The sequence below is a fragment of the Populus alba genome, chromosome 12 (assembly GCF_005239225.2).
Source record: "Populus alba chromosome 12, ASM523922v2, whole genome shotgun sequence".
In the NCBI taxonomy this organism is placed as follows: Eukaryota; Viridiplantae; Streptophyta; class Magnoliopsida; order Malpighiales; family Salicaceae; genus Populus; species Populus alba.
Genome location: NC_133295.1, coordinates 2692465 through 2978113, shown reverse-complemented (window position 1 = coordinate 2978113; position 285649 = coordinate 2692465). Strand labels below are relative to the sequence as shown.

The 285649-nt window shown below is 32.8% G+C and overlaps 22 protein-coding genes, 5 long non-coding RNA genes and 1 pseudogene across 59 annotated transcripts; 13 read left to right on the top strand and 15 right to left on the bottom strand.

Moving 5' to 3' along the window:
- Positions 1-5841: 5841 nt before the first annotated feature.
- LOC140956199 (uncharacterized) lies at positions 5842-6723 on the bottom strand. The gene is made up of 3 exons (XR_012171322.1): positions 6278-6723; positions 6051-6121; positions 5842-5985 (listed from the first exon to the last, which is right to left on the bottom strand). It is a non-coding gene; the product is annotated as an uncharacterized lncRNA (long non-coding RNA).
- A 16183-nt stretch (positions 6724-22906) lies between these two features.
- Positions 22907-25550, bottom strand: LOC118033168 (uncharacterized). 3 transcript variants are annotated; one of them, XR_012167492.1, is made up of 4 exons: positions 24911-25550; positions 24580-24747; positions 23339-24458; positions 22907-23169 (listed from the first exon to the last, which is right to left on the bottom strand). It is a non-coding gene; the product is annotated as an uncharacterized lncRNA (long non-coding RNA). The 3 variants fall into 3 exon arrangements; XR_012167491.1 differs by having other exon boundaries at positions 23339-24157; positions 24433-24747; positions 24911-25549; XR_004684791.2 differs by having other exon boundaries at positions 23339-24747.
- A 4946-nt stretch (positions 25551-30496) lies between these two features.
- On the bottom strand, positions 30497-50509 carry LOC140954331 (uncharacterized). Of its 2 annotated transcripts, XR_012167494.1 has the most exons (3): positions 50348-50463; positions 48629-50261; positions 30497-31208 (listed from the first exon to the last, which is right to left on the bottom strand). It is a non-coding gene; the product is annotated as an uncharacterized lncRNA (long non-coding RNA). The 2 variants fall into 2 exon arrangements; XR_012167493.1 differs by lacking the exon at positions 30497-31208 and having other exon boundaries at positions 47408-50261; positions 50348-50509.
- Positions 50510-54164: 3655 nt separating this feature from the next.
- Positions 54165-60385, top strand: LOC118033189 (polypyrimidine tract-binding protein homolog 2). Of its 5 annotated transcripts, none has more exons than XM_035038086.2 (11): positions 54165-54317; positions 54788-55022; positions 55095-55304; positions 56504-56566; positions 56650-56723; positions 57083-57178; positions 57401-57458; positions 58646-58750; positions 58841-58922; positions 59454-59566; positions 59705-60385. In XM_035038086.2, the coding sequence occupies exons 2-11, from the start codon at positions 54837-54839 to the stop codon at positions 60062-60064; spliced, it is 1347 nt and encodes a 448-aa protein (XP_034893977.1). In that variant the 5' UTR covers positions 54165-54317; positions 54788-54836; the 3' UTR covers positions 60065-60385. The 5 variants fall into 5 exon arrangements, with proteins under 5 accessions (XP_034893977.1, XP_034893981.1, XP_034893999.1 ...); XM_035038090.2 differs by having other exon boundaries at positions 54209-54227; XM_035038108.2 differs by lacking the exons at positions 54165-54317; positions 54788-55022 and adding an exon at positions 55386-55502 and having other exon boundaries at positions 55166-55304.
- Positions 60386-64799: 4414 nt separating this feature from the next.
- Positions 64800-74090, top strand: LOC118033213 (ATP-dependent zinc metalloprotease FTSH 11, chloroplastic/mitochondrial). Of its 4 annotated transcripts, none has more exons than XR_004684825.1 (18): positions 64800-65618; positions 66139-66292; positions 66399-66491; positions 66579-66664; positions 66753-66876; positions 67237-67356; positions 67703-67753; positions 68130-68191; positions 69357-69414; positions 70063-70188; positions 70268-70348; positions 70637-70766; positions 70863-71011; positions 71310-71591; positions 71724-71813; positions 71915-71968; positions 72516-72730; positions 73939-74090. XR_004684825.1 is itself a non-coding variant. In XM_035038110.2 (17 exons), exons 1-17 carry the CDS (start codon positions 65050-65052, stop codon positions 72669-72671), a joined length of 2385 nt encoding a protein of 794 aa, XP_034894001.1. In that variant the 5' UTR covers positions 64800-65049; the 3' UTR covers positions 72672-73414. The 4 variants fall into 4 exon arrangements, 1 of the variants encoding a protein (XP_034894001.1); XR_004684822.2 differs by lacking the exon at positions 73939-74090 and adding an exon at positions 73112-73414; XR_004684824.2 differs by lacking the exon at positions 73939-74090 and adding an exon at positions 72955-73414.
- Positions 74091-75550: 1460 nt separating this feature from the next.
- Positions 75551-78440, bottom strand: LOC118033223 (abscisic acid receptor PYL8). Its single transcript, XM_035038129.2, has 3 exons — positions 78059-78440; positions 76811-77026; positions 75551-76284 (listed from the first exon to the last, which is right to left on the bottom strand). The coding sequence occupies exons 1-3, from the start codon at positions 78197-78199 to the stop codon at positions 76066-76068; spliced, it is 576 nt and encodes a 191-aa protein (XP_034894020.1). The 5' UTR covers positions 78200-78440; the 3' UTR covers positions 75551-76065.
- Positions 78441-95591: 17151 nt separating this feature from the next.
- On the top strand, positions 95592-105839 carry LOC118033229 (uncharacterized). Of its 6 annotated transcripts, XR_004684831.2 has the most exons (11): positions 95592-95911; positions 97322-97598; positions 98656-98844; positions 99454-99546; positions 99657-99839; positions 99923-100025; positions 100135-100320; positions 100734-103225; positions 104159-104730; positions 105141-105263; positions 105377-105839. XR_004684831.2 is itself a non-coding variant. In XM_035038172.2 (10 exons), the coding sequence occupies exons 2-10, from the start codon at positions 97368-97370 to the stop codon at positions 105148-105150; spliced, it is 4059 nt and encodes a 1352-aa protein (XP_034894063.1). In that variant the 5' UTR covers positions 95592-95876; positions 97341-97367; the 3' UTR covers positions 105151-105839. The 6 variants fall into 6 exon arrangements, 5 of the variants coding, with proteins under 5 accessions (XP_034894063.1, XP_034894057.1, XP_034894040.1 ...); XM_035038172.2 differs by having other exon boundaries at positions 95592-95876; positions 97341-97598; positions 105141-105839; XM_035038166.2 differs by having other exon boundaries at positions 95592-95876; positions 105141-105839.
- A 151-nt stretch (positions 105840-105990) lies between these two features.
- On the bottom strand, positions 105991-112044 carry LOC118033262 (probable trehalose-phosphate phosphatase C). Of its 3 annotated transcripts, XM_035038196.2 has the most exons (11): positions 111806-112044; positions 111109-111397; positions 108107-108364; positions 107876-108016; positions 107589-107660; positions 107350-107475; positions 107108-107161; positions 106923-107024; positions 106685-106762; positions 106461-106601; positions 105991-106371 (listed from the first exon to the last, which is right to left on the bottom strand). In XM_035038196.2, exons 3-11 carry the CDS (start codon positions 108281-108283, stop codon positions 106189-106191), a joined length of 1074 nt encoding a protein of 357 aa, XP_034894087.1. In that variant the 5' UTR covers positions 108284-108364; positions 111109-111397; positions 111806-112044; the 3' UTR covers positions 105991-106188. The 3 variants fall into 3 exon arrangements, with proteins under 3 accessions (XP_034894087.1, XP_034894079.1, XP_034894095.1); XM_035038188.2 differs by lacking the exon at positions 111109-111397 and having other exon boundaries at positions 111806-112043; XM_035038204.2 differs by lacking the exons at positions 107876-108016; positions 111109-111397 and having other exon boundaries at positions 111806-112041.
- Positions 112045-116029: 3985 nt separating this feature from the next.
- On the bottom strand, positions 116030-122559 carry LOC118033281 (uncharacterized; annotated as a pseudogene).
- A 1180-nt stretch (positions 122560-123739) lies between these two features.
- Positions 123740-131285, bottom strand: LOC118033289 (uncharacterized). The gene is made up of 2 exons (XR_012167505.1): positions 131144-131285; positions 123740-124624 (listed from the first exon to the last, which is right to left on the bottom strand). It is a non-coding gene; the product is annotated as an uncharacterized lncRNA (long non-coding RNA).
- A 4862-nt stretch (positions 131286-136147) lies between these two features.
- On the bottom strand, positions 136148-138053 carry LOC118033297 (NAC domain-containing protein 100). Of its 2 annotated transcripts, none has more exons than XM_035038230.2 (3): positions 137427-138053; positions 137046-137323; positions 136148-136943 (listed from the first exon to the last, which is right to left on the bottom strand). In XM_035038230.2, the coding sequence occupies exons 1-3, from the start codon at positions 137614-137616 to the stop codon at positions 136332-136334; spliced, it is 1080 nt and encodes a 359-aa protein (XP_034894121.1). In that variant the 5' UTR covers positions 137617-138053; the 3' UTR covers positions 136148-136331. The 2 variants fall into 2 exon arrangements, with proteins under 2 accessions (XP_034894121.1, XP_034894129.1); XM_035038238.2 differs by having other exon boundaries at positions 137046-137318; positions 137427-137565.
- A 6100-nt stretch (positions 138054-144153) lies between these two features.
- On the top strand, positions 144154-146852 carry LOC118033311 (ubiquinol oxidase 2, mitochondrial-like). The gene is made up of 4 exons (XM_035038250.2): positions 144154-144870; positions 145230-145358; positions 145955-146443; positions 146585-146852. Exons 1-4 carry the CDS (start codon positions 144490-144492, stop codon positions 146642-146644), a joined length of 1059 nt encoding a protein of 352 aa, XP_034894141.1. The 5' UTR covers positions 144154-144489; the 3' UTR covers positions 146645-146852.
- Positions 146853-152673: 5821 nt separating this feature from the next.
- Positions 152674-155115, top strand: LOC118033320 (ubiquinol oxidase 2, mitochondrial-like). Of its 2 annotated transcripts, XM_035038258.2 has the most exons (4): positions 152676-153218; positions 153490-153618; positions 154191-154679; positions 154838-155115. In XM_035038258.2, the coding sequence occupies exons 1-4, from the start codon at positions 152841-152843 to the stop codon at positions 154895-154897; spliced, it is 1056 nt and encodes a 351-aa protein (XP_034894149.1). In that variant the 5' UTR covers positions 152676-152840; the 3' UTR covers positions 154898-155115. The 2 variants fall into 2 exon arrangements, with proteins under 2 accessions (XP_073259838.1, XP_034894149.1); XM_073403737.1 differs by lacking the exon at positions 153490-153618 and having other exon boundaries at positions 152674-153218.
- A 524-nt stretch (positions 155116-155639) lies between these two features.
- LOC118033327 (uncharacterized) lies at positions 155640-161383 on the top strand. Of its 7 annotated transcripts, none has more exons than XM_073412921.1 (10): positions 155640-155934; positions 156911-157083; positions 157770-157842; positions 158217-158360; positions 158461-158536; positions 158967-159149; positions 159775-159937; positions 160413-160651; positions 160915-160965; positions 161052-161383. In XM_073412921.1, the coding sequence occupies exons 3-10, from the start codon at positions 157828-157830 to the stop codon at positions 161099-161101; spliced, it is 921 nt and encodes a 306-aa protein (XP_073269022.1). In that variant the 5' UTR covers positions 155640-155934; positions 156911-157083; positions 157770-157827; the 3' UTR covers positions 161102-161383. The 7 variants fall into 7 exon arrangements, with proteins under 7 accessions (XP_073269022.1, XP_034894168.1, XP_034894190.1 ...); XM_035038277.2 differs by having other exon boundaries at positions 155641-155934; positions 156911-157015; positions 158431-158536; XM_035038299.2 differs by having other exon boundaries at positions 155641-155934; positions 156911-157015; positions 157748-157842; positions 158431-158536.
- Positions 161384-161958: 575 nt separating this feature from the next.
- On the top strand, positions 161959-163240 carry LOC118033367 (uncharacterized protein At4g29660). Its single transcript, XM_035038327.2, has 2 exons — positions 161959-162229; positions 163001-163240. The coding sequence occupies exons 1-2, from the start codon at positions 162044-162046 to the stop codon at positions 163100-163102; spliced, it is 288 nt and encodes a 95-aa protein (XP_034894218.1). The 5' UTR covers positions 161959-162043; the 3' UTR covers positions 163103-163240.
- A 2332-nt stretch (positions 163241-165572) lies between these two features.
- LOC118033378 (uncharacterized) lies at positions 165573-168542 on the top strand. The gene is made up of 5 exons (XM_073412817.1): positions 165573-165743; positions 166126-166308; positions 166434-166724; positions 167040-167704; positions 167790-168542. The coding sequence occupies exons 1-3, from the start codon at positions 165674-165676 to the stop codon at positions 166595-166597; spliced, it is 417 nt and encodes a 138-aa protein (XP_073268918.1). The 5' UTR covers positions 165573-165673; the 3' UTR covers positions 166598-166724; positions 167040-167704; positions 167790-168542.
- A 3195-nt stretch (positions 168543-171737) lies between these two features.
- LOC118033383 (probable protein phosphatase 2C 76) lies at positions 171738-177032 on the bottom strand. 3 transcript variants are annotated; one of them, XM_035038370.2, is made up of 10 exons: positions 176306-177032; positions 175758-176071; positions 175433-175541; positions 175226-175353; positions 174610-174708; positions 174189-174347; positions 173956-174042; positions 173222-173313; positions 172408-172482; positions 171738-172098 (listed from the first exon to the last, which is right to left on the bottom strand). In XM_035038370.2, the coding sequence occupies exons 2-10, from the start codon at positions 175792-175794 to the stop codon at positions 171940-171942; spliced, it is 945 nt and encodes a 314-aa protein (XP_034894261.1). In that variant the 5' UTR covers positions 175795-176071; positions 176306-177032; the 3' UTR covers positions 171738-171939. The 3 variants fall into 3 exon arrangements, with proteins under 3 accessions (XP_034894261.1, XP_034894234.1, XP_034894243.1); XM_035038343.2 differs by lacking the exon at positions 175433-175541 and having other exon boundaries at positions 176306-177028; XM_035038352.2 differs by lacking the exon at positions 175433-175541 and having other exon boundaries at positions 176540-177028.
- Positions 177033-187311: 10279 nt separating this feature from the next.
- Positions 187312-196128, top strand: LOC118033406 (cyclic nucleotide-gated ion channel 1). 2 transcript variants are annotated; one of them, XM_035038391.2, is made up of 8 exons: positions 187312-187493; positions 188162-188302; positions 188864-189419; positions 189938-190147; positions 190884-191179; positions 193358-193469; positions 194098-194334; positions 195151-196128. In XM_035038391.2, exons 2-8 carry the CDS (start codon positions 188274-188276, stop codon positions 195844-195846), a joined length of 2136 nt encoding a protein of 711 aa, XP_034894282.1. In that variant the 5' UTR covers positions 187312-187493; positions 188162-188273; the 3' UTR covers positions 195847-196128. The 2 variants fall into 2 exon arrangements, with proteins under 2 accessions (XP_034894282.1, XP_034894291.1); XM_035038400.2 differs by lacking the exon at positions 187312-187493 and adding an exon at positions 187527-187695.
- Positions 196129-197647: 1519 nt separating this feature from the next.
- On the top strand, positions 197648-200302 carry LOC118033440 (uncharacterized). Its single transcript, XR_012167563.1, has 3 exons — positions 197648-198669; positions 198704-198855; positions 198949-200302. It is a non-coding gene; the product is annotated as an uncharacterized lncRNA (long non-coding RNA).
- A 125-nt stretch (positions 200303-200427) lies between these two features.
- On the bottom strand, positions 200428-204096 carry LOC118033422 (plastidial pyruvate kinase 4, chloroplastic). 2 transcript variants are annotated; one of them, XM_035038411.2, is made up of 5 exons: positions 203969-204071; positions 203798-203873; positions 203084-203505; positions 200997-202643; positions 200428-200744 (listed from the first exon to the last, which is right to left on the bottom strand). In XM_035038411.2, the coding sequence occupies exons 2-5, from the start codon at positions 203861-203863 to the stop codon at positions 200606-200608; spliced, it is 2274 nt and encodes a 757-aa protein (XP_034894302.1). In that variant the 5' UTR covers positions 203864-203873; positions 203969-204071; the 3' UTR covers positions 200428-200605. The 2 variants fall into 2 exon arrangements, with proteins under 2 accessions (XP_034894302.1, XP_034894308.1); XM_035038417.2 differs by lacking the exon at positions 203798-203873 and having other exon boundaries at positions 203969-204096.
- A 920-nt stretch (positions 204097-205016) lies between these two features.
- Positions 205017-210319, bottom strand: LOC118033446 (spermine synthase). The gene is made up of 11 exons (XM_035038435.2): positions 210118-210319; positions 208822-209042; positions 208653-208697; positions 208083-208159; positions 207799-207921; positions 207053-207157; positions 206901-206973; positions 206682-206753; positions 206126-206321; positions 205633-205762; positions 205017-205421 (listed from the first exon to the last, which is right to left on the bottom strand). The coding sequence occupies exons 2-11, from the start codon at positions 209009-209011 to the stop codon at positions 205347-205349; spliced, it is 1086 nt and encodes a 361-aa protein (XP_034894326.1). The 5' UTR covers positions 209012-209042; positions 210118-210319; the 3' UTR covers positions 205017-205346.
- An 11583-nt stretch (positions 210320-221902) lies between these two features.
- Positions 221903-225060, bottom strand: LOC118033453 (protein phosphatase 2C 51). The gene is made up of 4 exons (XM_035038448.2): positions 224916-225060; positions 224104-224814; positions 223078-223183; positions 221903-222432 (listed from the first exon to the last, which is right to left on the bottom strand). The coding sequence occupies exons 1-4, from the start codon at positions 224928-224930 to the stop codon at positions 222119-222121; spliced, it is 1146 nt and encodes a 381-aa protein (XP_034894339.1). The 5' UTR covers positions 224931-225060; the 3' UTR covers positions 221903-222118.
- A 1918-nt stretch (positions 225061-226978) lies between these two features.
- LOC118033458 (rust resistance kinase Lr10-like) lies at positions 226979-231085 on the top strand. 3 transcript variants are annotated; one of them, XM_035038469.2, is made up of 4 exons: positions 226979-227483; positions 228108-229219; positions 229588-229614; positions 229716-231085. In XM_035038469.2, exons 2-4 carry the CDS (start codon positions 228538-228540, stop codon positions 230828-230830), a joined length of 1824 nt encoding a protein of 607 aa, XP_034894360.1. In that variant the 5' UTR covers positions 226979-227483; positions 228108-228537; the 3' UTR covers positions 230831-231085. The 3 variants fall into 3 exon arrangements, with proteins under 3 accessions (XP_034894360.1, XP_034894352.1, XP_073259662.1); XM_035038461.2 differs by having other exon boundaries at positions 227993-229219; XM_073403561.1 differs by having other exon boundaries at positions 227138-227483; positions 228887-229219.
- A 4189-nt stretch (positions 231086-235274) lies between these two features.
- LOC118033472 (rust resistance kinase Lr10-like) lies at positions 235275-237936 on the top strand. Its single transcript, XM_035038479.2, has 3 exons — positions 235275-236141; positions 236432-236458; positions 236560-237936. The coding sequence occupies exons 1-3, from the start codon at positions 235472-235474 to the stop codon at positions 237672-237674; spliced, it is 1812 nt and encodes a 603-aa protein (XP_034894370.1). The 5' UTR covers positions 235275-235471; the 3' UTR covers positions 237675-237936.
- A 1840-nt stretch (positions 237937-239776) lies between these two features.
- On the bottom strand, positions 239777-246011 carry LOC118033482 (cyclin-dependent kinase C-1). Its single transcript, XM_035038491.2, has 12 exons — positions 245800-246011; positions 243509-243590; positions 243098-243188; positions 242960-242989; positions 242744-242853; positions 242550-242622; positions 242350-242470; positions 242076-242193; positions 241671-241810; positions 241344-241401; positions 240701-240771; positions 239777-240617 (listed from the first exon to the last, which is right to left on the bottom strand). Exons 1-12 carry the CDS (start codon positions 245919-245921, stop codon positions 240083-240085), a joined length of 1551 nt encoding a protein of 516 aa, XP_034894382.1. The 5' UTR covers positions 245922-246011; the 3' UTR covers positions 239777-240082.
- A 6167-nt stretch (positions 246012-252178) lies between these two features.
- LOC118033490 (RING-H2 finger protein ATL22) lies at positions 252179-254623 on the bottom strand. Its single transcript, XM_035038502.2, has 2 exons — positions 253861-254623; positions 252179-252837 (listed from the first exon to the last, which is right to left on the bottom strand). Exons 1-2 carry the CDS (start codon positions 254558-254560, stop codon positions 252407-252409), a joined length of 1131 nt encoding a protein of 376 aa, XP_034894393.1. The 5' UTR covers positions 254561-254623; the 3' UTR covers positions 252179-252406.
- A 3808-nt stretch (positions 254624-258431) lies between these two features.
- On the top strand, positions 258432-260840 carry LOC118033514 (uncharacterized). Its single transcript, XM_035038531.2, has 3 exons — positions 258432-258573; positions 259790-259956; positions 260571-260840. Exons 1-3 carry the CDS (start codon positions 258486-258488, stop codon positions 260586-260588), a joined length of 273 nt encoding a protein of 90 aa, XP_034894422.1. The 5' UTR covers positions 258432-258485; the 3' UTR covers positions 260589-260840.
- Positions 260841-261352: 512 nt separating this feature from the next.
- LOC118033501 (glutamate synthase [NADH], amyloplastic) lies at positions 261353-272297 on the bottom strand. Of its 2 annotated transcripts, XM_035038512.2 has the most exons (22): positions 271466-272297; positions 271264-271383; positions 271038-271151; positions 270782-270934; positions 270484-270584; positions 270302-270398; positions 269713-269822; positions 269457-269560; positions 269154-269333; positions 268707-269050; positions 268547-268617; positions 267979-268448; positions 266974-267843; positions 266508-266662; positions 266094-266255; positions 264403-266004; positions 263899-264114; positions 263525-263793; positions 263031-263336; positions 262611-262878; positions 262186-262443; positions 261353-262026 (listed from the first exon to the last, which is right to left on the bottom strand). In XM_035038512.2, the coding sequence occupies exons 1-22, from the start codon at positions 271880-271882 to the stop codon at positions 261727-261729; spliced, it is 6687 nt and encodes a 2228-aa protein (XP_034894403.1). In that variant the 5' UTR covers positions 271883-272297; the 3' UTR covers positions 261353-261726. The 2 variants fall into 2 exon arrangements, with proteins under 2 accessions (XP_034894403.1, XP_034894410.1); XM_035038519.2 differs by lacking the exons at positions 270302-270398; positions 270484-270584; positions 270782-270934; ... (1 more) ...; positions 271264-271383; positions 271466-272297 and adding an exon at positions 270101-270242.
- Positions 272298-285649: the final 13352 nt, after the last annotated feature.

The window sequence follows — 285649 nt, the reverse complement described above, 5'->3', positions numbered from 1 at the left end:
ACACGGCCTTCATCAAACACATGATATGGAGTTTTTAGTTTTTCTGAGAAATTGATTTCCAATCATCCCTACTTATTTTTTGTATGAAAATGAAATACTTTGGCCTTTATGGAAACATTCTTAGATCATAATCTCTTACTATTTTCTTTTTCCTGATCGTGAGATGATATCCTCAATGAAATTGTCTTGGCTTTTGAGGAATTAATTAAACCGTACCTAGCTAGCAGAAAAATCTCTTGTCTGGGAACATTTTTGATGTTAGATAATGTGAGACTAATTAACAATTGGGGCAAGGAAAGAATATGTTTCTAATCTAATATGAGGCAACTTACCAAATAGAAATATCTTTTGAATTATAAGAAACATTTCTTTGAGCACAAGTAAGAATTTGACCTGAAAAAATATTGCAAGGCTTAGCAATTTCAATTGCAACTAGGGTTTGAAGTAAAACTGGTACAATAATTTGTTAAAGAACATGGAGATGACTTAAAGAACTCGAGTTTTTCTTGCATTTTACTTGGACAATAATATTTCTTAATTTCTTGAGATGGAGAATTGACAATTACAGTCTTATCTTCAGTAATTATTGTACCAGTTAGTTGAACTCCGACACAATATTTCACACAATTATTTATATATGTACTTATATATAAAGTAAAAATTAAAATGGTCTGATCTTGAAATTTTTTATTATGAGAAAAAAGATCAAATATTTATCTGCAGCACTAAAGTGGATATAACCAAAAACCAACAGTCGAGGCGCGTATCCATGCTGCTACAATAGACTAATGTCTACGAGTACTTCATGGATGGCTACCTTGACGAAGAAGAAGACCTGTAATTAATACGAAAACAATATTATAAAATTTTAAGAACCTCATTTATATGAATCTTAATCAGCTTCAACTTCTTATTGCATGCTACTGAACATGGAAGTGCATGGCTTTCAGTTGGCTTGGAATTACCACCAACAATATTGCACTCAGATTTCCAGGTGCAAGGAGGAGCGAGATGAGACCATCTCCTCCATTAGCAGATAAGGAGTAATTTGTGTTCTCACTTCCTTTTTAATATGTGCTCTCACTTCCTTTTTCGCTAATGTTATTTTTCGAACTTTTCCACTTACAGGCTCTCTGCCATCACTTGCCCTACCTATTACAATTTACATTCCATTGATGTTTTTACTTATAGATGACACGGCCTTCATCAAACACATGATATGGAGTTTTTAGTTTTTCTGAGAAATTGATTTCCAATCATCCCTACTTATTTTTTGTATGAAAATGAAATACTTTGGCCTTTATGGAAACATTCTTAGATCATAATCTCTTACTATTTTCTTTTTCCTGATCGTGAGATGATATCCTCAATGAATTGTCTTGGCTTTTGAGGAATTAATTAAACCGTACCTAGCTAGCAGAAAAATCTCTTGTCTGGGAACATTTTTGATGTTAGATAATGTGAGACTAATTAACAATTGGGGCAAGGAAGAATATGTTTCTAATCTAATATGAGGCAACTTACCAAATAGAAATATCTTTTGAATTATAAGAAACATTTCTTTGAGCACAAGTAAGAATTTGACCTGAAAAAATATTGCAAGGCTTAGCAATTTCAATTGCAACTAGGGTTTGAAGTAAAACTGGTACAATAATTTGTTAAAGAACATGGAGATGACTTAAAGAACTCGAGTTTTCTTGCATTTTACTTGGACAATAATATTTCTTAATTTCTTGAGATGGAGAATTGACAATTACAGTCTTATCTTCAGTAATTATTGTACCAGTTAGTTGAACTCCGACACAATATTCACACAATTATTTATATATGTACTTATATATAAAGTAAAAATTAAAATGGTCTGATCTTGAAATTTTTATTATGAGAAAAAAGATCAAATATTTATCTGCAGCACTAAAGTGGATATAACCAAAAACCAACAGTCGAGGCGCGTATCCATGCTGCTACAATAGACTAATGTCTACGAGTACTTCATGGATGGCTACCTTGACGAAGAAGAAGACCTGTAATTAATACGAAAACAATATTATAAAATTTTAAGAACCTCATTTATATGAATCTTAATCAGCTTCAACTTCTTATTGCATGCTACTGAACATGGAAGTGCATGGCTTTCAGTTGGCTTGGAATTACCACCAACAATATTGCACTCAGATTTCCAGGTGCAAGGAGGAGCGAGATGAGACCATCTCCTCCATTAGCAGATAAGGAGTAATTTGTGTTCTCACTTCCTTTTTAATATGTGCTCTCACTTCCTTTTTCGCTGGGTAATTTTCTTTAAATCATAGGTGGTAAGTATTTGCACCAATTGGTTCCGGACAAACTTTAATCCACCCTTCCGAGCCACTAAAATGGGATTGAATTGTGAAACCTCAGGAGGTTAGCCAACTATGTGATCACCACGGCACCATAATCACCTCATATATCTGTGAGCATTTGTATCAGGGGTGTGTTTCATTTTTTATTTTCATCTTTACGAACAGAACCTTATCCTAGAAAAAAAGGGAAGGAAGAAAGATAGGATGTGAGCGATGGTTTCAGCTCGGTTTAAATGTCAATACAACGCAAAGAAAACAAAAAGAAGGATGAACATAGTGGACAGAATGGACCAGACACGAAGGAGAAGCAGAATCTAATCTTGTCTGTACGTGAGCCGCTGAATAAAGCGTTGTGTGTTTTATTGCACAATCTGTCAACATGAATCCAGAAAGAAGAGAAAAAGAATGGATGCCCCTGTGCAACAGCGGCCAAAGCTCTTGTTTCCTATCTTTTCTGTTGGAAAAAAGAAGAAGAAGCACAGAATATATAGCCTGAAGGCATGGTCTGCTATTTCTGCCCAGACTAGTCCATGCCATAATCAGCAAGTCTGCGATCTCATCAGTCGAGTAAACTTCAGGCTCTTGATAATCCTAAATTCAAAAAAGAAGAAGAAAACTCATAGAATTATCACTCAAAAGCCCGAAATGCACTCTGATCAGACCTCACCTCACCTCTCCTGACAGGGAAAAAAAATGGAGTTCAAGGAACCAAAAATCATAAAAACATTTTTTATATTAGAAAAAAGGAATTCGGTTTTTCACCAAAAGATCGAACAAAAAATCAAATTTTGTTTTCCAACAGAAGATTAATGCCTATGTACTCAACAAAGCCAAAACCCACGGACCACCACCGCAACCCATCTCCCCTTGCAGTTCTCACCTCTCTCTCGAGAGAGAGAGAAAAAACGACCATTGAACCTGTTACTAATAAAACCACAAACCACGGCATAGCCGTCAACAAAGAAACGATCCAGCTGCCAGGAGCAAAAAAAAAAAAAGGAACACGAAAACCGAAAGCCAGTCCGCTTGCCTCTTTGACTTTTCAGTCTCGAAAGAAATCAATACCCGAGGAAACTGGGCCTCATCAGTAGGTATAATAATCAAGTAATAGCATCTGCTAAGCTAACATCGGATAATTTGACGTCGGTGGGTAAATGAGTTTAATCCAGGTGATGTAATTTGTGCATGAAAATAAGTTGTTGCAAATCCCTTTCACTTTCACATGCATTTTCAATTCAGAATCCAACCCTTTGAACCCATTTTGATTACTTGTATCGCTGAACAAACATAATAAACGAGGGCCTAGAAGGAGCCTTGGAAACCCACCGGCCGGCCATCACAACGGGATCAATCCTTGCTAGAGGTGGCAGCGGCTGAGCGGCTCAGCTTCAAACCAAAGTAAACAGACGGAGAATTAAAGGGAGCTGCCGATCGCCTAGACATGAAGGGGCACTGGACATGTCCACTCACCGGTTCTTTTTCCTCGTAGGGCCTCGAGTACTTGAGCTTCTCGACTTGACATCACTTTTCCATGAAGAAAAGGATTTTGTTGTATTCGTATTTAGGTTGATGACTAGGCCACAATCTATGTAGTTAAAGCAGAGTCCTGCTCGCATGTTTATTTTTTCTTTTTTTTATTATATCTATTCTCGATTTCAACAAAAAAAAAAAAAAAAATTTTGTTGTATTCGTATTTAGGTTGATGACTAGGCCACAATCTATGTAGCTAAAGCTAAAGCCTGCTCGCATGTTTACTCTTTCTTTTTTTTATTATATCTATTTTTGATTTCAACAAAAGAAGAAAGAAAAAGGAAAGGATTTTGTTGTATTCGTATCTAGGTTGATGACTAGGCCACAATCTATGTAGCTAAAGCTAAAGCCCTGCTCGCATGTTTATTCTTTCTCTTTTTTATTATATCTATTCTCGATTTCAAAAAAAAAAAAACAAAAAGGATTTTGTTTCCCTTTTTTGCTGGTAAAAAAAGGCACTTGCCAAAAGATCAACAATGGCGTGCAAATTGCCAAAGTCAAATTGAGAGGGCCCAAAGCGGCCGCAAAAGGCAGTAGCTTTTCGCTAGACATGATAAGGATTCCTGATAATTTGCAGTTGAGCCATTAATTAATTCTACTAATTTTCGCAGTTGCTTGTGAATTATGTCAACTTGTTTGAAAAAAGCAAAGCACTTTGGTTACTCTCTAGAACGTATCATGTTTCTTGTGACTCTGTGGATCCTAAATACAAAAAAGAATAGACCATGCCATAATCAGCAAGTCTGCGATCTCATCAGTCGAGTAAACTTCAGGCTCTTGATAATCCTAAATTCAAAAAAGAAGAAGAAAACCCATAGAATTATCACTCAAAAGCCCGAAATGCACTCTGATCAGACCTCACCTCACATCTCGAAAAAGTTGAATAACCCAACTTTAAAAGTTGAATAACCACCAACTCGAAAAAGCTAGGCGTAGAACAAGCATTAATAATGCTTGACCAGGAAAATCAAAAAGCCACTTTGATCCACCTTGAGGATAGACCACGACCAGGGGTTTCAGATCAAGCAAGGTTCCGACTAATGATGTTAACTGGTGACCATGAATCATCCCCTTGTTCTCTGTGCCCCACAAGAGAGCCTAGAAGGAGCACAACTTTCTCCCACCAACACCATCATCATCCCTCTGATAATATCGGCCCAAAGGCGCATTGAAACTGTTCCTATCTCGTTCCCCCACTAATGGGACGATTCGAGTCCACTTTGAGGATAAGCTTCTGGTAACCCTTATCCCGAGTAACCACTAAACCTATTTTTACAGCCCACAGCTCAGCTCTCGCCAGAACACAATGAAAATGACCTTGCCGATCTCTAACAATCCCACCTCTCTGCTTCACCTGGGTAGGCACTACAGCTTCAAGTTTTATCCATTCGTAGGTTAACCAATCGCCAGAACACAATGAAAAAAATTAAGTCCTTCTATAGGTAGGTGGAGAATGAATAAGGTGTGGAGGCAGAGAGGAGGAGAGATAAAGAAAGGCAAGAAGAATGAGATTGAGTGGGATGACTAGGTCATGTTTGGACATGTTTGGATTTGGTAGATCGAATATGTAATGCAAGGGACCATATTATAGGACGAAGCTAGATTAATCAAACTCAAAAGAGTTAGGTCAGGTATAAACTGTCACCATAATTTGTTAAAGAACATAGAGATGACTTGAAGGAACACGTGTTTTCTTGCATTTTACTTGGACAAATCAGTTTTATGAGTTGCTTCAAATCCTTTAAAGCAATTACATGTCTCATACACAGAAAAACTAAAAGGTTGCCTGGATCCATTTCCATAACAGTGGCTGCATCCACAATTTGGATTTGGGGTGGCAGTGCAGTCCTCCAGCAGCTTCTGTTTCCCTGCAAAAGATAGGTAATGTTATTCATGGTCATAAAAAACTGATCGAGCGAAGAATCCAAAACAGCATAACTAAAGGAGCATAGCATAAGAGCATTGATATCTTGAAGCAATGGTTAGAAGTATGAACACCCAGCACCATTATGAACACCCAGCCATGATGAACACCCAGCCAGCCTAACTTGTGGAGAAATTGATATCTTGAAGCGATGGTTAGAAGTATGAAGGCCACTCTCGCTAGAATGAATTTCTGCAATTGCATATCATTAGTTTGTTTACTTTGAAAAAATAAAAAAGAAAGAAGGGGAGGAGCACCTCTAAATCCATCATATCCATAAGCATGGCTTCCAATGCTTCGATTCCCATGTCGTGCTCCTATCCATAGTCTGCTAATTCATTTCATTCAACCAATCAGTTAATAAAAACATAGATATTAGCATATGCCCCATCACTGCAACACTCCTCCACCGGGGAGGACCTATCAACCAACCAATATAGGTAATAATAAACAATTAATTCAAAGATCCATTTAAGAAAATTACCAGTCAAGGTCGTTAATTTTAATCTCCTTCTGTCTCTCCCTTCCTCCAGGTCGCGGTTGCTATTTTTTTTCTTTGTAGTAGAAGATTAATGCCTCTGTACTCCACAAAGCCAAAACCCACCGACCGCCACAGCAACCCATCTCCCCTGGCACCGATCCCACACTTAACGCACCGCAACCCATTTTTTTTTAGGTCTCATTTGCTCACGATTGCTAATCAAACTCAAAAAAGTTAGGTCTGATCCATCACTTGTTTTGGATGCTCAGTCTTAAACACACTAAATCTCTATTTGATCTCATTGTTTTGGACCTTGACTTCTCGCTAAGTTTCTCTGTTGCGTTAACCCCTGCAATCATGGGCCTTCAAGAGGAGGAAACCTTTTTAGTACAAAGTATGTCTGATCCATCACTTGACAATTTCATTTGCAATTAGGGTTTGAAGTGAAACTGTCATCATAATTTGTTAAAGAACATGGAGTTGACTTGAAGGAGCTAGAGTTCTAGAGTTTTCTTGCATTTTTCGTGGACAATAATATTTCTTAATTTCTTGAGATGAAAGATTGACAACAGTCTATCTTCAGTAATTTTATTCAAAAAAGAACAGGAAAAAAAAAAACTATATTTTTCATAAGGTTAGAACATGTTGGCACAACGGGACTGGATAAGGTAGGGCAGCTGCATTTTGGATAGGCATGTATTGACCGGTGATTGTTGCTTTAGGAGATCGACCTGACCTGACATGCATTTTAATCATGTCTTAAACTACCAACAAAATCTCAGAAACTACTTGGCTGATCTGTTCATATTTTCCCTTCAGCAATTACATGTCTCATACACCGAGAAACTAAAAGGCTGTCTGGATCCAAAGTAAAGCTCCTTGAATCTTGATCCTTGTCACAAAAATTAAGTGGTTTGATCCATTTCCATAACAGTAGCTGCAAAAAAGATGATTAAGACCACGGCTGCATCCACAATCTGGATTCGGGGTAGCAGTGCAGACCTCCAGCAGCTTCAGTTTCCCTGCAAATGATAGGTAATGTTATTCATGGTGATAAATGGCAGGAGCAAGGGAAGATAGTTCCTGGGGGGGAAAAGTTGTGCTCTATCTTGAAAATAGAAGAAGTGCCTGCACCTGCGATCTCCATCAACCAACTAAATCTCAGAAAGAAAAGAAAGAATGGATGCCTCAGAGCAACAGCAGCCACAGATCTTGTCTGCCATCTTTTCTGTTGGGAAAAAAAAAAAGGCCACATAATTACAAGGCGATCATGATGACAGCTTAATCAAATATAAAAGATTGAAACTTTTAAACTTAATGACAATATTATCGATTTTGTTAGAAAATAAAACGTGTTAGGGCAAAGTTTTGCTGGCTGCTATCAATTATGATGCCATGTTGGAATCGATTTCCACGGCAAACTTTAGCAGATAAAATAATAATTTAGGGAGATTGAGCATACACAGCAAACCATATATAGATCTTGATAGAACTTAACAGCTTCCTGTCCACCTCTTTTTCCCACTGAAAAAAAAAATGATTGAGCTATCAACACTGTTAATCATATCAATTACAAAAGAAATTATTGATGAAATATTCTGCTAGTATTTTTTAGAGAGTTCAAGAACTGTTCATTTTTCAATTGTATTGTTCATTGTTACTCTTTACAGACAAAATCACCAACGGATTGAAAAGTCGTCGGTGTTATTTAAAGGTTTTTTTAAAAAAAATTAATTAATTCAAAACTTTCATTTAAATATTATAAACGGAATCACCGACGGATTGAAAAATCATCAATGATTGTTGGCGGTTTCTGAAAACTTTTTATGGAATTGAAAATTTAAATTAAATATTACAGACGAAATTATCAACAGAATAATTAAAAAATATTAATATTTAATTATTTGTCTGTCAAACCATCGTTAACGCGCCTCAATAAAAAGCCCGAATCCCCTTATTTCACAAGAGACAGACTCATTTCTTATTTTTATTCTTCTTCTTCTACTTCTCTTTTCTTCTTCTTTTTTCTTTATATAAAAAACATCAATATCTATTTCTTTCTCTTCTCTTCTCCTTTATGCTCGAGTATGTCTTCTTCTTCTTTCTTCCTTTATCCTCTTAGTTTTTTTAATTAATATGATTTACGGAAAAAAAATTCGCTCCTTAGCTTCACTTGCAACTACATTAAGGTAAGATTTTTCTTTTTTTCATGATTTTTTTCACTATATTTGTTTTTTATTTTATTTTTAATTGTTTTTTTTCTTAGTAATTGTATGAATGTTGTTGTGAGATTTTTTTTTCATATGAGATCAATTTTTAATTGATTTATTTAATTGATTTTTCAATTTTTAGCAATCTCAACTTTATTTTTTTATATGAATTTTTTTAATTGAATTATTTTTTCGTTTTATTTATTTGTTGCAAATTTGTTTGAGTTGATTTTCTTCTTCTTTTTTCCAAGCATTTTGAGTATATATTATAGAGTGTTGATTTCAGTTAATTTAATTATTTTATAATTTTAAAAATGAATTTTTTAAAAATATTTTTGAATAATTACCGACGGTATTTTTTGAGGGATATACCGACGGTATTTTTCGAGGGATATACCAACAGAATGAAATGGGTAATTTTTTTTTTATGCGTCTATTCTGTCAATAAATTCATCGGTAATTATTTTTTTTATTACCAATAGATTTACTGACAAATAAAAAATTACCGATGAAAGATTTACCGGCGGAGAATTTCCTTCAGTGATTTTGTTGGTAAATTAATTACTAATGGAATATGTATTTTACATCGATGAAAAAATTCCGCTAATAAAATTGTTAAATATTGTATTGAAACGTTGGAAATTTCAATTGCAATTCAAATTCTTACTAGTACACAAATAATTCAAATTTAAAGGATTTGTATTTGATATTTGCCACTTATTGGATAAAGAAACCCATCCCTCCTTCCTCCAATTGTGAATTAATTTCTCACATTATCTAACACCAAAAATGCTTCAGAGGACACATTATATATAAATTTTAGTGTTTTAATCCGAATTTAGTTAATTTTATATCTTTGTGCTTAGTGCTGTCCTGATGTGCTTATGCTGCTACTGCTACGTCGTGGACTGAAGGCTTTTTTAAATTTCAAAAAACATTAATGACTGTGAGAACCTTTCAATAACCCTACGGACACGCACACGTTAGATGAGCAGCAGCATGGAAAAAAAAAATAGTCGCGAAAAGGAATGGTAGCGGCGCGACTCGAAGCAATACATATCTGGGCGTCAAATAGCATTTTATAAAAAATTAAAATATTTTTGTTTAAAATTATTTTTTATATTTTAATATGTTAACATTAAAAATATTTTTTTAAATAAATATATTATTTTTATATATTTTTAAATAAAAAATCATTTTAAAAAATAACTACTAATACAATATCAAATACTATCAACTAGTACTATTCTTGGCTTGTAATTGTCCTCAGCATTTTTGCTAAAAGGTTATATACTGCAGGTGTATTAATTTTATTAGCGTGATATTGTTTGAAATAGAAGAGATAAAAATATTAAAGATAAAAATTACATTTTTTTTTATTTTCTTCTTATTTTGAAAAGATAAAAACTCATTTCAAAACTATTTTAAAAATATATTTATTTTATATTTTTATTTCTTTAATCAAACAAGTTCGATGAAACTCTTAAAACCAATTATTTACAAAGATGTCCTCCGAGTTAACTTGTGAAGCAAGACATTTAGTTAGATGTCACAATGATAACTTGCAGGGGGTCCTAAACATGCTTTTAACCTCGTTCGACAATGCCACGTTTGATAAGAACTTAGTGTTGCTGACCCAAAATGGGTCCATGGGCTTATTGGTTTGGATTGGTTGCCCTTTTATTTTCCTCATTTAGTTAGATATCACAAAGAAAAAGCCCAAACTTCCTTATCTGCTTTGACGATTTTAATTGAAGATATTAGTCTGACTCCAACACAAAATTCACACCATAAAAAGTACAAATTAAAATGCTCTGGTCTCGAATTTTGTATTATTTAGAAAGCAGATCAAACATCTATCTTCAGCAATACAGTTGAAAAAACCAAAGACAAAGGGTCGAGACGCCTGAGTACTTCATGGATTGCTACCTCGATGAATCTGCATTTAATACGAAAACATTAATATTGGAAAATTAGAAGAATCTCATTTGTATGAATCAGCTTCAACTTCTTATGGTACCTCCTTATTTCCCAGCATGGACGCTCCTTTCTCCCATTTCAATATCCACCTCTAATTTCCCGGCGCAGTTCCGGCGCTTGAAGAATACGTAAACTACGATAGCAAGAAGGAGCATGATGAGGGCACCAGCACCTCCTCCTTTAGCAGCTGAGGAGTAGCCTCCTGTGGCCGAGTCTTGTGTAGGGGGGTTTAGGGTGTAACCATCCATGGCTCGGAACTTCAAAAAGGAATGATTAATTAGAGAAAAAAAAGAAAAGAAAAGCAGTAATGTCTCAAGTGAGATTAGAAAGAGATAGTATTGATAGCATTACCAAATTTAAGGAAAAAACACAGGAGGGGACAAGTTAGCAGAGCAAGAGTACTGGATGCTTAATTTTGAGAGCAAGGAGATGTATGCATAGCAAGGAGGAAGTCCTTGTCTTCTTAAATAGAACTGGTTGACTGTTGTAGCATGGTGCGCAGGTGGGGGAACACCTTTGACCAGAATTTTTGAGCTTTGACTCGTTTCCGTGGGTAGATTTTGGAATGCAGGCGACAGCACGTATCCTCCTACTTTAATTTGCCATTTATCTTTCCACGTATACACCTGAACCCCAAAGATCTCACCTCTCTCCACTCATCAAAGACTACCTAGCCACTAGCCAGTCCTATCGACTCCTCCGATATTCATTACCGCACTAGATTGCTCCACCTAAATCCATCCTAAATAGTTCCTCCAAAATTTTTTGGGTTATATCCAATACATTTTAGGTATATCCTGAGTTTCCAATGAAGCCATAATTAAAAAATTGATAATATATATATATATGTAATTTTTTTTTTTTTTTTTTTGAAATTGTATCTAAAATACCCACAATGCCTGTTATTACAATGCTAGAATTTATACGGAAAAATAATAATAACAACAGGTGCTCATGTGGAGATATATAGTTGATCTGTCTGGGTTTCGGTTTTTGATTTTCTCCTACTCCAATCAAAACATATGAACTTATATTATGATAAGTAGTATATCCAATGAGATAATCATGAATTATAATTATTTTATTGTGAATAATAGGACTAACCTTTAAAACAAATATTTATTGAGACACCTTGTTAATTTATAAAAAAAAAGACATTTAAATAGACATTACTATGTATCCTAACATTAAAAAACATAGAACTACTGTCTTATTGATGAAATCTATTTTTTTTTCTTCTGGGTTGATTGTTAGATAAATTATATGTTTATATTTTTGTGTTATATTATTTATCTTGAATGTTTAGATCATGAACGTTATTTTATAATTGATTGGAATTTTAGAATGATTTTTCTTTTTTAAACAACTTAATGAGACTAAAATTATATCTTTTAACATGTCAATGAAGAATATAAAAGATCTAACTTAAGATAAAAATGCGTTAAATAAATAAAAACTATAAAATCATTTTCTATATAAGAAAAAAACTTATTTTGTTTTTCACCGAAAAATAACAAATTGGATTCTAAAAATTGAAAAACCGAATCACATTTTAGTTCTTCAATTTTGATTTTGATTTGTAAAGGTTTGATTAACTATAAATTAAATCGAATCTATTGAAACCAAAAGTGAATAACTGAATATTCACTCTTATATGAAAGGAATGCTCTTACACCTTTAGCAAGAAAAGTTACGATAACTTTGCATATTAAAGTGAATGAACATATATATATATATATATATATATATATATATATATATATATACCAACTCACAAACCTCATGTTGAGTGAATATTATTCTTACCCTATATATGAACCATGCTTTTATGGATCAAAGAAATTCTTGCTTGTGTGAAAGGGATGCTCTTAATTACACCTCATATTAAAGAAAAATTTGCCTTAGCCACTGTGATCGTGGACCTTCAAGAGGAGGAAATCTTATTAGTACAAAGTATGTCTGATTTATCACTTAGAAATTTCACTTGCAATTAAGGTTTGAAGTGAAACTGTCACCATAATTTATTAAAGAACCTGGAGATGACTCAAAGGAAATCGAGTTTTCTTGCATTTTACTTGGACAATATGGGTATTTATTCTTTTATGTTACGATCAAGCACTAACTTGGAAATCCCATAAACTAAGTTGGAAAAAAATATATTCGCGGAATAAATAAAAAGAAAGAAAGATAAGTAACATTTAAAATCCCTATTATCAACTTGATATAAAATTAGTTGAATTTTGTAATTCAAAGTTGCTGGGATGGACACGTTTGTTGTAACTCTAACACAAGTCCAGACAATCATATTAATATAAGCTGAAAGAGATTTTTTTTTCTTGAGTAAATTCACACAATCTTATTATAAGCTGAAATCTTAATTTTTACTTTAATGAATGAAGTCGATTTTAATACAATTAAATTTAACAATTTTAGCGATAAAATATTTTGTTTATATTTACTTTGTCATTCTATCAGCGTGTATTATATTAACTAATTCATGAATGAAAAATATTTGTTTTCTATTGATACTTTTATCAGTAAAACACATAAAAAAATCCAATAATTTTATGAACGGAAAATATACAAAAACAATTACCTACTAGAATATACTAACAAATTGAGTTTGTTAGTAACGCCATTCATAATAATCAAAATATATATTTTTAAAAAAAATTATTGAAAAAAAAATAGTTAAAAAAATAAAATTATGTAAAATTAAAGAATATAAAAATAAAATTTTTTAATATAAAAGTTAAATATTCATTATAAATTTATATATTTAAATAAAATTATTTCTCTGATTTTTAGGAGTTTCCGTGTTTTTATATTTATTTTTTAAATATAAAAATAAATCATCAGTTTGGCTGGCTAGAAATGAAGCAAAATAACTGTGAAGGAGTGGAAATGGCTGCGAATGGACTATCGAACGTTTACTTTCTTGGTATTAGTGTTTTTTTTTTTTTTTTTAATGAGATTAGACAGAGGACTATTTAATTACATAATAATGACTTTATAGATTAGCTGTTTGATGATCAAAATAATATTTTGATTTTAAAAAAAAAATTATTTTTAATATTAACATATTAAATATATAAAAATACTAAAAATTATATTTAAAAAATAGTTCTTTTACAAATCTAAATTATTTCATCATGTAACATCATTGATGTTAGTGTTAATACTTTGTTAACAATTGTAAAAGGCTAAAATAAAATAGTACTATGATAAGGAAGTTAAACTGCACTAAGCATAGATTAAGGTTTTATTAACATTCCTAGCAGTCACCTTGATTCAATTTTACATCGTTTTCCTTTTCTCTTAGGTATTAATTCCAGACACGAGCAAATTTCATCTGAAATATTAAAGTAACATATATATATATATATATATATATAGTTTAATAAAACTATTCCAGGATTCTCTTCATTTGTCTCAATTTTTGCGTGTAATTTTTCCTGATCGTGAGATGATATCCTCAATGAAATTGTCTTGGCTTTTGAGGAATTAAACCGTACCTAGCTAGCAGAAAAATATCTTGTCTGGGAACATTTTTTATGGTAGATAATGTGAGTCTAATTCACAATTGGGGCAAGGAAGAATATGTTTCTAATCTAATATGAGGCAACTTACCAAATAGAAATATCTTTTGAATTATAAGAAACATTTCTTTGCGCACAAGTAAGAATTTGACCTGAAAAAATATTGCAAGGCTTAGCAATTTCAATTTCAATTGTGCGCACAAGGAAGAATATGTTTCTAATCTCATATGAGGCAACTTACCAAATAGAAATATCTTTTGAACTAATATTAATCTTAAAGCATAATTTCCTCCCTATCCTAAATAATATTCTAATAATATTTTTTAGATTTTCTTTATTTTTAATAGTTTTAAAAAAAGTAGTGTTTTTTTTTTAAAAAAAAAAAACCAAACACATTGCACGTTTCACACGGGTACGTATCGGGTACGTATAAATTCCATGTTTAACTAAGAACGCAGGAAAACCAAAAAAGCTTTTTTTATTTCATAGGACATGAGCAGTGCACATGCAAAATTGAAGGGGAGATTTTTTTATTCTAACTAAAAAAACATAATGAAAAAATTAAAGAAAAAGCCCACAATAATTCCTTATCTGCTTTGAGGATTTTAGTTGAAGATATTAGTTGAACTCCGACACAATATGCACACAATTATTTATATATAAGTAAAAATTAAAATGGTCTGATCTTGAACTTTTTATTATGAGAAAAAAGATCAAATATTTATCTGCAGCAATAAAGTGGATATTAATTTGTATGAATCTTAATCAGCTTCAACTTCTTATTAATTACATGCTTATTTCTGAACATGGAAGTGCATGGCTTTCAGAGTCCCTCTATTCGCTTGGAATCACCACCAACAATATCTATTGCACTGATCAGATTTCCAGGTGCAAGGAGGAGAGAGATGAGACCGTCTCCTCCTTTAGCAGCTATGGAGTAATATGTGTTCTCACTTCCTTTTTCGCTGGGTAATTTTCTTCAAACCATAGGTGATACGTATTTGCAGCAATTGGTTCCGGACAAACTTTAATCCACCCTTCCGGGCCACTAAAATATAAGATATTCCGGACAAACTTTAACCTATGCTTCCAGTATCTCTCTCTATATATCTCAGTGAATCATTATGTCGCTTTGCTTCAAAATTAAGTATCCTCCTACAACAGTACATTATATAGTTTATATTACTTTTTTTAATATATATTTCCAAATCAAATCTTTTTACTTTTACAATTTACATGGAGTCACACTATTTTTTTATTTAATTTTTATTAATTAAAATAAAATAATAAGCTTTAATATCATATAAATAATTATTTTAAGTCAAAAACTTACACTTGTAGATAAGATTTAAAACATTATTTATATTAATATTTAATTGTTACTAATATATTAAATCTTTGGCTATAAAGCAAAGTTGAAGCATAGATTTTCGAGAAAAAAAAATAGAAATGTTAATTAATTAACATATATTTCGTTCCGACATTAAAAAAAAAAAAAACCCTTTCTTTTAACATTATTATTTTTCATATTATCTCCCTGCGAAATTTGCTTTCCAAGTACGAGATAAATGTTCTCATTTTCATGATATTATTTATTATAGACGCGACTTTCTAAGATAAAAGCTGCCTTAGGAACGAGGAGCTTCCCCTCTTCTAAGAGTCTCCTCTTTCTTTTTCTTTCTAGGCTGATAGTAGCCCTTCCTCCCCGAAGAGAAAGTAGGGTCACCTCTATCCTTCTCGATCGGAGCACAATATAGATTGCCTCCCACTACACGAGCGATTTCACGTTGGATTTTGATGGCATAGAACTCACAGATGTTTTTTATATCTGAGAGCCTTTTCCAAATGCCATGACAGTACTGAAAAGATCTTAAGGGGTGCTAAACAGCCAGGCTAACCCCTTTGATCGTGGCGCTGATCGGAGGGGTTCAACATTCTAGCCAGAATATAAAAATATAGTTATTCTTTGTTTTTTAAATTACTTGCAATTGATCCTCTTATTATTTGTTTTATTTATGAAAATATGAAAAGAGATATTTGTAAGAGAATATGTATTATTTACGAGGATAAAAAAGAAAGAAAGAAAAGTAACGGTTAATTAAATTTCTTTTATCGCTTTATGAAATTTTTTTTACATATATATTACATGTAGATATATAATAATTAGTTGAAGTTCATAATGTAAAATTGTTGAGTTGGAGACATTAGTTGTACTCCAACACAAAATTTAGACATGCTGTCAGCTTTTGGTTTCTTTCTTTTTTTCAAAATACAAGACTACAAATCCAGAAGCTTGCTAAAATCGAGGGGACGTGAAAGTAAAAATATAGTTATTCTTTGAGCACTTGGTGGGTGTGCCTTCGATGATTTGGCTATATTTTTATTTACTTATTAACGACCTGTGTTTAGGAATGGGTGTAGCTGTTTTTTTCAAGTATATTAAGGTTGTATTTTTAAAATTTTTATTTTTAATATTAATATAAAAAAATTAAAATTTTAATATTTTTTAAAATAAAAATAAATAAATAGAGACATATCAAACACATTTTTGTTATGGATGATGAATTTAGAGGTGCTCCTCCCTTTCTTATTTTTTCAAAGTAAACGAACCAATGATCTGCAATGGCAGAAATTCATTCTAGCGAGAGTGGCCTTAATACCTCTAACCATCGCTTCAAAATGTGTTGTGTGTGTGAGGCATAAATCAAAGCTATTTCCCAGGATCTTCTTTGTTATAAAGGATCTTCTTTGTAAGACACTTCAAGATTCAAAGAATAAGACACAATAGGCCGCACCAGAAGAGAAGAAAGAAAACATTAAATAAAGGGTACGGAAATAATGTAATATAAAAAAAATTAAAAAAAAAAACTTTCCTTTAAACAAAAATTTAACCTCTTTTACTCTTTCTTCTCTCTCGTGATGTTTCTTAACTCTTAAAGCTTGGAAGCATTGTTTATTTTTAGCAAGTATCCATATTTTTATTTTTGTAAAAACATCAATTTATGTTAAATATTTTTTTTTAAAATGATGTGTTTCGATTTTCTTATGCATGTCTTGGATAAGATGATTTTGAATTTCAAAATTAGATGTTAACAATCTAACTTTAAACAAATTTAAACTGGTTGAGTTATCAAATAATCTTGATGTTTTAAATGCAAAAAATAACTTAACAACTTAACCCCAGACTAGGTCTAAAACACGATACAACAAGGATAAGCTAAAAAAGGCATAAAATTAGGAGGGATGAATAAATGGTTAAAATGACGTGTTCTTTTCTTAACCATCAATCAGATTACAGTCTAAATTATGAGAAATGCATTTATCATGAAGAGGTAGATTTAGTCTCCATGCTAAAAAAAGAAAATAGAAAAGGAAAGTAGGGACAAAATCTCAACAGTTTCTTCTGAACTGTTTTTTATTTTATTTGAAATGCATAATAAACAAACAAAGAGCTTTTTTTATTATTATTTTTATCTGTATTTTAGAATTGACCAACCTATAAACAAAATAGAGTTGCAGATAGTAATAAATTAAGAATTAGAGAGAGAGATTCTCTCTTTCCATGTGTCGGCGATGACACGGACGGTGCGAGTAAAGAAAGAAAGCAAATGAAGATAGAGAGTGGATCCCTCAATCTTTCCATGCTATCAATTCAATGAGGTCTTGGAATTATATGGTCCCTATTTTGACTCTTATAGTGGCATGAAAATTATTATGCCTACGCACCTGGCTTCTTAGCATCAACAAGAATCTATACAAAGTAGCACAGGGGTCCAAATTCACGTCTTTTGATTTCTTTTCCATTGGACAGTTCCTAATCCTGTCCACATGTATCCATTTAACTTAATTTTGTTTATATATATAAACTACTTGGCTCTGTTTATATTTTCCATTCAAACTACGGCAAAGTCAATAATCTCTTAATTTTATGAATAAGGAGATGTTCGTATGCCTGACATTATTTTTATTAAAAGAATAGGAATGGAATTATTATGCCTTTACACAAACAATTCATGATTTTAATGTTTTAATATATAGATTTGAAGTTTAAACAATACTTTGTGGTTTTATAATTAATGAATAAAGATTTAGATATTTTTTTAGCTTAAATTCATTTTTTTAGTTAAATTAATAAAAAAAACACTCTCGTTTTATTTTGAATGTAAATCACTTTCTAGAAGTTGTGAAAAAATTTAGAAATGTCATATTATTTGTTGATTATATCAAATTTGGTCCTCAAACTTTTGATTGCTATGGATATTTTATTTTGAATATTTGTTTTTCAATTTCATCCCTTAAAATTTAATTTTTATATTAACTTTGATCCTCATTTTTATTTTGCTTTTTGCTTATTATTTTTTAATTGAAATTTTTTATCTATCAAATTTGATTCTCATTCTTTTGATTATTTTTTATTTTATTTGAAATAATTTATGAAATGTTAATTATTATTATTTTAATTTCTTCATCTCTTAATTTTTTTATTTTTTTAGATTTGATCTTTATTATTTTGATTATTATTTATTTTATTTGAGATAATTTATAAAATTATATTTTTTTTTTCAATTTCATTCTCATTCAACTTTTTAGTTTATAAGATTTGTTCCTTATTATTTTAGTAAACTTGAAAAAAATAAAAATCAATAAGTTATTTTTCAGCTCATTTTCCATGACATAACCAAATATTATAAAGTGTTTTCCAACTTATTTTTAATTACACTATTAAATATTGAAAAATAATTCATTTTTCTAAAATTTATTTTTTTAAAAAAATTACTTTTCAATAAATATGCCTAAATAAACCCTCTTTTTCCTTAACTTTTCCACCGATAAGCTGCCTCCATCACTGTTAGGATATTAGTTAAAATCCTAGTCTAATATCTAATTAAGTAGGCATTAATGTTAAAAACTAAATATATAGAAATTTAACATTAATTATGGCTATTATATTTCTTTGAAAATAAACTGTAAGTAATTTTACTATTAAGAATGTTGGTACCTCGAACCAGAATACCAGGAGCTTATGATTATGGAATGGATTTTTTTTATTTTTTTAATTAAAAAAATTAAAATTAAAATAAATAGAAATAAGAAAAAATATTAAATTTGATAAAAAAAAAATTAAATATCAATGAATAAAATTAAAAATAAATAAATAAAATTCAATACAATTAAATGATTAAGCAACTTTAAAGCCAGCACACCTGGAAAAAGAAAACATAGTTATTCTAGCCAGGCTAACCCCTTTTAAGAGGGGAAGAAAACATAGTTATCCAAAGAGGCTAACCCCTTTGATCGTGGCGTTGATCAGAGGGGTTCAATATTCTAGCCAGAATATAAAAATATAGTTATTTTTTTATTTTTTTAATTACTTGCTATTGATCCTCCTATCATTTTTTTTTTTATGAAAATATGAAAAGAAATATTTGTAAGAGAATATGTATTATTTACGAGAATCAAAAAGAAAGAAAGAAAAGTAACGGTTAATTAAATTTCTTTTATCGCTTTATGAAATGTCTAAACCCACCAAGCAAAAGAAGAGGGAAAGGAAGAATCTTGTTCCGCTTAAAAGTTTTGCATCCTTTTATCTTTTTCTGTGCTTGGGCAATAATAATCTTGAAAGGTTAACATGTGTTTTTTTACAAGGCCTACCATTGTAGGAAAAAATTATTTTGAAACTAAGACAAACTAAACTGAAAATAAATGTTAATTGCATAATAATGATTAAAAAAAATTCAGGATGCAAATTATAATTAAAATTAAATTTAGTTAAAATTACACTTTTTAGTCAAAATAATTTTAGCCTACTGAGTTTTTAGTCAAAATGACTAATAATTGTAGCCTACTGAGTTTCTAGTCAAAATAATTCTAGCCTACTTTTAGCCTCCTGAGTTTTTAGTCAAAATAATTTTAGCTTTGGTCTTCATGTACAATGATAACCCTCCAATAATTAACAATACCATGTATTAATTAATCAACAAATACATCAACATCACCCATGAAGTTACTTTTCCTTGTCTCTTCTCTTGTTGATTATGCTTTAATACTCTAAATTCACTTTTACATGCATCTTGATCAAAAAATTATAATTTCAAAAGGTGAATCTACATGAATTAATGAAACACTAGTTTAATTAATTCATGTAGATAGAATTAATTAAACTAGTTTAATTAATCTGTAGATATAATTAATGTTGATTTAAAAAGGTTTAATTAATTAATTAAACTAGGCATCCACCAAATTTCCTCTATCTTTTAATTAATTATATGATCAATTCTAACAATGACAATTTTTTAATTAAACTTTTTATTAAAATGGATGTTCTGGTTAATTTCCGTGTACCTCGACTAATCCCACAAACCCTAAAGTTAATGACCATGTAAGCCTCCCATGGTCATAAGAAGATTCGAACTCATGACCATTAAAGAAAAAAAATTCAAGGCCTGACCAGTTGAGCTACCTCTAAAGATTAATTAATTTTTTTAATTAATAATATACATAGCCTCTTCTAAATAATTATTATTTTCATGTAGATTCACCTTTTGAAATGTCATAAAATAAGATGACATTGTATATATTTTTTTAATGGCCAGCATAAAATTTAATAGGGAAAGGGAGAGACAAGACAAAAAAAAAAAAAAAAAGAATGGGTGGCACACGACAAGCCATCATTATAAATACCACACACATTGTCCTGCATATAAGAAGGTGTTGTAGAGCTTCAAATATTGTAGTGGAAGATAAAATTTTTTGTTTTTGATCTTTTTTTTAAAAAAAAAAGAATAAAGAAAAAACTTTTTAAATAAAACTCTTTTTATTAAATAAAATTCATTAACACCAAAACCAATTAATTTCTTCATAAAAAAAAATTGTTATTAGTTAATTTTCTCTCTCCTATCCGTTTCTCAACAATTCTTTCCTCTCTCAGATCCAATAACTAAAGAATAAAAAGGATAAGATTGTAGGCCAAAATATTTAATTAAAAAAACAGAAGGGACCACATGTTTTTTTGATGAAATATTAAATGAATAAAAAAAAGATACATTTGAACATTGGGATAAAAAGAAAAACCATTTAGAATAAGGATTCTTGTAATTCGGGAGGATCAACTACTAAAAAAATTAAAAATTATTAATTTAATATTTTTTAAAATAAAAAATAAATAAATAGAGACATATCAAACACATTTTTTGGCAACAATCAAATAACATTATTGGCGCTATGGAAGTCAGTCAATTCGTCGGGTAGCAGATGCTCGTGAAAAGAACAGGATAAAAATATAGTTATTCTTTATTTGTAAAGGGCTAGAGTAAAATAGTATTATGATGAGGAAGTTAAACTGCACGAAGCATAGATTAAGGATTTATTAACATTCATAGCAGTCACCTGATTCAATTTTATATTGTTTTCTTTTCTCCTAGGCATTAAACAAACCTTTTTCCTACGATCCCATGATCCTATCCAGTAGTCTCTCTCTCAAACAAGAAAGGAAGGGAAAATAAAAGGATCTTAAAAGATAAGTTTTTTTAGTAGTAGAGTTTTGGTTGTTTTTTAAATAATTTTTTGTGCTAAAATGTATGTTACTAATATTTTTTTATTTTTAAAAAATTATTTTTAACATCAGCACATTAAAATGATTTGAAAATATTTAAAACATATTAATTTAAAGTTAATAAAAAAAAATTAAACTTGTTTAAAAATATTTTTATAATACAGAAACAAACAGTCACGACAGGGACACAAAACTGCCAAAATTGTAGCTAACTGGCATGCTTCGGGTTTGGATCAAGGTTGTCAATTCCGTTCCGTTCTGCTCGGAATGGCCGAAACATTCCATACCAATTCAAAAACGGAACAAATTTCATCTCATTTTAAATCTCGGTCCGTTCCGGATTTTTCGGCTAAATTCCACCCGAAACGTTCCGGTTTCATTCCACATGTTCCGTTTCGTTCTTGAAAAGCCATTGAATCAAATTGAACCTTGCTCAATTTCATTAATTAAACCACCCGATTATAAAAAGCTTTTTTTCATTACTATTTTCAATAGCAATGATATTAATAATAATATTGAAAATTATTATTACTATTTTCATTAACAATGATATTAATTTTTTAAAATTAGATTTATCACTAATATATATGGTTTATATTACTTTAAGTTAAAGATCTATTTAATCTTGACTATTTAGAAATATTTTAAAATTTGAAATTATATTTGTTTGGTATTATGTTTGTATTGCATAATTTATAATTAATTTATCTTAAATTTGAATTATGTTTGTTGAATATATATATATATGAACAGTACAACCCCGAAACGGCACGCCGAAACACTCCAAAACTGAAACATTCCGTTCCAATTAAAAAAACAAAACACCTACCGAAACGGAATTGACAACTTTGATTTGGATAGCACGAATATATATTCGACTGCCCAATCTCACTGTTTTCATATAAAATGAGAAAGTATTTTAAAAATCTACGCTTTTAATTTTTGCCATTTTTTTTTTTAGTTTACTTGAGAAATTGATTTTCAATCCCTACTTATTTTTATATGAAAATCAAATATTATGGCCTTTATGGAACCATTATCAGATGATATTCTCGCTATTTTTTTTTTCCTGATCGAGAGATGATGTTTTCAATGAAATTATTGTCTTTTGAGAAATAAAACCGTACCTAGCAGAAAACTCTCTTCTATGGAAACATTTTTGGTGGTAGATAATGCGAGACTAATTCACAAATATTGGAGCTGAAAAAATCTAATATGAGGCAACTTACCAATCCTTTGAATTATAAGAAACATTTCCTTGCGCACAAGCAGGAATTTGATCTGAAAAAATATTGCAATGCTTTCGCAATTTCAATTGCAATTAGAGTTTAAAATAAAAATGTCAAGGAGATGACTTGAAGGAACTCCAGTTTTATTGCATTTTACATGGAAAATAATCTCTTAATTTCTTGAGATGGAAAATTGACATCAGTCTATCTTCAGTAATTTTATTCAGAAAAAGAACCGGAAAAAAAAAAAAAAAAAAAAACAATCTTTTTCATAAGGTTAGAGCATGCTGGCACAACGGGACTGGATAAGTGGGGCGCGGCGCCAACTGCATTGTTGACAGGCATGCATTGACCGGTGATTGTTGCTTTAGGAGATCGACCTGACCTGACATGCATTTCAATCATGTCTTAAACTACCAAATACAGCTCTTCGCATCAAAATCAAAAATCAAAACAACAAATCAGTTTTATGAGCTGCTTCAAATCCTTTAAAGCAATTACATGTCTCCTACACAGAAAAACCAAAAGGTTGCCTGGATCCAAAGTAAACCTACTTGATCCTCGTCACAAAAATTAAGTGGTTTGGTCCATCTCCATCACAGTCGCTGTCAAAAAGTTGTTGAAGACCACGGCTGCATCCACAATCTCGATTTGGGGTGGCAGTTGCAGTCCTCCGACAGCCTCGGTTTCCCTGCAAAAGGTAGGTAATGTCATTCGTTGATAGTTTTGTAACCCACCATGGAATTGTGGAAATCAAAGTGGCAAATGGATTGGTTAAAAACAGAAAACATAAACCAAAGTATTCATTTAAAACCAACAGAACGGAAATTCTGCTGTTGATCTCGAGCAAGCCAACTATGTGATCACCACGTCACCATAATCACCTCATGTATCTGTGAACCTTATCCAAGAAAAAAAAAAAGGAAAGAAGAACGATAGGATGTGAGCAATGGTTTCAATGCCAATACAATGCAAAGAAAACAAAAATAAAGGGATGAGAATGGTGGACAGATCAATGGACCGGACACAAAGCAGAATTTAATCATGGCTGTGATCGAGAAACTGAATAAAGCATTTTGTGTTTGATTGTACAATCTGTCAACATGAATCTCAGAAAGAAAAGGAATGGATGCCCCGGTGCAACAGCAGCCACAGATCTTGTTTGCTATCTTTTCTGTTGGAAAAAAAAAAAGAGCTCAGAATTGCATGAAGGCATGGTCTGCTATTTCTGTCCAGAATAGTCCATGCCATAATCAGCAAGTCTGCGATCTCAGTCAAGTAAACTCTTGGCTCTTGAAAATCCTAAATTCAACAAAAACAAAAACATAGAATTCTCACTCAAAAGCCCAAAATTCACTCTGATCCCTCCACACCTGCCAGGGGAAAAAAGAACACAGGGAACTTAATTATGAAGGCAATCACGATGACAGCTTAACCAAATAAAAAGGATTGAAACTTTGAAACTTAATGACAGAACTATCGATGTTGTTAGAAAATAAACGTGTTAGAGGTCAAAGTTTTGCTCGCTGCTATCAATTATGATGCCATGTTGGAATCGATTTCCATGGCAAACTTTAGCAGATAAAATAATAATTTAGGGAGATTAAGCATACACAGCAAACCATATATAGATCTTGATAGAACTCACAGCTCCATGTTCACCTCCTTTTCCCACTGGAAATAAAACTGATCGAGCTAAGAATCCAGAACAGCACAGCTAAAGGAGCATGGCATAAAAGCATTACCAAACCCCGGGGAAGAGAAAAAAACACGACACCATGATGAACAGCCTAACCTGTGGAGATATGATATCTTGAAAGAAGTATCAAGGCCATTCTCGCTAGAAGAATTTCTGCCATTGCATGTCATTGGTTTGTTTACTTTGAAAAAATCAAAAAGAAAGAAGGGGAGGAGCACCTCTAAAACCATCATCCATAAGCATGGCTTCCAATGCTTCCATAGCCTGCCAATTCATTTCATTCAACCAATCAGTTATTAAAATATAGATATTAGCATGCCCCATCACTGCAACACTCCTCCACTGGGGAGGAGCTCCCAACCAACCAATATAGGTAATAATAAACAATTAATTTAAAGATCCATTCAAGAAAATCAAAGAAAATTACCAGTCAAGCTCGATAATTTTAATCTCCTTCTGTCTCTCCCTTCCTCCAGGTCGAGGTTGCTATTTTTTCTTTGTAATAGAAGAATAATGCCTCTGTACTCAACAGAGCCAAAACCCACGGACCACCACCGCAACCCATCTCCCCTGGCAATTCTCATCTCCCTCTAAAAAAAAAAACCCAACTGCCCAGCGCAATTCTGCCATGGCACGCCCAACACCAACATAGCCATTGAACCAGCTACCACCATAACCACCAAACCACGGCATAGCCGTTAACAATGAAACGATCCAGCTGCCAGGATCGGGAAAAAAAAATAAAAGAACACGAAAAGCGACAACTCCGACAGACTCAATGGATCACAGAAGCCAACGCAACTGTCCAGGTCCACGCCACTAGTAACTCCACCAACGGCGAAAGTCGCGCAAAGACAAAAGGGAAAGCAACGGAAGGCAAAAAGACTGGACATCCCTCGTTGGATGGCGACGAGAAAAACCGCCCTCATCAACGCGCAGAGGAGATGCAGTTGGCACCGATCCGGCGCTCAACGCACCGAAACACCATCGGTTTGACATGGAGTGGGATCTGCTATCAATTTAACAAAGAGTTTGGCTGTGAGTGTTGCGGTGAGTGTTTGTTTCATGGACGACCAAGAGACTATAAAAAGAAAGCTCCTAAAGCAAGCCCCAGCAAACAAGAAAATTCACGTGGCTCCCACAAAAAAAAAGAAGGTGGCAGCAACACAGTAAATTGGTAATAGTAAAACCCCACTCCAAGTAAAGTTAAAAAAATATAAAAAATAAAGAAAAAGCCCACAATTCATTATCTGCTATGACAATTTTAAAATACAGTGGCAGCAACACAATTCAATATTAAGTTTAATTACAACACGAAATTCACACAATCATTTATTTATATATAAAGTACAAATTAAAACGGTTCGATATAACTAAAAAGGAGCAGTCGAGGCATCCGGGTACTTCATGGATTCCTGCAATTAATACAAAAACAATATGGAAAGATTAGGAAAATCTCATTTGTATGAATCTTAATTAGCTTCAACTTCTTATTGCATGCTACCTCCTTATTTCCCAGCATGGACGCTCCTTTCTGCATTTCAACGTCCACCTCCACCATGGACGCTCCTTTCTGCATTTCAACGTCCACCTCCACCATGGACGCTCCTTTCTGGCATTTCAACATCCACCTCAATTCTCACGGAGCACTTTCGGCGCTTGAAGAATACATAAACTACGATAGCAAGGAGCATGACGAGGACACCAGCAAGCCCTCCCTTAGCAGCTGAGGAGTAGGCTGATGTGGCCGAGTCTTGTGCAGGGGGGTGTGGGATGTAACCATCCATGGCTTAAAATTAACTACAAAAAGGAATGGTTAATTAGAAGAAAATAAAAGCAGTAATTTCTCAAGTGAGATTAGAAAGAGATCGCATTGATAATATTACCAAATTTGAGGAGACGAGTTAGCAGAGCAAGAATGGATGCTTAATGTTGTGACTAACAAGGAAATGTAAGTATGTATAACAAGGAGTTAGCATTTGTGGGCTTTAAATAGAAGGAAAGGCCTCTCTGGGTGTGCACCATATATCCCTCTCCTTTGCCCTGTGCTCGACCTTTACGGGAGGGAAGAAAACAAATCACTTTGAGGAGACGAGCCTTTGGAATTGGACTTGGAATAGCCCCTTTTTTGATCTCTCTGTCCCACCCGCTTCCACCCCCCACACACCTTCCATGGTTGCCCTATTCTCTACTTGCTCCACAGTCCTTTATTTTCCAGGTTTTTACAGAACAACTATCTCACCGGCCGTTCTATAAATAATCTTATTGGGAAACCTGGACTGAATCTTAGGCGAGCTTGAATGCTCAAACGGTTTTTTTATTATTATTATTAATGCTACTAGTTATTTACTGGTAAAATTATTTTTTTAATATATGATAAACTTGAATTGAGTGATAAAATTAAAAATTAATAGAACTTTTATAAAAGATCTAAAAAAACAAAATAAAAAATAAAAAAAAATCAAAATCAAAATGTAATTAATTGAAGGACTAAATTAAAAAAAATGAATTTTTTATAAAAGAGTCAATGACAAAACTAAAATTTTTTTTAAAAAAAGAAATAATTTTTTTATTGAAATGTTAAATTTTTTAAAAACTTAACTCAAAGCTAAGTTAAGATTCACTAGCCAACAATTTGTGTGAAGCTAAGCTAAGATTTTTTTTTATAGGATTACCCTGTATTTTTCATCCTTTTTTATTTTGATATTTAAGCCAAAGAAGTCTTTTCACATATATAAAAAATATTTACTTATATTTTTTAAATTCATCGCGATGTCGAGTGTGATATTTATTGGATTTTTTTATTAATTAATTAATTAATTCTTTACTTTATTTATTTTTTTTATGAAAATAGCTCTTTGCATCCTCTTTTGAAAGTAAATCACACCCAAATAACAATGGGAGCAAAAACGCATGTCCTTCGCATTGTTCAAAATGATTTGTATTTGGTAATTATGCAATGTGTTTTTCTAAAATATTTTTTTAATTAAAATGATATTTTTATATATTTTTTATTTTTATCATCAATACATTAAGATTATTAAAAATTTCAGTGTAATTTTTTTAAATAAAAAATAATTTAAATTATATATATATATATAAAATGCACCGAAAAAAAAGTTTTTAAAAAAAAACTAAGAAAAACTAAAATTTCCATTTCGAATGTTTGATGAAACTCCGTATTTCATCAATAATATAAATAACAATTCACACCGTTTTGTCTCTTTCATTGAATATTTTATTTTATATGGATTATGCCTCTCCTCACTCGACGTTTAGAGATGACTTCATTCTTCTTCTATTTAATATAAAACACTAATTACTCTACAAAACAATCATTTAAAAAACAGTATAATCTAGATAAAAACATGTCAAAAAACTTTAAAATGTATGGAAGTATCTGGTTAATTTTTCTTAAGATCCTGAGGGTAAAATTAATATAAATAATTTAGTATTTTTGAGGTTTGCTTTTTATTTAAAAGTGCTAATTGGATAATCAGTAGTCTGTGCATATCTACTAATTGGCAAATTTTCCACGGAGGCTTAGGACTAAGAATTGATGCATACAATCACATGGATTTATTTCAACCTATGATCCATTACTAGAATGTTAATGAACGGAGCATTTGAAGCGGACACCTAGACTCAATTAAAATAAAATTAATATAGGAATTAAAGTGTTTTTATGAAAAAATATGAGGATAAATTTTCTATAATTAAGAACTTATTTGTATAAAAAATATCAAGTAAATATAAAGGTCCAAATAACTTTCGAAGGGACTAGAATGAATGGCCAAGCATTTTTTTAGCGGGCGATAAATAAAATAAGCAGCAAAAACACCCAAAGGAAAATATGAAAATGCCCCAAGAAAACATAAATACATTTTGAGATTAATATAATAATTTAATATATAAAACTACTTGCATTCTACTTGGACAATAATATTTCTTAATTAACCGAGATGAAAAATTGAATATAGTTTAACAGCAGTAATTTTATTTAAAAAATTAATCCAAAATTTATTTTCACTAATATTAATCTTAAAACATAATTTCCTCCCTCTCCTAAATAATCTTCTACCTGATCATCCCAAAAACAAAATCCACATCTTAAAGCATAATTTTATTTTCCCCCTATATTTATTTTCCTCTTTGTTTAATTTCTAAATTATCGTTTAACTAAATTATGGCCGCGCTGCAGCGCTCCCGACAAAAAAAATATCCACATTTACGACACCTGCACAGATCCCCCCTTCAGGCAATCTTAAAATTAAAATTAAAAATTAAAACAAGCTTCTTAGCTTACTATAAACTTCTTATGCAACACAGATCGCCTAAGAAAATTAATATACATTATTAAACTATACAAATATGGTCTATTTTCTGTAATTGATTTAGAGTTATCTGATAAATATTATTAAAAAAAACAAATTAATACTATAAAAAAACTCTATTAAACTAAATAATTTCATGACCGAGAGGAGGCACGCTGGTCTAGTCCACAGGAAAAATCATGGTATAAGTTCTTATTCCTTAAAAACCATACAGGATAGGTAATTCTTTGATATCTAAATTAACAAGGTATTTCAGAAAAATATATATAAAAGAAGAAGAATCAAAATATAGGAGAGTGTTATTTTAAATTATTCTGTGTAAATAGTTATTCAATTTTTCTTATATATCCTCGAATATTTAACCACATGAAATTGCATATGGAGTTACGGACACAGGATGCATCCTATTCATAGAATTAATATTTTAGTTTTGTTTGGAATTATGGTAGTAGTAGTGGTTTAAAATATTTTTTTACTTAAAAATATATTAAAATAAAAATTATTTTTAACATCAACATATTAAAACAATCTAAAAATATAAAAAATTTTATTTTAAATAAAAAAATTTAAAATTTTAAAAAATATATTTTGCATTATACTTTCAAACACTCTTTTATTTAAGATAACTTGAAGCGATCATAAACATGTCAGAGTGTTTGAATGGGAGGTAGCTTGTGTTTTTTTAAGTAAAAAACATGTTTTTATAGCTTTTAGAGATGTGGTTTGTGCTTAAAAGGTATTGTACCTTTAACAAAAAGCCATCACACCTCCAAGCCAAACACAAACCTTGTTTGACAATGCCACGTTTGATAAAAACTTAGTGTTGCTCACACAAAATGGATCAATGGGCTTATCGGTTTGAATTGGTTGCCTTTCATTTTCCTCTTGTATTGGGCTTGGCTAGGTTTTTTCTCTTGTTTCTCTTTTTTTTTCCTCTCTTTTCTCTCTCTCTCTCTCTCTCTCTCTTTCCTTTTTTTTTTTCCCCTCCTTCCTCATCCCAGATAGGCTTCCTTTGACCTTTGAGAAATTAAACCACACTTAACATAAAACTCTCTTATATGCCCTAGTATTTCAATTCTGTTTTTCTTTTAAGAGCTTTGAAAATAATATTGGAGTTTTTATTGTCGTTTTCTGTGCATTAATTAGTAAATTTCTTCACCAAAGATGCTGGAAAGATGGCACAAGATCTCAAGAATTGCATTTGTCATGGCGCCGAATCATTTGGAAAGTTCGCAGCTGTAGTTACATTCATAAAAAATTATTTGTTCAAACAGTGTTTTTATTGTCATTTTCTGTGCATTAATTGTTTTGGGTCTTTACTTCTCGCTAAATTTCTCTGTTATCTTTGCCATTGCGATTGTGGGCCTTCAAGAGTATTTCTGATCCATCACTTGGCGATTTCAATTGCAATTAGGTTTGAAGTGAAACCGTCACCACAATTTGTTGAAGAACATAGACATGACTTGAAGGAACTCGAGTTTTCTTGCATTTTACTTGGACAATAATATTTCTTAATTTCTTGAGATGGAAAAAAACTATATTTTTCATAAGGTGACAACATGCTGGCACATCGGGACTGGATACGCCGGGGGGGGGGGGGGGGGGGGACTGCATGGTACATGCAGTGACCGGTGATTGTTGCTTTAGGAGATCGACCTCACATGCATTTTAATCATGTCTTAAACTACCAAATACAGCTCTTCGCATCAAAATCAAAAAGCGAAACAACAAATCAGTTTTATGAGTTGCTTCAGATCCTTTAAAGCAATTACATGTCTCATACACAGAAAAACCAACAGGTTGCCAGGATCCAAAGTAAACCTGCTTGATCCTTGTCACAAAAATTAAGTGGTTTGATCCATCTCCAAAACAGTAGCTGTCAAAGTATTCATTTAAAACCAACAGAATGGAAATTCTGCTGTTGATCTCGAGCAAGCCAACTATGTGATCACCACGCCACCATAATCACCTCATGTATCTGCGAACCTTATCCAAGAAAAAAAAAGGAAAGAAGAAATATAGGATGTGAGCAATGGTTTCAATGTCAATACAATGCAAGGATAACAAAAAACAAAAATAAAGGGATGAACATAGTGGACAGATCAATGGACATTTTGTGATCGAGAATTTAATCTTGGCTGTGATCGAGAAACTGAATAAAGCATTTTGTGTTTGATTGTACAATCTGTCAACATGAATCTCAGAAAGAAAAGGAATGGATGCCCCGGTGCAACAGCAGCCACAGATCTTGTTTGCTATCTTTTCTGTTGGATAAAAAAGAGAGCTCAGAATTGCCTGAAGGCATGGTCTGCTATTTCTGTCCAGAATAGTCCATGCCATAATCAGCAAGTCTGCGATCTCAGTCAAGTAAACTCTTGGCTCTTGAAAATCCTAAATTCAACAAAAAAAAAAAAAACATAGAATTCTCACTCAAAAGCCCAAAATTCACTCCTCACCTGCCAGGGGAAAAAAGAACACAGGGAACATAATTATAAGGCAATCACGATGACACCTTAACCAAATAAAAAAGATTGAAACTTAATGACAAAACTATCGATGTTGTTAGAAAATAAACGTGTTAGAGGTCACACGTTTTCCATGGCAAACTTTAGCAGATAAAATAATAATTTAGGGAGATTGAGCATACACAGCAAACCATATATAGATCTTGATAGAACTCACAGCTCCCTGTTCACCTCCTTTTCCCACTGGAAATAAAACTGATCGAGTTAAGAATCCAAAACAGCACAGCTAAAGGAGCATAGCATAAGAGCGTGACCAAACTCCGGGGAAGAGAAAAAAACACAGCACCATGATGATAGAACAGCCAGCCATCCTAACCTGTGGAGATACTGATATTTTGAAGCGATGGTTAGAAGTATCAAGGCCACTCTCGCTAGAATGAATTTCTGCAATTGCATATCATTGGTTTGTTTACTTTGAAAAAATCAAAAAGAAAGAAGGGAAGGAGCACCTCTAAATCCATAAGCATGGCTTCCAATGCTTCGATTTCCATGTCCTGCTCCTTTCCATAGTCTGCCAATTCATATCATTCAACCAATCAGTTATTAAAACATAGATATTAGCATGCCCCATCACTGCAACACTCCTCCACCGGGGAGGAACTATCAACCAACTAATATAGGTAATAATAAACAATTAATTCAAAGATCCATTTAAGAAAATTACCAGTCAAGGTCGATAATTTTAATCTCCTTCTGTCTCTCCCTTCCTCCAGGTCACGTTTTGCTAAAAAATTTTCTTTGTAGTAGAAGATTAATGCCTCTGTACTCCACAAAGCCAAACCCACGGACCGCCACCGCAACCCATCTTCCCTGGCAATTCTCATCTCCTTCTAAAAAAAAACACCCAACTGCCCAGCGCTATTCCGCCATGGCACGCCCAACACCAACATAGCCATTGAACCAGTTACCAACATAACCACCAAACCACGGCATAGCCGATAACAACGAAACGATCCTGCTGCCAGGAGCGGGAAAAAAAACACGAAAAGCGACAACTCCGACAGACTCAAGCGATCACGGAAGTCAACGCAACAACGGAAGCCAAAAATACTGGGCATCCCTCGTTGGATAGCGACGAGAAAAACCGCCCTCATCAACACGCAGAGGAGATGGAGTTGGCACCGATCCCACACTTAACGCACTGAACCCCACGGACCACCACCGCAACCCATCTCCCCTAGCAATTCTCACCTCTCTCAATCTCGAGAACAGGAAAAAAAAAAAAAAAAAAACACACACACACACACACAACCAATGAACCAGTTACCAATAAAACCACCAAACCACGGCATAGCCGTCAACAACGAAACGATCCAGCTGCCTGGAGCCAAAAAAAAGAAGAAGAAGAACACGAAAAGCGAAAACTCCGACAGACTCAAGCTATCACGACAGCCAACGCAACCGTCCAGGACCACGCCGCTAGTAACTCCACCAGCGGCGGAAGTTGAGCGAAAAAAAGAAGAAGAAGCGAGTGCAGTCGAAGGACGACCTTCTTTTTGTTAAAAAGAGACTATAAAAAGAAAGCTTCTAAAGCAAGCCCCAGCAAATAAGAAGCTTAGAAGTGGTTAAAACCCACAAAAAAAAAAAAACACGAAAAGCGAAAACTCCGACAGACTCAAGCTATTACGACAGCCAACGCAACCGTCCAGGACCACGCCGCTAGTAACTCCACCAGCGGCGGAAGTTGAGCGAAAAAAAGAAGAAGAAGCGAAAGCAGCCGAAGGACGACCTTCTTTTCGTTAAAAAGAGACTATAAAAAGAAAGCTACTAAAGCAAGCCCCAGCAAATAAGAAACTTAGACGTGGTTAAAACCCACAAAAAAAAAATTAAAGAAAAAGCCCACAATTCCTTATCTGCTTTGACGATTTTAATGGATGATATCAGTCCAACTCCAGCACAAAATTCACACCATAAAAGGTACAAATTATCTGGAATTGTTTTATTATGAGAAAAGAGACCAAATATTTATCTGCAGCAATACAGCTGATGAAACCAAAAACAAAGGATCGACACGCCCGAGTACTTCATGGATGGCTACCTTGATGAATCTGTATTTAATACGAAAACATTAATATTGGAAAATTAGAAGAATCTCATTGTATGAATCTTAATCAGCTTCAACTTCTTATTTCCCAGCAGCAGCATGGACGCTCCTTTCTGGCATTTCAACATCCACCTCAAATTTCATGGAGCAGTTTCGGCACTTGAAGAACACATAAAATACGATAGCAAGAAGGAGCATGACGAGGACACCAGCAAGCCCTCCTTTAGCAGCTGAGGAGTAGCCTGCTGTGGCCAAGTCTTGTGCAGGGGGGTGTGGGATGTAACCATCCATGGCTTAAAATTAACTACAAAAAGGAATGATTAATTAGAAGAAAATAAAAGCAGTAATGTCTCAAGTGAGATTAGAAAGAGATCGCATTGGATATTATTACCAAATTTGAGGAGGAAACGCAGGTGGAGACAAGTTAGCAGAGCAAGAGAGGATGCTTAATTTTGTGAATAAGGAGATGTAAGTATGTATAACAAGGTTTGGGTGCGGTGCCCTTAAATAGAACTAACTGGTCATCTTGGTGTTTTCGTGTGCTCTTAATTAGAACTGGTGATGTCTTGGTGTTTTTGTGGCATGTCTTAATTAGAACTGATCATGTCTTGGTGTTTTTGTGGCATTTCTTAATTAGAACTGCTCATGTCTTGGTGTTTTTGTGCCATGTCTCGGCATGTCTTGGTGTTTTTGTGCGCGTGTGATTGAGCGCGTGTTTTTGTTGGTGATGCCTCGGTGATGGTTCACTTTTTTGTGGACATATTTTTAGTAAAAGAGGTAGAATCACATTGGAGAAAATATGCGAGCGCGGTCGCGGAGTCTGCTAACAGGGACCGGGGGTTACTACACGATGAAAAAGACAAATCTTAAAATCTAAATACTAAGATTTTAGATTTGTTTTTTTTATAGATATAAGTTTAAGTCTTCTCAATACTATTAAAAATTTATATAATTATTAATTTTATAATTTATAAAATTAGTGTATAAACTGATTTTGATATTCATATTTGTTGTAACCAAGGTTGTTAAAATCGCGATTTTGACACGGCACGGAAAGCACTGAACAAACTCGGATCGTAAAATCGGATCGTAAAATCGTAAAATCGTAAGGAATTTTAAAATACATAAAAAAAAAATTCATGCTTCAAATAAAAATTCATAGCACATTTTACATGCTTCAAATAAAAATACATACATAGTTCAAGCACCTTCAAATACATGCTTCAAATAAAAATCCATACATAGTTCAAGCACCTTAAAATACATGGTTCAAATAAAAATTCATACATAATTTAAATAATTTTTCATTAGCTAATAATTAACAAATTTAAAACAAATAATCTGCTGGTGTGTCATGTAAACTAAAACCAGCTTCATTGCCTTCATCTTCCTCATTATTCCTCAGACATTCATCAATATCATTAGCATCAAGAGGATTATTAGTGTCACTACTAGTACCAACACCAATATTATGAGCATTAGTGCTACTACTAGTACCAACACCAATATCATCAATTTGAATCTCCAAATCATCTTCAGTACCATGACTCTCCATTTCAGCATCATTAGGAATTTCTTCTTCATCACTTTCATCTTCATTACCATTTTGTCTTCGTGTTGCACTATCAATAGCACCAAGCAAATCAATATTTGAATGTTTTTCTCCCTCGGTTATCCAATCATCATCAGATGAAAGATCATCTTCTACACCAAAATCATCAGCTTGCTTTTTGACTTGATTATTATTCAATTTCAAATTGCACATTACAAATACCAAGTCATTCATTTTTCTCTGGTGCAAACGATTTCTTCGTTTTGTATGAACCTAAATAAACAATTCAAATTTATAAGATTTTTATCAAATATTTCAACCTTTAAAATAAAAAATAAAAAGAACTTACCATTTCAAATGCACTCCAATTACGCTCACATCCAGATGAAGTACAAGTCAAGCTTAGAACTCGGATTGCAAACCTTTGTAATTCTGGACATTCATCCCCATAAGAATCCCACCATTGAGCTGGAGTTTTTTTATCTCTAGCTGTCTTGGCAGCCTCAATGCCAAACAATCCTTTTGCATCCTTGAATGATTCAAGTTGCAAGTCAATTTTGCACCTTTCACTTGCATTAGGCACCATCCTTTCTAAGCATTGATATAATCCAATTTTAATGTTGGCATTAACCTTAAAATTAGGATTATAATGATAATGAGGATTCAAATAATAAGCTGCTGCATGTAAGGGTCTGTGGAGTTGAAGTTCCCATCTTGCATCAACAATATTCCATATAGGTATATAACTATATAAAAAAAAAAAACAATAAAAATATCATTACTTTATATATGAGATTCATAGTAATAAATAACAACATTTGAAATAAAAAATAGCAAGATATATACCTTTTTTTCACAGAACCAAAATTAACTTGTATCTTCTCTTTTGCTTCATCCATTGCTTTATATATAAAATCCATAGCTGGTTTCTCATCAGAATCAACTAATCGAAGAACTTTAATTAGAGGAAACGCTGCCTTAATACATATAGTAACATCATGCCAAAACCTGTTGTCCAAAACACAATTTTGAATTCGTTTCCCTTCTTCTATTCTTGCAAACCGACATGAACTCCACTGTTTAGAAGTAAACATGGTCATCAACTGCATTTTATGATCATTCAAACATCCCAAAGTCAAATATGCAGTAGCAAACCGAGTGGCAGCAGGCCTAATCAAATCCCTTCCTTTCGTAAAGTGCCTTAGCATGGAAATAAGAATAGTTCTTGAATAAATATATGAGGTGATTCTCCTCCCTTTAGCAATAGTTACTTGATGAACCTCTAACTTCTTCTCAAAATCCTCTAAGATCAAGTCAATACAATGGGCAGCACATGGTGTCCAAAACAAACTCTTTCTTTTTTCCATCAATAATTGTCCCGCTGCCTTATAATTTGCAGCATTATCGGTGACTACTTGGACAACATTTTCCTCCCCAATCCTCTCTACAATGGCATCTAACATCTCAAATACCTTATCAGCAGTCTTGGACATATTAGAAGTATCCACCGATGACAAAAAAACCGTCCCTTTAGGACTATTAACCAAAAAGTTACAAATACAACGTCTTTTTTTATCCGTCCATCCATCAGACATTATTGAACAACCAGTTTTTTTCCATTCTAGCTTGTACTCCTCAAGCAAATTCATTGTTTGATCCACTTCTTGCTTCAAATACTTCTCTCTAATATCATAGTAAGATGGAGGCTTAAAACCTGGCCCATGTTTTGCAACTAATTCAAGTGCCTTAAGAAACTCAGGGTTTTTTACACAATTAAATGGAATTGCACTAGTGTAAAAAAACCTTGCAATTTGTCGACATGCCTCTTCTCTAATATCCTTTTTTAGCAATTGATTTAGGGTTGTTTGTGTACTTCCACTCCCACTAGCTACTCTTTTTCCTTTGTCCTTGGAGCTAATTTCTTTTATTTCATCATCATCATCCTCATTTGCACTATATTGAAGGGCCTTTCTTTTCTTTTCAGTTGCTTCTAGATTTTTCACCAAAACACTTAAAATCATCTGCTTAACATTTTCTGGTACTTGTTGACATGGCTCAACATCCTTACGAGTGCAAGCCAAATGCTGTTTAAAACGAAAAATACCTCCACTAATAATTTTTTGACAATACTTGCATTGAACTTTTCTAGAATTCTTATCAATATCTATCCCATGTTGCCATCCCACATCAAGCCTATTACCAGAAGAATTTTTTCTAGATGCCATAAGTTCAATTCAATAATCAATTCAAATCAGCCCTGTAAATCTGTAATCAATCCAAACATTTTTACAAACTTGATTTTAGTACACACTCAACAACAGAAGCAATGCAGCAGCATAAATGCATAATACTAATTGATTGAACATAATACATAATGCAAGAACAGTATACAATAATGTAATACCATTGAATAAACTGTATGCACGATTACATTTATAACATTTTGATCTAAAACAGAGTCACTCAGTCACACACAACAATTCAGCAGCAACGCAGTACGCACGATTACATTTGAATCTAAAATTCACAAGCAATCTCTCAACAATGGACATTAGACAGACCGACAGAGCCACAAAAGCTTTGAATCAACATATTAATCTTTAACAATTATCATCATTAAACTATAAAGAAACGAGGCATGGTAAGAAACGGTTGGAGAGCAGCTTACCTCTGTTCTGAGCAGTGAGCACCGAGGGCCGAGGCTGAGCAGATGCAGATCAATGTTGCAGTCAAGGATGGAGCTTGCGAATTCAATCAAAGAACGCTGAGCAGTTGCAGATCAAAAGACAAGATTCCAAGTAAAAGATTTTAAAATAAAACACATCACGTCGTGATGATCACGGTGAAGAACCAGTGAATATTTGTAGGAGATGAAACAAGAAAAACATAACTTACCTGGTGAAGAATGGAGAGACGCCGTTGTTGTTGTGTGGACTCTGGTTCTCACGGTGGCTGCTGAAAATGACGCCGTCGATGGTGGAAAAACAAAAACGATGAGCGGCGAGGACTGTTGTGGAGGTGGACGGTGGCTGATTGTTGGCTGAGAGAAAGAGATGAAGAGACTGAGTGGCCGAGGATTTTGATTTGAGGGATTTTTTGTGTTCTGATTCTTTGAATGTGAACGGTGAATCTGAAGAGAAGAGAGAAGACTGATTGTTTCGGTGAAATGAGAATTGAGAAATGCTTGTGATCTGGTGAAGCCAATAGGCAGGCGACACCTGGCAGCTGAGTTGCTTCTTTATCTCCTGCGAGCAAAATCGTTAAATCGGGTGTAAAATCGCAATTTTAAGCGATTTTACCCGATTTTAACGATTTTACCCGATTTTGACCCGATTTTACTCGATTCCGAGTTTTATAAACGATTTAGCACGTAAAGCCTACATCAACTCGTAAAAACGTACGATTTTACGAGTTGAATCGCGATTTTAACAACCTTGGTTGTAACCCAATTTTGGATTCACAAAGATTTTCTTGAATATTATTTTATTTCTATTATTATTCATAAAAATCCAAAAAAAAATTAAAAAAAGTTTAAAATTCAAAAATATATTTTTCTCGAGTCAACCGCAGGTCAAACCATGTCGACCAGGGTAAAAAATGAGTTTCGGGCTATTTCGGGTCAAAAACATCATTTTCGACCAAAATCGAGTTCACCGAGTCAATACGGGTCAAACCATGTCGACCAGGGTAAAAAATAAGTTTCGGGTTGTTTCAGGTCAAAACCGTCATTTCTGACCAAAACCGAGTTCACCGGGTCAATACGGGTCAAACCATGTCGACCAGGGTAAAAAATGAGTTTCGGACTGTTTCGGGTCAAAACCGTCATTTCTGACCAAAACCGAGTTCACCGGGTCAATACGGGTCAAACCATGTTGACCAGGGTAAAAAATAAGTTTCGGGCTGTCTCGGGTCAAAACCGTCATTTTCGACCAAAACCCGGTTCATCGGGTCGATACCCATCAAATGTTTTTTTTGGTATTCCATTTTTTTTTTTGGTTGAAACGGGCTTTTTCTAATACTGATTTGAATTTTTAGTTTTACCTATGTAAATATTTATTATTATATATAATAAAACAAAATTATGATAGATAAGTTAGTTGCCGACGGTGCATTATTTCTTCAGAATTTAATGAGTTGTCCCCTGCTCATTGGCTATAAATAGCCACGAGAGCAGAGGGCAAAGGGGGAGAAAGAAAAGAAAAAAAAAAGAAAGAATCGATTGATACTATTAACATTTTTTTAGTTTTTCTTCGGGAGAGTAGGATATTGTCTTTTAAAAAAAACAATTTGAAAAATACCAAATATATCCCGACACATCTCGGCCTTTGAAATAATTCAAGATTTGATCCGGTTACGCCACGTCATCAGGTGTACCGAGCTTTCGGTACACCACGCCACACCAGATCAAAGCTCAGTTCATCCAGACCGTCCGATCAACAGCAGATCTAGCCAATCATAGCCATCCGATCGTTTCATCCGAGATCTAACGGCGCACAGTGTTCAGAGGCACCGGTACACCGTATACGCGTTCACATCGTAGGAAATCTCAGAACATCTCTCTCCTCTCGCCAGCGACTCCCTCTCTCATCCGGTCTCCACTTTCCGGCCATCTCAAGCCTCTGCACCACCACAGAAAGGTAGCTACCCTGGTTTAAAGCAAAACCCCGGCGGTTTTCATCGTTTTCGCCGCCTCATCTGGCCGGAAAAAGGTCGCGATCTTCGTCGGCCACCGAACCTTCAAGTCATCGATTCTCCCTCGTAAGCCATCAACGGACGTCGAGACCACCACCAACAGAATCCTTGACCTCAGATCTACCAGAACCGACCATCGGTTGGCCATAAATCTCACCTGAAAAGCTCGTCGCCACCAACAGTAGCCGCGCGTGAGCCACACGCGCCGCCAGTGGCATTTTCGTAAATTTCCGATAGATCCGAGGGTATTTCAGTATTTTACCTATACTGTGTCACTTAGGTAATTGTTTTTTTAGATTTCTAACATTTTTTTATTTTGTATATAAATTTTCTTGCATGTTGTAAAACAAACAAAAAAAATAAAATAAAAAAAGAAAGGAATAACAACGCGGGTCCAACACCCATCCTATCATGTTATCGTTCGTGGGTCCAAAGGCCCAAATCTCAAATATGGGATACCCATTTCTCAACGATATAAAAATAATTTTATAAACAAATACTGTTCGTCGACACGTCCCTTTTTCATAAAAGGACCGATGTCAAAAGTTTAAATACCAATATGGATTATGTCCATAGTTTTTTTTGTAACTTAGACGTAAATCTCCTTTTTAGGGTTAAACGTCAATATTTTAAACAAGTCTCCTATTTTTAGGGACTGATGTCATTTTTTAACGTGTCTCCTATTTTTAGGGACCGACGTTAACTATTTTTTTTTAAAAAAAAAACAAAATTGCAAATAAGCTCAAAATATAATAGCATTTAAATCAAATAAAAAACACACAAGTAAGGGTAACCTTTCTTTTGAAAGGATGTTTTAAGGGTGGTGTCTACCTTCCCTTAATCATAACTAACCCAGTACCCGAATCTTTGGAACCAGTGTCTAATTTGGGATTTCTAGTTTCCTCAAATTACTAGATGGCGACTCCAATAAAATTTTCATTTCCCCCAATTAAACAAAATCTTTTTTGTTAAATAAACAAAAATGAGCGAAGCCGTCGCCCGACGTCGTGTATCGACAGAATGGCGACTCCGCTGGGGACTTAGGGTTGAACCAACTGCTTGTGTGTGCTTTTCATTTCTTTTTATTGCTATTTTTTTTTTAGTATTTATTTTATTTGCACTATTTATTTTATGCAATATCAATTGTAAATCATTTCATTTTTTAATTACACATGCATGCATGTTATTTATTTGTGTATTCACACACTTCACAGTGAACCCATAAAAGCTCTGGACCCGAGCTCGTCCTTTTGAAGATTAGAAAAGAAAGATTCAGGTGGCAAGTGTGACTTATGTCCACTGATGCTCATTTGGACTTTCGCTTGGATTGTAACTCGCCCTATGCAACGGGTATTGTGGAATTTTCTTCTCATACTCATGTTGTATAAGGTTAAGAGGCCGACTACCCCATGGGTAATTCGGGCAATCTAAGAACCAAAAAAATATCTTTAAGATTAGAATAAACTGAGCCAAATCTTATGAGCTAGATCCTATCAATTAGGATATACCTTTTAGGACACAAACAAATTTCAATGCATTAACATATATATATATTTCATATTCTCATTAAATCTCCACCGATCCTCATAGGAAGTGTGAGATTAAAAAAAAAAAAAAACCATTACTATTGAGGAATTTTTTACCAGATCATATTTGAACCAACATGATGAAGGGGATTGTTTGCCATCAGAACATGGCATCAAATTTCTCCTCTAAATCGATTCAAGTCCCTGTAGGTTTGGAGTCCTAAGTGAGAACTTTTTTTTAAGAGAATCTGATCTGGTCTGTTCCTCGTCATAATTTTAAAAAAACAATTTGAAACCAATAACAAGTATGCATAAACCAATAACAAGCTCGTCGCCACCAACAGTAGCCGCGCGTGAGCCACACGCGCCGCCAGTGGCATTTTCGTAAATTTCCGATAGATCCGAGGGTATTTCAGTATTTTACCTATACTGTGTCACTTAGGTAATTGTTTTTTTAGATTTCTAACATTTTTTTATTTTGTATATAAATTTTCTTGCATGTTGTAAAACAAACAAAAAAAATAAAATAAAAAAAGAAAGGAATAACAACGCGGGTTCAACACCCATCCTATCATGTTATCGTTCGTGGGTCCAAATGCCCAAATCTCAAATATGGGATACCCATTTCTCAACGATATAAAAATAATTTTATAAACAAATATTGTTCATCGACACGTCCCTTTTTCATAAAAGGACCGATGTCAAAAGTTTAAATACCAATATGGATTATGTCCATAGTTTTTTTTGTAACTTAGACGTAAATCTCCTTTTTAGGGTTAAACGTCAATATTTTAAACAAGTCTCCTATTTTTAGGGACTGATGTCATTTTTTAACGTGTCTCCTATTTTTAGGGACCGACGTTAACTATTTTTTTTTTTAAAAAAAAACAAAATTGCAAATAAGCTCAAAATATAATAGCATTTAAATCAAATAAAAAACACACAAGTAAGGGTAATCTTTATTTTGAAATGATGTTTTAAGGGTGGTGTCTACCTTCCCTTAATCATAACTAACCCAGTACCCGAATCTTTGGAACTAGTGTCTAATTTGGGATTTCTAGTTCCCTCAAATTACTAGATGGCGACTCCAATAAAATTTTCATTTCCCCCAATTAAACAAAATCTTTTTTGTTAAATAAACAAAAAATGAGCGGAGCTGTCGCCCGACGTCGTGTATCGACAATATTAAAAAAAACACTTAAAAAATAATTGATTTCAGAAAATATATTTATATAAGATAATTATCATTTTAAAAAAATTATAAATAGAAAAAATAAGAGGTATTGAACTAAAAATAATTTCAAAAAAAATATAAAAATAAAAAATATATATATTTGATCTTCTATCTCTATTCTTTTTATAAAAAATGAAACATTGTGGCCCTCATGGAAGCATTTTTAGATGATATTTTCTTGTTATTTATTTTTCCAGATCGTGAGATAATATTCTCGATGAAATTGCTTTGGCTTTTGAGAAGTTAAATGTTACCTAACATAAAACTCTCTTATATGCCTTCAATTTTGTTTCTTCTTTTTGAAAATAATAATGGGATTTTTATTGTCTTTTTATTAGTCTTGAAGGAATACAAGTTTTCTTACATTATAATTGGACATTAATATTTCTTAATTTCTTGAGATGGAAAATTAACAATAGTCTCACAGTAGTAATTTTCTTCAAAAAGAGAACCTGTTACTGCTGCGCCAACCCCCTTCCAAGGATGCACTTGGTTACCATTTTCTTTCTTTCGTCACTTGTTCTTTCGAGAATTTTGTTTATTTCTTAAAATGGCTTTTTTTCGTTGAGTTGCATATAAAAAAATCACACCCAAACATAACTCTTTGCATCCTCTCTTGAAAGGAAACCACACCCAAATAACAGATGCAGCCAAAGGCATGTCCCACGTGTTGGTCAAGGACGTCGTGCCCAGCTAGATTTTTTGTCGGAACTCTAAAAAATCAAAATGCTTTTTTTTTCTTCTTTCATTGACCATGAGCGCGGCTGTGAACAATGTTGTAAAAAAAAACAAAAAAATGTTGTTCTTAAAATTTTATGATCTTATGTGTGATATATATATAATATGTTAAATTAAATTAAAATTTAAAAATTAGTAAAACTGGTTAAACTCGTTCAAACTTGGTAAAATCAGATTAATTTTACGAGTTTGAAAAAAATATAAAATTGTGTATTATAGTAATATGTACCTTAACATTTTCATTGTTTTTAAAATTATATCATGCAAAACTTGTGCAATTTGATAATCAAAGGCTTGATTTTGACTATAATTATTATAACTTTTTTTTAACAATTCAAGTTATTTGTGGATTTTATTTCCGTAAAATTAAAATACCTATTCATTCTTCATAATTTCTTGTGTAAACTATTAACATATCAATTGATATATTACTCTGTTTTAGCTGCCAAATATATATAATAAAAGCTGTAAATTGACATGCTTGACCCTTGGAGTAGTTAATGTTAAATGGTCTATCAAAATTTGAAGGGACTTGTTTCTTGTAAATAAAAAAGTAAATGGGTCGATTTGTCTAAGAAGTAAAGGAATCAATGTAAATAAAATAAAGGTATTTGAACTTTTTTATTGTTTATTTTATTTTTATTTTAATTATGTTATATTATTAATTACTACTTGATTGAAATTGTTAATATATAATTATTTAAAATATTTTACTTATAATTTTATAAATTTACAATTTGAATTTATATTATATATTTCATGTTATTTTAAAAAAAATATTTTTGATAACCTTGATTGTGACCAAGGTTGGTGTGACCATCTTGGATCATAACTGGTCCCACACATGTCGTGATCCCGCAGCCAAAAATACAAGTCTCATTTGCCAAAAATTCAAAGCCACTGTCAAAATAAATGAATAAGCAAATAGTAATGCGATGGATTATTATGCTGTGTTTAAGAATGTGATTCTAATTGTTTTTCAAAGTATTTTTTACTTGAAAATGTATTAAAATAATATTTTTATTTATTTATTAAAAATTATTTTTGATATTAATACATCAAAATAATCTAAAAATACCAAAAAAATATTAATTTGAAGTAAAGATAAAAATAAAAAAAATTAATTTTTTTCAAAAATGTTTTTGAAACGTAAAAACAAATAGGGGAAACTTACTGTATACCAATCATTCTACAAAAATTTGTTTTGTTTTTTTTTATTCTTAGACTTTGTTTATGGACATGAGTACTATTTAAAAAGCAATTAAATTTAAATTTTTATGAAAAAAATAAGATTAAAAGAGAAGGGATCTAAATGAATAACATGACAGATATAGATGGTGTACCGTAAGTTTTTAAAAAACTCCATTTTGGTACATGGATTCATTTTTATTATTTCTGTGTTCTTGATTGAGAGAGAGAAGTCGCTAAATTTCGACAGTAAAAAAAAAAAACTTGTTATTGACACCGATTTAAACCATTAAAATTAAAAAATTTCGTGTAAAATTGTTCAATTTGATAAGAAGAGTTCATATTAAGTGTTTTTATACCTTAAATATTTATTAATAAATAGATTTGAACTCAGGTTGATTTTTAGTTTCCGGTTGAATTTGGTTTTTAGAATATTTTTTTTTATTTTTTAAAGTCATAAGTTTGTCGTAATCTCTAAATGTTTTTATAAATATTTTGAATAAAAATAAATTGTAAAACAGATTTTTGAGTCAGCTTCTAACAGACAAAATCTAGACAAGGACAGAAAATGCATCATTTATTACAGGCATAAATGTTAGATCCAGATACCTGGATTTGATACAGATACCGTACTACCTCGTACGCTTGGTCTGTCGTTACTTTACAAAGACAAGCCATCAGATTCGTCCTTTCACTGTTTATTGAATCTTTTGGAAGAATAATAGTTTACTTAATTCATGTAGATAGAATTAATGTTGATTTCAAAAGGTTTAATTAATTAATTAAACTAGGCATCGACCAAATTTCCTTTCTCTTTTAATTAATTTTATGGTCAAATTCTAACACTGACAACTTTTTAATTAATTTTTTTATTAACAAAAATCTCATAAAAAATAAATATAAAAATATAAAATTTAATTTCTAATAAATTTAATACTAAAAAAATATAAATAAAATTAAACTATATATATATATATATATATATATGTTGATAGAGAATAAAATCTCCTCCAGTAATAAATATTGGTTATTTAAAATCGAAAGAGAATGGAGAATGAAAATAAGAGTTTTCGCATGTTTTTAGTATTATGTTGCAAATGCTTTTACTTTTTGTTTAAGAGTTTAAAAATGTATCGAATATATTTTTTTAATTTCAAGAACTCTTTGATTATTCTGAGCACAAATCTTTTCTTTTTTTTCTTTTTCTAGAGAGAGAGTTGAAGATACTTGCAAGCTTACAAGCATCACCATAAAATTGCACATGGAAGAAGCAAGCTTACAAGCATCATCATATAATTGCAATCCCCTGTCCACAGTTATTACACTGAACTCTCACATTATCACATTGAAGGCATCAGAATCCCACCGCATTATCCTCAGCCTCTATTAGACTTTGATCAAACACCTAAAGGACATAAGTTTTTGGTTCGCATAACCTATAATCCACTCCACCTTTATCAATTAATTTGCAGATATAATTAATGTTGATTTCAAAACGTTTAATTAATCAATTAAACCACCTTTTTAATTAATTTTTTTTATTAACATGAATATCCGAGTCAGCTTTTAAACATATCAACTAATCTCATGAGCTTTAAAATTAACGACCATGTAAATTTACAGTAGTCCAAAGAAAGCTCGAACTTGTGATCATTAAGGAGAAAATCCAAAGTTTGACAGGTTTATCTACCCCTTAGGGTTAATTAATTTTTTTTAATTAATAATATATATAGCCTCTTCTAAATAATTATTATTTTCTTTGAAATGTCATAAAATGATGATATGGTTTATATTTTTTTTTAATGGCCAACACAAAATTTAACAGGGGAAGGGAGAGAGAAGAGAAAAGGGAAAGGATTGGGTGGCAGACAATAAACTATCATTGTAACAGTACCACACATGTTATCCCACGTGAAAGAAAGAGAGCGATGTAGAGCTTCAAATGTCCTAGTGTAAGATAAAAGAAAAAAAAAATTCAAGCACAATCTATTTTTTCAAAAAAAATAAAAAAAACAATATTTTAAAAAAACTTTCATCATCAAATAAAAATTATTAAAATAAAAAAAAATAACTAGTTTCATTATAAAAAAAATATCATTAGTAAATTTCTATCTCCTATTTGATTTTCAACAACTCTATCCTCTTTTAAATCCAATGACTAAAAAACAAAAAGAATTAGATTTTAAGCCAAAATATTCAATTAAAAAAACTGATTGGATCACATGTTTTTTTATGAAATATTAGACAACTAAATTGATTTTATCAGAGAGAGAGAGAGAGAGAGAGAGAGAGAGAGATTCTTTTTAAGGACAGGTGTTTTTAAAGATTTTAAAAGCAAAACATTTCAATAATATCTTATGCTTCATACTAAATAGGATTTGTGATGAGATGATGAAACAAGGCCACCAATTCGTTGAAACCTTCATAAGTGATTGTTTTATTTTCTATGCAAAACAAAACAAAACGGACTGTTATTGGACTTTGATTATATTTTTTTTTAAGCTAGGCTTGGCTGCCAGTACACATTTTCCTCGTAAAAACAAGACCTTTACATATCTAAATTAGGAAATTATAGAAGAAAAAAATAATATTTGAAAGAAGAAGAATCAAAATGCAGAAAAATGTTCTTTTACGATTTCAATTTTGGTATGCAACTCAAGGAATTCCATATTGATTCCTCACGTTTACTTTCTCATATAAGAGCTGTCGAGCATAATTGAAATTTGGTGAGGATGCCTGCTATGTTTTTACTATTAGTTGGCACTGATGCATTTCTATTACTTTATTTAAATATTCAAATCTCTATCTGTTCTCATTGTTATATATAGGCCTTGACTTCTTGCTGAGTTTTTCTGTTGTCTTAGCCACTGTGATCGCGAGCGTTCAAGAAAATACAAAATATGTCCGATCCATCACTTGGCAATTTCAATTGTGATTAGGGTTTAAAGTGAAACTGTCACTGTAATTTGTTAAAAAATATGGAGATAACTTGAAAAAACTCGAGTTTTCTTGCATTTTGGATAGCCATGAATTGACTGGTGATTGTTGCTTTAGGAGATCGACCTGACCTGACATGCATTTCAATCATGTCTTAAACTACCAAATACAGCTCTTCGCATCAAAATCGAAAAGCGAAACAACAAATCAGTTTTATGAGTTGCTTCAGATCCTTTAAAGCAATTACATGTCTCATACACAGAAAAACCAAAAGGTTGACTGGATCCAAAGTAAACCTCCTTGATCATTTAAAACGAAAAGTAATTACATTGTACTTACAAAAATTAAGTGGTTTGATCCATCTCCATAACAGTAGCTGTCAAAGTATTCATTTAAAACCAACAGAATGGAAATTCTGCTGTTGATCTCGAGCAAGCCAACTATGTGATCACCACGGCACCATAATCACCTCATGTATCTGCGAACCTTATCCAAGAAAAAAAAAGGAAAGAAGAAAGATAGGATGTGAGCAATGGTTTCAATGTCAATACAATGCAAAGATAACAAAAAACAAAAATAAAGGGATGAACACAGTGGACAGATCAATGGACAGGACACAAAGCAGAATTTAATCATGGCTGTGATCGAGAAACTGAATAAAGCATTTTGTGTTTGATTGTACAATCTGTCAACATGAATCTCAGAAAGAAAAGGAATGGATGCCCCGGTCCAACAGCAGCCACAGATCTTGTTTGCTATCTTTTCTGTTGGAAAAAAGAAGAAGAAGCACAGAATATATAGCCTGAAGGCATGGTCTGCTATTTCTGTCCAGAATAGTCCATGCCATAATCAGCAGGTCTGCGATCTCAGTCAAGTAAACTCTTGGCTCTTGAAAATCCTAAATTCAACAAAAAAAAACATAGAATTCTCACTCAAAAGCCCAAAATTCACTCCTCACATGCCAGGGGAAAAAAGAACACAGGGAACATAATTATAAGGCAATCGCGATGACACCTTAACCAAATAAAAAAGATTGAAACTTAATGACAAAACTATCGATGTTGTTAGAAAATAAACGTGTTAGAGGTCAAAGTTTTGCTGGCTGCTATCAATTATGATGCCATGTTGGAGTCGATTTCCATGGCAAACTTTAGCAGATAAAATAATAATTTAGGGAGATTGAGCATACACAGCAAACCATATATAGATCTTGATAGAGCTCACAGCTCCCTGTTCACCTCCTTTTCCCACTGGAAATAAAATTGATCGAGTTAAGAATCCAAAACAGCACAGCTAAAGGAGCATATATAGCATAAGAGCGTGACCAGACTTCGGGGAAGAGAAAAAAACACAGAACCGTGATGAACAGCCTAACCTGTGGAGATATTGATATCTTGAAAGAAGTATCAAGGCCATTCTCGCTAGAATGAATTTCTGCCATTGCATGTCATTGGTTTGTTTACTTTGAAAAAATCAAAACGAAAGAAAGGGAGGAGCTACCAACCAATCAGTTATTAAAATAAGCATGGCTTCCATAGACTGCCAATTCATTTCATTCAACCAATCGGTTGATAAAACATAATATTAGCATGCCCCATCACTGCAACACTCCTCCACCGGGGAGGAACTATCAACCAACCAATATAGGTAATAATAAACAATTAATTCAAAGATCCATTAAGAAAATCAAAGAAAATTACCAGTCAAGGTCGATAATTTTATTCTCCTTCTGTCTCTCCCTTCCTCCAGGTCGCGGTTGCTATTTTTTTTCTTTGTAGTAGAAGATTAATGCCTCTGTACTCCACAAAGCCAAAACCCACGGACCGCCACCGCAACCCATCTCCCCTGGCAATTCTCATCTACTTCTAAAAAAAACACTCAACTGCCCAGCGCATTTCCGCCATGGCACGCCCAACACCAACATAGCCATTGAACCAGTTACCAACATAACCACCAAACCACGGCATAGCCGATAGCAACGAAACGATCCAGCTGCCAGGAGCGGGAAAAAAAAAAACAGGAAAAGCGACAACTCCGACAGACTCAAGCGATCACGGGAGTCAACGCAACAACGGAAGCCAAAAATACTGGGCATCCCTCGTTGGATAGCGACGAGAAAAACCGCCTTCATCAACACGCAGAGGAGATGGAGTTGGCACCGATCCCACACTTAACGCACTGAAACCCACGGACCACCACCGCAACCCATCTCTCCTAGCAATTCTCACCTCTCTCTCGAGAGAGAGAGAGAGAAAATAAACACAACCAGTGAACCAGTTGCCAATAAAACCATCAAACCACGGCATAGCCGTCAACAACGAAACGATCCAGCTGCCAGGAGCCTAAAAAAAAGAACTCGAAAAGCGAAAACTCCGACAGACTCATGCTATCACGACAGCCAACGCAACCGTCCAGGACCACGCCGCTAGTAACTCCACCAGCGGCGGAAGTTGAGCGAAAAGAAGAAGAAGAAGCGAAAGCAGCCGAAGGACGACCTTCTTTTCGTTAAAAAGAGACTATAAAAAGAAAGCTCCTAAAGCAAGCCCCAGCAAATAAGAAGCTTAGACGTGGCTTAAAAATATTTTTAAAATAAAAAAACAAACAATCCCACAAAATCCACACCATAAAAGGTACAAATTATCTGGAATTGTTTTATTATGAGAAAAGAGACCAAATATTTATCTGCAGCAATACAGATGATGAAACCAAAAACAAAGGGTCGAGACGCCCGAGAGTATTTAATACGAAAACATTAATATTGGAAAATTAGAAGAATCTCATTGTCTTATGTCCCAGCAGCAGCATGGACGCTCCTTTCTTGCATTTCAACATCCATCTCAAATTTCATGGAGCAGTTTCGGCACTTGAAGAACACATAAAATACGATAGCAAGAAGGAGCATGACGAGGACACCAGCAAGCCCTCCTTTAGCAGCTGAGGAGTAGCCTGCTGTGGCCAAGTCTTGTGCAGGGGGGTGTGGGATGTAACCATCCATGGCTTAAAATTAACTACAAAAAGGAATGATTAATTAGAAGAAAATAAAAGCAGTAATGTCTCAAGTGAGATTAGAAAGAGATCGCATTGATAATATTACCAAATTTGAGGAGGAAACGCAGGTGGAGACAAGTTAGCAGAGCAAGAGAGGATGCTTAATTTTGTGAATAAGGAGATGTAAGTATGTATAACAAGGTTTGGGTGCTCTTTATAGCCTTGGTGTTTTCGTGTGCTCTTAATTAGAACTGGTGATGTCTTGGTGTTTTTGTGCCATGTCTTAATTAGAACTGATCATGTCTTGGTGTTTTTGTGGCATGTCTTAATTAGAACTGCTCATGTCTTGGTGTTTTTGTGCCATGTCTCGGCATGTCTTGGTGTTTTTGTGCGCGTGTTTTTTGTGGACATATTTTTAGTAAAAGAGGTAGAATCACATTGGAGAAAATATGCGAGCGCGGTCTCGGAGTCTGCTAACAGGGGACCGGGGGTTACTACACGATGAAAAAGACAAATCTTAAAATCTAAATACTAAGATTTTAGATTTGTTTTTTTATAGATATAAGTTTAAGTCTTCTCGATACTATTAAAAATTTATGTAATTATTAATTTTATAATTTATAAAATTAGTGTATAAATTGATTTAGATATTCATATTAAAAAAAAACACTTAAAAAATAATTGATTTTTAGAAAATAAATTTATATAAAGATAATTATCATTTTAAAAAAATTATAATTAAAAAAAAATAAGAGGTATTGATCTAAAAATAATTTCAAAAAACATATAAAAATAAAAATTATATATGTGTGTGATCTTCTATCTCTATTCTTTTTATAAGAAATGAAACATTGTGGCCTTCATGGAAGCATTTTTAGATGATATTTTCTTGTTATCTATTTTTTCAGATCATGAAATAATATTCTCGATGAAATTGCTTTGGCTTTTGAGAAATTAAACTTTACCTAACATAAAACTCTCTTATATGCCTCAGTATTTCAATTTTGTTTCTTCTTTTCGTGTGCTCTTAATTAGAACTGGTGATGTCCTGGTGTTTTGTGGCATGTCTTAATTAGAACCGGTGATGTCTTGGTGTTTTTGTGCGATGTCTCGGCATTTCCCGGTGTTTTTGTGCGCGTGTGATTACTTGGTGTTTTTGTGATTGAACTGGTGATGTCTCAGTGTTGGTGCACTTTTTATGGACATATTGGTAAAAGAGGTAGAAAAAGAATCACATTGGAGAAAACATGCGAGCACGGTCGCTGAGTCTGCTGACAGGGACCGTGGATGAACACCTGAAAAATGAAAAAATAAACGCTTAAAATCTGAGTTAGATTAGTACATTTTGGATTTGTTGTCAATAATTTTGCCATTAAAAAGGTTTATATAATTATAATTTTAAAATCTGGTTTAACTTGATGGATCAATTTAGAACTGGAACCAGCTAGGTTGAAGAAAAATAAAGAATAAAAACTAATAGAAATAGTTCGTAGACAATGGCCGACCCTAATAAGATAACAATTACAACATAAAAAGTACAAAGTACTTGAGCATAGACTTGCAAACCGTCTATTTTCCAATAGAAATTTTAGCCTACTTCCACTCTGGATATTTCATACAACCCTTTAAATGTGTTAATATAATATGATAAAACATTTATATTGTCATTTGAAAGAAAAAAAACTTTACAATAAATTATTTTGATTCAACTGTCTCCCAATAACTAGTTTGATGATTTTTTATATGAAAGGAAAAATTGTTGTCATGCTATCTTAGTGATCAATGATCTCACTTGCAATGAACAATGTTTTTTCTAGGATATATTCCATGAGATTATTAGTAAGATTAGCTATACTTAATTACAATGTTAAAATACATACATCAAAGCAATTCTGAATTTTTCTTGGAGAGGTAACACTATTCATCTAAATAGTGAACAATGTATTTTTTTTTTCTTTCATTTTTTTTTTTGGCTAGGTCACTTTGCTTTCCATTTAACAATTATAATTTTATTTTTACAAAACTAACACTTCCTGAATCATGATGATCACGTAAAGCAATATAGGATGAAATAAATATTAAAAAAAATAATGACTTATGCTCTTTTTTTACTAAGTCTATCTCATAGTTATCAAATCCGATCCGGAGGTAAACCTGGTCAAGAGATCGGGTTCCAGGCGTCACGGGTCAACCTGGATCAACCCGAAAATATTAAAATAGTATATTTAAAGTTTTAATATTTCATATGAAAAAATTAAAAAAAAAAATTAATGTGAATATCAGTTATATATGTTATAAATAATGAAGTTTCAAATAATATTTAAAAAAGTTTGTTATCTCACATTGAAAAAACATAAATTTTTTTCTTGTGAACATAGAGTATATATATATAAAAGGACTTCAAGTCCCACATTGAAAAAATAATTTTTTTCTTAAAAACATGAAATATATATACTAAAAGGTTTCAAATCTTATATTGAAAAAATAAAATATTTTTCTAATATTTATATAGTAAACTTTAAAAAGTGTTAATATTTATATAGGATAAAAATCATATTTGAAAAAAAAAAAAAAGGTCTCATCTGAGTTCGCCTAAGTCATGGGTTGACCTGTCGGGTTGCCTTGGTTTTGGCGGGTTGTTACACCGACCGGTCCTTTAACAAACTTGGACCAGTCTAGCCATCGGTTTAACCCGTCAGGCCGATCCGAGTTTAATAGCTATGGTCTTTCTTCTTTATATTTACCAATTATAGTTTGGTTTCACAAAATCTATGTCTGGTAAATTGTGAAATAATGTTTGCAATCATAAATACACGAGGTAATGCAAGATGTAAGAAATACTAAAAAAAAAACGGTGAAAATACAACATAGGAGAGAAGACTATGGGTTGCAATAGTCATCGACAATGTTTTGTTTCACTTTAATTTTTTTTCACTTAACTTTTTTTATTTCTAATTTAATCCTTTTACATTACCGTCTGAAAATGAGTTTTCAATTGTGTTTTAAAAGTGCAATTAACTTGGAAAAGTATCAAATTGATATATATTTTAGTGTTTTTCAATAATTTTATTATGTCGCTGTCAAAAATTTTAAAAAATATTTTGATATATTTTTAAGTGAAAAACAACTTTTAAAAAGAACTTTATATCACAATATCAAACACTCCCAAGTTTACTTGGGATTGAGTTTGATATTCTGTTTTGATTGGCTTTATATAGAGCTCATGAGGTGTTAATAATAAGTTTTGGTGTTGATATTAAGTTTTGACATTGAGTTAATATTCAATTTGGCAAAAAAAAAATATTTTATTAATTTAAACCAATTAAAACTTTAAAAATCCAATTTTAAACTAAAATAAACATTCAACCACTTTTTTTTTATATAAGAAATATTATCTTTATCTTGGCTTCTAACCCAATCTTCGATTGAAGTAAATAGATTTAGTATTATTTATTTGCATATATAATTATTAATTTATTTTATTAAATGTGTATAAATTTTTTTTTTGATTTTTAATTAGAAAAATCTTAACGGTTAAAACAACATTAATGACATTCACACTGTTTTTTTGCAATGAGAAATAAAAAACTTCATTCTACAATGTAGCACGAGAAACCAAACTAATTAATATATTAAATTAAAATAGCAAATAGGAGAACTTTTAATATCATCCTAAAAATAAAATTTAACTATTTCAATTATAATTTTAACGAAAATCATAAAAATAAAATAAAAAAGAAATTGGATCATTGATTTTAGTTTAATAGTAACATTGCAGGGATGAAATTCGAATCTTCTTCTTTAAAAATGATTAAATTGTAATTTAAGAAATTCTACACACCCATGGACATTTTTACCCTACATCAAAATTTATTATGATCTTTATATCCTTGAATTCCATTAAGATTACTCGATCGCGTAGACCTCTCATCTCAATATCTTAATACCGACTCGTCGGCCAGACAAAGTAAAATCATCCATAAAAGGTATTCCTCTCGATTCGACCATTCTCTCTGCGCAACCCTATTTTCAAAAGAAATCGCAATCGGTAAATTGCGTCCTGTCAATTCTCTCAGGTATTTCAATTCAATTAATCTCCAACTCTTCACTTTACTCTTATTTTTCCTTTTCTTAATTGCAAAAAATTACGAATAATTCGTTTTTATTTATAAAAGACAATAACACAATCTCTCTTCTTTTAATTGTTTAAATAATTGGAATTCAATTGTTTAATGGAATTTTGTGTGTTGTTTATTTGTTGCATGAACTAAAGTTGCTTTCCTTTTTATGGGTTTTCGATTCTGGTTTTTCTTCAAGCTGTCACTAAGAAAGGCACTGCCTTTTTTTTTCAATTTCATCCAGGGTTTTGTTTTTGACACATCCTGCACTATTGGAAGATATAAACTATGTTAATTTCATATGGGTTGTAAAGCTCAGTTGCGTTATGTACATATTTTTGATAAAAAATGATGTTTTTTTTGTTTTTTTTTTTTTTTAATGTTGAGATTTGTGTTCTCATATGTGGTTTTGGGGTTTTGTATTGCAGGTTTTGAGGGAGTAGAGATTATTGAGGTGTAGTGTAGGCTGGGAGAATAATGTCCTCTGTCTCAAGTCAGCCGCAGTTCCGTCTTACCCAACCACCGTCTAAGGTGTTGCATTTGAGAAATTTGCCATGGGAGTGTACTGAAGAGGAATTAGTTGAGCTTGGGAAGCCATTTGGTAAAGTTGTTAACACCAAGTGTAATGTTGGGCCGAACAGAAATCAAGCTTTTATTGAATTTGTGAGTGTGATTGCATTTCATTTTTGTTGTTGTTGTTTTTTATCCTTAATGTTGTTTGTGTTTTTCCTTTAGTCGGATTTGAATCAAGCTATTGCAATGATATCATATTATGCATCTTCCTCGGAGCCTGCTCAAGTGCGAGGGAAGACAGTTTACTTACAGTATTCTAACAGGCAAGAAATAGTGAACAACAAAACAACAGCTGATGTTGGTGGAAATGTATTGCTGGTTACCATTGAAGGGGCAGATGCACGCCTTGTCAGCATTGATGTTTTGCACCTGGTAAGCAAATTGTATGATTTTGTTTTATGGTTAGTAGAGGTAAACACATTCTCCTGAGGATGTCATGGATTCTGTTCTTAGGTTGTAGTTTGTCATGCTTTGGATAGCTTTTGTTTGACATGAATTGGATGGATCAGCAGGCCCATGTCAAGAGAATATCTTCGATGGCAGCTTAGTGCATTGGGAGAAAGAGCGCATGTGTGTTTGTCTCCTTTCTCCTTTCCTTAACACTGCCTCTTTCTTCCCTACTTTTCATCCTCAACTTCCTATTCCTACCATTAAAATAGTTTAGGATGTTTCATATCTTTTCTCCTTTGCCACCCCACCCTCTACCTAAAATTCCTGCATGATCTGTGCTGGTTTAGAGGGGTTTTTTCTGGTTAATGATGCATAGTAGTTTATAGTTTTGTGTATTCAGGGGGCGAGTCTTTGATTTATTCATGACTTCTTAAAATCATTTTTGAAAAATTAGGATTTTGCATCAAGTTTTATGCAAGATTTACATTGTTGATTTATTATCATCAGATGCTAACTATTTATTTTTGTCGAATGGAGGATAATATCACAACTTTTCATAATCTAAGAGAAAGATGCATAGGATGCTAAGTTTCTGTTTATGCTGGAGGATAGAAGCAACAGTTAGTTTCCTTGGATGAAGATTCATAGATCATATGCAAGCATTTTTTTTCTTTTGCATTCAAAGTTATGTGGTACTGGTATTTATGGAATGCAGTTATTAATTTGATCCCTTGAACTTTATATTAGTTTGATATTCTGAAGTTAAGCAATTCATTCTTCAAAACCTTGGCACCTAGCGAAGTGGCCAACAACCATGCAAGTCTGCACTTTGTTTTCTATGTACATTTGGTCTTTTACTTTTCTACGTCATTGGTTATTCTTGGGCTTTATTGAGATGGGTATTACTGATTTTCACAGTAGCAGCACCTGTAGGATTTCCTTAACTTCTCCTTGGAAGTTCTAAAGAATTCTTAGATTCTAATTTTAATTATGATCTCAATGTTATGTAATGCATGCATACATGACAAAATTTCTGCTTTTCCTGTTTCTATTATAGAATTTTTATTGTTATTCTTGATATTTTCTTATTGCCAGGCAGATTTTGGGTCTTAGTAGCCTTCTTAGCTCGAAGAGTGTTTTGTGCTAATCTAATTCTTAAAAGAAAATTTTCATTTATGCAGGTATTTTCTGCTTTTGGGTTTGTTCATAAGATTACTACCTTTGAGAAGACTGCCGGGTTCCAGGTCTGTATGCATAAGCTTATATACCCAACTTATCATTGTCTTCTGGTTTCAACACAAGCTCATTCTGTGAGTGATCTTTGCAGGCGTTGGTGCAATTCTCCGATGCTGAAACTGCCTCTTCTGCAAAAAATGCCCTGGATGGAAGAAACATCCCTAGGTGACAGTTGTTTAATTGTTGACATGGTATTTTGTCTAACTGTTATCGGTGCAAATGAATTAAAAAAAAATAGACACCTGTTCTGCAATTTTAGGTTACTTTTTTCTGGTCCATGTTTACTACTATACTTTAGATGTATTGTCAACTTTTTTATAACCTATTTATCTTTGACACACCATTATATCCCCGAGAACAATGTTTCCACTTAAAAGTTGTCAACTCGGGCCAGGAGTGAACAGTAAAATGCTTTATAGATATACCTGTCCTTTTGATATATGCTTTATTTTTGCTTAATGTTTCTCTTAGTCTGAACTGTCAGTGACTGATGATCTAGTAACTTCTCTCATCCTACATTTCAGTTATCTGCTTCCTGAACATCTTGGGCCATGTACTCTTAGGATCACATATTCTGCGCATACAGATTTGAGTGTAAAATTCCAGAGCCATCGAAGCAGGTACTTCCTGGCCCTTTGTTTTGGTACCTTGGCAGGTGCGCTTGTTCTATGTGCAAGGAGTTTTGCTTCATAAACAATGTCTTGTTAGTTGCTTCATGTTGTGTAGTTCTGTTTGTCCTCCACACTAAAATTCCATCTCATATTTATTCTGTTTGAATCTTGTATTCTTCGTTATCATCACAGTTTTCGTAATTTTCTGCGTTGGAAATTTTGTTGATTCAGGGACTACACCAATGCAAACCTTCCTGTTGCACCATCAGCTATAGATGCAAATGGAATGGTAAGGCACTGTAAATTTCACTTAACACATTATAAGAAGTGGCAGTCAGCTAATTCCATATAATTGCTAGCCTTGTGAATCTCTCTAAATGTACCTGTGATTTACTTTTGGTTCTTTCACGAGGGTTGCAGTTCCACCATTTCCTTATTTTAGCCCAGCCACCCTTTTGCATACCATGGGATTTTACCTTTGTGGTTAATCATTTATTGTCCTACTCTTGACATTTCCTTAACGTGACCCCTGTCATTGTTTTTATTAAATTCATCCTTGTACTCTAGAAGCATTAGGAATCTAGTCTCTCTGTCTACCCCCATTAGTAATGGCATCACTTTTCTTCTATCTGAGACCAGTGTCACAAAAAGGAAGCACTAAAATAATTAATACCATCATGATTTAATAAATTATATATTTTGGGACTTTGAATTAGAGGAGAAGAAATGCTGTATCTACATTTTTTTAGGAACTTTAGGTGAATGTTTTCATTGTGGAGTATGGTAGTTGAACTGGGTTTTTATGGTGCTTCGATGGCCTAGATTCCACCAGAACTAAATGTAGGGATGGGTGTTGGAGTGATGTACAGATGGCTGGTTTATTTTGGGCTGTGATGTTGGTTACTTGGGTTGGGCATATGTGCTGCACTGGTGGTTGAGGAGCTGCATGTAGTTCTATTTATTAATTATGTATTTTAAATTATCTTTTATCCACCTGTTAATTGTATATGTTTTGATCTCTTTTATTTGTTTTCCCCCTTTCTAAACGGAAATTTTCTTGTTTCCTTATTTTCTTCTTACTAAATATTTTTTTTTTTGGTCAATGTATTTCTTGTGACCTGTTTTGAACTAACAAATAAGTAACACTGTTAATAATAGAAGTGGATGGAGGGATTGCATTTCTAATATCTGCTGAGTACAAGGACGAACTTAAAGAAAATGTCAGAGTACAAGGACAAAATGTACAATAAAGTCTTTCATTTATTATAGACATAAGGCCCTGTTTTTGTTGTAAGATGCTTGAGTGCAACTATTTCTTTAAGCACGGAAGCATATAGTGACAATTTAACTGTGCATGGTTTTCAGATATAAATGTGTAATTTCAGCTCCTTGATATCAGTGCAAGCATTCATTGTTATTCAGGCTAACACTGTCAAGTTGAGTGAGTGTAATTTTTTTCTTTCTTTATTGTCGCAGTTTAGCGTGGGCCTTGATGGGAAAAAACTAGAACCTGAGAGCAATGTTCTTCTTGCTTCTATTGAGAACATGCAGTATGCTGTCACTTTGGATGTTTTACACATGGTATTTGCACTCTTCATAACTGTTCCAGAAATTTGTAGTTCACCAAGCCATCCTCATTGCTGATACTTTTTCCCTTCAATGCTATGCTAGGTCTTTTCTTCTTTTGGTCCTGTTCAGAAGATTGCCATGTTTGATAAGAATGGTGGACTTCAGGCTTTAATTCAATACCCTGGTATGATTTAAATATCCTTGTACTTGTGTTAACTGAGTAATTATTGAGCAGTTAAATAGTGGTTAGAGGTCACCAAACTGATTCAAGGTGGTTTGATCACTTTTCTGTTACCATCTAAAAAATCCAAAGAATATACTATAAGTTTGTCGCAAACCATATTTTTGGAAACCCAATGTCTACAATCTTTTTGAGGACAGAGGACAGGGTGAGTAGTAGATATGAGACTTGATGTGTTACCATGGACAAGGATGAGGTGGTTGCCATAATTTTTTTCCTCTTTGATGTTTAAACAAAATATGGATAGAGATTAGGGAAAGGTGAGATAGGGAAGAGTTGGCATTGAACTATTTTAGTATTTTGCTTCCTATTCCTTTTATTTTTTTGCCAGAGTTGGAACCCAGAATAAGTAATAAGTTTATCATCTAATATGATCTTAATGAGGATGACTTGCAGATATATTGTTATTCTGCGGTTGTAATTCTGAATTCTGAAGATACTAAATAGCTGTTTCCATGGTGCTATGGGTTGCAGATGTTCAGACAGCTGTTGTTGCCAAAGAAGCATTGGAAGGACACTGCATCTATGATGGAGGGTTTTGCAAACTTCACCTCTCATACTCACGCCATAGTGATCTCAGTATAAAGGTAACCAGACATGCATTGAGAATCAAGTTTTTTTTTTTCCTGCTCACCATGATACTGTGTACGTTCTTGTAAACTCAAGAACGCTCTCCATATTTGAGGACTTGTTTTAATGTAATCAAAATTTGATGTGGATTACAGGTCAATAATGATAGGAGCAGAGACTACACAATTCCCAACACTGTAATGATGAACCCCCAGCCTTCAATTCTGGGGCAGCAGCCAGTTGCAACACATGGTCCTCCTGCACATCCATACACTGGAGCTCATTTTGCTCCAACTACAGAGCATCATCCGATGATGCCTCAGCCTTCTGCTGGATGGGCCACAGGTGGTCCACCAGGACCCCATTCTATGCCTGCCCAGATGAATAATAATCCTTACTTGCCACCTGGAACCATGCCGCCTCAAATGGGTCATGGAATGATGCAGATGCCCAGCCATGGTGGCCTGCAGCATGCTCCTGCAATGCCTCCTTACAGACCTGGTCATATGCAATAGCACGCCCTCCATTAAGTTATATTAATCTGTTTTCACATTCAAGAATCAGCAGAAGTGGAGAATGCTATCGATGAAAATTAATTGCTGGAGATCTCACGGTTTCAAAGCTGAAGTGTCTTTAATATATCTTCTCTTTCAGCGATTTTGCAGGTGAGATTTTTGTAAACAGCAAGCTCAGGCACCTTTTGTTTGGGTCTAGGATTGTTGTGAACTCTGGTTGTCCTTGACGGTGTTGTGAAATATTTCGACTCCCACCATTTGTTTATTACCTGGATAAAAAGTTAATGGACGTAAGTTATTGTTGCAAAAAATATTTTCCTATCTGTCCCCCACGAATGAGGCAGCGTTCAAACCAGCATGCATGGATGTTTTCTTTTTGAATTTATCCGTTCAAGCAACCTCTAGTTTTGATGATGGTAGTGCCTTTAGAACTGAAGGTGTTTTTTTTGTCAGGATTTTGACCAGCCACTTCAGGATTTGGAAAGGGCAAATCTTGCTGCAGGGTGGGAGGTGTGGTTGTGGTCTTGCATGTAATTTATTTTTTTTCAATTATTTTGTTAAAAAATATTTGAAAATTGTGAAAGTTGTTTTTTAAATTGTTTTTTATTTGAAAATATATTAAAATAATATATTTTTTTATTTTTAAAAATTTATTTGTAATATCAGTATATTAAAATAATTTAAAAAAATAAAAAAAATAAATCTGTTAGAAGCATTGTTTGACAGTATTTCTAAACACCATCTAAATCTGTCTTGGTGGTGCATTTTACTTATGAACCTTTTGGGCTTATGCCTTGAGCTGTTTCTAACTTTTGGGTAATTTTTTTTTTTTTGTTATGCTTTTAAATATTGTCCGGAACGCGGTGTAAACCGTATTTTTTAAAATATTTATTTATTTTTATTAAAATTTAATATGATTTGTATGTTTTGATGTGCTGATGTTAAAAATAATTTTTTAAAAAAAAAAAAATTATTATTAACATGTATCTCGATAGCATAAAAAATTATTTAAAAAATAACTGCTATCAAACTACCAAATATACTCTTAATCTACACTGCTTTTTTAAAAACTTTTTGTTTTTTTTAATCTTATCATGAGGGTGTTTTGTATTTTAAATTCCTTAGCGCACAGTAAAAATACCTCCTTATTATTGAAAGCAAAAAAAAAAAAAAAAAACAAACAATGGAGGGCCATTTTGTAACATCCAATTATGTTGAATTGTAAAATAACATTGGTGCCCTTCATGACAAATAATTTAACTATTGGTTTAAAGGGTACTTGTGTCATTTTATTCATGTTTTTTTAAAAAAATTAATGAGTAGGAGTGGGGCTATTTAAGTATTTGTAAAAGTTTGGCTCATGCTGGGGACATGTCAATGTGTCGGTTGCTTTGTCATTTTTTAACTGCATGTGCGGCTGATTGAAGCGATAAAAAAGGCTATTATCAGGTGGCATTAACTTCGGCGTCCCCTCCCTGATATATAGCGTGGGCATCATCAGGGTTTTCCATAGTTTTAAGACCCGGCCCGGTGGTCGACCCGGTCCAAGGCCCGGGTTCCGGGTTTTGACCGGGTCACCGGGTCTTGGCCGGGTCGCCGGGTCGGTCGGGTAAAAAAAATTTTTAATTTTTTTTTAAAAAAATCAAAACGACGTCGTTTTAGCAAAAAAAAAAACCAAAAAAAAATAAAAGTCAACGGGTTTGGGGTTGGATGTTGATCGGGTCTTGCCGGGTCAACCGGGTCCCGGGTCGACCCACCGGGTCGACCGGGTCTGGCCGGGCCAATTCCCAAACGGGTTTTGGCCTTCACCCGAACCGGTCCCATGCCCGGGTCGACCCGCCGGGCCGGTCCGGGTTTTAAAACTATGGGGTTTTCGCTCTGATCGGCAACCAATTTTTCTTCCTTTCTTCCTTTCTCTCTCTTGGTTTTTGCGTCCTTCCATCCGATTTTTCAAGTCAACCCCCAAGCTTCTATTTCTTTTTTATTTATTCCCTTTCCCTTTGCTTTTGGTTCTAGGTTTTTTAAAATAATTCATTGAATTATTTTTTTGTTTTAATTTCATCCCTATTAAAATTTTTATCTTGTCAAATCTGATCCCTAATCTTTTAATTGTAATTCTTTATGGGCTGGGATAATTTTTAGAATTGCATTTTTTTCTCAATTCCACCCCCGTAGTTTTTTTTCCTAATAGATTTAACCATCATTTTTTTTAATTATTTTTCTTTTACAAAATTTTCAAAGTCAAAATTTTTTTACTCGATTTAATTCTTTAACGTTTAATTGGTTTGGATATAACTTTTGTTCAGTCTATGTCTAATATTTTATGGGTTGCAAGTTTTGAAAATTAATTTGGCTCCATGAGGTTTCCCTAAGGTAGCTTTTTTTTCTTTATTTTTTTTTTCATTTTTAAAATTTAATGTTTTTTAGATTTCATTCTTTAATATTTATTTAGTTGGAGATTGAGTTTTTTTTTTTTTTGCATGTTTTTCTATGACCCTAGTTTTATTATTTTTTATCATTTAATTAGGTTACCTAAGGCTTTTTTATTTATTATTTCTTGTTATGTTTTTTTTTAATAAAATTTTATTATTAAATTAAATAAAATTGATTTATTTAATACAGACGGATTCTCAAGTCATTTTGTTTTGTTTAATTTCATATTCAGGGTTGTTGCTCTAGCGATTCATGCAACTTTTTTTTATATCATCATCTATAATATCATAGTCAGATTTAAACCGTTTCAACAAGTTTTTTGTTTTGTTTTGGTGAGTGATGTTTATAATGAAGTGGCATTGAGTTTCCACTTATTTTTTTTCTTTGGCTCCTAGTTGTCATATCACTAGCTTTTTTTTTTTTTTTGTTGATTGTTGTCAAAATATTTTGTTTCCAGTTCACCTAGTCTCATTGCGTATAGTTTAAGTCAAATTATTAGATTATCTAGTCTTATTAAATCAATAAAGATAATGACTCTAGTATCATCTTTTTCTATAATTTGTTTTTGCTAGAAAAACACGTGTGAATATCTTTTTTTATAGTTGATACAAAAAATAAATCTAACCCACAACGTAACGTATAGTTATCTAGTCTTACCTAATCTGAACCCGGGTTCAGGGTTTCTTCTTTTAAGAAAAAGGAAATTATGTTTAACACTTGCTGAGCAATCCAGTCTCTCATGTATAATAATAAGCTTCTCTTACATTTTGCCTGGGAAAATTATTCTCAGCTGAAAAAGGGAAGGGAGGTGAAATTTTCTATCCTCCGTTTGGCTGAGAAGGGAATGGGAGGAAATAAATTAACCTTTGATTGGATAGAAAATGAGAGGGAAATGAATATAATTAATAATGATTGTTTTGCTTGTGATTTGATATTATAGGAATGTGTATATATGCTGACATTATTGCATACTATAACTAGTTGGGAGATAAAAATGGAGAATCGGTTTGATATTATAATAATGATTTGGTATTACAGTAATGATTTTTTTTTAGTGTTTTAAAATAATTTTATTTTTGATACAAGAATATTAAAACAATATGAAAATATTAAAAACAATTAATTTTTTAAAAAAATTTAAAATACAAAAACAAAAGGACTTGAAGTGTAACTTTTAAGAGAATTTTATTTGTTGAAAGAAAGAGATTGATTTTCTGAAGATTAACAAGGTTTCATGCCATAAGGTTATGATCCAATTCCCTTCCTTTCCATCACACCCCAAACCGGAGATAAGACGTCTCTTCCTACAAAGAATGATTTCCAAAGCAAGAAAAAGGACATCAATTAATTCCCCTCCATTCACTTCTTTCCTAAATTAAAAAAAAAAATGGCAATAAAACAGAAGAAATGAGTTATTCTGTAGGAAAACATTGCAAATCGACATTGAATAATACATGCATGTATAAGATTTTGAAAATATAGTTAAAAAAAAACCAAATTGACTTTGGCAACATTTTCATGAATCAATAACTTTAAAAAATATAACTCAATTAGTCAAGTTTTAAATTTATTTTATAAAAATTACCAATTCGAGTTTTATAAACTTTAAAATTATTAGAGGTTTATATAATTATTAATTTCAGGATCTATAAAATTAATCAAGATACAAACAAGCTAGTTTAGACATCCATGATAATCTAAAAATTCATATACATATTAATTGATTTTTTTAAAGATGCAACCCTCACATTAATTTAGTATATTTATAGATATGACTAAAGGATCAAATAAACAAATCTCTTTAATCACATAATCCATCTTTTAAAAATATTATTAATGTTGATTGATATTTTAAATCTACATCACCTAAAATTGGTCCAATATTTTAGAAATGTGTATGAATGAATTTAAAATTATCGGAAAAAAAATTAATTCAAGATGCAAAATATGACACCATGTAATTAAAAAAATAATGTAATTATTAAAACTGATTTGATCCAGTGTTATAGGTGAGGCACATTAAATTTGGATAATAAATATTTTATTTTATTATAAAACAAATCATGTTTTTGACGTGGATTAATAACAGTATAACTAGATTAACTTTGAGTTATTTTTTTTTACCCTGGATCCGTACAAAGAGACCAGATAGTCATGTAAAGATTAATAACAGTAGAAAAACTGAAAGTTAACTCATTAGATACTTTGAGTTCCAAGTTAACAGGTCAAACCAAACATAAGTGCAAGCAAGTAAAGTGGAGTAAGAATATAAGATGGGTGACACTTACACAAAAAGCCGGCGCCAATTTCAATCAATCCAATTCCCTTCTAACTAAAGATAAGATTTCCTCTTCTTCACTTCCTTTCTTTCACTTTTTTGTGGCTCTCAAAACTCCCTTCTCTTCTCTTCTCCTCTCTTCCCTTCTTCCCTCCCCCCCTCTCTTCAAAACGATAGAGAGAGGAACAGAGAGATTTCTTCTTTTGTTGTGATAGATTCCTTCATAAACCCTAAAGTTTCTTCTTCTTCTTCTGCTTCATTATCATCAACAACAATGACTATCACTTTACAAGCTTCCCTTCTTTGCAGACCATCTTTCTCTCTTTACTCTCCTTCAAAACGACACAGCTTTCTAAATACCATCAACTCCCCCCTTTCCCTATCTAAAACCTCATTTTCCCCTTCTCTAAATCTCAGACTCCGCCCTTACTCAATCCCTTGTACATTGCACCCTGACAATGCTGACCCACTTTCCGAAACGGTCCCTCCGATTTCGAGTCCCGAAAAAACACTAGAGGTAGTGGATGTAGTACAGAGCAATGAGAGTGGAAGGGGGGAGGTGGAGGGACATGGAGGTAATTTAGTGGAGGAGAAAGAAGGTGGTGGTGGTGGGGTTTATGATAGGAATGGGAGGATTAGAATGGTGGTGTTTTTTATGGGGATATGGGCCACAATGAAAAATGGGTTTCAGAAATTGTTCATGTTGCTGGGTTCTTACTCTTCTAATTGGTGGCCATTTTGGAAACAAGAGAAGAAATTAGAGAAATTGATTGCTGAAGCTGAAGCTAATCCTAAAGATGCCGAGAAACAGACTGCTCTTTTAGTTGAGCTTAATAAGCACAGGTTTGGCTTTAGTTTTTGATAAAAAAATTATAGGTTCCTTTTGCTTTGGTGATGTGAAGTTAATGTTTGGAGCTTTGATATCTGTTCGGTTTATTGGTTTTGATGTGGTTTTGTTGAAGTTTTGACCTTTTATTTGGTTTGTTATTTATATGTTTGGTTGCTGAGAAATTGGTACAGGAGCTGAGTTTTTTTTTTTTTTTAATTTGTTATACTATTTGTTTGCCTACTGAGAAATCGTTTAATTGATTAAAATTAATGGTTTGTTTCTTGGGTTTTGGATTTTATCTGTTTGTTTTGTGAGAATTAATAGAATAATTGAATTTTATGAGTTTTTTTGTTTGAAGTTTTAGAATATTTCTTTTTAAAAAATATATATTGTCTTTTGGATGCTTAGAAATTGATAAAGGAATTGAGTTTATCCCCCTTTTTTGTTAAATTTGAAGCCTTCTGTGCTAGCTTAGTGTTTCTGTTATTGTTGAGAAATTGGTACGAGAAGTGAAATTATTATTAACTTTTGCAGTCCTGAGTCTGTGATTAAGAGGTTTGAACAAAGAGACCATGCAGTGGATGGCAAAGGAGTCGTCGAGTATCTTAAAGCTCTTGTAGTTACTAATTCTATTGCGGAATATCTTCCTGATGAACAATCTGGAAAGCCTTCCAGTCTTCCTGCTTTGGTAAATTAAAGAGCATGTTTTATTGTCGTTCATTTAGTTGGATATGTGATGTTTGTTGCTGTAGTTTTTCTGCACTATATCTGATTGATTAATGTTTAATCTGTAGTTGCAAGAATTGAAGCAGCATGCATCAGGGGACACAGATAAGCCCTTTATGAATCCTGGCATATCTGAGAAGCAACCGTTGCATGTGGTGATGGTAAGAATTAATGGTAAAAATTGTTGTGCTTGTGACTTGGTATTTGGAACAGTGTGGTTTAATTGTAACTGCTTCTGGTTTTGGTAGGTTGATCCTAAAGTGTCAAACAAGTCACGGTTTGCCCAAGAGCTTATCTCCACTATCTTGTTTACTGTTGCAGTTGGTTTGGTTTGGTATGAGGTCTTGTGTTTCATTTGTGCACTGTTTCACTATTCCCAGCTCTATTTCTCTACCTTATAGGATAGATAATTCATTTTTCAGGTTCATGGGTGCTGCTGCACTTCAAAAGTATATAGGGAGTCTGGGTGGAATAGGAGCTTCAGGAGTTGGCTCAAGTTCTTCTTATACTCCAAAAGAACTGAATAAAGAAGTCACGCCTGACAAAGTGAGCTTTCAATGTTTTGTGCCTCAGATATATTAGTTGGTGTTTTAGAATCTTGCTACCTTCAGTTATACAAGATTGCTTTGTCTGTATTTCTTTATAGGGTGTAAAGAAGATTAATAGTATATGTTTGACTTGTTGGATGTGTTCCTGTTTCTGTGTCTCTTAGCAAGCTAGATTATATATTTTAAGTTGGAATAAGAAAGAAGAAAATGGAAACTCTGGTTTACCAGTGGAACTCCTAATTCAGATCAACAGTTACTTGGTTAAAGAGATTATATCTTGGATAGTTGCATTCTTTTATTCTATATTGCTCTTTTATTTAACGTATAATGGTTGGTATTGACTTTGATTTAATTGCAGAATGTTAAAACATTCAAGGATGTTAAAGGCTGTGATGATGCAAAACAAGAACTTGAGGAAGTAGTGGAGTATCTAAAAAACCCAACAAAGTTTACTCGTCTAGGTGGGAAGTTGCCAAAGGTTTGTGCAAAATATTTTTGGTTATGATATGTATCATGTGGTTATGTATACTGTGTATGGACCCTGTGGTGCACAGTATACATGTCATAGCTCATATATTGGCCAAGCACAATAGGTTTTTTTGTTCCAATTGTCATGAATAACTTCTATCATTTACCTTCCTGTTCTGCAGTAATGTTCACTTCAATTCTTTTCTGTACATGGGAGAAATGATATACTATTTACCTATTGTTCTTTTTGTACTGTTCTCTACATGTAAAATATTCATTACCAAACATATTTTACTTCGGAATTTGAATTTATTTTTTCATTTCTGAAAACATAGTTTAACACCATTCCACTGCAGGGAATTCTTTTGACAGGGGCACCTGGTACAGGGAAAACATTGCTTGCCAAGGTAACTACTACTTGCATATTTTTTAGATTGGTTTTTCACATTTTGTGCCTTTCTTGTCCTCAAATGTTTTTTCTTTAGCTGTTGACCACTTCTATTTTCTGCTGTTGGACTTCTGTCTTTGAAGCTCATGGTCTATAAATAACATCCCTTGTGTCATTAACTATACATATCAAAATGACGTGCTGAGAGTGTAGTCCATTCACCTGAACAAATGAACCATGTCATTTCCTATGTTCAAGATTGTGTTTTGCAAAATCTCTTATTGGATGCCTATCCTTTCTTGAATTTATGATCACGAGTGCTAGTCATTTCCTATGCATATTAATATTTATATTAATATGCTTCTTCTGATAATTGTTTTATCTGGAACCTCAAGGCGATTGCTGGAGAAGCCGGAGTACCTTTTTTCTATAGAGCAGGATCTGAATTTGAGGAAATGTGAGTCATCTTTTACCTTTCAAAGATTCTCTCATTAATTTCTAATAATAAAAAGAGAATTTTCTTAGTATCTTATACTGATGTTTCTTTTCTTGGGGGATGCAACAAAGCTAGTTCTTTTTATGCTTCAATAATTAACGGTAAATCTTTCAAGTGGCAGCATGAATTTGCATTTTGAGTGCTGATTAAGTTCTAGCAGAAGTGTAGAATATGATAGTTCTCTTACTTGGCAGCAAGAATGAAAAAGAGATGCGCTAGTGTGCTTGACTATATTGGTCATGGTGGATGAAATGGGCCTGCCATGTTCACCAGCTTTTGTCTGTTGAATGGCACTCTTATCACTTTTTAGTAATTGATACATGTATAGAAACAGTTGTGTTCGGTAGCAACATGTGAATTGTTGAAGAAATTGCTGGTATACAGGATCAGAAATCAGTGACTTGGTTATGTATTTATGAGAAAAGGCTGCAGCCTCAACATGTTTAGTTGTAAGAGAAGTTGCTGGTGGAAAAGGATGCGGAGACAATGACTTGGCTATGTATTTATTGAGGAAAGGCTGCTGTGAAGCTGCTGGATCTACTTTTTAATGCCTTAAATTGAGTGATGAAAATGCCTCTGTTGTCCTTTGAATCTCCTGGAGCACCTAAATGGCTGATCCAACGATAAAGTGGTCACAGCATGCTTGCAACATTTTAAATTGGACATTTGTGCTTAGTACAGATGGTTTCTTAGACAGGAAGGCTGCTGGATTGTGGCAAAGACTTTGCATTTCGTAGTGATTTTTGCGTGATCTGGAGGGTAGAACATTTTTTGTTGGTTTCTTTTGTGGGTTTGGGAAGGGAGAGATTGTAAGATTTTAGGAGATGTGCTTTTTCTGTTTTGTCTTCAGTGTATTTGGATGGAGAGATGCAAGGATTTTTAATAATCTTCAAATTGAATCAGTTGTGGCCTTGTGGGATTAGATACTCTTCTCAGGACCTGTTTGCTAGTTATACAAAGGGATTGGAGTGCTTAATTATTTGAAACTAGATTGTTGTTTCTGGTCACTTTCTGGAAGGATGCCTAATTCTCCAATTTTGTTCTATTGAATCTTCACCTTCTAATAATACTTTCTTTTGTAATCTAAAAAAAATATCTGTGCCTTATCTTGCCTTTTGTACTGCAGGTTTGTTGGAGTCGGTGCTCGGCGTGTAAGATCCTTATTTCAAGCAGCTAAAAAAAAGGTTTGTTTTTTTTTTTTCTTTTTTCTTTCTTGACTATTCAGTTGGGAGAAGCAAATAAAAACAAACAAACAGATAAATTTTAAAGTTGTCTTGGTAACCATTTGTAGGACTCTATTCTCGTCTAGCAAAACAATATGCACTGCTGAACATAAAAATGCCTTATGTTGTCTGAGGACATTTTCTTGAAATAAAGGAGTTTTTGTTATGATATTAGAGATCGGTGCACTTAGAATGCATAGAAAAGATTGGCTTTCTCCTGTATGCACCATTAAAATAACATCTTATTGATGTATGTGGTTTTCTATCATTGTTGTTGGTGTTTCTTTTCCCTTTCTGCTGGTCTGCCAAGGTGAATAGTCTGCTTGGAGTTTTCTTTTCTCACTATTTTGAGTATTCTAGTTCAGCATATTGATTTAGTCATTCTGCTTTGGCTTAATGAAATACACAGCCAGCTATGCAATCCTAAAAATCAGAATAAAAAAAGACTGTATAATTCAATAGGAATGTGTTAGTTTCCTAATTCAGTCATCAACAACTTGTCTTTAATTACATCCATGATTGAAACTGTGAAGTCAGAACCATATGAATAGACTTGATATTGTGCTTTTCCTTTTTATTGCGCAACTAAGACCATTTCATGTTTTGCAGGCTCCCTGTATAATTTTTATTGATGAAATCGATGCTGTTGGGTCAACAAGGAAACAATGGGAAGGCCATACAAAGAAGACATTGCATCAACTACTTGTTGAAATGGATGGTTTTGAACAGAATGAGGTACCTATAGACAGGCTTGTAATTTAATCTGTCAATTCATTGCCACCTTTCTAAACTTGTTTCCTTTTTTTCCCTGCAGGGAATAATATTGATGGCTGCAACAAACTTGCCTGATATTCTTGATCCTGCTTTGACCAGGCCTGGTAGATTTGACCGTCATGTATGTTATATTATTCGCTGCTATTTCTTTGAGCTTTTAAAATTAAAATGATAAGGTGTTTCAAGGTGAATATGTATTTTTGAACTGTCAAACTTGAGGTTCTGCTGGTGAATTCTACTTAATAGGTTATAATAAGTTTGTGGATGGGTGTTTGTAAATGGTCTCACTCAATAAATCCATGAATGATGAGAGAGATCAAGAGTGTCTACATATACTGTGTTTATATGCCATCTATTTATTATCTGAATTGTTATCCTTGGTGATATGACTAACAAGTACTCTTTTTAGATTGTTGTGCCAAATCCTGATGTTAAAGGTCGACAAGAGATTTTGGAGCTCTATCTGCAAGATAAGCCAATGGCTGATGATGTAGATGTTAAATCAATTGCTCGTGGCACACCAGGCTTCAATGGAGCAGGTTGGTCATTGATTGAAGCAGCATATTTTGTTTTCCTGCACAAGTTTAGTCAATTTAATCAACAAACTTTTCTGTCGCTTCTCATTTTGCAATCAGATCTTGCCAACTTGGTAAACATTGCCGCTATTAAAGCTGCTGTAGAAGGTGCTGAGAAGTTATCTGCTGCACAATTGGAATTTGCAAAAGACAGGATAATTATGGGGACTGAGCGGAAAACAATGTTCATTTCTGAAGAGTCAAAGAAGGTATATATCAATCATGAGGCAATCACTCTAGAGTAGTAGGTTTGGATGATTGCAATGCATGGTTGACATTTTTCTATCTATTCTTGGAACTCGTGTTTTTTGGGCTTAATTTATTGGCAGAAGCTGAACTATCTTGTTTCTTTCTACTTCCTTTTTTAGTTGGATAACAGACTTAGGAAAGGGGTTTATTATTAACTTATTATCATCAATGGCAAGCAAATGTTCAATTCAGTGTACTAGGATTCATCCAGTGAGATTCATTGGTGTTTATTGCTGATGTTATTACACTTGTTTCCAGTTAACAGCATATCATGAGAGTGGCCATGCTATTGTAGCTTTCAATACTGAGGGTGCACACCCAATTCACAAGGCAACTATAATGCCCCGTGGGTCTGCTTTAGGAATGGTCACCCAGCTTCCTTCAAGTGATGAGACATCAGTTAGTAAAAAGCAGTTATTAGCCCGGCTTGATGTTTGTATGGGAGGAAGAGTTGCGGAAGAGCTCGTGTTTGGACAGGATTATATCACTACTGGTGCAAGTAGTGATCTTCACACAGCAACAGAGCTTGCACAGTATATGGTATGTGTTTGCATGTTAAAAGTTTCATTTCTTTTGGTTTATCAAGCTCCCAAACCACATTGAATAAAATGCATCTAAGTTTGATTCAATCAATAGGCACAAAATGCATGTTAAAGCTTATTGCTATGTAAGGTATCAAATTGTGGGATGAGCGAAGCAATTGGACCAGTACATATTAAAGAAAGACCAAGTTCAGAAATGCAGTCACGTGTTGATGCTGAAGTATGTTTTTTGAATCCCTAGTCTTGTTTATGGACTTTTTTTTGGTGAATCTGTGGTCATGGTTTGGAATGATTGTGTGATTTGTTTGGTCCATTCTGTAGGTGGTGAAACTCTTAAGAGAAGCATATGATCGTGTGAAAGCCTTGCTGAAGAAGGTTTGTTCTTATGATTCAGTATTTTGTTTTTGAAAAGGACCCATCCATGTCTATTGGGCATTGTTTCCTCTTGTTTTGTGTTTTTTTCCCATTGGTAAAATTTGCACTGGGCACATCGTGTTAATGGAGCTTAGAAAAGGGGACATGAAACATTCCTTGTATCCTCTCTTTCCAGCAATTTTCCTTAGGAAATTTAGGAAAGCATTCATTTTGAGCAAACATTATATGGAGTGGAAAGTTATGAATCTGTTAGCAGTTAAAATCTTTCTTGTTCTTGTTCCTGCACACACTTTCTACATAAGCTTTGTTGTTGATAGTTGACTTTTCTAATTTTTAGAATTAGTTCCCTTAAGTGACAGGCCCTTTTTATGCCTGAACCTTCTGTTGAAGTTGTCTACTCGTATCTTGAAGGCTCTCTTGCAAACTTAAGTGGGTTGATTTTGTGGAAATAGGCAATGTGCCTTAAGTGCTCAAATAGGCAATGTTAATACAACTTTCTGTATTGTAAATTCTAGCAGTCACTGATTTTTTGTTTTATTTTTTGCAGCATGAGAAGGCATTACATGCACTAGCACATGCTCTTTTAGAGTACGAAACACTAAGCGCAGAAGAAATAAAGCGTATTCTTCTTCCTTACCAGGAAGGACGGCAACCTGAGCAACAAGAAGTAGAGCAAGAAGAAGGGGAGTTTGTAATGGCTTGATCATGCACTCTAATCGACCATGGGGGGAGATTCTGTACAGTATATTTAAAGCAGTACAGGTGATTATTCATCAATCTCTCTCTAATTCTCCCCTTTCATGTTCCATACATAGATACGGTGGGATAGAAATTATATTCATACACCCCAAGCATCCAACAAGCTCTCCCGTAACGATAGAGCCGGCAATGACAGATCATGTTCTATTTCTTCCATGTCTCATCTGAATGTTTACCCTGAAATCATGGGTAAAATTTTGAACATATAATAATACTTGATGTTATAGGCAGGGCAGGCTTCATAGTATTCCCTTAAGATTTCCCCCCACATTTCTGGCGCATGATTTTAGTCAAGATTGATAGATATTCCTTTCTGTTCAATCATCCGTTCTATGTTTTCTAACCTAGAAAACATGCGACTAAAAAGCTCCACGCACAATCCAGATATTGGCAGCAGGAGTGACACCATAACACGTGTCAGAAAGCTCCCTTGTTATATTATGAAGCAGAATGTATACAAGTACATGGTTATGACGGAGAGTTTCGTTACATTTTTTGCATGGAGAATTGTCGGTGTCTCTTGGATTAGGGCACTGCCAGATTGGATGGATCTCTTATTGTAGTAATAGCTATTTCACATGAGAGAAGCTGTCGTAGAAATAAAGGTTGGACATAACTCACAATGTAAAACTGCCTACAAGCATGATAAATAATAAAAATAGAAATCTTGATTCTTTCATTGATTTATTAGAAGTTGTCTTAACTGTTCTGCTCTCATGGAAGCTACACTGTCCTGTCAACAAAGAATTGTTATTTCTATTAATGGCCATCACAAAGCAGAAGATGGAAAAATGGATGTCATATTAGAAGTTCTGAATTTTCTCGGGTAAAAATGGCCATCACAAAGTTCTGATTGACTTGCCGGTGGTCAAATTATATCTTGTTCAATATAAAATCCAGCCTGATTCGCCAGTCAGCAAATAACCGGATTAATTTGTGAAATCAAGACTAGTTTAATGATACTGGTTGATACTGGGCAAAAACACTCGGTGGGAAAACAGGGAATCAAGCCTAGCGGAGGACCAGAGAGTTAAACTATAAATTTTTGTTTGGATTGAAGAAACTTGTAACGAAAATGAAGATTTAGAATATTTCAACTTGATTTGCATGCATCCGAGTTTCAATCTCTGCTAAAATTATAAATAACCAATTATGATATTTGTTTATTGTATTTGTAGAGAAAGCATCTGAAATTGAGATGTTCTGTGCAGGGAAACGTACATGACGATCAATTAATGAGATGCCTTTAGCTTCCATTTTTTAAAATAATAAAAGAAGAAAAAATCTATGATATGGATTGTGACAAAAGCCTTGACGTTTGCTAAATTTAACCAATATAAAATATTCCTTTCTCTTTCTTGCCCATCCTTTTGGTTTCCACCAAAAGATACTTAAAAAGATAATATTTTCCACCCAGAAAGTTTTTTGAGCATTTGATAACCTTTTGAAGCATTGCTTTTTGTCTTTTATTGATCAGCATCCAACATCTATTCTTAATTCTTTGTTAGTAGTAGTTTGATGCTTGGGCAATGTCGTGGGATGAAATATCTTTTTATATACTTTTTTTATTGCAAAAAAATTTTCTTACAAAAATTATACATGTATGTCTAATAAAATAAATTAAGAATTATACATGCCAAATAAATAATAACAAATATTTTAATTCTAATCAAAGATTGAGTTGAAAGTTAAGATAAAGATGTTATTTCTTAAAAAAAAAAAAAAAAAAAAAAAGGTTGAATATTTATTTCAGTTTAAAATTGGATCCATAGAGTTTTAATTATTTGTGTAAAGGCTCCTACTCCTCCTTGTAGAATATTGTTTATATGACTCAGCTCAATCCAGCTTTCCACGCCTTACAGTTTTGTTCCTAATAACCACATACCAAAATACATCCTACAAGATTAGATACCAATTATTTTTAATATGTTGTGGCTCTGAACATTTTTTTTCGATGTGAAATGTTATAGTTTGAATGGGTAAAATTGAATTTTTTTGGCTAAAACGAGCATTAACCCACCATCAAAACTTATTTTAAACATAATGAGAGCTTAATAAAATCAATCAAAACACCGCAAGTAAAATTAATGTAAAGAGGGATTAAATTAAAAATAAAAAAAATCAAGTGATAAAAAAAATATGGAATAACTATTGCAACTCATAATGGATTATATCTTTCTTATTGCATATCTGTTTTTTGAAAAGAAAAAAAAATATATATATATATATATATATATATATATATATATATATATATATATATATATATATCTTCAATCTTACATATTTATGATTTCAAACACTTTTAAAAAGGGATTATAATGGGAAAAAACCCAATAAATAAAAGGATGTAAATATAAAAAAATTGAGATGATTCACTATTCCATTTAAACAATGTTTCCACCTCAAATCTTTTAATGTTTTTGTCAATGCAATAGAATAAATATGGCTTAGTTATATTTTATTCTTAGATCTAGATTAAAATTAAAACTACAACTACATTTTTAATTTATTATCATTAACTTTTATCTCATGCTATTTGAACATTTCACATGATAATCATGAACCAAGAATAGATATAAACACCCTATCTCTACCCAGAAACTTAATTTTTATATTACTAACACATTTTTCAAAGCTTGTGCTTAATTTTTATAATTCAATTCAAAATATTAAGATGTTTGACAGGACAATAGAATCGTGTTCAAAGGTTAAAGGCACATACAAGCCACAAGAAATTACCTCTACTGTCCAGCCATTTCCCATGTTACAGGCTTCATCACCACTAGACAATATATGAATACAGCAATGACTATGTTTAACTGTAACAAAACCTGTAAATTGTAATTGAAATTACTAGGAAAAAGACATCACGTCCTCTCTGTCTTAAATTGCAGCTGTTCTAGATGTTCATTTTACCAAATTTCTTGCGTATTTTGCACCTAAACACAAGGTTAAAAGCAAAAACATGAAATGCCGACTCTTTCCAGCATCAATTTATACAAACATACAGTAAGGCTCCATGACCAAAACCCTCTATATCATCAAGAAAGTGAGCCTGGTCTTTCTTCTTCTTTTTTCTGTCCATTTTCATTAACAAGCATGAGTAACTTGTAAGAGTGTGTGGTTCATGAGCTACTGAAGATATTCAGCATGTAGATTTAACAATGAAAGAGAGGACACGACAATTACAAAGAAAGAGAGTGCAAGAGTGTCTGAAAGATGGAAGAAAGTACTACTGCTGCCAGTCGGTCTCTAGAGCCTCCTAGATACAAATGCCCCGGTAGCTTCATCCTTCACAACTGTAGCCTCCACCACATCTCTGGTCTGGAATCTTTTTACATACACTCAATGGGCTCAGTGCGGTCCTGCACTGCATGGCTCTCTGAAACATCAGCTAGTGATTTGAGATTGCACTTGATTAAAGCTTCAACAAAGTAGCATGTCTCGTCCTTCGTATTCCCATCGGGCACATCCACCACGAAAGACTCGATCACCAGGGTCCCTGGCCGTCCATCAATGATCTCTGGATGGAGGGAAATGACTGAAGAATAGTTCTGGGGCAAAGAAAAATCAAAAACCAAGTTGGGTTCATTTGGGTTTGCAAGAAAAGAAAGGAGAGATCGAAGAAATCAAGAATTGCGAAAGAGAACAGAGAACTGAGACTTTCAATATGTCACTCAATTGCAACTACCTACCAATATAAAACAACCATATTCCTAAACAATTTAACAATAGTCTCTGTAACCTGGAAGCAGACAATGACAAAGAAAGCAAAACCTAGTTCTGTTTTGGATTCCATTCGAGTGGAAATTTTAAAGAGTATAACATCAAAACATGTCAACCTCAGAGACCTAAATTTTCAAAAAATGCTCTTCTTGCAAATTTTGAACGGCAACAAATCAACTCTCCTACAGACTCAAGATATGTACAAGACAGGCGTGTGAACTTGAGAATTCCAGATCACAAGGCGGAGGGTGCAGCAAAATTTGAACTTTTCAGGAATCTAAAAGTTCAAATTTACAGGAAATAGAGATCAAACATATATATCAAGAAAAAGCAAAGAGCCAGTGGATTCCATACCTTAAGTCTGTGATCCCCGCCAACTATCCTGATGCTGAAGATATGTTCATCATCATCCAGAAGTTCCAATCTTTCAGTACTTGTGGTGGCAGGAAGCCCTGACCTAACATCTACTTCTCTAAGACTCCCAATCTCAAGATTTCCCAGCACAACACACCTGCTGATGAAAGGCTTGTACTTCTGTGGTTGATCAAATCTCCTCACCAATGACCAAACCTATTGGATAGAAGGAATATTTCTGGAATGAGTAAGTAAACCATAAAAAAACAACCATAAAAAATAAATGAAATTAGTTGAACTATCAAATTCCAACGAGAATAGAATCCGAGATTTTGTTGAAGGACAAATCGTTTCCGCAATTGAATCCCCTTTAACATGCATCCTTTTTTCGAAATGATTCTCTAATACAAACCATCCAGATGTCTGGTAAGAACAGTGCATGAAAAAGACATCCATTGCGCATCTCACGTTATTCGTCCCAATTAAAAAGCAAAAAAGAACAACTAAATGAATAGTTTCAATTAATTAAATTGTAGTGGACTGCCTGGTTTTCTTTACTTCAAACTTGAACATTTTTCTATTGGACAGAACTAAAACTTTTGATTCTTCAGTTCCATGATTTTCCAAGAGCCTAAACAGTACAGTTTAGAAAAGAGTGGCAAAATGGAAAATTCACAGCTGTGCCTGACAAAGACTTCAAGAAATCATAATGAAGAAAGAAAACCAAAAAAAAAACTGATTTTAAGAAAGAAATTTTTGTTTCATTGAATTCGAGAGGAAACAAAAAAACAGAAGACCGATACTTGCATATTCCAAACCAAAATGTTACATTTAAGTATTGAACTGTAAACATTGCAATTATACATCCAAAAAATGAATAATTATCTCTTTCCTCTTTTCCTGACTTTTCTTAGCATCCAAACAGAAGTCGAAGGAAGAGGTTCATTAATCAAAGACAGAAAAAACGAGAAAAACAACTCCATAGTCAATAGACAGTCATCTAAACTAAAAAAGGAAACATGATCATAGATCAGGACCAATCCAGAAATAAAAATAAAAAACCACACTTTCAGAATCTTCACATACAAAACACACTTAAGACCAAAGCAATGACCAATATAAAGAAAACCCAGAAACCAAAATCCAAAATAAAAGACACACACACACATACATATCAATACATACAGCACATGGATACAAATATAGAAAATTAAAAGGAAAACCGGAAAAAAAAATTGAAAACTTTACAAGATGAACTGGAGCTTTGATGTGCTTGACAAGAGCAGAACTACACTGATGGTCAGCAAGATCACCATGTTTATGATGTCTTCTTATATATTCACTCTCAACACTTCCTATCACTCCTCTTCCATTACTATTTTCATTCATTTTCTCTCTCTTTTTCCTTCAATAAACAAACACCCTTTATTTCTCGCTTTCTCTAATGACCATGAAAGATATCAATATAGTGACAACAAACCAATCTGTATCTCTGCAAGAATTACTTCTCTATTTCGCCGGAAGTCTTCTCCAGTCACCGGCCGGTGAGAATTGTTACGAAGTTTATTGTGTTGTGTGTGAGAAGAAATAACCTCAAATCCTTTCTTATCATATGATATCATCACCTACCTAAAATTAAAGTGTAGACAGGAAAGAAAGGACAACTAAAAACTATCGTTTTGTTATTTTGCTTTATTGACGGAATTGCCCTTATCTAAAACAAGAAAGAATTTCCTTTTTAGTTTCTTATCCGTAGAAAAACAAACAAATTTAACTGCTCCTTACCGTTTAGATACTCTTTCAGTAAAAAAAGACGATTACAGCATGAATAAAATATAAAATATAAAATAGTAGCTAGAGACAGAATTGAATTGGATTTAATAATCATATATAAGATAGAGTGAATGTTTTTTTAATCTATTTTATAATTGATAATCCAAGTAAAATATCAAAATAAAAATTATTTTACTATTACTCTAAACTTATATATTTTAACAAAATAAGTAGATATTATATTTATATTTAATTTATATTGAGTGTTAAAATTAATAATATTATAATAATTCTATTATAAAACTTGGACCAATCTAAAAAGATTCTATTGATCAGAAACTTGAAAATTCAAGAAAAAATTAGAAAAAGAATTAACATAACATGACCCGGTTAAAATCTTAGGTTGATACTCTGTATAAAAAACCTGATCAAAACTTGTTAACTTTTTTAATAATTTTTTTAATTAATATGAAGTTGTTTTGATTTTAAAAAAAAATTAGGATCGACCCAGGTTAACACTCTTAGCCCATGGCACGGTCATTTTCTTGAGTCGATCATTGAGTCCGGTTTTAAAACCATGATAATAACCATCTTTTGAGTTAAGAGTTTTTTACAATGATATTTTAAAATATAAAATAATAATAATTGTCTCTGGAGACATGTTTTTTAATGTTTTGGAAGTATATAAATTTACTTTAAAATTGTCTGGGGACTAATTTGTTTTTATACCTGTCTTTCAACAAAATAGATTTTTGTTTTTGCTATTTATATATTTTCACCTGACTTGACATGATAACTCTATGACCCATCAACTCTAAACCTAGCTTGAAATCAGATTTTAAATAATATTAGATGAAAGTTGACATGGTGTGTTTTTTTGGACCTGACTAGTTAATTTATTATCCATTAATCTAGTCAAAATTTAATTTGATTTTAAAAAAAACAAAATAAAGTCACTTTCAATTAAAAAAACAAAATCTTAAAACGAATTCATTTTAGAGATCTTGTAAACTTAAGTTAACTTTCTCTATCTATAATTCAGGTATTGAGCTGGACCTGGTTTAAAGTATGCCTGTCTCGGTCATTTTAACCACGGAGACAAACAAAACGTTATGTAGTGCTATAATGCAGACAAGGGACATGTCCTTAGATAGATATGTGATGTAACAAATACATTAATGTGTACAAAAAAACACTAAAGCTAAAGGGAAAAATACTGTGCATTTAAACTTATTTTACTATTCGCTGCTATCTTAAAGTACCGTTCTTGCTCTTCCTGCAAAAACCAATAGTTTTTGTGTCGGAGGTTTTTATTTTTATTTTTTTTATTGCGTATTAATTATTAAAAATTTATTTAGAAATATAAATATATTTTTTTAAGAGTAATAAAATAATTTTATTACTCTCTAATCAAAATATTACATTACTAGTGCAAAGGGTTATAAATGTTTTTATATTTATTAGGTATAATAAATTGACAATTATACTTAGAATCTAGAAAATTAAACCATAGGTTAAGGGCTTTTGATCTTTTCAGTCATGTTTTTTTTTAATGTAATTAAAATGATAATCAAGTGCACTTTGATCTTTTAAATATTAATTACAGTGCTTATTTTTGTAATAATTATTATTATTTTATTTTAAATTCTAATATGTAATTGATTATTTTTCTAATTTATCCCCTGATATAGTTTGATTATTTTTTCTAATTATTATTATTAATTACAGTGTTTATTTTTCTAATTGATTATTTTCTACCAGAATTGAGTTTAATAGTTTTTTTATATAAAGTGTTTTTGACCTAATTACCATAATCATGAGGTTTGAAAAGTTAATGTTTTTTATTTTTGCTTGTATTTTTTTTTAATATTTTTTTATGATTTTTTTATCGGGTTATTATGATTTAATAATATTGAGCATGAGTTCTATGAGTTGGCTTGCCTCTAATAATACAAGCCATTTATTTTTTTATTTCTTTAAAATATATTTGCAATACCTAGATAGTTTTTTTTTATGCAAAAAAAAAAAAATCAGACTAACAATATAGTGCATGCACATATCTAGCTAACATACTATATTATTGACATATCCGCTTTATTTATTGGATTATCCATTTAAAATATATTTGATGATGCAAAATTATAAACATGTTTTATACTGACAGTGTAGTTTTATAGACTCACGGTATATAGTTTGTAACTATATAATTCCTCGTGATTTTTTTTTATAGATGACCAAATTTTTTTCATGTAAAAAAAAAATTCAAGTCACGGAAAATTATTTTACAATATCATTAAACTTAAATCAACAAGTTAAATCTGAAATCTTCCTGATTAGACTTATTATTTAACTCGAGTTTTAAATTAAATTGTATAAGAGTTGGTTTAATGAAATCTAGTTAACTTGACGGGTTAAAAAAACTCGAATAACTAATAAAAATATAGTTTGAATTTAAAAATAATTTCAAGTGGACATTGTTTCTAAAAAAAAATTGAGATAACAATACATGGATCAACTTAGATTAACTCATAACCGATTCATTAACTCCATTGAAATTCAATAACTTTATACTTTAAAATTATTTTTATTTAAGTATATAATAAAAAATAAATAATTGGGAAACCGAGTACTAACTCAATACCGTGATGTTATTCCGAGACCACAATAACCCCATACAAAGGTAATTAAAATAGATCAAAAAGTTTAATTCTCAATAATTATGTTTTTTCTGGAATTATCTTTTATTTAATAACATGATAAAAAAGAATAGATGAGTACAAAACCAAGCACCAATCCAATACCAATATATTTTTTTAAGATTATGAAAGTAAATTGAAATAAATCATAAAGTGTATTTCATTACAATTATTTTCTTTTCAAAAAAATTTATTTAATAATATAATAGAGCATTTCTTATCTAATAACATGGTAGAAAAAAGTAGATAATCATAAAATCAAGTATCATTTAATATTGGGATGTTTTTTCAAGACTATGATAATTTTATATAAAAAAACTGAAATAAATAATAAATTTTAATTTTATTAAATTTTAATTTTCAATAAAATTAATAATGAATGATAAAAATAAAAATAAAAAATATTATTGTGGTAGAAAACAGTAAATTAGGAAGAGAGGAACAATGATTTCCTCTACTTAAATAAATCTATCATTTAAATCAAATAAATTAATTCTCTAAGTCGTCAATCTATAAAAAGTTTTTTAAAAAATATGTTTTAATATGATTATTTTACCTTTATAAAAATTAAATATTGAGTTTAGAAAATCAAGAGAATATTGAAAAGAAAACGGTTAATAATAAAAAAAAATATAATTTTGTTATTTTATTTTGTTGTTAACAATACCCTTAGATTAATAAACTAGGGGAGAGTTTTTTTTGTCTCGTTTTACAAGGAGAGGAAAAAAAAGGGTCGGGATTGTGAAAAACGGTCCATAAATGGCATCATTTATCAAAGGTATGATCCAAATTATTTATTGGTTTCACACTTGTGAGCATCGAAGTAACATTTACAATGTAGTTGGGGTTTTGCGTCTTAATTGGGAATCTTATCTTTCCATTCTTTGCATGTTGAGAGCTAGAATTGAAGATGGATATTTTCATTCTTTATAGTTTATACTATATATGATCATATTGGATTTTCTTTTGAATAATAACAAATTAAAGCTATCACAAATTAATAATATTTGAGTATTTTATCAATTTTAAGAGAGCTTACATGATACTATTTTCTTTTTTGTCTTTTAATTTAGTTTTAGCTATTGGTTTTCATTTTTCAAGAGATGGCAGCATTTTTATCAACGATAAAAAAAAATATTTGAAAATTAAGCTTTGTAAAAGTGGTGAGACAATGATGAGAGAAGAAGGATTGCTGATAAGTTAGAGGGTATTTTTAAGAGCATAATTGATGTGATTTTTAAAAGTATTTTTTATTTTAAAATATATTAATATAATATATTTTTTAAAACATTATATTTAATATCAGTATAGTAAAAATAGTTTAAAAACACAAAAAAATTAATTTAAAACTAGTTACAATTAATGCAAGAAATATATTGAAAATTTTAAAAAATAAAATTGATCACAAAAATCAGAGAGTAATTTAATCATGCTAGAATCCATATAAGTTCTCAATATCAACAAGGTATGATACATTCATGTCCAAAGATTTCTAATCAACATGATGTGGGATCTTTTTCTCCAACTACACTTGATTTTTCTTTCTTTTTTTTCCATTTGTTGAGGAATTTCTCCATGTTTATGCCTTTCAATGTATTCCATAAACTTCGAGAGATTGTTTTGTAGTCAACGAGGTATACTTTATTTCTCAAGTTTTAGGTTTAAATCTTAGACTCATTATTTAAAAAAAATTATAAATTTCTTTGTATCTACCAGCTTTATATAAAGGGTGTCTTTATAATCATTTAGAAAAAAATTAGTTTCGATTGACTTATAACTTAACTTAAAAATATTTTTATATCCAATAAAAAAAAATGTGGTACGTTTTAATTTTTATATTAAGATACTATCTTATATTATAAATTACACCAAACCCAAATTATCCCGCTCACAATTCTAAAAAAAAAAATTCTAAAACATTATTAGCTTGGTTTTTTTTTTGTGTTTCAAAAATAGTTTTTAAAAAAAATTAAATTTTTTTTTTTTTTATTTGCTTCATATTAATATTTTTTTAATAATTTAGACTATTTTTATGTGTCAAAATACTAGCAACCCGTCATGTTCATAAAAGGGTAGAAGTGGTAAATCAATGTATAAATAGCTACTTAAATAAAATTAATACTTTTGAGATTAATTAAAAAAACAAAATTGCAGTTAAAGAGAGCCATCACCAGGTGTAGCCAACTAGATTTGACACAAAATAAATAAATAAAGTAAAAGAAGAAAAATTAGTGAAATGGTCTCCAATAGTAAAATAATAATCATTGATTAGATCACCTGCATGTCGTCTTATACTTCTCACCAGCACACTTCTCGAACATTCGCAAAATTTAATGATCCTTCATGGGACCCATCTTGGTCCAAGAGCCAGTAATGTTAGAGGTCACGTTTCCACGTTAATGGAGGGTGCGTGCACAACACTCTCCCATCTACTATGAAATTAAAATAATATTATTCGCCATAATAATTGAAAAATAATAACGAGCTCTGATGAGTGGAAAAAATTCCATCCATTGAGGTGTCAGAACTATAAACATTTTAATCTATTTTATTTGATTTCAAACAGTGTAACAGAATTAAAAAAAATGCAAAGTTTTTATAATATAAACATTTTAATCTATTTTATTTGATTTCAAACAGTGTAACAGAATTAATATAAACACATTAATATTAATTTTTATTTTTCTAAACTGAGATTATTAATAATTCTAATAAAATTTGTAGAAGAAGCTTGTTTTAAAAAAAAAATAACAGAAAAAATTCTAGCCTTTAAAAACAGATAAAAATTATTGAAGAAATTTACTCTATTTTTTACATGAAAAGTTTAAAACTTATGATCATTATTTAAAAAGTAATTTTTTTTATTAATACACTAAATCTATATGAAAAACTTAATCATAATATCATTCCAAAAATAATTTCAGATTGACTCATATATTGGTTTGAAAATATTCATCAATATCATAAAAAATGATAGAAGAAGCTTTTTTTTTTTAATAAAAAAAGGTATATGCACGCGCTCCATAAGAGAGATTTGTGAAGATACGTTTTCGTTTTTTGTCGCAGCTTGACAAGTTGACATTTTCAAGCCATCAGGGCGTGCTACTACATAGTGCGTGCATATAGCGAGGGAGCGGTCAGAGGCACGTGTCAGGTAAGGTAGCTCTTACTCAATCGTAAGATTTGGGTGCTTGTCACGATAACATTTTGGTGACTTTATTACTTGTTACTAAAAAGGATGTAAACTACTTTGATTTTGGTAACTCTTTTATATATATATATATATATATATATATATAAGGAGTCACATGTGTTTATTTCGGTTTCAATAATGAAGTCGTAGTGACTTCATTTTGTTGCCTATATGGATTTTTATTTATATCAAATTTTCATTTTTTTTAATCTTCATTTTACGTCAGAATTCTGATTAATGAAGTCGTAGGTGACTTTATTATTTGTTATTAAAAAAATTATTTTTAATATTAATATTTTAAAATAATTAAAAAAAATTCAACAGTTTTTTTTTTAAATCATGAAATATGGTTTTATCCAGAAAAATAAACATTCAAATGTTATTTTACTTTTTTGGTATTTCTTCATTGATTTTGACTTTCACGTTTCAAAATCGTCAAGCATATAAGAAACTAGAAAACTTTAGATTATATTATTTATATTTTAAGCAAATATTTTCTCAATATTCTCAAATTTGAAATGTTGGTGCGAAATGTAAATATGTAATTGCAAACATTACGCCCTATTGAACATTGATTTTGGAAAAAATAAAATCATTATGCCCGATCAACACACACCCTATCTATATATATAGACTTTAGGCACATGCTTTTGCATTTTCCAATTACCAAGTTTAACTAAGAAAGTGAACAACTGAGCCCATAAGCGTCATCGAGTTCAAGCATGTTTCCTATGGGAAATAATAATATCCTAAAGCATATATATTTTTTTTAAAAAAGTTAATGTGAATGTCTTGAATCAGCTTGCACAAACTCGGATTAATCTCATAGAATCCTGAAGTTAACGATTATATAAATCTTTTAATAATTATAAGATTTATAAAATTTAAATTAATGATTTTTTTTTTAAAACTGAAAAACAAATTCAGAATCTAATCAATTAAGTTGTTCTCATTATGATTAAAATTAAAGCATATCTTAATTGTCAAGCAAAATCCCATTTCACTCAAACAATGCCTTATCAAGCATATTAAAGGCAAGAAAACATGTCTATATTTGATGTATTGGAGGCCAAGCTAGCTATGAAAACAATATATATATTTGTGGGTATTGGATTCTCCTAATTATCCCTGTCATCAAAAGAATGAGTTTCTGTTAACAAACAGCAAAATATCTTCAAAAGGTCTTGCTTTTTAAATTGAGCATGTTAAGAGGAGGGTCTACCTATCTTTGGACAAAAAGAAGAAGAGGGTTTCCGTACATTGACTTTCAAGGGATTGTAATTTATATAATTTTGCACAGCGTGTGTGTGTGTATATATATATATGTAGTTTTTATTTTATCATCAAATAATTTTTTGGGTTAATTTTTATCTTAGATTTCAAAAACTCTCAATCAAAGATTTCCATTTATTTTTACAACTTTTCATTCATATTTTCATTTAAATTTGCAAAATAAATAGTTAATTAATAACTAAAAATATGTCCAGAGAAACATATAGTATCGGATAAAACAAATATTAAAAGATGTTTAATAGTATAATAGTAATTATTTTTAAAAATATTTTTTACTCTGAATAATTAAAATAATTTTTTTTTATTTTTTAACAATTAGTTTTGATATAAAAAACTATATAATTTTTTTTAAAATCTATTTTTTTTTAAATCTCATGTAGGATATAAACCGGAAAGGGTTACAAAACAGGAATTTAAGGCTGTAAAGATGGGACAAAAATCAAACTACAGTACAACCCTTTGTGAGCCAAAGCACTCTTTCCAAGATGCAAATGCACCTATTGAGCAGACAGCTACAGCACCCCATCCTGCTACCATTGCAAAGTCTACCAAACTTTAGTTTCTGTTTTTGTCTTTAGGACCAAAACCTTACACTATCAATCTCCATTTCTAGGAGAAGTCACTAGATTATTATCTTGTGTTATGTTGTGGATTAGATTTAAAAAAAAATTAATATAAAAAATATTTAAATATTGTTAATATTTTGTTCCTGTAGAAAAAAATTATACGAGGACTGGTTTAATATGACCCAGTTGATTTGATAGGTCCAAAGACAATCCTGAAATTGATAAAAGCATGACTTAACTCAGTAAATATTCAAAGATGATGTTTTTTATATATAAATATTGAGACAGAAATATAATGGATCAATTCGGGTCAATTAGGGTTAACCTATCAATCTGCATGCCCAATCATAAGACTATAATAACCATGTAGAAAGTAAATCAAAATAAATTATTAAGCTTAATTTATAATAAACCGATGTTGAAGTATGAAATTGAAAAAAAAATCAATTAAAAAAATAACAAAAATAGATGGCATGAGTCCACCTAAGTTAACTTGACATATTTGCGCCTCAGGTCATGAGACCGGGTTAACCCAATAAAAAAATAAAATAAATTATGAAGCTCAACTCCCAATCAATCTAGTGTTGAAAAATAAAATTACAAAAATAAAAATCAATTAAAAAAATAGAAACAAAAAACCAGCTCGAGTTAACCTAGGTTAATCTACTAAATCCATAACTTGAGCCATGAGAAGAGGATAGCTGAAACAAATCACAAAGTTTAATTCTCAATCAATAGAAAGATAGAATAAAAGAAATTATGAAGATCAATCATCAATAAACCTAATATTGAAGGGTGTAATTGAAATTGATAAATCAATTTAAAGAAACACAAAAAATATTCGATCCAACCTAGTTAACCCGTCAAACTCATAACCCGAGTCATGAGATGTGAATAACCTCATAAAAAGTAAACTGAAATAAATAATAAAATTCAATTTCTAATTAACCCACTGTTGAAAGTTGAAATTAAAAAAAAAATTAAAAAAAATTAAAAAAAAACTCAAGTCAGCCGAGTTAACCTATTAAATTTGTAGTTAGGATCATGAGACTGGATAATTTCATAAAAAATAAATTAAATAAAAAAAATCAAATTAATAGTATTTTACCAGGAATGATATAATAAAACCTCCTCCCCCTCCTTTATTTATTTATTTGTTAATCTAGGTAATTTCTTAAGGTCAAAAGACAAACATATTAAATCTGATTTTGTGACGTGACTATTAATTAAGCTTCATTGTAAAATGAAATTTTAAATTGGGGAGTGGCTGCATATATACACGACTTCTCTTTTTGAAAAAATAAAATAAATAATGAACGCGATTTTGCGTTTTGGATAACAAAAAGACAAAAATATATTTTTGCTAGAAAAAAAACATATAAGGAAACATACGAGGATATGTCGTAGAATGCAATAATACTTATCATTAGCCTTTTGTTTTGAGCAGCAATTTTATTTACTTACTAACCCGAGGTCGGCTGGTTCATAAATTATTTGTCTCCGTCATTAACCTAATTTTGTCGGCAGAAATGAAAGGATAAAAAGGACTTCTGTACAGATTTAGTACTTCATTTATTTCCCATTTCCTTTCTTCGTTCATGGAAGTGATATAGTTTCCAAGGCCGGTTCATAAATAAATTGATTTTACGTTTCAACTAAATTTATAGTTGCCTCCCCCCACCGCATATTTATTAGTCACCAATTTTTTATAGTAAAAAATTATTATTTTAAATATTTTTAAAAATAACTATTATTATAATTAGATTTTCCAGCTAGTCATGATGACGGGTCAAAAATCAATCAACTATGAAGAGGGAACATTTTCAATGCAAAATTCATCATTGGTTTGCTTAACGCATGACTTTTTGTGATCTACGTCCAAAATAGAGGTGGTTAGGAGTCATAATTTCCAGCCATAACTCCAAAACTCGCAGGAATTATTGTCAAAGTTAAATGTAAACTAGGGTTTGGAAGGAAGATGACCTAATTAATACACCAAAGTGGTCATATACTTGTCCATGTACGTAACTTCATCGTACAAGCCAATAGATAGCTTCTGCCCCAAGTTAAAGCGCAGAGATGCCAAGTCTTCTGAGAGAGAAGAAAGTTATTGAAATATCTGGCATGGCTCTGAAACAAGATAAAACGTGCAGATGAGATGTTTGATGATTTGATAGCCATTAATAGAAAGTAAAAGTGTGCTGGGGATTCTCTTTATCTTCTTCAGCTATATATAGACCAGACATCGTGGTGGATTCTGCCTTCGCGAAGAAATTATAAGAAAACCTACCTGTGCGTGCATGCATGCAGCCACATTCATAGATTCTGGCCCTTTTCAGGCTTTAAATTCGATGGGCTACCCTTTTCAGCCACGTTCATGGAATCCATTAACGAGCACAGTTAATGGAAATTGACTTCTTCAAGACACGTGTCATGCCCGGAGGAACCGTGTGCATCTTGCTGAACCCTCCTCCATTATTGTTGAGCGAAGGAGTCCTGTAACTGGTTTCTTAAGCAGGAAGGTACGTGGCAGCCACTGGATTAACCATAGGTCTTCTGTGTCACTCTACGTTTTGTAGCCTAACAGCCTGCATGTGGCTATGTTGCCGCCTAGCGGGGAGATTAGCTATTTTGGCGTGCCAAGCCGCAGGCTGGTTTATGTTTTTTCATTTTTTTAAAAAATATATTAAGATATTATAAAGTAAAAGATTTGATGTATAATGAACTAAACCTTTTTAAATATTGAATGATGGATGAGATTTTTTTTTTAAAAGAATATTGAGATAATGATATGTTAGATTAATTAGGTTTAATAAGTTCAATTAATTTAATAACATAAAAAATATATATAACTATAATTTAATTTTTTAAAATGATAAATCAGGAATCTTAGACTAAAACTAAATTAGAAGGTTAAATTTCTAACAAAAGAAATAAGCAACAAAAAACAATGTTAACTGAGTGTTAACTTATTAAGCTCGTGACTCGATTCATTTGACCAGAAATGTCAAATTTAAAAAACCAACTAATCAAATATTGAAAGATAAAATTAAAAAATAAATTATACAAAAGGATGGAAAAAATTACCAATTATAAGACACAAAAAAGGCTCGAGCCCACATGGAACAACCCGTTTAACTCACAGGTCAGGTTATGAGATTAAATAACCTGTTAAAAAGGAAAATAAAGAAAATCACAAAACTCAAATTTTAAAAACCATCATCAACTTATAAAACTCATGACCCAGGTCGTTTGACTAGAAACACCAAATATAAAAAAAAATCATGAAGTCCAATTCTTAACAAACCACCTATTAAAGGATAAAATTAAAAAAAAAATCAATCACACAAAAGGATACACAGAAAGAGTAATTAAAAGCTAAAAAAGGCGTGAGTCCATCCATTTTAACCTTCAAATCCATCGGTTAGGTCATGAAATCAAAATAATCTGATATAAAAAAAGCCACGAAGCCTATTTTGTAAAAAAATTCAATGTTGAGTGATGATATCGAAAAAGAAAATAAGTAAAACAAAACAATGTCAACTCATGTTGGCTTAAAAATCTCGTGACTCAAGCCATTGGATCAAAAGCACCAAATTTTGAAAAAAAAAATATGAAGCCTGATTTTTAATAAATCAAATATCAAAGAATAAAATATAAAAAAATTACATAAAAGGATTCAATAGATGAAAATAGCAATTAAAATAATGGTGATCAAATTTGAAAAGAAAAAAAAAACAAATAAGAGGACTTGTAATTTTAGATTGAAGGGTTAACTTAAAAAGAAAAATTAAACTCATGAAATAATTAAAAAAAACCATCAAAAGAATAAAGACTGAATAAAAAAAATAACAAATTATTTTTTATCAAATGATGAAATTGAAAACAATTGAAAGTTTACCAAAAGCCTAGAAAACAAATGAAAGTTCACCAAAAGCCTAGAAAACAAATTAAGAAATAAAAAAATCAGGGCCATAATTGAAGAAACAAAAATTTTAATTGAATAATGAAACTAAAAAAAAACCTGACAAAAAAGCTAAGGAAAAAAATTTAAAATAAAAAAAATAAGAATCGACACTCAAATATTTGAAATTAAGACAACAACCCTAAAATTTTAATAGCTAACATGAGTTTTAATGGAAGAAAGAGAGAGGGAAAATAAAAATGTTGCTAGCAATAATTTTCCAAACAACAACCAACACGTGTTGTCTCTTGAGGAAAATGATATCATGAGGAATCCAATGATACAATAACAGGAATTTCTCACCATCAGAGCCAGCACCACGCATCGCCTGAAAGCAACAAAGCTTTTTTTTACTTATCAAATTACCACATGGCTCTCGATAAATAACTATTATAGATAAACCTTCATGAAACTACACAAAAATTGGAAATAGACTAACATGCCCCTTGACAAGCATAGAGTGAAAATACCATTTTACTCTCCAAGGCTAGTTTAATTGATTTTTTGTTAAGGATAAAATAATCAATTCACTAATACGATCCACAATAAATCAAGACATATACACAATATTTTTCCATGTATTTTAAGTTTTTGTAATACACATGGTCTAGGATGTGTTTTTTAGCTTCATGTTGCTATCATAAAATGAAGAGCTCATAATTTTTAGATAATTCAAAATAACTATTTATGTCACTTTAATTTTACCTTAAAAAAATTTTTAAGAGTAGTAGAGAAGCTTAAGAGGTTAAACATGTTTAGATTCATTAGATATGTTCAATATAGTAGAGAAGTTTAAGGTTATGTTTGGTTAGTGTTTTAAGGAAAAAAACCAAATACAAAAGAGACAAAAATGTTTTTGGATGAAAAGACAATAATAAAAATTTAAAATAAATACTTTTTTAAAAAATATTTCTATATATGAAAAATAAAAAGTACATGTAAACATATATCTACTGTATTTGTCTTTTTTGTTTAAAAACAATAATCAAACACTATTTAAAATTGTGTTTAATTAGAATCTTATAATAAAGAGGATATATACAGAATGAGTAAAAACATGTTTGGCTGAAAAGACAAGAACATAAAATAAATAAATTTTTGTTTTTTTAAAAACATAAAGCTCTTTCAATTGTCTTTGTTCTTTATTGCCAAAAAAGAAGAAGTTATTTTATTGTTCAAAGAGAAAGTAAAATTTTATTGTTTAATTAATGATCAATTTAATGACTTTCTTCTTTTTTGTTTTACCTCGAAATAATTAATGTGAATAAAATGAAATGGTTCTCATCAAGGCTCAAGCACATGTAACTCGTCGCCAAGTTTGTTTTTGTTTCTTTTAACATGAATTCAAGTCACCAAAGGAAATGGGCACCCACAAATCACAATGGTGTAAGAGAGAACTTAAACTATGCATGCAATAGATGATAAATTATATTTTAATTTAAACAAGGACAGCAACTATGGGAGTATTTACCTAAAATAATAAAATTAATTGAGTGGAGATCCACACATTCTGCAGCATTCGTAATTAATTTAAAGCCTATTATTGTCCTTTATTATTTGTTTAGAAATAGAAAAATGAGCTCTTTCATGCCTGGGAATGCACCAAAATGTATATTCAAAGAGATTTATATATTCCATGAATTAATTGCTCAACCAATTATCCTAGCCCGAATTTTATAGGTGTCATTAGCAGCCTGATAGAACCATTAATCTAATAATAAAGCCATCAAAAGGCAGCATCCACTTAATTGATGTGCTTATTGTTCATACTATATTGTCATTAATTTAATAATCCTTGGAAAATCTTTATCATGGTGCGAATTGGTGTACATCGACCACTTGAAATTAAAAATTAAAATGCGATGTAAGTGCTATTGCGAGTCACCGCATTTTATACAAAACCCTCATTAAGAGATAGTTAATCGGCAGTTAGATATTTTAGGGCACTATATAATACATACCACTTTCGTGTTATTATTTAGGGCTTGTGTGAAAATACAGTTGAAATTATATTTTTTTAAAAAAATAATTATATATATTTTTTTATTTTTTAGATTATTTTAATGTAATGATATTAAAAATAATTTTTTAAAATAAAATAAATATTATTTTAATATATTTTTAAAAATAATGATTTAAAAAGTAATAACTATCCGAATCCACCCCTCGACACACCCATTTAATTAAAAAGGAGATATCATGAACCATACACGGAGCGTATCTTTTTCCTTCCTGGGGAATATGAATGTTAGATTTATTTTTAAATATATGTTAAGTTCTTAAGTCATGTGTTTATCAATTGCAAATCACATGACTAATTCCCATCAATTGCCTCAAAATATTACTCTAATGACATATTAGAAACCAAGCATATTATATTTAAGAATAAAATCAACTCAATTATGGTAACTCAAAAAATTAAAAAAGAATATTGAAAAAAGAACTCATATATATAATGGAATGCATCGTCATCAAAATATCTAATTTTTTCAATTAAAAAAAGGAAAATGAGAATAAATCAAAAGGAGAGAAAAACAGTTCGCAATCCTTTTGAGATGCCTGATAGATAGAAAATGAAAATGCTCAGTGCTACTGAGCCCAGGTAATGTGGGCTGCAATGGACATGCAGTGAATGGATTTGATAGTGCAACGATCATGCTTTAAAACAATACTGTTTGTTTTTATATTTAAAAAAATTAAAATTTGTTATTTTTAAAATTATTTTGACGTGTTAATATAAAAAATAATTTTTTTTTTAAAAAATAAAAATATTTTAATATACTTTCAAATAAAAAAATATTTTAAAAACTAATCTTGAATTACACTATCTTGGATTATTGTTTTCTAACTATCATTTGTATTTTTTTTTCAAAGTTTTTTCTTTCCAAGTTCCATCCCTTAGCTATTTTTATTTATATAATTTTTAATTATGTGTTCTCACAACACATGTAATGTTTCTAGACTGGTCACTATCAAAATTAATGAAAAACTTTTTTTGTTGAAAATAATTCTAAAAAAAGTAATTCTAAAGCTAAGCTCAATTTGATTTAAAGTTTAAAATAATTTTTTATCATTTAGCTTATGTTTACAAGGGAGACGATGATTTATAACCAAAACAATGCAGTAATGACCTTAAAGTCCAATAGAAAAACAGTAAAAGCCCTATGCCATCCAAAACGCTATGATCTCCCAAGCTCAAAACCTAAACAAGAGGCGGTGCTTCAAGCAAGATTGGTCTCCATAATAAAATTGCAAGAAATCCATTAATTCTCTTAAAAATTCTCTTACAATCATTTCATATGACTTCTCCTCTGGTAAATTATTTGATTCAAAGATAAAATGCCCTTTTTCTTAACTTGTGGTGACTTTCATGTCTTTTGCTTCATCATGTTGGAATAAAATCAATCCATTAAGAAATACTAGTGAAAATTAAGTATGGATTGTTTTTTCAGCGTAAAATTACTTTTAAAAAATTTGATTCAAATTATTTTTTTGATGTTTTTATATAATTTTTATTTACTAATACTAAATAATTTTAAAAAAAAATTAAAAAATATTATTTCAATAAAAAATATTTTAAAATACAATATTTTAAGCTGTTTGAGAGTGTAATTGTTGTTATTTTTTATAAAAAATATTAAAATTTTAAAAATATAAATTACCTAGCGTTTCCAAACCTCTGCACAAAATCACAAGGCGTAGCAGCCGTAAAACGAAAATGGAAAATATCCAAGGAGGTAGCTAGGTAGGTAAGCACCAGCTGCCCAACCAATCACACACCTCTTGGCTCGTGGGCATTAGCAAATTCGAAGGGATTCATTGAAAAGAGTAGCAGTGGGGCCATGGAAAAATAAATTTGTGTTTTGTTAATGTGTGGGTGTATTGTTTATAGATAATTTTAGAATAATTTTTTAAATAATAAAAAAAATTAAATTAAAATTAGACTTATTAATTTTTTTAACTTGTCAAGGTTTCATAATCTAGATTAGAAATTTAACATATTAATTTAAATTTTTCAAAATAAATTTAAGTCGCTCTAATATAATGTTGTCTTAATATTTTAAAAAAATATATTTAAATTTTTTTTAGATTGGGTTATGTTTTTACTGGCTGTTCGAGTTATTTTTAAACTTGAAAAATTTACTAGATTATATCAAATCAATTTTTATATAATTTAATTTATTTTTACTATTAAACATATTAAAGATATCTAGATTTTATTTTACATCCAACAAAAAATTAATCTGACCGGATAATTATCTAGTAGCTAACTAAATTACTAAAAGTAAGAGTGTATGTAAATACGATAGGGTGAATTGACTAATGCAATCTTCTTCTAGATATTTTAATTGATTTTTGAAAAAAAGAAAATCAAAATTTCCTTTTATTTTATTTTATAAAAAAACACCAACTCTTAGTTTTTGATGGATTACAACTTGTAGATATAAAATAACAATGCACTCGAGATCTTGGCCCAGCAATTGAAAGGACTTGTTCTCTTCCTCTGCATCCTGGGTTCAAATCTCACCGTGCACGCCTGTCACCCCTATTGTGCCTTACATGCTCATTGGGTTTGCAGGATGTTCAGTGAGCCGTGGGATTAGTCGTGGTGCGCGCAAACTGGCCCGGACACCCACGTAAATAAAAAAATAACAATGGAAAGTTATCATAAATAATCAGTCATTATTGCTGGAAAATTGTATTTAAATTAGGTTAGCTATTCATCCACATGCACGCGGTGTGTGTGTGTATATATATATATTACACTCGATTAAGTTCAATGACTTGTAAATTCAGGTAATCAAACCTATTATATATATTTTTAAGTTATCATATGTTTATTTAATTGATTTAGTAATTCATCAATTCAAAGCCTTATTTAAAAATGATATTTATTTAAATCAATTTAAACACTAACCTAATTGATTCTAACATAATCTGATGAGTTAATTTGTAATTCTACTAATTATTTGAAAATGTAACTGTACCTGTGTTTTTAAAAAATAATTTTTTTATATATTTTATATCATTTTGATGTGTTGATATCAAAAATAATTTTTTTTTTAAAAAAATATCATTTTAATATATTTCAGTACGAAAAACACTTTCAAACATAACATACCATATAATGATAAAATAAAACCCAAGCCATATAAGAACAATTTCAATTTTCTTTAATAAAAAAAGCTTGCGAAAAAAAACTCATTTATTAAAAAAAAAAAAAACTTTGTTTTAGAATTGTTTGATAACCTAATGATCCTAGTTTTTAATCGATGCAAATCTCGAGCTATGTCCTCCAACTATGTGATGAAGCACACTCAAGCCAACAACCACCAGAGCAGCAACAAAAGCGCACGCACACCATTATTTCCTCTGCCTTCCAATTTATAATAATCAACAAATAGAAAGTAAATTATTCCTCTAACTCTGCTCTGTCCTCCTCCTACTGTAAAATATCCCAAATCAGGATTTCTCTCTCCCCCGCTCGCTCGCTAAAACCCTAACCCCCCCTCTCCCTCATCTCTCTCGTCATTTCTCTCTATACATTTCCATTGCAGCAGCCGTGGAATCGCAGAATACGGTTATTTTCTTACTTGGTTAAATTTGCATGATCGAGTGAGTTTTTCATCGAATTTCACTTATTGTTAGCTTTCTTTACTTCCACTTCTTGCTCTTTTTTAATCGGCGAAATTTTTTTTTCTTATTAATTTTGAGCTCTTATCTGTTATTTTGCTTGATTTTATTGTGTAAAATTCAGGTTAGGGTTTCTGTTTGTTAAGCTAAAGAGGAGGAATTGTGGTTTTCTTTTTCCTTTTTCTTTCTTTCTTGATTTTCTTTAGCAGTGTTTGTTTGGTGAGCTTAACAGTTGCATTTTGTAGTGGTTGTTAGTGGAGATTTACCTGCATTAGTGCATTCTGGTTGATAGCCAAAAAGAGTATAAACGTGCGTGTGCACGTGTGCCAATGTGAACAAATTTGGTAATGAGATCTTTGGATTTGTATGTGGTTGTGGTGTTCTTGATGCTGCATTCAAGGTTTAGATGTACGTATGGAAACATTTTTTTCATGCTTTAAAGAGAATTGTATGCCTGAGTTAATGCATTCCGGTTCTAATTTGGTGACTTTGTTGTGAAATATGAGCCGTATACATTGTTTTTCAATAATCTTGCATTGCTTATGTCTAGGTTCTTTGGTGGTTACATTGAAGTTAGTAGTGTGTATGTATGTATAGCCGGATGTCCTTTGGATGGCAGAGGATTTTAGGTTCAAACCCAATAAATGGCAATGTTAAGAAAAAGGAATGTTAGAATGTATAATTCAAGTTGCATTGTTTGTTTTACACAGGAGCTGGGCCTGGTGTTATTCTTAATATCAATAAGTGAATTGATGTTATCTTGAATCTGTCAAGAATTGATCGTTTGTCAAACTTGGCAAAGAATTTAGTGATTTTGGGCTAGTAATTTTTATCTTAGTACTGTACTTATCTACCAAAATCCAAAAGGTGGACTCCTTATATTTACCTCTGGCATTTTTTTTTTTTAACTTTCTTCCTCTGGGTTTATTGCCAACTGAAGGTTGTTAATTGCATGTACATATGTATACACGCGTAATAGTTCTCTAGTTACCTGCCAAAATCCAAAAGGTGGACTCTGTATGTTTAGCTTTGGCAATTTTTTTAACTTTCTTCCTCTGGGTTTATTGCCAACTGAAGGTTGTTAATTGCGTGTACATGTGTATACATGCGTACAAATGTTGGCCTGTATAATTTTCCGTTCTTGGTTATATGTGTTGGGTCTTAACTTGTTAAGAGTCCCCATCCTACATGTGTGTTTATGTGCTCTGTCCTGATATTTATACCTGTAGGAACGGATAGTAAGTGTTCTGGAATCTTATCTCCTACTGATTATAAGGCTGATATGCTGTGGTGGTGATCTTTTCAATAAAATAGAATTAATTTACTTCCGCTCTTTTCCTAATATTTTGAGATATGCTTATAGATTTTCATTCTCTTAAATGATGCCTAAAGGGGAAGGTAATTCATACAGATTGGGATTGCAAAGGGTAAGTATTGCATGGGTGGTCTAGAGGACTCGGTCCTGCCTGGTGTCTTTTCCCCTAATGGTCTCTTGCCTAATGAAGCCAACTCTGTCACTCGACCACTTGAGCTAGGGAGATGGGCAATTGCTGAGGAGAGAACTGCAGAACTTATTGCTTGTATTCAGCCCAATCAACCATCTGAGGAGCGCCGAACTGCTGTTTTAGGCTATGTTCAGCGCCTTATAATGAAATGCTTCCCCTGTCAGGTTTGGATAATTTTCCTCACTCATTTATCTTTAGTTACATCTTAATTTTATTGAATGCTGTTAAATGTTGGCTTTTAGATTGGTTTAGTGTTTTTAGGATGGAGGTTGTCATAGTTTTAGTTATTTTGTAAAAACCGAGTGATCATGACTATGAATTACCAGGTTAGACCGTGAGAGTCATGCCACTTTGATTTTTTATCGATGTAAAACTTGTACCAGGGCAGGGATAACTGGATAACTAACTTATGTGAGTTTGAAACTGATTAATTGTTGCTTTAGAGGGCTTAGGTTACCCAGTCTTCCAGGCTGTTCTGCTGAATGTCATACTTTCTTCTCTGTCATATGGAAATCAAGAAATGAAGTTGCAGGGATGATTGAAAAGAACATCGACCACATAGTGAGGGAAAACAAAGAGGAGAAAAAGGACATCTAATAATTTTCTGCGCAAGATATCTCCATTACTACCGTACCCCTTGCAACTTTATTTTGAAATTTCCACATGTAGCCCGTGGCCGATATGTGTTGAGTTTGCTTAATGATGCCAGACAACTAGAGAATATCATGTCAAAATTTTTTCTTCCATTTAGTTCTAATGACTGAAATTGTGATGCAGAATCTTTATTACAGCACCTAAATACTATGGTTTGCAAGTTATAACAGATTTGGTGGGTTAGGACATAGAGAAATAGGCTATGGGAGGGATTGGGATGTGTTTAGCTTAAGGTTGTGCTTTAGAAAACGAAGCAAATAAGGAACTAACGATCAAGTAAGTTAAAGGAAAAATAAACCGAGAAATCACTCCTAGGATTTCTTTGGCAGCGCATGCCTAACCTTGAAGGTTGAAATCTGAATTCCATTCACTGTAAGAACATCCTTTAAAAGTGGGGGTTACAACCAATATATATATATAAGGTGGTGCACCATAGCTCGTGCTAGTTGGTAAGTCACTAAATGCTGAAGAAGTTGACCGGTTAACTTTGTCTTCTATAAACGTTGCATGTGTTATCTGCATTAAATTGATATGGTTTTCCTGCTTCATTCCATTTTATAATCATAGGTGTTCACCTTTGGGTCTGTGCCCCTCAAGACCTATCTACCTGATGGAGATATCGATATAACAGTGTTTACTGAGAGCCAGGATTTGAAGAAAACCTGGGCTGATGAGGTGAAGGATATTTTACAGCACGAGGAGAAGAGTGAGAATGCTGAATTTCATGTAAAAGAGGTTCAGTATATCCAAGCAGAGGTATGTTCTTTCAGTATATCCTTGATGCTTCTTTCCTCATAGAGATGTTTCTCTCTAACTTGATTTACATTTATAGCTGTGTTACCACCTGAAAAATGGTTTGGACTGAAATAATCATGTTGTGAGTCTGAAACTGGTTAATAGCTGCTTTAGGGGCTTAGGATACCTAGTCTTCTGGGCTGTTCTGCAGAATGTCATACTTCTTCTCTGCCATATGTAAATCAAGAAATGAAGTTGCAGTGATGATTGAAAAGAACATCAACCATGTAGTGAGGGAAAATAAAGAGGACAAAAAGGACAACTTTCTAGTGCTCATTTTGTTTTTCCTGTTCTTGTTGTTGGACATTTTCTACTCTTGATTTACTCATGTGGCTCCACTAAACTCTGGCTTATTCAACTGTGTTTGTGTGGGTAACTTGTGTCGCATGCTTCATTCCTTTTAATTTAGATTAATTAACTCTGATGTTCTTTTGCTTGTATCCTACTCATATATAACTTACTCTTTGGTTGTTTTGTTACAATACTGCTGATGTAGTCTCCCCTTCCACTCTTGAAGTGCGAGTTAGTACTTTCCAAATATTCATGATTGTAGCTTCCATCATCTTGCAGGTGAAGATCATAAAGTGTCTTGTGGAAAATATTGTAGTAGACATATCCTTTAACCAGCTTGGTGGTTTGTGTACCCTTTGCTTCCTCGAGGAGGTGAAATATTTAACTCTGGGACAGAGATTCCAAATTTATTTTTGTGATTTTCCGAGTGCATCTCTCTCTTTCTCTTTCGGCTTTCACTAATGACAACTCTCACTTTCAAGGTTGACCAACTGATAAGCCAAAACCATCTATTCAAGCGCAGCATTATATTGATTAAAGCTTGGTGTTATTATGAGAGCCGTATTTTGGGTGCTCACCATGGCCTTATTTCAACTTATGCTCTAGAGACATTGGTTTTGTACATATTCCATGTGTTCAATAAGAGATTTGCTGGGCCACTTGAGGTGAAGTTGCTGTTTCTCTTAAATTTGCATTTTTTCAATGCATTTGGCTTTTTAGCCTGAAAATCTTTTCATTGTATCTGCAGGTACTCTATCGCTTTCTGGAGTTTTTCAGTAAATTTGACTGGGAAAACTTTTGCATTAGTCTCTGGGGCCCAGTTCCAATTAGTTCACTTCCTAATGTGACTGGTAAGTGTGGATCCTGTGAATGATATTCTAAGAACCAGTGCTTTTAGTGATGTTTCTGCTAGTTGTATTGCAATGGCTGTTTCTGAATTCACTTTCTGAAATGTTACAGCTCTCTCTCCACGCGAAGATGGTGGGCAAATACTCCTCAGCCAATTGTTTCTAGAAGTGTGCAGCTCGGTGTATGCTGTCTTTCCTAGCCAGCAGGAAAATCAAGAGCAATCCTTTGTTTCCAAATATTTTAATGTCATTGATCCTTTGCGTACAAATAACAATCTTGGCCGTAGTGTCAGTAAGGGTATTGCACCAAACTAAAGCTGGAATAACTTTCACATTAATGTTGAGTTAGCAAGCTGTTTGCACTTATGCATAATGTGTGTGTATTCGATATCCCTGCAGTTAGACACTCACACAAACACACACTATGCTTTTGATATCATGAAGTCACAGAACTGAGGCCTGGTTGAGTTGGTTTGAATAAAAACATGCCTGCTGTTTGTCCGCAGGAATACTTTCTTAATGGTCTTTCAGCAATGATTTATGTTGGTTTGTTCCTTTGTTTCAAGGACTGAGGCAGTTTCAGTGGTTCTCACATGCTTCTCTTGTTAAATGTGATCTTGGAAATATCAGATAGGGATTGCATCTTTTATTTATGTTCCTTTTTTCATTTATAGTGTTGTCTAATTGCTTAATTCCTCATTGTTTTGCTAGGTAACTTCTATAGGATTCGTAGTGCTTTTGCTTTCGGAGCTCAACGTCTGGCCAGATTACTTGACTGTCCAAAAGAGAATCTGCTTGCTGAATTCAACCAGTTTTTCATGAACACCTGGGATAGGCATTGTAAAGGTCATCGCCCTGATGCTCCAAGTCCCGATCACATTGTTCAACGGCCAATCAAGTCAACTATAATTGATGGTTCTGAGACTTTTAGAAATTACTCAAGCAGCAAAAAGACAAAAGAGGATCCTTCTGGTCATCAATCTAAGGTTGGGGTGATTCATGCTGCTCATGTATCTGATGGTGTTTCCTCCAAGCATGGTAACCACATTTTAAAACTAACATCCACACCTGGTGATATATCAGCTATATCTGGAAATCTAGGCCAGAGGATGCAGGCCAACTTGACTAACTCCACAGACTCGGATCATAATAATCAAAATTTAAGATCCAATAGTTTGAATGAGAATGCACATAATGAAAAGACAACAAGTTCCAGAACAGAGTACTTGGGGAATGAAGGGCATGCTCGATATCAGTTCGCAAGGACTCAATCCAGTCCTGAACTAATTGTTACATCCAGTGAAGTCCCTTCTCGAGGGAGGCGTAACAAGGCATCAGAGACAGTAAATGGCCAGACTGCTTCTATGAGGTCACACAATAGTAGGAGGAGAAATTTGGTTCCTGAGGTTTTGGAGAACCATGGTGCAAGATTTTCAACTGAAAATTCACTATCTTCAAGGCATAGCTCATCCCATCAGAGCATTGATGCTACTGTTGATTCTACTAGTGCTTCAAATACTTATTTTGGTGATTCTGGTGAAGGAACCACGGAAGACCACCTTTCTCTTTCTGAAACAATGCAGTTGCATCAGGAAGAGCAAGATCGTGTTAACATGGCATCTTTCAGTGGTTATAGTGTCAACGAACAGGGTCAGATGCCTGTGAATTTAGCTTCTGGTCAACCGCCTTTTGCAATACCACCTGCTAATCTTGGATATGCTCAAAAACAAATGACAGGTACAGTTCCCATAAATGCTCCTCCTTTTGAGTCCCCTTGGGTGCCGAACATGCATTATCATCCGAGTTTTATTCCATATCCATTTTCGCACTATTTTCCAAGCATGGGAATGACCTTGGATCAAGAAGTGATGATTGAAAAGGTTGATGCTAAATTGGCATCTACAGAGTTTAGGCAAGAGGTCAGTGATTATGGTTTTTGGTCTAAGCCAGTTGCAGATTCTGTAAGAAATCAACAGAAGAGCAGAAGCTCCCAATCTCGATTGCAGGAGCATAGGCAACCTTTTGCTTCTGTTGAGTCTAGCCATGTCCATTCAACCCATGTAAGTAGCTCCGGCAGTTTCTCACCAAGGGATCATGAGTTAATTACAGAAGACAGAGATCTGATTAGGGAAAATTACAGTGAGGGTGCTGAATATCAAATACGGAGGGAGTCAGATGCTTATTCATTGGCCAGTTTAAGAATTGTACCTGTTTCACAAGCATCCTCCTCAGGAAGCAAATCTGAAGATAACGGTGATGGGTCACTTTTGAGGACTCATAAGTCAATGAAGGGTCAGCAGGGAAAAAAATCTTTTCCTTCTACAGATCCACCTATTGCATATGGGATGGATAAGAATGAAAGGCAGCATGGAGATGAATCAGCTAATCACATATCTTCTCAGCCAGATGACGACGACAGAGAGTCGATTCAGCTGTCAACCTCAGGCACTGAACTGCTAGAAAGCGTGGTTTCTGGTGTTGGTGCTTCTTCACATGTTTGGACTCATCAAATACCTAGTTATGATCCATCATCAATGAGTAGATCAAATTCAATGCTTCCAGTTGCTCCAATGTTTGTGGGTCCCGAATCACATCAGAGAACTAACATTAACCATGGAGCACTACCTGTTGCATTTTATCCTGCAGGACCACCGGTGCCTTTTCTAACTACATTTCCATCTTACAACCTTCCAACTGAAGCAGGAACCTCAATTGTATCCACCAGAAAATTCGACAGGGATGAAGAATTCAATAATTCTCAAAATAATCACTTGAATCAAATTTTAGATTCATCTGAGAATGTTGACCAGTCAGAGAATTTAAATACTTTTACATCTGTGAATAATGCTTCTTCCTTAGTGCATTCTGAACAGAGCAGATCTGACATTTTGAATAGTGATTTTGCGAGCCACTGGAATAATCTACAGTATGGGCGGCTTTGCCAAAATGCTCCAAATAAAGATTCCTTGCCCCGTCCATATCCTGTTGTGGTACCACCAATGTACTTCCAGGGACATTTCCCGTGGGATGGTCCTGGAAGACCTGCAAACATGAATCTCTTCACTCAACATATGAATGGTCCTCATCTTATCCCTGTCTCTCCTGTACAGCCAGGATCTAGTAGGCAGGCGGGCTTTTATCAACATTATGCAGATGATCTTCCTAGATACCGTACTGGAACTGGAACTTACCTGCCCAATCCGGTAAATTGACCTCTTTCCCCCGATAAATTCTATTGGTAAAGAACAATGCCTGACATCTTTCATTTCTCTATGTAACTTGAGGACCAGGATATCAGCAAGAATTGTTGCCATGGTTATTGTTCTATTACATCTCATGAAAGTTTGATTCCATTGTATGTGCTACTAGTATATTTGCTTAGTTGTATTTTCTTCATTTTGCAGCAAGTTTCAATTGCTAAAGATATTTTTCTTATGTTGCTTATAATGGATGCCATTTAATGGAGGCGAAAGGTTTTTTTTCTTTCCAATAGATAATGTTCAAATTTAAGCATTACCTCATTCTTTTAAACCAAGGATTGTCTCTGTTTAGGAGGGTATCCTTATGATCTGATGCAAGAGGGAGGAAAATAGGTCCTGGGTTGCAATGTAAACATGTGTGCTGTAATGCCGTGGTGATCTCTTTCTATCAACAGATTAACTCTTGAGGTTCTGAAAAGAGGGCTTTCTGGAGGATAGGAGTTGGGATTTCTTGAATTCTTGGCTAAGGGTGATTAGTTCGTTTTTGATTTGTCTATGATTTCAGTTGATACTTGGGTCACTAGAAAGAAAAATGTCATATACAAGGTCATCTTAGCTCATGTATACATTGCATGCTGTTCTGGGTGATGCAAAATAAGTATTAGATATGCCCTCTTAGAAGTGTGAGAATGGCAATATAGTTGTATATAACTCTGTAGAAGCGGCTCAGTGAAGCTGTAATATTTTGATAAATGACTTGCTTTGAGCCATATTATGCTGCCCCTGAACTGATAAGACCTCTTGTAATTTGCATCTTGATACTGGTTTTAATTGAATTTGTGACTCTCTTCATGTTTTGGTTTGATATTGATCGACCTTTCCTTTTTATTTTTCATGTCCTATCAGCATTGATTTTTATTTATTTTCTGTCTTCAGAAATTATCTTTCAGGGATCGACAATCTTCCAATACTAGAAATCATGGGGGAAATTACAACTATGACCGGAAGGACCACCATGAAGAAAGGGAAGGAAACTGGAATAACCACCCAAGACCACGATCTGGTGCTCGTGGTCAAAGTCAGAACCAAGGGGAGAAGTCATCCTTTAGGATGGATAGGAGTACGGCAAATAATCGCCGTTCTGACAGGTCATGGAACTCAAAGCAAGATCCTCTTCCACGATACCATCCCCGCAATTCATTTAGGTTCTCGAACTCCACGGACCGTGGTTCTACCAATGCGGCATATGGCATGTATCCACCAGTACCAGTTGTGACTACTAGTGGAGTTTCTGCATCTGTAGTTATGCTTTATCCATATGACCAAAACACGGGCTACAATTCTCCTGATCAGCATCTAGAATTTGTAGGACCAGCTCGTTTCACAGCTGATAAGGCATCACCGCATCTTCGTGAAGATTCATCAAGAGACATTAATGAGCAACAAAATATCCGAAGAGATTGTGATCTTTCTTCTCCAGATCAGCCATCCTCACCCCGGGTTCACAGGTATTTTTTCTTCCTCTCGATCATTGATGGCCCATTCAATGTGCATGCTATGAAGTTTTAAGAGGTTTCTAGAAAGAGCTTCCGAGTTGTGCTATGAAGTTGTGTCTTGAAAAGTGGATTGCCCCTACTGAGTACATACTAGTTATTTCAAGTAGCGTGGGTGGAAATGTGCTTGATAGGATGCTGCTCATGATTACTGGTTGACACAAGGGCAAACTTATTTTGGAGATTATAAAATTTATGGTCAAGCATGTTTGGGGAACTATTCAGCTGGATAGCATTCTTGCCAAGCTACTTGTTGAATTGCCATTTTCATTTGTACCTTGAATTTTTTGATTTACACTCGTTAATTGCTGTTGCATATTTCATCAGAGTAGCGTCTGATATGGTTGATGCACTTATCTTCTCAGGAGGGTTTGATTACGTGGCTAGATCAGCATGCCAAAGAATGATTCATTCACAGAAACCAGATTTTCCTCTTGCATATCTGAACCGGGCAGACGATGTGGGTGGGATGAAGAGGATCTACACGGGTAAGCCTCACTTCACCCTGCCCCTCAGTTTGCCCCTCTCAGGGGAAGGTTGACCTTTTGGTCGCTGGTTTACGATGTCTTATACCAGCATGCCTGCTGCGTATACTTTACAGAAAGGATAGATACCGACTATACCCATTTTCATGAAGATCTGAAAGACGTGATGAAGAAATGCGAGGAAAGAGGGAGTCCACACCGTGGTAGATGGCAAATTGAAAAGGTGGGAAGGTCGAGGATTATTGTTCCGAGTGGCCCCCTAATGGTTCCTGAGAGACGAGACTCGGAGGAATAGATGAGAAGTACAGGTTGTGCTTTAGTTTCTTCAACACAAACCATGGGTTTCAACACCCATTAGGTTTTTACATGAAACAGTGTTAAAAAAATGATTAGAGAGGAAAATATCGAAGTTGGATCTTTTTTAGTGGCAGATTTCTTAGAGAAGGGTTCAAACCAATATGCCCAGCCAACTAGTGGAAGCCATTGGCGTTTAATTGTCAACGTTGGGCATGTTGAGTTGTATGAGATTCAGATTCTAATCTTGAAACGGTAATTTCTCCTCTCATTTATTTTTGCTCCTCCCAATCCCTTTATTTATTTATTTATTTTTTTGAGCATAGTCCACCCAGTCTTGTTTGTGTAAAGTTTCAGGCTTGAATAGTTTTTTAAGAAAATATTTTTTGACTAGCCTTTCAAATAATAAAAATCATCAGTGGGTTTTGGGTAGAAATTTTAAAACAGTTAAAAGATTTTTCGACATTAATGTGGTGAGATAAACTACTGGGTTTTGATACAATCTGGGTGAGTATTTTAGACAAGGAACTTGATGCCCAGACCACAGGAAAACAATCTGGGTGAGTGAAGATGCAGTCATTTACAAGCCGTGAGCATATGATACTACTATACAAAACAACAAATAAAATGGCCTTTAGCTACCTACACCCCAGATCTGAGACAGTGACCTGCTCGAACTAGAGGCCTTCCTCCACCTTGCTAGACGCAGCAAGAAAGTCAAGACTTCCGACGAGTCATGGAGGGAGTAGGAAGCTTTCGTATCCTTCGGACTGGACGCTACCACGATTGGATACCCTTGGCCTCTCTTTTGAATCACCTGCAAGAGTGTAAACACACGGACTGATTCAGCAACCTAATCTTGTAGCAGGAATTCTGACCTAAAGAAATCGTTTCCTTGAACAGTACCTTGAAAGCATCTTCATCTGTCCGGTCATCCCCGATATAAACCGGGAGAACATCGGTGCAGTTGCCTAACCCTAGAGTATCGAGCAAATATTCTAGGGCGTTGCCTTTGTCCCATTCTATTGATGGTCGTATTTCCATAACCTTCATGTAGATTTCACAGAAACATTAGAGGACAATCATGTCAATCAGTTGTAGACATTTAGATTAAAGACACTTGTGCATACCTTCTTACCCCAACCCAAACGAAAGTCTGGATAGTGTTTCAGAATAGACTTCACCTTCTCCTCTAAGATCCCATAATCCTGGATTCGAAACGAAAACAATCCTTGTATTTCAAAATCCTTTCTTCGCATACAAATTAACTCACAATGTCATGCTTTATATAGATAGCTGTGGTGATGCTGATGCTGATGCTGGAATGAAACTGAACTAAAAGATTTGGGCTTAGGGCTTTATTTTTACCTCATCTCGAACTTGTCGAAAATGTACAGAGACACAAAATCTGTTGTTTTCTACCCTGGCACCTTGTATTTTCATAATTGCCTCTTCTAGTTCTTTCAGAATCTGTCACAAACACAGAGAATTTGTTACTATATGAGGTGGAATTGGTGTCTGCTAAGACTTCAAAAATAAAGAAGCCGACCTACGTTTTGTATTGAAGGTAAGAATTTCTGAGCAGGTTGAAATACAGCTTCATTGCCCTACCAAAGTGAACAAAGCATGTGATCAGTTACGAGGGAATTAAGAGAATGTCCATTCTTCTTTTCGAAAACCGTTCTACTACGATTGAGCATTCCCCCCGTCTTCTTCGCTAACTCATTCTCATGTTTCTTAGCAAAGAAAGTGTGTCCAGACCAAAAAACAGGAAAAATGGACTCATCATATTTACCTTTCTGTCAAGGGATACAGCATGATATTTCCCATCACTAGACCTAACAGGCCTAGGTGGTGCCATAATGTCCATCCCATGGCTTCCAGCATAATATATGTTATTCAACTGAACAAATCCTTTCACCTGCAGAGAAGACACCATGGACATTATCAAACTTTGCCTCATAAATTGACCCAAAAATCTAATATATAGAAAGGTTGCTAAGAGCAAGCGAAAAACTCTTCCTATGTAGTTACCTTATCTCTGCTTCTACCACTGATTATAGCTGTTGGAAAGTATTTTGCAACTTCACGAACTGCTGCACGCATCTGCATATTGAGGGTTTAATGATTTATGAGTTTCTTGCTTTAACAACAATTGTATAGTTCGCATTATTTTCTTGTAACTGTTCAGTACATCCAGCATGATGCTTCTGTCTCTTATACTTGTGGATTTAACCCAGATACGAGAGAGGAAAACGTTTTGTGTGATCATGTTTCGAAAAAGTTTCTCCACATTTACATGCATAAGCATTAGTGATTACCTCATCAGACATGAGAGCAAGATCAGGATCATTTACAATCGGCGAGAGAGTCCCGTCGTAGTCTAAGAACACGACGATCTTCTTCCCTTTTGCATCTTTCATCATCTGATCAAATGAGGTCAATGCAGAAGGATGGTCCACCTAATAGTTTATTGTGGTCAGATGCTTGCTGGAAATTAGAAGCAAGTTTGACTTTAATGCGATGGAAAATACTGGTGAAATTGAACTCACCATCCATGAACTGTAATTTGCATCATCAGAAACAGCTCCATTGATTACAGGATGACACGAATTTGGTGCTCTCTCATTTGAAGAGAGATCACTAACACCAGGCTGCACCTTTTGCCTGTTGGAAGATCTTTGAAATCCCATGGCCTGGTTAAGCTTTGCAAAATTTCTCTTAAACATATCTGTTTTCCGGAAAAATCAACTTGTATGCTGTCTCAGTTAGCGCCTTCGAGTTCTTCAGCTGGCTAATATCTAAAGAACCTGCAATGAAACCAGCATATCAAACATTCGAGTACCCACAACTAGATCAAAAACCAACATGAAGAGAAAAAATCATTGAAACTTCTAATTAATAAACAAAGTGATTAATCTTTTTTTTTCTTTTTCTAAATGGGCAAAAGGGCATTAACAATGACATTGACCCATCCATGCAGTTACCTCTATGTATTATATTTTGAATCATTTATTAATTTATATCATTGTCGAAGCATACCAAACCATCCAGGCCTCACAAACCAAACCAAACCAAGAGATAGCTAGCTCCCATGCATATACATGCTCAAAATTAATTAGTTGATAATTCATATGAACTACTTAATTATGTTGGTGAATTACCGGAATTACTCTTGTTGACCCTTCATAGAGAATTAAACCTTTTAAAATTAACGGTACCGAATGATTTCTTCATCATAAAAGCTGAAGAGGGCAGCTGGACAAATCCCAAAACATGACCTAATACAAACACAATCTTTATATTATATGGATTCAATTACGTATACAGGAGATGATTCCTAGATAGTGCAGGTGTGTCGAATTCCTGAGTTTGACTCCTGATGGACAGTTCAGATTGTATACTGTATAGATACTTTCTCTTGTTATTTCATTACGTGAGAGTGATAATGTAACATATTAGACTCCATAAAATTATAAAATATAAACCCAAAAAATCCCCAAGTAAAAGAGTTCTTATTACGCGGTTTGCTACATTGCAGACCGTGTTTCAAGGTAGAAAAAAACATTAATTTAATATATAATTACTAAGCTCAGTGAACCGACCATTCAATATCCGATAGTACTAATACATAAGCTTTTCTAAATTTTTTTGAGATATTTAGAATTTCATTAACATAAAATTAATGTAAATTTTTTTAGGGAAATCGATTTGACAGTAGGTAGTAAGGCATATCCTGAGAGAGGGGCTCCCCTCTTACTCAAAATATTGAGTTACCAAAAACACTCAACCACTAAATGTTTAACCTTGAGTTAAATTGGAATCTATCTTCACTTCAAATTTTAAGCCTCGTGATTTCTCGACTTGTCTCTAAAATATTCTTTAGAATACAATACTTTCACACTAGAAAATAGAAACGCAAGTACGTAGTTGTGGTTCATATTTCTTGGGGAACCACTATCAACCATTAATTTTCATCTTATTAAGACAAATGCAAACCAGCACTTCAAAGCAATTTTTATTCCTTTTAATTTTCACACAGATAAAAAAAAAAAAAAAGTTCTAAAAAGAAGTTTACTTCCAAGATAAATATTTTCCTCATCATGGTAAAGTGAATTCCATGTGAGACAAGTTTCACCTGCCATTGGATAGAGACATGCAATAACTTTGTTGATTTTATCCAGAAAAAGCAGCCAAATCAAGGACAAGACATCAACTCCATAAAAAGAAAAAACAAGAAAAAAGTCTGTAATATCATAGGCTAGGCAAGCAAACCCTAAGCTCACCATGTTGGCAAGAAACAAAAGTAACCCCCTTTGTCACCTAATCGAATTGAGAAACCTCTTTAGACACCCACATACCGCCTCGAAAAACCAGATTTTTATGTCCCTTCATCAAGAAAGCAAAAAGGAAGCCTTACTAGGGGGGGAAAAACAGCGCAGAGGATTTAACACTAAAAATTTTAAACTAATTATTTTAAAATTTTTACATAAAAAACATTTTATCCTATGATGTTCATATTTGTTAACAATTATGGCCATTGACTTATTGTAACCGAAAGTGTTCAAAGAAAGAAAACAAGAAGGTTGAGAAGCAAAATCGACTTAACAAAGAAACGCCAAACCCACGTGTAAGCAGGAGAAATGGTTCTTTATTGAACAAGAGACACGGCTTTGAAAAACACACAAGTGAGAACAAGACAGACAACATTAAAAAAGACAGAAACCAAGTGGCAAAGTCTTATAGAAATGAAAATACCTAGAAAGTACAGTTCGATTTAATATATATAAGCAGAAATTAAAAAAAAAAAAGTATCATATGCTCTTAAGCAATATTATAATTAAGGTAATTACGTGGAAAGGCAACGCTAATGACACTTTTCATGGGCTAATCAATTCATTAATGACTTTCAGCTGGTTAATTGATCACGGATCAACAGCAACAGTCCTTTTTTCAATACTAATTTAGATCAAATCAAAGCGAGATTAAAGGGTCGTTTGATTAAAATAAAACCCACTTTTCTCTTTCTTTCACGTTTTTTTTTATTATTATTTTTATTTTAAAAACTTTAATTTTATCGATTTCAATGAGACCAAATGAACCTACTTATTATTATTATTTTTTCTCCTAGTGGAATATATGCATTATCTAACTAATTAAAAATCTATATTAATTATTGATTTAAAATATATTTGTTGCGTGGCCAACAATAAGAGTGGCCGCGCTAAAAGCATCGAACGGTTACAAGTTGGCCATGTTATAAAATATAACCTAAAATCTTTTTGACACTTGGCAAAATCACAATCTCCTATGATCCATGGATTATTAATCTTCCAAACCAAACAATATCCTAGAATTTGCACAAGCCAATTACAACCAAACCCTAAAGGCTAAAAGGGTTTGTTCAAGAAAAGTGAATACAAAAAAGTGTATTGTCAGCATACAACTAATCACCATCACAACATGCTTTTAACCGTTTTTAGGTACTAATCCTTTCTCTATAAGGGAGGGTCCCACAGCTCTAAAATATTCCCCAAAACTACCAGAACTTAACTGAAGAAAGGCCGGTCTGTCTTCCTATCTCAACCCTGTATGGGTCACATCAAAGCATCAAGTGACACGTGTCAAATAGTTGTAGGTCTGATGAGGAGCAGTAGTTGAAAGTTACCAGCTCTTGCACTGTACTTCAGTCTGACGGTCAAAAGGGCCTTCTTCCCCAGTCCATTTATGGGGCCGTTGAGAGACACGTGTACGGACCAAATGCCATTCGTTTACACAAAAAAAGAGTGTAAAAAACGAACACCCAACTGTTTTTTGTTTTTATTTCCACCGGCTCAGTGTTTCTTGAAGAAAAAAATTAATATTTAAAATTAGAAAAAAACTGTTTAAATAAATTAGTGATCCCTTTAAGCTTTTAAGTGGGATTTCCAGGACCATTCATTTTTAAGATCTCACCTAATTTTAAAAATAAAAAGGGGCTACTTTTTAGCACTTATGAGGAGAAGATCTTGGTCATTGATGGCCGTAAAATTTGAAAAAAAAAATAAAAAATCACAGCCATGAATGTGAAAACAACATAAAAGAAAAGGGTTTTTGCATTACAAACCGAAATTCCACTCACATTAAATAAAAGACAAGCATGCGCATACATACATCCATGTTCATCGATCAAGAAAATTAAGAAAAAAAAGTTAATTAATTAGCATTGCAAATAAATAAAATTATAGAGAGGTGAAAGGCCACACACACACCTTGTTCTTGGGATCTCCTGATTGTTTTTCTGTCCCGAGTCGAGGAAAAAGCTTGACGACAAGAGAAGAAAGTTATGGCCGCCAATGGAGAAAACTTTTAGCTTGTAAGGTATGTAGGTACAGAGCAGAGAGCAAGGAGGAGAAATGTTGAAGAAAGAAGATGGTGTGGAGAGGTTAGGGAAGAGGGGTTTGTTTAAATAGGTAAGGAAGGAAGAGGGTTTAGGGATTTTGTAAGTTTTCTTGATGGACGTGGAAGAGACCTATTGCATTAAAACTTCCTTTTATTTAATTAATCCTTTCTAATTGCTTTTGAGTTTTCGTGATGGTTCTTTGAACTTTTTCGTTGACCAAAATAGGACTCTAAATGTCTCTCTTTCTTATATCTATTTTTATTTGGAGAAATATTAATTTCGTGCGATTGCAATTATGGAATTGACTTCAGCAGTATTAATATCTTAAAATAGGTAGGTCATGGAAAAAAATATTTAATTTCGATGAACGTGCTCTTGAAGACCATAAGATTTCTGGAAAAAAATAATTAACGATGGTTACTATTTAAAATAATCACCAGATTTCTTACTTTAACACCAATCAATGATGGTGAAAACACAAACAATAAGACAACACTTTAAAAAAATATAATTGAAGTCGATTATGGTTGTCACATAAAATTATAATTTATAATTTTATTATTAAATATTTTTTTTTCAAATAATCTATTTTTATAAAAAATTTACAACTCTTTAAATAAATTTAAAAACTACCATAAACAAAAAAAATCTAAATATTATGTGCTTGAAGGCTGAGCAACTGATGAACTCAATAAAAAATTAAATTTATGTTATTTTTATAACTACAACTCAAGATATGAGGATGTACTATAGTACTGTTTTAATTATACATGCACCATAATTTGGCCCAAACTAGCCATCATTGGCAATTCAGGAGATGGTTCAAAAACAAGTTGAGAAATGATTTTATATTCCGAAGGCCAATCTGGAAGAACAAAATAGAATTAGGAGAAAATAATGCATACATTATTATGACATATTATACTCCCCCTCCCGGTTCGAGATTTTTCCCCCTCCTTCCCCCTCCACCTCAATCTTGTTATGAGTTTTTGTAATATAATTAAGATATTTGTATAGAATATCGATATTAACTATTAAGTTAATGTCATAAAATCTTGTTGTTCAATTTATTGTTTGTTGTGATTTTTGGTTTAAAAAGATGCAATTGGGATTATAATAAATAAACATGAAAAGAAAAACAATTAATGAAATACAAAATCACCAATAGAAATCAATATTCAATCGGTGATGCTATCAGTGATATCCAAACTAATTTCATTGGAGAATTACAAAATATTGTGGAGTTTTTGAACTCATTGAATGAAATCAAACTTTATAAGGAATTTTGTTGATAATATCATAGATAATATCCACAATCTGGTCAATGGATTAACGATGAAAATGTTCATTAATTATTATATTGATATATTTGCCGATAAATACTTGGTTGATAATTTTTTTTACGACAATAAACATCAATCCCCGACAACATGAACTCGTCAACAATTTTATCTGGAATTAAAATGTTGATGGACGTCAAGTATAGATATCGATAAAATATTATGTTAGTATTTAAAAATTTTATGCGGGTGTGACTAGATTTAAAACAAATCATTTGCATTCCAACTAAATGCATTTACCAAAATTTGCTCGATCACCATCTTCTTTTAATCCGGGTTAGGAATAATTAAATCCATTATTTCCTTGTGTTAGCGATATAATTATTGCAAGAAAAATATGATTGTCTCCATTATTAAGTCCATCAATTAAAAATTCCCAAGAAGAAAGGACGGTTTGCATGGTTACCCTAATTTAAAATGAGATAAAAAAAAATGAAGATAAAATCGAATATAAGTAAGAGAAAAGGGTGAATAAGTGAAGACAAAACGAGTGAATATACTCCAAAATCTGAAGAGATACTACAAATCTTCTCTGATACTCATAGGCCACAGCATGTAAGAGAAATCTACATGCATTTTATTCTATTATATAGTTACAAGATTTGGCATTTAAATTGCTCCTTACTCATAGGCCATAGCCCAAAATATGGAAAAAAAACTATTGAGAAATGATATAATTAAGAGTATATGGTTACAAGATTTGGCATTTAAACTGTTTCTTATAACTCATGAAGAAGCAACTGATAAAACCATGGCGGATTTTGATTCTTTCATGTTCATATGAACCCTAGGTAAAATAAAAATGAATTACGTTAATGTGGCCTTTTTTAATATGGGTTAAAATTATGTATGTACTCATTTATTTTAAATTTAGAAATGCAAGAGAGTTTGAATCATCAATCGAAACATATTTCATATATTTTTATAAAAAATATTAACAGCTTCAAGTCAATTCAGAGAAGAACTAAATTATTGAGTCCATTAGCATTAAATGACAATTAATTTCTTGCGTATAAAAAGAGATTCCAGGATTTGAATATGAGACCTCTCAATTATAGCATACCTAAAACCTTGAAACTCTAGGCAAATAGGACCAAAACAGCATCATTAACTTAATACTAGTCTCCCTTGGGGGAGCAAAAACATGTCTCCACTAAACAAAGCATGGGGAGATACCATCGCCACCACCACAAGTTTCCCTCTAGAGAACCAATAAAACAAAGCATATATGACAAGGAAACTACAAGGAAGGAGTGGTTGTGGTAGTGGCAGCGTGATTCAAGTTGAAGTTGAAGGTTGAAGGTGATAGAATACAATTAATGGCACCCTCTCTAGGTCTTTGAAATTCCTTGAAAGAAACCTAGATATTAGGTGTTGTTGCCCGCGAAACTTCTCTTTTCCGCAATTGATTGAGTTGCATGTGTCTTCGTCCTGTTGATTAATTAACAAATGTGTTTAATATTATTGATACAGCCCTAAGATTCTCCGTCCTTGATTAGCAGCTTGACAACTCTTCCTTGCATGGTGTCTTCTGGTGTCTTCATCGAAGGCAAGCGGTAATGAGCATCCACTAAGAATATTAATCATGTTCATAATGACTTTAGTGAGGATTCCATCCATTTATTTAGTACCACATGCATAGATATATAGGAAGCCTCCGATGAATAGGAGATGCAACGCCACTTGTTAAACATTCGATTTTGAGATACTATCCTTTACAGTGGTCAAATTGACTGGTTTAGCCCTTCAAGAACACGACCTATTTTTAGATGAGGTTTTCAAGAGATTTTGCTCTTCTGAAAAGGGATTTCAAATCTAATATGTTTTAGATTTATTCATTTGATATTGCTATTTTATAACCATATTTTCAATTATATTACCAGACACATTAATTAAGTACATAAATTTTAAGTGTTGAGCTGTCAATAACGTTTAAGTACGTAAATAGTATCTTCTTAGGTAGTGATTTGCGGTTGATTTAGAACTCCAAAACGAAGAAATTCTGACTGATTAATTACTGGGAATTCTTTATGGAAAGTGACCGATAGCGGTGGGCAGGCCAGTATGTTCTTAAATGCCATCCTCAAAAAACTATATATATATATATGAAAAAATCTCAATGATATTGCATAAAAAAGAAAGGAAAAAAGAATACCGTCCCCATACTCAGATTTTTAAAAAGAAAAATTAATGGGGTAAAAGATGTTAGATAATGCTTAAAAAGAAAACCTCCTGTTTATTGAATGAACAGGTCGGCCTGTGATTTTAAGCTCTAAATTGCACAAACCATGACTAAGCTTGGGGTTCAAAACTACATCGAACAATTACGCCAAATATAAATGGTAACTTCAGTCAAAGCTAGCTTATACACTGTGAACTATCTGTAAGACCTGGTTCAGCCTAACAAGATAACCAAGCCATGGATTGATTTGGGGTTAACCATGACTCAAGTCAACACCGATCCTGCATTGGGAAGGGAAGAAAAAACAGGGTTCAAATTCTGTAGTTAACTATACACGTCATGAAAAACCATTTATAGGCAAGACTGCTGTTTCATCAGAGAAGCAGCTTTCCTCTGATAAACAAACAGCTCAAACTGTGTGTGTGTGTGTGAAACCATTATCATTCAATCAACAAAACAAGTGAAAATGAAAATTTTCCTTGGAAGCCTAAGCATAGATTAAACAATAAGAGTCTAAAGTACATGAAAAAAATTCAAGCATTATGCAAAGCAATTCAACAACAGAAATTGATGCTGGTAAAACTTGACTCTGGTCAAGGATGAGCTTCTTTATAGTTCAAGCATCAGAAAATTAGACAGCCATAACAGTAAAACAAAACAAAAAACTCGGGATCATTTTCCGATCCAATTACAGCATCTCCAGTTATGGCAAAAAAAAGCATCTACAGTTCGGATCAGCTTTACAAAACAAAAGAAACTTGCCTATATTGGTGTATGTTGAGCTGTTTCCACTAGCAAACTTCCTAACTTTTGCAGGATAAGTTACAGTATTAGTTGCTTTGGCTGGCCTATGTACCAACCTTCATGTATAAACTCAGAAAACGTTCTTCAGTTTCTATCATCCCAATTATCTTACCTTTTGCAGCATCCTCACCATGAGGACTGTCTGCATTTGTGGAGAAATCCAAGCCATTTCTTCCTAGGCCTTTCCACCAGTGTGCTTCATTTGTGCTTTGTTGACTTCCATAATCACCCGAGGAAGTTCTGAAGAGATGCCTGTTGGATCATCTCTGGCATGATCTTCACTTCCTATCATCTCCCTAGTAATTGAGGCATCATCAACCATTCGGCTTACCTCTGCTTGTGACAAACTTTGCATTGTTTGTTTGTCAGCTACTCTACCAGTTGCCACCAATTCTGCTTCACTGGCTTCAGTAACAACCTGGAGAAATTCCGAAGGGATAGCAGCTGGGTCCAATTCCCGACAACCCTCCAGAGCGCTATGAGCTTCTTCGCCTGTAAGCACATGATTAGGGACCTGATGAGAGAAGCGGAACATCTCTTCTTTTGGAATCCTCCTAATTTCATTTGGACCTACATGTCTACAAAAAACTGCCTTGAAACCAGCAACCTTAGTAAGAGGAACAACAGATATGCCCTGTTCTTCATCATAGTCATCAAGTACTTCTACCATCTCATATTCTCGCACCACTTCATCTGGGGTGTCCTCATTCCAGTCTGGAGACCAGTTTCTGTATAGAGCCCAGACATCTCCCTTTCTTGGAATGATGCGAACAACTCCCCGTGCGCCTTTTGACCATGTAACCCTATGTGAGAAAGAGTTTAAGGTTTTGCTGATTTCATGTCTGCCAGTCCGGAAATCACCACAAGTTTTTAAAAAACCAGACCCCACCCAGTCTAGAAGGCCAAATTCACTGTTGCTTCGTGAGTTAAGCCAGCTGATCTTCATCTTAAAAGGCTTCAAAGAGATCACTGAGTGAATTCGAGCATAATATCGGGGCATCCCATCGTTTTCGTCATAGGCAGCCCAGACCTGGTCATCACCAAAAGAACTTTCTGTTCGATCCAAGTCAAAATTATGAAAATCAGGATCTGGAACATTGATTGACAAAGTTGCTGGTGCCTGTTTAGTAGATCCATTGGAAGAAGTGCCAGCAGAGTCACCACTCTTATGTTTATTTGCATCATTGTTCACCAAGCTTTCCTGTGTTTTACTTTCTTTCAGTTTCACCTGATTTGAGCTCCATTCTTTAAGTTTTCCACGGACCTCCAAGAGTCCCTTCTTCATCAAAATGTTTCGAAGCTCGAGAAGGGACAACTCTCGCCCAGTGATGGACTTGGTATGAATATCTGAAAAACCATGAACCCTTTGTGCTTCAAATTGGCCCCTTTTTGGTTCAGATGAATTTCTGATTCCTGCTCCTCCATTTCCAATGACTGCTTGATTCAAAACATCAGCTTCGTGATTGTTCATGCCAGTTTCATCACATCTCCTCCTCTTAAAGAGTTGGTCTGCTCTAAGAGCAGAATTACCCACCCTTTTGGAAGCATGATGCTTCTCCCATTCAGTGGCTGCCTGTGCATCCTCCTGCTCTCTTTTCAATCGGTCGTGTGTTTTCTGAACCACACTCTTTGCATGACCAACGGTTGATGTTGATGAAATTTTGCCTCCAAAATTACACCATTGGAGATTTGGACCATTAGTTGAATTGTGTACTCCAAACCCCTCAGATCCTGAATTTTGACCACCATTTACTTGAGAATTAAATGCATTACTATTTCCAGCATGATGTCTTGGATTCTGGGAGGACTTCTTAACGTTTGAAGGTGGATCCTTCTCAACAGCCAAAAAAGGCTGATGACAGTTGGGGCATAGCAGGTTGTGATTTAGATAAACCCTCAGATACTCATAATGCATCATACATCGACTGCAGATAGTCCAAAATGTATCAGGTTTTTTAGATGACGGAGAAGGGACTAATGTGGGCCTCGACTGCATATTCTTGTTCTGAGTCCTTGTATGCGAAGTTACAGTACTGTTGTGATTATGAAAGCCATTTTCCCTATGTTGGGCAGAGGGAGCCTTAGTCTGGGTTGATACTCTCCCCTACCATTCTGCAGGACTCAGTTTCTGATTGTATGCTCGTCTCTTTTCCTTATCAGATAACAAGCCCGACGTCTCTGAAACCAGCTTAAATGCATCATCTGCACCCAGAGACTTGTTTCTATCAGGATGAAGCATGAGCGCTAGCTTGTGGTATTGTTTTCTGACTGTCTCATTGTCAGCCCAGGGGTTAGCACCAAGCACGCCGTACCAATCAACTTCTCCATTACTAGTTCTGTTCTCTGCAGAAATATGAACGTCAAAAGTAGTCAGCATTTGGGATTAACCATCAAGCTCGGGGTACAAATTTTGAGCCTTTAAAGCAGATTTCTTTGCCCCAGCATAATCCCTCCCCATAAACTTCTTCTCAGCAATTTCCTTTGCCCTGACTGCTTCATCTTTGTTGCACTCCATAATATCTCGATGTCCTAGAATATAGCCCTTGTCTTGTGGTTATATGAATGTTTCTAAGATTTCATCCACAAGTCATAAGTTCCACGGCTCCAGGTTGTTCATTTTTTAAGACAAAGGGCACTGTCAATTCTCTGACACCTGTTCAATGCAGAAAAAAGTTAAACTAAAATAAATGTCGAAGAGATCTAATGTCAGTTATTGTAGCCATATAGTTACAAAACAAACACGATATTCATACAAATCACAACCAACAGTACTTGAATTTCCTATTCCTTCCCGAAAAATAAATCTCCAGAAAAACAACTCTTATAGAAATCACATAATTCTTTATTTTACTCTAGAATGTATCACATTTATTGACATTAACAAGGAGAAGTTTTCAATATTTGACAGAATAATAAATCTCAGTCTCTTCTAATATAAGCAACAAATGTCAGTAAAACTTGCAACATGACATACAATAATTTGATAAAATAATAAGTGCTCATGAACCACTCATCGTGTAATATAATTCCCTAATACCTATGAAACATAGAGGCATGTGAATCACTTCATATTGGAATATTTGACCTATAAACATAGATGCACATGAATTAATTCATATTGGAATATTTGATCTATAAACATAGATGTGCGTGATTCACTTCATATTGGAAAAGTTAACTGATCTTTTTCCTATCAAAAGAAACACATAACCCTAGCAGTAACTTCTTGTGTGTCCTTATGCCTAACAATGAATCTCATGCTTCGAGCCCAGAAAATCCTATCAGGCATAATCTACAATATACAAAAGGGTTTGATTCCATTTTAAGAATATGCAAAATGGTGGGAAAACATTCAATGGCTTAACATGTATACAAAGTCAATATATTAAAGGGCAGGAAAGAAAAAGGATAGGGCACCACAATAGACATCAAATAATTCAGACAACTAAAATATAAGCAAATGCCACCTGCCTGTATTGCATGCTTTTCTTTACTGTCAGTTACAAATGAAAATCATACATGTGCATGTACAAAAGCACACATGCGTGCACATATGTAAGGGTCACCATAGGTTTTCAAAGAAAGGCAGGGTTCACCAACTTACAGGATATAATCATGCTACTTGAATTTTAGAAAGTATCTAGTATACAATTATGATGACAGACAAACACAAACACGGATATTGTAATGAGAATAAAGTACAAGATACTGGACAAAAAAGCTCCCAAGTTCTAGACACATGAATACCGGTACTAAGTCTTTCCAGGAATATCCTAAAATGGAGTGTGCATATTTATGAGTTTCTAAAGAGGAATGGGAGAGATCATGTTTTTCACCTTAAAGACACCAAAACAGATTCCATTAGGATTACATTTGAACTTGTACAGGTGCTTGTATGCAATGTGTCCACTACTAGCTTCTGCCGAAACTCTTCCATTTTTCCCTCGCAACAAATAGGTCTTCCCCCTAGTCATGTTATCTAACCAAGAAGGCCCTGTGACTCGTCCAACCTTTACATATAATCTCAATTAGGTATGCATAAGTTCCCCCACCCCTCTTATAATTACAAGTAGAAATACTTGGCACTTTCAAACCCTACCATGTATATTCATAGTGAATGGTGATATCACGGAAAGGAGAGAACACGATTTTCTAAAAAAAGCTTATGTAATATCCAACAAATAAATAAGGTACAAACACCATTCATTTTATGGGTTAAAAATTAATTTCAAAGAATTATTATTGTTTGACACTCCTAAACATCATGGCATAAGAGGACATGTTGTGGCAGTTAACAAACGATTTATGTATTCTATTGTGCACAATTCCTACATCATGCAGACTTAACCAGCACTTGGCAACTGTGCCACACACCAAGGCAATGACACTGTTCCAATTTTCTTCCTTTACAAATGTAAAACATGGACATGGGAAGGCAACATAATCAACATGCAGAACACATTTTTACTTGAGTAAAAAAAGGCTAGTTAATAATGCATGCGTGCTTTCTGTATCAAGCCTCACAAACAAGAGTTACTACACCTTATGCGTGTTAAATAATAAATTTGAAACCCATGTAGGCATATCTATATATAGATGGAAAAGGAATATTTTTTATTCTTAATTTCTTCCTTTTCCATCTTAAGCATATAATGTTGGACTACCAGGGAAAATAAATTCAGCTTTCGAATAAATAAAAGTAGTTTCTCAAATCATTTGCTGTTAAAATAGTTTTTTCCATCTCTCAACAAGAATCATTTTTCATCTCGATGACTAAATAATAAATGCACTTTGCAATTGGAAGTCAGTTTTTCCAATTTAGTTTTTCCCTTCGTTCTTCTCAATTTGTAGATTCAGAGAAACCATATATCTAGAGAAGTCTCATGGATGGCTGTTTTCAGATTCTTTTAAGTTCAGATCATAATATGTAAAATATATTTTTCCCATTAAGGATAGATGATACTGGACAAAAAATGAAAATTTCAATTTACCTCAAGAACAAAGCTTATCTTTAGCTTTCATAGTATGATTTGAAATCATACATTTAGAGGAGCGGCAAATGAAGTAAAAGTTAGCTTCAAAAGGTACCATCAACACAAGGAAATGAAATATGTATAGAAAATGATCAAACATGGTATATACATAAATATAATGTTTTATCAACTATAAAAGTTGCACACTTGTTTCTTTCGAATCCTGATCTTCCCTTAACGTGTCAAATTCTCGAACAATGGTGAGAACATTACCATAACATTTGAAATTAAACACCAAATAGTTCCAAAGGTAATCAGAATCTCTTGTTCGTTATTCTTAAAATAGCACATCTCCACGTTCGCAGAGCTCCCATTACCTCAATCACAATTTGCAACGTGGAGCTCCCATTACCTCAATCACAATTTGCAACGTGGAGCTCCCATTACCTCAATCACAATTTGCAACAGGACATAAAGAACCAATTCTGTATAATAGATTCAGCTTTTAATACTCTAGATTAATACTAAATTAAAACTTTTCAACAACTTGATTATCACATGAATGCAAACATAAGCAACGTGCAACATTCCCACAAAATTCCTATGGATCCAAATCCATAACAAGATACAATCAGATTCAGAATTCCTACCTTCTTAAGATACCTTATCAACTCATTTCAACAGTCCAAACTCTAACGTAGTAGCATTTACAATAACAAGCTAAGATAGCCTCAAATTATCACACACACACATTCATTTGAGAACAAAAAAGCCAATAGACAACAAGCCCGCAAAATGTAAACTAAAAAAGGTCCCGTCTTTACTTCACCATTTCATGTTCTAAACAATTCAAGAATCACATCCAACTCAAATTAAACATCCACAAAAACAAAACATAACAAAACCCCATTAGCAAATAGTAAAATAAATAAGCCAAAAACACTACAATCGATCAAACAACAAGTTGTTCATGGATCTACAGTGATAGGGTTTTTAAAGCAACAACTAACGGTCAAATTACACTCATTTGAATTACTAGCAGATTAACTTCAAACTGAAACCCTAGATTCTAAAGTCTTGAAAGCAGTACCCAGATTGCTAATCTTGCAAAAAACAAAATAAAAAACAAAACTCTATCATATGGCCAAAAAAGCTTAAAAAATGAGAAGTTACCTATAGAAAGGAGAGTCTTTTCAAATGAAGAAAAATTGTATCAATCAAAATGCATAATGGGTTTTCATTTTTTATTTTTTTTTTCAAAAACCCATTAGAAACTCTGAACTCTGAAGAGTAAGCATAACTGAAATAACAAAGAAAATGAAAAGGCAAGTGGGGGTTTGGTTAATATTTAATTAGGAGTGTGCCCTTTTTTTATTATTAACCCAAATCCTACTTTTTTATAGTGAAAACAAAGTTCACTATGGTTAAATTTTAACTCCTGAATGGGGTTCAAATTTAACCTTGGCATTGTGGTGGGTTGGATTTTAACCTGGGTTAAATTTTTTTAAGTATAATTGGGTTTGCAAAATTGATTAAATTTGATGGATTATTGTGGTGATATTACCCTTTGATGGATTATTAATGGAAAATCTTAGTGATAATGACACATTGCAGAGAAAGTATGGTTAGATTTTCTTTTTTCCATTTTAATTAACCATACAAGATAAATGAACATGATTAATTTTGAGGTTATATTATGAATATACGAGTTAATGTAGTAGGTGATAACTGGTGAATTATTAGTTACAAGACTAAAATAGGATGAATTAGGTATACCAAAAAAATTACAAGAAATTCTTTATATAAGATATTTTACACTGAAGGATAGTTTTGTCATTTCAAAATGCTTTTTAGCTTGCAAATCCAACTTTTTGTAATGAGAGCTATCTAACCAGGGTTAAATCTTAACTCTTGAATAGGGTTTGCATTGGCAAAGCAATGTGCCTGATTAACTAGGTTCCAGGGTTAAATTGAGCTGCAAATCTTGTGAAATATTTATGGAGAATTGCTCTGAAAATTAATTGCAAATGTTGCAGAAAATCAGTCTTTTCCTTGAAAAAATCTAAACATTCTGACAACTGCAATTTGCTTTATACAGCACCTGTTAAGGCTATCTGAGATGGTTATCATAACCAATTATGGCATTCTCATTATTACTATACTTTAATCCAGAAATTTTAACCTTCGATTGTTATTTTTCTACTTTACCCTTCCCCCCCTCCATATGTATTTATTATCATTGATCATTATCACTATATCTCTTGTATTCAACTTAAACGTTGAAGTTAAAGTTTTCCCAGGATTTGTTGGGCAACAATATATTTTCTCTGAGACATCTCAATGACAAGAGGCCAAGGTTAATTGTAACCGTAATCTCTGTTATTGCCTGAATTTAATGTGATTGTACAAATTCTTTTAACTTGTTTTGATCCTTCCACGTGGTAGGCTTGAAAGTATCAATCACTTGTTATCCACAATAATAAAGCCTGAACCTATGAATCACATGATATAAGCCTCCCAGAAGGCTTTCTTCTGGTCTTTTTTATAATTTTACAGTCACCTGGTGCTATACTTGAGCTAGTTTCTGTTCAAAAAGCAAGCTGTCCGCACAAAAACAAAAGGGTATGGATAATTTCACGTCTTATAGCTCTGGTTTTGTTGATGTTGGACAATTACATGCAGCGTTGGAAGATCAAAATACAACAGAGTCATGGCATGTATCATTAGTTTTACTCTCCAGGTTCTGCTAAGACAGGCTTTTTCACCATTGAAAGCAGCCACTGATTTCTCAACCACAGCAATCACTCTTCATTCTTGAACCACCTGAAGTTTCTGTTAGCGATCAAACAAAATAAATTGGTCAACGTTTTGTTTTACCAGCTGACTGTGCAAAGAGGAAGGAAATATTAATTAGGCTAATCAAGACAGAATTTGTCAGTATTTTGTTTTTTCCAGTAGATGTTCGATTCAAACTATCAGCTTCGTAATTGCAAACGCCAGTTTCTTCATGTCTCCTCCTTTTAAAGAGTTGGTCTCCTCTAAGAGAAGAGTTATCCATCCTTTCTGAAGCATGACACTTCTCCCGTTCAGTGGCTGCCCGTGCATCCCCCTGCCTTCTCTTCACTTGGTCATGTGTCTTCTGAACCACACTCCCACCATGACCAGTGGTTGACATTGACGCAACTTTTACATCCAGCAAGACTCATTCTTGTAAAATTACTCCACTGGAGGCTTGGGCCGTTAGTTGTAAAATTATCTCTATGTCCAAGAATATAGACCTCGAGTTGTAGTTATATGAATATTTCTAAGATTTCAACCGCAAGTCACATATTCCACGGTTCCAGGTTGTTCATTCTTCAAGACAAATGGCACTGCCAATTTTCTGACACCTGTTCAAAGCAGAAGACAGGAAAACTGAATCAATGTCGAGGAGATTCAAATGTAAGTTATTGTAACCTTATAATTACAAAAGACAACATGATATTCATACAATTCACAAGCAACAGTGTTTGAATTTCTTACTCCTTCCCAGAAAACAAATCTACTCCAGAAAAAATAACTCCAGCTAAAATCAGGTAATTTTTTGTTGGCTTTAGCAAGTAGAAAAATTAAAGGACGGGAGAAAAGGATATGGCACCCCAATAGACATCAAATAATTCAGACAATTAAAACATAGACAAAGGCCACCTACCTGCATTGCACTACCATCAGTTATAAATGGAAATCATACATTCATATGTACACAAGCATGCAAGCAAGAGTCATCATAGGCTTCCAAAGAAGGGCAGGAAGGAACTCCACCAACTTACATAATATAATCACGCTAATTGAATTTTAGAGTGTGACTAGTATACGATTACAAAGACAAACACACACAAAAATGGATATTGCAATAAGAATGAAGTATAAGAAATTGGATAAAGCAGCTCCCCAAGCTCTAGACAAATGAATAACAGAGCGTGTCTTTCCAGGAATATCCTGAAATGGGGTGAATATTTATGAGTCTCTCAAGAGGAATAGCAAAGACAATGTTTTTCACCTTAAAGTCACCAAAACAAGGATCTATTAGGCAACATAATGCCTATATCAAGTGGATATAACCAAGATGACATGTTTCCAAATTTCGTCCTCACAATTCTAAAACATAGCAGACACAGAAAGGCAACAAAATCAATATGCAGACCACATTTTTACTTGAGTATCGAAAAGCCAGTTAATAATGCGGGAGTGCTTTCTGTATCAAGCCTCGCAAACAAGAGCTACGCCTTATGCTTGTTAAATTACAACTTTGAGATCCAGGTATACATGTTTTATTCTTATTTTTCTTCCTTTTCCATCCTATGCATTCCCAAGCACATGTGATGCTGCACTTAAGAGGGAAGATAAATTCAGATTTCATGTAAATAAAAGGTAGTTTCCTGAAACATTTCTTTTTAAAATAGCCTTTTCCATCTCTCAACAAAAACAAGTTTTCTTCTCGTCAGCTAAATAACAAATGTGCATTGCAAACGGAAGCCAGATTTGCCAATGTAGTTTTTACCTTGCTTCTTCTCAATTTCCAGATTCAGAGAAACAATATATCTAGAAAAGTCTCAATGACGGTTGTTTTCAGATTCTTTTAAGTTCAGATCATAATATATAAAAATGGTTTTCATTAAGGATCAACGATACAGGACAAAAACCTACAATTCAGCTACCAATTCTGCAAAGATTCAGCCTTTTAATACTCTAGAGTAATGTTGAATTAGACATTTCAAGCAACTAGATTATCACTAAAACACTTGTTGAAAAGATAAGAAGAAGTTGATCTTCATCAGATAAAGTTAATCTGCTGCTAATGTTGATTCACAATTGAAGACTATCTACTTGTTGCTGATGTTGATCCACTGCTGAAGATTATCCTCTGGAATTGAGATTGTGTAGATGAACTGATTGAGTTGGACTCAATCACTTGCAACTCCTATTTTCTAGCTATGTATTTGTATATATATATATTCTCATTGTAAACTCTGATATTGTAACACAGATGAAATAAAACTTCTGTTATTATTCTTCCCAGCTTTCGTTTATCTTGTTTTCATGGTATCAGAGCACATGAAATCTTAAACATATTAACCAAGCTTCCGCAAAACCTCCAATGGAGGACAATACTGATTCAACCAGTATTAACCAAAACACTACCCTTCAGAACATGTCCTTTTTAACCATTGATCCTTCTGATCCCTTTTTCATTCATACATCAGATCATCCAAGCATGACTCTTGTTCCAAAAGTTCTTGATGGAACCAATTATGCAATGTGGAGACGTTCCATGCTAATAAGTCTCAGCGCCAAAAACAAGTTGGGATTCATCAATGGAACCATACTTATACCAGGAGAATCTGATCCTAAATACATGTTATGGCAACGATGCAATGATATGGTTCTCTCTTGGATTCTTAACTCCTTAAACCAAGAGCTTGCCAATAGTGTTCTATATGTTGAAACCCCTTCTGAAATCTGGTTGGATCTACAAGAACGATTCTCACAAGGTAATTTTTCTCATCATTATCAAGTTCAGCGTTCCATAGTAGAATTGCAGCAAAATCAGGATTCCATCTTCACATATTACACCAAGATAAAAACGTTATGGGATGAATTGAAAATGTCCAGTCCAACAATTCAGTGCACATGTGGTGGAATGAAACAACTGTCAAACAATGAAGAAAAGATGAGACTTGGTCAGTTCCTTATAGGATTGAACGAGAACTATTCAGCCATTAGAGGGCAAATCATGCTCATGCAACCTTTACCAACTGTTAAGAAAGCATATTCACTCTTGTGTGAGGAAGAAAAACAAAGAGGACTAGTTGAGTACAAAGTTACTGAACAGGTTCATGCCATGAATGTAAAAAGATCAGGTTCTACTTCACAGCGACGAGATTTCTCTCGAAATTGGATGTCTGGCTCATCAACTATGCAAGGATCAAAGAAACGACTTCACTGCACCTACTATGATGGAACTACACATACAGTGGAGAGATGTTTTTATTTGATTGGATTTCCCACCGGTCACGCTCTTCATGGCAAGAATGTGCAGCCTCGCAATCGAGCTCAAAAAGCTGCTGCAAACCAAACAGGAATTGACTCATTTCACACCAACATAAAGTCGGCTCAAACCTCTGATCAGCCTCTTCAATTCACTCCTGAAGAATTTTCACAAATCAAAGCTTTCTTTCAAGCAGAAAAGTCCACTGTATCTGCAAATTATACAGGTAATATCACTCCTTTTTGCTCATCTTTCACGACCCAAAATGCTGAGGCTTTACAATGGATCATTGACAGTGGTGCCACTAACCATATAGCCACTTCAGTTATTAATAAAGACATTGTTCCTATGTTCTCTCAAGTCACCTTGCCGAATGGTTCCTATGCAAAAATTACAAGTGCTGGTTCTGCACATGTTACCAAAAGCCTACATGTCCATGATGTTCTTTGTGCACCCTCATTTCATGTGAATCTGCTTTCAGTCAGCCAACTCACATATGCTCTTAATTGTTCTGTCCATTTTTTTCCCACTTTCTGTATATTGCAGGACCTAGCTACGAAGAGGATGATTGGCCTGGGGAAGCAGAGTAAGGGACTATACTACCTTATGCCACAATCAGAATCACATTCCTCTTCAACAAAATCATATCAAGTCTCTTTTCCATCAGGAGCTGTTTGGCATAACAGATTAGGACATCCATCAAAATTACCCTCTCAGTTCCTGTCAAAATTAATTCCATCTTTTGTTTATGATTCGCAACATTCATGTGAAGTTTGTCCCTTGGCAAAACAAACCAGGTTATCCTTTCCCATAAGTTCTATTCAAAGTACTAAATTTTTTGAGCTTATACACTGTGATATTTGGGGTCCACAAAAGACTGAAACACACTCTGGTGCACATTATTTTTTAACTGTCGTGGATGACTACACTCGTTTTACTTGGATTTTTCTTATGAAATTCAAATCTGAAACACAAGGGCTGTTAAAATCATTTATCACTTTTGTCAACACTCAATTTAACTGTCAAGTTAAAAATATACGAAGTGATAATGGGCTGGAATTTATCTCCTTAAAGCCCTTTTTTTCCACTCATGGTATTTTACTCCAAAATTCATGCCCTTACACACCTCAATAAAATGGTGTTGTAGAGCGAAAACACAGACACCTACTCAATGTTGGTCGTGCCTTGAGATTCCAAGCAAATTTACCATTACAATTTTGGGGAGAGAGCTTGCTCACTGCCACCTATCTCATAAATCGTCTTCTCACCCCAGTTTTGAATCACAAGTCACCATATGAACTCTTATATGGAAAACCACCCATATATACACATCTTCGTGCTTTTGGTTGTCTCTGTTATGCCACCAACTTACAACCATTGACCAAATTTTCACCACGAGCTCGTCGATGTATTTTTGTTGGATACCCTTCTAATCAAAAAGCATATCGTGTTTATGATCTTACCACTCGACAGTTTTTCACTAGTCGCGATGTTGTTTTTCATGAAAATACATTTCCTTTCATAAATCACACTTCGGTCGATTCCTCTCAAAAACCATCTCTGCCCACCATCCTTCCTGATCCTAATGACAACTCAATTCCACAACCATTAATTTTTCCCCCCTCACCAATCGAGACCCCTTCCACCCCATTATCTTCCCCTCCCTCTTCAGACTCTCCATCATCACCATCATCCACTCCCACACAATCTTCTCCTTCTCCAACACCAAACACACCTACTCCTATTCTACGTCGCAGTGATCGGCCACGACAAACCTCTGTTCTGCTCCGTGATTTTCATTGTGGTCAAGTTGGTATATCACAACTCTCTGCATCCACAACCAAGTCAACCTCTTCAAGGTCAGGTACTCAATATCCATTATCAAGCTTTATTTCCTACCAGTCCTTATCCCCTTCTCATCAGATATTTATTAACAACATTACTAGCACTCTTGAACCAACAACATATGAGCAGGCACTCAATGATCCTAGGTGGTGTGAAGCAATGAGAACTGAGCTCACTGCACTTGAAAATCAGAAAACATGGTCTCTGGTTTCATTACCATTACATTGTCGTCCCATAGGCAGCAAATGGGTTTTCCGAATCAAATACAAATTTGATGGAACTGTGGAACGGTATAAAGCACGGTTAGTAGCCAAGGGCTTCAATCAACAAGAAGGCTTGGACTATCATGAAACTTTTGCACCAGTTGCAAAGTTAACTACAGTTCGCTGTCTTCTTGCCTTGGCAGCAGTCCGTAATTGGCCTCTCTTCCAGATGGACGTTAATAATGCCTTCCTCCATGGTGATTTACATGAGGAAGTTTATATGACTCCACCACCAGGACTTCGCCGACAAGGGGAGAAGGTTGTATGTCGGCTTCATAAGTCCTTGTATGGACTCAAACAAGCGCCTAGAAACTGGTTTGCTAAATTCTCAGACGCCATTAAAACGGATGGGTTCTCTCAATCACACTCAGATCATTCTCTCTTTGTGCAAGAAAAAGGTTCTACTCTAACCATTGTTCTTATCTACGTAGATGATATAATCATTACTGGGAACAATGACAGTGCTATCCAAGATATCAAGTTGTTTCTTCAAAAACAATTCCACATAAAAGATCTTGGTAAGCTGAAGTATTTTCTCGGACTGGAAGTGGCAAGATCAAAGGCTGGAATAGTTATATCTCAGCGAAAATACACACTGGAAATTATTGATGATGTTGGATTTCTTGGAGCTAAACCCGTTGATTTTCCTATGGAACAAAATCTGAGGCTCACTAATGATCAAGGTGAGATATTGAATGATGCTTTCACACTATAGAAAGATTGGTAGGGCGATTAATCTACCTTACAAATTACTAGACCAGATATCATGTATTCTGTCAACATCTTAAGCCAATTTATGCATGCACCGAGAAAAACCTCATTGGGACGCTGCTCTTCGTGTAATAAGATACTTAAAGAACAACCCAGGTAACGGCTTATTATTCTCTCCAGCAGCTCTCTGCAACTAAGAGCTTACTGTGATGCCAATTGGGCAAATTGTCCTATGACAAGAAGATCTACATCTGGTTACTGTGTATTTCTTGGAGATTCTCTCATCTCGTGGAAGACAAGAAAACAGAAAAACAGTCTCCAGGTCATCTGCCGAAGCTGAGTACAGGTCTATGGCTGCCGCAACATGTGAACTCACCTGGCTTCGATGCTTATTTAAAGATCTACAGGTCCTTTTAAAACCAATCACTTTATTCTGTGACAATTAAGCAGCACTTCATATTGCTGCAAATCCGGTCTATCATGAACGCACAAAGCATATAGAAATTGATTGCCATGTTGTGAGAGAAAAGATACAAGCAGGTCAAATTGTTACAAAATTCGTTCCCTCCTATCTTCAACTAGCAGATATATTCACCAAGGCATTAGGGGGAGACAATTTCAAGAAATTATCAGGCAAGTTGAACATTCTCAATATTCATGCTCCAACTTGAAGGGGAGTGTTGAAAAGATAAGAAGAAGTTGATCTTCATCAGATAAAGTTAATCTGCTGCTAATGTTGATTCACAATTGAAGACTATCTACTTGTTGCTGATGTTGATCCACTGCTGAAGATTATCCTCTGGAATTGAGATTGTGTAGATGAACTGATTGAGTTGGACTCAATCACTTGCAACTCCTATTTTTTTAGCTACGTATTTGTATATATATATATATTCTCATTGTAAACTCCTGATATTGTAACACAGATGAAATAAAACTTTTGTTATTATTCTTCCCAGCATTCGTTTATCTTGTTTTCAACACTTTCCCACAAAATTCCTGCAGATCGAAATCCATAACAAGATACGATCAGAATCACAATTCCTACCTTCTTAAGATACCTATCAACTCCTTTGTACAACCCAAACTCCAGCATAACAGAAGGCAGTAGAATTCACAATAGCAAACTAAAGATAACCTCAAAGTATCACATAAAACAACTAATCAATTCATTTGAGAACAAAAACAGCCCAAAAGTGACATGCTCACATAATGCAACCTAAAAAAGCTCCCATCTTTACTTCGCCATTTCATATTCAAAACAATCCATGAATCACATCCAACCCACATTGAACATCCACAAGAAAAATTAGAATAAAAAATAAAACATTGCTGTAGAGTGATAGGGTTTTTAAAGCAACACGTAATGGTCATTTTCACTCATTTGGATAATCAAATGAACTTCAAACTGAAACCATGTATGCTAAAGTCTTAAAAAACAGTGCCCAGATAGCCAATCTTGCAAAAAACAGAATAAAAATAAAAAACTTTGTAAAAAAAAAACAAAATGTAAAAATGAGAAAGTAAGGCCTATAGAAAGGAGTTTTTTTCAAATGAAGAAAATTATATCAATCAACTAACCGTTTTCTTTAGTTTGGTTAAGAAATTTTAAGTTAGTTTATTATTCTTTAAAAAAATATATATTTTTAAAAGTGTAGTTAGATAATTTTTTAAAATCAGTATTTTAAAAGATTTTTTAAAATATACTATAAATATCAAAAAATAATTTAAATTTATGTGTAAATTGATTGAAGAAATTGTATGATTTTTTCAGACGAAATCTATGAATATTTCTTTTGACAAAATTAGCATTGAGTTTATGAGAAATGGGTATAGATGTCTATATGATGAATGAAAAAGTGTGTTATTGAAGCTTTAGGGTGCTTTTCAAAATAAATGAGTGTTTGGAAGCCGTGCAGTTGTATTTTGAAAATTTTATTTTTTAAAAAATATTTGAAATTATTTTAATATATTAATATTAAAAATAAATTTTTAAAAAATAAAAACTATTATTTTAATACATATTAATATTATCCCGAGCACCGAAGCTGAAATGAAGGTTACAGCTGGGAGTGGTTCCACACGCTATCGCAGCCCATGTGGCACACTGTGACTGGTCCATGGCCATGTAAGTTGAGATGGTGACGCTTGCTAAACCTGGGCCGCGTGTCTCATCATCGCGGAATCGAAGGAGGGGCCAAATGATTACGTGTCGGCCGTTAAAAAGGCCTAACTTTCTCCCTGAACTTGACCTCATAATTTTGTGGCACCAAACACGTATCAAATGATTCATATTTTATTTTTGCAAAAACATAAAAATTATACAAGAAAATTAAAAACTAAATCACAAAAAATTATTCTGGATTTTGAGATTTTGATTTCGAATGTTGAATCAAATTGAATTTAATTTTGAATCTTTATTTTTTTATTTTGAATATCTCAAGCTATTTTTTTATTAATTTTGATATAAATGATAATCTAGAAGAACAAACTTATGTGATGAAAAAATGTGATTTTAAAAATTAGAAAAATAATTAACGGTGAGATAGAAATCTGAGTGAAAGGACCTACTTTTTATCCAAAAAAAAACAAACCCACAATACTCAAATAAAAAATAAAATTTAGAGACTAAGTTCAAATTCAGGGTAGTTTTTGAGTTATTTATTATTATATATAAACAAAACTATGAAAATATTCTGGTCTGTATTTTCTTTAATTTTTAATCCTATAATTTAATTTTCAATACATTTTCTCTTACTAAACCTATATATTGATTTGCTTGACTTTGATATGGTATTTTTTGGATGAAAATAATGTTGATTTTTTAAAATAAAACATAGGGTATATTAACTAAAAGAAAGTGAGTACAAAAATTAGAAAGAAGGACGAATAACTTCAAGATTTTTAAACAAAATTAGCAAAAGCTAGTTAGATAAATAACCTTGACAACCATTTGATGCTTACAATCACCTTTTTCTCTTTTATATTAAAATTTTATGATGTTAAATATTATTTTAAATCTGATTTAACTCAAATTCGAATAATTCAATATCTAAAATCATGAAAAAGAATTTTTCTTGATATGATTAGGTCATGATCTGTTGAGGTCAATTCCATATTCAATTTTAAAAACTATAATTTTAAATTGATAAAATTTTTGTGTATGTATTTTTAGGGGTGATAATTTTCGGTTCGTTTTGATTTTTTATAAAAAACAAGTAATCAAACCGAATTTTTTTAAAAAATTGAATCTGATCAAACCGATCAGTTTCGGTTCAGTTTGGTTTTTTTAGGATAAAAAAATCAATTCAAATCGATTTAACTCGGTTTTTTTTTTTAAAATTTTATTCGGTTTAATCGGGTTTTTTTTTCACGGTTCTGTTTTCTCAGTTTAATCTATTTTTTTTTTTTTTTGCTCATTCATATATATTTTTGTTATTTTTTTTTCTATTTTTCCTGTTTCTCCCTTGAACTTCTAATCAACATGAGATTACAAGATCCTTCCAAGCATGGAAGAAGCCAATCTTGAAGCGTGTACATAATTAGAATTTCATTGGTTATTCAAGATCCATCATTTGATACGAATAAAAATGAATTTCTCACAAGTAGAATGAAAGTCTACTGATTTTTGAAAAAAAAATCCATAACTAATTAGGAGATAATTACATAAAACATGAAATTAAATAGAATATAAATAATATTTGTACTTATTTAACAACAACTCCCTTTCATACAAGAATATGACATGCCATATCCTAAAAAGTATAGTTTTAGTTAGTCAGCTTCTAAGTTTACTTTCTAGAGATTATTAATTTGAGTTCTATAAACTTAGGGTTACTGGAGGCTTATATGGTTATTAACTTCATGATCCGTGAAATTAGTTAAAATACACGTAAGTTGATCTGAAACATTTATATTAATAAAAAAAAAAAATATGAACATGCCCACGAACAAAAAAAACTTTATGTGAAGGTGTTCATAAATTTGTTAACATATCATCATCACTCTTGAATAACATCAACTACGTACTGCTCATTCCTTGTAAATAAATTCCAAGAAAGAGATATTTGAGAGTTTGTTATCATGTCAAGATGGTGTATTGCTGTAGTTTGATTCTTAAAATATAAAAAAAGGATAAAGAAAGTGTTTAAGACGGCTTTTCAGAGCACAATATCCCTCTTTGAATAATCATACTCAATCAAGCAATATGTTCTGTAATATACACATGATAAATATAATTATGAGAGCCTTTAAAAATATATGTCTCCTTTTGTCTTACGATTCTTTAAGGTTTGCGGTTGTTGTGGATACCATTCCTGAACAATACAAACACGAGACTGTATATAATATATATATATATATATCGAGTTAGCTTGCGTGTATTTTAATTAATTTATAAGCTTTTTAAAATTAATGATCATATAAATCTTTTATAATTATAAAATTTATAAAACTCGGACTAGTAATCTTTAAAGAACAAATCTAGAACTGATCAGTTAAGTCATACTTTTAAAATTAAAAATATTATTTTTATTTTTATATTTATATCTCCTTTCATTTTTAATGATGGACCTCACTTATAAAACATTTAAGCAAATGCTAATCCGACCACACTATTAATATCTTAAAAAACAAATAAATATACACTAAAAATAAAAGTATGTGTAATTAAAAAAATAAATCTCTCATTCTAGTTTTCTATTAAATTCGTATGCGTTTAAAATGAAAAAATAAAACATAAAGCATATCCCGTCTAAATTAAATGCTAGGTTATTCTTTCTAAATTGAAGAATATATATATATTAAATGGCATATTAAAAAAAAAAAATCTTGTTTTTTGACATAACAAAAACTTGTGTAAGACAAAAGCACTTGAATTCCATAGCTAGTCGAGGATCATGTCGTGTTGGACTCAACTAATTAGTTAAGAGAGTTGTAAAAAATTTATGTTCATGTGTCAAAAACCTAAAACCCCACATGGCACAAAACATTTAATAATAATAAAAAAAAGAAAAAGACATGAAGGATATATTCTTACGTCATGTTTCAAGAGCGTTACAGCTTGAAAACAGTGTGTGTGTGCATGCACGCACCATCATGAAATGAGTGAGTAGATCATGATCGAATTTCTTTCTTACAAGATCAGTTGCGTCTAAAATCCTTGTCCTCGCCCTCAATTCTGTTTATTAATCAAATGCATGAACTGTGAAAATTAGAGAGGAGGAGAGCTGTTAACGCTTGATTAGGGTTTGTCTCTCTTAATTTTTTTTATTAGCATGAGTTAAGCTGCAATTCAAGCCTTGAATCGTGGTTAACATTCTATTACCTTAGACATTGATTATTAATTATTATTATTATTAAAGAAATTCTGTTGCGTTATTATGTGTTCTTATGTGGGTTATCTTCATGGATAAAGACAAGCTTCTTCTCAACAATAAATTCAACCTAATCTTGACGAGTTCTTGAAGGCTGATGGAATGGATTTGTATTCAAGGAAAGAAAGAACATGAAAAGAAAGTTTATCATAAACATACTTACTTGTACTATTACTAATCATATATTTAAGAATCGATAAAACATCAACTCATATAATTTTTTAGATTCAAGTCTTGTAGTTATTGATATTAATAGCTACTAAAAATTTATATGGTTGTTAATTTTAGAATTAGTCGAGATATGTGTAAATTGATTTAAACATGTTAATTAAAAAAAAAAAAATAAGAATTGACATGAAAATACTTGTGTTTGTGAACAGAAAATTGAGTCCCCACAGCAATAACATATATATGCAGTTAGAGTCCTCGCAATTTGACATTTAAAATCCCAAATTATACAATATAAAACTATGGAGAATGTGATTTATAATCTTCAATGATGTAAGCATAATCTCAATAATGGAAGCACTGAGCACTTATTAATCCAATAGCATATATATATGTATATACATATGATCGGTTAGCCACCAACTAAATATGATATGTGACAGATTCTGCATCCGAAAGCAATTTTGACAATAACGATGGCAGCCAACCAACCAAATATAAACAACGAGGACGAGGAGGAGATAATTCATAAGATAATTTCTTACAATACATACAACATTGTTCACTGTCTTTCAATTTATCGATTTGATTCAAGAAATCTATGCACAAACCCACTTTTTAATTCCAAAATAAGTAATAACAGTAACTGAAGCTCTTCTTTTTCTTGATCTTCTTCAACTTGAGGTTCATCTTCTAGTACTGTTTTTCAATAGTTCCAGAAACAATCAAGGTCCATTGATTGGACTAATGTAGAAGGTGGTGCCTCTTGTTCATCAAATGACCTTTTTCCCACTTCAAGATTTGATATGACAGAAGAGATTTCAGTGTTCATATCTGTAGCGCTATCTTGTGAGACACTGGCCATGTCCCTTTCAAGCTTGGAACTTTGCTGCTTCATGTTTGAGCCTTGGTTCTCAATCAAGGCTTTTACAACTGAGTGATCTTGAATAGAAACAGAACCTGGATATTGCAAATTTCCTGATGCTGCGACAGCCTGGGGAGAGTAGAATGAATTCAGAAGTGGGATTCGAGGAAAAACCTCTGCAGGGTTTGAAGAAACTGCAAAAAGATGATTGTTGAAGCTATCAGTTGTGTCTTGTTGGTTTCTTTGATCATCACTGAGATTGGAGAAGCAGGGCACGTAAGCCAACTCGGCCACTTGCTTAATCTTGCCATTGGAGGGTGAAGAATCCGTCAATGGTGGCAGACCATAAGGGCTAAATTCGTTACCAAAAGAACCTAGTCTCACCAGACCTGAAATATAGTTCTTCTTTCCAGCGGAGCTCTTCTGAAACACCCTGCAAATCACCCATTCATTCTACAATACAAGAGCAAAAATCCATCAGCGTAACTAAACAATAAAAAAAGAGTCAGAATGATGAACAAAAACAGATGAAAAAAACAGAGGAGATGGGTGTACCTTGGCAATTTTGGGGAGATTGTGGGCAGAGAATTTACCCTCTAATCTGTATTCATGCATGATCCAGTTGGTTTTCTCTCCTTTAGGGGCTCTACCCTTGTAGAAAACAAGGGTCTTTTTCATTCCAACCAGGGATTTTCCTCTGTAGATCTCCTTATCTTTCCCCGTGGCTTTCCAGTAACCAGCTTCAGTTGCCCTATTTGTTCTGAGACCTGTCGGGTACTTTCTGTCCCTAACACAGAAAAAGTACCACTCTTTCTCTCCCATCTTCGCCTTCCCTTCATCCAAACAAAACCATGGCCATAAGAAAGAAATCCCAACTTACCATAATCTCTATGAAGAAAGATTGAAAGAAATTGATTATTTAGCTTAAAGACTTACATGGCAGTTCCCAGGGTTCAGACTTGTTCAAGTCCACATCTCCGATTGCTCTAGCAGAGAAGTTGATGTCAAGAACCTTCTTGTATAAGTAGTGAGAAATAAGCTCTTCGTCAGTCGGATGGAACCGGAATCCAGGAGGCAAATCCATCTTATCATCATCTTCCTTGCCAAGTCCAGAAATGTTTTCCATATCTCGAAACACTAAAACACTCGTCTTGTTTTCTGCTGGAAGACCTTTGTTTCAAAAACTATTTTTTTCTGTATCTGATTAAGAAGCTAATAAACTCCAGGAATTCAACCCCTACCCTCGTATATAACCTCTTGTATCAAATGGGAACTGACCAAACAAGACCAATTCTCTAGGTTCAAGGAACCTTGTAGAAAACAAAAGGCCTGAAATAATTCAATGGAAAGTGAACAGCTAAATGACAGAGAAAAGGTTAATAAAGCTATGGGAAGTTAGGAAGAAAGGTAGAGATTAATAGAGAAAAGGGAAGGGGAGAAGCCATGGAATTAAAAAGCTAGAAACCTGAAAGACGGAGAGATCTCAATAAAAAAGGAAATAGATAGGAACAGAGGCCCCTAAATACTCTGTTATTAGAGAGCAAGAAACGTGCTATGTAAAGCAACTTTTTGGTAGGTTGTTTTAGTCATCTATCTTTTAACCATAGGTGTTAGAAATTTAATGACCAGCTACAGCATTAGCTGACTTGGCTACTTATATGTCCACCCAATGTGTAAGAAAATAAAATCTCAGGCCTGTTCTTCACTTTTCCTAGCTTTTGAGGCATTTCCCACCTGAGGTCTCCCTGAATTGGTGAAGAACTCTGTGTCATTTCTCCCTTGGCCTCCCTCTCCTCCACCTGTGCCTTGCTGGCTTTTGTAATCATCCGACGAAATACGGATGGGATATCCGCTGGGTCATCCACCTTGGCTCTGCTTTCATTTGTGGAAAACCCTGCACTGTTCCTCGGGTTTTCCACCGGTCTCCATCATTTGTGCCGCTCTGGCTTCTGCAATCACCTGGAGAGGTTCCAAGGGGATAGCTGCTGCTCTGGTTACTGACAACCCTTTTGTGCGTGTAACTCTGTGCGAGAAAGACTTTGAACTTTTGCTAATTTCATGTCTGACAGTCCTGAAATCACTAGGATTTTTTTTTTAATTACCAATAGCACAGTAAATAAAAAAAAATGACCAATTGAATATTTGAATTAGGTTAAAAAGATGGGGTGAAATATAAAGTGTAATTCACTCAGTGTTCTGAAACACGACATGATTATACTTCAATACTCTATCTTAATTGATCTATTGATGGAATTCAGTTGGATTAACTAATTTATTACTTCACTCAAAAATCATAATTTTATAAGTTAAAATATATATTTTTATTTAACTTGTTGACTAAAAAATACATTTCAATTAAAATCTTCAAAAGTTATTATTTACATGATAATAAGTGATTTTAAATAATCATATGTGAATCTGACATAACTAAATAAGGATTTGTCTAAAATAAATTATGTAAATAGTCTAGAAAATATATTTATGGACTTCTATAATAGATTTAAGCCCAAAAGTAGACTTGATCATGCCAGATCAAAATAATAGCTTAAAAGGTCAATAATTTTTCATCGGACTGTCTTGATTGCGATCAAATGTTTTCAAGAGTTTTCAGAAATTGTTTTTTCTATAATAGTTGTTGCATCGTTACACGGACCCTCAAATTTTTAGATATAAAAAATCTTGTCAAGACCCTCTAGTTTTGATAATTTTGAGATTTTTTTAGTTATTTTCAGAACTAGACTAATTTCAATAATTATTATAAAATGATCAACTAATTAAATTAAAATAGTATAATTTGATAATGTTGTGTTTTAAAAATATAATATTTATTAAATGTGAAATGATCAAATAATAATAATTTGTGAAATCTTTTTGAATCCCCAGTCAATTCACTATCAATTTTTTATTTACTTTGTTAATTGTCCAATTTTTCCAAATCGTCACAAGTTTCCAGGAGACTAGACCCTAACGAGTGTAGAGGGCTAAATTAGTTGTCTATTCTCAAGTTAAGCCTATCTTTCATATTATATTTTAAAATTTTGAAACTTTTTTATTTAAAATTAAATTTTTAATATTTTTAAATTATTTTAATATATTAATATTAAAAATAATTTTTTTAAAAAAATATACATTATTTTAATACATTTTTCAATAAAAAATATTTTAAAAAATAATTACTACAACACCTACCCATACTGACACTATATCCATCTTAAATGGCTTCACAGGGATCAATGAGTGAATTCGAGCATAATCCGGCGGCATCCCATCATTTTTCCATATCAGAGGCAGCTCCGACCTGGTCATTTGAAAGGAACTTTCTGTTCAGTCCAATGTCAAAATTTTGAAAATCAGGGTCTGAAACGTTGACTGTCATCGGTTCTGGTGTCATTTCATTAGATTCGCTGGAAGAAATGGCAGCAGAGTCTCCATCTTTCTCATGCCCACGTATATATCGTTGTTGACCATGCTCATGTGCTTTCTGAAAACAATACTTTTGGCATGAACACCGGCGGGCAAGGACGCAACCCCGCCTCCAGCAACACCAGCCATTCTACAGTTGAATCACGCCCTCCAATCCCGTCAAGTCCTGAGTTTTTACCATGATTTCTTCATGAATTAAATGGACAACTATTTGCAGCATGGCGTCTTGACTTCTAGGATGACTCGGTTCTGCAAACATTCGTTGAGATACAACTACTGAGACACATTCCATATCTGCAATAGATTCAGCTTTCAACAATCCAAATTTTGTAGTAAGATATTGTTAGAAAATAATATAAATAATTTTTTGAGACCTTAACTAATAATTTAAAATTTAAAATTGAATTGATTCTACAGAATCGAAATCCCGGCCTTCTCAAGATCCATCGTCAACTCATTTCAACAGCACAAACTCAGTTAATGAAATGTGCTAGAATTTACAATAACAAACAGCAGTTCAACCCAAATAATCACATCAGAAAACACTAAATAGATTCATTTGAGAATAGAAAGAGCCAGCCTGATTCAATTCCTTAGCTTTGGTGAAACCTGTGGATGCTGTATGGATTTTTCTCGCTAAGTGACAGGCCATATAGATATCCTTTTGGGCTGGAGGATATCTATATGGCCTCATATGAACTGGCTCTTCCCCTTCTTTAAGCACAGTCTTGTGATCATGGGTTCTTGAAGGGGTAGTCTTTGAGGTTCTGCAAATATATCTTCAAATTCTGTCAGCACAGATTGCACTTCTGTCAGTAACTTGTAATTCAAGAAGCTCTATTTGATCATCCAACAGAGTCCATTAACTGACCAAGTTGCAACCAGCTTCGTCGTCCTTGATCACAAATCATTTTGTCTGCGATCTGATCCTCTGCAATTCCTGTCATCCTTACAGGTCTCCCTTCCATGACTAGCATTTGCCCTACCCACATAAACTACATCCATAGCTTTTGGTCAATTCCATACTATATATCTCCCAAGCCATAGAACCATTCCACACCTAAAATCCTAGTCTTGAAAAGCTTTTTCAGCATCTTCCACAAAAATCCTAGTCCGTAAGGGTATTCATTTCGCGCTTTCTTTTTCCTCCCTGGCTCTCATTGTTCTAAACCGAGTTCCACCAAACACAACATTGCTGGAAATTTGGTATAATTCTCCAGAATAGCTTCCCATTCTAATATTAGAAGATCCTCAAAAGATAACCCAGCACCTCCATTCCAGCATGAAAATCTGGGCTAAGTTTATTCACATAAATAAATAAATTGTAATTGTGAAACCAATTGGCCCAATCTTGGAAGAGGAAGGCAAAAAAGGCTTAAGATGGCATCACTTATCTCATGTCTTTTCTTGCCCATATAATAAGGTTTGTTGGAGCCCAAACGAGTTGCTTGTAGTGAAGTTTGGTTTGGGCTACAGCCTTTTTATTTTTTTAAATAACAATAACAAAATTAATTGGGCCTCCTCGAGCTTGTTAAATGGGTTTTTTTTTTTTTCAGGATGTTTGTGGGTATGAAATGCAGTAAACTTAATTATAATAATTATGATTATTAAACTTAGTTTTGGTAGGATAGAACAATGACCTAGTTAAATTCGATTAATTTTATTAAATTTTTAATAATTTAGTTAATCTAGATAAACTTGATTTAAATTTTTATTCACTAGATAATTTAATAACAAAACTTTTTTGCTGAGTTAGTTCTTAAATCTGATTTAATATTTTTTAAAATTCAAGATCCATTTTCTAATGTCTTTAAATTTGATTTACTTTATTAGATTTTTAATGATTTAGTTAATCAAGGCAAACTTGATCCAAATCTGACTGGAAAAAATGAAATATTGTTGTTTTATTTACCTGATAATTCAATAACAATACCATTTACTGAGTTAGTTCTTAAATCAGATTTAATATTTTCTAAAATTCAAAATCTATTTTCTAGTGTCTTGTATCTAAAATCCATTTTTCCTAAAGTGTATAACCCCATCGTACTAGATTTATGATTCAATCTGTATTAAGATAAAAAAAAAGGATTGCATTCATACGCCTCATGTAAAATCTCATCGACAAATAATGAATTAATTATTTGTCTTATTAGTAGTATTGGACACTAACTTATATTATATATGTTTTGGGGAGTCAAATTTAGTGATGGATTCGCATCTTCAAAAATAAGACTGTGAAAACAGAAGGTCCAAAGTGGATAATATATATATAATAGGTAAGGTGGAGCTATTACATTTGGTATCAGAACTGATCCCATTAGCTGTCCGATGATGCCAACGAGATCATTAGGCTCCTTAAAAAGGATGAATTATAAGATCTCACATCGGCGGATGAGGAGTTAATTGATAGTCTTATTAGTAGTGTTGGTCGCTAACTTATTATATACATTTTGGGGCGTCATGCTCAGTGATAGGCTCATGTCATCAAGAACAAAACTGTGAGGATGAAAAATATACCTATTGCTATTAAAATTGATTTTTATTTTTGTGGTGATAATGTGACCATTTAAGCACTTTATCTATCATTGATATTTTTTTCAACTATTTTTTCTTTCATTTCTCAACATTTAATGACTAAACCCTGAAAATAATAAAATACAGAACCAAAATATAAAATGTTACAACAATAGGAACTAAACAAATACATAACTGAAATTGAAGAGACCAAAGCGAATTTTCTATGCAAAATGAAAAGGTTCTGCTTTATTTTCCTTTTGTTTTTAAATTCTTTCCTTGCTTTTTTTTATTTTTTTAACTACCATCTAAAGTTTTAGTTTTTTAAATTCATCTTTAATTTACCATTAAAATACTTTTTAATATTTATATATGCGATGCAAATTCAACCTGGCTGATTTAGTGTTGGAATAAAGTCAGGTTTTAAAAAAATAAAAAGAAATAAAATTTCAGGTGATTTAGTTAAAATTTATTATAACTTATTGACTATTTAATTTTTTAACAAAAAGAATATCATTTTACTTTATAAAAAAATTAAAATTACGTTATTTAAGTTTTAAATCGGGACCGCAGCTTCCTTTCTTACGTGTCATGAGATCCCCCGTATGTTTGGAGACAAGTGGCAGGGCAAAACAGGTAAAGCAATTTCAGGACAAGGAGAAAAACTTGGACCCGTTTTCTCGGAAAGGAATATTCCAAGCATAGCAAGGTCCTGGACGGCTGGACCCGTTCTCTTGGAGAGGAGTCTTCCAGCAAGTCAAAGTCTTGATCCTTGACCAACACGCAAACTTGCTCTCCAAGCAAACAAATCAAAAATATAAAATCATACAGCTCATAATAATAAATGCCTCGCTGTTACTTCTCCTTCAAGGGTCCCGTTTATTTTTCATATGTTTTTGTATTTATGGTGTAAAAAACTAAAGTAAAAATATTTAATAATTGTAAAAAATTGCATTTTATAATATGAAATTTATTAAAAAATTGAGTTTAAAATGTAATGAAGCAGTTTTTTATATTTTTTTAATTGAGTTTTATAAAATACTGTTTTTTTATGTTTCAAAAGTGTTTTTTAAAAAAATTTGATAATTTTTTATTTTGTTTATTTGCTTCAAATTTAATATTTTTTTGATGTTTTTAGATCATTTTGATGCGCTGTTATCAAAAATAATTTTTTTTAAAATACATTATTGTAATGCATTTCCAAATAAAAAACACTTTGAAAAACAATCGCAATCACACAACTACCAAACATTTTATATATATTTTTGATTATATATAAACACTTTGAAAAACACTTTAATGATGTTTTAATTAGTTAATTAATTCGTATCTAATATTACAATTTCTTCAGTAATTATTTGAGTTATTTTTTATAGAATTATTATGCTTAATTTTGTTTTTCTAATTTTAGAATAATACATAATTGATTCAATGAATTTGACCCTCTGTTTTTAAGTACAATAATTTCTATCTTTAATGCTTTTTAAAAAGATTTTTTTCCTAAAAAAAATATTAAATAATTTTTTTTAAGTGTTTTCAATGATTTTGATAAATTAATGTTAATAATATAAAATATAAAACAATTATTCTAATATATTTTTAAATAAAAAATATTTTTTAAAAATATCTTACACAATAATACTAGAGATGCACTTAAATACATGAATATTATGTAATTTTAGTAAATTTGGTGTAGACATTCATGCGTATCTCATGAACAAATTTAGGTCCAAAAAATATCTCAAATTGGCAAAACAAGAGCCACCCACTTCTCCTAATTTTGCACTTTACACCTTCCCTTTCAACCTCCACCGCCACCGCCAGCTAATTATTATAAAGATGACCCTACAATTAACTAAAATTAGGAAATAAACCCCACACGCTAATTATATATAAATCGAGGAAAAACATCTCTTAAACCCCAACAAACAAAAAGCCCAAAAAGTCCTTCCTGTTTCTTTTTCTCCAAACTTTCTAACAAAATAAACCTCCAAGAAAACAAAACTTCCCTTCTTGTTATCATTCTTGATCTTTGATTTCGAACTAGATCTTGATCATTAAGATGATGATGGCACGTCGCGAGGGAGCCTCCAAGTTGGTGAGTTCCATGATGTTGGTTTCACGTTCTTTCTCAACAGCCACCGCCCGTGGGATAGTAGCCAAAGAGGCCGTCCCAGCTAAAGCGGTGGGGTTTAATGGGGATGTTGTGAGTAGAAATATTGGTGAGTTTTGGGTTCGGGGTTCGGTTTTTGGGTTGAGGCATGGGAGTACTGCGAGTTATAGCGGGAAAGAACAACAACAGGAGGAGGTGAAGCATAGCCAGCCGGTTGCGGAGGGTGGTGATAAAGCAGAGGAGAAGCATGCGATTGTTAGTTACTGGGGTGTTCCTCCTAGTAGGGTAACTAAAGAAGATGGAACTGAGTGGAAGTGGAATTGTTTTAGAGTAAGTTGTTTTCTTTCTTTAAAGCTTTCATTTTTTTGTCTTCTGTTTTGGTTTACATTGATAAAGACTCGTGGGTTCTTTTTTATGTATGGTTTTGGTTTCTTAAATCCAAGTTTCATGCTTTCATGATAAAAAAAAATAGTTTTTTTTTTCCTGGGACTTTCTTGATTACTGTCAAGGTGGTGTCTGAGAGCAGGTTGAAGATATATATGCTCTCTTTCTTAAGTTTTGTGCGGTAAGGATCAGTACTGGACAAGATATATATGCATAAAAAGTCTTGTGGAAATCTGTGTGTTTCTTTTTCTTGTTGGGATTTGAAGATTGATCTTGTGCTGATGGTTTGTTATTTGAAATTGAAGCCATGGGAGACATATTCTGCTGATTTATCAATTAATCTGACGAAGCATCATGCCCCAGTCACTTTTTTGGACAAAATGGCTTATTGGACTGTCAAGTCTCTCAGATGGCCCACTGATTTGTTCTTTCAGGTATGGTCGATTCATTTTACCCTTCTTTCCTTCTGTTATTTTGATCAAATCAATTGTTTGCTTTTTTTTCATGTTCTGATCTTTAGATTTCATAAATTGTGACTGCGCATGTTTCTTTGGATTGACAAATTATGGAAGATATTTTTTTGTTGACAAAAATTGTACGATTATCCATGAAAATATTGCTGTTGGACCCTAAATTTTGATTTCTGTGTTGGTTTTTGAGGCAATACAGGATGCTAGGGTTATCCCCTCTGTTGTTGTCAGAACTACAGTAACAGAGGACAACTACAAATTGATAGAGGAATATCCTGTGAATTGATTGGTATGTATCCATGAAATGAAATTCTCAAGGGAAAAACCAAAAACTGGGTTTAAGAAAGGTGGCTCTATTGATTTCTTGCCTTTCTCGAAGGGAAAGATAAAGGGATTCTGTTTGTTACTGATAATGAATGAGCATCGCAAATGGGTCATAAATGTGATGATTAGTTCTTAAATACCAAATGGAATCAAATGTCTATAATTACCAAATAGATTGTTAGATGTGCAAGGCAAATTTTGAACAAATTTTGATGTATTATTTCTGTATGTAACAGAGAAGGTATGGCTGCCGCGCAATGATGTTGGAGACTGTGGCAGCAGTGCCAGGAATGGTAGGAGGCATGCTGCTGCACTGCAAGTCCTTGAGGCGATTTGAGCACAGTGGAGGATGGATCAAAACACTTCTTGACGAGGCTGAAAACGAGCGAATGCATCTCATGACATTCATGGAGGTGGCAAAACCCAGGTGGTATGAACGTGCTCTAGTGATTACTGTCCAAGGTGTTTTCTTCAATGCTTACTTCCTCGGCTACCTCATCTCCCCCAAATTCGCTCATCGCATGGTGGGGTATCTGGAGGAGGAAGCTATCCATTCTTACACCGAGTTCCTGAAGGAGTTGGACAAAGGCAACATTAAGAATGTTCCAGCTCCCGCCATCGCTATTGATTATTGGCGCTTGCCTCCTAACTCCACCCTCCGCGATGTTGTTGAGGTTGTTAGAGCTGATGAAGCACATCACCGTGATGTGAATCACTTTGCATCGGTGAGAATCCGATTTTTCAACTCTGAGGCCTTTCCTTCTCTGCATAGATTAAATCAATCATTCAATCATTCATTTTCTGCTTCTAACACCGCTCTTTTTTCTTTTTCAAATGATAATTTATTGTTCTTGAATAACTTGCAGGACATACACTATCAAGGACGCGAACTGAAGGAAGCTCCTGCTCCAATCGGTTACCACTAAAATGCTTGCTTGTTGCCACTACCAGGAGACAGGCTGAAACTTTTAACTATAAAACTGTGTACAGAAAAGTGAAGTTCTTTGATTAAATTAATAAAAGTTGAGAGTGGTATGGTTACGGAATTTTGCTGTCCTGTTCTATTCTGCTGTGAAATTTATGTTGCAACTTTGTTGACTACTTGAATTTAATGTAAGCCTACTTCCTTGTAAATCAATGTTGTGCTTGTTCATTGTTTGCCAGGTCATAAAGGACTGGTGATCCCTTCAGATGATTGTTCATTGTTGGTGGTGGTGATTATTGCTTATGAGAAATCATCTAAAGCACCCAAAACTTTCTTTTTTATTATAGGCTTGCATTTAAGCACGCAAAATGCTTTTCCTTCTGAACCATCCCTGGAAACATCTTGATGAGAGAATTTCAATCCTTGGGCCTCACCCATGGCCTTGGCATATGATTAAATAAAAAAACCTTTAGGGAAACTATGATAATAGAGTGATAATTGGTGCAACCTTTAAAACCTAGGTTCATCTGTGCAATCTAAGGTAAAACTCAGGGTAAAAAATTCTTCTTCTTCTTTTTTTAATATTTTTTTTTCAAGGCGGGACATGTGACATGTACATTATTTATATCAGGTATTTTTATTCTTACTTAATTGAACAATTTTGAATCTAAATGTTTTTTATAATAATATTTTAAAAATAAAAATAAAAATATTATCCTTGTAAACATGTTCTTTTTTTAACTCAATTTTAAAAATATAGAAATCCATATTAAAATTATCTCAATAACATGTTTTAGTTCTTAAATATTTTTTTTTTTGCACGATTGCATTGTTTTTTAATCAAATTTGCTAACTAAGGACAAGATTAAAAGGAGAACCAAAAAGAAAAATGTGGCAAAAATAGGTGACGGATTCAAAGTTATTATAAAATGTTAATTTAGTTCTAAAACTTTACAAATTTATATTTTGATATAAAAATTTATTTTTGTTATTATCTGGTCTCTTGTTTAAAAGAGATATCACCGGGTTCTAGTTCTAGAAAAAAAAAAATCAGTACTGACATTAATTACAGCCACTAAAATGATCAATTTTAATTTCAATAAATTTTATTTAGTGAAAAAAGTTCTTAATAAAAAAAAAGTTCACATTGAAATCATATAAAAAACAAATTTAATCTTCAAAAGATTTTTAATTTCAAGTTTTCTGTTTTTGTAATGTCATTTATATCTGTATTGCTAGTATGTGCATGTGCAAGACGATTCAAGAAAACTCTTATTGCGTGCAGATCCATGAAGTGTATCGAAAGCAAGCGTGCTTATTGCTAATTTGCGATGTAAGCTTAAATAAAAGTTTAATTCCTTATTTATAAATGCCTAGTAGTGGACTGACTTTTGTTTGAAGCAATAAATGCGGGTAGTGGTTATGGAAAAGATGGTGTATGTCTTTTGTTTCTTGAAATTTGAGGAAAAGATGATGTTTTTTTTTTTTAATTAAGAATATATATTTTAATTTTTGGACTTGTTTTTATATCAACACATTAGAATTTTTGAATAATATAAAAAATATAAATTTAATGTAATTTTTATGAAAATTAATTTCAAAATCAATTTTAAAATTTCAAATATGAAAAACGAGGAAAAAAAAAAATAACAATTTAGTTTAAAAATTTAAATAAATTTACAGTTTTAATCTATAGTAAATCACCACGGGGGTTAATTTCTTGTTAGTTTAAGAATTTTGAAAAAATTATTGCTTTCAATTCCCATAACTCAATGATATAAATCTAAAATCTATTTTTTTAAAGTATAAAAACTACACAATCCTAGATTTATAATTCACAAAAAAGAATTGTTTTCGTCTAGAACTTTATGAAATCCCATGCAAGTGAGAATCTCATAAACAAGGATTGAACTTTCATCAAAACCCTTTTTTTTTATATTCAAATCCATTAAAAAAGGTATATTTCATAATAAGATATCTAATTTTTTTTTTTTTTTATCAATTGACTTGCTTGTCTTTTAATAATGTCACAATCAAGTGACTAGTTGTGTACTATTTACAAGAAATTTGCTAATATGTTTATAAAACAATCGCATAAATACCAAAATCTTAAATAAATAAAAAAATAAGTCAATACTATGGGCACAAGGTAATAAAAAAATATATAGATTCTATCTTACTTAATTTAAAAAGTTTTCCTCCTAGACATATTGTAAGCTTAAATACCACATTTAATTATTAATGAGATGATATACTTAAATAAATACCTCATCTATATTCAATGAACATCCATATGTAGAAGCATTTGATTTGTGAACTTTTTTTATACATAACAATTAAAATGCCCAATTATTAAATTAAAAAAAATAAAATCAAACATTTACTACAGCATAGATATGTTGACCTAGAGAATAAATAGTACACTTAGGACCAAAAGAGGTTTCAAAATTGTCAAGCTAACTAGTCCTCACGATTCTCACAAGAAAAAAACAGGACCTCAACTCAGTTGTACTTCATTCATGCACCTGAACTCAGTTTGTACTTCATGCACCTCAACTCAGTTTGTACTTTCATAGTTCATACCGATGTAGACATAAAATTATTAATTATTAAATATTTTTTTTTAAAAATGCCCATAACATTTTCAATGTACGTGCATTGTGTCTTAAAATACTGCCGAGCGCGGCAATTTTTTTTTCTTTCATTCTGGTATTTTTTTTAATTATCTAGTTTTTTTCTTCAATTTAATTATTTCAAATGTAGTTAATTTAAGATAAAGGTTAATGATTTGACTTGATTATCTTTACAAATGTTCTCGTAATGTTTCAAAAGATTTTGAGATTAAATTAATACTCAATTTAATAAAATTAAATTAGATTTTATTGAAAGAAAATATATTAATATTGGTACAAATTATTATACTTTTTATTTTTTGGGTTTACTGTAGTTGGGGGTGTTTTTAGCATTTTAGTCCCAATACTTATTTCTTTTATTTCTTTCTCAATTTTGAACCCTATTTTATGAGATTTTTACATTTTAATACAAAATTTTATTTTCATCACATTTTTGTATTAAAGTTTAAGAAAAGAGAGAGAGTTATCAAAAAACGATGAAAAAAAACAAGAGGTCAATTGTTTATTAGGTTAGTAAACTGGTCTTTGTAGAGTTTTATAACTATTTATTAGGTTTTATTATACACAAAATGAGCTAAAAATTAGATTTTAAAATAAAAAAAACACATCCTTGATTTTCCATTCCACCTTTGTGGTGGCCAAATTCTAGGGAGGTAGGTGATAAGCCATCTATCATTTGTAGGCAACCTATTGTCTTTTTTTTTTTCTTTAAAAAAACATAATGTGGCCTTTAAAAAGGTAACATAAAATTAAGGTGGTCTAGGCAGATGTTTGATATCAAAATAAAAATGAGATTTAAAAAAAAAACATTATTGAAGTTAATCAAGTTTATTTTGAAAACCACAAGTTTGATAAGTTAATTTTAATTAGTTTATATCAAACAAAGATATCCTTATTTTAATATTAAAAAAAAAAAAATGTCTTTTCTTTAAGAAGAATTAAATTTTGACCGGTCATCTAGTACACCTTTCGGATATGTATGAAATACACTATTTTATAAATTATATTATTCCATCAATATTTTAAATTTATTGTGTTAATTTTAATATAAAAAATCAATAAATTTATGGAGGAGGAGAAAAACTCGGACCCGTTCTCATGGTAAAGGAATATTCCAGCATGGCAAAGTCTTACGCAATCTACGAAACTTGTTCTCCAAGAAAAAATAAAAAATCCTTCGAGTCTGAATACTTCATGACCATCGGATGCCCTTCTCTCTAGACGACGCCGTACAGCGTCGCTAAACTAACCACCCAGTACTTGAATTTGAATTACTATGTATTTGAAGGGTTTAACAATTTTCTCGAAACGAGTTTGAAAGTTTAATTATCACCTTTTCATGCTAAATGCCTTTATCACGATGCATTTCTTTTTAATTAACTCGTACTCCATATTGCAATTTCTTCGGTTATTATTTGAATTGTCCTTTTCTCTAGAATTATTGAGGTTCATTTTCTTGATATAAATAAATTAATTTAAATATGTTTCTACTTTTAGAAGACAAAAAATAAAGTATATATTAGTGGTATTTTTATCGTTTCATGTATTTTTTTAATTTTCATGCTCCTAAAGGTTATTGTAGTATTTTTAAGTTAAAAAAACAATTTTTTATTCAAAAAAGTTGTTAGTGAGTGATATTCATATTTTTTAGGTGGCATCTGCGACGCATATAATAGCCACATCTATCATTTTATCGTGTCTTTGAAAGCATTATTATTTTTTTTTTTGTTGATGGGGCACATAGCAGCAAATAATAAATGATTTTTTTCGCTAGTGGTTATTTTTTTTTTTTTTTTTCCTTTTATGTTCTCTTTCTTATAGGGAAAGTATATGTTTAACCTATTTTCTTTTGGTTTTTCAATTTTATTCTTTATGTTTTTAATTCCTTATTTTTCTCAATGTCCTTTTATAAAAGTTTTTTATGTTTTCAATTTAGTCATTAAATTATAATTTATCATTTTTTTTCTCAATTTGATTCTTCTTTTTTTTTTCTGATTTTTTTTCTTGATTTTTTTGTTATTGGTTTTCAATTTTACTTTTTAATCAAAATTTATGTTGTTTTTTTTTTTTTCAATTTAGCCCTTGTTTTTTTATTTATTTATTTTCCCTTTTATTAATTTTTTTTCTTTTAAATTTAAACCTCCAATTTAAATTTTTTTGATGCCCGCTTATTTATTTTTTATTTTGATTTTCACCCTCATTTTTTTAATTATAATTTTTTTGTGTGATTAATTTTTTTCTCAGTTTCATTCTTCGATGTTTGATTTATTGAGGATTGAGTTTCATATATATATATATATATATATATATATATATTGTAGTGCTTCTTATCTAATGACATGAACTCATGGGTTTGAAAGGTTAATGTGGTTTGAAATTTTTTTTTTTTTTTTTATGATTTTATCATTTTTAAATCATTTTTTTAAAGATTGATTTTGTGGTTATCTTCAATTTATTTCGGTCTCATAACTTAAGTCACAAGTTTTGCATGTCTTTTTTTTTTAATAGAGTTTTTTTTTTTAAAAAAATATCTTATTTGTATTTTTTTTAAGAATTTTTTTTATACAAATGAGCTTTATTTTATAAAAAATAATATTTCTCATATGTTTTTTCTTGGATAATATTTTTTCTTTATTTTATTCAATCAGTTTCATTTGTGTTTTTATTTTTATTATTTTTTTATTGATTTTAATAAACAAATTCAATAGATAAAAAATAAGTAAATGTTTCATTTTGCATAATCAAATATCTTTATTTATATCCATTTCTTAATATTTTCAGTTTCTCCTTTAATTATTGTTAATATTTTTTTTGTTTATTTATTATATAGGTAATTATTGATTTTATTTAATTTTTTTATGTCAAAAAGTATATCAAATTAAACTGTATACCCAATTTTTTTTTTTAAAATTACAACCCATAACGGAATACAAGTTGTTAATTAATAATCAATTGGTTATCGGTGACGGTGGGGGATTGAAAGGGAGGTTTGTAGTATAAAATTAGAAGAAGTGTTTGGCTCTTATTTTGCCAGTTCAGATATTTTAGGGCAAGCTGCAAAACCTAAATTTTCCATCCTTGTACTTGCTAGTTGGTATCAAAAACTTGTACTTTTGTTATATATATATATATATATATATAGACACACTTGCTAGATGGTACCAAAAACATGTACTGTGGTAGAAGCTTCATGAGACATGCAAGCATGAATAATAAGAGCCAAACAATCGTTTTTTAATTAATAACCTAAACATAACCCTAAAATTAATTAAATTAGGAATACACACACACTTTGCTAGAAGCTTAAAAGATAAGCATGAATTATATATATATATATATATATATATATATATATATATATATATATATATATATTGTGTACGTCGTTAGAAGCTTCATGGCATGGGCATGAATAATACAGAGGAAAACATCTCTTAAACCCCACATATAAATAGAGAGGGAAAACATCTCTTAAATCCCAACAAAATAAAACGACCAAAAAGCCTCCCTCTTTCCTGCAAGAAAAGAATATTTCCCTTCTTGTTACCATTCTTGATCTTCAAGATGTTGATGATGGCAGGTCGCGGAGGAGCCACCAAGTTGGCGAGTTCCATGATGTTGGCTGCACGTTGTTTCTCAACAGCCACCGCCCGTGGGATGTTAGTCAAAGAGGCTGTCCATGCTAAAGCGATGGAGTTTCATGGGGATGTTGTGCGTGGGAATGTTGGTGAATTTTTGGTTCGGGGTTCGGTGTTTGGTTTGAGGCATGGGACTACTGCAAGTTTTAGTGAGAAGGATCAACAACAGAATGTTCAGCCGGTTGCGGAGGGTGGTGGTGGTGATAAAGAGGAGAAGAAGGAGAGTACTGTTAGTTACTGGGGTGTTCCTCCTAGTAGGGTTACTAAAGAAGATGGAACTGAGTGGAAATGGAATTGTTTTAGAGTAAGATTGCTACTTTCTTTAAAGCTTTCAACTTTTTTGTCTTTTGTTTTGGTTTTCATTGATAAATGCTTATGGGCTCTTCTTTTTCATGTATGGTTTTGGTTTCCTGAATCAAAGTTTCATGCTTTCTTGATTAAAAAAGGTTTTTTTTTTTTTTTTTGTTTCGTTGGGATTTTTTTTGTTCTTGTTAAGATATATATGTGTGTTTTTCTTTTTCTTGTTGGATTTGAAGATTGATCTTTTGCTTATGGTTTGCTATATGAAATTGAAGCCATGGGAGACATATTCTGCTGATTTATCAATTAATCTGACGAAGCATCATGCCCCTGTCACTTTTTTGGACAAAATGGCTTTTTGGACTGTCAAGTCTCTCAGATGGCCCACTGATCTGTTCTTTCAGGTATGGTTGATTCATTTTACTTTTACCCTTCTTTTCTTTTGTTATTTTGATCAAATCAATTGAGGTTTTTTTACTCTTTAGATTTCATAAATAGCTTGTGCTCATATTTCTTTGGATTGACAGATTATGCAAGATTTTGTTTTTGGTGAACAAAAATTGAAGGACTATCCATTAAAATGTTGCTGTTGGACCCTAAATTTTGATTTCTGTGTTGTTTTTTGAGGCAATACAGGATGCTAGGGTTATCCCCTCTGTTGTTGTCAGAGCTACAGTAACAGAGGACAGCTACAAATTGACAGAGGATTATCCTAACAATTGATTGGTATTTATCCATGAAATGAAATTGGTAGGGTAAAAATGACCAAGGTAAATGTTCTTCCATGAATACTTACCAAAAACTGAGTTTAGGAAAGATGTTTCTATTGATTTCTTGCCTTTCTCAAAGGGAAAGATCAATGAGCATCAATGGATTCCATTGACAATAATTACCAAATAGATTGTTAGATGTGCAAGGCAAATCTTGAACACAAATTGATGCATTAAAAACTTGGTCTTATTTCTGCATGTAACAGAGAAGGTATGGCTGCCGTGCAATGATGTTGGAGACGGTGGCCGCAGTGCCAGGAATGGTAGGAGGCATGCTGCTGCACTGCAGGTCCTTGAGGCGATTTGAGCACAGTGGAGGATGGATCAAAGCATTACTTGAAGAGGCTGAGAACGAGCGGATGCATCTCATGACATTCATGGAGGTGTCAAATCCCAGGTGGTATGAGCGTGCTCTGGTGTTTACTGTCCAAGGTGTTTTCTTCAATGCTTACTTCCTTGGCTACCTCATCTCCCCCAAATTCGCTCATCGCATGGTGGGGTATCTGGAGGAGGAAGCTATTCACTCTTACACCGAGTTCCTGGCGGAGGTGGACAGAGGCAACATTAAGAATGTTCCAGCTCCGGCCATCGCTATTGATTACTGGCGCTTGCCTCCTAACTCCACCCTCCGCGATGTTGTTGTGGTTGTCAGAGCTGATGAAGCACATCACCGCGATGTGAATCACTTTGCATCGGTGAGAATCCGATTGCATTTGTTCGACTTCGTCATGGTTTTTCAACTCTGAGGCCTTTCCTTCTCTGCATAGATTAAATTAACCATTCATTTTCTGCTTCTAACACCGCTTTTTTTTCTTTTTCAAACTCTAATTTATTGTTCTTGAATCACTCGCAGGACATACACTATCAAGGACGCGAACTGAAGGAAGCTCCTGCTCCTATCGGTTACCACTAAAATGCTTGCTTGTTGCCACTACCAGGAGACAGTCTGAAACTTTTAACTATAAAACTGTGTACAGAAAAGTGAAGTTCTCTGAGTGATTTAATAAAAGTTTAGAGTGGCTACGGTTACGGACAATTGCTGTCCGGACAATGTTCTATTCTGCTGTGAAATTTATGTTGCAAGTAACTTTGTTGACTGCTTGAATTTAATGTAAGCCTACTTCCTTTTCATTTTTTTTTTCCAGAGAAGATTACAGTATGAAAAGAAAATTAGCACGATTAGCTTCATTTTTTTTCAGAGACTTGTGTTTCTCAGAGAAGTCGTCCCTGATATGGGCAAATTGTGATCAGCAATAGCAAAAAATATACAAAGTCGCAAGAGAATCTGTCATGAACTGGAAAATTAATGACAAGTATTTTTCATAGTAACATCCAATTTAAGTGTATATTATATCCAGTCACCGCAAGAAACTCAGAATCCGCCAGCAGCAACACCTCTATACTGTGAATCAAGCCTGGAGCTGTCATGGAACCACTTAATTTATGATTACAAGGCTTATCAAACCACATCTTTCGAGTTTAAAGCTCTCCCTCTCCCTCTGTCATCATATCAATCCATGATCTCAACTGCAGATGCGGTCTTAACTCCTGAGAATGGCCATTCTCTTGATCAAATGATGACAAGTTCTTTTTTGGCCATTCTCTGATCAAGTCTCTATCTCTCTCCCTTAAACCTGAAAATAAACTGCTTTTTGACATATATTGTTAACATTGCCAGGATCAGCTGAAGCCGGAGGAAGAGATTTGCCGGTAACAACCCCAAAATGTTTCAAGGATTCAGATTTGCGAAACAAAACCACCATGCCCGGCCCGTAGGTGTCCATGTCTGTATTGCTAGCATCTGCATGTGCAAGACGATTCAAGAAAACTCTGGTGTTGAAACCAAAGACTTCAAATGACAGTGCAAATCCATGAAGTGTATCGAAAGCAAGCCTGCTTGTGCTGAAGCATGAAAGCAAAAATATACAACCCTTATTGCTAATTTGCAATGTAAGCTTAAATAATAGTTTAATTACTTATTTATAAACATGGTTGGCTTTGGAATAAATGCATAAAAAGCATAAATAAACATCAATTTAATATTAATTTTAGATGATTTTTTTTTAAAAAAAAAAAAGTTGCAACAGTTACAAATTAACAGGTTGAATTTAACCCTAGCGAATTTCTAAGATTAATAATAAACAATCTTTTCCCTAATTAAAAAAAAGTAATGTTAATCATGCACGTGTTTTATAAAAAAAACATAATACTTTTAGGTTCTACATGCCTATTTATTTGAAACCGAATTATTTTTAAAAAATAAAATTATGATAATTTTTTTAAATAATATGGTGTGGTTAAGTTTGATGTTTTAGTACAAAGCGTGTAATTTCTTCCTTTTTTTTTTTTTTTTTTTACTTTTATTCTAACCTCATTCTCTTAATTTACATACACATTAAGCTTTTTTTATGAATAGAAAAATATTTTCATTGTGATTTTTTTTGTCCTGGTGACATAAATTTCAATATTCAATTTTTTTTTCCAACTCTAATCTTTCATGCAATTTATTTTCATACATTTATTTTATTTTTTTATATCTTTATTTATTATTTATTTACTCTACTTCTATTTCTACTTTACTATATATATATATATATATATATATATATATATATATATTATTAACATGTATGTTTAGGTCAACTTGCGCGTACCTCAATTAATCCTACATGGTCCTGAAGTTAATGATTATATAAATCTTTAGTGGTCCTGAAATTTTTAAAACTTGAATAGATAATCTCTAAAAAATAAATCTAGAATCTAAGTAGATGATAATTGCTTTATAACATGTTGTATCTTAAATGTTGCTTTCAAAGTATAAACACTAAAGTGTAACCATCTAAAATGATGAAGGACTGATAATATTTTGGGCATCTTTGGGCTTCAAGCACATTAAAGTTTCTTTGTTTATGTGACCAACTTTCAGTTGCGCACTGTAGAGTGACGTAGAAAGCTTGAACTGAAAGACTCTCACTCCTCCTGTATACAGTGGCCAACACTCCGCTCTAACCCCCTTCCAGTACTAGTGAAGGTCAGTTATTTGTGATCAAAGATCTCATCTTTGATTTACTGGCAGTTCTCAAGTTTCTGTAATCCGAGGTGCTTTAAAGTTTGAAGCTTTTAGTTGTTTTTGGTGTTTTTAGGGAGGTGGGTGTGTTTGGTTGCTTAGAAATTTGAAATCTTAAACTTCATTGAATTGTTGATTTTGATTGAGCTCTTCATTTGGTTGTTTATGAAGTGAGTAACAAAAGGAAATGAAAAATATGGCTGTGTAGAATTTAAGTTTTTGTTGCTCAAAGTTTGAATCTTTTTGCTGTTTTTGTTGGATTGGATGTGTTTGCTTGCTTAGAGGATGGAAGTAAGAAAATTTGAATCGTCAACTTGATTGAATTTTTTATGTTCTGTGATTTGATTTTTTTGTTTATTTCTTATGAGGGCAGGAAAAGTGAAACTCTGTAGAAGTTCAAGAAATATTATATTTTTTTGGTTTATCATCAAATTCAGTTAGTTATGCTCGAGAATAGCAACTAAATGTGATTGTGGTGTAAATTACTGATTTTTTTGTTTGGTTACTAAGAAAATGCAAAAAAGAAAAAAATACTGAATCTTTTCTATTTTCAGGCAATGTTTTTCTTGTTCTTGTTTTAAAATTCTGTTATTTACAAAGTTAACAAAAAGGGTGTAAAACATAAAATTGTGTAGGATTAGAAGAATCATTTTTTCCTTATAGTATGCTATTTCTATTGTTTATTATCAAATTCAGGTGACCATAATTTCATGTACAGCATCAAGGGAGATCCCAACCTCAAACAAGGAAAAGTTGATTGCTGCTATTGAATTGAAATGAGGGTGAAAGAGGTATTGACTTCCTCACCTCATGATTTATTTGTCTGTTTTCTTAAAGGAATCGGTCAATTAGTTGAAGTCTTATGTCATACGATACCACAGTATCATCCCAGTTGTGGAACACTGTTAGTTAATTACCAGTAAGAATCTGGGTTGTTTATGCAATTACAGCATGCAGTTATTGGTCATGGTGAATATTTGTTACTTTTGTCGAAATTGTTGTTCTAATCAAACTACAGTTAATGTTTAATAAGCAACAGGAATTCTCAATTATCGGAAAACCTCCCAAATTGTTTGCAATGCTTTGCCACCTCAAGCTGATTGAATGCTATTGAACCTATTGTTTCCTATTGGTTTGGATCACTAATTGAAATGAACTTTCACAGGATTCGGAAGAAGCAAGTTTCTCAACACTCACATCTAGTGAGCCACCAAGAAACCAACAAAATATCACATCTGGGGCGGGTACCGGTTCGGCGCCTATTGCTAGCAACAACAACATAGCTGCTCTCTGTAGAGAAATTAGAATTGTAAGAGGTTTCATTTAATGTTCATCTGCATCAGATGTTTTCACTTTGTTTAACATAATTGGCTGTGTAGGTCCAATATTTGATTGAAAGGTGTCTGCAGCTGTTTTTGGATAAAGATGAAGTGGTTAAGACACTCTTTGAACAAGCAAGAATTCAGCCTGACTTTACAAGAATAGGTAAATCACTCATTCCTCCTACAGGTCTTCTTATTTCCTCCTCTACATACAGAAATGCATTGCCTCCTACAACCTTGCAAGTTCATAACCTGATAACAGACAAAAAGAATGAGATGTCAGAACAATGGTTCTTCTATCATTTGATGCGCCTGGCTGATATTATATCATCGTGATCAATTGTTGCTAATGATAACCTTTACCTTTTCCCTGTTCTTCTGTTCCATGCTATCTTCATCTGCTTCATACGTTTAGAATCAAGGTTTTAATATGAACGATAAATTATTGCTTTCATAATAAGTTAAGTAATTATCAAATTGCTTGAACATCCTTTTCTTTTTCTAGTATGGAATAGATTGGAGCAAGAAAATGCAGAATTTCATAATAAGTTAAGTAATTATCAAATTGCTTGAACATCCTTTTCTTTTTCTAGTATGGAATAGATTGGAGCAAGAAAATGCAGAATTTTTTAAGGCCTATTGCACAATGTTAATTCTGAAGAAACAAATTTCTGTGTTCAATGAATTACTTGAGAAGCACCACCATCTGCTGAATTACGCTGCACCTCTAGAGTATCCCTTGGCTCCCATGCAGGAAGGCATTCAGCACATGCCAGGTGAGCTCTTGCCATAGATATTGTATTGCGTTGAGAGCATAATAAAGTTAAAAGACAATTGGCTTCTGAATGAATTTGAACAAATATATCAATAGAATAAATGTGCTCTCAACATTTCTCCCTACTGCTATCAGTGTTTGTAAGAGATAATTTTATTAGCTTGAATGGAAGATTGGAGCCGGGCCTCTGATGCCCTGAAATTAGCCTTTACCCCCAGCTAGGTAGTATCTCTGTTCTTTGACTTTTCTTCACTGCTATGCAAGGGGATTGTTGTCGATTGTCATGGAAAGTTTTGCAGACATCTTTTGAGTGAAAGAAATGTTCTCATGGTAGTGAAATTATGATATTTCGTTAGTCATGTACAAAGAGGTGACTATTGGAGTGCTTAAGAGTTTTAAGAAACTTTGAATCACTTATCAGGCACGTAAAACTCAATCCAAAACTTTCTTCAAAAAAAAAAAAAACCAAAAATCCAAGTACAATAATAGACAATTTCACTAAGTTTTTTGAATTGTTCTGAAGTTGTTATTTATTATGCCACTTATTTCCAGCAAGTAAAACATTATTAGTCTTATCATGATTGTTCTTTTGAATCAGAGCTTTTTATCCCTTTTCTGTAGCACAGTTGACAATCTACATGATGGAGATACCCTTCTGCAGCAGCATCCAATTCCATCAACTGTTCATCCGCAGAATGATTCCATGGGAACCTTTTCCAACTATGATTTGGTTTATGAAAACCCTGAAAGTGGGAATTTCCACTCAACTCGTATGAATTATGGGGGATGGTGAGACTTCCCTGGTCCAGTTTCCTGGACCTTTCTTTTCTTAGCGTTTATTGTTCAAGTGGCTAGTAATTTATACAATTATAGTGGAGATAATATTAGGAAATTACTATGTGGATGTCTCATGAGTGATATATTTGCGTTCTGCTTATATCTTTCATTCGGTGCACTCTAAATGCTATCATTATAGCTATATATTCTCAACATTATAAATCTGCATTGATTTGTAAAATGCTTCTTGCACACAAATTTGCATCATCATTAACGCATTATGTTGCAACTGTTGATTCAACTGGAACCCGGTGCGTCTTCCAAGTTGACATACATAAATGTGTGCATAGATATGTACAAGTCTTGTTAAATTTTATATTTAATTGGAGGGTTTAAAGATCATGCAAACTATCAAACTATATATTAGGAATAATAGAAACACTTGGTTTGTGCTGCTGTGATCTTTCTAACCTGCTGTTTGTTGAAGGATGCCAGTGGACAATAGCACAGCCGATATAGCACCTACCCAACCTTTTATTAAGTCGGAGATTCCAAGTCCTGTATCAGTTGCACCCTTTGATCAATATCCTTTCATTCCAAGAGAGATGCCAGAGAGCGTGGACCCTTCATCTTTTGACTTTGCAGAGTTATCTCATGTGCGAAGTCCGGGGCAGGTTCTACTTCAACCTGCTAATGCTGGCTTCAATAACTTGGCAGATATAGGAGGTGAGATGAAATTATTTATCTTCTGAAACTCTTTGCGATGCTGGTCTGCTAGGTTATAATCTGTGGCATATATGTCATTCTAAATTAGTTTCAAGAAATTCACTGTTTCATCCATCTAATCACTGCACGACTCTTGGAAACTCAATGGCAGCAGTTCAAGCAAAAACTGCATGAACCTTTATTATATAAAATATCATAAAAATGTCTCTTTTTATCTGCTTTAAGCTTGCATAATTCATGCTATTCTTTCATATTTTGAACAGAATATTCGGTTTCTACTGGATTGCGTGATCCTTCAGAGCAAAATGACAATGGTAAATTGCCAGTTCTTTCCTTGGTGTTTTTAGACTTTCAGTCTGCCTCCAGGCTTTTGATGGAATTTCTTTTTTCATTGCATCAGTTGACAAGTTCTTTGCCGATACCATTCCTGCTACACACTTTCAATCATAAGAAGAATCTTAAGGCAAATGCCTTGCAATATGAACCCTAGCCAAACCAGTTAGATGTAGTTCGAACCAGAGAAACTTCACAAGTTGTCTTGGCTTCTGGAGAGAGCTAGTGCAGCAGGGTGAATTTGGAACCTCAAGTTGATCAAGGCAGGCATCAACTGGCGTCCTGCTATATTTTATATCCCTTTTATTTTATTGTAGCATGGCACAAATCTTTGTTCAGGATCTAGACTTCCTTATTTTGAATTCCATTCAGTCTGATTCAATTATCTTTCTTATTAAAGTACTTTCAATCAGATTTGCTTGCACAATATGCAAATAGAAATCCTACTGGAAATTAAGAAATTGCAGAAACTCTAAATAGGCGTTTCAGTGTTGCAAGGTTTTTTTATATATAGAAAAAAATAAAGAATGTCTCAGTCAGATCATTTTTTGTTTGAGTTGGATCAAACTTTCCATTTTGATATGATTTATGAAAAATGATTTTTTATTTTGAGTTTTATTTTAAACAAATAAACTACTCAAAAGTAACTTTTTTTAAGAATAAATGTAGTATAAATTAGAATTCAGAATTCAAAAATAAAAAATTTGAACTCGTCATTAAAAATAAAAATTTAAACTTAATATTTTAACAAAGTTTTAATTAAAGTTTTAAAAAAAAATTAATCAAATATATTTATTATTTTTTTATGAGTCAAAAGTTAAGAAAAAAAATTTAATCAATTAACAAAATTATAATTAAACAAAACCTTAATACACCTCATCTTCTTCTGGTTTGCATGCATTGGGCAAGCACTAGATGGGCCTAAATAGTTTAACAAGAAAAGGCCTGGCCCATTAGTCTTATTGTCATCAAACTTGGGAGCAGCTCAGCAGCAGTAACAGCCTACCCTGAGTTTTGCAGAGGAGTGAGCCAGCGAGCAAGAAGAGACGGAGATTGAAAATGGCGGCGAGCTATCTGTGGAGGAAATACGCAGATTACTTGTACACAAAGTGGGAAAGAACGATTCTTTGGGATATGATAGAGCCCTACAGGAGACCAAAATCCTTCACTCCTCTTGTTACCATTTATGTTGCTGCCTTTTACACTGGTGTCATAGGCTCTGCCCTCACTGAACAACTATACAAGGTAACTCAACTCTCCCACTTTCCCTCTTCTTGAAACTAGGGCTAGGGTTAGGGATTGGTGTGTGTGGTTGGGATTTGTTTTGGAAATTAAGTAGAGAATTAAGAGCTTAATTTTCTTGTTTAGCTGCTGAACAATAACTTTAAAACTCTAATTTTTTTCCATGATACATCTAATCTCGTAAATGGAATGGCAAAATGGGTTGTATATAGGGAAAACCCTAGACCTTAATTCCAAGAAAGAACTGGGTTTCTAATGGTTTTGTGGCTTCTAATTGCACTAAGATAGACTGGTGCCGTCGGAGTAGGAAAATAATGTCTTAAGGAAACTGATTGTTGCAGGAAATTGAAGAATTTAATATGGTGCCTCTGATCATTTTGTAATGTAGAACCCCAAATGACAAGGTAGCCGCAGGCCTCTTATTTACAGATTTCAAAGCCTTTTTATTGATGCAGGACTCTAGTAGAGAATGAAACTTTCCCAACCTCACTTTAGTTGTATCTTCAAGCTCGGCTCGTAGATTTGATATGGTTTTACCTATGCCACTGTCCGTGTCTCTTTACACATTGGATAAATACAGAGTTTTTTAATTAATACAGGAGAGGGCAACCAATAAATGTTTATGTTTACTGTTTCAACTATCCACAGTCAAACAATCGAAATTGTGGTCTTTTGAAATTCATTGAACATTTTTTTTTCCTTTGAGCTATTTTTGGGATTCAAGCTTCCAGGTTGGGTTGTAATTGAAGAATTGTGCTTTCATCTATCAAACAGGAGAAATACTGGGAAGATCACCCTGGTGAAGCAGTGCCTCTTATGAAGCCAAAGTTCTATTCTGGTCCTTGGAAGATTCTAAGAGGAGAAGTACCCACTTAGTGAATACACAGCAGAAAAGGAGTTTTTTTTTATATACTTTCTTCCAATTTACTTGCTGTCTCGATTGTTTAGATCAAGGTAGGTCTGTAATCTTGTTAACCTCAATAAAGCTGTAATCATGATGCTGCATTAGTTTTATGTGTGAAAATGTTCTTGTTCTGCGAAAGAACCTCACCACTTATGGAATCAAGAATGTATACGACGTGGAACTCATTCATAAGTGGAAATGCAGATGTTTGAGCTATAATGGAGGATATTTTTCTCATCATTTTCTGATGCGCTTCAGTTGGTATTGGTCAGTCCAATGATCAAAAGGCTCAGCACAATGTGTCATGTATAATTTTCATTCAATTACTCACGTAATTCGTAGCTTAAAACCCCCACTCTTGGACGGAATTCAATATTTTGGTCATTGATGATAAAGCACTGAAACTGTGGTTGCTCACTTTGATAAAGGTCTGCAGAACCCACCATGATTGTGGTTAACTGGTGCTTTTCCCTTATTATTGATGACGATGATGCTGAACGATAAACCAGAAAAGTTTGTCAAGATGGAAAAAAAAATTGGAAATGGTATTTTGTTACTAAACATGGGAATAACTTAAAAAAAAATTGTAATAATTTGTATTAAAGAAGACCGTTTTCTGTTTGCTATATATAAATCTCTTAGGCAAACCTTGTTTTATGAGCACACACAAATACGAGGAAAGGAAATTTATGTTGAACTGTACCGTATCCCATTCGAAAGGAGGTCGATCCTGAAGGAACCCAGAGAGTTAAAAGTGGTGTCCTAAACTAGCAAGATAATTTAAAAGAAAAACGGAAACAGATGAATAAATGACAGGACCCAAGATGTCTATAAAAGGTCTTGGTAATCTGAGCTGATCAGAAAATACCTAAACCATCAGAACCAAAAATACAAAGAGGTTGATGGACATTAAAGGGTTGCCAAAAAAGAAAACTGGCATACAAGAAGAGAGTGCAGGATTAGCTCTTGCTGATAAGAAACAAAATGTCTATAAATGCTTAGTATCATCACGTACTGTTTGTTTTAGATTATGAATTGCAATAGGTCCTTCTCTTCTCAACCTCTTAAGACTGCCAGTTCATTACGTTTTCAGCACCCTTAAGACGACTCCTAACAGAGTTATCATCCTCAAACCCAACGTAAGTAGAGGTTTGCATGCAGGTGCTACAGTAAACAAGCTATTTGAATCCTATAAAAGGACTGGTTGCCTATAAAGACCAACATTTCTGCAGTTGGAAGGAAGGGTAGAAAACTGGCTAATAAACCCCCTTTTCTGTGTCTTCTTGGTTAGCAAGAAAGAGTGGCAAGAAAGCAAGTAGTGGTGAAGGTGAGTAGTCATGAGCCGTTCAAATTAAGATGCGAGTTCTCAAGTTTCTTTGACTGTTGACGTAAATTTGATTCTTTTTGTCATCTGTGGGATAGTGGCCGTGTTTGGTTCCTTAGAAAATGAAAGAAAGAAAATTTGGAATTTGAATGTTGAATTGTCAATTTTCAGTGTTTTGTTTGGCTCCTGGGTTCTTTATGAAGTAAAAAGGCAAAATAGAACATTCTTCCGAGTACAATTTCAGGAAATTTCTTGTCCTTTTGTGTCACATGGAATCCTCACGTCCAATTAACTTTTGGGTGTTTTTGTCATTTAATGGGCATTGGGATGTTTGGTTGCCAAGAAAATGCAAGATAGAAGAAAGAGAAACTTGAATTCCATATTGTTTCTTTTCAGTGATTTTTTTTAATTTGTTTTTGTTCTGTCCTTTTTGTACGTTTAGTCCTTTCCGTTTTCTCCTTGAGGATGGCTACTTTTCTTTCCTGATAATCTTCTTTGTTTTTTGATTCATAGCATTCTCTTGCCCTCTTGTCAAAGTGTCTCTGTTTGGTTGCTAAGAAAATGCAAGAAAGAAATCCCATTAATTTTTTTTGGCCAAGTGAATTTCATGTTTTTTTGTTTAATTTCGGTTACTTCTGCAGTAAGAAACAAACAAACATTAACACATAATAGTACAGAAATCATTCAGATAATGATGCATTTACCATGCAGCATCAAGAGAGATCCCACGCCCAGAGAGGAGAAGTGATTGCTTGCACTGAATTGAGATGAGCATGGGGGAGGTACTGATTTCCTTGTCGGAATCTGAGCTGGTCGTCTGAAGATAATGTAGAGCATTGGTCATGGTATAAATATTTTGCTTCTGATGCACTTAGTTCCTTTTCCTTTTAGTTTGGTTACTAGATGAAATGAACTTTCACAGGAGAAGCAAGATTCTGCAGAAGCAGCAAGATTGTCAGCAGCGGCATCTCAGGAGCCACCAAGAAATGAACAAAATATCACACCCGGGGCTCCAGTGGTGGGCTCTAGTTCGGTGTCCAGTGAAAGAAACAGAAGCACAAAAGAGGCAAGACATTTCATGTAATTTTCATCTGTGTCAGTACAAATGTTGTTGATTTATCCAGTGAAATTGACCTGTTTTGTACTGAGTTCTTCATTTTATTTGCGACAATTGGCTGCGTAGGTCCGAGATAAAATTGAAAGCTGCCTGCACCTGTTTATGAATAAAGAAGATGTGGTTAAGACACTATTCGAACTAGATGGAATTGAACCTGGTGTTACAAGCTTAGGTAAAGTGGTAAACCACTCATTCCTTCCTACGAGCCAATCGAAATTTCCTAGGATGTAATATTGTAAACAATTTTTGGAGCTTCTCCTCTTCTCGGTACTTTCACTCAAAGGTTCTTGCCAGATCATGGCACAGCAATGTCATCACCTTCGACTACGCTACAGGAGCCATAAGCACTTGGGTTTAAGGGAGAGCTTTAGACCTCATACAATGTCATTAAGATCAAATGTTGCTTGAGGATAATCCTTCCCATTTTCCCCTGTTCTGTTGTTACATGGTATCTTTATCTGCTGCTTACATGTGGAAGCAAGGTTCGATATGAATCCACAAATTCTTGAATGTTCCTTATTTAATGGCTCTGACATTTGTTTTTCATGATATAGCATGGAATCAACTGGAGGAAGAGAAGCCAGAAATTTTCAAGGATTTTTACGCAAAGTTGATTCTGGAAGAATCAAGCTCTACATCCAATCAATTACTTGAGCAGCAAAAAGATCTTGAGAATTTCCTTGCTTGTCTAGATGATCCCTTGCATTTTATTGAGGAAGACTTTCAACACATTCCAGGTAAGTTTCTTGCCATAAACTTTCTACTGTGTTCCAAATATAATAGATTTAACAACATAAAGTTGGCCTCTGGATAAATCTCAAAGGTTTCAACTTTTGATTGTTTACTAATGTCATTTCTGTAGGCACAAGTTGGAGTCCAAGTGCTGGACAGATGAAACTCCGTACAAGCACAAAACATATGCAATTTCCTTGTAATTTTCAATTTCTCAGTCATGCCCCAGAAGTAAGAGTGCTTAGTTTCTTTCTGCAGTTGACATTCTACCCTGGGGAGACACCATTCCGCTAGAGGTTCCAATTCCATCTGGGGATCCCTATATTGATTCCCTGAGCACTGTTTCCTGCAGACAACTTGTAGATGATGAAAACCCTGCATCTGACAGTTTCCATCCAGCACAAATGAATTTTGAGAGATTGTAAGTCTTCCCCCTCGTATTAGATTTTTCTTCTCTCCTTTTCAATTAATTTTTCTTGGTCATATGCTAAGTAATTTATAATGGAGATGATCTTGCAAATTTACTGAACTGGTGATTATATTTATGTTAGCATAAGTCTACATGTAGATATATAAAATCATGATAAACTTTTATTCAAATAAAGGGATTGAATCTTGACATGCACAGAGATTAAAAAAAATAATAATAAACAAATTATCAAATGGTACATCAGGAATAATAGGAAATGCTAGGGTTTACGTTGTCGCATGCTTACTGCTCGTCTGTTTGTTGAAGGATGGCCATGGACAGAAATGCAGCTGATATAGCACGTGTCCCACTCTTTATAAATTTGGAGATTCTGAATCCTGCATCAGTTGCAGACAATGATCAAACAGAGGCAGAACATGATCCGATCTTGTCTTGTTTGAACTCTCCAGAGCAACCTGGGCCTGTCTTCGTTTACTTGACAGATACAAGTAGTAAGTTTGAACCCGTTATATTCTGAAGTTGTTCGAGGTTCCTACTCTCCTAGGTTAAAATCCATGGCTTAGTCATTTGATCCTAAACTAGTTTCAAGTAATTCATTGTTTTTATCCATTTATCGTTACATGACTCAAGAAGAGACATTAACTTCACAGCTGAATTAACCTACACTACATAACCTCATGAAGATGTCCTTTTTCTTTGTTTTGAGGTTCACAATCCATGTTCTTCCATAATTTGAACAGAATATCTGGTTTCTGGTATATCTTCTTACCTTCCTTGGCCAAATTTTAATCCAGCTTCTAGTATATTTCTCGATCCTCCAGAGCCAAATTTCAATCCAGGTTCTGCTATATTGCCTGATCTTCCCGACTCAAATTTCAATCCTGGTAATAGCATATTGCCTGACACTCCAGAGACAAATTTCCATCCAGACTTCGGTACTTTACTTGATCCTCCAAAGCCAAAAATCGATGGTAAATCTTAATTCTTTTCCCTTCATGTTCTTAGACTTTCTTCAGCCTCCAGTTTTTTACGTACTGTGTTCCATTATTGTTTCAGTTGATGGTTACTTCAACGTTTCTTCCTTGGACTCTCAATCAGAAGAAGAATCTTAAGGCAAGGCCTTACAATATTAATCATGTCGGGATTTGGATCGCCTAGATGTAGCTCAGACTAGAAAAAACTACTGATTATCTTGCCTGTATGGAACATCTAGTGCGTCAAGGTAAATTTGAAACCTGAAGTTGATTAAGGCTGGCATAAAGTATCTGCTCGCCATTGTATTTTTTCCCATTTTATTCCTTGTAGCAGAACAGATGTTTCGTGTATGTTTTTGTATACCGAAGCAGGAAAATCTATGTAGATTGAACTGGATCACCTTGAGATAGGTTGCGCTTCATTCCAAATCACAAATATAATTTACTTGTTCAGAAAATTTATTAAGTGCAGGTACACACAAGACGCAGAAATCAACTTGATTAAATGTGCTTAGACTAACTTAATTAAAATCTGCAAAATTTCTAAATGTTTTTCAAACAGATAGTGAAATTAATTGGAAAGATCCTGTTGGAATAGGCATTTCACAGTGAAATAAAACTTGTAAATGGGCTAGCAGCTGTCCCTCCAAAATAACTGTCTAACTGACTCTTCTTAACTAGCTAACAACTGTATTAACAGCCTGAATCATCACCATCTGCCACGTGTCCCAACTCCTAGCTTCTCCTTTTCTATAACTGAGCCACGTTTCATTAGAAAACTATGTTGCGTGCACAGAAGCTATAAAAGACTGATTGCCAGTAGCCCAAAACATTGCTAATTATCTTCGTTAATTACTTGTCAATTAAAATGAACTTCCACAGGAAGCAGGAGAAGAAAGATTCCCAGCAAGGATATCTCGTGAGCCCCCAAGAAAACCACCAAAATCTCTCGAATGGAGGTGCTCCTATGGCGGGCTGTAGTTCAGCGCCACCAAGAAACCATCAAAATCCTACAGGTGGGCTCTAGCTCTGCGCCACTGAGAAACCAACAAAATCTTACGCATGGAGGTGCTATTGTGGCAGGCTCTAGTTCAGTGAAACCAAGAAACCAACAAGATCTAACAAAAGAAGGTGCTCTTATGGCGGGCTCTAGTTCAGTGCCACCACAGCGTGTTCTGCAGGATTCTATTGCATCTCATAATGCTTCATTGGCTCCCATTCAAGAAGGCAACCAACCCATACCAGGTAAATTCTTCCCACAACATTCTACCATAATGTGCCCGTGCCCGTGGGGGGTAAACCCAAACTACTTTGCTACTGAGGCTCATTTATGACTCCTCATCTTCCTATTAAAAAAACTACACCTGGTGCTCCCTGCAAGTATGTCAATGTTGTATGCAATTGCTGGAGCATCTCCTCTTATGGCTACCTTCCTTATAAAGTTCTTGCCGGATCATGACACAAAAATGCTGTGGCTTTCGACAATCTTATGGAGTCATAAACACTAGGATTCATGGGAGAGGTTTTAGACCTCATAAAATATCATTGAAGATTAAATGTTGCCAAGGATAACCTTTCCTTTTTTGCCTCTTCTTCTGTTCTGTGCTATGTTTATCCGCTGCTTGCCTTTAGCCGCTAGGTTTCAAATTCTTGACATGTCAAATTATGTTCCTTTTCCAATTGCTCTGGCATTTTTCTTTTCGTGAATCAATTGGAGAAAGAGAAACCAGAACTGTTTAAAGACTATTAGACAAAGTTCGGTATCTGGAAATATTCGAATGCATTCAACTAGTACTCGAGACATTCTGAGAACAAATAAACCTATCCAAGCACAACAACATAAGCAATTTCCTTAATTTTCACTTAACTGTTTTTAAGTCGTTATTCATTATGCAGGATCTCCTCCTTGTTTTCGTTATGCAAACCTTAAATTCTCAGTCATGCCGCTGAAGTAGAAGTGCTTAGTCTAACTTGTCATTACAACATTTGTGTTGGTGATGGTTTCATTTTCTGTATCACAGTCGATAGTCTTGCCCCCACAGCTTCCAAATACATCAACTGCTCACTTCTACACTGATTCCAGGAGCCTTATTTCCAGCTATCACAACGAAAACCCTGCATCTGGCAGTTTATGCCCGGCACAGATGAATTGTGGGAGAGGGTGAAAATTCCTTCTGGCAGCTATCCAACTGGAACTTGATGAATCTAGGTGTAACAGCTTCGGGATGCTTCATATGCTTGCTGCAACCCGTGGCGCAGTGCCGACTTCCCGCTAGTGGTTTCTATATCTCATTGAGTGTATTCTAAATGCCACTATATAAACTATACCAACGTGGGGGTAACATTATAGAGTTAGATCAATTTGGAGAGCATATATCCGACTGGAACTTGATGAATCTAGGTGTAACAGCTTCGGGATGTGGAATACATGTGAGTAATCGGTGTGCTACATGCACTGAATCTATTTGAAATGGAAGGAGTTCAGGGATGTGCTGTTCCTGAGTAGGGGCAAGCAACTGAGTAGGTTCCATAGGCCTGGTCTAGTGTACGTTTATGTGAGCATGAGTCTGTATTTACTTGGATGAATATCGACAAATGCACTGATAAAAAATCATGCAAATTATCAGATGGTTTAGCGGGAATAATTGAGAATACTTGGGTTTAACCTGCCATATACTTACTGCTCTTCTGTTTGTTGAAGGATGGTGGTGGAAGGCAATGCACCTGACAGGGTACCTTCCTTGACACGGTCGGAGATTCTGAATCCTGCTTCAGTTGCATATGACAATCAAACCCTTTTTCCCCCAACCTTCCACTAGAGCAACATGGACCTGGTTTCGGTAAGTTGATTGGCGTAAGAAGTGATGTGAACTAATTATATTCTGAAACTCTGAGAGGCCAAAATCCATGGCATATTTACTTCATTCTAATCTTGTTATGAATACATTTTGAATTAGTAATGGTTTCGTTTTGGTACCATAGTTCACAGCCTACATCAGGGATGTAACAATTCACCACGGCTTCCAAAACCATCTACTGGTCATCTCCAGATTGATTCCACAAGCCCTATTTCCAGCTCTCTCAAAGCAAACCCTGCATCAAGCAGTTTCTGCTCAGCACAGATGATCAATTGTGAGAGAGTGTGAGTCTTCCTTGTCACATTAACTTTCTCCTCTATTTTATGTTTTCTTGGTCATATGGTTAGGTTAGTGATCTACGCTGCGCATGATTTTAAAAATTTGCAGCAAGAATTGCTCATTTAAGATACCATTGTTCTCGGATATTTCATCGAACTGAAGAGCTTAAAGATAATGCAAATTATGAAATCGTACACCAGGAATTAGAAAATTTACACTGTTAGTGTGCTTACTGTTGTTCTGTTTGTTGAAGGATGCCGATGCATGCAACTGATACACTACCTCTTCAAGCATTTATGAAGCCGATGATTCCAAATCATGCATCAGTCGCATACAAAGATCGAACACTGAAGCCACATTTTGGTTCACAGAACATTCATACTTTCTCATTTGTCATCCCCCTCCAACCGAGCAATGAGGGACACAGCAACAATGGCCAAATTTCAAGGAGAAACAAGGGCCTGGCTCCAGTAAGTTGGCAGGCACAAAATTCGGCTCACTGCATTCTGAAGCTATTCATGTTTCTCTCTGAAGATAAAATCTATGGATATATATTTCCTAGACTAGTCTCTAAGTTAGGTATGGTTTCCATCCATTCATCAATTTACATGTCTCGAAAAATAGAGATGGCATTGACAACAATTAGTGGGAACTGCGTTGGCCAGAGTATGCTAGCCTTCCACAGATTACTTCGGTTGCATAGCATGCAGAAATGATTTTGCGTCAGGTTTTGAAGCCTGAATTTGATCAAGGCCAGAGCAGGTTAGCTCAATTATGTTTTCCCTTGCTCTCTCTCACAGCTGCATGTAGTAGTTCATGTATCTTAAAGCAGACAAATCTATGATTAGACCAACTTTTGTTTATGGTAATTTTTTTTATTGGAAGATGAAAACGGCTCGGTGAAATTTGAATTACTTTTGAAATACAACTGGACACAAGTCCATGTTCTCAACGTGGGTAAATTGAGAAATTAAAAGACAATTGAATAAACAGATCGGGTCCTTCACATGCACATTCAGCTATGCATGCATAGATATCAGTAATAGATTAGCAAGAACATCAATAAATCTATACATGCAAAATAAGAGGCAGTGCCTAATCCTCCTGGATATTGGATAGATCAGTCTTGTTGTGGTGGAACCGCACTACAATGCATGTTATGTTATCCGCACTGCCCCGTGTAAAAGCCGCCTCTGTTAATTTTCTAGCAGCTGCCTCAGGATCTTCTTCTGTTCTGGCAATGGAAACAGCATCCTGCACATGATGCATGCGGAGGTAAGCAAAAACAGCTCAATGTCTAGAGGTTATGCACAAGGAAAGAAACCTCAGGCCAGCATTCCCTCTCACCAATCAGATGCTAATTCAACGCATTTGTATATAGTAACCAATTATCTCTATGATAGCCAATTTACCTCGTATTCTAAGCAGTGGGCAAAAATGTGAGTGGTCCACTCACATAATCCAGTGGAATCTCTCATCAAAAGTGAGACAAGACATGTATTCATGCAAATGCACTTCCATGTATCAGACAAAGAGAGAGAGAGAGCGGGTTAGCATATTTACCTCATTAGGTACCACATCCCATAGTCCATCACTTGCGAGCACAAGCAATTCGAATTCCTCATCTATTTTCTGCTCCTGAAAGGGGAAAAAATACAAACAAGTTGCTAAATAATTTTTGTCTCGATCGATAAAATTACATACAGCTTGATCCAGGCAAGTGGAAGAAATCATAGACTGGATGCTATACCTATAGACACCAAGATAAGCAGAAGTCCATTAACAACCGGTTAGAAACATTAAACAGAGCAGCACTGAATGGAAAGAGGCCCTGAGAATATTTACTTCATTTTTAGGTCTATTATACAACATTAAAAGCTTTCCCTAATCCTTGAACCTCCATATTTTAATGAAGATTAACAATTCAAATCCCGCATCTTTGATATGACAATGAGGAACTACAATCTTAATTAGCCAGCACCTCCTGTTGATATTACAGTTCAATTCAGGCGATTGAGAAAAACCACCAAGATCAAAAGTCGAAACAATGAAAGCCCTACCTTTCTCCTGCTGTAAACACCGCAGCATTATGATATAGTATCCTACATTAAGACACTTTATAAATGTATATAGTTAACTGAGGAAGGTAATTTCCTCTCCTGGATTATTCTTATGGTGAAAGTAAAACAAATCAACAAAATTTTCAATTATCTTGCTACTCTTGCTCAAAATGAAGATTTCCTGAATTATTCCTTGCTTGTATTAAATGCTTGAAACAAAAAGAAAGAAAATTGATCACATGATCAAAATCCTTTACTGGAAATCAAAACGATATAAGATCAACATTCTGGAAAGGGGAGGATGTTTTGTAGAATACCTGGATCTCAGGTTCTGCTACAATGAATTGCTTCAACATGCGGTTACCAAAAGCACGAGACATGGCCAATACACCACCTACTCTCCAAGTGCCTGACAAGACAGTCAAAGCAGTATGATTTCAGTTTTTAGGAATTGTCTGGAACTTATCAAAATTTAACACATGTTGTAGAAGAAAATAAATGAAGTTTCCTATCCCCCAAATGGAATGGCTGCAAAATTCCCGACCAAGGATCATAAAGGTGGGCATTGATCAATAGTTGGGACATTTTAAGTAACAGTGGGTTCCACCAACCATAGACAATCAGCATTTAAAGTCAAACCGGAATAAGTAGCAAGAAGTCAAGCAGCCAATCAGGAAACCAGGGTCCGGGTAGGGATCTTCATCTCAGATACCGTTTCAGTTACTAGGCTCAAAGCTCGGGACGGCGCATAGTGTTGCACCAAAGAGAAAGGTTTGCATATAGAATACAAGCACCTATTATTTGGACCCATCCCTCATAAATCACAATTCATGCCAAAATTTAAACAAATTAGATGATCCCCAATGTCCCAACTGCAAAAGCTTTCATCCTTTCAAATGTCAAAAGCTTTTCCTTGACCATCCAAAAGGGAGGACTATTCCAAAAATGTCTACACAGAATGGAGAACCCACTGGATCAATTACTGCCACATGCAGATCAAACGAAGTGAAAATGCTTGAAAACATGTATCACAACCAGTAAACAGATCTACCCGCCCACATTACAACACCTCCAGCACTTTCAATTCTCTTCCGCTCATCACTTCTGTTAGGCTTATGATCCTCAGATAGAGGGATCGCTGTCCAATGGAAAAGGAGAACATAAGAAAAAACATTGAAGTAACATGATAAGAGCGAAAATAACAAGGAAATTCATGAAAATTCTTGTCTAGAAAATATTTGCCAACAACTGAATGAAAAATGCAATTCATAGCATGACTAATACCTTTTCCACCCTTCGAAATCACAGTCCGTGAGTCTCCAACATTGGCAACATAAAGATGATCACCAACTAGCACTGCTGTTGAAGCAGTAGAACCATCATCACGGCAGGTATCCTTTTCAGAGTCCAAAAAGTCTACATCAGTCTGTTGATATGATTCACCTGCATGGTTATTTTACATAACCAAATCAAGCCTATTTCACACTATTTAAAGCATATTGCATAAAAAGCAAATGACAGACTTGGAACCATTATATTGGTCTCAAATTTGTCCTATACAGACATTTAAAAGAAACGACAACTACATGGGACCCTGCTTGAAGATGCTACTAGGCACCAAGAAAACAAAAAATACTTGATAGTACTATAATCTAGCTGATATTATGCAATTCATAGTAATGAGCCAAAGAGAACTTGGATGTACTGAGAGCTAATTTGGTGTCCGTGATAAATTGTGGATGCTTCAATAGATTCTCAAACAGATGCTCCTTCAAATACTCAGCAGCACGAGAACCACCATGACCTGTGACAGTACATCATAAAACTGTTAAAATTGCTAAGACACCCCTCCCCCCTCCCCTAAAAGCAGAAGAAGAACTGTTTGTTGATAAATATGTGAGATGCATGACCAACAGGGACCTGACTGATGGTTGTGATAAAGAGAGTCATGGGTTGTAGCCTACAGATTTCTTCTCTTGAATGATCCTACCTTAGCTGAAACCATGCGGCAACTTGGGTTACAAAAATTTTGACCAATTGTCTGATTATGCAATTTCCTAGGTGGAAGCTACTAAAGGCAACAGTCATGTTCATAGACACCAGGTGTTTAAACATCCCTTGAACAGATCATAGTTTCCATGAAAATAATGGTCGGACACCTGGAGGTACATCAATAGTTGATAACCAAACGATAATGCAACATGCGTACTCTTCCATTCACTTGGTATTGGCATCTTCTAACTGGGTCAAAAATAGCCATTCAAGCAAAAAAATAAAAATTGACAACTTCAGTAAAAGGAAGAATAATGAGAGGATCTAACCATCAAAGATTCCAAACATGCAGACTCTTTGCCCATCAATCGTGGTGTTTTTGACATCAAAGAAATCCTCCATGGTAACCCTCTTTCCCCTAAAACTTGAATACCCACAGCTCAATTCCCCGTCTTCACTGCAAAAAACATAACCCAAATTAAACGCGGCTGGGTAGAATTACATTAGACAGCTTATACCACAACGACAATTTCAACCTTGCAAGCGAGAAACTGATTACTCTAGGCGACCTCCAATAATAAGAAATTGGAGCTAATAAATACAGTGAAAATTCAAACTTTAATGGGATGAAAAAGAACACAAGTCCTGCAATAGAGAGATTGAAATGCATAAGCACATACAAGAAACTCAAAGTATCATAATACTATAGCAATTGTATATCATTTCTTCAGCCACCCAAAGGTTAACAGCTGGCCAATCAATCCTATTTATAATTGCAGTAGCGAGTGTAAACAGGCCTATGTCCCTAGAACTCTCACCATGGATAGATACAACAGCAAATATAGAGAAACAAGAACCAACCTTTTCCACCCTCTACAAACAAATCCACCATCATCATCTTCCCCCGTCAAAAGATCAGCAGTAGGTCCCCTTTTCGCCGTGGAAACAGAATCAACCATCATACTTACACCACTCATTGTAAAAATCTGCCTATTCCACTTATAATTTACACCACGGCTTGCATTCAAACTCCTTCCAATGTTGCCTAACTGCAACCTCGTTTTGCAAAATATTCCAGCTTGTACAATCACTCTCCTTGTGCAGCTGCTGTATAACATCTAAATACACCTAACTATGACCTTCAATGACAGATCTCTACCTGATCAACAAAGCACCTGCACAAGTTCAATAACAATATCAAAACTATCGAAAAACACTTTCAAAACTTAAAATTAAAATCCAATTAACACAAATTCAATAGTTTTAGTGCAGCCCTTTGAGATACAGGATTATCACACAGAATTAAAACACCCCAGATGAAAAATCTTCAGAATTCTGACTCTTTTCATTCATTTTAAGCCAAAATAATCATAAAACAACCACCTCGCCCCAACAAAAAGAAAGCATACCTTTAAATTACTATACTCAATTACTCATTGAGCTGGGAAATCAAATAAGAAAAATAAAAGAGCTTTAAAACAGGAAAAATGGAAACCAGTCAAGAAATTATCAATCTTTGATAGAAAATCAAGATAGTTTAAATTTATAAATGGAAAGGATTCACGGAATGATATGGGTGGTTCAAAAAATGGAGGATCCGAATCCGAGATGCAAAAAGGAATAGTCTTTCAGAATCAACTGACTGAATGATGAATGCTGAGTCGTCTTGTTTCTCTCTCTAGAAACAGCAAATCTATAGGGATATAGAGAGATTCAGAGAGAGACAGAGACAGAGATGATGTTTGGTTTTGAGTCTGGCACCGAAGAGAAGAGGAAACGTGGCACACTTCATGCATCCACTCATTTAGCTGTTTTTTCGGTGTGTACAGATCTACCTTGCTATCTAACGGTGCCAATCACAGTTTAACACCAATCAGACAACACATTGAACTTTCTTTTTCGGCCAAAGTGGAAGAACCTCGAACTTAAAGCTAAAAAATAAATACCTCTCTAAACTAAAATATCTTCGATTTTCTACCCTAAACATCATGATTTTATAAGGATTCTATCGAGAAATTGAAGAACAAAACACATAAAATCATGTTAGTTCCTCTTTATTCTCTAATAGCAAACATATATTTCTCTAGTTGCAAGAGAAAAGGAGAGGAATTTGTAGGACTTTAATGTGTTTTTTCCACAATTTCCTTGAATACGGGAATATTAACTACTAACTATAAATTAAAAGGTATGAGTTTTCACTGTATAGATGAGTACTGTTTATCCTCATATATTACTGTAGATTTTTTGTGCAAAATTTTTTATTTTTTTAATTTGATTTTAAATTATTTTTTTTAACAATTTAGTCCTCGTTAAAGACTAATTGATTTTGATTTCTTATGAAATAATAATATCAAAATAAAAAAAGATCAAAATGAAAAGGCATCAAATATGGATGGTGTGCTATAAGTTTAAAAAATATATTTTGGTCCTCAAACTTAAAAAATAACACAAATTATATAATATTGGTACCTCAATATTTTTTAAATTTAATTTTGGTATAAAAATTTATTTTTATTATTTTTTAGTCTCAGATTAAAAGATAAGAGAAAGAGAGAAGTAGCCAAATTTCTATGGTAGAGAGAGAAACATGTTGTTGACACTGATTTAGGATACCAAAACATACAATATTTATATTAAATGGTTCCATTTTATTAGGGGTTCATATTAGGCATTTTTTTTACTTTTAAAGTTTATGGAAAAAAAAAAACATATACGAGCTCGAATAGATTTTTTATTTTGGGTTGATTTTGATTTTTGAAATGATTTTTTGAATTTTTTAAAGTCATGAATAGATTTATCACTATTCATGAGGTGTTTTAGGTTAAAAATATGTTGAAAACAGATTTTTTTGATAAAACAATTTAAGGCTTTGATTTTTCAGTTATTGTCTAGGTACATCAGACAATGCATAATCTAATTTTTCAAAAGAAAATTTAAAATTTAGGGCGGATGACAACTAAAAAAGACAGGAGCTCAAGTGGGCTGGCCTAGCCTTTGGTTTTTTTTTAAATTGTTTTTTTTTCTAATTTTTTTTTTAGATTAATGATATTTTATGGTTTTTCTCTTTTATTTTATTCAATTAATTTAATTTGTATTTTTTTTAATAAAAAAAAAAGAAGCAAACACTCTCTCTCTCTCTCTCAATCTTATAGACTTGTGATTAATTTATTTTTGTACTGGAAATAATTAAGATCCATTTATTTTAAGATTTTAAAAGTGTTTAAAAAAATAAATTTTTTTATCTTTTCTTATTTTAAACTAATTTTTTTTTAGTGTTTACAGGGCATTTAATATATTGATGTCAAAAATATTTCTTTTAAAAAAATAACACTTTAAAAAATAACCGCTACCACATACAAATATCCCGTATCCCCTGAAATCATTCATTTTAAAATCTAACTCTAGTGTCTGCGCATGACAGCACATGACACCTCTTCTCATGTCACGATTCATGTATATTGACTCGTTAATTCAGGTCAGCTTAATTTTTTTTATTTTGTAAACAGAGTAAAAATAACTTAATTCTGAAGAAGAAAAAAGGAAAAAATCAATATATTTTGACTAAACTTTTTCCGAGCTAACAGATTAAAGGTCGGCCTAAGATTTTTACCGGTATAGACTGTGCCAATTACCTCCCTATTTTTGTTAAGACTAGGCCAGACATAGATTACAGATAAACCCAGCAGTGATTCTATCACCCAATAAATGAAATTATTTAACAATTGGGCTTTGGTATGGTTTTCTTGCATTGGGCTCATTCTAATATTCAGGTCCTTCTCCATTTAGTTTCATCTGCTGGGCTTAGTTTTAACTAAGCTCTTATGAATCTTCTACTTGCCACGTAACTTGTTACAAATGGCCCATCTCAAAACAAATATATTAAAAAAAACATAAAACTTTTTTAAAAAAGGGATTTCCCCTCTCTCGATAAGGAATAAAAAGGGATAATCGGATATCAATTTTATGTGGAAAAATAACATATCATCTCTAAGTTACATGCATTTAGGTCATTGTAGCACTGTAATTGCTAGCTTTGAATAAATTTTGAGTTTATTAGTTTTGTATTTCTCTAGCAAAATAACAAAATGATTCATTGAATGGTGCGTTGTATTTTGTTTTTAGAAAGTCAAAATTATTTTTTTATTCAATTCTAGAAAGTATTTTTAATTAATTTATACATGTTAATTGATATATTTTTTAAATAATCACAAAAAATACACTCTATATATATCAACCTAGTAAATTCATGAAACTTTAATAAATTCTTTTTAAAATCTAAAAACCTAAAACACAAACATGGTATATTGCATCGCTACTGATATACGCTGCCTTGTAGAAAATAAAAAGAGAAAAAAATAAATTGCGTGATATTTTAAGATTTTAAAGTTTTCATAGCACCATTAATGTAAAATAAATATATTTGACCTCATATTTAAAAGTTTACTCATCAAATCGAAGACTTGACTCTACCAACCAAATAATTAAATTAAAATATTCATAGAAAACAACATTGTAATCAAACCAAGCATCAAGAACTAGTGTAATGGGTGGATTACATTAGATTTATGTTGTTCTAGAGTGATAAATTTTATAGTTGTTTAGGTATTTTTTATTAAAATAAATTATATTCTATAATTTTTTATTTTTAATATATGTTACATATGAAAACTATAAAAAATATTAATAAATTCATCTATTTTAAAGTAAAATATTAATAAAAAAATACTTTAAAAAATCAAGCTGTATCTATCATTACCACCTAGCTGGTGTCTTAAAATACAAATTTTTTATTTATTTATGTGGATGTTTGGGCCAGCTTGCGCGCACCACGACTAATCTCACGGCTCACTGAGCATCCTGCAAACCCAATGAGCATGTAAGGCACCATGGGGTGACAAACATGCATGATGAGGTTTGAACCCAGGATAAAAATAAAAAAATCTCTTTAACCACTGAACCAAGACCTCAAGTGCCTTAAAATATAAATTTGGTCTTAGAAGGTAGTGTATGTTTTTTTCCTACAGCCTTCCCTTCCATTTTGCTATTCCTTGTCCGACGTGGACGCCATGGTCAACGCTTCGTGCATCGTACAATTTTCCACGCCATGGTTTCCTGTAAGGTAAAGCACTGCCGTCAAGTTGAATCCATTGGAAAATTATCGTGTGAATCTAAATTAATTAATTTAATAAAAAAAATATTGTTTTTTAGAAAAACATTCTTTAAAAGTAAACATCGAATTACCGAAAAGTTCATTTAGGTAAACTCAAATTAATAATTTTTTTTATAATTTAACAAAACTATCTCACTTTAAATTATGAGTTTGATGTAAAGTATTGTTCACGGCTTATTAATTAATTTGGTCTACATTTATTTTAGAGAGATGCGGTTACAAAATTAATTTTTATTTAAAAATATATTAAAATAATATTTTTTTTATTTTTTTAAAATTATTTTTAATATCAATGCATTAAAATAATCTAAAAATATCAAAAAAATATTAATTTAAAGAAAAAAAATAATTTAATTTTTTAAAACATAAAAACAAAAAAAAATTGATCTCTAGATCATCTAGGTCGTTTATTTAAGACAACATGAAATTCTAAATTCAATGGATAGTAAAAAAATACTTGCAAAATTTTTCTTTTGGAAACCATTTGACTTCTAGATCTCCATTTAATATAATTATTAAAATACTTTGTTTTAAAATAAATTTACCAAATGTTTCCTAACAATGAAACAAAAAAAGATAGTAATTTTCTTCACTTTTTTGAATCCTTTTCAACTTTATAAAAAAAACAAAAGTTAGTTGCACAGGTGTGTCTTTAATTTTATTTTAACTATATTTTTGTTGTTAGCACTGTATTGTATTTTTAAGAAGGATGTGAACACTTGAGATCTTGGTCTAATGGTTGAAGGAATTTGTTTTTTCTCTCTGCATCCTGGGTTCAAACTTTACTGTGCATATCTATCATCTCTGCAGTGCCTTACATGCTCATTGGGTTTGCAGGATATTCAGTGAGCCGTGGGATTAGTCGTGGTGCGCGCAAGCTGGCCCGGACACCCACGTAAATAAAAAAAGAAAAAAAGGAAGGATGTGAACACTTTAATTGCCTACTCAAAAAGTTTTCTAATTATGCCCCTAACTTTTGCGAAATTCTTTAACTTTTAATCCAATTTGCAAGATCTCTATCACATGCAATATATACAACTAGCAATCTGATGCATGTATCGTCGCGAATTGGATTTTTTTTTTCGACACGGATTTTTGAAACACGTTTTTTATATAAAGAATTAATTGTAAATAAAAAAACTTATATATCCATTTAATTAAAAAAAATTAAAAAATTATTTGTACTAATATATATAAAAAAAATTAAACAATAATTAAAAATTAAACTAAAAAAATTGAAATTCAAATTACAATATTTTATCTCATAATAAGAGTTATGTATTCCATTTTTTTTAATAATTTATTTATTGAAATTAATGTTTTTATTTAATAAAATGATAATTAAAAAAATATGTATCTAGTTTTTAGAGAAAATTAAATAATTTTTTTTTTGTGAAAGAAGAATGCCTCCTCGTGTCAAAAAGGTAAATGGTCAAATCTTATGTATAAACCAAGCAAGAACCAAATCTTATTACATTAAAAAACTTCATAAAAATAGTTTAAATTGAAGAAGAAAAAAGCCATTAAAAGTTTTTAATAAAAAAAGAGAGATTAGAAAAAAAAAAAAAAAAAACCCTACAGCACGCAGTCTTAAAACAAATACAAGTAGTCGCCTCGTGAGCTTGTTTTTGTAATATGGTTATGGTTGCTTTTTAAATAATTTTTTATGTCAAAATACATGTCAATAAATTTTTTATTTTTTAAAAAATATTTTTGACATCATTACATCAAAATGATTAGAAAACACTAAAAATATATTAATTTGAAGTTAAAAAAAATAAAATAAAAACTGAAATTTTTTTAAAAAACTTTTAAAATATAAAAACAAACATACTAGCTATTTTAAGGGTTTCCAAAATGCCAGGCCACACATTTTTTGTAAAACAAACTTGATTTTCATATTGTTTTTGATACAAAACATCGTATAAATTTTACTAAACTTATCTATGCTTCAAATAACAAAAAGATAATAAAAAAAATCAAAATCAACTTGAAAGAAAATAAAAATTTCCAATCTTAATTTATTATCTTGTGCGTTGGAAAGGGCAAATAAAACACAGGATCTTATTGATATTAAGTTAATAATTTTTTACGGCTAAAATTGATGTATACTAGGACCTGTTTGTTTCTATATTTTAAAAGTATTTTTTAAAAAAATAAATTTTTTTTATTAATTTTAAATTAATATAATTTAATATGTATTTTAATACAAAAAATTATTTAAAAATAATTGTAATTACATTGCCAATCAAGTTCCAAGTTTTTCTTTCTTTGCAGCAAAAATTCATTAACTCTCTTGGGGGTCCAGCATGCCTGAACTTAAAAAACACACGGGCACTCGCCTTTAGTTTTTTGAGAAAAAAATAAGCAAGTGATAAGTCCCTAGTGCCCAAGTTCCAAGCAATTAGCAGGCCACATATTTTTTTTTTGTAAAACAAGCTCGATTTTTAATTTGTTTTGATATAAAACTTTTAATCTCAAATCTATGCGATGAAATGAAAAGAGCAAATAAAACATGGAACTAAAAAATAAATAATATAAAATTCTACTCCATAGTTGAATGTTCAAAATATTAAAGAACCAAAAAAATTATAATTTAAAAAAGTAGAATGACCAAATAAACTTTCCCCCTGTTTTTTAAATGGCCACCCATTTTCTTCTTCTTCTTCTTCTTTTTTCATTTTGATTTTCTTTCTTTAAAATTTGCCCCTTTTTAATAAATTTGCTTAATATGCGATGCCTGTCGTTTTTTAGTTGAATTTACATTTTTTTATTAAGTTTTAAAAAATTATAATTTTCATCTCGAGTTAATAATTTTTTTAAAAATTCAATGAAATAACCAAATTAAATTGAAAAATCAAACAAACAAAACATTTCTTGTTTTTCTCTTTTCAATTGATGGTTTCTATCTCTTTCAGGCATTATATTTTTATTTTAAAAAAAACACGAATCACGAAATCAAACACAAAATATTAGAATGTGAAATTATTGGGTCTATAAACCTATATAATTTTTATTTAAATATTGAAAACGTTTCACTGACCTGGAGGTGAGTTCTCTTTAATCATAAAAATCCATAAAATGAAGCACATCCCCTCCCTCCTCAATTCAGGATGCCCTCAAGGCTAATCATAAATGGATGAGAAACTGGTGGGGGAACTCAGCTGACTCACTAGAGTCAGCTGAGCCGGCAACTTCAAGGCGCCGGGCTGGAGGGGACAAGGAAAGCGAGTCCCTTGTTATGTTGTTATATTTTCCAGAGCGTTAGATCATTTTAGTTTTGGAGTTTCTTCAACAAATCCGTATTTACGCCTTCCATCTGAATTCGAAAAATTCATCCAAATACTAATTGAATAATTAAATTATTCAAATAAAACCCGGAAAATAAAATCTCATTTATAAATAATGACATCCTTGATGATATTGTTATTTTTTAATGCGATCTTTGATGTGTTTTTTTTAATATTTTTTTATCTAATTTCTCTTATTTATGAATAAAAATAAGAAAGACATGAAAAGAAAGAAAAAACTTTAAAGATATACTGAAACTCTAACTTTGATATTATTAGTATCATAAACAAAAATATTAACAAAACAAATCTAATAACATCAAAATATTTAGCAATAAAGATAAACAAGTGTTGTACATTTGGTTCATTATTAATAATATTTTTTTATATAATTAAATTTATTTTATCAAAATTATTTTTATATTATCAATGGTGGATGTCATAATCAAAGCTTCAATAAAATTCATGAGAATCTTTCTAGTAATTTTTTTTAAGATATCATGATTTTTGAATAATGAAAAATTTAAATGTTATTATTTTATATGTATAAACTATGTTATTTTATTATTTTTTAAAATCATATTTTTCTAATATTTTTAAAAATACATTATAGTTAATTTTTTTAAAAAAACTAATTGTTAAAAACAATCTAAAAATATATTAAAAAAATTCAAATCCCTTAAAATGGCCAAACAAAATAAAAAACAAACAGCCCTTACGGGCAGACATTCAGGCAAAGGGTTATCCTATGGATGTAAGAAATCGAATCTCTGCCTGTAGCTTTGACTTGTGTTCAAAAAAAACAAAACCGTACAGAACAATGTACGCTGTGCAATTAGGCGCTCTTTCCTAGCAAATATGGTGCCAGCTCAGCTGGGGTCCGGTCACGTGAATTCAAAACCCCTCCGGTTCCTCTTCTTTGACCATTCCATGGTCTTGCATTTTCCAGATGCCACCTTAGATCCTGAGTTGACCATTTCAATGACTCGCTGGGATAGATTTTTAAGATTTACTTTGATGGGATTGTTGGATTCACTTTTAATCGCGGAAAATCGATTTTTACTCCGTTCAGCACTGTACTGCGTTGACGATGACAACATTGTCTCAAAAATCCCGTCCAGAATTAATACACTATTCACACGTTTTTAGAGCATCTCCCATTTTAAAAAATAAATTGATAAAATAATATTTTAAATAATATGAATATACATTTTTTATCATGTTTATTCTAATAAAAAAATATTTAAAAAGCCAATTTTATTAGAGTGAAATAAATAAGTATTTTATTTTTTTATGATTTTGATATTTTTTTTTTTCACTAGATTTAATTGGCTTATTTTTTTGTTGGTTCATTTTATTAGTTTCGGTTCTTTTAAAAAATACGTAGGAATAGCATTTTGTGGGAAAGAAAATGCATTTTAACATTTTGTTTGGTTTTCTTCTTAGAATATAAAAAACAAGTAAGAAAAGCTAAAATATTATTTTTTTATTTTTAGCTATTCATTTAGCAACTCCATTAGAGTTGCTCTTATTATGATAATATATTTTTTTAAATATCAACATATTACAGTTTAAAAATAAAATAAAATAATTATTTTTTAAAAAATACTGTTACACTAGAAAAACAAACGGTGCTTTACCTACGTGGTGCTCACTGTAAATTATGTTTGGTATGAAAAACTATAAAAAATAATGTTTTTTTTATGAAATATACAAGAAATTTAAACCATTTAGCCAATAAAAATAAATTATAATGAATGTTGAGTATGTTGAAAATTTCATATCTCAACAGATTAAAAGATTCAAGTCAATATCTCTTGTGATCTTGAATGGCTAGGCAATTTCACATGGTGGATTGAGATTAGTAGCTGGGGTGATAGAAAAAAGTCATATTAAGGATCATAATATAAATCAAAATAAGATTATTTTGACTTTCTATCGTAAAGAGATATTTTTTAATTTTTTTTTATTTAATTTTTTTTATTGATATGAATGTCTAAACCAGTTTGTGTTCATTTTGATTAATCTTATGAATCCTGAAGTTAACAACCATGTAAACCTTTAGTGGCTATCATATTAGTAATTATATGACTCAAATATAAAACTACAACGAAAATAAATTTTTTGATACCAGAATTTTACCACTAAATTAATTACTAAATAGTTTTTTTTTTCACCTTTTTAAAATTGCAAGTGGCTTGCCAGTATCATGGTGTGGATTTTCTGGTAAGATGGCAAGTAAGTTGACCAGTGAAAAATGGATGGCCTGAAGGAATATAATACACTAATATTGTGTGCGTGAGAAAAATGTTAGACCTCCTATTAAATTAAGAAAATAATTTTATCACATTATTATGAATGGTTGACCTGGCTTTTTAAAAAATAATGTTTATATAAAGAAACGATTCCAATCCTATGAACAAATGAAATAAAATAAAAGCTAATAGCTCGTGTAAATTACAATAAGCAAAGATTATACAGACAAAAGAAAAGTTCAAAAAGCCATTTTATTTATATTTAAATTATTAGTATTTTTTTAAATCAATCTTGTAAAAAAATAATAATTTTTTTTTATAGAAAACCCAGTAAAATATCCGAGGAACAAATCTCCTGATAATTAAGACAACTTAGTGAGAAATTTTAAAATTTCATGTTCAACAATCAAACTCCTTTTTTTTTTTTTTGTATTTAAAAAGTTAATTTAAATTTTTTTAATATTTTAAATTATTTTGATATATTAATATTAAAAATAATTTTTTTTAAAAAAAATATTATTTCAATACATTTTTAAACAATACAATATTATATTAGTATTAGTAAAAACAATCTAGTAAAACATATTTCTAGTGATAAAAAGGATAAATATATGGGAGGCTCTTAACAAACAATCTAATTTAAAGCATGATTGTTTTTATGTTTTAAAAATATATTTTTTAAAAATTTTATTTTTAATTTTTTTTTTGCTTTAAGTTATTTATTTTATATTTTTAAATCATTTTGATATAATGATGTTAAAAATAAATTTTTTAAAAATAATATTATTTTAATTTATTTTTAAATAAAAAATATTTATCTAAATATTAAACATGCTAATACATACTTTATTAGAGTATGTCCAATGGGACAGAGACATGAAAAGCCAAAAAAACTTTAACTACTAAATTGGCTTTCAACCAGTGTAGTTTTTGTCTCCAATAGGATAGGAATATAGATAGTGAAAATCCCTTTCGTCATTTTTAAAAGCCATTCATTTATGTTTTGAAAAGGAAAAGAAAACTATACAACTGTTGTCTAAATTGTTGGTAAATCAATTAAATAATTATATTAAAATTAAAAGTTATATTAATATCAAATATATTAAAATAAAAATAAATTATTAAAATAATATCTTTTATTGGAATACACATAAAAAAAAAACTATATCTATAAAATTCAAAACACCATATTAATTCTTTAATATGAACATATTAAAACAATAAAAAAAAACACTTAAAAAACATCATATCAAAACCATAAAAAATTTATATATTTTTAATATTATTAGATGTTCTACAATAATTTTAATATATTAATATTTAAAAAAAAATTATTTCAATATATTTTTAAATAAAATCATTCTTTCATACAATCATGTTATCATTAGAATTGATTGGCCAAATGCCTATGCTTTAGAGCTCCTTGAAATTACGTTTGTAATTAGATATGTTTTAAAAAATATATTAAATATTAAATTAATATTTTTTACTGTTTTTAAAAATATTTAGCATGCTAATACTAAAAATAAAAAATAATAATATATTTTTAAATAAAAAATATTATAAAAAAAAACAGTCTTCATCGCAGTACACTTGTCTTACGCTCCTGCCACAGACAGCCACCCCCTTTGACAGCAACTACCTTTGGACTCTCTTTGTTTTTTTTTTTCTCTATCTAAACTAAAGTATAAGCCAAACCAATAAGAGAGAGGGTAAACGCTTCAGAGATGGGACCTACACACATTTTCCAGGAAACTTCCTCCTCTCCTCAATCACATGAATGATTTCAGAAAAAGCAAGTCTTTTTATCGTCCTTTGATAATAGCAGACAAAACCCAGTTTTTGTTTTTCATCGATCACTTTGATTTCATGCTCTTCACATGTATGTCTCTTCCTTTCTCTCTTAAGACCCCTTCCTTTATTCTATATAAATCCTGTCTTTCTCTTACAAGTACTATAGATTTGCTTCTGTTTGTTGAGTTTCAGTTTATTTTCCTCTGCGGTGTTTTAGTTCTGCTTATCTTAGTTCCCCCCCCCCCTTCTGCTGATGTTTTCTTTTTGCTACAAATTCTGATCACTGTTAGGTATCTGTTTGATACTGAAAAATCTTTTTTCCCGAAACGTAATTTTCTCAAAAGAAAAAAAAAACCATTTCATTGTATGCACCTGTCTATTGCTTGTCAAGATATTATTATTGGAAGGATGCTAGTGTCATATCTGCATTTGTGTGTTTTTTGGAATATCTCTAAAGGTGTAACCCTTATGTAATTCTAAATTCTCAAGTCTTTGATTAACTACACCATTTCCTTGAGTCTATAAAAATTTAGCAAATCCGTGAGGATAATGTTTCTGAATTTGTTTTATCCAGTGTTACATAACCCATTTTGTGTCTTAACACTCGTTTAGGCATTAGAGATATTGTTTCTATCATTTATGAGTTAATATATTCATGACCTGGGTAGGGTTGCATTTGCTGGAGCAGGGTTGAAACAGGACTGCATTAATATGAGTTCTTTTGATTTTGTATTACTCTGTTGTTCTTTCTTGCAGAGGTTGGCATTTGAGTACTGTAGTGTGCAGTGTGTGAAGAAGTTTCTTGGATTTAATTTATTGATCAAAGGTTGAATTTTTCATTGTGGACTGCGACTTAAATAAGACAGTCATGAATCCTCCACAAGAGAAGTTTGTGAGGTTGGTTCTTTTCTACACTACAGATGTTTATTAACTTTAGTGTATTATGGCATTTTTATGCTGGAGTTCAAGGAACAATAACAATATTTCACAAGTACATTTCTTACATATGCAAGCAAAAGAGAAATAGTTTGTTTACTTGGAAAGAGTACTAATTCCTTGCTTTTAAGAGTGAAGTTCTGTATCACTGTTCCATCAAACATGTCTTCGTAGAAATTATGGCCTAATATTAGCTTACCGAGTTTTGTTGTCATATTGGAGCCAACATTGAAATCGCCACTTATCATAGATCTTATAATAAGAATGAACTGTTCTGTAATTTGTTATTAGCAACTTTTAACTGCCCATGTCACTACCTGTTTCCTTTCTCCCCAACCATCTTTCATCACTATTGCTATTTCACATCCAATAGTTTTCATCCAGGTGTGATCTTTAAATGTTATATGATTTTATTGACACAATTTATGCTTCTTGTGGTTGCTGATTGCATATAGGATGTTCCAATTTAAGTAGATGGTTTAGAGTGAGGGTAACCCATTATGTTGGTGGTGTGTTGTTCAGGTTTCAAGATTGGAAATCAGAGAAAAGTACTGAAGGGAATTACTCTGCAAGTAATGTTATGTATCCAGGAAAACTTAGAACCACAATAAGCTCAGTTTCTGAGAAGTTTCAAAGAGGATTGGAATCTGGCTCTTCAAGCTTTAACAAGATTAGAAAATCATTAAAATCATATTCATTCAACAGTGAGGCTGCTTCGCGAAAGAAAATTCTTGACCCACAAGGGCATTTCCTTCAAAAGTGGAACAAGATATTTGTATTGTCATGCTTGATTGCTGTTTCACTGGATCCTTTGTTTTTCTATGTCCCTGTGATTGATGTTGGTGAGAAGTGTCTTTCTCTGGACAGCAAGATGGAGATTACAGCAAGTGTTTTGCGTTCTTTCACGGATATCTTTTATATACTGCATATTATCTTTCAATTTCGCACTGGATTCATTGCTCCCTCATCTCGGGTATTTGGAAGAGGTGTTTTGGTCGAGGATACTTGGGCAATAGCTAAGAGATATCTGTCATCATATTTCTTAATTGACATTCTTGCAGTTCTTCCACTCCCACAGGTAAAATAAACTTCTTTGCCCTGCCTATACACTCTTTGTGGCATACTTGTCAGATGGTACTTACAAAGAGGACTATATTTAATTTAGCCTCAATCTCATTTTTCCTAAGGTGACTTTGGAAGAACTTGTTTCCTGTTTATGACCTCATTTTTGGGCCCTGAACTGTGAATCGGGATTATTTGAGATTGTTATATGATATATCTGTGGGGAAATCTATGGAAATTCAACATCCAATTATTGAAGTTCTTGTATATCCTTTTAATCAATCGTGTGCTAGTTGTACTGTGAGACACACATGCGTGCACTATCCATGTGGCAGAAACCAGGAGGATAGCTTTGTTGCCCCAAACTAAACACATAATTTGGCATTTTATCAAAGCAAGCTGTTTGAAGAACAATAGTTTCAAGATTATTGCACTTGGGAAACTTGTACATGTCAAAATGTTGGCTTAGTCGACATTGCTATTTATAGAGTTTGATGTTATTTGTGGGCTTCTAACTCGCTGCTCAATGTCCAGGTGGTGATTTTAATTATCATTCGAAAAATGGCCGGCTCAAGATACTTGAATACAAAGAACTTGTTAAAATTTGTTGTCATCTTCCAGTATGTTCCAAGGTTTATGCGAATTTATCCATTATATAAGGAAGTTACAACTTCTGGCATCCTTACAGAAACTGCATGGGCTGGAGCTGCATTTAATCTTTTTCTGTATATGCTTGCGAGTCATGTGAGTTTGATTTACTCAACTGGTATCCATTTTATTGTAAAATAGATGAGAGAAATTTACATGCATGCACCAGTTGTATTTTTTCTGTTTCATAAACTATCCATACTGTAGTTTTTATTGAGATCAACTGAAGATGAGTTGGCCAAATAAACACTAATTACCAAACAACTACAATACTAATAAAAGTTTCAAGGGAATGCATTGTGAACTTAGGTGGCATCAAAAGGATGATCAGTTATGTGTACTGCTATATATAATGATATTCACCTTTCATTATACAATTATTTCAGTAACTCTGTAATTTTTCCATTTGTTTACTTGGACATTTCATTAGCTTGTCTTTTAATTTGACATGCGAACTGCATTCATGTTTTATACATTTTAATGTTTTATATGATCTTGACCTGTGCTCATATCCTCTCTCTCTTTTCCCCCCCTCTTTTTATTGGCATGGATTTGGTGCTTGACTCACTCTATTGAACAAGTAATGATAGTTGGGTTGATGAATAATAGAAGATGAAAATGAAAGTGGTCTTAACATTTCATAATTTTTTTTTAGCTTTTGTCATTTTCTTTCATGAATTGATTTCTTACTAAAATTTGGTTAAATTCCGCATGCTGTATTATGCCAATTTATTTATTTATTTTGAGTCCGAACCATTAGTTGTAATTGGAAGTGCATCTTCTGGCCTGAGCATAATTTTTGGAGTACTGATTGGTTTAGCTCAAATTTTAGGTACTTGGAGCCTTTTGGTATTTGTTTTCAATAGAACGAGAAACAAATTGTTGGAGACAAGCCTGTGGGAAACAAGCTGAATGCAGTCGTGACTTTTTGTTTTGTGACACAGCTAAGGATGTTAGAGATCGAGATCTCTTATTTCTGAATAATTCTTGCCCGATAATAACCCCAAATGAAACAGTCTTCAATTTTGGAATATTCCTTGATGCCCTTCAGTCTGGTGTTGTTTCGTCATCCATGGATTTTCCACAGAAGTTCTTTTACTGTTTTTGGTGGGGCCTGCAAAACCTGAGGTATGTATATGTATATGCTTTCTTCATGAAGATGTCTTGCTTTATTCAATTGGGTGTGTGGTGTTTGTGCTACATCATTCAGTGCCCTTAGTCGCTGTCTTACACTTGAAGTGATCCCTGGTGGAGGGGACATGGTGGGATTTATGCCAGGGACATGGGACATTTCTGTTGTCATTTAACTTATTCTCACATTTGATGTAGTGTGGGAAGAGGGAAGCAGTAGAAAACAAAAATTGCAGCAGAATAATGGTTAAAACTAGGATAAAAATTGAAGTTGGAATAAGATAATAGAATTTAGGGTTCATAAGAAACGTCTAGAAGCTGAATAGATTGATAGAATAACAAAGAACTACTTTTTAGAATCCTAGAAGTTTATTTATATTTGTTTAAGCTCCATAATAGGAAAATGATTCCTAGTCTTAGTCTCCGAGAAAAACTACATGGCCTACAAAGGAAATACTTTAAAAACTTACATTCTATCGCATGACCCTAGATTAATTAAGTAATCCTACTGTCAAAAATATAATAAAATAAATTCTGAATGAAGCTCTTGCATCATTCGTTCCGGGTGTGAAGAAACTTGTCCTCAAGTTGAAATCATTATTGCCTCAATCTCGTGTCCAATCAAGAGGTGCCAACCTTTTTCCTTTGGCATTTCAAGTACATATCAAAACTAAATAGTTGTTTCCTTAAACATATGGTAACACTAGCACAACAAACTTGACCTTGTAATTTATTCCTCACTCGTTGTTGTCTTAGGCAGCACAACCTTCCATTATCAACATACACAACCAACATATAATCTTTGCAAAAGCTTAGATTTGAGGTTCTATCAAGCACACAGTCAAAAGGGATCAACATATCATAGACCAATGTATTCCTTTTGTTGAATTGCTACTATGATATTCTTTTCTAACTTGACTTTACTTTGGGCTTTTCAACGAGGGCATCCTATGGTTCATTACTTTCATTGTTGCTACCATAACTAACATCATAATCATCATCAAAATAAACATCATAACTAACCTGCTAATTTGTAGTTGCAAACCCTAGAACGTTCTTATATAAATATTGTGGTTTATGTTCTGCATAGGTCTTTGCTTTGTTCAAGAAGCTTAAATCTCAACAAATTTAATTTTAAAGGATGACATCTTGGAGAAAATATTAATAAAAAAACTTGCAAAAGAAAAAAAAGCAACAAAAATAATGCAGAGATAAAATTTGATAGAAAAAAGCCCAAGGAGGATGAAATTTGAATAAAAAAAATGATCTCAAACAAAATAAATAACAATTAAAAGAATGAAGATCAAATTTCAAAGATTAAAAAATCATAGTGAAATTAAGATTTTTTTTCTAATTTGATAGATTATTTATAGATTAAAAAATAACAGGGGTGGAGTTGAAAAAAAATGCAATTTTATAGCTTATTATAAAATAAAAAAATTGTAATCAAAAGGATATGGACCAAATGTAAAGGAAAAAGAAATTGAAGGGGTTGCTCTGAAATTTTGTAGGGGCGGTGCAAATTTCAGTGGGGAGAGAAAAAAAAAAGAAAGGGTTTCCGGTGCTAAACTAGAGGCGCTTTTGATACATGGGCCGCACCACCATGTGGAGGGCACCAGAATTTTCCAAATGTCGCTTCGGAAGGCGGCGTTTGGTGACGAGACAACCTCACACGCACCTACAAGTTTTTTTAAAATAATATTTAATATATGCCAATTACAATAATACCCTTGCGTGGCCTCCACATCCACAACAAAATCAATGTAAAATGACCAAAAAACTCTTATGAGAGAGTTATATTGTTTTTGTCTTCAAGGGCATCAAAAGTAATTGCACAATTCCGGAAAAAAATTGAAGGACAAAAACACCCGTGAGCCAAAAGCATTAAATTTTTTTATTCCAAGGCTAAAGTAGTAAATTTACTGTGCATAAATAGGAAAATAACATATATAATCCCATACAATATGTTAAAGACAATTGTGTCATGGTAAAAAGACAATTTTACCCCTAAAGCTTAGTACTTTTTTTTTTTTGCAAGGGCAAATTTGTAATTACACTATTACAATAAATAGTAATTTGTGTCTTGATGCACAATAACGTAGCAGATTTTTTTTTTTTTTTTTTTGTTAATGGTATTAAAAGGGTTCTCTGATATCTCATGTGTGCCTTTTGCAGTTCTCTTGGTCAAAATCTTAAAACAAGTACCTATGTTTGGGAAATCTGCTTTGCAGTTTTCATTTCTATCTCCGGCTTGGTACTATTTTCATTTCTGATTGGAAATATGCAGGTTGGTGTTATTTTCTTTATTTGATAGCTCTTCGTAATGCAGAGGATAGAGTTGAACTGGTTTCTAATATCAAGCAGGATTTCATTCAATTTTTAATTGTTGGGAGCATGCATCTTATGCTTACATGCTATGATCTCAAAATCGAGGCCCACAAGCACCTGATCAAGCATTCTTTGATCACTAATTAAAAGGACTTGTGATATAGGTTGAATTTGATGTTTATTAGGAGGGTAGCTTAATCGCTAGCGGAATCTCTCATTAACAATATGAAGGTGGTTGCATTTATTTGTTTTTACTTTCTCATCCTTTTTTTTTCAATTTTAATTCTTACTTTTGAAAAGAAAAAAAAGAACAAGTATCTGCCATGCTACTTTAAGAATAGTATGTAGGATTCTTGTGCACCATGGTCACCAATGACATGCTCCTTGGTTGGTTTGCTTTTTCATTATCAAAGGGGTGCCATCTTGATTTTTGGACTACTTAGGGAACATGGGTTCTTGAAAGTTCATTAATAGTTTAGTTTCTAATCAAGCACGTGATATTAGTGAGTGAAATGGTTGAGATAACTTTTAATTTTACGCCCTCTATATATTTTATGAGTTGATGAACTGAAACTACTCTTAACCAGACATATTTGCAATCCACAACTACAAGATTGGAGGAAATGAGAATCAAAAGAAGAGACGCAGAACAGTGGATGTCCCATCGCTTGCTTCCTGATAATATAAGGGAACGGATCAGACGGTATGAACAATACAGATGGCAAGAAACTAGAGGTGTTGATGAAGAGATGCTTGTTCATAATCTTCCCAAGGACCTTAGAAGGGACATTAAACGTCACCTCTGCTTGGCTCTGCTCATGAGAGTGAGTTCGTCCTCTATTTTGTAGTTTTCCATTGGTGTTGCACATATGATCTTTGATTAGACCGATTTTTCCCTTCCTACTTATTTTCTACTACCTGCAAATGTTGGCTTAATCACTTCTCATTGGAAATGTTCTTTGGATCAGTAGCCTATAGTGTAATTTTCCAATTTAATAATTATGTGTGCCTTCTCTTTCTGTGTATTCACTCGTGTTAGTATGTATTCTGTTCAGTGAAAAAAATGCTTACATTTGAAGATTATGTATATTGTTTCCAGCTTTTGTGCTTTTACTGAGCTGTTGCAGTACACTGATTTTATCCGCTCTGGAATCTTTTTCTCTATATAATGAACTTTTATATTAACAAAAAACTGCTTCCTTTCCGGGGAGGGATAGTAGATAGCCTGACTTGTTCATTTTGTAATTAACATCTTTGAGTAGCATTTTCTTGAGATGCTAGTTAACCTGCATTTTCATTGTAAATCTTGAGGACTGTTTAGTACTGTTACTGGAGATGACTTGTGTAGTTGTGTCATGGCAATCCTGCTAAACCTGCCTTCGTGGAAAAAAGGTTTATTTTTTAGTTGATTCCTAATGGGGAAAAAACCCGTAAGTGTTATATGAAATAGTTCAAGCTGTTAATGACCACTCAGTTCATGCCTCAAAATAGATGTCTTAACTAGTCATTTTAATTAGCATGCATACCCCATGATTCACAAAGAAGAAAGGCTGCCAGAAATTACTGAGTTGAATTTCCTTGCATCGTTGGGTGATTACTAGATGTTTAACCTGTTCTCATTTTTGGTGTGTGCTTCTCAGGTGCCGATGTTTGAAAAAATGGACGAACAATTACTAGATGCATTGTGTGACCGTCTCAAGCCAGTCCTATACACAGAGGAGAGCTACATTGTTCGTGAGGGAGACCCAGTTGATGAAATGCTCTTTGTTATGCGGGGCAAGCTATTAACCATAACTACCAATGGTGGAAGAACCGGCTTCTTCAACTCTGAGTACCTTAAGGCTGGTGACTTCTGTGGAGAGGAACTTCTCACATGGGCTTTAGATCCCCACTCTTCTTCTAATCTGCCCATCTCAACAAGAACAGTTAGAACCATTACAGAAGTTGAAGCCTTTGCTCTAATGGCTGATGACTTGAAATTTGTTGCCTCTCAATTCCGGCGGCTTCACAGTAAGCAGCTCCGACACACTTTCAGGTTTTACTCGCAGCAGTGGAGAACATGGGCTGCTTGTTTTATACAGGCTGCATGGCGTCGCTATAGTAAAAAGAAGCACGAAGAGTCTCTCTGGCAAGAGGAAAATAGATTGCAAGATGCATTAGCCAAAGCTAACGGGAGTTCACCAAGTTTAGGTGCTACAATATATGCCTCAAGATTCGCCGCTAACATTTTGCGTGCTCTACGACGCGGTGGCAATCACAAGGCAAGGGTGCCAGATAGAGTTCCACCCATGCTGCTGCAGAAGCCAGCAGAGCCTGATTTTACTTCTGAAGAGTGATCGGAAAGGTAGGCCACTTTTCATGATTTTGTGCTTCTGGTAAAAAAATAGGAAAAAAAAAAAAAAAGAAACACCAAGAGGTTGGGACAATGTTATAGTAGATTGCTGTAGTTGGTTGAGTGTTACGATGTCTGTATATGTATATCATGTTGTATATGTAAGTGTCCAATTGTTTTTGTCGCCTTTCCCTGAGTTGATTTATGTTCACAATTTCGAATGGAAAAATCTAACAGGATGTAACGAATTTAAATTTAATGCATAGAATTGTGCATGAATGTGCAAGCTATCTGTTGAACTCGGATTGAGACTGGGTTGCTCTTGATGGGACAAACTTAAAATTTAAGTTTCATTGTAATTTTTCAGGATTTTGTATTCATAGAAATTATTAAAATATGTTAGTTTATAATAAAACAAATTGACATAGAACTAATAATTGTAAGAAAATAGAAAAACTTCTCTGTAGAAAATATAGAAACCTCTCTACTTAAAAATGTGTGTTTTTGTTGTGTGATTACACTGGTTATATAAGCACGTGTAATAACAAAAGTCTTAGGGCTTTCGCTGATTGATTTTGATTTTCCTACAATGGTATTTGTTATTGCTTTTGGTTGGTTTATGTGGTTTGTTTGTATGAGTTTTTGGTATAAACTCGAATTATAGTCGTTAATGGCAACTCATTGTAGAAGACATATTAGGCCATGACATTTTAATTTGATGATCTATGATAGAGGAACATATGTTCACAACTTCAGATTAGAACAGAATGTGTGCATTGAGAAATAATAATTTGTTTTTGAGTTCGTTTTATGTTCATAATTTACAACCTTCCTTAGACAATACCAAAAAACATGAAATCTGCACCTAACATTAACTTTGGTACGTGGAATAAATCTGAAAAAATTGGTATTAATTGCACTGCTGGGATTTTCGCATTTGAGGTTTCTGCAACAATGGTGGTTTGACTTATTTTTAGGGTTTGCAATCTAATACACGTACTTTTGAATTGGTGTCGCACCTATGCTGCTATTTTTATTCTACCATGTTAGCTTTTCAAAGAGCCCAGGATCATCAAAACCGGGAATATGATGAGTGAAATATCAGATCTCAAAGCAGGCCACATGAACACGAAAAATTCGAACCGTGGTCGATAGGCTCATTTTAGAGGCTTAAGTTCTCATGTTCTTTTTTTATTAGTGTCAATACTTCCATGCTACGTATAGTATAACATGCCAGCTCTCCAATGAGCAGAATATCACCGGAATCGGAGTTACGGTGAGTGAGGTGTAAGATCTCAAGATCTCAAAGTAAGCCACTTGAACATGAAGTTGTGATTTGTTGTAGTAATTTTAGAACCTGTTCGAGACCACTCTCCCCCTCTTTCGTTCAAGACTTTAACATTTGAATACTATGGTGTATGGCCATGGTGGGACAAGAAAAAACTTTCTGTGGCATACCGTAATAGCGAGAATTAGGTATTAAAAGTTCACGGTGCTCGTTCTTGCCTCTTCTTCTGATATTGCGTCTCTTTTGTTATCTAGTGAAGGGATTGCACATTCCAGGTTAAAAATACTTTTGTTTGTTGATGAAAGTAGTGAAATTTTAAAAAAAAAAAAAGAAACACTCAACTAACTAGGCTGATTCAGAATTTCGGTGATAATTCTCGTCAAATATATTTTTTATTTAAATGATATTAAAATATTTTTTTTTTTTATTTTTAATATTAACACATTAAAACTTCTTGAAAAAGCATAAAAAAAAACATGAAATTTAATGATTTTTCATGTTAAATGCACATAAAAAAACAGAACCTCCGCGCTCCCTAATATTTGCAATTGAATAATTCAACCTTCAGTTCTATCTTCAGCACCGCTCGGTGGACAATAAATCCAGGTTTCGAAGACTTGGAGGTCAAGGTAAAGGACAGACCAAATAAAGATTGGTTTTCCTTGTTGACGAGCAAAGCAAGCTTCGCAGAAATTTCATTGCTAAATACTCTTCGGAAAAACATGTCTGAACACTAAAAATAAGCTGTCACAATTTGTTTTATATTCAAGAAGCAAAGACTTTGGGGTCAAGATAAAGGGCAACTAAGTCGTTGGTGCTCAAGATTGGTTCTTGCTTACTACAGAAATTGAATAGCACAATCAAGTTTGGTTTGCTTATAAATAGTACTAGTGATGATCTTGATATCTTATCTCTCCCAACCGAAAGATCTCGTTCAACATTCCAAATATACTTTGAATCCTGAAAAGAGAAGATGAGGTATTATTCATTATCCCTCACTCAATTTCTCTGTTCCATTTTGTTTCTCTTGCATTTTCATACAACAATTTCATCATCATTCTCCTCAAATCACTCCTCTTCTACTCATTTGTGTGCTCATGACCAAAGCCTTTCTCTGCTTCAATCCAAACAATCCTTTTCCATTAATAGTTATGCTTTTTTGGAGGGTTGTCAATATCCCTAGACAGAGTCATGGAGAAAGGGTACAGACTGCTGCTTATGGGATGGGGTTACCTGTCCTGGAAATGATGCTGTTGTTGAAGTCAATGAGCTTGTTCTCAATTTGTTACCCACAAAAGAGCACATTTACTTCAGCTCTGATTCTATTTGCTCTCCATCAGGAGATGCTGAAAATCTTAATATTGTGCATCCACCTGAGTTTCTCCGCAATCTTCAACTTAATGGGATCCCCCTAACACAAATTATCTTCGAAAGCCGGAGCTCGCATAGTGTTATTGAGGAATCTTCCTAAACCTGCTGTTGTTCATGATCAGCTATACATAACAATGACCAGATTGGAAATGAATATGCGAAAAAACAGTGTATAAAGATGTGCTGAGTAGCTTGCCAAAAGGTGTCTCAAAGTTGTTGGTATTTCAATCTTTGTTTTCTCTAGAAAAGATGTTTATGGCAGTTTTGAAAGCTTTTCTTTCTGCCTCCTGAACAATAATTGCTCCAAAATGGAAGGTTAGAGGATAAAAGAGAGTTCATCATCGAAAATGCAAGGTAAAAAAGAATCTTTTATACGATAAAGTTAATTAGCCATAATACATTTTCCAATATCTAGCACTTACAATTTACATATCTTGATGTGAACAGCAAACAGGAGCTTCGCATCACTCTATGGGGCGACGCTGCAAGGCGTTTTGATCAAGCTGCTCTGGAAACATCACCCCTTCCAATCATAATTGTCTTCTTAGGTTTTCGAATCAGGGAAAATTTACCTGATTCATCATCATCATCATCCACGTCTTTTTTGTATTTCACGTCCCTTAATCGATGTCTTACCAGCTTATTTATACTATGGACTGCCTTTCATTTTTATAAATTATACCTTGCCATGTAGTGACTTACGCATACTAGATACTGAAACCAGACTTGTTTTGCGAGCAACTCTTCCTGACCACAATCTGACTCAATTTTGACATATGGGATTAGCTGTTTTGCTCTAAAATATTTAAATTCCTTCGCTGTTCTTAATCCTGCCTTCTATTCACTTTGAACCTTCTTGCGCATTCAATTTTATGTAAAGGATGAAAGTATGTTAAATTGCTTTTCTATTTTGCTCTTTTAGGTACAAGATCAGTTGTTTAGTTGACAATGAAAACGAGCAAGAAGAGTTTCTGATGATCGTTAGGACAGCTGAATTTTCTTTTGAAGATTTACTTGGTTGTCAAAGATGGTTATGATGATCCATATCAGCTTCCACGACATCTGGTTAATGAGCTTCAGAAAACTAAGATTTTCCAAGTTTGTTTCGGCACTTTCCTTGCAAACAAAAACAGATGTGATGTTGTGGTTTGCAGTGTTTTTGAGGATGGTTCACCGATTGAGATACATGGTCAAACCAGTGGTTGAAGAAGCACAATCAGCGCTTTCTCGAAACCTGATAGCTGTCACGTCTTCATCAACTGCTCCTGTAAAAATGGCTCCTACACCTCCAGAAACCAAAGAAAGCGACATTATTGCTTCAGGTAGTCCAATAGTGCCTTTAACTGAGCACGGGCCATCTTCTGACACGAAATCTCTGTTTCTGCAAGTCAAAGATTGAGCTTCCAAACAGCGGATGACAAGGAGAAAAAAACAAAGGTATGCGTTTTACATGCTGCTGAAATCAATACACTATGATACACCAAAACCATGGCTGAATTTGTTTTACAATGTGACGATCCTCCTTTCTGATAGGAACACTTCTTGGAATTAAACAGTTGCATCCAGTGTAATTGCTATCCGAAACTATGGCTGAGTCTTCCTTTGCTCTTTTGAGCTTGCATTGTTTGTTTCTGAGATATCCACTTTCCAACAAAGTAACTTACCTCTACCTAACTCTCAAAAAAGCTTTTAGACTTGAAAGGAAATTCCTGATTATCCTTCAATTCATGAAAAGACTTGTGATTTGGCTATTAATTCAGGATCCTTGCATCGTTTTCTTGTATAAAATGGGAGGGAAGACCTACATTATGTAGATCTTTTAGAAACAATTACTGTGGAGTTCAAAATGCAGTGGATTTCTACGTTCTGATCAACTCATCAATTTTCCATTAAGAGACCTCATTGTTTCACACATGGAAAACGGAGGAAAAGAAAAACACCCTCATTGTCTATAATAAATTAACAAAGTAGCAAACTACAGTGACAAATCCCCAAATTTTTATTTTAACTAGAGATATTTACAAGATTAGGGTTAGATATGCCAACCCCTCTTCTGCTTTCCAAAATCAAAAGAGACAGATATCCACTAGAAAAGAGCAACTTTTTAACGCAAATGGTGGCTAGAGAGTATAACGGGCTTTACATCTACTTTCCTTTCTGCTGATTTCGAATGGAGGATGTTATCCAAAGTTGAAACTGCTTTCACAATGTGTTTCCCTTTGTTTAACATGACACATTTTACCCTGCCATGGAGATGAGAAAAAAAATAGAATCAGAAAATCTTCTAAGAAAACTGTATATAAATCTGAAAGATTGTTGGTAAGAATCTTAAAGCATGAACAGGTTATCTAATCACTATTGACTTTACTGGCTTAATGTGGTTACATAGATTATAAGAGGGCTTTGGGACAGGATGGACTGCAAGAAACGAAATGTTGATATAAACTTAAGGGTCTGCTGCCTTATAAACTTAAAGTCGAAATGTTGATAGTTACCTCCTTCCATGGGCTGCATCAGTGATCTCAGCTCTGGTAGGAACACCAGACTTCACAAGCGACTCTAAGACCTGAGTTGCCCAAACAACTGGTATATGGGCGGCACCGCAAAGAGAAATAATTTCTTCTTGCATATCAGCCAACATTTCCCATCCACACTCCACGGCTAGATCTCCTCTAGCAATCATGACCCCTAAAGGATTTGAGGACTTCATTGCCTCCAACAGCATAAGAGGCAAATTCTCAAACCCACTCTTTGTCTCGATTTTCAAAATAACCCCAAGGTTTTGAAGTTGGCGCTTCTCCAGTTCTTGGTGGAGCACAACAATGTCATGAATATCTCGAACAAAAGAAACACCTACAATATCAGCATGGGCAGCAACAAATTCAAGATCCATAAGATCCTTTGATGTCAGGCCTTCAAACCGAATATTACTCTCTGGGATGTTAATGGATTTGTCAGATCCAAGTTTACTGCCTTTTGGACTAGCATGGGTGATAGAGACAATGATTTCAGATATATCTGTTCCTTTTATGACTCCCCAAATCTTTCCATCATCAAAAGCAATCGGGTCACCAGGTTTGACTGAATCAAACAGATAGCCAGAAGAGCAAGTGATCTTATGTGTGCCACTCATAGACACAGGCAATTTGTCTAGTTCGGAAGAGCTGCATCGTGAAATGACTAGCAAGTCTCCAACTCTCAGTCTGATATACGGCTCTACAGCTGGGACATCCACTACTTTCCCAAGTTGTGACCTCCTTTTCTTTCCCTTCAAGTGGAGTTCTGTTCCGGACTGAACATAAGCAGTCCTAGTACACTCAGCCACACATCCAGTACCAGAGAAAACATGAATTTTTTTAGAAATTCGAAGCATCCTTTTCTTCCCTCTAGCATCACTGAATCTTATAGTGTCACCTATCTCAAGCTCACTGAGAAATTGTTGGTCATCTACAAACAGGACTGCATCCGGAGACAAATGAGTAGGAGGACCTGCTTCTCTGTGAGACAACCAAACTTGAGCAGGGAATACCACATTTCCTGAAGCATTTTTCTTGGGAGATATTTTGACAACAGATGGACCCGACTTCAGCTTCCCTGTTCGGAGCTTTGGTCCTGCTAAATCCATGAGAATTCGACAACGTTTTTCCAGCATCTGAGAACTTTCTTTCACTCTTTTGATTATCTCACTCCAGATGCTAGGATTTCCATGAGCACAATTGATGCGAATAATGGAAGTACCTGCCTTGATGAGATCAGTGATAAATGTTTCATTCACGGTAGCTTCTTGGCCAACTGTTACCATGATGTGAGTAGTTCTGCCATCTTGTAGACGGCCCAATAAGAACTCACTGTTGGAGGACGCCTTCCCCCTCATTGTTTGTATTGTGAATTTTCCATCATTCTGTGGGTCTAATCTTTTCTCTGTGAAAATTCCTGCACTAATACTATCTTTGGGGTTCAAAGAGTTTGATTTCAAGGCCTCCAAAAGTTGAATACTGGCATCAAGACTTGAAAGAACATGCAAATTGATAATATCCAAATTCATGAGACCAACCAAAGTGAGATCTTCTTTCAGTTGCTGAATGTCAAGGCACCTCAAAGCCAGATAATGTATTAAGTTTGTTGCACTATCCAAGTAATTTCTGAAAGGACCCAAGCATTAGAAGGCGAAAATTGAAGGAAGCAGAGAAAATAAAACTCAAGATAAGACAGAGAGCCTAGGTCAACATAGCTTTTGCACAACCCAGATAATTCATAAAGCAATAAAATTAAAAGTTGCGTGTAGCATAATTAAAGCAGGAAAGAAGCCAGAGATTTCAATTACTGAATGTTATTAGAATATCAGCTCGAGTAATGATGCATACAAAGGAGCATGAAACAATCTTTCTGTTGTCAACACATATCTACATAGACACGTATGGATATTTCTATTACAAGATTATCATCAAAATTACCAGTGATCTTATAAACAACATTATGTAATGGTCGAATATCATAACACAGTATAAGCTAATTTGATTGTCTTCCATAACATGACCTCAACAAAACACAACCAACGTTGTAAACAAAAACAAAAAAGTACCTGTGACACAATTTGAGTTGAGAAGCATTCCATTGTTCAGATGCCAGTACATGCAAGTAAACAGCCTTTAACTTTTCAACAACACTCCCTTTATTGCCCAGATGCTCAACAGTCCGCAATAAATCCACTTCTGTACCCAAAACAGAAGAAACAATTTCTTCATCTGGGCCCTTCAAATTCTCATCATTTTCAAAAGGAACAAGCATTTCATCGCCAGTGCAAGTGCCCGAATCACATAATTCAGCTTGATCGTTCTCATTAGGAACAGAAAAGGCAAAACTTTTCAGTTTCAACTTCGTCCTATGTAAACCAAACAACTGAATTACACCAACTTGTGTTCTAACAGGAAACCTCCAACTCAAAGGCACATTTATAGGCCTCCCCTTAGGCACAAACCCCAGGAAATCAGTACATTGAATGGCCTGAAATACAAAAAAGAAATTCGAATAATCCATCCATTCAAAATTCCATAAACACTAATAAAACTCCAATAGGTGCAATCTTAGCCATGGGTGCCTGTAGGCCATAACAAGAACCCATGAACATATTCTATGTGGGTCCCAAGTCAAGATTGCACAGGCGCATCGCTCATAAATTTTTGTAATACTAATAAACAATTAGAGAATCAAATTTCCACAAAAAAAAACACAAAAAAATATACTAAAAGATGAAATTCACTAAAAAGAACAAAAGGGAGTTAACAGATTTACATACATAATAAGGAAGTCTTGAAGTTGGATTTGTGACTAGACTAGCTGAAAGTGAACTAACACCTGACATCTTTCTATGCCTTTTTTCCAATATCAGCAATCAATCAGCAAAAAAGAAAGAAAGAAAAAGAAATGAAATTTATAGAACAGTAAGGAGCTTTGAAGAGAAGGGTACCATTCTTTATAACAGATTGGTGAGGATTAATAGAGAGCAGAAGAGAAGAAGAGGAGCGGCAGAGTTTTTGGTTTGAGAGGAAGCTCTGAATTTTCTGCAGATAAAAAGGAGTGTGGTGGGCGTGTGCTAGATTCGATCCAGCTACATTACGTGGCAGAATCTAAATGGGGATTCGTAGGGCCCACTTATTTAGTTGCCAATTTAATTTTGACCTTTTGTTTTTTCCTAAATCTAATCATGTAATAAGGCTACATTATATTGCAATTGTTTTTAAAAAAAAAAAAAAAAAAAAAAGAGCTTTTAACGTTGTTAATTTTGATCGATGATGAGATGTAAATTTTTTTTTTAAAGTAGTAATTTTGATCGATGATGATATGTGTTTGAGAATATAGTAATAATTATTTTTTAAAGTGTTTTTTATTTAAAAATAAATTTAAATAATTTTGTTATTAAAAAAATTAGTTTTTTAATAATTTTTTGATATTAATACATCAAAATAATAAAAAAATATTAATTTTAAAAAAAATAAAATAAAATTTAACTCTTTTAAAATGTAAAAATAAACATCCTTTTAATTTTATTAACGTTAGATCCATTTATATTTTATCCTATTTATTATGAAAATTAACTTTACATCTTTGATATAGTAATAGATTAATTTCCTTCCATGATGGATATTAAACTAGGTTTTGCCTTGCTTTTAATATTATTAAGATTAATTTTATATCTTTTACATTGTACGGTTACTAATTACAGTCTCCCTCACTTTTAATACTAGTCCAACCATCCTCATCTTTCCCGAAAGAAGATGGAGTAATCAATTTAAACTCTGTTTGTTTTTTATTATTTTTAATGTTTATGATGAAACAAAAATAATTTTTAAAACATTTTTAAAAATAATTAAGCTATCTTCCAACCAGTTTCAGATACAAGAATTAAATCTCAAGCAAACCAGCCATTCATGTCCAATCAAATTTGAGATGAGACAATATTGTCAAGCCAAAACCTCAACATCAAGTCTCTCACTGCTAGAATCTGGATGACAACGTTAAAAGCAAAAATTATGAATTAATAATATAGCTGATTTGCTTGCATTAAGGCATCAGTCCACAACAAGATCAGATAACAGTTGACAGCCATTATCCACAAAACACAGCATCAGGGAATTATTAAAGACAGGTCTTGTACTAATCAAGTACGTGTAGAAACCATGATGATATATGCTAGAATAAAATCCTCACTAAACTATTAAAGGCTGAGCAAGTGCTCTCACATGTCTCACATGCATCTACATTTGTACTAGTTTTAATCACTTGATATCTATGGCCCCACTCACGAGAAATCCACCTTATCCAAAACGTGGAAGCAGTGCCTTTGCTCACCTCCCTTGATCTTGGAGCAAGCTCACCTCCTTCTTCAAAAATGTTGGCAATGCAAAGGCAGCTGAGTGAACCTGTCAAGAAAATGTCACAAACAATATTCAGCTCTATTAAACAATATTCAACTCCATGACATGCAGTTACCATTGGTTCAATAAGGATATCAATGACAGAATCTCGTTTCTGAAATAAACAAAGAAAAACACGAAATTTGGGGTTTCTGAAGTAAAAAGAAACAAGGAGATGGCATTAACTTAGTATCAAACTTGAAGAAGGAGCTACTACCTCAGAGTTATAGTACTTGAGTTCTCTTTTATGCTTGGTAGCACCTTCTAACTTCTCAATAGGATTGACAGGATTCAAGAACTCAACAGGCGGGCCCTCTGTTGAGCACAGGACAAACCCGATCACGCCACTACATGCCAGATAACAACAGACAGCAGGTAAGAATCATTTCATACTCTGCAACCTATTTCACCAAACCCCATTTGAATTTCCCTCATAAATTACTGAACAATAGCAAAACTGTGATGACAAAAATCAGGGAGACCATTTACTAACATTAACAAAAACCAAAATCTCAAATTCATGAACACAAAGTGAGATTACTCAGCATTGTGTTTTCATCTTAATCACAGCAAAGGGTGTGGTTGCAGAGCTGTATACTTCAAATGGCCATGATTAAAGCATCCATCGGTCCCACAAATGTCAGAAAAATATTTTGAGATGAAGAATGAATGCAAAAGCAAGTATGACAATAAATAGAGCTCATCATTACCTTGGATATGTTGGAACACTTGCCCAGGCATAATGAACAGAACCCTTAAATGTTTCACGGCAAATAGAGATCATATCCTCAATGAGATGTGTATGAAGCCACATACTTTCTGCCATGTTACAGAGGACACCACCAGGCCTTAATGCTCTAGCTATTGTCTCGAAAAATGGCTTCTCTACTAGCTCTTGAGCAGGACCTTAATCAAGAAGAGGAATCCCATGAGCAACATTTCTAAATGCATTAAGCCATAAAACAACGGAAGTTTCTCTGAAGATCACAGAAACCAAGTTTTCAAATAGTTCAGTTCTCAACTATAGAAGCAGATTAGGGAACTGAGAACCAAACAGTTATATCTAAAACCCAAACGATGTTTCTAGCAAAAGTTTTCAAGCATATTGAACCAGAAACCAGAAGTTACACAAAATCCATTCATCTGCACAGTTCTGTAGTTCTGAAACATGATTCTACCCCAATCAGTCACAGGCCACACATCCTGATTTCCCTTCTGGTGTTATAAACTCTAAAGAAAAAGAACTATTCATATTCTAGAGCATACCTACAGGGTCTGAGGAATCAACAATAATAGCATCGTACTTCCCTTCAGAAGTTGACCGGAGAAAATCTACAGCTGTAAAGTTTTCAGAAGCAAGATCAGCTAATATCAGTTCAATTCGCTTCAATTAACCCAAGGAAAACTCATGCACAAATAATGAAGTCTCTATATAACTGGGACAAAGTGTAGAAAAAGGAACATGAAAAAATTGTTTGAGCATACCATCACCCACATGAAGTTGGACCCGAGGATCCTCAAATCCAACAGCCAATTGTGGAAAAAACTTCTTAGACACCTACAGTATTTCGAAGGAGTTAGACAGAGCAGAATGGTAGCTTGTGATGCAAGAAGGGTTTCACCAAATCATCACTTACATCTATAACCATCTGATCTATTTCACAAATATCAATATGTTCCACAGAACTATGGCGAGAAATTTCCCTAAGAACACCGCCATCACCACCACCAACAACCAAAACCTGCATTATTAATTGCATGAAATGAGAGTGAACCAAACATGAAAAAATGAAATTAATTACACTAAGTTCAAAGGACATCTAGAAAAAAAAATTGAAACAACTAGATGCTGTTTCCAAGCAACCAGTCAAATTTTAGCTGTAAGGTATGATGACAGAAGACCTAAAACATTTCCATGACGTTCTAAACAGGAAATACAAGAACTGAAGCAAGGTAAATTACTATTTCGAAACAACTGCAATTGCATGCCATCTCATGAATTTCAGATTGAAGACTCCAGCTTATCTTAAACTCTCATTTTCTTTCTTTGGCATCTTATCAGGATTCTACTCTCATTTTCTCATGCTTTTCCTATTTTATCTTATGATTTCAGAAAGAAATGCAACTTTATTTCTTTCTTTGGAATAGAAGTTGTAATATTTTGTTGACAAGTATAACTGTGAGAAAAAAGAGAAGTAATTGTTTTATCTTTCATTTCAAAATCTCCTCCTAAAGTTCCAACAAACAGGCACTTGGCATAAAAAAAACATATATGTTGCAAAAATAACTACTCCGGACAGTAATTAACATACAAGAGGGTGATAGAGTAGCTTCAGCACATCTAAATCATTGAAAAGCAGAAAAAAATAGCACTGTTTCATACAGTTTTGGGAGATGGAATCGAACAAAGGGGAAGATGGGCGATCATCTCCTGGTATGCGCATTCATCTTTCTCAGTCAATTGAACAATACCATCAAGAACAAGCACTTTCCCATATGATGTTGACTGCGAACAAACAACTCTGTATCAGCCAAATCATATAAAAACCAATGCAGCAAATCTAGGTAGACGTATTAGCGCACACTCAAGGAGGGAAGGAGGCAAACAGCAGAACACAAGGAGACTTCATAAAATCAGTGAAATATATAGAGTTGAGATGGCCGAACCTCAAAAACCAAGACCTCTTGATACTCTGACTTTCCCTTGTATAAAATCTCTTTCACTTCCAGTGTATGTGCTTCTCCTGCAGATGGGTACCCAAAAACACAAACCATGGATACAGTGAGCAACTCAAAAGTAGACAGAGTAGCCATTTCTATTCATCTCAAGAAAATAGTGGAAAGGGCAAAAAAGTTTATAGATGATAAATAGTCCATGTAAGGCAACATTTTCTGCAGGAGAGAAAAAGAAAAAATAAGTTAGCATAAAAAGAACTCTGTTGTGGGAGCTAAATGCGGCAGGTTGGACCTCTCGCATTCTCTGTTCCTAAAATTTTTTTTCCCTAAAGGTTCTCTGTTGTGCAATGTTTTAAAATTAATTTCAGCAATAAAAAGGGTCATAAAATGATATTGGGAGATTTCTATTCACATCACAAATTTCAGAATTCAATACAAAAATATGACGTTGCAGGTGATTTACTGTCATCGGTAAAACACAACCCAAATAAGCATAGAAAAGATCAACAAGTGAAGACATTATTGCATTCAATGGACATGCATAAGAGGAGTGATACATACCAGGCCACATGGGGTTGTTGAAGTAAACCTTTTTGCTAGTTTTGCCTACAAAAAAAGCGAAAAAAGAGAGTCATCAATAGCTACCAACTTAAACCAAAATACCCCCAAATAAATAACAAGAAAATAAAAAACTGGAACTGGAAAAGGAGAAAAAATAAATAAAAGATACCAGAGCAAGAATGAGATTCCGAGAACCACCCAGAAACAACAGTAGAATGGCATTTTGCGTCAAGCTCAGGGGCAGAAGCCCTAGCCTTCAGGCAACAAGAAGGAATAGCCTTCTCTGAACCATTACCATTATTCGCCTTCCCATCCATAGTCTTCTGGCATTCCAAACCTCTTCCTGTGCCGCCCTCCATAGATTATCCTTTTCTTCTCCTGCTTCAGCCTCTAGACACCACACAGAATTCTGAAAAATCAGTAAATACAAAACACAAAGGAAAAGAAAAAAACCAAATACAACACTAATAATAGTGGTTAATCAATTATGGCAAAATCAAAACTTAACACATAGACACCTGCAAATTCAATCATTCAAAACATGATGAGTAAAGATTACCAAAAGAACTGTATGAAACTGTATGCAGTACCAAGCAAGTGAAAAGGAGATCAATTTATATAATAATCAAAACCCATCCTCAGAAAGGAAAGCCACATTATTTTCACAAAGTAAAGATTGAAAAGGATTCTCCAAATAAAATTTTTACGACGATGAATATCATTAATGAATAAACACCACAATGATCACAGGACAAGAGTCATAATAATCAATAATTTCCAAATTAGTGATTGATTTAGTACCAAATAAAATACAAGAATTTATAATTAAGATTCTGATTCGGAAACAAATGCTAATTTCTCTGAATATCCGAGAAGCAATAGTTCGTTTCCATTTTGAACAATATCACAGCATGCAAAGCGATACAACTTGAGAAGAAAAGGAAAATTAAATATTACTATCTGCACAGAAATAATGTATTAAGAAAATATTAAAAAAAGAACAAGAAACGTCAAAAAGAATGAGATCATGAGTTGGGTTCTTAAAAAAATACAAAAGAAAAGTCAAATTCAACTAGTACAACCTTGTTCATTAAGCACGACGGCAACAAAAAAAAATAAACAAAAAAGGGTCTGTTTGGTTCCCGAGAAAAAAATAAAACAAAAAAGAATAATATTAACATTTTTTTACTACCAACAGTAGTTTTCTCTATGTTCTTTTCTTTCTTTCCTGAAGAAATTAATAAAAAAGAACAAGACATCATTTTTTTCTCGAGAAACAAACAAGAAAAGGCTAGGTTTTACTAAAAATGGCACAAGAAACAAAGCCTGTAAAGTTGCAAAAACCTTCACTAATTCACTTCGAAAAAAAAACCCAAAAATGAAAAAACTAGAAAAAATCATAAAACAATACAGTAATGAATGGGAAAAAAAAAAAGCTTAAGAGAGAGAGAAAGAAGGTTCTTGCCTGGTGTAAATGTCAGTGAGAGAAATGAGAGTGTACTATCGTTGCTAATAATACTATGAGGCTGAATTTGTGTTGATCAGGAAGACAAAAGTGGAAGGGAAATGAGAGAGAAAGGCAGAGAGTGTCTCCTTTCGTCTTTCTCTTCTTTTGATTTCTCTCTTTTGCAGGCTTTAATGGTGTGTCGTGTTCAGCTTGCAAGCTCCTCGTACATATATAGACGGGTCTGTGAAGGGTTGAACGCACAGGACAACTAAGCCCATGGTTAATTTAACTGTGCATGACTTGGTTTGTAGCCCATCATTTGTATAAAAATTATTCCAAAAATATTGGTTTGATTTTGTATCTTAAAAATATATTTTATTTTATTTTATTTTTACTTTAAACTAATTTTTTTAATGTTTTCAGATATTTTGATCTATTAATATCAAAAATAAATTTAAAAAAATAAAAAAACATTATTTTAATATATTTTTAAATAAAAAATATTCTAAAAAACAATCACTACCATAATATTAAACAAATTTTTAGTAAAGTATAAATAGATTAAATTGACTTGTGATATATTGTCTCAGTTAAAGATTTAAACAATATTTTTTTTTTAATTAATTTATTTATTACATAACTTGAAACTTGCTACAAATCAAGTTAAATAACTATATCCGAGGTAATTTTGAAAAGTGTAGCTTCACTGGTCAGACTCTTAATTTGTATTTAGAAGATCACCAGTTGGAGTCCTACAAATCTCAGGGTCCACTGAAAACTTGTATAGTCGTTAAATTTAAAACCCTGAGATTAGTTAATGTATGTACAAACTGAAAAACAAATAAAATAACAAACATAAAAAAAAGCGTAGAGAGTGTGGAAAATGCAATCTTGCTGTAGCAATCCACACAAGAAAAATATCAAGCATGCGTATGCTTTGAGCAGACAGAAAAGCTTGCACTTTAACTTGACACCAGATGTGTGGAATCGCTTTGTTAATGCTCCAAGACGCAATCATATTATTATATGTGATATGGTGTTGGTCTATTAGATGATGATAAAGGAGAAAAAAGAAAAGAAAAGGGAGGAACAATTCATCATATTGTTGTTCTTTTAGCTATGATCTATGATTGGAGATCGAACGATTTAATTTTTTCCCTCTTTTTTAACAACATATCAAAAGCTTTTGATAAGAGCATAATGACAACTCATCTTATTCCAATCATCTTGTAGAAGGTGTTTGGGAATATAGTTATGTTTATTTTTTATAGTGTTTTTTTATCTAGAAATATATTAAAATAATATTTTTTTTTTTTAAAAAAAAAATTTCATTTTTGAAATCAACACACTAAAACGATCCAAAAATATTAAAAATAAATTTGAAAACAAAATCAAGTTTTTATTTAAAATAGTTCGAGGAACCGTTTGGAAACACGGTTCAAATTTATTTATTTTTTGCTAAAAATTAATTTTTTTGTGTTTTGAATTATTTTGATGTGCTGATCACAAAAATATTTTTTTAATAATAAAAAAATATCATTTTAATATAAAAAATAATTTAAAAATTAATTACAACCACAATTTCAAACGAACATTCAAATCACAGTCCCAGATTGGATAGCATATTATTTTCATATGGGATCTTCTTTTCCTTGTTGGGAACTTAAATTACTCAATGACAATAACCTTTTCATAGTTTATCGGCTTTCCATGATAAATGAGTGAATGAGAATCAATTCTACTTTAATTTTAATAATAATTTTATAAAATACTGTTTTGTGCATGTTTTAGTGTTTTGTTTTGTTTTTTCATTTTACATGTGAGTGAAATTGATTTGTCAAGTTGTTGTATTTTAATTATTTTTGACGTGACAGATATAAAATAACTTTAAATTATAATTGTTTGGAAAAAAACTCAAAACATTTTTTAAAAACAAGGTAGTACAAGTTAGAATCTATGAATTAAAAAGATTTTTTTTTTTTTTACTAAATAATAATTTTTAATCAATTTTTATAACATTCTTTTGACTTCAATCAAAGATTAATTCTAGCTACATATATTTATGACTCGTCAATAAAAAAAAATATTTAAATCAAATTATAAAAGTCATACTAAAAAAATCTATTTGCATTTTTTATTGGATTGAACAGATTATTAATACCAGAAGAAATGCCTTTTTATTTATTACTATAACTAAAAACTAGTATTTATAAGAAGTAATGTCTTATAAATTCTTATTTGTTAGATACATATTTTGTATTGATCAAGTAAAAAATATAGATTTAATCTTAATAAGACTAAAATAATCTAAAGATATCGTCAAACATTTAAAAAGCTTTGAAAGAAAAGACGTGTCCACTTCATGTTGTTAGCCAATAATTCATTGGTTTTGCTTTCCGTTCCTTGTGGTGTTGATAAATGTGGCTACAGATTCTCCAGGTATAGTGTATTATACTGTAAGATGTTTTTTTTGAAGTATTTTTTATTTAAAAAAATATTAAAATAATAATTTTTAATTTTTAACATAAGATACTAAAATATAAAAATATTAAAAATGTTAATTTGAAGTTTTTTTTCATCCGCACTGTTAAACAGTGTCGTGGTCAAGAACTTCTTTACTCGCCCGCACTATGTTTTGGATAGAAAAAAAAAAAAACAATTATGCTGTGAATTGGTTTTTATTTATTATGAATTTTTTAATTAAAAAATAAAAAATATTTATACTTTATAAAATAAATTAAAAAATATATAAAACAATAAATAAAAAGTGAGTTGCTAACATTAATTAAATACTAAGTAAAAGGCTGATCTTTATAGTAAAATAAAACATATATATACATGAATATATTTTATACAAATACAACTAATTTATATAAAATACAAGAAAAACAAATTTGAGACAAATTAAATTAATCTCTTTGAAGCATTACCAAACCAAAAATTATATTAAAAGATAAATCACTATTTAAAAAATAAAGCTACACCAAACAATTTTTTTATTTTAAAGATAGGGCATTAATCAATATTTAAATAGAAAAAATTAATGCAATAAAAAAATAAAAAATAAAAAGTTGACATTAACGGGCTGACAAGCGAAGCTCGCGTGATTAACCTCTAATTAGAAATCCAATTTACTATTTTCTTCATGTTTATAGGAAAACATCATTTCTATTAAACTTTTCTCGAGAAAACAAACATGCTGACATATAATAGTGACTTTTTGTGGCTAGAAAGTGGTTGTTTAACCAATTTATTCTCAAAATCTTATGGCAACTTTGTATCTTCTTTCTCATTACATAAAAGAAAATAAAGTTTAGTATGAAATGTGAATCTTCAAAATAAAGACCAAACAATAAAAAAACAGAAACTTTAGGGTTTAAACTAAAGTTTTTCGAGCCCAATCTAACAAGGCATGTGTTTTTGTTCTTTGTTAAATTTGGTCCTTGTTTTGAACATCCCTTAAAACTCTATATGTGGGAGATAATGCAGATTAAAAGGAATACAAACAAAGAAAAACCTTGATATTGTAACTTTGGAGGATGAAATTGTAAAAATTGAAGGTTTGGTGACTAAAATGAAAGCGAAAAAAATCGAGAAGGTTGATTTTCAACAAATCCAATGTTAAAAAATAAAATTGAAAAGTAAAACAAGTGTAAAAAAAAAGACCTGAAAAAATTATCAATGTTAACCTGGATTAATTTTTCAAACTCGTGATTTGAGTCATGAGATTAGGATTACCCTAATGAAAAGAAAAATCATGAAGCCTAAAAATCAATCAATCCAGTGTTGAAGAATATAATTGAAAATGAAAATCAATTTTTTAAAATACCCAAAACTAAAAAAAATAACAATCAAAATAACGAGGGGAAAATTTGATATGAAAACAAAATGGCAGAACACCTTGTAATTTTGAATGGATCAATGCAAATCCAAGAAGATGCAATAGAAAAGAAGAGAAGAAGAAAGAAAAGGCTATCAGAGCCTCATCGTCGTTCCTCAATCAACACATGCCAAATCCACCGATAGTTCTCGCCGAAACGTTTCTAGCACCACTAAGAAAAGCAATTTTTTGACCTCGAAGAAAGCCACACGTGTTGTCAGAGTGTGACAACCTTTCTCATGCCAGCCCATGGGTTGCAAATGCCAGCCAAGTTGTTTTTGTTCATTCACTTCAGTCCATTATATTTGTTTTAGTTTTGAATTTGGTTCCTTGTGCCTTAATAACTAAGTATAAAAAAATTTCCTTAATATTGTGAAACCTTCACATTTAGACAACCAAAACAAACTATAAAATCGAATTCTAAATAAAAATAATGTGAAATGATCAAATTAAAAAAACAATTGTGTAACCAAGAAGAAAAGAACATGAACTTTTCCTCTGCATGTGCAAATTAGTTCATGGTGTTAGCAGCCAAAAAAAAAAAAAAAAGACTAAACATTTGTCTAAGTTTTAAATTTAATTCGTTAAACTTTAATTTTTTAAATTTAATGAAATTAAATCTTAGTTTTCGAACCAAGTACTCACTGAGCGATATAATATTTTTCTTTGGACCGTGAGATCCCAAAATATAAACATAATAAACAAATCTACAAAACCAGTCCCAAATAAATGCAATGTTAAAATAAAAATAAAAATAGAAACCGAAGAATAAAAAAAATAGAAATTACTATGCAAATCCTGAATGATTTCTCTCATCATTCATGATACATGTCCGATTTCTTTTATTATTTTTTAATTCGCCCAGCCTTACGAGGCAATTCAATGACCAGTATATATATGAGAGCTACTCATAGCCAGATCAATGAAAAAACTGATTCTTTTTTATAGAAAAAAACAATATTATTTTTTTTATTTTTTTTAATTCGCCCGGTCTACTCGATTGATGTGTTTGTCCATGCCTTAAACTGACTTCATCATAGGTTAAAATTTACATTTATGCCTCTAATATCAAGCCTTAAACCGACAAAACCCGGGTTAGATATTATGTCCATGCTATAATATCGAGCAATGATAGTATGGTAATAATGCATGATGTGATATTAAAAAAAAAAAAAAAAAAAAAAAAAAAAAAACTCTATCGGCTTCCATCTTTGTCTCAAAATAACGGCATGACAGGCTTGGATGTCACGTTCATTTGATATAAAATAGATAGTTAATAATACATCGTGGATATGATTTTTTTTTCAACGTGATAAAAAGAATATTCAACTAATAATAATGTTTTTTTTTAAAAGCAAGAAATATTTAGAATCTAAGTTTATTGATTCTAGGTTAAATAATTTTTGTTAATTTAATAATATAATTTTAAAAAATTAATAATAATAACCCCCCCCAAAAAAATATTACTAGTATAAAAAAATAAACACTTGTCAATATTGTAAAAAAATATTTTCTTAATATTTTTTAAATATCTCAACAATCTTATTTGATAACAAATCAAAAGATAAATAAAAATATGATAACTTCATAAAAAAAAATTAAAAAAAATTCAAAGCTTAATTACCAACAAAGCAAACATTTAAGGATGAACTAAAAAAAATTCAATTTAAAATAATAATAATAATAAAAAAATTAATTCAAATCAACATGTCAAATTCATGGTCTGATCATAAAGTTGAAATAAGCCTACATATCAATAAATAAATAAAACAATGAAAGTCAACTCTCAAACATGCCAAAAAATGGAAGGAAAAAAATAAATAAAAAAAAACATAAAAAAGATCAAAGTTAAATAAGGCTAATTTTTTTAAAAAATAAATATTCTCGTGAACTGAGTTATAGGACTGTGATTATCTCATTTAAGGGAAAGACAAACAAAAAGATACAAAGCAAAATCCCTAATTATTCAAAAACAAAACAAATAGAAATAAAAAAAAATTAAAAACCAAATATAGTGTAAAAAAATGAAAGAAAATAATGAGGGTCCAAATCAAAAAATTAAATAAACCAAGAAAATGATAAGTAAACAAAAAAATAGAAATCAAAATAGTTAGGATAAAATTTGATATAAAAATTAAATGAAATAAAATATTGAGGGAAATTTAAAAAAAATCAAAAAAATGATAAAAACAATAAACATTTGATTTTTTGAAGGATTGACATGAAATCCGAGGTGAAAGGAGATAAAAGAGGTAGGAAAATAAATAAAAAAATCGATTGAATCACAATTGTCATTCCATTGTGCACACGCACTTGACCACCAAAAAAAAAAACAATGTAACTCTTTCAATGTTGTTTCAAAATGCGATATTTGATCATCAAGAGATGACATGTGTCCGCTAGAAAAACATGAGTGCTTTCTACTTACTAGAGCGTGTATAGCAGGCGTCAACTATTTTTTTTTATTTTTTAATTATATTATATTTTGTTAGAAGACTGGATTTTTTTTATTCGAGTAATTAATTAAATAAAAAACATGATTAAAATATGACAATACCCTTGGATGTCAATTTTAGTTTTTTTTTTATGCTTTTTTAAAGTAATATAATCATTTTACCATGCAATCAAAGCGTCAATAAAATTTGTTGTATTTTAAAGGAAAATCTACCAATATACCCTTGTATATTATATTGTATCAATTATAACCTTTTATAAAAAAAATCAATTAATTATAATCTTTAGTTTATTTTCATCCTCTAATATACTTTGCTGTCAATGATTTTGTAAAAAATTATGGTCATATGAACCACATGTTATAATTTCAATATAAATTAATGAACTTACACTTTTAAGTAAATATAAAATATCTATTATATATATATAAAAAAAAAAGTTCAAGCGTGCTATATATAATAATTTTAGTATGAAACCAATTTTATTCGGGTTATAATCCCCAAATATATTTGTTTTACTCTTCACAATTTATATTGAAATGACTGACGTGCTATATAGATGACCAACGGTTTTAATAAAAATAAATGATGGAGTTATTTTAAAAAACAAGAACAAATTAAATATCATAATTGATTGTTTTTTTTTTTTTTATATATAAAAGTATGATAGGGAAATCATTAAAAATTAAATCTACCTATTTTTTATCCAACAACATTTAAGTTAGAAATGTAATATAATATAAATAAACAATAAAAAAAGGTTTTTTGAGCGTAAAAATAAGCACACACTATAAAATCACTATTTATGGATTTTATATTTAAAAATGTAAACTGTCTGCATTTAAAAATCACCTCAAGCTTATCACAACTTAATATAATCAGATATAAAAATTATTTTTTACTCCAGTTAAAATTACTTTGAGATAACTAGTCTATAAAATAATCTATATAATTTTCCATCACTTTAAATTTGTTATTCTATAAAATAATTAAATTTTGATTTATATTCAATCTGTGTTTTTACCTTCTTCTTAATGATTACATCAAGAACACAAGCTGAGCCTTATAATCAAAGATGGATCAACTCTGCAATTATAACATCCTTTTTCTTAGCATTGATTTTTTTTTTATTCAAACACATCAATTTAAAAAAATAATATAATATATTTTCAATATAAAATTTAAAGAATTTGAAACCCTTTAGTATTTATATTCTATACCTATAAGAAAAAAATTATTTTTTCAATGTGGAATTTGAAGTCTTTTAGTATATAAACTCTATGTTCATAAGAAAAAAATTATGTTTTTCTAATATAAAATAAAAAAATTTTAATTTAAAAATTTTTAACTTAAAATATACATAAGATTTTTTTAACGTGGGATAAAATTTTTTTTAAAAATGTTTTTTTAAACTTCATTATTTACAATATGTGTAGCCTATATTCACATGAATTGTTTCATAATTTTTTTATATAAAATATTAAAATTTTAAATATTTTTTTTTAATTTTTTAAAAATAAAAAAATATTATTTTAATATATTTTCAAATAAAAATATTTTTTAAAAAATTACTATCACATGTTAATACACTTTTTAAAATATCAATAATCGAATGGACCCAACTTTCGGTCTCTTTCAAAGCAGGCATCAATGTGTGTGTGAAATACAATTTAGATTTTTGTTGGAATTTTAAAAAATGAACGTCGATTTTCTATTTTATTTTTATAAAAAATACAATTTAGATAAAACGGATGGTTTGTTTGAGAAATTGTTAAAATTTGGAGGGGCAAAATTGATACCAAGATTTATCCCGTGGAAAAATTGAGACCACTTGGAAGCCATTGCTTGGATTTGTCCCTTTTTCTTTGTGTCACAGCTGTCAATTCGAAAGGACAGTATCGTTTGGTCACCCTATAAAATATTATCTTAAAGATTTCCACGTGAAACATGACATTGGATGGTGAAATAGCGTTTAGATTCTTTTCTTTCCTTTTTCAACGACAAAAAAGTATTAGGCAGTGTTAAAAATAATATTTTTTTTTATAAAAAATTATTTTTTACATTAATATATTAAAAAAATTTTTTTAAATTTTTGACAAACAACCATAATTGACAGGGATAAAATGACTTTCTGATTCAACAATCATTTAATCTTCCAGTAGCTATGAGATTTATGAGACTTAAACAGGTGACTTTTAAAAAGTAAATTCAGAATATGACCAGTTAAGTTACACCCCTCAAAATTATTAATTTATATTTTTGATGATTTGATATTTAAATTAGATTGAATTTTAATAAAAATAATGTAAAAATTTATCATTTAAAAACCTGAATTGACTTGCAACTTGGTTAATATAGAAAAAACTCAATCAAAATCCTCTAAAAATCCATTGTTTTTATTTTTTATTTTTTAATAATGTTAATTTTATTTTTTTTATAAAACAAAGAAGTTAAATTGACTTTACCTAACTCACCTAATCCATTATCCAAATAAATCGTTTACAAACCATGGGCGAAACCCAGTGTGCAAGACTAAATACAATAAAGGATTCAGTCCAAAAAACACCATAGTTATTAAGTCTAATTAAAACCAAAGGTAAAAGAAATTAATAAATTATATTATATTTATTTTTATGTTTCAAAAATATTTTAAAGAATTTTTTTTATTTAATTTAAATTAATAATTTTTTTCATTTTTAAATTATTTTAATATAAAATAAAAATATTTCTAAAAAACAACTAGAATTACACTCCTAGCTGCGAACCAAGCCAAAATAACTATCTTTCACCAACTTAATCCAGATTAGCAATGGAGCAAAGGGATATAGATCTTTCACAGCTTTTGATGGCATCGGAATTTGCAAGGCTTGATTTGACACTGGCGGAGACCAATATATCTAAACATTCAAAATTGATTTTAGACCAGAAATCCAGGATTTTCTTCTTTTTCTTAAATAATACATTTTAAAAAATATTTTAAAAATTAGCATAATTAAGAATTTTTTTGAAAAAAAATAGTATAATTTAATTTATTACATTAAAAAAACAGTACAATTAATTAAGATTTAATAGCTTATCACTTATTTTTTTTTTTAAAGATCGCACCATTCTCAAAAATCCAATTTTTTTTTTTTTTTATGATTTAAGGATTAGGCCAAATTAATAATACAATTTATTCCCTTTGGATATATTATGATTTTTGCAACAGTACTATTATTAAAGGTATTGTTTGAGAGTATGATTAAAATTATTTTTTATTTAAAAATGTATTATAATAATATTTTTTGTTTTTATAAATTTATACAAAATCGAAAAATCATTAAAAAAATAATTCAAAATAAAATAAAAACTTGATAAAAAACCGGTTGAACTGCATCTTCCAACTATACTACTTTGCAAGTATTTATCCTCGTATGTGCTATTTGAGGAAAAAAAAAAAAACTGAAAATCTACACCTCTATTACTAGAAAGTATAATGACAGACCGTATTCAACCTCACCGACAAAATAGTTGCCGCCACCACATGTGGCAGCGACGAGGCTGTCTCTACGAAAGGACCCATGAGAAGTCCTTTCGATTTTGTCTTGTTCATGGCACATCTTCGTTGCAGACACTGTAGAAGATGAAATACTACTTGGAGGTTTGCAGAACATGGGGTTCTGCAATGAAAATGGTGGTCGCCCTTCCCAAAGCTTATGAATTATACATAGAAACAATTTTAACCTATAGTAGTTATGTAGCACAAACTTTCCTAGATGAATTTTCAAAATAAAATGTGATTGTTCAAGAGGGTAAAAAGAAGAGAGGAGGGGGAGGAGAAATGAAGGAACGTGTTAATTCAGTTAATTAATGAAGAAGTTTTAAATTATTACAGGTTTTTCTTTATAATTTATTTTTATATTCAAAGTGTTTTTGTTTTTCATCTCCTATATATATATATATTTACATTTATTTTTCATCTTCTATAAAATTTTGAAAATTTCTTTAGTTTAAATTTATTAATTTTATATTTTTATATTTTTTGATGAGTTAATATAATTTTTTTTTTAAATTATATTATTTTAAGATATTTTTAAATAAATTTTATTTTTAAAAATCAATCACTACCACATTTTCAAATAAATAAATTTATTTTCTTCCTTTTATAGATTCTTATATTAATTAAAAATATTCACCTCCCTTTAATTATTATAATGATCAAGATTTGTCTCTTTCAAAATCGTGTTTAACCGTGAAGTAACGTTAATTTGTAGAATAATTTTTATTAAAAAAAATATTAAAATAATATCAATACATCAAATCAATCATTTTTTTTTTTTTAAATTAATGGTAATAAAAAAATTAAAGCTTTTGTCACCCTCCTTTTAGGCGGTCGAGGCTTTGAATAAAGCAAGAAAACTTGCACTACCATTAGCAAATGATTACTGATCCAACATCATTACCTTGGACTTTATCCTTACACGTGTTGGTGAATGGTGTGTTGAGGGGAATCATGTCTGAATATTATTCTAGCAAAATGATGAATCTCTTACACGTGTTCTTGACTGTCTTTAATTTTCTGTGGAAAGATACGTTCAGAAACAGTAAAATAAAAGAAAAACAAAAAAAAAATAAAAGATTAGATGCAAGATTACTTGAGGCTGTTATGAACGCAGTTCAACTAAATTTCTAAAAAAAATCAAAATTTTGTTTTTATTAAAATTAATATAATTTATATTTTTTAAATCGTTTTAATGTTCTGTACTAATATAAAAAATAATTTTAAAAAAATAAAAAAAAAATTATTAACATATATTTTAATAAAAAAAATTATTTAAAAAACAACCATAATTACTACAATACCAAATGAAGCTGGCATCCTTCACGGTAATTATTGAAGAACCATTACAGCTTTCGGCCAAGTTTGCCACCGAAGAGGCACATAACATAATTTGGACCTTTTATTCCCCATTTATACAGAACAGCAACCAAAGATTTACAAGTTTTTTTTAGATTGTAGTGTAGAGTTTTCTTTTTTTATTTAAAAATATATTAAATTAATATTTTTTTTTATTAATTTTTATCAGCACATCAAAAAACCACTTAAAAATATTAATTTAATTTTTTTAAGGTTTCAAATAATTTTAATGTGTTTATATTAAAAATGGTTTTTATAAAATAAAAAAAATATTATTTTAATATATTTTTAAACAAAATACACTTAATTCTCAAACTTAAATTGCAATGAAATCTAATCTTACTCGTGAATCCTACGGTAAATCAAGAATTTATAAAGCTTAATCGTTTTGATGAAATAAATTTTAGAACTTGAATAGAATTTATTAATCCAATATTAGTTTATCTAAAATGAAAGCAGATTTTACAGGTTCTTTTATATTCAATTTGATCATGCCATAAAGATAATCGTGGAATATTGGATTCAAGTTCGATAAAAATGTTGAGTTTATTAAAAATAGATTTAAGAACTCTGTAACTGAAAACTTGAACATTAATTTTCAAGAATTAATAATTGGATGGATCATCAACTTCCACTTCAACTCAGAACCAAAACCATGGTCAGTTACCATAAATTTCTTTACAGGAGAAAATCTTGATTCCTTCTGTAAGAAAACAAATTCTAAGTCGAATACAATGAGGGGAAAGAAAAAGAATTACCGTACTATACGCACATATATATTAGTTACCATTAACAGGAGAAGCTGTTGCGCCTTTTGAGCTCAACAACGATCACACTGATGTTATCTTTGCTGCCCCGAGCCATTGCTAGCTCGGCTAGCACCGCCGCAGCCTCCGCTGCGCGACAACTCTCGCTCACAACTCCCTGGGACTTCCTCCTCATCCGGCCATGCAGGCATCTCTTTACAATCTGGCATGCGAATTCGTTGGAGATGACATCCCATAGGCCATCACTGGCCAGGACGAGGAATTCATCATTTTCAGTTCGCTTATTCACGGTGACTTCTGGTTTGGAGGATACAAATGGTTTGAGATACTGATCACCTGCATCAAGATGATCAAGCCATGTAAATAAGGAAAAGGATATATTTTATTCATGAAATTCAATCTCTTAATCCTGCTTGTGCGAAATATCTTTTCAACATGACCTAACGACAGCAACTCTCAAGGATGGTTAACAGCAGTTTACTGGTGATCACCGTGATCTGGTTGTGCTCTGCCCTAGTTGTAAGGCAGCAGAGGTCTAGCTACTAGTCCCCCATTACTAAATTATCATGAGGCTCCGATTGTTTATGTGATGCGGTCCGCATTTTATGTCAATTATAAATTTAAAAATATTCGGTACTCTCCTGAAACCTTGACAATTCATAGACTTTACAAATGTCCCATGTTTTCCCAGTAATTGACCTAGAAAGTAGTGATATTGGTTTATTAAGGTGGTCAGCAGGTTCGCTCTCCAACGAATCAAATCCAAATGGAGGCTGTAAACAAGAGAATCACTCGTGATTCAAATTCAATTGGAAGCTACAGGAAAGAAAATTCATCGTAAACGAATAGGTTTGATTGTGAGTGATCTGTTTGAAATTTGATACAATATAATTTTTCGCGTACCATGCAAGTGAGGAAGGAACATGACAGAACAAGATGATCTAGCTTCGAACTTGTAATGATCGATGAAGTTTCACATACCTATAGATCTGGAAGTGGCAAGAACTCCTAGAATACGGTGTCCGTTCCAGTTTATAACCCTTCCACCTGCAGCTTCAACTCTCTCCAACTCATCAGGTCTGTCAGGCTTCGCAAAAAAGAGGTGTCAACAAATTATTCATCTTCAACATTAAAAGAAAGAAAGAGAATAAACCTTTAAAAAACAATGGTCATATAGCATAATTTGTTCAAACATTATATTTTCCATTTTTCCTTTTTATTTTTTATTAAATGATCCCTTTTAAGATCTGTAGCATGGAAGGTCAACCTCAGAAGGAGTGGGATTAATTCTGATTGCTTTTTCCCAAATTATTTGCAGCAACTGTGTCCAGTTCAGGGGAAAATTAGCACCACAGGTATCATCACTGTCTTCATATTTTACAATATTTTGTTGTGTAAAACATTCTTTATAGTTTCATTTTCTTTTTAAAATCTTAACAGGACACTGAGCTAAGATTACAGGGTGACCATCTGGTGATCTAAACATCCTATATAATATTACCAAATGATTTTAATAGTAATTAAACAACACAACCTAAATAGAAATCTCATGGAACCTTCCTTTTCTTTTGATCTTGATTAGGTTAACAAGCACGAATTTCATATCTGAGAATTAAATTCCAGAAAATCCCAGAAGATTTTATTGTTCTATAATTGAAAAAAATAGATCAGAGAGTTATAAGAAGTTTTTTTGATTAAAATATTATTTTTTAAAACTTTTTATCTCCTATTTCTTTTTTATCCGTCTCTCCTATACTATAGAATATCTCAGTTTCAGCTTGAGCGCGTAGAATTTTCATAAACTTCCTCTATTTTTCCCACTTTAATTTTTCAGGAGAATTCTCAACTTTAAATTGAAATCAATTGATTGAGAATTAAGTCATAAAACTAGGAAATGGCTTCACTCAATTAAGAGATTGATGGTCTAAATCCAAATTGAAGGTGGGAAAAAAAAAAAAAAAAAAAAAAAAACACTCGATCGATTTCAACAAACCCAAAAATCATTACCTTATGATCAACTGACAAAGGCACGGCAACCCCACCTCTACAAATCACAGCTCTAGAATCCCCACAATTAGCCACCACCACCTCCTCCTTCCCCACCACCGCAACAACAGCCGTAGACCCAGTCATCTTATCCTTCACCACCTCCTCATCCATCTTTCTAAAACACCCCTCCATCACCTTCTCCCACTCCACACCACCACCCCCTTCCTTCCCCTCCATTATCTCCTCCACAAGAACTCTATGCAACCTCTCTTTACAGGCCTCCGCTACAAGAGCTCCACCATGTCCATCATAAACACCAAAAAAATCATACTTCTTTTCACCTTCATTAAAACTCAAAAACCCCAACTCCACCTTCACTTTATCCTCCATCTCTTTCCTCCCCCCTATAACAGACACCGACCCATATGATAAAACTACTTCATCTTGCAAAACAACATCATTCCTCGGCTGTGTTAACGATATTGATATCTCCTTTGAACCACCATCATCACTAGCTTTTGCACCAAAAATTCCTCCTGCTTTCTTCTCTTCACCACACAAGTCACCGCCCTTCCTCTCAATGCCATCATCCCCGCCGGAGATGGTGACATGGGATTTATTATTTTGACACGTATACTTCAATCGTCTGATTTTTAATCTTCTCCGACGAGAATTCAACGTCTTGATCACAGTGAGCTGATCCATCCTCGTTATCAAAGAGTCTCCAAGCTGTCGCAAACAAACATGTAAAGGAAATCAAATCAAATCAAATCCAATCTCAAGTTTCGAGTACCAAAACAATCACAAAAAGCAAATATCTTGGTGCCAACCTCTTCATTTTGCATGAAAGAAGTAAAAATTTCGTTGTAGAAAAGGAAAAGCACAGGTAGCTAAATGGGAATATAAAACAAATAGGCAATGATGATCAAGTTAAAGCAGATGAAGGGTAGCCGTTGATTGTTCTTTGGTGCACTTGTACACTGCCACATGGGATGAATACAAGCCACTAACTTGGATTTTTATAAGGGAGACGTGGACGGAAGAGATGGATTAAGGGGTACGTGGAGGATGGATCTGGGTGTTGGGGCCCAAGTGTGGAAACCTAGAAGTTATTACGTGGCGTCTCGATGTGCTTAAAGTATTAAAAGTCGGGCTTTGATGTGTTTGGATCTGACAAGGAAGATGTTTGACTTGGAAATGAAAAAGATTCTTAGGACACGTGGTTAATGATGCTGAGTCGCGTGTCCGCTGAGAGCTGCTTTGGCCATCTTTTGTGTCGGACTGTCGGGTGTTAAATTCGGGTTTTCATTTTAAAATTAGCACTTTTATTTTTTATTTTATTCTTTTTACACACTCAAAAATATTATAAACAATAACATTTTTATATAAAACACTTGTGTGAACATTTATTTGTTTTTATATTTTTAAAAGTATTTTTTAAAAAAAATTTAATTTTTTTATTTTAAATTAATATTTTTTTAATGTTTTTAAATCATTTTAATATATTAATATCAAAAATAATTTTTAAAAAACTAATAAAAATTTATTTTAATATATTTTTTAATAAAAAATACTTTAAAAAATAATTCTAATTACATTTCCAGCACATAAAAAAAATACAACTTCAAATAAAAAAGAGCAAGCAGAAGCTTCAAGATAGAAAAAAAGAAAAGAAAAGAAAAAAAATAATGATTTTTATTTTCCTTAAAATAGTTTGATGGATGAGGAAATAATAAGAAAGTGATCGTAGTCATACCGCATGGATATTTAAATTTTTTTATTGGGTATTAAATATATTTAATCCATTTTACTTCTAGCCAAGTCAAGTGATGTAGAGATGGAGTGAATGCAAAGTATAGATTACAGTATAAATATGAAAGTAGAATACAAAATAATTATATTTTCCTTTTAGAACAAACAAATATTTTCAAGAACAAAATGGATGTAAGAACATCTGAGTAAAACTAATTTGGTGTAAAATACTAAAATTTAAAATCATCTCGTAGTAAAATTGTAAATGGATGATGAGTATTCAACATGACGCGGAGTTTGATTTATCATCTATGCTACACTTAGCATATTTTTAACAGAGCATTAAAATAATTTAATAAGATAGTATTTTATATGATAATAATAATTGCTTTTTGAAATATTTTTTACTTAAAAATACCTCAAATTATTATTATTTTTTAAAAATATTTTTAATATTAACAAATTATTATTGTCATAACTTAATCTTTGATTTTTCAAAAAAAAAAAAAATTAAAAATTAGATTAAGACAACACAAATTAAATATTTAAGGACTAATAAGGATTGAATTATAAATTTAAGAGTCAATTTCATCAAAAATTAAAAGAATTGATAAATTTGAAGATTTAACCTATTTACTGTGGTCTTTATATTTTAATTTCTTGTAATTTCAATTCAAATCAACACAAAAACTTTGATATTTTTTTAATTAAGTTTTTATTAATTTAATTTAATTTAATTAATTAATTTAATAAGAGTTTAATTGAGGAAATATGAAAGTTTTGTATTGATTTAAGTTGAAATTTCAAGAAAATAAAATTTAAGGACCTCAGTAAACAGGTGGGGTATTTTAAGGAATTTAATTGATTTTTTCAAGATAATTTTAAAATAATTAAAAGTTAAAAAGCCAATTAAAAATTAAATTGATTAAGTTGAAAACTAATAACTCTTTTGTTAATGACGCCTGAAATCTAGGGTTCAATGGCAATTTGATCCAGGGTCAAATTAAAAATAAAAATGATTTTCCTTGCTTAGGGACCCAATTGTTAAGTGTCAGAAGGTCAGGGATCAAACTGGAAATCACCATTTCAGTTGAAAACGGCGCCGTTTAACTATTCATCTCCTTCATCTGATTCAATAAGAAACCCACCACCAATCATGGTCCCGTCTCTACCCCATATTGTCCACCAACAGATGCCATCCCACGATTATCATCCACGTTCTCTGGCTTTATACAAATCCAGAGAAAGAACAACAGGGGGGGAAGAACAGTGGAACGAACACAACAGTGCCGAGAACTGAAAGAAAATAAACCCAGAAAAACGAACAAGACAGAAGAGGACCAGGGGAGCAAAAGACAGGGACGAGCAAAATACAAAAGGGGAAGAAAAACGAAAACACAGAGACAAGGAAAACCAGAGAACAACACAGGGGTGGGAGGAACACAGACGCGAAGGAGGGGAGAAAACCCACGAACAGAAAAATACAACGAAAAAGACATTACAGAGAGCGACAGACAGACACAGGAACGAAGAAAAAGGAAGACAGATAGAAAGAACAAGGGAAGACGAAGAGGAAAACAAGACACAGAGGATAGAGCATTCGGTCAGCCTGCACACCATCATCGGCTTCTTCTCCAGCAGACCAGGTCTCTACTCTCTTTCTCCGTCTTGCAATATTAAGTCACTTGTCACTGTACATGAACAATTTTAATTCACCTACTACTGTTCATTGTTTAATTCACTGTTTGTGCAATCATGCGTGAACCAGATCAAACGCCCCTGCTGTGCCCAGCCCAACAGCCCAACCGTGCGGGTTTAATACTAATTAATGCTAAAATTAAAAATATCTATAATTAAATATTCACTAATACAAAAATTAAAAATATTACAAGCAAACCATCATAATATAAAACAATAAATTTATATCAAGATAAAACCAACAATATAATTTATTTTATAAAATATTTAAATAAAATATTTAAAAGATACTAATGTTTTTTTTTATTTTACCTAATCAATTCCATGTTATATAATTTTTGATAATTAATTAGAAATTCTAGTAATCGTTACGCGAAATCTTTATACACGAACTTTTTCGTATATCAAAAATATATATTTTATCTAGAACACCACTGATAAGCTCACAAAATCCCAGGTCAGTCAACAAATGGCCAATGGAGTCTGTTCGTAGCTTTCTTGAATCAACAAAGACATGCTTCGGTGATTTTATTTGCAAACAATATGATTTTATTTGCCATTAATCATTGCAGGAGCGAGTGATAAGAATGTCCACATCATCAACTTAGAATTACTTCATTGTTTTGGTTCTGAAAGTGATAAGAATGGAGCTTGACTTCTAACCTTAACATCAACTTTTATGCATGACCGGCCTTACCTCTTGCATTTCTTGGGATGGAAGAGGACTTGCTTATCTGGTGCTTCGAAAAGTGACAAACGTGACTTGCGAACGTGACAGATTGGAGCTCTGGCTTTTCCTAGAAACTTCGCACCACAACATAAACACCCCACACGGAAAAACATGAAGGCACCTAGCAATATCAGATTGACCAAGTCCTTCAAATTTTTTCCACGGCTCAAGTCAATGGAGTAAACTATACAGAAATTACTCAAGAGAGCCAAGCCCCAACTTACGTTTTCACGATAACATCATTTGCAGGACAGTGAAGCTAGAAAAAAACTATGTCTTTTGAAATGGGTCTCTCTGTAGTTTGCTTGTTGATGCTGGTCCTTGTATGTCATGGAGCTGGCCTTAACGATATGTTCCAAGAAGAAAAGTGTAAGAAGCATGGTCCAGCCATAAGATTTCCATTCAGACGCGACAATCAGCCAGTTCGCTGTGGCTATCCTGGGTTTGTTCTATCTTGCAATGAAAGGAAAGAAACATTGTTGCAGCTACCAACTTCTGTGACGCTCAACATCAAGAAAATTGACTATGCATCACGGTTAATCATTGCAGCTGATCCGGATAACTGCTTCCCAAGACAGCTTAGAAACTTCAGTTTATCTAAATCTCCTTTCAAATTTGCAGGCCAGTACCGGGATGATTATGCCCTTTTCAACTGTACATCAAAGCATGGAGATTTTGATGGGCAGATACCTTGCCTTGGTGCTCCTGGATATGATATCTATGCCTATAGTTCTAATTATTTCCTCGGTTATACAGACCTGACTTCTTGTACCAAGATGTATAATGTTACATCAATTCCATCGGAAATGATTGACCGTTATAATATTCTTCAGTTGAATTGGTCAGAACCAGCAGCATGTGGAGTTTGTGAAGAACAAGGCAAGTTCTGCGGATGGAAGAATAACATTACTAACCATGAAACTGAATGCTATAAGAAGCCTAAATCAAAAAAAGGTACGGTCTGTATTAGATTGTGCTTTAGTTTTCTGCAGCCAATCTAATTCTTTGTGCTTAATTTGGAACTATTGGATGACTCTTAGTTAGGAAAATCAAATATTTTCAGGAGTTCTTCAATTTTAGTTATGAAACATGTACTTTTCAGGTCATGTAGGTTGGTTGCTTGATACATGTTGAGATTTAGTAAATTGCACAAGATAGTCATGGTTTACATAAGATCCACGAATTATGATTGTCGAATGCGTGCTATTAAAGAATCTAATGTCACCATATATTTTCTGTTACTTTACATAAGATCCACGAATAATGATTGTCAAATGCGTGCTATTAAAGAATCTAATGTTACCATATATTTTCTCTTACAGGCAAAATAAGGAAGATAGAGGGTGCGGGTGAGATTTCTGCAAATTTGGAAGTTTTAGAATTGTTTCCTTATCTTGCATCTTCTGAACTATCTTGACGAGTTCTTGATAAAGAAATGTTTTGTTTGCAGTTGCACCCGTGGGTTCGGTTCTTGTATTGCTGGTATTGTTCGCAGCCTACCGTGTCTACAGCTCCGATAAAGCAGCGAAAAACAATCAGAAAAGGATTGAAAACTTTCTGGCAGATTATAAAGCTCTCAAGCCCGCAAGATACACATACGCTGACATTAAAAGGATTACGGATGAGTTCAAGGACAAGCTGGGTCAGGGATCATATGGAACTGTGTTTAAAGGAAAGCTTTCTGATGAGATCTTTGTTGCTGTGAAGATCCTGAACAACTCAACAGGAAACGGAGAGGAGTTCATCAATGAAGTGGCAACAATGGGAAAGATCCATCACGTCAATGTTATACGCTTAGTCGGTTACTGTGCTGATGGATTTCGAAGAGGTCTGGTCTATGATTACCTGCCAAATGAATCATTAGAGAAATTTGTATCTTCAGAACATGGCGAAACCTCCAGTCTTAGCTGGGAGAGGCTTCAGGATATTGCTCTTGGCATGGCTAAAGGCATCGAATACCTTCACCAAGGTTGTGATCAGCGAATCCTCCATTTCGACATCAAACCTCATAACATCTTGTTAGATGACCATTTCAATCCAAAGATTTCTGATTTCGGTCTAGCAAAGCTGTGCTCCAAGGATCAGAGTGCCGTGTCAATGACTACAGCTCGAGGAACCATGGGGTATATTGCACCTGAAGTTTTCTCTAGGAACTTCGGGCATGTTTCCTACAAGTCTGATGTTTATAGTTTTGGAATGGTGTTGCTTGAAATGGTCGGAGGGAGGAAGACAATCGATGATAAGGTAGAGAACAGCAACCAAATCTACTTCCCAGAATGGGTCTACAACAGCCTGGACAAAGGAGAAGAGCTGAGAATCAGAATTGAAAAGGAGGGGGACGCGCAAATCGCAAAGAAGCTGACTCTTGTGGGACTATGGTGCATTCAGTGGCACCCCGTGGATCGTCCGTCCATGAATACTGTCGTGCAAATGTTGGAAGGAGAAGGAGACAAGTTAACAATGCCTCCTAGCCCTTTTGCTTCTGCAGGTCCTGGAAGAATGCATGCAAATATGCCAGGGAGACCTCATTATCAAGCGTTGGAAGTGATCACTGAAACAGAGTAGGCATGCAATGATCAAGTAGTCAAGTAGAAGGGCTACGCAAACATATCTGCAGAGAGCGAGGCGTTCTATAATCTTTGAGGGTATGTAATATCTGTCCATCTGAAAGCAAGGCATGTGATATAATCTTCGTACATTGAACAATGATGGTGTTTGGGATGTACGTATTACTGACGCCAATATGATCAACGCGAACTAAGTATAAATATTTGAACTTTGTGTTTTTGGTTTTCAAAGTGATAAGAATGGGTGTCATTTCTTGAGTTAAATGCATCATATGAAGGCTTACAATTATTGAATAATAAATAAATATTATTAGTATATCATCTTATTCATTATTTGTTTTGTGAAATATATTATGAGTATTGTATAATATAATTTGTTAAAGTATATTGATAGATTTAGAATGATTTACTCACATGAGCAATCACCTCTAACGCTTGTAAAGCGAGTAGAGATGAAACTATTTGAGTTTTAATGCTTAATAAACGATTTGGGTGTAGCGGGAGCAATTTTAACTCAAAATAATTCTTAAAAAGTCACCTTGATTGAGAGCAAGATAAGGTTCTTAAAAAAAAATTTATAAGAATGAATTCCCACCATTCATGTCTTTATTATGATTGAAGCCGAGTATGAAATTATTTATTTGCCACTAATGAGAATTTTAGATTTGAAATCTATGTTTTTTGACAACAAGACTAAGACTCGTATGATGTATTTTCTTTAATAAAAGTGCAACGATATACTTTCTTTGTTTTCAAAAAAGAAAAAAAGTAAGCTTCACTATAACATGTTTTTCATACTACATGTGCTTACATCTATTACAAGAATAAAGAATGGATCTCTGCTTCTTTATTATGTGAGTTCCGGAAATTATATCTAAGATCTTAAAATTTTACCCTTTGTGACTTTTGAATAATTGCTACTTAGGAGTATATTATATGGTCATGGAATGATTTGACTTAAATAAATACTCTTAGAAAATCAAGTTAATTCAGATCTGATTGATATGAGTGGAAAAGAAAAGTAATTTTAGTCTTACACCTATTACTTGTATTCAATGACTATATCATATCACCTAAATAAATTTGATATGGTTTAGAATACTTGTAATTGTAAAGATGGATTGAGTATAAATTAAATTCTTGAGGGATTGAATTATATTTAGTCATGTGTAACTAAAAATACTTGGGGTATATTAATATACTTTAAGAAATAATTAATAATGAGATTGATGTCTCCTATATAACCTGTATTAGGTTTATAAATTGGAGCTCCTTTCACTTTGTGCTCCAGGTTACATAGTCCGTTCATCAAGTATAAAATTCTTGAGCAAGTTTGAAATATAATGTAGAAGATAGATTCAGTCCTTCATACGTGAATGAGAGATGTTGGTTATTGAGTTAGGCCTAATCCTGTGTCGGAACGTCCGAAACCATAAATAGGATGAGAGATTCTATGATGAGATGCTACCAAAATAATCTGATACAACATAAATGAGCTAAGAATTTCTTGATAGCTACAATTCTATTTCAGCCTTCGCTTTTATAGTTTAATGTTGCCTGAATAAGAGAAAGTCTTACCAACCAGGCTCGGGAGTGCGTAATTTACTATATCTGCAAGAAGAATGATATCTCCATCAGCTATTCGAATCGTTGAATATTTGCACGATTGTTCTCGCAAGTCAACTGATAGCTAGGATCACCGCAGTTTTCCGGGTCTCCTTGTAATCGAAAAGGGTAGCTCATGTTAGTAAGGTGGCCACACGAAGAAGGATGTTCACAAAGATGATTTGTTTTAGCAGCGCAGGGCTCATGGTTTATGAGTAGGACAAAAAAAAAGACAGCAAATAGAAGAATTCTACTAAACATGATGTTTGATGGCTTGTTTCAGATTGAAGGCGAAGACTTGAGGCTATCTCATGGCTGTTGTTGGCTAAAGGTTGCCGAAAATTTGGTGGTGGTTATTGTAATGTTTTGAATTTAAGAGTAGGAAAAGGCAATAAAGCCCTTGGAGGCTTAAAGAATAAGTATAATTAAATGAGGAGTATTGTAGTGATTGAATAAAAAGATGATAAATATCAATACGAAAAAAAAAAAAGAGTTCTGAAATTAAGAGTGAAAAACAGACGGGAGAAGAGAAGAAAAGGGGAAGAAAAAGAAGAGAAAAAAAGGGAAATTAGAAGGGAAATATAAATGAATTGAAGAAAATAAGTTAAAAGGGTAAGATTTATGTGTGAATAATATGTTATTTGAACTTTAAATTTCGGTTTTGATGAATGTTAGGGTTTTGAAGATTATGTTTTGGGTTTGATTGATTAATTAATTTGAATGTTAGAGATTGATTGTTATGGGTAATTGATTATGGAAGATTTTAATGATTTTGAGTTATGAATTGTGTAAATGGTGAATTTTGAGTTAGAAATTTGGAAAGAACAATAGGTTTTCTGTTGAAATTCTGGGTTGGAGGTTGAAGATGATGAAAATTCAATTTGGTCCCTCAATTTGCGAAAATTACAGTTTAGTCCCCAAACTTTGGAAAATTACAAATTGATCCCTGGAGCATATTCCGAGATTCTGAACAGAATGAAATATGAATTATGGGCATAATACCTTAAAAATTTGGAAAAATTCCAGAATGGTCCTTGGAGCATAATTAGAGATTCTGGATAGAAATGAGGATGAATTATGGACATAATTTCACTATAGTCATGAATTTATGATATTTTTAGTTTGGTCCTCCAATTAGATGAAAATTACAATTTGGCCTTAAAATATGATAAATTCCAAATTAGTCCCTACCTGTAATATTAGCTTTTGCAAATTAGTTTGATGAATAATTGAGGGTTATTTAGTGAATTATTACCAGTTTTATTATTTGTTTTATTATGAATTAGATTTTAGAAAAACCGTTAAATTTCGGGTTTTTTTAGAAAATTGACTAGTTAGTTCAAAAACATATAGTGTTATGGAATACACCCTTAGTTAAATGTATTAAATAGGTTATATGTTCTTTCAAGTCGTTCTTGAATATGTCTCCTTTGTATTCAGATAATCCTGATATTCTACCGGCAGGACGTCTGTAAGATTTCTTTCGGTATCTGCTTTTGAGTGTTGTTGCTTTCGAGTCAGGTAAGTGGATAATTTTTCATATGCATGAGAAATATTATAAATATTTGATTTGTTAATATGAATTCGATCATGCTTCTTGATAATATATATGTTGATTATTATCCTTGTTATGATAAAGTATGTTCAATTATTGAATCTGAATTCTTGATATGAACCAGTATATAATTTGAATTGACTTCTAAATTGATAACTCCTCATTTGATTAATGTCATGAGTTGAGCTTTGAGATATGAATATATTTGTTTGATTATGATTATGAACCTATGGTATGTCAGTTAGAATACTCATGCTAATAGGGTAGTGTTAGTTTTTGTGCACATCGTATCTGAACCCTAGTTGGTCAGGGGAGTCACCAACCTGTGTGGATTGATCATCCCACAGTACGAAGCCTCATGCTCATTGCATTTTTATTTTTTGACGAGCTTTACCTTATGATATTCTTGTTATGGCCTATTTGATAAACCTTCCTATAAGAACCTAAAACCATAATTGTACATATACTCTCATTGTTGTATTACCTCGTGTGTGTGTATTGAACATTATCTACTTACTGAGTTGTTCAACTCACCCTCTCATTATTTATCTTTTCAAGCTTATAGCTTGATAGCGGGTAATTTTTGTTGAACCTTCCGAACCTGCTTTTTGGTTGTAATTATTACCTTTTTTTATGTCTAGTTAGTGTTCCAAAACTATGGAATTATATTAACTCTTGTATTAAGATAATTAAATTATATTATAAAATTAGTTTTGTAATTAGTGCTGTGTTGAATTCTGATTGAGTTTTGAAGGATAAGATTGTATGTAAGTTTGGGTTCGTATAGGTATGGAACCTTGGAGGGAAATCTTGCCTATGTGCCAGTCATGGATCCGGGATTCGGGTCGTAATAGTTATTAAAGCCAAAACTTCATCCATTTTTTATTAAAATTCTGATAATTTTCAATTAAATAAAAAAGCTAGAGAAGACTTTGAGATTCTGCATTTACTTTTAATTAATTAAAGACTTTTCCTAGCAACTTCGTACCACAACATCAGATTGGCCAAGTCCTTGAAATGTTTTCCACGGCTCAAGTCAATGGAGTAAACTATACAGAAATTACTCAATCATATAGAGTGAAGTTTCATGTAGAGTCAATACGGTAAGAATGGAGCTTGACTTCTAACCTTAGCATCGACTTTTATGCATGACCGGCATTACCTCTTGCATTTCTTGGGATGGAAAAGTGACAAACTTGACTGTAACTTATCCCTCATCTTTGATGACTTGCTAACGTGACAGATTTGAGCTCTGGCTTTTCCTAGCAACTTCGCACCACAACATAAATACCCCACACGGAAAAAGCATAAAGGAACCTAGCAATATCAGATTGGCCAAGTCCTTGAAATGTTTTCCACGGCTCAAGTCAATGGAGTAAACTATACAGAAATTACTCAAGAGAGCCAAGCCCCAAATTACGTTTTCACGATAACATCATTTGCAGGACAGTGAAGCTAAAAAAAACTGTGTCTCTGGAAATGGATCTCTCTGTAGTTTGCTTGTTGATGCTGGTCCTTGTATGTCATGGAGCTGGCCTTAACGAAACGTTCCGAGAAGAAAAGTGTAAGAAGCATGGTCCGGCCATAAGATTTCCATTCAGACTCGACAAGCAGCCAGAGTACTTTGGCTATGATCCTGGGTTTGTTGTATCTTGCAATGAAAGGAAGGAAACATTGTTGCAGCTACCAACTTCTGTGACGCTCAACATCAAGAAAATTGACTATAAATCACGGTTAATCATTGCAGCTGATCCAGATAACTGCTTCCCAGGACAGCTTAGAAACTTCAGTTTATCTAAATCTCCTTTCAAATTTGCAGGCGAGTACCGGGATGATTATGCCCTTTTCAACTGTACATCAAAGCATGGAGATTTTTATGACCGGATACCCTGCCTTGGTGGTCCTGGATATGATATCTACGCCTATAGTTCTAATAATTTCCTAGGTTATACAGACCTGACTTCTTGTACCAAGATGTATAATGTTACATCAATTCCATCGGAAATGATTGACCGTAATATTCTTCAGTTGAATTGGTCAGAACCAGCAGCATGTGTAGGTTGTGAAGAACAAGGCAAGTTCTGCGGATGGAAGAATTACATTACTAAGCTTGAAACTGAATGCTATGAGAAGCCTAAATCAAAAAAAGGTACGGTCTGTATTAGATTCTGCTTCAGTTTTCTGCAGCCAATCTAATTCTTTGTGCTTAATTTGGAACTATTGGATGACTCTTAGTTAAGAAAATCAAATATTTTCATGAGTTCTTCAATTTTAGTTATGAAACATGTACTTTTCAGGTCATGTAGGCTGGTTGCTTGATACATGTTGAGATTTAGTAAATTGCACAAGATAGTCATGGTTTGCATAAGATCCACGAATTATGATTGTCGAATGCGTGCTATTAAAGAATCTAATGTCACCATATATTTTCTCTTACAGGCAAAATAAGGAAGATAGAGGGTGCGGGTGAGATTTCTGCAAATTTGGAAGTTTTAGAATTGTTTCCTTATCTTGCATCTTCTGAACTATCTTGACGAGTTCTTGATAAAGAAATGTTTTGTTTGCAGTTGCACCCGTGGGTTCGGTTCTTGTATTGCTGGTATTGTTCGCAGCCTACCGTGTCTACAGCTCCGATAAAGCAGCGAAAAACAATCAGAAAAGGATTGAAAGCTTTCTGGCAGATTATAAAGCTCTCAAGCCCGCAAGATACACATACGCTGACATTAAAAGGATTACGGATGAGTTCAAGGACAAGCTGGGTCAGGGATCATATGGAACTGTGTTTAAAGGAAAGCTTTCTGATGAGATCTTTGTTGCTGTGAAGATCCTGAACAACTCAACAGGAAACGGAGAGGAGTTCATCAATGAAGTGGCAACAATGGGAAAGATCCATCACGTCAATGTTATACGCTTAGTCGGTTACTGTGCTGATGGATTTCGAAGAGGTCTGGTCTATGATTACCTGCCAAATGAATCATTAGAGAAATTTGTATCTTCAGAACATGGCGAAACCTCCAGTCTTAGCTGGGAGAGGCTTCAGGATATTGCTCTTGGCATGGCTAAAGGCATCGAATACCTTCACCAAGGTTGTGATCAGCGAATCCTCCATTTCGACATCAAACCTCATAACATCTTGTTAGATGACCATTTCAATCCAAAGATTTCTGATTTCGGTCTAGCAAAGCTGTGCTCCAAGGATCAGAGTGCCGTGTCAATGACTACAGCTCGAGGAACCATGGGGTATATTGCACCTGAAGTTTTCTCTAGGAACTTCGGGCATGTTTCCTACAAGTCTGATGTTTATAGTTTTGGAATGGTGTTGCTTGAAATGGTCGGAGGGAGGAAGACAATCGATGATAAGGTAGAGAACAGCAACCAAATCTACTTCCCAGAATGGGTCTACAACAGCCTGGACAAAGGAGAAGAGCTGAGAATCAGAATTGAAAAGGAGGGGGACGCGCAAATCGCAAAGAAGCTGACTCTTGTGGGACTATGGTGCATTCAGTGGCACCCCGTGGATCGTCCGTCCATGAATACTGTCGTGCAAATGTTGGAAGGAGAAGGAGACAAGTTAACAATGCCTCCTAGCCCTTTTGCTTCTGCAGGTCCTGGAAGAATGCATGCAAATATGCCAGGGAGACCTCATTATCAAGCGTTGGAAGTGATCACTGAAACAGAGTAGGCATGCAATGATCAAGTAGTCAAGTAGAAGGGCTACGCAAACATATCTGCAGAGAGCGAGGCGTTCTATAATCTTTGAGGGTATGTAATATCTGTCCATCTGAAAGCAAGGCATGTGATATAATCTTCGTACATTGAACAATGATGGTGTTTGGGATGTATTACTGACGCCAATATGATCAACGCGAACTAAGTATAAATATTTGAACTTTGTTTTTTTGGTTTTCAAAGTGATAAGAATGGGTGTCATTTCTTGAGTTAAATGCATCATATGAAGGCTTACAATTATTGAATAATAAATAAATATTATTAGTATATCATGTTTCGTTATTTGTTTTGTGAAATATATTGTGAGTATTGTATAATATCATTTGTTAAAGTATATTGATAGATTCAGATTGATTTACTCACATGAACAATTACATCTAACACTTGTAAAGTGAGTAGAGATGAAATTATTTAAGTTTTAATGCTTAATAAACAATTTAAGTGTAGCGGGAGCAATTTTAACTCAAAGTAATTCTTAAAAAGTCACCTTGATTGAGAGCAAGATGAGGTTCTTAAAAAAAAATTATATGAATGAATTCCCACCATTTATGTCTTTATTATGATTGAAGCCAAGTATAAAATTATTCATTTGCCACTAATGACAGTGAGCAAATGAGAATTTTTTATTTGAAATCTATGTTTTCTTATGACAAGACTAAAACTCGTATGGTGTATTTCCTTTAATAAAAGTGCAATGACATACTTTCTTTGTTTTCAAAAAAGAAAAAAGTAAGCTTTACTATAACATGTATTTCATACTACATGTGCTTACATTCATTACAAGAATAAAGAATGGATCTCTGCTTCTTTATCATATGAATCTCGAAGATCATATCTAAGATCTTAAAATTTTATCCTTTATGACTTTTGAATAATCGCTACTTTAGGAGTATATTCTATGGCCATGGAATAATTCAACTTAAATAAATACTTTTAGAAAATCGAGTTAATTCAGATCTGATTGATATGAGTGCAAAAAAAAAAAGTAATTTTAGTTGTACACCTGTTACTTGTATTCACCGGCTGAGATCATATCACTCGAATAAATTTGATATGGTTTAGAATACTTGTAATTGTAAAGATGGATTGAGTATAAATTAAATTTTTGAGGGATTGAATTATATTTAGTCATGTGTAACTAAAAATATCTGGGGTATATTAATACACTTTAAGAAGTAATTAAGTATGAGATTGATGTCTCCTATATAACCTGTATTAGGTTTATATATTGGAGCTCCTTTCACTTTGTGCTCCAGGTCGTATAGTCTGTTCGTCAAGTATGAAATTCTTGTACTATTTAGAAATATAATGTATTAGATAGATTCATTCATTCATAGGTGAGTGAGAGATGTTTGTTATTAGGTTAAGTTTGGTCCGTCCATAAAAGATGGGACTACTCCAAGTATTTAGAAGAATTACTAAAAAAAAAAAATAACTCTTTCTCTACTTAGAGATGGGTTCGGTTCATCATCAAGCGTTGGAAGTGATCATTGAAACAGAGTAGGCATACAATGATAAAGTAGTCAAGTAGAAAGGCTACGCAAACATATCTGCAGAGAGCGAGGCGTTCTATAATCTTTGAGGGTATGTAATATTTGTTCATCTGAAAGCAAGACATGTAATATAATCCTCGTACATTGAACAATGATGGTGTTTGGGATGTATTACTGACGCCAATATGATCAACGCGAACTAAGTATAAATTTTTAAACTTTATTGTTTTGGTTCTCGAAGTGATAAGAATGGCTGTCATTTCTTGAGTTCAATTATATTATGAACATGATTATTACTTAGCCCTTCATATTTGAAAGCCTATGACCTGTAATTTTCTCAAAGATAATTTGCAAACAGTGACCATTTTATCTCATCTTTCTGGAGAGGCTTATTTGATCAACTTTATTTCGAGGTTTGGAAGCCACATATCATGCCAGAATATCAATAAAACAAAAATAGTCTGCTGCTGATCGCTCTCACTTTTGAACTACCATTTATGTTTCTAATATTCACAGGGGATGAATTTTTTTATTTGATTATGACTGCTTTGGAGACTGCCAATTATCATCAAAATAAAGTGATTCTTGAATTTAAATATCGTAAATCAAGTACAGTAAAGACCAGACAACTATTCAGCCAAACCATCGCATGTGGAGTTACAAATACAGGAACATGTCCTTCCAAAAAGCGGAACATTCCTCAGTTTACATTTGAGAATAAGAATCTGCATTATCATTTACCCTAACTAAGCTTGTAGCCTACTCTTTTTTCACCAGAGTTGCATCCCCTGATTGCTCTGCAGATGCGTTGGGAATTCTTCCTACAGCCAGTAATGCCCCACAACTCTTCGAAGGTAAATATCTCAAGTTACTGCTGCCAACCATATTGTTGGTTGCGGTTTCCTCCCATCATGTTTGAGCCACGCCCAGCACCAGAACCACCGTATGGACCACCTTGAGGATAATTTGGAGCACCAACTCCATACCCACTACCTCCTCCTCCGCGTGGAGCACCACCAGGCATGCCAGTGGAAGGATATGGTGGGGCTCGTCCTTGTGGAGGATATGGACCGCTGCCATAACCTCCTCCCCCTTGGCCACCATGACTCGGGTGGTTGTATCCCCCACTTGTTCCACCTGAAGGGTATCTACCTGGACCAACTGGAGGTCCACGAGGCCTCCCGTAATGTCCGGGACCTGTAACTGGGGGCTGAGAACCATGCATGGACTGATTAGGCCCTGTCCGCATTTGGGGACGTGCCCCAGACTGCTGAACAGGTAGAAGGCGGGAATGCGGCTGTGGATGCTGTAGTTTTTGCCTTTTGGCATTTTCTTCATGCTGTCTTTGTTGCTGGCGCTTTTTCTTTGTCTGAAACTCATGCGATGATTCATATTTTGGTAAACTGAACCAAAAAAAAAGGAAGTGAATCAATAAAAATACCAAGTAACACAGTCCAATAACATGTACTATAGAATAAAACCAAACCTCTTGGGGTCACATGGTGGTGGGTCAGTCCAGAAATACTCAGCATCAAGTGCATCCTTGGCTGAAATTCTCTGTTTAACAAAAACATCATAAAATGAAATACTCAGCATCAAGTGCATCCTTGGCTAAACCATATAGAGGAACATAATAAATTGATACATGTGGATAATCAGATTTCTTAAAGTGAAACAACAGGTATATATATGCATCTGTTATGCTCGTTTATTTATTTCTTTATTTTTTAACTGATACTATGATGCATCTTTCGAAATATAAATAAATTGCCTATATCAGCTGGTTTTATTTTAAAAAAAAAATAATCAATCATTTAAAGAATCATACAGAAGGCCCTGAATTTACTAAATGAGATACAACAAAAAGTAAGCCTGAGAAATCCCATCCATCGAACCACTTTCCCCTTCAAGGTATATCTTTTGAAATCACTAATATTCTGTACTGACCATTTTGCAATGATCAAATCAATTCAGCAAATTAAATGAATTACTTTTCACATGAACAAAATTTCAAACACCAAACCAATGGTAGGACACAACAGGCATCTGATCAAAATAATCAATCAAAAAAGCCAACTGGTTTGTGTATTCTCCAGCATAAAATGGAGAGATATCTACTAAAATGATACCTGGGCAGGATCAAGAGCCAGCATCTTCTCCAGCAACTCCAAGGCATGGCGGTCAAAACTGTAACAGAAACACAAGTAAATAGATATCATAGATGCACTTTGACTAATCCAACAACTAAACACATCTTGGCTGGTCCAAGTGGTTTGTGTATTCCCCACTTTCCCTAGGATTCAGGTGTTCTCTGAGACGTGAGAGAAAATATACTTGGCCAAGCCAATGACAAGTCCTATATACCAAGAAAAATAAAAACAATAACCCAACAACAGTGTCAAATTCCTAAAACATGGAGATGTGTAAGATAGATTCAATCAAGTTATCTCACTTACTGTCTAAAAACCTCTCTGAGACGTCTCTTCATGGGCCTTGTTGGCTTAAAATTGTTGTACCAAGGAATCTTTGAAACTCCAGGCCAGTTAACCTCATCCGGAGCTCCACACAGCTCAAAAATCTTATTTAGTTGTTCAGGCTGCAGCACTCAACCAGAGATACTTCATGACATTGCTATGATAACTACACCTTTAGTTATGACCATGAACTAAATATAAGCAGCAAATATGTATAAACTTTTCAATAAATTATTATTTCTTTTCTTAGTACTAATTAGACAATAGAAATTCCCCAAGAAAAGTCTAATGCCAGCACCACCCTCAAGCATAATCTATATATAATACAACAATTATAATCTAGCATCTCTAATAGTACATTCCAGAGTTAAGCAACAAATGATTTACCTCATCTTTCCCAGGGAAAATTGGCTTTCCATGCAGAAGTTCAGCAAAGATACAACCAACAGACCACATATCAACAGCTGGACCATACTTCGTCGACCCAAGCAGCAACTCTGGGGGCCTGCTCAAAATGGAGAGCTGGCAGGTGTTAAGATTATTTTACTTTACTCATTTTTCCAGCCTTTAACTTTTAGCAGGAAAGAACCAGTTTATATTCCTTAAAAGAAAGCACTAACTTTCATTATTCTAAGTTCAAGGTGGCATATTTATTGTTTACCTGTACCATAAAGTAATAACACGATTCGTAAGATTTGATTGGTGCTCATTTGAGAATGATCGGGCAAGCCCAAAATCAGCAAGCTTCAGATTACCCTCATTGTCGATAAGAAGATTAGATCCTGCATTAAAAACAAGATTTTGGGCCTCAAGAGGTGAAAAACAAGATCCAATAGTAAGTTAGCTTGCTTTAACAGCTACCTTTAATATCTCTATGAAGCACTTGATTTATGTGACAATAGTGCAGCCCTGTTAGAAGCTGCCTCATGTAGCACTGCAAGAGAAATAAGCAAGAGTTAGATAGAAATGGACAAAGCAAGAGAGGGCAAGAACTGCTACACATGATATTCTTATTGTCAAGAAAAAAGGAGGTTCATTAGGTTCTATTAGAATACCTTAATCTGTGGAACTGTAAATCTAATCCCAGGACGATCAGCAAGACCTGTCAAATCATGGTCCATATATTCGAAAACCATGTAAATCCCACCTTTATACTTGTTATCATCTGTAAACAAAGTCAGAAATCAACAACCCTTGATTTCAAATAAGATAACATTTTGCAAAACAGACAGAGACCAATTGATAGGCAATGCACATGCAAAGTAACTTGCCTGGCTTTCCTTGATCATCTTTCTCAGGGCCTGAAAACAGTCGCACAACATAAGATATCTGAAGTAAACATATTAACAGTACAGTTTGAGGTGAATAAAGAATGCAGCACAAGTAACTAAGAGTATTCATAGCATTACCTTGAGATGTCACTATCTCTTTCAGCTTAATAACATTTTCATGGTGTAGCTTCTTCAGAATTTTGATTTCCCGTATGGCTGTTATAGGAAACTACAAAAATACAAGTATTGTTTAACATTACCTTGAGATATCACTATCTCTTTCAGCTTAATAACATTTTCATGATGTAGCTTCTTCAGAATTTTGATTTCTCATATGGCTGTTAATAAATGTTTTATTAAACAGTCCATTCTATTAGCCCCTTGAAAGTTTAAGATTGTTGGTAGAAAATACAAAATCTACAAGTTCAGCTGCAAGCTATGGATGATTTACCATCAGCCTCGTCTTACAAAATCATATGCTCAAAATCACGAGTTACCAATTGATCTATCTATATAAATATTTATATTTAACAAGAAAAGAAAACGCACCCCTTCTCTCTCATTGTCCATTCTTATTTTCTTCAAAGCAACTATTTCACCTGTCTTTATTTCTCTAGCCATGTAAACCTGGCTGCAAGAAGAAAGCGAAGCACACAAGTGCAAGTCAAGTTCCTGCTATCACTGTCAACAATCACAAGAGAGCAAGTACAAGAAACAAGATTTCTAGAGCAGAAACTAAAAGATCACAAGCTCTAGCACAGGAAAATATTTTTTCCATCGTTGTCTTTATTCAGGCAATCAAACATGCATGAAAGCTCCAGTTCAATAATCTAATGATATTTTGCATGCATAATAAGAAATAAGAATATAACAGCTATTGCAATGAGAATTTTAGCTCAATGGTATTCTTGCAAAGAAATATGGGCTAAGACTCAAAGTCCCAGCTTTGACAATACCGCACTAATCTCAAATATGCATGTTTTATGATGATTTTTCTTCTTTTTTCTATTAGATCTTTTATGTTACTTTTTGTTGTATCTTCGAAAGCTTGGGTTAATTTCTCTAAATATTTTGTCAGTAGCTTATTGCATATATAACAATTAAACAAATAAACATCTAGCTTGCAGGAATGATACATCCATCCATGGGAAAATGATTTCTCCATTCATTTTGAATATAATTTCAAAGTCAATAATTTAGATTCTTAAGTGATTTCCACATGGAATAGTAGCTAGCATAAACTTTATTCTTGATAGCTCAACTAAATTGCTGTTAGGTCAACAATTTGTTTTGGGATTTTATTTTTTGCAAGGGCATATGTGTAAAACTTCTTCCCTTTCCCGCGGGAAGGGGGTTAGTTTGGAATTTAGTAGTGCTAAAGACTTTCAATAAATTCCGAGTCTTAGGCTTTTCTTTTGCTAATATGTTCCATTAAACCTACTGGTATTTATGAATATTAATCCTGTTTAGGAAAAGGATATGTATATCAGTCAATTTCTTGAGACATCTAAATTCTGATAACAAAACTATGACCTTTTGGTTTGATGTCGAAACTTGAAACCATGTGTAACTAATGGGTTTTCTATCATCTCCCCCTCCCCTATTTTTATCACACTATTTCTTGCTAAAACATTCCAGCAACGTACCACAAAACATCCTATTTGCTTAAAACATCTCCCAAATATAGTCACATTCAATTATGCACCTTCCACTCTCTCTCCAAAAATTTATACTTGAGAGAATGAAGAATAGTTCAAACCAAGCAAGGTTCAGATGATGTAATTTTCTTTGCTTCATCATGACGTCTTTTGAAGGATAACCCTAACGAAATTTAAAAAGAGGTCAGGTCAGCAAGATCTTCTATTCAAGTAGTCCTTAACTTGTCTCCTAGGAAGAATATGTTATTCTCCATTTTTGTTCATTATCCTTTTCTCTATCTTATCGAGGTTTCTTTTTCTAACAAGCAAAGAGCTAGCTAATTTTATGCTTAGCTAACCACAAGATAAAGCAAAGCAGACCACTCCAAATACCTTAAATCATGTTTAATCACTTACAACACCTCGAAGACCAAACTCGTGATTCCAAGGAGACACAAGCATCACAAAATACCAATAAGACATGAATCAACATAATTGGCAAAATCCATGTAGCAAATCCAATTTTGATCTCTCCAATATATCCCCGAAGCAACCATCATTATCCAATCAACAACCTTTTAAGACATCCGATAGAAAAACATTTTAAAGCAAGTAATGCTTTGAAACCTGAAAAAAGTTTCTAGCAAATTGATCTCAAATATGGGCATTAATAGATGACTAGAGAGTTGCATCGAATTATCGCTGCTTCCATTGCACGTATACATGATGGTTTCATTAAAAAGTTCTTGATACAGAGCATTATTCTTTTAAAACAAAACACCATGAACCCCTAGTTTACTCTACATGCCCGAAACCCTACTACCCACAAGTTAAAAGAAGCAATACTGAGACAATATCTAGCACGTGATCGATCAAAGATTGTTTCCTGAACTTGAAAAGAAAAGGAAAAAAAAGCACAAAACCCTAGTCTCTGTATATGCCTGTAAACCCTGATGCTAAATTTCTATACCCCACAACGCCAAAAAAAGAAAACCTTTCTTTCTCTAAATGCTTGCAAGCCCTGATGCTAAATTTCCAGACCCAATTGAAAATAAACACCCACAAGCTAAAAGAAAGAATCTTTACTGCAAAAAATTGAGTCCATAATATTGTTTATTGGAGATTAGTAGAATTTAAAATAACCGAAAAAATCCAAACTTCAAAGACAAGAAAAAAAGAGGAGGTTTGATAAACTGGACTGACCCATAAGTGCCTTCGCCAATCTGTTCTAATTTCTCAAAACAATCAACGCTTCTCGAACCCCAATAAGGTGATTCTGTCAGGTTAAGTTGGCCTGGCGCTGCTAATGCTCCTGCTGCGGCCATTATTATTTTTTTTTTTTTTTTTTGCGCTCTCTCTCGCTCTCTTTCAGCACCAAAATATATTCAGAAAGGTAAGAGCTTGCGTTTAATGAGAGAGAGGGTCGGTGAAAGATTTTTTTGTGTTTCTTTCAGGGTCGTTTCTTGAAAATCAGAGTACAGAAAAGTCCCTAAAATAAAACTAATGTTCAATTTGGGTTCTTTAGGGTTTAAATTTGAGTTATCTTTTATTCTTTGTGGACCTCTATTTCCTGTGTTGTTAAAAATAACCCTTCGAACAAAAACTTTTACTTTCTCAAATAATCCAAAAAAATTCAACCAAGATCTTTGGAATTTAACTATTCTAATGGGTCGCAAGCTGCTATTTTAGCCTATAAATATATTAAGGAGTAGATGGAAAAAATTGATAGTTTTTTTTTTAATTTTAAAATATTTTACTCAAAATTGGAAATTTGGTGTACGTTCATGATCCGTTTTACTTTATTTACATAAGAATTACATCACGCGTTTTTGTCATGCAAATTTATTTTTAAAAAAAAAGAGATTGTCTAGGCACAATTGTGTTGGACACGCAATTTTTTCTTGTGAATTTTTGCCAAAATTTTATCTGTCAAAAACTCTCTTTCTTTGTTTATATATTTCATATTTTTTTATTCGTGACTTGGTTTTTAAACAAAAAATATATCATGATTTGAGAAATAGATTTTTAATAAAAAAAAAGTCAGAAAATTATTTCTTGATTATTTTTATGTGATTGTATGTAAGAATATAAAAAATAATTAATTTGAAAGAATTTAATAAAAATTTCAGAATAAAAAATTTTATTCTTATTGAATATTCATGAGAAATCTTTAAAAGAAAATATGCATATTAAAGTTCATATATAATTATTTATAAAGTAATTAATAATATTAATTGAAAAGTATTGTATAATTATATGCTTTTTTTTAATTATTTCATCTGGAAAAAATAATATTTTAGAATATAAAAATATAAATTAAAAAATTAAAAATATGTCAAGAGAGTCTAGGCTTTAAAGGACAAGCCATACATGCTTTGGCATGAAAAGGCAAACTAGCATGTCTTGTTTTTTTATAAAACAATTGGTGATGCATTTTGTTTGTTTATTAAGAAAATGTGTTAGTCTCGACAATAATTTCTAGTCATATTTTATAGCTGAAAAAATAAGGTTTGGTTTTTTTTTAATTCAATTTCAACTTATTTTCATCAAAAAAACACATTTCATAAACCTACATAACCTTATTTTCAAATGCAAAACACATTCTAATTAATCTAAAAATTCAAAATCAAATCAAAACACTTTCTGGATTTTGACTATTTTTTCAAGCATGATTTAAGGCTCAAACCACTTTTTATTAAGCTCTTCTCTTTAATATGAATATAATGACTTCAATATCGATGTTTTTTACAGCCAATAAAAAGTTATTTCTTCTCCCTTTTCAATATCGCTCTCTTGCTCTCTTCCTTTATGTGCCCCATTTATTAGAGATTCAAGATAAATCCCCCATCTATTAGGGATTGAAATATAATAGAATAAATTTCATGTTAGAGAATAATATAAATCATATCTTAAGACCTTACCTAACAGTTTAAGCTATTGGGTTGAGATGGTTTTTTGATATGGTATCAGAGCCTTGTTGACCAAACGGTTACGAGTTTGAATCTCACCATCCCCATTTATTTGTTAAAAAAATTAAGCACAAAGTAATGTGGGTATATGTAAATTTCAAGCTTAAAGGGTTTTCACTTGAGGAAGTGTGTTAAAGAATAATATAAATCATATCATAGGACCTTACCTAACAGCTTAAGTTATTGGGTTGAGATGGTTCTTTGATACTTCATAATCAAAACATAAAATTTAAAAACTATTGAGACCAAAATACAACAACAACAAAAAAAAAAAATATGCACCTTATAAACAATGTAATGAATAGATATTTACAAGTGTGTGAGCAATCCACCTATATATTTTTTGTTTTGTGTTGTGCTGGGAGAATCCACATTCTCTCTTATTAAAACATGGAATTCATAGCTAAAAATACATGAAAAAATATTTCAGCTGCTAAAGGTGGCAGCCCTACTTTTTTGTTATTTTCCCACATGGATTATTTATAGTAGGATTGTAGCTTGTAAAAAATAAAAAGAGATTAAGAGAAGAGAGAGAGGGAGGGGAACAAGAGAGAACTCGGTTGGGCCTAAGTCTAACCATATATGTTGTTCGGTTGGGTCAAGGCCCAACCAAGTATATGACACAAACACACACGCACATAAACGAACATATATCATACATTTTTCATTGTACAACCTCACATTTTACTATGAATTCGCACAATAAAATTATTATTTTGCCCTTCATTATTTAAACCTTACAACATGCTTTCAAGGGTAAATATGGTATTTTCCACACGACGCATTTGATGCCCCCCCCTTCCTTTTAACCCATTTTAACCAAGAAAACACCTTTACAACACTTAAAAAAAAATTAACAACTTAAAAAAACTCCAAAAATGGCCTCAAAACATGAAAATCAAAACAAGTTAGATTTTTCTTCTGTCATATCTTTGATTTACTTTTTTAGGTAATACCATAGTTTTGAAACCTAACCGACTTAGGGCTGGAACCGGGTCAGGTTGAAGAAAAAAAAGAAGAAAGGAAAAACCTGATGTGACCTGGCTAACCCGACAGGTTGACCTGGCAAGACCCGACCGCAAACTCGTTGGCCTTTTCTTTTTTTTTTTTTTTTTACTAAAACGAATCGTTTTGATTTTAAATAAATTTTTAACTCGACCGACCCGGTGACCCAGTCAAAACCCGGAACCTGGACCTTAGACCTGGATGGCCACTAGGCCAGGTTTTAAAACTATGGGTAATGCTGAGATTTGAAACAACTACCATTGAACTTTTTTTATCATATGAAACTCATGGACACCAATATCAATAAATTTGGTGGTCGGAGTATGCAAAAACAAATAACTTTTTTTCTATGATGGAATCCAACAAAAATTTCTCTCTCATTAAAAATCTAGAAAAATTAGAAATAATAAAAATAAAGTTGTTTATCAAAAATTAAATTTAAAAAAAATAATAAGAGATAAAAAATGTTTAATTTTATAAATTGGAAGAGTAAAGTGTATTTTCTATACAAAATTTAAACACACCACTTATATTTGATATCTTTCAATTTTGTTACTGGCCAATAAATTTGAAGTAATTGGGTGCTAATCTTGCAATTAAAAGACATAATAAAAAAAATAATTAAAAGATAAAAAAAAAATGACATTGTTTTAGTCCACAACATTGCGAGTGTGTGCAAGTGGTGGAGGGAGGGGGGCTGGCAGGGCCCGGGGCCCCTGCAAAAAAATACCCCTCCCTTATATATTTATAATTGTAAATATTTTATATATTTTTTTTAGCTCCTCTAATTTATAATTTTAGCCCTCCTCCCAAACTTTTTTTTCTTGCTCCGCCCTTGCGAGTGTGTGATCAATAATTTTCACTACTCAAACACTCTCCTTGGCTTTAGCTTTTTTACTTATTAGTAAAAATAATGTTTTTAAGCAATAATAATTATCTCGAATGCTCTACATAGGATACCGTACTTTCAATTTTTTAATCATTGAATTGCAAGTAAAATAAAAAAAAAATCTAGTAAAAAATATCATAGCTAAATTAAAATGCAGATTAAACTGACTTTTTTTACCCCATGTGTTTCTGTCTAGAGGATTTAAGAATAAATAAATAAATTAGTAATTATCACAGAAATCATGTGAAGTATGTGAATATTTTTTAAAACGGTCATTGTGTCAGTAAATTGAACAACAAATTAAATAGTTAGTAGAAAAAAAATAAAAAAAATAAAAACTTATCTGTTTCTTTTTAGGAAAAAAAATACTATATATTAATTGGTTTATAAGTAACGATTATCCCTTTCTTTAAACAAAAAAACCGTACATAAAAAGTTCCATTAAACACAAATAAATAATTATAGCAATAAATTTTAACCCATTAATCAACTAAACATAGCCTACATTTAATAGAAAACATAGAAGTATTTCAAAATTGGAAAATAGCTTTTAAAAGGAAGAAATGAATATAACAAAACATTGGTTCTTGAACTAACTTAGACAACGGCTGGCTGTTGAACCAATAAGAAATTATTAAACTATTTTAATTTATATTATCACAAGGACAATAACAAGAATAAGAATAATAACAAGACCAAGAATAAGTTTTTTTTTTATTTTTAATTTTCATTAATTCTTTCTTAATATTATCATTATATTTTATTTAATAATTATTCAAAATTACTTTTAGATTAGTTAAAATGATTAGATTAACAACTCAAAAAATAATTTAATTTTAAACTTAAAATAAATAATGAGACAGGTCAAGAAATTTTATGAAAATTAATATATTAAACTAGGTTTAATAGCAAATATCAAATAATTTTTTTACAAATAAACATTTATATTTTTAGTTATTTATAAATTTTTTCTCGTAGCATTGGATTTGTAAAACTAGTTGAAATGACTTAATTTTCATAATACCAATAAATGAATTACATATATATGATTTTATTCAGGTTATTGAAATACATTGGTAAAAGCCTTCGTCTAATTATATATCAATTTATTTGTATGCCTTTATATAAAAATATTTCTTTCCATACATAACAAAGCCGGTCTTTCCTATAAAAAAAACCCATAGAAACCTTTTTGTAAAACACGTCTAAGTTTTTGTAAAAACCTTTTTGTTGAATCTTTCTTTATTTCGTTGTCTTTCTATTTGTTTGTTGAAAAATAGATTTTTTAAAAAAAATAAATTATTTTTTTTGATGTTTGGTAATGTAATGAAAAAATAAATTAAAAAATATTTTTCAGTATTTTGGTTATGTTATGGAAAATAAACTTATTGATGTTTTTTTTTTAAGTTTATTAAAATAATAATGAACAAATCTTGCAAAATTAAAAAGTTAAAATAAGAATGAAATTGAAAACAAATATAAATTAATAAATTATCTCAAATAAAATAAATAATAATCAAAATAATAAAGATCAAATCTAAAAACTAAAAAAAAATTGAAAGATGAAGAAATTAAAATAATAATAATTACCATTTCATAAATTATTTCAAATAAAATAAGTAACAATCAAAAGAATAAGGACCAAATTTGATAGATAAAAAATTTCAATTAAAAATGATAAGGAAAAAAAGAAAATAATAATTATAAAAATGAGGACCAAAGTTAATATAAAAAATAAATTCTAAGGGATGAAATTGAAAAAAAAAATATTCAAAACAAAATATATATAGCAATTAAAAGTTTGAGGACCCAAATTTGATATAATCAGTAATAATATATAATATTTCTAAATTTTTTTCACAACTTATGAAAAGTGTTTTCCATTTAAAATAAAAAAAAAACACTTTCCTGAAAAACTAAATCAAATTTTTTTTTAAATAAAAAAAATGTTTTTTGTTGATCAATTTTTATAATGACAAATAAATATAAAAAAATTTAAAAAAATAATTTTTAAAAAACCACTTCTATAAGTTATATAGTCAAAAACACAATTTAGCATTCTATTGATTTGTTGATTACTTTAGTTTAGACCCGGCGTGGGCTTTCCTCCAGTCCCTCCGATGGAGAATTGACTCCCGAAAGCAGACCAGGTACCCTAGAGATATTCGAGAAGCCTGATCCATGGACCAAGTGTGCTGCCGACGCCTCGAAATTACTTTTCTTGTGGAACTGGAGATTGTGGGTCAGGCAATATAAGCTGCCAAACTCACCGGCCAACCTATCCGGTTACCCTACTGATCAGTTTTTATATCAAACAGAATGTGGTCTCCGATGAAGTCTGCTTGGTCCATGGCCACAATATTGCTGTTCGGATCCAGCCAGATGGTGGGTCATTTGTAGGTGGGTCAGGGTCGTGTCCGGTTGTAGAGCGTGTTCAAGATATTAATTAGCAATATTTTTTTAAAAAAATAAAGATCTATCCTGTTCGGGTTTTCCAACAATGCTTCAGTCTACTTCTTCAATTATTTAATTTTCCAATTTCTAAATTCCCTCGATTTGTTTCTTTCCTTTGCACGTATTTATTTGTTTTGGTTTGATTTATGAATTTTAAGACATCATACTTTACTTTTCTAGGAAGTCCGCACCCCTTTAAGCAACATTATCATCCCAACCTTTGCGCCTTAAATTTGCATTAAACACAAATAGATGATTATAGAAATAATTTTTAACCCCATTGTTCCCTTAATTAAACACGAGCTACATTTAATGGAAAACACACGAGTATTAGAAACACTCACCATATGTAGATGATCTCTTCGAATTCCTCTTTCTCTAACTACAAACTTTCAAACCAAAAAAAAAGAAGAAAAAAGATTCAAGAAAGTAAAAAGAAGTTGGAGAATATTGTAACTCATGCAAGGAGCGTAACACAAAACAAAGATTCTCATCAAGATTCAGCTGCTGTCAATCTTTCTGGAGAACATCTGCAAATGGGGCAAGTAGCATTCAACAGAAGCCATTCATCAATGCAATCAGAATGGAAGCAGTGTTGGCATTCAGGAATGGTCTTAAGTGTCTCCTTAGGCTTGTACTCACACAAGCATATTGAGCAAGTGCTGTCATCAGGCTTGGGCAACCTTCTGCTCTCGCCAAGGACTATTCTGGGATAGGACTCTATTGTCGGTCCATCTAGTCCAGCAATAATAACCCTAGTTTCTGGATTAACGGTGGAGTTCATTTCTGGGAGACCTCCTAATGTGCTCCTTCTAGCACACTTCTTTACCCTACCACAGATGAAACACAGGAGACCTAGTAGAATTAATACCCCTGGTATTCCAGCTGCTACCGTGATGGCATAAAGAGCTTTCCTAGGAACTCCTGATCATATAATATTGTAGACAGTAGATCAGTTCATGGCATGTTTACACTGTTAGGAAGAAGTTTAGAATATTCTAATGGATCCATTGGAGAAAGATATTAGAGCTGTCTTTGCCACTAATTTTCTCAGGAAAAAGACTACTCCCAATGGAGACGAAGAGCATTATGTAAGCCAATGGGAAAGTGTTGACCAAATTGGTATAGTTTAGAATATTCTAATGGATCCATTGGAGAAAGATATTAGAGCTATCTTTTCTCAGGAAAAAGACTCCTCCCAATGGAGACGAAGAGCATTATGGAAGCTAATGGGAAAGTGTTGACCAAATTGGTATAGTTTCTCTAAATGACTGAGTCAACCATCCAAAAACTAAGATTGGAATCTAGAAAGTGTTAAAATGCGCCATTTCAAGTGAGGAGTGCTTTCATTTCCTTGGCCATTTTTTGGAGAAAGATAATTTATACTCCATCTATAATTGGTCAACATCGATATCCTTGGCAGCCAATCACTAGCCTTGATATTAAATTATCTAGCAGGCTAACCTCACGCTACTAATCTATTATGTATAGATTAATACCCCATCATACAATTAAATTACTCGGATAATTAAGTTGCTTGAGTCGAGATTTGAGATTTTATTTAGATATCTTTAACTCAATTGAAATTCTTATTTGAAACTCTCAATTAGTTCAAACATGGAAAAAAAAAAAAGTGGAATATTGAGAATTTAAAACGAAAGAGAAAAACCTACTATTTTGTATCCTGAGGTCTATTAATTTAAACCCTCTTGTAAGGGGAAAAAATCTATATGAAAAGAGGTTTCTTTATGGTTTGATCATAGTTAGAAGTGAGTTAGCGAGGTTTTGCATCGCACGCTATCACTAGCTATATCTCATTAGCTAGCTTCTTGAAACGGAATCCCAAGAACGTGCCATTTGTCATCATAATTATTGCCAAAATTAAGAAAAATAAAACTATATGGGAAGTGAATAGGCAAAGATCATAGAGAGTATAAAGCAAATTACCTCGATGTGGAACGTTTGAGCAAACAGTTTCACCTGAGTTGGTCCTAAAGCCGCACCGTCCACCACGCGACTCACACTTTCCGCAGTCAGGTTGATCCCAAGTGAGAAGCAGGTCCTCGCTAGGGTCCAAGGACAAGATTTCTTGATAAAATGGCCATATAACTGGAACAGGAACCATCCTGGTTAAATTACAGGATGAGTTCCTTGTCTGTAGAAAATCAACAATCCTTAAAGAAGATGTAGCAAAAACTGTGTACTTAGAGCCACTAAGACAAGCTATTGGATTTAGCCCGTATTTCCTATAATCAGAAGATGAGCAATTAAAGAACATGAAGGATTGATAGTAAAGGCCAGAGAAAGGAGAGTTAGAGAGATTAAGAGAGAGAATTCGACCGGGGAGGCAGTTTTCCGGATCATTGATCCATACTTCTTGTTCTGCATAGTTTATAGCTTGAACTCTAAATTTTCCCGATGAGGGCAGCTCTAATATGGTCTCATTGGAGCTACCACAGGATATGTCAAAACCTGGAAAACCACATGAACTCGACTGGCGATTTTTAATCCGTAAAGGAAATCGAATCACCGGCTCGTCGCTGCTACAAGCAGTCTTCAAGCAATGATTTTGGCTCGTTGCAGAGTTAAGATAGGAGAGGAAAAGTGAGAGGGAGATGAAGGAGATGACTTTGCTAGTGCACGCCATAAGGCGGAGAAAGTTTGATGCTTTGTGATGTGCATTCACTGGTAAGAGAAATATTATATGTAGATACCAATCTTAGCGCCGCCGCGGGTCAAAAACAGAATTCCAAACATTTTCATGAATGTATATAATTAAATAAATTAAAATTTATCTATTTAACAAAATAAATTTTGAAGCTTTACCCTATCCAACTAAATAACTAGTTAAATCCGTAATCTGAATTATATATTTAATTAGAGTTTTAATAATTATTTTTTATAATTTATTTATCTAAAATAAAATACTTATAAAATTAATAATCAACTAAATATCAAGGTGATTAAAAAAAAATCAAACCGAAAATAAATTATTCCAAATATAAGTAATGAATTTTTTTTAAAAAAATAACTATGAAAAAATAAAAAATCCAAATTATAATGGATAAAAAAAATAAAAAGAAAAGGCTCAGTCTCTCAAGCTTAGATGGTATAGAGCTCTTAAGCCTCAGAAAAAAAACCTAGGCACACTGGTCTGGAACAGCTAACAACCTATGCCTTTATTTTTTTTTTCTTAAAGGGTAGACGACCCTTTAATTCTTTTTGGAAAAAAAAATTGCAGCCAACACGTTGCTTGTATTGCCCTACTTGGATTCCAGTAGCCTCTTGTTGTCGGAAAATTAAGTGAGTCTGATTCAAACAAAAAAAAAATCAATTTTCTATTACATTTTGATCCAAAAAACACCTTAAACACTTTGTAAAACATACTTATAGGCTCCAACAACTCAAAAAATGACTTAAAAACCCAAATCAACTCGAATCCAAAATTATTTTCAAGTCTAAATCTACCATTTCAAACAAGTTTAAGGAGAAAAAAAGCATCTCAAATAAACTCTTATCATTAAAAGAAACTCATGGACATGATATCACTTGTTTTTTGTGGTTAAAATTGGTCTTAATCAAGACTTTCTCTCCATCATCAAAATTCAAATATTTTTTCTCTTATCTCTTAAACCAGGGATCAAAATTTAAATATAGTTTGGAATCAAAATTAAATTTTATAAATTATTAGGGATAAAAGCTTTATAATTTGCAAAGGTAAAGGACCAAAATATATGTATATAGATTCAAATTTTAAAAAACTATTTTTTCACCGTGTTTTTTGGAGTTTCTTATCTTTAAATCTTATTATTCTTTAATAAATATGTTTTAATTGAATTTAAGCCTATAAGGAAGCTTCAGAAGCAGAGGGTTGATACTGGTGCAGTTTCCACTTGGTATCAGGTTGGAACCTAGCGACAAAACAGCATAGATGAACAGGTCCATTTAGGACATTTTTTGTAATAAAAAACTAAGTCAACCAAGTCGTTTTAAATCATAACAGGACCAAGTCGTCAATTTGCCATGCAAATTCCCCCTTATCTATGATCTCAAATAAGACTTCCCATGTGTAATGCCGTGACTGGCTGACTGCTTAGTCAGTAGATTGGATGATGGATTCTTGACTCACAATTGAATAGTATTTTTTACCATGATTTGCAAATATTACATTCGTAAAATATTTTTACCATCTATCACAAAAAATAAATAAATCATTAATTAATACACTCAATGATTACAATTATTTAATCACGATCATTGATGTATACCATGTATAATATGATTATGTTTTGAACACCGATCATCTAAATTTAATTATATATTTTTGACTTAATTATATATTTTTGACTTAGATGGTGAATCAAGGAGGTTACTGCAATAACAATGAAGTTTTTAGAGTTTATTTTGGTAGGATGATTATAGTTATTTTTTAAATAATTTTTTGTATTAAAATACATGTTAATGATATTTTTTTATTTTTTAAAAATTATTTTTAATATTAGCACATCAAAATAATTTGAAAACATTAAAAATATATTATTTTAAAGTTAATAAAAAAATTAAAAATTTTTAATTTTTTAAAAAAATATTTTTTAAAATATATAAAAACAGTTCAATTTTTTTCTTATTACAAACAAAAATATTAGCTGTCAGGGTCAATTTAAATTACCATGGAATTATTCCTACATGATGGGAATGCCATGGAAGATCTTCGTATCTATAATACAAGCCTTTACATCTTGAAACTTATGATGAAAGTAGTATTAGAAAGTAATATAAATTATATTTTATAATTTAATTTGATAATTTAAATTTTTTATTTAAAATAAATTTTTAATATAGTATAATAATTAAATAATTAGGAGTTTGAATTTTATTATTTTCATTTACTATAATAAAATTATAGTATAATGTTTTTTTATAAAAAAAAAAATAATATCAGTATATCAAAATAATAAAAAAATACTAAAAATATTAAATTTAAAACTTTCTAAAAAACTTAATTTAAAAAAAAATTGATACAATTATACTTTCAAACATTATCTGAATTATACCTAACACAACTTATGCCTTTTGCCATCACCCATAGCCAACAGTAAACAATAGTTGATTGTCTAGTCTACTCATCTGAAAAATCAAAACATTAACCAAATATATTAATTATACAAAAATCTATACTATCCTTACACTATAAAAATTTCAATTCCTTTACACCATGAAAGGGTGAAATGAGCTCACTTCAAGCCACTAATTATATCAATTTCCTCTTCAAAAGATGCAGCTAAATTCAAGAAGTAAGCGAAACCATTAAATTGTCAAAACTCATTCAGTAGAAAAAGTCTCGCGGTGGAATTGTTAACACATGATTTTTAAATACTATTCTAATTTTTTATTTGATTTTTAATAATTTATTTTTAATTATTATGTATCTCATATGAAAATAATAATAATATAATAATAAAATTAGTCATGAAAAATTGATTTAATTTTTCTTATTCCTAAAATTTTTAAATAGATTTTTAACATGGTTTTATTTTTTTTTTTTTTTTTCTTTCAGTACTATTTTGATATTTTTTATTAACTTGTTTTAACAATTTTAAATGGTTTTTTTAAGAACTAATTTTTCAGTTAAAAATATTATATTTGCTAAAATAAATAATAAAAAATTTATCTTGATGAAAACAAAATAACTATCCTTTTTCTAGATTTGTGAAGAGAATTGAAAGTTTAATAATAATATGAAATAACTACCTTCACCCTGAACAACATTTTTTAGGTTTAAGAAAATCTTGTCCATAATGTAGGTCTCCAAACTAGCAACTATCTTCACCCTATTTTTCCCTTTATTTTTTCTTCCTTTCCATTTCACTTTTTTGTTTTCTTTCATTTTTTTTTTCAATTTTATCTTTTAAAAAATTGAACTACCACTTCGCCTACTTCACTATTTATATCCTTTAATTTTCAACCCCTCCTTTCTCTTTTTTTTTTTTTTCAATTTCTTTCTTTAATATTTTTTATTTTAAATTTATCTTCATAATTTATTTTGGTTTTGTCATATAATCTAGGTTGATTAAATATGTTAGCATCTAAATATTAAAAAAATATATCTTCTTGGTTTTTTAAAAAATCTAATCATGCTTTTTATTAGTCATTTAAGTTAGCATTAGATCCATCTAGCCAATTGTGATATATTAGTAATTCTCATTTAATTTAATTTTAAATTTGGAACTAAATAATAAGTTAAGTAAAAAAAATTTAAAATTAATCAATACCAAATAGTTTTCTACATCCTTAATTTTTTTTAAATTCAATGTCTTTGTAAATTAGTTGAGAATCTAATTTAGATGAAAAATAGGTCAGGGGCCTATTAAAGAAAAACTTAAAAGGTCAGGGAGTTTTATTAGGTTTGCCCAACCTAATTCTATCTGATAAGCCCAGCCCAATAAATTTTAAACTATTTGGGTCCAGCCCAGAAAGATAAATCATAGTCCACATGATAGATAGGATTGCCTCTTTCTTTTAGGAGAGAGAGAGGAAGGTAAAGTTTGGAACTTTGAACTTTGAAGGGAGAAATGGGAGGAGCAGCAGCAGCAGCACACGTGATCAAGAGAATTCCACGCATCAAATTCCCTCAAAGACACGCCAAATCTTCATCTTCAGGTTCCCTTTTCTTCCTTTTTTTTTGTTTTCCTTTTTGTTGCCTTCATAAGTAACTATATATAACTTGATTTGTAGGACTTTTTGCTGCTTTTATTTTTGTTTTCTGTTTGAATTGCGGTTTCAGTGTGTTTCTTTGGAGAAATCAAGAAGTGGATTCCGTTCTTATGTATCCAACGTTGTGATCTTTGAAAAAATGTGACCAATTTAGCTGTAATTGATAGGGTGATTGACATTTGGAGTTGGTTGGTTAAGCGGAATCTAAAAACAAGTTGCTTGTGTTTTTGCTCTGTACTCAAGCATAAATTATAAGCTTTTGTGAGCTAAATATATTGTAATTTGAAGATTCGTTAGGGAAATTATAGTGGAGGGATAAGAGATGGTTAGAACGAGGGCAGTGATTGTCTGAGAAATTAGATTCTGATAATGTGATTTATGATGTTATATAGATGAATCGATGGTAGTGGTCAAAAGTTACAATTTTTTTAAAGGAAATGACCTTTTGATTTATAGCAATTAAAACCCGCAACTTGTTTTTTTATCTCTTCGGATACAAGGTCATGGCTCTGGTGGAACAGCATCCTGATGATTGAGGCTTTATTGTATAAGCTTATTTATGCATGATAGGAAGGATGTTTGTTTAAGAGTTAAAATTGTATATTGTGATGGATATGTTGAAGCCAGTTGAGATGGTTTATGGATAAGAAACAAAGGTTGATGGTAAAATGTTTAGTGGATAAAATTAGAACCGATTATGGCAGTGAGAAAAGATTTGAAGAAGTAAACCATCAATTCTATTTTTATACCACTAGAGGGTGCCATCAGTTCATCTTATTTATAGCATATAAAGCAACTATTGCAAGAGGAATAAGTGTCTGTGAGTCAGAGTCAGTTCAAATATGAAGTTGTGAAAGCATGGATTCTGCCTTATCAGGTTACAATTGAGTTCTAGTATCATCATCATCATATGTGATCTGATTTATGACTCTGGTGGTCACTCGATTTGCTTGATCACTAAATGAGGCACAAGCCAATCTTCTGTATTTATTGTAGATGTGCACAACGAGAATTTTCTAAATTTCTGCTTTTGGCTGAATAATGTAAACTTCACTTTCAGCATTTTATGTATTTGATTGTCTACTACTTTCACCATTTTATTTGCCTTTTTTATCTTATATTCCTGATGATCTCAAATCATTTATTGTTCTCTTCTGCATAGGGTTTGTACCGCAAACTCAAGCTGCGTCAACAGATACAGAGATTCATCATTTTATCATGTCAAGCTCAGAAGTTCCCGCATCACCAGCCAATATTGCCGAGGGAGGCAAAGCTTCTCTTCAGCCAAAACGCACACCTGTCTCAGAAAGGGAAATTGAGGCTGTTCAGGTAAGCAGTACATTTTTTCCATTCATGGGATTCAAAATGCTTGGTTCAGAATTGTTGGAGCATAAAGAGACATCAGAAGCCCGGAAGTTATGATAATGAGATCTTGTAACCTTTGCTTTAGGATACTTAACATTTTGACAAGGTCACGTAAATATGACAATGAGGAACTGTTTGAATTTGGCTAATTGAACCAAACAAGCGTCACCAATTTGCACCAGTGAACCCCAGCTCTTTCCAGGATAATAGTTTTAGATATTAGTTAAGAACACATGGAAATGAATTAAAAGAAGAAACAAATGAAGAAAATCTTCTTTGAGAATTGTTTACTAAAAAATTCTCACTGTCTGAACGAAATAAGGAGCAAAAGCTGGATCTTCGATTAGGTGCTTTCAAATGGTCCTCGTTCATTTAAAATTTATGCTGTCTATAAACTAAGGAAACTATGAGTGAGGAATCAGGAGGTACAATGAATACAGTTTCAACTGCTTCTGCATGTTGTTTCATCTAAATATTTTTCCTCGCAAAACCTGAATACAGTTTCGACTGCTTCTGCATGTTGTTTCATCAAAATATTTTTTCCTTGCAAAACCAATTCCTTTTGTAACCTCTTGCAGCTGGGCGGCATCTTCTGACTCTCGATCAATAAGCTTATGGAAGAGGGGCACCGCTGTCTTATTTTCTGGTATAAAATTTCATCCTTTCTATACTACTATTAGCCCTTGTTACTTATGTATGAAGGAGTGAATACGGAAAGGATGAAACAGTGCCTTAATGCCTTTCAAAGTGAGGAGGATACATTCTGTCAAAATTTCTATAATTGTCTCCTGTTACCGTTGCATTATTTTTGGCTTTTTTCATGGCAAGTTATCATCTTTTTGCTGGCATTGAGTTGTTCTCTGCAATTTAGTTCCAGGGACATCACTCCTACAACCGCAACAGCCAAGACAAAACTAAATAACAGAGACTAAATGTGGCTAAATCTTGGTACTAGTTAGCTGTTGCTTATGGTGAGCTCCTAACAGTTGGCAGAACCTCTGTACTTTTTCAGTGGTTATGTACTTTTTTTTGGGTCACTCGAAGGAGAGAATGCTTAGGATATTGCTACGTCCTATTAGCTTACAGACATCCTGCGAATCCCCGAATTCAGTTGATTATAGGGAAGAGTAATAGAAAATAAAATACTGAATTGTGCAAGAAAAATGGGCAGCAGCAAGATTTAAATCCATCCTCAAAACCTCAGGCAGAATAGTTTCAGCTTCCATAAGAGATCAAATTCAGTAGAAGTTTGTACTTCTCTGTGCATGGAGGTGCACCCCACTAGATTCTTAGCTAAACAATGAGGCACGAGGCTATTCACCTCACAAAAATGGTCCTGTGTTTCTCGAGAACAAATAACTGGACAATAAAGAAGTAAATAACTTCGCCACATATTTTCATAAAATATTCAAGAGACAAAGCTGTACATTATTCCTCAACGCTACAAGAAGAGCTTAAAGATCTTCGAGCCAGCAGGTTGAAAGCTATAAAAGAACGAACACCAAAATCATTCTAACTTCTGTACCAGCTACACACATGCGACTTCTCATGTCTACCCGATCTTGCAAGTCCTCACGTGTGGAGCCGGACACCATTCTGGTGATTCTCCAATTTATTCCTTCCACGGCATCATTCTATGCTACTATTGATCCCGGAAAGATTGATGTATCCTGTGTGTCAGTTCCATATCTTTTCAGTACCCAGTGAGCAACAAGAGAAAATTTCATGGGTTGATTATGTCATGACACTGTGTTTGCTGCTGTCTTGATGCCTCTTGGTGAGGTCTTTGTGCCTCTTGACAAGTTCATCCTGGGTATTATCAGTGCTAATGGTAACATCCTCTTCTTTCATGAGATATTTGTCCACCTGGGAAGCAGCTTGTCGTCCTTCTGATATTGCCCATACAACTAGCGACTGGCCTCGCCTGCAATCCCCGGCGGCGAAGATCCCTTCCACATTGGTTGAGAAGCGGCCATATTCTGCCTTGAAGTTTGATCGATTATCTTGCTCCAAGCCCAACTTCTTTGCCACATTCTGGAAAAAACAAAACAACATGAGAATTGATGTGCAAACAAACTCAAACCATGCACAATATTTAGTGGATAAAAAATAAATCAGCTTTTTAAGTGGTAATAATCGCGAGATTAAAATAAATCTAAAAGAAGATAGAAAGACGAGCAAGGAAATACTAACCGGTTCAGGACCAAGGAATCCCATAGCTAGCAGGACTAGGTCAGCCTCAATAATTTCCTCAGAGCCCTCAACCTCCTTAAACTGAAATTTCCCACTAGCATCCTTCTCCCAATGGACACGTACCACTTCAAGTCCCTTCACGTTCCCATCTTCGTCTCCAATGAAACGCTTAGTCAACACCTCATAAGACCTTGGGTCTTTCCCAAACTTGGAAGCAGCTTCCTGGTGCCCATAGTCTACCCGGAATACTCTAGGCCACTGCCACAAGAAAAGGATTAGGACTCGCTCATAACATCTTATGCTTGGGCGCAGCACCATTGCCAGCATGCATTTTGATCATATTACGTTTATTCGAGTTTGTGAAATTATGAAAAAGATCAACACGGTTTAAAGGCAACATGCAGCAACAGAATAAAAGCTCGTACCTGTGGCCATGGGTTGCCCGGAGCTCTAGTTTGTGGTGGCTCAGGTAGAAGCTCTAGATTTACAACTCTACTGCAACCGTGGCGAATAGATGTCCCAATGCAATCTGTTCCAGTGTCACCTCCACCAATGACAACTACTTTCTTGCCCTTTGCAGATATGTAGTTACCATCCTGTAGATTGCTGTCAAGCAAACTTTTGGTATTTTTGTGAAGAAACTCCATAGCAAAATGGACACCAGACATCTCCCGACCAGGTACCGGAAGGTCCCTGCAACAAAGAGAGAATTATTTCCTCCAACACTTCATAAAAGTAATAAATTTCCATCAAGCAAGCAAGAAAGTTCTTCGGAATACCATCTGTTAACGAGGATGTAAAATCCAACAATGACATCTAATATTTGCTCTCTACTTGTAACTTACCTAGGTTTTGTGGCTCCCACTGCCAAAACAATAGCATCGTTCACCTGTCGTAGCTGATCGAGAGAGTACAGAGGGTCGATACCAACATTAGCATTGACCACAAAATTGATGCCTTCCTTGGCCATAAGATTAACACGACGTTGAACTATATCCACTTTGTCAGTTTTCATGTTGGGAACTCCATACATCATTAGCCCTCCAATTCGATCAGCACGTTCATACACAGTCACCAAATGACCCCTTTTGTTTAGTTGATCTGCAGCAGCCAAACCAGAAGGCCCACTTCCAACAATAGCCACTCGTTTCCTGCAAACAAAAATACATGAAATGACATTCTTCATTCATCTAACATATAGCAAACTCATACACTCCAATCAATGCACCATTTAAAAAGACCAGATGCAGAGAAGAAACTGCAATCAGTTAAAATGATGCAAAAACTTGGAGATAAAAAGCATCTACTCATAATGCCAACAAAAGAAAAAAAGACATACCCAGTTCTCTTGAGGGGAGGCCGCGGCACCATCCAACCCTCCTCAAAAGCCTTGTCAATAATTGAGCATTCAATGTTTTTTATTGAGACAGGATCATCAATTATGCCAAGAACACAGGAACCTTCACAAGGTGCAGGGCACACTCTGCCAGTGAACTCTGGGAAGTTATTTGTCTCAAGCAACCTGTCTAATGCTTCGCGCCACCTATTTTGGTGCACTAATTCATTAAATTCAGGAATTTTGTTTCCAAGAGGGCATCCCGAGTTTTCCTGAAATATCCAATCAAATAAGATATAAGGTGAAAAAATTGATTTAAAAATAGTGTGAAATTGGCAACCATGCATGCGCAGGATAAAAAGTAGAATAACTCTTGCCTGGTGACAGAAAGGAGTGCCACAGTCCATGCAACGGGCCGACTGCGTATTTAATAGAGGGCCAGGTTTTGACGACTCCATAACTTCCTTCCAGTCATTCATTCGAACATTTGGATCTCTGTATTGAACACCTTCACGCTCATAAGCAATGAAGCCTCTATGTTTGACAGCATTATTAACCCGGGTAGGCCTTTTCAGTGGTTCATCTTCTACTACCTTTTGTGAATATCAAAATCTTATATTAGATCTTCTAAAAACCATTTCACCAATCATAAAACCACCTCCATAGATAAAGCATAAATAGGCTCAACTTAAATGCAACTTAGTTCTATCATAACTTTGTTTCATACACTAAATAACAAAGTATGTGAAAAGAGGCTTACGTTTTTTAAAACTGTCATCAATATAGTTTTATAGTAACTTTGAGAAGCTTCGTTTTCTTTGTGGAAGATTAAAGCAGAATACAAGAGTTGTATATTAAGGGGAAACTATCAAAGAATTTACCTGATTGGATTTCCCGTTCAAGGATGCAGCTGCCATCTTCTTGAGCTCCTCAAAAGCATCTTTCTCCCTCAACTCTGCTTCATTTTTCTCATCGGCTTCTTTAGCAGCAAGCTCAGCAGCCTCTTTTGAGGCAGATTCCTCTTTCATGTTTGCAAGAACACGTTTGTAATCCCTGGGAAAGACCTTGATAAACTTAGGCAGAAGATTATCAAAATCAGCAAGTACTTCTCTAGCTAGAAGGCTGTTTGTGTGACGCTGGTGTTGTTGTATCATCATTTTTAGAGTCATAATGTCCTCCTCCTCCTCAACTTTATCAAGATCAACAAGTTCAAGATTGCATCGAGATTTGAATTTCCCATCCAAATCGAGAACATAAGCAACACCACCACTCATACCAGCAGCAAAATTCCTGCCAGTTTTCCCAAGAACAACAACAGTCCCACCTGTCATGTACTCGCAGCCATGATCACCGATACCTTCTACAACAGCCCTTGCTCCAGAATTACGGACACAAAATCTTTCTGCTGCCATTCCATTAAGATATGCTTCACCACCTGTGGCTCCATAAAGAGCTACATTACCAATTATTATGTTTTCTTTCGGATCAAAGAGGCTTCCTTTTGGAGGATAGACTACAATCTTCCCACCTGATAATCCTTTACCGACATAGTCATTGCCATCACCTTCCAGCTCCAGCATAATGCCTGGGCAAAGAAAAGCTCCCAGGCTCTGCCCTGCACTTCCTTTGAGTTTGATATGGATAGTATCGGCAGGAAGCCCTGCCAAGTGGTAACGCTTAGTAACTTCATGGCTAAGCATTGTTCCGACAGCACGATTCACATTGCGGATAGGTGTTTCAATGTACACAGGAAGACTTTTTTCCAATGCAGCCTCAGAAAGTTTGATGAGTTTTTGATCCAATGCCATGTCCAAACCATGATCCTGCTTTTGGACACAATATTGGGCAGCTCCAGGTCGAATGTCAGCAGCAGGTCTAAGTAACAAGGAGAGATCAATATTTTCCAGCTTCTCATTGCTCTTAACAACTTCTTTATCAACTTCAAGCATGTCTGAACGACCAACCATCTCATTCATAGTACGGAAACCAAGCTGAGCCATGATCTCTCTGAGCTCCTCTGCTAGCATAAAGAAGAAGTTAATAACGTGTTCTGGTTCTCCAGCAAACTTATCCCTCAGCACTGGATCTTGAGTAGCAATGCCTACGGGACAGGTGTTTTTATGGCACTTTCGCATCATGATGCAGCCAAGTGTTATAAGGGGGGCAGTGCTGAATCCAAATTCTTCAGCACCAAGAAGAGCTGCAATAGCCACATCACGGCCAGTTTTTAGTTGGCCATCAGTCTGAAGAACTGTTCGGCCACGAAGGTCATTGGCAACAAGTGTTTGATGGGTCTCAGCCAAACCAAGTTCCCATGGGAGCCCAGCACTCTTTATGCCAGTCCATCTAGAAGCACCTGTACCTCCATCATGGCCTGAGATCAAAACGTGATCAGCATGTCCCTTCACCACCCCACTGGCAATTACTCCCACGCCAGCTTCAGATACCAACTTGACACTTATTCTAGCTGATGGATTGGCATTCTGGAAAGAAAAAAAAGGTATCAGCAGGAGTGACCAACTGAATGGATATGAAGCAATGACATTGCACATGAGGCAGCGAATGCACATACCTTAAGGTCATGAATCAATTGAGCAAGGTCTTCAATTGAATAGATATCATGATGGGGAGGAGGACTAATAAGACCCACCCCTGCAGTAGAATTTCTGGTAACTGCAATGTCTCCTATGACCTTGTGACCAGGAAGCTCACCTCCTTCACCAGGCTTGGCACCCTGTGATCCAAGGCATACAATAATCAGTCTAAAATCAATCGACAAAAGATAAACAAATTCAGTTCATATTTAGCCTCACCAAATGCCAAACGTATCAGTTAAAAGATGCAAAAACACAGCATCATCTGCCATGAACATAAACCCATAAACAATCCAACAGGAATGCACGGCCAAAGAAGAGCACACAAGGACAGCAGCCAGACCATGATGCATAAGAAAGCTTTGGTTCAAATGTGTTGTTTTGACAAATACCTGAGCCATCTTTATCTGCAGTTCATCAGCATTTGTAAGATAGTAAATTGAAACTCCAAATCTCCCACTTGCAACCTGTTTAATAGCACTCCTCTTTGGATTCATTGAACCATCAGGAAGAGGCTCCATACGAGATGGTTGTTCACCTCCCTCACCTTCAGCAGAATAAAATAAAATAAAATTACAACATGGGTATGAAGCAAATAGATTGAGACAGAAAAATAAAGGAATTGGGAGCCATAATTTATTAAATTTTGTACAACCAAAAATTACTTATTATTACTCCTAAAAAAAAACCCAGAGAGAATCAATAATTTAGATAACAAAAAACAAGAAGAAATGGTGTTCTTGTGAAAGGTGTGGAGATAAGAGCTTTTGCAAGAGGAAAAGTTAGACAAGATATTTATGGCGGACACACTAATTTAAAGAGATTAGCAAGTATCATAAAAAACTACATCAAACACACCTGTATTTGATTTTCCTCCAATTTTATTCATAGCGTGAGCCAACGTGGTGTGTGCCTCCAATGATATTGATCCATAACTCATAGCCCCAGTACAGAACCGTTTAACAATTTCACTGGCTGGTTCCACTTCATCCAAAGAAACTTTCACATCTGCCACTTTGAACTTCAAAAGCCCACGCAAATTACAAGCTTTGTTTAACTCCTGAATGCGCTTAGAATATTCCTTATAGGCAGCCACACTATTAACTCTGGCAGCTTCTTGAAGTTTTGCAATAGCAAGAGGATCATTAAGGTGAATCTCACCATCTTTTCTCCAATGATAATCCCCAGGATTGGGAAGAGCTACAGCTTCTGCACTTCCAGGAGGGAGAGCACGGGAGGGAAACGCCAACTCATGCAAACGAAGTGAATCATGGGCAAGCATCTCAAATGTTGCTCCTTCTACCCTGCTTGGGGTTCCTGCAAAGCACTTGTCAATCACTTCTGATGAAAGGCCCAGCCCTTCAAAAATCTGAGCACCCTTGTAGGATGCCAAAGTTGAAATTCCCATTTTAGCAAGCACCTTCATCATGCCATAATTGCTTGCTTTGAAATACTTCTTGACTAGCTCATCCTTTGAGTGTAACTCGCCAGTGGATTTTGGTGGGATCTTACCATCAACCTGTAATCTCCAAATGGCATCTATGGCTAAGTATGGGCAGATGGCATCTACACCAAAACCAACCAATGTACAGAAATGGTGCACTTCACGTGGTTCAGCAGATTCAACTATCAACCCAACTTGAGTACGCTCGAGCCTTTTTACAAGATATTGGTGCACAGCACCAACAGCCAAGAGGGAGCTGACAGCAACACGCTTTGATGAGAAGGCTGAACATGAAAAAAACAACCCAAAAGAAGTTAATTCACTGCCCACATGGATAGATTACTATGCTGTAGTAAACTTCAAAATGCATTAGTTTACATGAGCTTTGCTAACTGTAAATTTAAGAATAGATGCCATACCTCTGTCAGAAAGAACCAATACAGTATAACCTTCCTTGATTGCCTCATGAGCTTCAGTACAAATCCTATCTAAAGTCTCCTCCAATCCCTTCCTGCCCCGTTTTATTGAATAAGTTATGTCAAGAACTTTGCTTCGCCAACCATTATAGTTCATCTTTTTGATCGCTTCCATTTCCCCTATTGATAAAAGCGGGGATTTTAGAGAGAGACGGCGGCATTGTTCTTCAGTTGTTTCTGTCAGATCTCCTTCTGGCCCAACCATGCATTCCATGGAAGTGACAATCTTCTCTCTGATAGGATCAATTGGGGGATTTGTCACTTGAGCGAACATTTGCTTGAAGTACTCAAAAGTGAGCTTTTCCCTGTTAGACATGACAGCCAAGGGGGCATCATTTCCCATCGAACCAAGAGGCTCAGTACCGTCCTTTGCCATGGGAAGCATCAGCATCTCCAAGGCCTCAACAGTATAACTGCATGAGATCAATACAAATCAGCATAAAATGACTTTTATATAAGCATCAGCTCCCAAAGCTCGAGAAAGTTGATGCAGCACACAAGATTTACATACCCAAAGGATTTTAATGGTGCCAACAATCCATGAATGCCCATATTCACCATACTGTCATCATCATCAGATGCCTGAATTGAAGGAAAATCTAATAACAATTAGACTAGCAGACACACAGAGAGAAAAAATTCAAGTTATTGAAAGTGAGTAAGAGACATACGGCGACAACCCCAGAAATGGCTGGAGCAACTCTCTCAGATTCTTGAACTGAGTTAACTATGTCACTGAGTTCAATCTTTTGCCTCTTCAACCACTCCCCATAGGGCCTCGCTAAGGAATATTGTTGCTTCAAGGCTTCATCATCCACTACCGTATGCTTCTCAAAATCCACCAGAAGCATCATTCCAGGGTTAAGCCGTCCTTTCCTAAGGACATCTTCAGGAGGAATATCCACAACACCAACTTCACTGGCCATGATAACTCGCCCACTTCGTGTGACGTAAAATCTACCTGGACGTAACCCATTGCGATCCAGAGTAGCTCCTAAGTAGTGGCCATCAGTAACTACAATATAAAACAAAAACAAGAAATGAGCAAAAGGCAACAAATCAAACATTGCACATGATGGAATTTGAAGAGGGTAAAAAAATTTGTCCAAAACAATTACACGAGATAAGTGCAGGCCCGTCCCATGGTTCCATAAGGGCTGAGGAATATTCATACAGTGCCCTCCTTTGAGGATCCATGTTCTTGTCATTTTGCCAGGCTTCAGGAATCATCATCATGACAGCCTCAGGGAGACTTCTCCCTGATCTAATAAGAAGCTCAAGCACACCATCAAAAGCCCCTGTAATTAAAAAGCAGAATATTTTCAAAAAAACATGTCAGTATAAATATGATACTAGAAATGCAAAGAAAAATACACTTCTTATATTGATTTATGCCTCCAAATATTCAAAAAAAAAATCACCTGAATCAGAAGAACTAGCATCTACAATAGGAAGAAGCTTCTTCATCTCATTCTTTGAGAGACCGAGCTCCGTGCACTTTAAAAGGCCCTCACGAGCCTTCATCCTGAAAAGCAATGTTTAAACTTCATGTTTGTTTCCCATACAAAGAAGAACCCATAATTATTCCAGAGAGATAAAAGAGCATATAACCATGCATCTGTAGACCAAAGACACTGAGCAAAGACAAAACCGTCTCTCAGTTACTTGGGTACTTACCAGTTCATATTGCCTCTGAGCGTGTTGATTTCCCCATTATGGCCCAAGACACGCATGGGTTGAGCCCGATCCCAGCTAGGAAATGTATTTGTTGAAAATCGTGAGTGCACCTAAACAAAAGAAAGGAGCCAAGAAAGTTATTTTATGATTCCAGCCACCCAATTCATGAAAAGAAAAACTGGTTTGAAAACAACAGGAATGAGATTTTTGTTCAGGGCACTTCAATAAACTTTTATTTCAGCGCCTATACAAGAATCAAGCAAGCCCTAAGCTACCTTGACCAAACAAAATATTCCTTTCAACCACCAACTGGAAGTTACCCTCTCAAACAAGTGATCATGGAGAGCACTGCAGTAAGTTTCTTACTTTCAACAATGAGGTTTCTTACCAACTCAGCCATGGCATCCAATCCAGCATCCAAATTCAAATAGTAATCAAGGGTGTGGAAGAACTTAAGAGATCATTCAACTTCAATGCCTCAGAAGTCATTCCTCAACCTTGCATATCTTCGGTTACCAGTGGTTCCCATGCTGTTTGTTGAAGTACGTGTTAGTGTAATAGGAGAAAAGTGAATGGATAAAATATTTACCAGGGCCATGTAGCTCGTAAACCTTTCATTGCCAAGATCCGCATAATAGTAAGCCTTCAACTGGTCAGGCTTCAACTGACCTTTATAAACAACCGTCCTGCAGAATTCAATCAAAGGAATTAATAATTCTGCCAAGAGAAGCATTAGACAAGCCCGTGTAAGATAGCTAATGACGCACAAACCTTGAGGAAAGGGAACAGATATAAAAGTCCTTAACACCACCATATTGAAGGTTTAGTGCAGCTCTAATAGCTACCATTGACACCCTCCTTAATATGTACATCTGCAAAACCAGTACAAACAACCATCAACAACGTAACTGTGGAACCTGAAAGTTTAAAAATGTTCACTTTCATTCTTCATAACCTGAAACAAATCCCTTCTTCCTCTTCATCTCTACCTCAAACATGGACAGCTACAATTGCTTTGTGATGCTAATTACCCCTTATGCTATTTAAGAAATTCAGTTAAAAAAACTACCTGCTTCTCAAAATCAGCCTTCGACCTCGGAGTGGCTGTAAGAAACACTTGCTCGATGACAGGTTCGGTCTGCAAAGCAGCATTTCCCAACGCAGAATTATCTGTTGGTACTGGTCGCCATCCAAGTACTGTATGCCCAAGAGACTCCGCAACCTTCACAATCAAAAACAAAAATATTACAAAACAATGTCAAAAACAATTAAAAACCAATGAAATTCAACTTGATTCAATTTAGACAATTGAGGCTCAAAATTACCTTGGTGAATACATTCTTGCTTTCTTCCCTGCGATTATCAGATGTGGGCAAAAAGAACATGCCCACTGCATATTCCCCTGAAGGAGGCAGTTCGAACCCAATATCCTTAGCCACCTGAATAAACCAATTTTAAATAAAATTCATTAAAAAAAATCCATTAGGAAAAGTCAAAATCCAATAAAGATATGAAATTTAATATTTTAAAAAATAAATAAAGAACACACACCTCCTTGTAGTAGTCATGAGGAAGAGCCACAAGAATCCCAGCACCATCACCAGTATTGGTTTCGCATCCGCAAGCTCCTCTATGTGCCATCCTCACCAACATCTCTAAAGCATCGTTCACCTTTAAAAAAAAAAACACAACCTTTTTTTTTAAATGGAAAAAAAATGGTCTTGTAAAAAAAAATTCAGCAATAATATCGTACCGTTTTGCGACTGTTTTCCCCTGACAACTCAGCGACAAACCCAACCCCGCACGAATCCTTATCAAACGACGGGTCATAAAGCCCAAGCGGCTTCTCCGGCACACCAGACAATGCAGACCGGACCACAACTCGTAGTTTCGGCTCTCTGCCCGGTCCGTCCGACAGCCAAAAATGCAACCTCTCCGATGGAGAGCCGCGCACTTTACTTCCTAAAAACGATTTTCTCTCAACAACCGCCGAGTTCCTCGCCGAAACGCATCTTGTCGCCCTCCCTCTCCGTCGAGAAATAGATGCTGCCGTGGCAACATTAAGCGAAGGAGAAAAAACACAGGATGATGATTTGTTAAGCGATGAAATTGAAGATTTCACAGATTTTGGTTGAAGGATAGCGCTCGAGCTCGAAGCAGCAGCCGACATTATTGTTAGTGTAGCCAACACCGGTATTTACGGATTGGATTTGGACAAAGAGTTGAGGTTGTTTCGGATAAGAATTATCCCTTTTTACCGTTTGGATTTTTATTTTTATAATAATAAACCTGAAAAATCAACAGCTGACTTAATATTACAGATCTAATCGGTTCCAGAATATCTGTAAAGTTGCAGACAAGATTTGTTACAGTTGCAGACAGGATTTGTTCATGCAGACGGAATTTACGAGATCCAGCATGGAAGAATACGAAGGAAACAAACAAGTCAAAAGAGGAAGAGAGGATACAAGAAATAGATAAGAGAGTGGGAGATAAGGGTGGAGAAGAAGAAGCGGCACCGTAACGGTGGTGGGTGGAAGAGGGTGGAGAGACTTTGAGAGAAGGTTGATGGTAGTTAGCTAGGTAGAGATGTCTTATGAGAGCCGGAGAGAGTAATATATAAAGGAGAGAGTGATGAAATGGTTTGACAGCTTAGATGACACGTGTGCAGTGACTTATGCGGCACGCGACAACCGCTCATGGTGGGACCAAAGGAGGAATGGAGGGAGGGATTGGGATAGACATGCCTATCCTTTCCATAGGGGGCGTGAGAGGCTGCTGTTTATTTTAGGTTCGGAGCCGAACCTGATTGAGGTTAAATTTAATTTGGAAAATAATGTTTAGTGAATGGATTTGTATGGAGAATAAAATAAAGGTTATCCATAACTTTTTTTGAAGAATAATGTTAACAAAAAAGAAAAAAATTATACAAAGTTTCTATATATTTTATATTTTTTGTGATGAATACTATGTTATAGTATGAGTAAAATCACCATATTGCTGGGTAATGTTATTTGAATTGGAGTTAAATTAAATAAATTTAACTAGAAATAAATTTAAAAAAATATTTAAAACAAAAATACTTTCATAGGAAAAAAAATGTATTAAATAACATTAAAAAATAAAGGATTATGAATCAAGACAAACAATTGGTTGTTTAGTAAATATAATTATGAAATGATTTAATCATTTGCACAAAATTTAGTCAAATATAAATACTACATAATAAAATAATAAAATTATAATTTTTTATGTTATTTAATTACTAAGATTCTATTTAGTTAATATCCTAAAACAGAAATAATGAATGAACAGAAACCTGTTTAATTGGAAAAAAAAATAAAATAAAGTTAATTTATGTATAAGATATTTTTAAAATAAATTTTTTATATTTTAAAAATAAAAATAAAAATATTACTTTTTTCTCTTCTATCTTAAAACAACAACTAAATCGCTGTCTGAAAAAAAAAAATATAAGACTTTAATTAGATACTTTGTTTTTACCATATTTGAGTAAGGGTTCAGGTACGGATGTTGTCATCTTGAAGCGGGTGGTTTACCACGTAATGTGATGCTATCAATGACGAAAATTTAACTATCCCAAAAGAGGGGGGAAAACAATAATTCATACGCGGCCAATTGTATACGTGATTTCTTGCCGGCTGGTATTTTTATGCGGCCAACAGTTAACGCCTTTTTCCACGTCAGTTACCGCCACAACTTTAATTAACTTTCCTAATTAAGGTGATTTATTTTAGAAAAAAATCCAATAATACATCTGGAAAATTGATACACATTGATGTTAGATATTGGTAAAACTTATAATTATATGAACTTTGCGATGGTTTGGGACTGAGATGCAAATTATTTTTTATAATATTTTTTGTTTTAAAATAATTTTTATTTTTTAATATTTTTTACACATCAAAATATTAATTTTAAGCTTTTAAAAAAAAATCAAAGATTTGAATAAATATGGCTCAACTGCACTCTTAAATGGTACATAACGCCAAAAGAAGAAAGGTTGTTATGTTTTTCTCTCCATATTAATATAAGCTCCGATATCAATTGTTTTAATATTATTAAAAATAAAACATACAAAGTATTTGGATGACCTCCCAAGTTTTATTAATTGATTCAAGCCCGTAATTATATTTACAGGGAGATTACACATCTAACAAGAAATCTAACTAACTAATTAAACAAAGATTCTAATAAATTAATTTAATACAAAATTTTTTTATAAAGAATTCCTATATATACTTGGATTTTTACATAACAGTCTCCATTGTTTCTTGTTTATATTTATAGAATGAAGCACACAATATGAGCATGACAAGGAAATGAAACTGTTGTCGGCACCCATTGTTTCTTGTTTATTTCTTGCACGATGCAAATTTATTAATCATATTTGAGTGACATCTGTAATGAGGTGTGGGGTGCACTGATGGTCGTGTTGTTTTCTGACTTTGACCAAGTCCTGGAGATTGCTCCAGTTAAAAAGATGTTAGGTGCCATGCCTGTGAGGAAGCCAGGTCATGGTCAGCAGAAAGAAACAAATTTACTTCTTTTTTTCCTTAAAATTAATCTCCTGCATGTTGTTTTTGGAGCGAAACATGGAGAGTTACTGTGGTGTTTTGTTTTCTTTTGTTTGCATTTAAGTTACTTGTTCTGATGTGGTTTGGAATTAGATATCAATTTTATATTATTACAATAATATTCAAGTCGTAGGCATGACAAGCAAATAAGATTAATTAAATTAACTTCATGTCAACATAAAAATAAAAAATTATTATTAATATAATTTTAAAATCCAACTAAAAAATCAATTTGAAACAAGACCCACGTCATTAATTAAAAGGATTAGCTTGAGTTGAGTTTAGGCGGTATGAATAAAAACAGTTATTATATTTATTATTTTTATTGTTTCTTGTTATTAAATTATGACATTCATTTTTGGACCATATTCCCAGTCAATCCATCATATAAATTATGTGAAATCTATCATAAATTAATAAATAGTGAGATCCATTCATTTCATGAGTTTAGACTAATGGTGAAGTAATGGTTTTTCATGAGATTGGGTTTTCTTTAATTCTCTAATTTTGATATGGATATTTTATATTTGCTAGTAATTGTGTTTCAGATTTTTTTATTTATTTAATTATAGAAATAAATTTAACTCTAATATGTACAAGTTGTTGTTTTAAAAGATATCATGCCATCTAAAATGGATTGAGAAATTATCCAATCACATGAAACCTCCCTAGATCAATCCATAACTTGTTTTTATATACAAAATAAAAAAGTCAACAATTTATCTAAAATAAAAAATGATATATATATATATATATATATATATATATATTCATTAAATTAAAAGTGAAAGCCTTACATTATAAAACTCGATCCAATAATATCATGTCTAAATAAAATAAACTATCCAAAGACAGTACTCTATCATAGGAAAATCAACTAAGCTAATTAATGAATTAGGTCGGTTCTTCAACGCTTATTTAGGGCTCGAGGAGATAATTAAGAGGTTATGGAAAATAATTTAATACGTTACATTTATTCGAGATGAAGTATAAATGACACATCTATTTTAGAAAAAAAAAAATAACGCACTGTGTATATATTTACAGCTCTTTAATGGACGGAGTTATTTGGAAAGATTTAGAATCTAATAATTTTTTGTTTTAAAAGTATTTTTTTAATATTTTTTTATTTGTTTGAAATTAATTTTTTTAATATTGTCAAATTATTTTAATGTGCTGATATTAAAAATAAATTTTAAAAAATAAAATATATATTATTTTGATGTATTTAAAAAAACACTCTAAAAAAAACCATTACAATAATATCAAAAGAATTATTCTTATAATTCTCCTTTTTCGCTTAAGTATTTTTGTTAGAGCAGTCCCCAAGAGGTGTAGTGGTAGTGGCAGGGCTTGAGATCTGTATAGCAGGTCTCGAGCTTCGAGTCAGGACGTGCACTTCTTGTAAAGCCTGGAACAACCGGAGTTTTAATTACTCACTGGACCCATAAAGTATGCTTTATGGGGAGTGAGGGTTTTCTCGAATTCAATATATATATATATATATATATATATATTTTTTTTTTTTTTTTTTTGTTAGAGCAACTCCATCACTTATATCAAGTAGTAGAGGGAGTAAGGGAGAGAAAATCAAGTTGTTCCTGCATAATTGAAAGTTGATATTAGCCAAATAAGTGAAGAAGGAGACCAAAATTAAAGAATTTGTTGAAGCCATGTAAGGTTGCACCATGTTGCTTAAAAATTTAATATTTTTTATATATGTTTTGAATCGTTTTGATACACTAATTTTTAAAAAATAAAAAAAATATATTATTTTAATTCAGTTCATACAAAAAATATTTTGAAAAAATAACTACAACCATACTCTCAAACATGCTAAAAGCATTAAAATTACTTTTATATATATACACGCACGAAAACAACAGTAAAGGAACATTGACCTCTCACACCAATAATGAGGGATCACACCCTAATAAACTAAATAAATAAATAACAAAGGCCATTATTCCACCCCCTTCCTTTCCTCGAAGTTCTCCCTCGTTTAAACTTTCAATACAATAGCTTATAAAATTAGCATAGGTATAATGGTAGGAGCCGGTGAAGGAGGCAAAAGTGAGAAAGGAGAATTCACTTTTACAGATTTTCATGGGGAAAGGTAGATTTTCAGAGAGGCAAAAGTGAGAAAGCAGAATTAACTTTAATAGATTTTCCTGGGGAAAGGTAGATCTCCCACTTTTGTGATGGTGGCATCTCCCATTTTATCAACGTGTAAACTGCTCGAGGGTAAGACCATGTTTGGCATCGACATCAAACTGTTTTTTTTTTTTTGAAGTTTTTGGAATTCTTTTTAGTTTTAAATTATTAATTTTAAAAATAATAAAAATATCATTTTAATATATATTTAAATAAAAAATATTTAGGAAGAACAACCTCTGCTTTATTGGCTCTAAAAATTTATGAACTAGAAGTTAAAAGTTTAAGAAACCTTATATAATTACAAAAGCTACTGTCTTTGAATATTTTATAAAAAATTATTTATTATTTATATTAGCCCTACTATTTGCTCCCACTTCATCCATGAAAGACTAAAAACTAACCAATATAATTTAATCTTTTACGAAAATAAGAGAACTATATTTTACTTTTTAACTATTTGTTTGTATCGTTTGGTTGGGTTTTTTTTATTTTTTTTAAAATAAATTATTTGTTTAAAAAAATTGAATAATTTTGATATACCATGTAAAATATAAATTTAAAAAATTTAAAAAATATATTATTTTTATATATTTTAAAATAAAAAATATTTTAAAAAATAATTCTGAGAACCCAATCATAGGCACGAAACTGTCGGAACTGGTCCGTATCTAATAAGGTCAAATGGTCTAGCATCATTATAGCTCACATGCTCCGATCCCCACCGACCTCGGGTCCCAGTCACGTAGCTGGCTAACAAAGTAAAAGGGACATTAAAACTAAATTCAGACAAAGTCAGGGCACTGCTTTGTCAAGAAAAGTTATAAGGACTCCTTGTTATCAAAGTTTGGAGAAGTACGGACTTTTCTTCATATATATACAACCCTAATGCTCTCGATAGTGGTTGTTGCCCATTATAACAGGGCAGGGCTTTTCCGGTCGGCTAAACTAATAGTGTTTTAGGGTTGGACTTGGACCTTCTGGCATACTTTTTTTCCCCCCTTAAAAAAACACAGATTGGTATCCTTTTATCACTCCAATAATACACCACGCAAGGTCATGATCGAACCGTTAATTTTGGTTAATTAAATTTTTTAAAATTTTTTAAAATAATATAGTTTTGAATTTTTTTTTAAAAAAATTATTTGATTTTAATCAGATGACAAGATTGAGTCATCGAGTTGATTGGATCAACCCATATCAATTCTAAATTGATTTTTTTTATAAGATTTGACTTGGCATAAGGGTAGATTAATTGGATCCTTGAAAGACTTGTCGGGTCATGTGAGGTTTAATACCCTTTACTCACTTAATTAAACTCACTCTCATAAATTTTAGTCAAAATTATTAATGGTTTTGGTTACTTTACAATCATGTGTTTTTAATATAGTATTTGATTATTGTTTTGGGATAAAAAAAAAATAATAAAGATAAAAATATGTTTGGTTAAAAAGAAAAAGATATAAAAATAAATGTATCCCTAGATAATTTTAGAGTGAATTTCTATATTCCCAAAATAAGAGTTATAGAAGGGACATTTCTTTAAATAGAATACTTTTCATTTTTTATTCTTAAAATATTACTGTAAAAAATTCTTAATTTTAAAATTGTTCAACTAAAACAATATGTAAGTATAAATTTTTTTTATTATCATAATTTTAAAACCCAGCTTAAAGCTTGATTTAAGGTAAGGCTCGAGTCATTGGTTTAGAGGATTGACCTAGATCAATATAAGAATAAAAATGAATTATTATTATATTTTAAAAATTCAACTTGGAGGTCGATCAAGGGTAAGACCCGAGTCACGGGTTGAGATGGTTAACCCAGGTCAATGTAAAAGAAAAAATGATTATTATCATAATTTTAGAAACCAACTTGGGAGTCAATTAAGGGTGGGGTCACGAGTCAAGATAGTCGACCCAAGTTAACAAAATAATAAAATTGTTATTATCATAGTTTTAAAACCAAATTTGAAGGTTGATTTGGAACAAGGCCTAAGTCACGAATTAGAAGAGTTGACCTATGTTGATTCAGATCAACATAAGGATAAAAATAATTATTAGTATAATTTTAAAATCCAACTCAGGGATCAACCTAGGGCAAGACCCGAGTCATGGGTCGAATGGTCAACCTAGGTTGATTTGAGTCTAAATCTGAATAAAAATAATCATTATTACAATTTTAAAACTCAAGTCAAGAGTTAACTAAGAGTAAGGCCCGATTACGGGTTGAAATGGTCAAACTAAGTTAACCTAATTTTATGTACAGATAAAAGTAGTTATTATTATAGTTTTAAAATTCGACTCAAATGTCAACCTAATGTAAGGCTCGAGTCACATGTCAATAATGTCAAACTAGGTTGACCTGTTTTTTTTTTTTTTAAAAAGAAGTCAACATGTTTTTGACCGATGTTTTATCTCAATTTGACTTGGGTTTTTGATCGGCTCAGGTTGAGTAAATTATTTCCTCTATTCTTTCTTAAACTTAGACTAGTCCAGGTCAACTCACTTGAAAAGTCCAGGTTTTATTAATCTCAACACTCAATATAAACTAAAATAAAAAATATATCTAATTAATTTTTAAAATATATAAGTTTGACAATAATACATATTAAATGTAAAATATATATTTTTTTATATTTTAATATGTTTTATCCACTAAAACCAAACATGATACAAAAACAATCACAATATCTTGTACACTATTATTAAACATAATTATGTTTTTGTGTCTTTTTCTATCTTGTATTTTTTATCTTAATTATCTTTATTTTTTTTTGTTCCAGAATAATAACCAAATGTTATCTAAAAAAAATTAGTTAAAAAATTATTTTATTTTTCATGAAAATAATGTAAAACAGTGTGCGGTACAAGATGTATAATTTTTCAACTTAATATAGCATTTAGCCTAAGTTTTTCTTTCTTACCCTTTTAATAGTTGGGTGAAGTATATCACCACGAAACTTCCATTGACTTCTTCGGTAAAAGCATGTTTGTTTGGTCATTGGTGGAGTCCTTAATTACGTGTTTATTTGAAATTGTGGTGATAGCATGACAGAAAGAAAGAAAGGAAAAAAAAACACGCAAGAACAACTGTAAGTTTAATTTGTTAAGAAAATTTGTACATGGTACTGCTGTCGAGAAACCTTTAAATACTTTTTTTTTCTTCACACGACGAGGAATATCATCGGATTGATTTCCACACCGATCGAAACTAATTAAATTCTTTTAAAAAATGTTTTATATATATATATATATATATCAAATGAAATAAATAAATGATATATATACATATCAAATGAAATAAATAATTTAATCTAATGATGTCAAATATAAAATAAGACTATAGCTAAATGTCCTTTAATTTTTTTTTTACTAAGATTCAATTTTAATAATGTTTTAAATTTTAATATAATTTATTATTTTAGAATTAAAATTATATGTCAAACGATAAAAAATAAAAATATAAACAATAATAAAATGATATAAGTTATTTTTGTTTAAATGAGATTTTTTTTAATACTAATAACTATTGTAATAAATAATTTTTTTACAATTTTTTTTAAATTTTTATAACTATTGAGTCAAAGTTAATATTAAAAGTTAAATTTAGTAAACTTGGTTTAATGTTATTGATTTTATATGAGTTAAATCTAATTTTATTATTTTTAAAATTTTTTATTTTATTTTTTAAGTTACATACCTATTAACTTATAAAATTATATAATTTTAATAATTTTACAACTTAACTCATGATTTCAACTAGAAAGATTTCGTGATAAACCTTTCATGTCCCTACATGGCTACATCAATGAAGACAAGTAATTTGACCGTACATATTTTACATGCTCTACACCAATAATGAAGATGTCTCATGGTCCACTCGTGGCAACCAAAATATTTATGGCCTCTACGTACTAGCTACCATCATTTGTAGTAAGAGTATTTAACTGCTACCCATTTAGGTGGTGGCAAAGTTGTGCGAGCCTCCACTGGAGGCTTACATGGTCGTTAACTTCAGGGCCTGTGGGATTAGTCGAGGTACGCGCAAGCTTTAAACTAAAAAAAAAGAGTATTTAACTGCTGCACGGCCTCACGGGAAAGGGATTTATTTCTTTTTTAACATTAAGGTTTGATTTTTTATGTGTATGACTGTTTTTTTTATGGTATTTTATTTGTTTATTAAGCTTGCAATGTATTTAGTAGGTTTGTGAATTAATTATGATGCATGTAAACTGATTTGGATACCTCATATTATAATATATATATATATATATATATATATATATATATATATATATATATATATATAACTGCATACTCGGTAGTATACTGTTTGTCAAATATCAAGTGTATAAAAAAACTTAGCAATTTAATCAAGCTCAGGCTCTCTCCTCGTCACCTTAGCAATATAATCAGGCATTGGAAGGATGGAATGGAACTGACCACCATTGTCTTGTCCATGTTTTTGGGAGGTCCCGAGCTGAGGTTGAAAACAAGATATGTCACCGTCTTCTGCTAGGCCTTCCCCTTGCATTTATCTAAAATGTCAACAATAAATTGGAACGTCACCTTTCCAAGAGAAATCTCAGTTATGCTCACTTCGAGCAAAAATCCAATCCTGTCGTTCATTAATTGGACATTTGTGCAATGAAACAAGTGTGTACATGACCCCGTGTGTGTATATATTGTGATGCATTAAGATTTATCAAGATTTTTTAATATTTAATAAAAAATATTTACTTTTAGCATAAGTTCATAATAATTATGGTTCAATTACTAAGTTTTTATTCAATATTTTATAAGCTTGGATATATATATATAATTGTTAGAGATTAATATAAATTATATCTTAAGAACTAACTTAATAGCTTCAGTTATTAGATTAAAATGATTCTTTAACATGATATCAAGTTTTGATGAACCAAGCAATCACGAGTTCGAATATTACTATTGTAAATTTATTTAATAAAAAAAATTAAGTACAGAGTAATATAGATTCGTGTAAGTTTTAAGTTTAAAAAAACTTTCACTTAAAAAGATATGTTATAATCATATTTTAGAATATAACTTAACAGTTTAAACTATTAGATAATAATGTTTTTTTGAGAAGAACTCCGAGCTCAAGTAGGGTGTAGGATGTCTATGTGTGTGTATTTATATATTTTTCCTTTTGAAAACTTAGTTTTCGACAGGAATTCGTGATGGAAATTCTGAAAACAATTCCCAACTAAATTATTGTTAACAGATTGATAGACTTTTGTTGGTTTTTGACCATAATTCATGTTATTGTTGGAGGATAAGATAATGACCTTTCCGTTATCCTATCCAAATGTGCCTTCTTTTTCATAATCCATTGTGTGGCGAATATAAATTGTGTGATAATAAATTAAATTGATAAGAAGAAGATTTATTTAAGGATAAAATCTTGAATTTCAATTAATTTTTTTAGAGAAGTGACATATTTATCTTTAACGAAATACAACCAGAAAAGTATCCTACATTTATATGCAATTATGCATGACATGAGATGTTGAATGCTCTAAAATTTGTATAACACAGGACACGCAGTTTACTATATAAATAGTTAAAATAGCCTTTTGGTATGTGAAATTTGAATGAATAAAAATAAATGTTTTGAATATTTTACAATACTTTTTATTTTTAAGAATTTTAACTAGTGATAAATCTTATTATTATTTTTTTATTTTTTAATTATAACTCCTGGTGTTCCGCTATTATTGAAAATTATGATGGGACAATCACATAAAGATGTTAATGTTGGTGATCAAAGTTTCTAATTGAGTGAATTTGTAAAGGATTTGTAATAATTTGTTCATGAATTTTTCTTTTGACTTTACGAGGAGATAAAAACATGAACTTTGTCTGCAATGAAAACAATTTGACGTGAGTTGAATGAGAGGTGATGAAGCTAGTGGCAGAAAAATACACAGATATGGTCCGTAAAAAGGAGGACAATAGACGACGTGTTACTGAACATCAATCTCCTCCATTATTGTTTCCCTTACTGTTTCTGAGAAAATATTGATCTCAAGTGAGGGAGAAAGATTTGGCAAGATAATTGCCTTGTCGTTTAGAACGTGTTTGTTAGTGTGGTAGCGGTTGCTTTTTAAATAATTTTTTAAAAATACATGCCAAAATATTTTTTTTATTTTTTAAAAAATTATTTTTGACATCAATACATCAAAAATGATTCAAAAAAGTACAAACCAAACTTAATTTTAACAAAAAAAAAATAATTTCAAATTTACACCAAACGCAAAAACAACCATCTCTTGCTCGTTTTGTTAGGCCATGCTTAAACCCACGTCAACCTGTAAGAGGTGGCACGCCGTTTAAATTAAAGAGTTTTTTAATAATATAATTGTTGTTGTTTTTTATTTTGAAATATATTAAAAATAATATTTTAACTGTTAAGCAACATCAAGTCGTTTGCTTGCATGTGTTTGGACACTAGTGCACGAAGACAATCATCGGTATGGTGGGATGATTCAACCCCCCCCCCCTGGCAGAAAAAATTTGAGTGTAAATCTACGATATTATGTTTTCTAAATCCAGACACACACAAGATGAGTTTTTTTTTATATAATATAAATATTAATAAAAATAGTATTGATCCTTGTATATATTATTAAGCTCAAACAGTTGTAGGGATTTAAAATTATAATTTTCAGATTTTATTTGAGGTTTGGTTTAGTTTAGAGTTTGAAATTATTGAATGATCGGGTTAATTAAAATTAATTATATTATATTTAACTAAATCAATATCTAGATGATTTAAAATCTAGTAAAGCAAGTAAAGCTTCGAATCAACAAATCAATTCATATTCAAAGTTTAATAACTATATTTATACGACCATAAGCAAGAAAAACTTGTGGACCGTCATAATTTGAAAGGAATAGAAGAGCACGAAAAAGGTTCTTTTACTTTTCTTCTGTCTTCTGCCCTAACAAAGAATTTGTTTTTCATTCTTCTTTTTTCCACTCTTGGTTTGAATAGATTATTCGACAACCAGAGCATATCTTCCCAACAAGGAATAAATAAAATTTGAACTTCTCCTTTATTCTACATGATTACTGTCTCGCAGCAATTATTCTCTTGTTTGGTTGATTTGATTCTCTAATGTGTTGATGCCGTGTGAATAGAATAATCAAGTATTTTTCATCCAAAATCAATACCTATTTATCATAGAATAAGATATATGCTTAGCCAAGTGTTTCCATACAATACCCATGTGGTCTATACATTCTTGTAATCACATTTTTAGAATGCTACAAATTCACATCCGTCTATTTGTTTATGTGTTTAAAAATTGTTTTTAAAAAAAATTATTTTTTTTAATTTTTTTTATTAACTTCAAATTAATATATTTTTAGTGTTTTCAAATTATTTTGATATACTGATGTCAAAAATAATTTTTAAAAAATAAAAAAAAATATTATTAACATGCATTTTGGCACAAAAAGTTATTTGAAAAGCAACCGCAACCACACTGCCAAATAAAAACATTCATCGACACGAAACAATGACATGACACAAATTTATTTTTCATGTATATAGCAATTATGGTTTAAAATATATTTTTTTAAAATATATTAAAATAACATATATTTTTTTTAAAAATTTGATTAATTTGGCTGAACTAATTTAATTGATTTGATAAAGTCAATAACAAAAATAATATTATTTTAATAAAAAAATTTAACTCAATAACCCATTTACTGGCATGATATCTCAATAATCTTAGTACTTTTTCTATATCAAAAGCATGATGTGACAAGATAAAAGTCAAACTTAATTGGTGTGTTTGGCTTTTTCTGTAATCCAATTTGCGAGATAGAATCTTTGACTCTGAATCTGCAATTAGTGTACAATTACAGTTATTAAATTCCCATTATTATTATTTCTCATGCCTAATCAATTTGTTTATCATTGAACATTTCAATATTGGCTCTAATTTACAACTAATTTAAATTTTAATCACTAAGAACAATTTTAATCACAATATGATGTACCTTTTAAAATTCTACTATAATATCATCCATAATTCTATCAATTTATATTAAAAAATTATTTTCATTAATATATTTATGAAAAAATTTATCATTAGATTAATTCCAACAATAAAGATGTTAGTAAAAGTTAAACATCATCTATTTTTCTAGTGTTTTTTTTTGTTTTTTTTTTTCATTATAATTTCTTCAATATATACCAATAAATGCAGTGATGAAAAATTTTATCTGTAAAATTCAACATAGTCTATCAATAATTTTTTTTATAAATATTTTTTTTTGTATTTGTAAAATTTAATATTTGGCTCTAATTTACAACAAATTAATTTAAATTTTAATCACTATCTAGGACTCAATTGGATTACATATTCTAGGTGCTTTGGCCTGGTTGGTTTTGAACTTCAATTACGTCAGAAGATTAATCGATCACATCTTGAATTATGAAGCAGCCGCAATTATAATCACGCAGTGATCAATTTTTATGCTTCCACAAGAAGGACAAAGAAGTGGAAGACATGACACTTGAGGGTCTAGCCCATTGGTCAACAGTAAAGCTTGTCTTTGTGAAGGTCCTGGGTTCGATCCTTAAGAGTACCAGCCTGTCACCCCCGCGGTGCCTTACCTACCTACTGGGCTTGCAGGATGTTCAGTGGGCCCGGGGAATAGTCGTGGTGCGCGTAAGCTGGCCCGGACACCCCGGGTTACAAAAAAAAAAAAAAAAGAAGTGGAAGACATGTCAAAACCATAGAAAAATTTAATGCCTCACAAACCACACACTAATTTCAAACCGTAGAAAAACAACACGGCCAATTAATATTTTCTTTGCTATATGTAGACGCTAATTACCTACGTACCAACCATATGAGTCCCTTTTCAAGAGACGTGGCGAATTATTTGGTGTAATAGCAGCATGGACAAATCTTAGTTTTGCAATTCTAATTTTTAATTCTAAGATTTGAATTTCTATGCCTTTTTAGAAGGATGGATATAAATAAATCATTATTTTCACTTTAGCTATGTCTAGAGAAATTATAACTTAATTACTATTTTTAAAAATAGATAGCACCGATAGTGTTCTTAAGCCCCTTCCTTCAGGCCACGGATATTACTAAAAACAAAATATTAAAATTATAAAAGAATTTTTAATTCCCC

Bases quoted from the DNA above. Each gene is read 5' to 3' on its own strand.
- LOC118033446 (XM_035038435.2), bottom strand. From the start codon at position 209,011: ATGGAGGGCGGCACAGGAAGAGGTTTGGAATGCCAGAAGACTATGGAT. The intron at 207,922-208,082 runs GTTCGGCCATCT...GTTTGTTCGCAG, and splicing joins AAGAGGTCTTGGTTTTTGAG to TCAACATCATATGGGAAAGT. The intron at 206,974-207,052 runs GTAAGTGATGAT...GAAATACTGTAG, and splicing joins TAGATCAGATGGTTATAGAT to GTGTCTAAGAAGTTTTTTCC.
- LOC118033229 (XM_035038172.2), top strand. From the start codon at position 97,368: ATGGGTGGTCTAGAGGACTCGGTCCTGCCTGGTGTCTTTTCCCCTAAT. The intron at 99,547-99,656 runs GTGAAATATTTA...CTCACTTTCAAG, and splicing joins CCCTTTGCTTCCTCGAGGAG to GTTGACCAACTGATAAGCCA. The intron at 100,321-100,733 runs GTATTGCACCAA...TTGTTTTGCTAG, and splicing joins TGGCCGTAGTGTCAGTAAGG to GTAACTTCTATAGGATTCGT.
- LOC118033223 (XM_035038129.2), bottom strand. From the start codon at position 78,199: ATGAATGAAAATAGTAATGGAAGAGGAGTGATAGGAAGTGTTGAGAGT. The intron at 77,027-78,058 runs GTAAAGTTTTCA...TCTATCCAATAG, and splicing joins TCAAAGCTCCAGTTCATCTT to GTTTGGTCATTGGTGAGGAG. The intron at 76,285-76,810 runs GTATGGAATCCA...TCTTTGCCCCAG, and splicing joins GCGGGGATCACAGACTTAAG to AACTATTCTTCAGTCATTTC.
- LOC118033297 (XM_035038230.2), bottom strand. From the start codon at position 137,616: ATGGAAAACATTTCTGGACTTGGCAAGGAAGATGATGATAAGATGGAT. The intron at 137,324-137,426 runs GTAAGTCTTTAA...GTTTGGATGAAG, and splicing joins TGAACCCTGGGAACTGCCAT to GGAAGGCGAAGATGGGAGAG. The intron at 136,944-137,045 runs GTACACCCATCT...CTTGTATTGTAG, and splicing joins ATCTCCCCAAAATTGCCAAG to AATGAATGGGTGATTTGCAG.
- LOC118033406 (XM_035038391.2), top strand. From the start codon at position 188,274: ATGAATCCTCCACAAGAGAAGTTTGTGAG. The intron at 191,180-193,357 runs GTATGTATATGT...TGCCTTTTGCAG, and splicing joins TGGGGCCTGCAAAACCTGAG to TTCTCTTGGTCAAAATCTTA. The intron at 193,470-194,097 runs GTTGGTGTTATT...ACTCTTAACCAG, and splicing joins TTCTGATTGGAAATATGCAG to ACATATTTGCAATCCACAAC.
- LOC118033262 (XM_035038196.2), bottom strand. From the start codon at position 108,283: ATGTTTAAGAGAAATTTTGCAAAGCTTAACCAGGCCATGGGATTTCAA. The intron at 107,025-107,107 runs GTAGGTCGGCTT...TGTTTGTGACAG, and splicing joins TCTTACCTTCAATACAAAAC to ATTCTGAAAGAACTAGAAGA. The intron at 106,372-106,460 runs GTACTGTTCAAG...ACACTCTTGCAG, and splicing joins CAGATGAAGATGCTTTCAAG to GTGATTCAAAAGAGAGGCCA.
- LOC118033514 (XM_035038531.2), top strand. From the start codon at position 258,486: ATGGGAGGAGCAGCAGCAGCAGCACACGTGATCAAGAGAATTCCACGC. The intron at 258,574-259,789 runs GTTCCCTTTTCT...TCTTCTGCATAG, and splicing joins CGCCAAATCTTCATCTTCAG to GGTTTGTACCGCAAACTCAA.
- LOC118033458 (XM_035038469.2), top strand. From the start codon at position 228,538: ATGTCTTTTGAAATGGGTCTCTCTGTAGTTTGCTTGTTGATGCTGGTC. The intron at 229,220-229,587 runs GTACGGTCTGTA...TTTCTCTTACAG, and splicing joins GAAGCCTAAATCAAAAAAAG to GCAAAATAAGGAAGATAGAG. The intron at 229,615-229,715 runs GTGAGATTTCTG...TTTTGTTTGCAG, and splicing joins AAGGAAGATAGAGGGTGCGG to TTGCACCCGTGGGTTCGGTT.
- LOC118033501 (XM_035038512.2), bottom strand. From the start codon at position 271,882: ATGTCGGCTGCTGCTTCGAGCTCGAGCGCTATCCTTCAACCAAAATCT. The intron at 269,561-269,712 runs GTAAGTACCCAA...ATTGCTTTTCAG, and splicing joins CTCAGAGGCAATATGAACTG to GATGAAGGCTCGTGAGGGCC. The intron at 269,334-269,456 runs GTGATTTTTTTT...TTTTAATTACAG, and splicing joins TGCTAGTTCTTCTGATTCAG to GGGCTTTTGATGGTGTGCTT.
- LOC118033472 (XM_035038479.2), top strand. From the start codon at position 235,472: ATGGATCTCTCTGTAGTTTGCTTGTTGATGCTGGTCCTTGTATGTCAT. The intron at 236,142-236,431 runs GTACGGTCTGTA...TTTCTCTTACAG, and splicing joins GAAGCCTAAATCAAAAAAAG to GCAAAATAAGGAAGATAGAG. The intron at 236,459-236,559 runs GTGAGATTTCTG...TTTTGTTTGCAG, and splicing joins AAGGAAGATAGAGGGTGCGG to TTGCACCCGTGGGTTCGGTT.
- LOC118033378 (XM_073412817.1), top strand. From the start codon at position 165,674: ATGAATAAAGAAGATGTGGTTAAGACACTATTCGAACTAGATGGAATT. The intron at 165,744-166,125 runs GTAAAGTGGTAA...TTCATGATATAG, and splicing joins ACCTGGTGTTACAAGCTTAG to CATGGAATCAACTGGAGGAA. The intron at 166,309-166,433 runs GTAAGTTTCTTG...TCATTTCTGTAG, and splicing joins AGACTTTCAACACATTCCAG to GCACAAGTTGGAGTCCAAGT.
- LOC118033482 (XM_035038491.2), bottom strand. From the start codon at position 245,921: ATGGCCGCAGCAGGAGCATTAGCAGCGCCAGGCCAACTTAACCTGACA. The intron at 241,811-242,075 runs GTAAATCATTTG...TGAGTGCTGCAG, and splicing joins TTTTCCCTGGGAAAGATGAG to CCTGAACAACTAAATAAGAT. The intron at 240,772-241,343 runs GTATCATTTTAG...TTTGTTAAACAG, and splicing joins TGGCTCTTGATCCTGCCCAG to AGAATTTCAGCCAAGGATGC.
- LOC118033367 (XM_035038327.2), top strand. From the start codon at position 162,044: ATGGCGGCGAGCTATCTGTGGAGGAAATACGCAGATTACTTGTACACA. The intron at 162,230-163,000 runs GTAACTCAACTC...TCTATCAAACAG, and splicing joins TCACTGAACAACTATACAAG to GAGAAATACTGGGAAGATCA.
- LOC118033490 (XM_035038502.2), bottom strand. From the start codon at position 254,560: ATGGCGTGCACTAGCAAAGTCATCTCCTTCATCTCCCTCTCACTTTTC. The intron at 252,838-253,860 runs GTAATTTGCTTT...TTATATGATCAG, and splicing joins CTCAAACGTTCCACATCGAG to GAGTTCCTAGGAAAGCTCTT.
- LOC118033383 (XM_035038343.2), bottom strand. From the start codon at position 176,014: ATGTTATACAGCAGCTGCACAAGGAGAGTGATTGTACAAGCTGGAATA. The intron at 174,709-175,225 runs GTTAGATCCTCT...GTACTGTCACAG, and splicing joins CATGTTTGGAATCTTTGATG to GTCATGGTGGTTCTCGTGCT. The intron at 172,483-173,221 runs GTATTCTACAAA...TTCCCCTTTCAG, and splicing joins TAGCAGAACCTGAGATCCAG to GAGCAGAAAATAGATGAGGA.
- LOC118033422 (XM_035038411.2), bottom strand. From the start codon at position 203,863: ATGTCAGGTGTTAGTTCACTTTCAGCTAGTCTAGTCACAAATCCAACT. The intron at 203,506-203,797 runs GTATGTAAATCT...TTTGTATTTCAG, and splicing joins CTTCAAGACTTCCTTATTAT to GCCATTCAATGTACTGATTT. The intron at 200,745-200,996 runs GTAACTATCAAC...TCTCCATGGCAG, and splicing joins GATGCAGCCCATGGAAGGAG to GGTAAAATGTGTCATGTTAA.
- LOC118033311 (XM_035038250.2), top strand. From the start codon at position 144,490: ATGATGATGGCACGTCGCGAGGGAGCCTCCAAGTTGGTGAGTTCCATG. The intron at 144,871-145,229 runs GTAAGTTGTTTT...TTGAAATTGAAG, and splicing joins GGAAGTGGAATTGTTTTAGA to CCATGGGAGACATATTCTGC. The intron at 146,444-146,584 runs GTGAGAATCCGA...AATAACTTGCAG, and splicing joins ATGTGAATCACTTTGCATCG to GACATACACTATCAAGGACG.
- LOC118033213 (XM_035038110.2), top strand. From the start codon at position 65,050: ATGACTATCACTTTACAAGCTTCCCTTCTTTGCAGACCATCTTTCTCT. The intron at 66,293-66,398 runs GTAAATTAAAGA...TTTAATCTGTAG, and splicing joins CTTCCAGTCTTCCTGCTTTG to TTGCAAGAATTGAAGCAGCA. The intron at 70,767-70,862 runs GTTGGTCATTGA...TTTTGCAATCAG, and splicing joins ACCAGGCTTCAATGGAGCAG to ATCTTGCCAACTTGGTAAAC.
- LOC118033453 (XM_035038448.2), bottom strand. The intron at 223,184-224,103 runs GTAATGATTTTT...TTTTTTGCGAAG, and splicing joins CTTTGTCAGTTGATCATAAG to CCTGACAGACCTGATGAGTT. The intron at 222,433-223,077 runs GTATGTGAAACT...ATCTTGATGCAG, and splicing joins TGCCACTTCCAGATCTATAG to GTGATCAGTATCTCAAACCA.
- LOC118033320 (XM_035038258.2), top strand. From the start codon at position 152,841: ATGTTGATGATGGCAGGTCGCGGAGGAGCCACCAAGTTGGCGAGTTCC. The intron at 153,219-153,489 runs GTAAGATTGCTA...ATGAAATTGAAG, and splicing joins GGAAATGGAATTGTTTTAGA to CCATGGGAGACATATTCTGC. The intron at 154,680-154,837 runs GTGAGAATCCGA...AATCACTCGCAG, and splicing joins ATGTGAATCACTTTGCATCG to GACATACACTATCAAGGACG.
- LOC118033189 (XM_035038086.2), top strand. From the start codon at position 54,837: ATGTCCTCTGTCTCAAGTCAGCCGCAGTTCCGTCTTACCCAACCACCG. The intron at 58,751-58,840 runs GTATTTGCACTC...ATGCTATGCTAG, and splicing joins CTTTGGATGTTTTACACATG to GTCTTTTCTTCTTTTGGTCC. The intron at 59,567-59,704 runs GTAACCAGACAT...TGTGGATTACAG, and splicing joins ATAGTGATCTCAGTATAAAG to GTCAATAATGATAGGAGCAG.
- LOC118033327 (XM_035038306.2), top strand. The intron at 158,361-158,430 runs GTAAGAGGTTTC...TTGGCTGTGTAG, and splicing joins TCTGTAGAGAAATTAGAATT to GTCCAATATTTGATTGAAAG. The intron at 160,966-161,051 runs GTAAATTGCCAG...TCATTGCATCAG, and splicing joins TTCAGAGCAAAATGACAATG to TTGACAAGTTCTTTGCCGAT.